This window comes from Ambystoma mexicanum, chromosome 12 (assembly GCF_040938575.1).
Source record: "Ambystoma mexicanum isolate Mex_15411 chromosome 12, UKY_AmexF1_1, whole genome shotgun sequence".
NCBI lineage: Eukaryota > Metazoa > Chordata > Amphibia > Caudata > Ambystomatidae > Ambystoma > Ambystoma mexicanum.
The window spans coordinates 2,488,776-2,697,856 of record NC_090936.1 but is presented as its reverse complement, the minus strand read 5'-3'; the positions used below and the strand labels follow the sequence as shown (position 1 = coordinate 2,697,856).

The following is a 209,081-nucleotide window of genomic DNA, read 5'->3' as shown; positions in this document are numbered from 1 at the left end:
CAAAGAGGGGCTCTTTTCCACAATGTACCTCTCTGCTGTTTCAGTAGAACAGACAGAGACGTCAATTGAATAAAAGAGCGGGGAGAACACACACCGCCAATACCAATGCTGCAAAAGAATACCAAGATATTAGACTGTGTTGATGTTAAATAAGTGATTAGAACAGTAAATGATTGAACAACTACCTATATGGATATTGGAGTAGAATTGCGTTTCCCCGGGATAATCTACAAAGAATAACAGGAATGAGTGGAATAAATCTACATCAGTATCGTTTCCCACTTTAGCTATAGAATTGATAACAACTGACCTGAGAAAAGATAAATGAAGTAGGAGGAGTCCAGGATTGATAAGGGGGTTCAGAATTCTGAAGACAACGACAGGAGAAAATAACAAACAGGGAAATTAGTATAGGTAAGTAACCCCGGACGGCACGAGGGACGCACTAGGGTCGGGTTGGTGCAGATCAGGAAAGCGTTCATATGCACTGAAGAGTAATCTCACAGGAAAGTCAATCAATGTCGCAGAATCCAACAGAAAACACTGTCCATGAAAAAATAGATATGTACCTGAGTACACGATTATGGTTGAGTAGTTGTTGAGATGATCCGGATGAAAACAGCCAAAATTGATGTGCAGAGCGGCAACCAGGGAAGAACCGCAAGACACAGAAGAGAGCCGTATCCAGAAGCGTTCCGAGTCCAACAACCAGACGATCACAACAAGAACAAGGGAGGAGACGAAGCAATCCAATTTCAGGCAAAAGGTCAAAACCAGGAGTTCAGATAAGGATTTGTGTAGGGATACACGAAGAAGAAACTGATGAAACCGCGTGTAGCTGGTAACGCTAATTAGCAGCAACGAGCCCCTTGGAAGACGGTGGTTTTATAGTCGTAAGTGGGGCGTGGCTTGCTGTACGTCTTCCACGTACAAGGCGTGTCAGGTGACCTGGAGTGCTCGACGTTTGTAGACGCCATGGTAGCTTGTACCTGGACCATAGAGGAGCCTGTAAAGAAGTTGTATTCTGCAAGGATGCCGACGGGGAAGTCTGAAGTGTAACAGCATCCTCCCCCAAAGACACCGGCAACCCCCTGGCGGAATGGAAGCTCCTGAGAAGAACCAGACAATGCAAATTGGAGAGTGGCTCCCAAGTACGGTCCTCAGGCCCGTACCCCTTCCAATCCACGAGGTAGAACAACGTACCCCTAGACACCCTGCAGTCCAGGATACGCGAGACCTCATATTCCTCCTCACCATCCACTGTCAACCTCCGGAACCTCGATAGGTTTATCAATGATGTTAACTACCTCCTTGGCTTCCTCCTCACCTGAGTCTTCTGGCGAAGTGTCGTGGCGGAATACCTTTTTTCCAGTCTTCTTCTTTTTTGAGAAGAGGTATGGTCGTCCGCGGTGGGAAGCCACCCTGATTCCCTGCCAAGCAGGGAAGCAAGAGGCTTCCTTCCCGCAGGGACCGGGTAAAGAGGGAAAAAAGCGGATGCTTAAAAAAACCCTCGGAGAACAAAGTCACGATCCTGTAGCTTTTAGTGAGCGAAGTGCAGCAATTCAATAGACCCGATGTAAGAAACAGAATGGCTGGATCGAGGGTCTTGAGCAGGCGATGGCAAGCGAAGCAGGTCCTTGGAAGAATCCAGTAGTGAAAAATGAAGGAGAAGGACAAGGGGCACAGAGAAAACCAGAAAGTGGCGGAGCGCCAAGGAAGGGAAAGAAACAAAGAAGGCGAACGGCGAAGTGACGCCGACTGGAGATCAAAGGGTAGCAAAGTTGGAACGAGGAAAAACACAACGGAGCAAGCAACTCGGAAAGAAACAAAGTTGCAACGCACCGAACCCGGAAGTGGGCGGTGCTTAAATAGTGAAGCCGGGAAAATGAAAAGGAAAGACTAGAGCGGCAACCTGGGAAAGGAACAGGGAAAAGCAATGGATGACCTAATGGCGCCGCCAACACCAGGCGTTCCATAGCCTCCACCGGCGACTAGACGCCGGCGGCATGACATCCACCAAGATCGGCGAAGGACGAGTAGGCAGACGGGTCCCAGGGATGAGAGGCTTGATCAAGGAGACGTGAAAGACTGGGTGTATGCGCCATGATCGCGGCAAAGAAAGCTTAACTGCCACGGGATTGATGACATCAGTAATGACATAGGGTCCCACAAATTTAGACAGAAGTGAGCGTTTACCTGCAATTCGCAAATTGCGGGACGATAACCACACTTTCATGCCACTGCGATAGACTGGAGCAGGTGATCGATGCACATCGGCATACTTCTTGGCACAATCTTGAGCTCGGAGTAAATGGCAGCGTACATCCCGATGAATCTTATCGATATCGCTGATGCAATCCTTTGCTGCAGGATTAATGGCCAGGAATACCGGATCAAGTGGAAGTGCTCTAGAATGACCACCATACAGGGTGAAAAAAGGAGAAACTCCAGTTGATGTATGCATAGAGTTGTTATATGCAAATTCTGCATAAGGCAAAGAAGTAAACCAAGACTGTTGGTACTGAAGGCATAAACAGCGTAGATACTGTTCGATGGTAGCATTAGTTCTCTCAGTTTTCCCATCCGTTTGAGGATGGTAAGCTGAGGAATACCTGTCTTCAATACCCAAAGAAGCTGTAAGAGCCTTCCAGAATCGTGACATAAATTGGGTGCCACGATCGGAAACAATGACCGAGGGTAACCCAAAGAAACTAAACACATTTGTCAAGAACAGTTTTGCCAATTCAGGAGCTGCAGATAAACCAGAACAAGGTATGAACAATGCGTATTTAGTGAAGTAATCAACGATTACCCAAATAGTGTCATAGCCCTGAACGTCAGGAAGTTCCACAATGAAATCCATAGACAGCATCTGCCAAGGTTTGTACGGCACAGGAAGTGGTTGTAACAATCCAACTGGTTTGGCTCTAGAAGTTTTACACTGAGTGCATATGGAACAAGTCAAAATGTAATCCTTTACGTCACGAACCATAGAAGGCCACCAGGTCCAACGCCTTAAGGCTTCAAGAGTTTTTTGACTTCCTGGATGTGCAGCAATCAAGGAATCATGAGACCACTGAAGAGCTAAATCTCTAGCTTGACCTGATGGTATATAGACGCGCCCTTGAATGAATGGCATACCCTGAATGATTTCCAGATTGAGGTCACTGATCTCTTTTGGATGTTTTGAAACCCAATCAAGGATAATTGAACGCAAAGAGGGCTGAACCGAACAACCAGAAACAACCTTGTTTGGTAGAAGAGGAAGAGCTTCAATCTGTTGAGATTGGCCATCCTCATGTAAACGCGAGAGAGTATCAGCCGGAACTTGAGCTTTAGCAGGAGGTTATGTAATAACAAATTGGTATTGTGAAAAGAATAAATGCCACCGCGCCTGTCTAGCTGTAAGACATTTCATAGACTTGAAGGCTAAGAGACTGCAGTGATCAGAGTATACAGTTACAAGGTGTTTAGCCCCCAAAAGATAATGCCTCCATTCCAAGAATGCGTCTCTGATGGCTAAAAGTTCACGTTCTGTGATGGAATAATTATTTTCGTAAGCTGTCAATTTACGAGAAAAAAAGGCAACAGGATGAATCTCTCCCGAATGCGGACAGGTTTGAGACAATACCGCCCCAATGCCATAACCTGAAGCATCAGCTTCCACAAAAAAAAGAAGCTCGGGATCAGGATGTTTGAGGACAGGAGCGGAAGTGAAGGCTGATTTTAATTGATCAAAGGCTCCCTGAGATTCTGAAGACCATACAAATGGTACTTTGACACTTGTCAGAGAGGTAAGTGGTGCAGATATTTCAGAAAACCCATTGATGAAGCGTCTATAGAAGTTTGCAAACCCCAGAAATGATTGTAATGATTTGACTGAATTAGGCACAGGCCATTCCAAGATCGCACTAATTTTGGATTGACTCATGCACACACCATTGTTAGTAAGATCATAACCCAGAAATTCCACCTCTGAGGCATGAAATATGCACTTTTCGGCTTTAACGAACAATCTATGTTCTCTCAGACGGTGGAGTACTATCTTGACGTGTTTTTCGTGGTCTTCCTGGTTTTGAGAATAAATCAAAATGTCATCCAGGTAGACAACAACAAATTGATCAAGAATGTCGTAAAACAGATCGTTCATGAAAGCTTGAAAAGTGGCCGGGGCATTACATAAGCCAAAAGGCATGACAAGATATTCAAATAGGCCATAACGTGTTTTAAATGCAGTCTTCCATTCGTCCCCCTCTCTCATGCGGACGAGATTGTAAGCTCCTCTAAGATCGAGCTTAGTGAATATTTTGGAAGAACCCAACTGGTCAAGAAGGACAGAAATCAGAGGAAGTGGATACTGGTTTTTAATGGTTGCTGCATTCAAAGCACGATAATCTATACAAGGACGTAGATCCCCTTCCTTCTTAGGGACAAAGAAAAGTGGTGATGAAATAGGTGATTTGGAAGAACGAATAAATCCCATGGACAAAGCCTTGTCTATGTAATCTTTAAGAACTTTGTCTTCTTTGAGAGTGAGAGAGTACACTCTGCCGGATGGTATTTTTACTCCCGGAATTAGGTCTATTGGACAATCATAAGCTCTATGTGGAGGTAGAGACTCCGCCATCCCTTTGTCAAAAACATCTGAATAATCTGTATATTGCGAAGGTATCACAGAGGATACGTTTTTAGAGACAGCTCCGATATGCATAGTAGGTGAAACTAGCGCCCTGACTGGACTATCATGGGTAATACTGAGTAATGTAGTACATCGAGTATTGCACATATTGGAAGGGAACTGAATCTGAGATGTCGACCAGTCGATGGCAGGATTATGAAGTTTCAACCATGGAATGCCCAGAATGACTTTGTAAGCAGGTGCTTTAATGATATCAAATGATATGTCTTCAGTATGGCCTTCGTCAGTACTCATATGGAGTGGAACTGTTTGGTGAGTTACCATTCCAGAGACAAGAAGTGAACCATCCACTGCATTAACTGTTTCAGGGATAGTTTTGCGAACTAATGGTATTTTTGACATGGTGGCAAAACATTGATCAACATAATTACCTGTTGCACCTGAATCGATCACAGCTGTAGTCTGGAATGAAACACCATGATCTAAAGAAAATGTAACAGGTAGGCGAACTAAATGACTCGGATACTGTACTGTAGAGTCCAAGGGTGAGTTTCCCGACATAGGGACTCTGTCTACTGTCGGGATTTGGCGTTTCCCGCCTTTCTTTTAGGTTTTTTGGTACACTCAGGTAACAAGTGATCAGAGGCCCCACAATACATGCAGAGATTGTGTGATCGATGATATTCTCGTTGAGCAGGGGTAAGCGGTCCCCTAATCACCCCAATCTGCATAGGCTCAGGCGCAGGAGATGATGAAGATGAGGCCTCTGCTGCAACCGAGCTGAACAATGCTGTTTTCTTTTCGCCGCGTCTTTCAGACTTACGAGCATCAATCTGAAGGACTAAATCTAGTAGTTCCCCGAATGCTGCGGGAACCACAGGAACAGTGGAGAGAATGTCCTTTAGATCATCTGAGAGGCCTTGATAGAAGACAGCTGTCTTCTTTTCTTCAGGCCAGTCAGTCTCTGCTGCCAACTGATTGAATCGAGCTAAATAAACCAATAAAGAATTGTTTCCTTGTCGATGTTTTAAGAGTTCCAGATCAGTAGCTTGAGTGGTATAACGTGTATCAAATACTTTACTCATCATAGCAAGAAGGGCATCACAATTGTACAGAACATGACTATTAGATTCCAACAACGGGTTAGCCCATGCGGCTGCAGTGCCTCCCAAATGAGACAAAATAAAAGCCGCTTTGGTTGTAGATGTGGGAAATGAGGTGGGGCGACACAGAAAATGTAATTTGCATTGATTGATGAAAGTTCTGTATTGTTTAGGGTCGCCTAGGAAGCGTTCAGGAGGAGCTAGCGGGAACTAGGTTGTAAGCATGATCGGATTTGATTCCTGTGGTGGAGGTGGAAACCCTGAACGGATGCTGTAGCTCCGGCACGAGCCATCTGTGAGGCTGGTGTGGTAACCAAAGACTGAATGGCGTCCATGCGTTGGCGCAGTGCTTCTTGTGCACTGGTCAAGTCGGTACGTAGATCCGTGACCATTTGCACGATTTGATTCAAAGCATCACTGGCCTCTGTGGACATTTTTTAAGGCTGCTAATTCTGTTACTCACCACTCCAAATAGGTCAAAGATGCGGAGAACACGACCTTGGAGATGTTGGTAGCATAGAATTCCAAATTCAGCCTTCCATCCCAGCTCCCCTGAGTACAAGACTCAGGCTTCCTCAAAGAGGGGCTCTTTTCCACAATGTACCTCTCTGCTGTTTCAGTAGAACAGACAGAGACGTCAATTGAATAAAAGAGCGGGGAGAACACACACCGCCAATACCAATGCTGCAAAAGAATACCAAGATATTAGACAGTGTTGATGTGTTGATGTTAAACAAGTGATTAGAACAGTAAATGATTGAACAACTACCTATATGGATATTGGAGTAGAATTGCGTTTCCCCGGGATAATCTACAAAGAATAACAGGAATGAGTGGAATAAATCTAAATCAGTATCGTTTCCCACTTTAGCTATAGAATTGATAACAACTGACCTGAGTAAAGATAAATGAAGTAGGAGGAGTCCAGGATTGAAAAAGGAGTTCAGAATTCTGAAGACAACGACAGGAGAAAATAACAAACAGGGAAGTTAGTATAGGTAAGTAACCCCGGACGGCACGAGGGACGCACTAGGGTCGGGTTGGTGCAGATCAGGAAAGCGTTCATATGCACTGAAGAGTAATCTCACAGGAAAGTCACTCAATGTCCCAGAATCCAACAGAAAACACTGTCCATGAAAAAATAGATATGTACCTGAGTACACGATTATGGTTGAGTAGTTGTTGAGATGATCCAGATGAAAACAGCCTAAATTGATGTGCAGAGCGGCAACCAGGGAAGAACCGCAAGACACAGAAGAGAGCCGTATCCAGAAGCGTTCCGAGTCCAACAACCAGACGATCACAACAAGAACAAGGGAGGAGACGAAGCAATCCAATTTCAGGCAAAAGGTCAAAACCAGGAGTTCAGATAAGGATTCGTGTAGGGATACACGAAGAAGAAACGGATGAAACCGCGTGTAGCTGGTAACGCTAATTAGCAGCAACGAGCCCCTTGGAAGACGGTGGTTTTATAGTCGTAAGAGGGGCGTGGCTTGCTGTACGTCTTTCACGTACAAGGCGTGTCAGGTGACCTGGAGTGCGTTGACGTTTGTACAGACGCCATGGTAGCTTGTACCTGGACCATAGAGGAGCCTGTAAAGAAGTTGTATTCTGCAAGGATGCCGACGGGGAAGTCTGAAGTGTAACAAGGATACCTGTCGTTGATGGTTATCTCGTTCAGTAGATGATAGTCCACACAGGTTCTCAATGTGCCCTCTTTCTTGGGGTTGAAAAACAAAGGTGCATCCGCCGGTGACCAGGATGGTTGGATGTATACTTTAGCTAGACAATCTTGAATGTATTTCGGCAGGTCCTCCCGTTCCAGAGGGGTAAGGGAATGTACTCGCCCATGTGGCAATGGTTGGTCTGGTCGCAATATGATTTCACAATCAAAGGATCTCGATGGTGGGAGTGGTACATCCTCTGGGGCTGAAAACACCTTGTCAAAGGCAGCATATACGGAAGGACGGGATTGACAACAGCATGATTGTTGAACAGGAACATTATCAGCTGTAAGGAATGCCACCATGGATGGACTAGCTGATACAAAACACTTGGTGGTAAATCTGTTGGATCTGAAGATCATGGTTTGTGTAGCCCAGTTAATGAATAGGTTGTGAAAGACCAACCACGGAAGACCCAACACGAGAGAATAGGAAGGAGACTGAATGACATCACATGCTAAGGTCTCTTGATGTTGATTGATGGAAAAGGAAAGTGATTCTGTTTCCTGAATTATAGAACCTCAGGCCAATGGGGTCCTGTCAATACCTTCTACCAGAGCACTTTGCTTCTTTTGTGTGCTCGGGATGTCATATTTCCCAGAAACCTGACAATGAGGCATGGAGGCATGCATCCCTTCAGAGGAGAACGCCACGTCATTAGCCCAGACAGGCAATGAACCGTGGCACGGAACCCCAGAAGCGTTGGAGTCTGTGTCCGCAGTCACAGGTTCAACGGGGTTCCCTTTTGAGAGGTAAGCACGAGGACGAGTGGATACATCGGCAAAGGATCAGAGCCGCAATGTAACATGAGGCAGGTGCCAGCGGGGATAGCAAAAACAAAGAGGTGATGGCTGGAATGTTTAGAATGAATCTTAACCACTGGCATTGCACTGGGCAACCCTCCAGACCATTACAGAAGGGGAAAGACCATATGCAAATCAGGCTTGGCCCCACCCCAAAAGGGGCAGTCCAGCCCGAACTGCTAGGTCACATCCCTTCTGCACCAGACCACAAGCATCCCCAAACATGTTACGGCCTTGTTGGGCCTCATCAGTGAGGAGTAGCTTGGGTCTCTAGGCCCAGCAGGCATGGGACCCACGTCTGGGCATACCCGTCCCACTCGGGGTGACAAAGCAAAAACAAAGAGGTGATGGCTGGAAGGTTTAGAATGAATCTTAACCCCTGGCATTGCTCTGGCAAGCTCTCCAGACCATCGTTCTTCGCCTGCCAAGCCACTACAGAAGGGGGAAGACCATATGCAAATCAGGCTTCATCCCACCCCAAAAGGGGCAGTCCAGCCTGAACTGCTAGGTCACATCCCTTCTGCACGAGACCACAAGCATCGCCAAACATGTTTCGGCCTAGTTGGGCCTCATCAGTGAGGAGTAGCTTGGGTCTCTAGGCCCAGCAGGCACGGGGATAGAACTGCCAAGCCCTCAAGCCCGGTCTGAGGGGCCGGAACATGGGCAAGCGCGTAACTGTGAGAAACCCGAAGGTGTCTCACCCACTGGTCCCTGGAGTTCTGTCATCCAGGTGGCCAGGACACGGTGTTCTAACTTGATGGGTCCGACTTGATGGTCGTGCAGTTATGAAATGCCTCCGTCCCCAAGTACCGCTCAAGCAGAATGTAAAATACTGCCCAAGCAATCTTTGAGGCCACAGGTGGGAGTGTCGTCGTCAGCCTGGTATCGGGAACGCCAGAAGGACCCCTGAGTACTGTAAGGCAAAGGGTTATAATCAAGGAAACACTCAAAATGGCAATTGGCAATGGACAGAAGGAGTAAACAAGATGCAGTGACACCAGCTTACCTATAAGAGGTGGAGTGAAGGTAAGGAACCTATGCAGGGGAACCCACAGCAGGCTGGGATGATGTAGTTGACACTCCTGAAAGCACCTGGTGGAGCAAGACTGGATCCGTGGAAAAACGTGAAGCAATCCGAGGTTTGCAAAAATAGAAGGGCAATCCAAAAGCAAGTCCAGAGTACAAATAGGTGTCAGATGTCCGGGAAATCAGAGAGCACGCCAGAGTCCAAGGGTAATCCAAGAGCAGTTCCAAGAAGCGTTCCAAGGTCGAAGCAAGGAGAGAAAACAAGAAGCAATGGTATCGCCTGGCAGTCCTCTGTAGAAGTAGCTGTGAAGCAAAGAGTCAGCGATTGGGGCTGTCGGTATGTCCTGGTATCCTGGAGTCGTCGGCTGTGCAGGAGGCGCCATGGCAACCGCCAACGCGGAAAGGGGCGAAAAGAGGCAAGTCCGCCCAACATGGTATTCCGCCTGCCGTGTTTCCCCCGCTGGTGTGAACGGGAAATACGACGGCGAGAAGCGCCTGATGATGGAGATAGGTGTGAGGGGGGGAAGTGAGAGATGGGTTGTGTGAGAGGGCGTGACACACAGCCATCGGTATTGTTGGATCCCGTTCCTGGGGGTGGACCAGTGGGGAGGATGCCCTGAGCGAGGGGTCTTCATGGAGTGTGTAAGTGGGACACCAAGGGTTGAGACGCGGGATCCCCTTCCCTGTAACACCTTTTCCCCCTCCTACCCTGTAGGATATTTAGAAGCTCTACCCCACCCTTTTCCCACACAAACACTTTCTTGAACAGTAACAGACTACAGACTAACACCAGAGCCGTTTACATGACATGTCCCAACACTCGGGTCAGGCAGAGTCAGGCAATTAACAATTATCACGCACACCTGACGGCCCTTTACCTTCTCCACAGGGATAAAAGGCAGAGCACGAAAGCACAGTTCGAGCAAGGCCGAATGCACGAGGAGACAGCTACACCAAACCGGAAGTACAAAGGAAGGAGAAAAGTGGTGAGACCTGGAAGGCCTGTGAAGGGGAATTGCCCTTGCCCTTTTCAACTCAGACTCGCAAAGCCTCCGAAAGGGAAATCATAATACCGGAAGTTGCAGCTCGTGTGCAGAGCAGCAGATGTCAATGGTAAACGGGGGGCTCCCGCATTGATAAAGCAGGCAGAGAGGCAAGCTGGCTACCGTGGTACTATCCTGGACTCAAGAGAACAAAGAAGCCAACAGGTTCAGCACAGCCGGAGAGTCGGAGGAAACAGATGGAAAACCAAACTTTGTTAAGCCCAAGGTTGCAAGTAGCAACATGTTTGAATGCAAGGAATTTACAATAAGAAGAACTTGTGTGTATGTTTGAACTTTAAAGAAAGCCCAGTTGAGGTCCAGGTGCAGAGGGGTCCATCGCCACGTGGGCGCTGATTTGAAAGGCTCTGACTGAACCTCATTTTGAAACTATGAGAACCAGAAGGCCCTAGGAGGTGGTGGCATGAGGCATTAGAGTGGTCCTACAGGGGTCACGTCAACACCCTTGCACTAACGAAAGTCTCTAACCCGTTGCCAGCGGAAAGCTAGGGGAAGGGAACCCCGCTTTTCACTATGATTGTGAACTGTGATAATTGGCAAATGTGAAAACGACAGAGGGATGCCCAAAGAGAGCTAGGAGAAGGAAAACCCATCTTTCTGATGAACTGAGCAATGTGTGAGATATGTTAAAAGAAGGCCGCAGTGAACCCGACAGAGGGAGGCCCAAGTTGCAAGAAGGATCCGAGCCCGGCAGAGGGAGATCCCAGGGGTGAAGAGCAATCGCCCAAATAACTTTTGTTTGTTTAATTGTTTGCTGTTTTACGAAAACGGGTGAAGAATAATACACCAGAGAACAGTGGGTCAACGCGAGTGAGAGAGACCGTAGTGAATCCGATGGAGGGACGCCCAGTTGGCAAAGAGGATCTGAGCCCGGCGGTGGGAGGTCCTAGAGGCGAAGAGCAATCGTCCAAGGTGCAAGATCACAGAGAGAACCTTTGTTTGTTTGTTACTTTGAATCAGCAAACCTTCTAAGGCAAGAGACTTTTACAGGAAGGAGACTTAGCCTCTGAGGGGTTATGATATCTTTGAACTGAACTGAACTGTGAACCTTGTGTTGTCCCGTGCTTCAAACGTGGGGAAGGGAGACCCAGTCATACCATCCTGACTTATCATTTTGTGAACAATTCTTCCATTCCTGGTGAACATTACCCTACCCTCTTTTTGTATTTTAGTAGTAAGGATTGGCAATAGTTTTTTTTAGTATAGGCACATTTTTTAGTTGACAAGACGCCACTAGGACTTGTGAGAAACCTGAAGGTGTCTACCTAGCTGGTCCCCAGGGATCTGTCATCCAGGTGGCCAGAACATGGCCATCACTATTGGATCTAGTCCCTGGGGGTGGACCAGTGAAGGAGGATCACCTGGATGGGGGGGAGTGGGACACCGACGGGCGAGACGCGGCATCCTCCTTCCTTCAACACCTTTTCCCAATCCTACCATGTAGGATATTCCAAAACACTGCCCCCTCCCCCTTTTCCGACACAAGCACTTCCGCACAACATGAAAGACAACGTACTAACACCAGAGCCGTTTACATGACATGTCCCAATACAAGGATCAGGCAAAGTCAGGCAATTGACCAGAATCACACACATCTGACGGCCCTTTCCCTCCCCACAGGGATAAAAGGTGGAGCATGAGAGCACAGGTCGAGCAAGATAGACCGCACAACATGAGAGCCGAAAGACGCTGCATACCGAGAGGGTGACAAAGAGAGAAGCGACCGTGCCCTTTCCGATCAAGGTCTGTGAAACCTCAGCAGGCGGAAACATAAGACCGCAAACAATAGCCAGTGTGTGTTGCAACAGGTGTCAGTGGTACGCAAGACCCTCCTCCACTGATTACCAAGCCGGGGAGAGACGTTCCTCTCTGTGGTATCAACCTTGACTCCAAAGAGAAGGAAAGCCAAGCGGTTCATCACAGCCGGTGAGGCGAGGGGAGAGTCACTAAGAAACCAAACTGTGTTGAACGAAAAGTAGCAAATGGCTTATTTTAACTGTGAAAGGCTTAAAGAGCTACTGATAGAAATGGGGAAAACCACCAACAGAGATGTCCGGCACAATGTAGGTGCTCAAGTAGGAAACTCTGGATGATTACATGATGGTAGAAACTACCATAACCAGAAGGCCTTAGGAAAAAGCGAAAGGGGGGTCAAAGTGGCCATACGGGCATCTTATAAAATCCTCTATATAGTTGAAAATCTTTGACCGACAGATGATTGTGAAGCTAAGGGAAACTAATCCTGCATGGTGAAATTAGTACATGAATAGTGCGTTGCAAAGGTTGGCAAGAGTAAACCCGACGGAAGGATGCTAACAAGAAGGGACGAAGTCTGAAGTCCCATGAACAGTGTGTTGACAGGAGTGTACCCGGCGAAGGCATGTCCACAGTGAATTGTTTGAAAAGACATTAAGATTTGTGAGTGCAAGAAGGATTGTAAAACCAGCGGAAGTGGATTGTCCCCCGTGGCACTAGGATCCGAGCCCTGCAGAGGGAGATAAAGGTGGTGGAAAGTCATCACCCCAACTTTCATTTGGAAAAGGACTTTTTGTTTTGTTTGCTTTGTTGAATATATCAGGCCCTTAAAGTCAAGAGACTTATATTGAAAAGAAACATAACCATCGAAGAACCTGATAGCTGGTACGGAATTGTCGATTCGTGCTGGGAAAGCTTGAGTGTGTGCTGTGTTCAGGAGATCCACCTTCTCCCGTGTTCAAAACGCGGGGAAGGCAGAACCCTAGCAATCATATCCTGACTTATTATTTATGAATACTTCTTTCTTTATTGAAAACCCTATCCCACACTCTTTCTGTAATTAGCTGTAAGGATTTGACACTCGTTTCTTTTAGCATAGGACTTTTTACGTTGACAAGACGCCACCAGGATTGCCTTATTATTATTTGATGGTCGTAGCTTGCGTCCATCGTAGATTTAGGTTTAGATTAGGCGTTTATCTCACTCATTATGAAGTTCAATAAACACCCTTGAACTGTGATCACTTGTGTCTGTCTTTACTGTTGCCACCATGAGTTCCTTACATAACATTGATCCCCTTTTGCCCTCTGTCTTATCCTTTGAATGTACTCCCTCTCCTGGGGTGGTTTACATAGCGTGTCTCTTTTATGGGCTCTGCTTGCTTTCACTTCATACTCATGGAATTCTCTTTATGATATTCTCTACTGTGCACGTCTTGCTCAATGGGTTATTTTTCTCTTTTCCCAGGGTAGTTGTAGCCAATGCTTAAGGATCTCTCTTCTAGGTTTAATAATGATTCTTTTTTTCACATTGATACAATTCCAGTTTATCGTCTTTCTATTCCATATCTCGTCGATTTCATGGGATGAGAATTTACAGATGTAAAATGATTCCCTGTCGGCCTCCTGGTTCTCCCGTTCTCCCTGTTACTTCTGGGTGTGTAGGGAAACGTCCCCGGGATCAGCAACTGCTCTCCTCTTTGGTTCCGGCTTGCTCTCTCTTCAGCTCCGCCAGCATCCCACTCTTGGTCTTCTTATTCTCTGTGACCAGGATGCCTCTTTTTTCTCTCAGTGTGGTGGTTTCGGAATTGTTGGACAGGCACACTGCCCAGCATGAAGCTGCCATGGTCACACTACCACCAGGACCTGGATTCCCGTTTCTGCGGCTCTCCGGTCAGTTTGAGCGATGTGTTTCCAGTGTTTCACCCTCGCATTCAGACTACTTCTGAAAGTTGTGGGCTCCACGGCGCTCCTTGGCTCCACCTCTCTCAGCTGTTACGCTGTCAGGGACTTCCACTTCTTACACTCTCTCTCTGCTCCTCTTCCAGTCTACTCATCTCAGATGGAGGTTTTTCCTTAAAGAGACAAAGCCTCTTTCTTGTTCCTGATGACATATTGTGGCTTTGTCTTCAGGTAAATCTCTGCATTTCATACTGTTCTTTTTTCTTATAGTCCCTGTGATGGGTCAGGTCCCATCTCCTCCCTTCCGAATGGTAGCACCAGACCCAGCAGGGAGGATTCAGCAGCATTAGACGGGGCGAACTCGGCCATGACCACTCAGGGAAGTCATGGCGTGGCTTCAGCCTTTCCGGGGTATCACTGCGAAGTTTCCTCAGCTCCGCCAGGGTGTAACAGTGCAGCATCTGTCCTGCTGGGATAGCGCAGCTCTGATGGGAACGCACTGCCGGTCCCGTCGGGGCAGTGCAACTTCGGCGAGGAGGAGGCCGGAATTGGGGCCAATGCTGACAAAGCAGCATGTACTCTCTGTGCAAAACCTGAAGGTGTCTCACCCGCTAGTCGCTGGGGGTCTGTCATTCAGGTGGCCAGGACACGTCCATCGCTTTTGGATCCAGTTCCTGGGGGTGGGCCAGCACGGGAGGATCACCTGATGAGGGGTATTCGGGGAGTGGGAGTGGACACTGGATGGTGAGATGCGGTATCCCCTTCCCTGTAACACCTTTTCCCCATCCTACCAGGTAGGATACCTAGGAACTCAAACCCCCATCCCGTTTCCCGACACAAACAGTTTCTCACAGACAGCACACTGTAAGCGAAAACAGACTAATACCAGAGCCGTATACTTGACATGTCCCAATACAATGGTCAGGCAAAGTGAGGCAACTACTGATCATTACGCACACCTGATTTCCATCACACTTCCCCACACGGATATAAGGCGGAACACAAAAACACACTCTGAGCAAGGGAAAGCGCATGAGGAAGCAGCAGCTCCAAGATGACAGTTCAATACAAGGAGAAAAAGGGAGAGACCAGAGAGGGTTGCAAGGAGGGAAGCACCCTTGACCTTTTCAGACGGTTACTTTTGTGAACTTTGGAAAATAAGAAACCTAAGACTGGGACCAAAGCTGAAGAAACCTGCATTGTGTGTCAAAGGTACCCGAAGCTCTCCTACATCAATAACCAAGGCGGGGTGAACAGTTGCTGCTGTGGTACTGTCCTTCGCTCCTACAACAAGGCAGCGTCATTAAAGACAGCACAGCCGGTGAGTCGGAGAGGCTGATACCAGACCAGCCTGTGTTAGAACCAAGGTTGCAAGCAGCAACATTGTATGAAGAAATCTAAAGAGAACTGTGTGTGAAAAGTATGCAACGAGCGACAGGAATATAATTGAAATTCAGAGGAGTGACTGAACTTTTGGAAGACAAGAAAGATACCGTAGACAGAGTGGTCCGACGCCACGTGGGTGCTCACTCTAAGGTCTCTGTTAGGTATCAAATGGGTTCCAAGATGACAGTTTAATACAAGGAGAAAGACGGCGAGACAAGAGAGGGTTGCAAGGAGGGAAGCGCCATTGACCTTTTCAGATGGTTACTTTCATGAACTTTGGAAAAATAAGAAATCTAAGACTGGGCCCTAAAGCTGAAGAAACCTGCATTGTGTGTCACAGGTACCAGGGGCTCTCCCGTGTCAATAACCAAGGCGGGGTGAACGGTTGCCGCCGTGGTACTGTCCTTGGCTCCTACAACACGGGAGCATCAGTAAAGACAGCACAGCCGGTGAGTCAGAGAGACTGATACCAGACCAGCCTGTGTTAGAACCAAGGTTGCAAGCGGCAACATTGTATGAATAAATCTAAACAGAATTGTGTGTGAAAAGTATGCAATGAGCGACATGAATATAATTGAAATCCAGAGGAGTGACTGAACTTTTGGAAGACAAGAAAGATACCGTAGACAGAGTGGTCCGGTGCCACGTGGGTACTCATTCAAAGGTGTCTGTTAGGTATCAAAAGGGTTGGCAGCTGTAGAAAGGGAAACTGGAGATCGAAGTGGTCCTGCAACAGGTCAAGTTAAACCCTGTTCACATTCAAAAGTCTTCGATAATGTAATACAAACTGAAATTGGTCCAAGCCCTGCAGAGGGAGACTAATTGTGTAAGAGAAAGTATCTGAGCCTGGCTGAGGGGGATCCGGGGTGATCCGTGAGTCACCTGAGAAAGAATATTCCCTGAACATTGTGAAAAAGGGGATCTGAGCCCGGAAGAGGGGGATCCACAGTAAGGATCATGATATAAAAGGTATCTGAACCCAGCTGAATCCAGGGTGAATCACAAGAATTTAGTATGTATAATCAGGCCCTCTGAATCAAGAGGCTTTGAGATAAAGAGACTTGGGTACAGAAGACCCTGATGCTGGTAATGGAACTATATCCTTGTGCCAAAGAAGCCAGAGTGTGTGCTTTGCTCGAGTGAACCGCCTTGTCCTGTGCTGAAAACGTGGGGAAGGGAGGCCAACGGCCTGAACATCCTGACATATAATTTTGTGAACACTTCTTCTTTTTCATGAACACTACCGCACACTATTTGTATTAAGCGGTAAGGATTGGCAATAGTTTTTTTATTATAGGCCTTTTTAGTTTAACGAGACTCCTCTAGGACTGCATTATTATTATTTGATGGACGCAGCTTGCTCCCATCTGTAGATTTAGGGTTAGATAGGCATTTATCACACCAATGTTGTAGTTCAATAAGCATCCTTGAACTGTGGTCACTTGTGTCTGTCTTACTGTTGATACCATGCCTTCCTTACACCTCCCGCTGGAGCGGTGTGGCCCTCTGTGAGGCAAGAGATGCAGAGGAGGCAAGACGCTGGTGTCGGGCAGGGCAGCCCTGCCCACAGCGGACACCTTAGTCCTACCGGGAGCTGAAACCTCGCTGTGGGAACAGACCAAGCACACAAGAGGCTGACAGCCCCTGTAAGACTATAGCATAGGAACGCAACATACCTGGAAGTCCAGGCTCAGGCAGCATGGCAGCACCATCATGGGATAAAACAGAAGGGAGATGGGATTGGGAAAAGATTCAAAGGAGGGACAATTAACAGGAAGGTGACTGGCTGAGGAGGAGGGGAACTCTGAAACAACCTGATGGGCGACCTGGAGGAAAAGGGAACTAGGTGTTGTGTTTGAAACCAACCAATGGGACAGCAGGGAGGAACAGAAGACGAAGAAGACCAGGTGGTGTAAGTCTGGGCGTATTGAAGGGAAACACAGCACCAGTAAAGGAAGAAGAAAAGGCAAGAGCCGAAGAGGAAAGAGGGTCTCAAAGACAATGGTAGAACAAAACTGCAACTTGGCCTTTGAAAATTGTACTTGCTAAGAATTGCTGTGAATGTAACAGCACATGGGTGATCCAATAAAAGACATCCAAAGAAACCCACGTGTCTGTCGAGTGTTCATTTCCACTGTGAGACGTGACAGTCCTATAAATGCCGTTAAGGGGAATAGGAGTCCTTGTCCTCTACCGGTGAGGTCCCAATTGCCTCGTCCCATGTGAACCCTCGTATGGGAAGAGGCAATTGGGACCTCACCGGTAGAGGACAAGGACTCCTATTCCCCTTAACGGCATTTATAGGACTGTCACGTCTCACAGTGGAAATGAACACTCGATGGGGTGCCTCACAGGGGGGCACCCCATTGGGGAGAAGGGACGCTTTCCGTGGATTCATCACAGTGTATAGAAAGGTATAAGAAAACTGCTGTGTTTTGGGATTGGTTTGTGGCGATGTTTCTTTGCTGCTTTGTTACTTTTACCATTAAAGATGTTTACAAACCTGCCTCAATTGGAGTGGGTGTTGATGTGTTATTTCCTGTCAATTGACACAGTGAGACATCAGATTCACTGGTGTGCAGAAATATCTGAGAACTGACAGTCGAGCTCCTCAGCGGTCACCCATAGGCCATACTGCCTTGTATAATCTAGAGTGTTCCTACCTTATGTTGCCAGACTAGCACATTCTATCACACACTCAGGTGAAGAGCTATGATTGAGATTTTGAACCAGGATTGTTTTGCCCATTATTCCCCTACTGTGGCTCAGACATATTGCGGTAATTATTATAGGCCTCATTACGACCCAGGCGGAGGGCCATGGTGCTATTAGCACCATGGTCCATGCCGGTGTCCGCCATGGCGGAATAGGGAATTACCACCCCATCCCGAGGTTGGCGGGGCGGTAATTCCCCATGCCGCCATGGCCCTTCCCCATTCCCATTTTTGCCCCATAGGGCTCAATGGGAATGGGGAAGGCGCTAAGTACGGTGCTGCAAATTGCGGCACCGTACTAAGCACCAAGGTCCCTTTGCGGGTCTCTACTTTAACAGCTGGTAAAACCAGCCGTTAAGGTCGGGTCCCGCAAAGGGACCTCGTAATTAGGCGCTAATAGGTTAACGGCGCCGCAGCCTTTTACGGCGCCGTTAACCCATTAGCGCCTGGGTCGTAATGAGGCCCTATGTGTTTAGTTCATGATGTGGGAAGAGTGGTGAAAAACAGTGTCATCTGCACATCCGGTTCTGGAAAGTCACTTTCTGAATGTGCAGATTGACTTCATACAGCTCCCCAAGTGTCAGAATTATAAATTCTGTCTTGGCACCGTAGACATTTTTTCAGGATGGGTAGAACCCTTCCCCTGCTGAAATGCAGATGCCAACGATGTAGCAAAGAAGTTCGTAACTGAATGTATTCCTAGATTTGGGCTCGCTTTAGTTATAGACAGTGACATGGGCACTATTTCACTGGTCAGGTTTTTTGTGAGATCTGCAATGCTCCTAATATCTCTCAACAGTTTCACTGCGTTAACAAGCCCAGTCTAGCAGGACAGTTGAAAGCCGTAACTGAGATCTTAAGGTCTGATTGTCCAAGGTGTGCCATGGCCTGAACCCTTATCCCTAGTTCTACTGCACATGCACCATTACCCTTACATTAAACATGGCCTGTCTCTTCTTGAAGTTCATACAGGACATCCCTTGTACATGGGTACTTCCCCACCAGTGTCCGCACACCATCTATATCTCCACCTCAAAGATGTGAACATTTCAAATGATTTTAAATCCCTCATAAAATCTGTTTGTTCTCTTCATTCACAGGTGAGATCTGCCCTACCTCAACCAGTGACTGGTCCTTGTCATGCTCTGCAGCCTGGGCACTATGTGCACATAAAGGTGCACCTAAAGAAGTCTGCACTGCAGCCCCACTGGCACAGTCCCTATGTGGTCCTTGAGATAAACCAAAGGGTGTCTTACCCGCTAGTCCTCTGGGACTTGTCAACCCAGTGGCCAGGGCACAGCCATCGCTTTTAGATCTAGTTCCAAGGGGTGGACCAGTGTGGGAGGATCACCTGGGTGAGGGGCATTCGGGGAAGGGGGATGAAGCAGCTTATGGTGAAACACAGTATTCCCCCCTTTTTTGTTCATCTAACCCATCCTATGTTCTAGGATTCTCCGAGGTCCCAACCCCCCCACCCTTTTTACACAAACACTGGGCTGAGGAAAAGGGTGACTGAGAGTAAAAAGACTAATTCTCATACATTGTACTGGACATGTGCCCTTAATCGGGCCAGGCAATGTCAGGCACTTGACTTCTTACACAGATAAAAGGCAGAACCTAGAGACACTCTCTGCGCAAGATGGAACACACGTACGAGTAGAACTTCTGGGGTAAAGGCAAACCTACTGGAGCAGAGCAATGGACCAAGGGATGAGAGCAGCGGGTCGAATACCTCAAGAGTTCCCTACTGGAGGTCGCTGCCTCTGACAGGCAGTGAAAGACACATGAAGAAGGCCATATGCCACATCAGGAGACTGCATTGTGTTTCAAGGACACCAGTGACACTTCAGGGTGAAGGGCAGAGTTGTGGGAGGGTGGCGGGGGGTGAGGCCGAGCCTGTGGTACTAACCTGTGGTACTGTGGTACCAACCTTGACTCGTGAATTGGAATTGTAAAACCAAGAAAGAAACTCACACAGCCGGTGAGTTGGCAAGTGACCTGAGAGACCGGTGTGTGTTAAAGAATGTTTGAAATGGCAACTTTATATCGTAAGTGAAGGCTGCACACGTGTGGATGAGATGTGAAGAAAGGCAGACCTGTGAATGCACTTTGAAGTAAGGATAGCAGTGAAATCAGCGATACTGAGTAACAGAGTGGTCCGGCGAAAGGAGGTAGCACACTCGAAGGTCTCTGTGAAAGGTGTATTGTTTGTAACGATAAAACGAAAGAACTGCAAAAGCAAAGCAAGCAAATTTAACTCCTACAGAAGGGGAGAGTGAAAGTTGAATCTTGAAATTTTAGTCGAAGTGGTCCTACAGAGGTCTGTAAAGAAAGCCACACACATTCGACATCCAAAAGTGGTCGGAGCCGAACTGAAGGAGACCCAAAGTGTAATAAGCTTGTGGAACGGAGCCCCCTTGCAAGATTGTTGAACTTTGTTCTGAAGAGGTCTGAGCCCGACAGAGGGGGGCCTATGTGAACTTTGTTGTGAAAGGTCAGGGCCCGACACAGGGGGACCCACATGAACTGTGTTTTGAAGAGGTCTGAGCCCAACAGAGGTGGGCCTACGTGTACATTTTGTCAAAACATTATTTGGAATTCTGGGAAGAGAGACTTTAACATGAAAGGCCAGGTGGGCCTCGATCCATGTTGTGGAACTGTTTATTGTGTTGAAAACCCGAGCCAGAGTGTGTGATGCTGCCTACAGGGACCACCTTACTCTGTGGGCTCTCACGTGGGGAAGAGAGTGGATTCAGCCACACTTATTCTTTTGAACCCTGATTTTTCCTTTACATACATTTCTCCTTTATACACTTTTTGTACAAGGCATTAGGTTTTATTACCATATGCCAACGTAAATAAAAGTTTGACAAGCTGTACCTATTTTGTCAGTGTCATACTTGGGATACCATGCCTCCCCTACATCCTAGACACCGTGCAGACAGCTGTCAAGTGCCTAGGACTCTCGTCATGGGCTCATGCATCCAGGTACAGGAGAGTACAGGCTCCCACAATGTCTTCCGGAACCAATCCTCCCAGAACCACTACCAATCGAAGCAAGACCTCAAGAGCTGCCTTGATATGCATGGCTGGTGCTTCAATTTATTCTGGAACAATAGTGGCTGCCAATTACACCACTTCCAGTTTACCTGTATGCAGAGGCAAACCCCACTGCTGATTGCATTGTTCGATATTGTTGGATTACCAAAGAAAATGCTATTCAACAAGGTCCAACAGGCTCTGGAACCACCTCAGGCTCTGGAACACCCTCAAGAGTTGAGGCGCCAATTCTAGCCTTCCAGAGAGTAGCCTTCAACAGCATTATCGGATCCTGTGTCCCCCACTCTAGGGAGATATAGATTTGACCCCTTGCAAAGGGCTACTCCAGGAGTGAGAAGAAAGAAGCAAAGCACACTGGTTGCTACTTGTGTTTGCTGTTGTTTGAATCTCATCCCAGTGCCTCTACCAGCCAATGGGAAGTCAGAAGAAAGTTGTTGGTAACTTTGCAGTATTATAACCCGCCCGAAGGTTTATGGGTCTCTTTCTGGTGATAAGCAGTCTGCTTATCCTGATGCTGATGTGTGGTTGCCTTTATTCGGTTCCATGTCATTTCATTGCGGGATGTTTTTTCGTGGGGTTTTTTACTGTGAATTTTTTTATGAAAAAACCCATTGTATTTAAAAAAAAATCTTTTTGGGGGGTGTCCCCCTAACCCCCCATTCCCTTTCATTTGTTATCTATTCCCAAATACCCAAACCCCATATATATAATTTTCTAACACCCCCCAAAAATACGATGGGTTTTTTCATTAAAAGATTTGCGGTAAAAATCCTGCAAAAAAAATCCTGCGATGAAAGGACGTTGCACCCTTTATTCATACCTGCCCCTTGAACTTCAGGTAACTGTTTCTTGTGTAAAAACTGTTGTTTTCTACTGACCTGACCTTTTAGACTTGCTTATGACCGAAGTCCACTCTTCACCTGTCTCTTGGAGAAGAAGAAACATTTCAACACTAACTTTGTTCAGCATCACCCGTGAAACTGTCTATACTGATACTTTTACGACTCAGCTTCTAGTGCAACAGACATCTTGCTTCTGAATCGTGGTCACATCATGATCCTTAGTTTACTGCATTTGGTTTTGCTTTTACTACTATCATGGTTACTTTAAACAGCACCAGCCACAAATCACAGGGCCCTGACGCACATCCCTGGGTCAACAGCAAAAATACATTCCTCCATGTGGCCTGGCAGAACGTTTCTGATCACTGCATTTGCCCTCATTTACCTCACGATGTGGCCTCTGTGTTCCATGTAGCTCCTATCCTTTTCAACTAGAAAGATGTATGCAGTGATCTTAGAGTGGTTTCGCGCCCCCGTGGTTCCGAACCCTGTATTATTCATCATTCCCAGATAGGGTTTACAGAGCCTTCAAATGTTCCATCCCCTCATTCGCTTCCATGGAAACGTACTTCCATTCACGTATCTGCTCCAGGTCTCAATGGTATACTGCAGAATCGGATGCCGTTGGACACCATCTTGGCATCAAAAGGGGGTGTTTGGGCTATTGTAGGGTAAGAATGTTGAACATTTATTCTTGATTCTGGTAATGTCATTGACATAAATTGCCAGCTTCTTTAAATGTGTGGCCACTCTCGACAATACCTCAATTCATCTACGTTTTCTGTTCTCTGTATTGTGGGTGTCCTGTGCAGGGCATCCTGGGTTATGCTGAGCAATGGCTCCTCTTTCCACCAAGGAGCCTGAAAAAGGAGATCCTACGTTCCTGTGGCATATAAGGGTGCAGAAGTGGTGGCATGTTTGTTGGCAAAGACTTTTATTTATATAAAAGTAAAAGAAAAGGAAAAACCTATCTTGAAGGGTTACGCTACCTCAACAAAAATACTAGGGACTCTGTCAGGATGTTCAGTAAAGTAAAATGTCCACTTTCCTGTGTCGAAACCTATTTTTGTCCCTTACACTGGAAACTAACTAAGGAAAAAACTAAGCGTCTTCTTTGTCCAGAAGGAGTCCCCTCTCGTTCTGGATACAGATGCAAATGTTCAATTCTTGATGAAAAAAACACAATGAGGGGGTTCTTTACGTTGGTTGCTCCTCCACATGTATACAAAAACACATCAGGAGTCAAGAGGGAATTGTCTCTTTCCTTCTTTCTTTACCAGTCTCTATTTATTACAAAGAAAAACACAGATTTCAAATATTAGGGGGGGGGGGATTTCTTCCGAGTATTCTTTCTGCAGTTCACCAATGTAGTATCAAATCTGGTTCACTATGATATGATATGATAGGTCATTTATAATGCACCTAATACCCAGAGCTTTCTAAGCGCTGCCCCGGGGATCGAGCCTGTGTTGCTCTGTGTCGTCTTGCCTCCAAGGCGAGTACGTTGCCCCCTGAGCTATCATCCAGAGAGCTATCCTGCCAGACGTCACAAATGTAGCTTCAGGTCTGGCTCGCTATCCTGCCAGGCTTGAGCATCGATCTTAGAATTCCAGAAAATGGCTCTTCTTTTTTTGGCAATGGGTCCTCTGCCATTGTTTTAACTTCTTGCACCACTCAATCTCTCTTACGTCGGTCCCAGACCACTTTGGGCTGTTTAGCGATCTCTCTGACTTATTCTGTAGCTTGTTTCTCTTTTGTGTGGGTTCTAGCCCTCTTTATATTATCTCTGGATCTCCCTGACTTGCTTGGGGCCTCAGCCCCTTGACTGTGTGCTTCTTCAGACTTGAATGGGTCCTTGACCACTGTGTTTGGCTTTTGCTGCACTACCCGGCTTCATATGGGTCCCAGAACCTGGTGTGCTGTTCTGGCGGGGCTTCCTCAACTTTATTTGGGTCCCAGAAACTAATGTGCTAGTTTTGTAGGCCCTCGGCCGCAGCTTTACTCCATGTCCAATTGAACAGAACTGGTGTAAAGTTTGTTTCAGTTTTTTCAGTTCTTATGCTATTGTTTTCTGCCTCTCGGGATATTGATATATGTCTTTTTAATCTATTTGGCCCCCTCCATGACCCACCAGCCAGCGTGGCCCTTTCCCTACCTTTGGGAAATGTCACAGTCTCCGGTCTGTCCTGGCAGTAGAGTAGCACTTCTGTACGGCTTCCGCATTCCCGTGTTCTGTCCTCGGTGGCTCTGCAGCAGTAGGCTCTCTCTCGTGTTCTCAGCTGCGTGCTTTCTTCTTGCTTTGGCTTCGCCAGTTGGGTGTCCTGTCTAAAATGGCCAGGCGTACCCTCCCAAGACCCCTCCTCACCTCCTTCTTCCGTAGAACTGTTCTGGCTCTCTGAAGATTCCTTTCGCCAGGATTTTCTTACTTCCCTTGGTTTCTTATCCTTAGATAACTTCTCCTTCTTCTCGTGTAAATAAAGCCTGGCTCCCCAGAGGCCACCTTGACTGGGAACGTAACCCACGCCAAAGGGAATCCCAGAGAGCCAGCCTCGATCCAGGGAAAATGCTGTTGGCACCAAAAAACCCTGGTGATGGTTTGTAGTGCAAGGTCCTGGAGGTTAGTCTTGTACTGCGTATTCCAAAGTAATGTCTCTTCTTTCCTGATCAACAATAGGATTCCGGTGGAATGCAGTAAGAACCAGCCTTAAGAGGAAGGCAGATATAATCTGCACACTTGTGATTCAAAGACACCCAGCCTTGGGTGTACGGAGGAATTCTGAAATGGAATGAGAGAAAACAGGAGTAAGGAGGAGAGGTTCAGAAAGGGTAAGCGCCACAAGAGTGAAATCCCAAGAGTTGAGAAGGTCGTGCAGAGGCACGGAAAGGATTGAACAGTCAGAAACCCCTTCCACAACGGACGTGTAAGAAATCAGAAGGAAACACTGGAAGTGGCCGGGTAGATGAGATTAGACTCAGCGCACGGAGAACGTGGAGAACATGTAGTGAGGGTCGCCGTAAGGAAGTACGAGCAAGAGGGTGATGAGCAGGCTAGAGAGGGAACAGACAGATGAGCTACGAGAAAACTGTGAAGGATTAAACAGAAATAAACTTCTGCAGTCCGAGAACTGTAAACGCTACAGTGGGCACCAGTGACGGATACAAGGTGCCGTGCTGATGTCGCGGCGCTTTGTTATAGAAACAGCGTCCATCTTGTGGCAGGCATCTTGGGTGTGTTCTAGACCGTAACCAGATGATGCCATTGGGAACTCACTTCTCTGCGTTGCATGTATAAGTTTCCATCTACTCCATGCTTTCCAAGACTGTGGCATGACACCAGGTTCCTCTTTCCCCGTCACAAGATAGGTCCCTGCTCCATGGAGCTACTGGAGGCAATCCTCCCTCCTCGACAGCATCTCGTTCTCTCTGTGTCAGGAGACCAAAACAATCAGTATTGGTGGAATATTGAACCCATCGTGTAGTGGATGAATTCTTCCGACCAATGTAACTCTCAGGAGTACCAAAGAACAGACTGAGGGTTCTATTGATTGAAAGATGAGTGGGCACACTGGAAACCTGATGGCTGCAAGGCAAAACGTAGGATTAGTGCAGGTTTATAGCAACGGTAACAACAATCAAAACAGATGCCAAACCAGACTAACCTGAGACAAGAATAATAGTAGTTTACATAGAAGCAATGATGTTCCATATTCTCAACCACAGAAGAATGGCAGTAAACCCTGTGGACAGAATGAGCTACTAGTAGTAAGGAACTATAAATGGTAAGCACTGCAACACAATGTTGGCAGGAGATCAATGGAATGACAAGTCTTACCAGAGTGACCAGAAAACCAGTTCAGAACAAGGAGCGTGTTTCTTTGAAGTGGAGTAGCAGTCGTTTGAAGGCAATAATTCCCTGGATGATGATGGGTAAAATGAATCCTGTGCCGCCGGCATGAGAACGCCTAATGTCCACAAGTGCTGTCAGGAAGTCTCTAGTCCAAGCACTAAACTCCCTATTCCCGCCGGGAAGAGGAAGCCTATCAGAAGTCCTGGTAGCCGAAAAAGACCCAAAACAAAACAGCAATAAAGACAGAATCCTAAAACAAGAGCAAGTCATGAACGGTCCGCGGTAAGGCAACAGTAAAACAGAATCCAATAAGTGCAAGGCAAACGTGAAATCCAATAAACAGGTCAAGGGGTTGATGATGCGAAAATCCAAAAAACAAACGCTACTGCCGAAAACGAACCGGGATCAGAAGCGCTGGCTTGGCTTTAGGGGCGGGACTTTATCGAGAAGTGCTTGATACGTGGGGCACACATGATTGCAGCTGCACCAGAATACGTGTCTGAAACTGCGTCATGTGCCACTGTCACCATGGCAACACCCAACGCGCACGAATCAACGCTTCGTGGTGGGGGAAGCACTGGCTGTGTGTGTTTTGGATAAAGCTCCGTCGGCTTGCCCCCGGCCATTGCACAGCGCTACCTGACTTCCCCAAAAGTGCACGAGGTAAGGATCTCCTACAACCGCCTGTCTTGTTGCATGGCGGTGTCAATTGCGGTATCCTGACGGTCCGCTTTGGGTCTCAGGTAACAGGCACAGGGCTGGCTTGACAAGGTACACAGTCCTTCCTTGCTTTTTATCAACAGGGCTGCCTCTAGTATACTTTACCGCGGATGTTGGTTCTGCGATGGGCTTGATCTTCTTTTTGTCATCGATTGTATGCGCTCTACCTGGGTATGCCACACTCTTCCTCATCCCAGTATAATCTGTATGAATTAAGTCCTCTACTCTACAGAGATATATAGAGGCGTGGGGGGAACAGGGGACTGAGTGAGTGAGAGGAAAGGGAGGACATAAATCGAGGGGTAGATACTGTGTTCTCCCAAGACCATTGTCACTGTTCCCATGGAGGGATTTCCTCCCCATGAGATCCCCCATCTGAGTACCAGCCCAAAGGGGTCTATCGGGTAGTGGCCTCACCTCCCTGTACTCATGGGAAGGGTCTTCCCCCATGGGAGCAGTGACAATACCCTGCAATTCATCACAGGCCAATGGGAACCTGCCTCGTCTGCACTCTGGGAGCCACATAGGGCAGCAGCTGGAGCAAACATATTTCTAACGACTGTGACCCGCCTAATGTACACTCCCTTACATGAGGTATGCTGCCACCTATACCCGCAATGGTGGCGTTCCACATGCCAGGAGAGGCACACCGTGTCTAGGCTGTCAGCGGGCTGGAGCTCCCATGGAAAGTAGCGGCCTGTGCAGTGTGGCACCCGTGAATGCAACCATGAAGTCCAGCGCAGGCCCAGGCCGTCATCACATCTCTGATGTAAGCATGCCTGTGTTTCCATGGAAACGTGCCATGGTCCAAAGGCATCATTGTGACCCCATCGCTTTGTTTAATCTGGCTGGCCCATTCCAGAGCATGTCACAGCGCTCCCCGTGCCTGCACCCAGGGCTTTAAGTGGGGTAAGAAATCGAGGGGGTGGCCTCATTTGGGGGCGTGGCTTGTGGGAGGGGCGTGGCCTAAAAAGTACGCAAATCGTAGGGTATACAACAAATATATATAAATGTGATATATCTGTGTGCGTACCTTACTATGGTTTGTGTACTATGCAAGCCATCTTTTCTAAACATAGAAATATGTAACATATTTCTACGTTTATAAAAGATGGCTTGCAAAGTACACAAACCATAGTAAGGTACGTACACAAATATATAACATTTATATATATTTGTGTGCATACCATGCGGTTTGCTTAGTTTTCAGGCCATCTTTTTTAAACATTTCAGGTTTATAAAAGATGGCTTGAAAAGTACACATTTCAAACCATCTTTTATAAAGCTTTGCCGACGGACAATTTTGTCCGTAGTTTTTATAAACCTCGAAATATGTCGAGGAATCCCCAGGTTCGCCGAGGGTTAAAGACACCTCGGCGACCTGGGGAAACAAAGGGACAGTAACTGCCTCTGGTGACCTCTCGCGCGAGGGTTCACCAGATGCAGTTACTATGACTGACGGAAGTGGCAGCCAGTCACAGCGTCGCTGTGGCTGGCTGCCACTTCTGTCAGCTTGCCTGACTTCATTGCAGGCGCATCTCCCGTTGCGGCTGCGGCCGTGGCCGTGACGGGATAATGCATCCCGCCAATGTTGCGGTAGGACGGGGGCCCCGGCAGGGCCCCGGCTCAGTCCCACTTTTTGGAGACTGCCGGGGCCCGGCCCCAGCAGGCCCCGGCCCACTTTAAGCACTGCCTGCACTTTTGTTCTAGCCTGTTTTGCTGCCTGTTTGTCTCCCTTTTTCCTCCGTTTGTTCTCCTTTCACGGCCTGCCTGCCCTGTTGCAGACTACCTGCCTGTCTTGTCTCAGCCTACCTGCCTGATCTGTGATAGCCTGCCTGTATGCCCAGACGCAGCCTGCCAACCTGCCTAGTCTCAGCATGCCAACCTGCCTAGTCTTAGCCTGCCTGCATGCCCTGTGTTAGCCTGCCTATCTGCTCTGCCCCCGACTGCCGGTCCTGCCACAGCCTGTATGGCCTGCCTCAGCCTTGCCCATCCCATAGCTCTCAACCATTTGTGTCGCAAAGGCGGGTAAAAACACCCGATTTTATTTTTGCCGGGTGAGAGGCCCATTGAAATGAATGGGCGTGCTGGAGGCTTGGCGGGTGAATCGGCTGTTTACAAGGCGGGTGACACCCGCCAAAAGCGTGTGAGTTGAGAGCTATGCCAACCAGTGGGCCCCTGAACGGTCCAACTTGGCTCCTGGATCAGCTGTGGTCTGTATTCACAGGGTTTACTCCAGCAACGTCATCACCGTTTTGTTGTCATCAAAGCCTCTAGACTACTGTTTACACTGTCTCCATGTCACGTAATTTCTGGCAGGCATGCCCACGGTGCGGGGAGCTGGCTTCTGAGTGGTCATGAATTCAGTGGGGAAAAGGTCCAGTTTTCACCAACACCTGGTCAGCCTTTACAACCTGGTTTCGTAAAGAAATCTACGGGCAAAGCACAGATATGTCATGCCCACAGCACTTGTTGCCTGACAGAGACCTGCTAGCCCCATATTTTAATATGGGGGTGTCAGGGAGCTCCCTGTTCTTCATCTCGCAGCTGCAGTAGCTAGACATCATTATGGACTCAGGGAGCTGTACAGCTCACACCCAGTTGGCCTCTAGGTAGCTCATGGCTTTGGCAATATATCCAAGAGAGGGCAGATTTTCTGGGATGCAGAGGCCGCCCCATTCACGGCTAAGGAGCTTGGCGGGTGAGGGAGCTGCTTTCAGGGTGGGTGACACCCGCCACAAGCGTGTGGGTAGTAAGGTATGCTTCAACAAGAGGGTGACTTGACAGGTATGGGCTGAACTACATACTATCAAATCCCAGTTTCAATGTTTTTTGCAAGGCAATGTCTCTGCACTTTTAGTATTATTGTTTGGTTATTCAAGCATTGCATGCTCCTGTAGGTGTGGAATTGTGCATGTGGTGGAACATGGCCGCCATCTTGCCTCCCCCCTGTCTAGACGTAGTGAGTCCGTCGTCTCTTTTGTGCGTCGGGCCGCTTTCTATGTTCATCGTCCTGCGGCTGCCGGGCCTGCAGTGGCTGGGGCTCCACCTCCCTGTGCTTGTTGCAGCAGCAGCTCCCGCCGGACAGTTCGCAGAGAGTCCGCCGCCGCCCGCGGGCTTCTGCTGGGGCCCCGAGCAGCCAGGAGGTCGCTTCCCGGCACCCCACCGCGGCCTAGGCTCCCAGGACCCTGTGAGGGTAGGTGCTGGCTCTGCGACCCCCGCTGCTACACTCCACCGTCCCCGCCTGGTGCTGGGAGCCCTCTGCACCCCTTACCTCCACTCCTGGCAGGGGCTCTCCTCCTGCTTACCTGCCACATATTGCCCTTAATTGCATTTTTTTAAAAATGTTGGCCACGCACCTTTTCCACAAAATTACTGTAATTATTGCTTTTAAGAACTTGAAAATGTACATTTTAAGTAGAAATAAAGTGTCTTTACTAAAGAGCCACAGAAGGGGCATTTCACCCGTTTAAGATGTGTTAAAAGAAACCTTCATCGCTTTCCTTCAGTGGCCTTTTAGGGTTTCAGCTTCTCAACTGTCTGGCTTTTTTTGTTCTGCTATCCAGTAGTCATGCTACCAACGATTGAAGTATCAATCTCTCCCCCCACAGTCGAGGTACAAGCTGAGGCCGAGGCTGTGCACATATCCACTTATTTTGCTTCTCTTGTTCTCCGAAACCTTTAATCCAGCACAGAAAATGGAAAGAAAAAAAAAGGATAATTCCCCCCCCCCCCCCGCCCCCGCCCAACTTTGCACATTCCTTATGATGTTTGCATGATTAGACAAGTGCCACACGGATGCAAAAGTGCTTGTGCTCATATCTGCATGTCATTTCCACCCACTGCCCTTTCTGCGTTTGAAAACCTTCCACGTCCTGGCATCCATGCGTTTTTCTTGTGGGTGTATTGAGGGGGGAGGGGGTGGGTTTCCGAATCTGAAGGAAGTGGGAGGAGGGAGGGCAAAGCATACTGAATAGGTGGATACCAGTTCCATGAAACTGCACGTGTTGTCTAATATTGCACTGCTAATCACGAACTCCACCGCCTGTTGTTGAGTTTATTTGATCCCTTTGTAATGTTCACAGGTTGAGGATCTCCCAAAAATGGAGCACGAAGCAGCTGCGGATCCTTCTATTGGAAGAAAAGAGGAAGTCCTAAAAGAGGAGGTATTTTTTGTGTGTTTAAATCTTGTGATATTTCATGGAAAAGGTATTGGGATGATTTAAGGAATCGTATTGTCATGTTGGAGCTGCAGATCTGGGCAGTTATTTGTGTGAGCACTGGTTTTTCTTTTTTTATTGTAGTACCCCACGTAAGTTCCTTTTTACCCTAGAAATATTCTAGGGTCCACGTACAAAAGGAAAGCAGCTTTATACCTTTGTCAAAGCTAAGTACTTACATAAGGAAACCCACCGGTATGTTGGAACCTCGCTCAGCCTCTTTCAGTCTGTCACTTCAAGAACAGTCAGTGTGCACCGCTCCACGCATTATTCTTCCAGCCCCCATAACATCACAGCAACGCCCATCGAAAAACATGATACGCGTTACAACAGTTATTGGGTGCTTTTCTGGTGTCCTATGAGACACAATGAAGATATTGTCCATAGGCGCCCCTCTGCGAGAACAAACGCGGCTAAATGACCTGTTCTTTGGGAAGGTACGCACTCGAGAGTCCGCAGCCACACTTTAGCTCACTGTACTTTTCACAGGTCTATGAGACACGGGTTTGGTAAATCCCAGTGTGGTTATGTTGCGTATCTGGAATGAGTTGTGCAGTGACTCATCTAGGTGCAAGCTTTCGTGCATGTCTGGTGCTGTGAGGTTGTGGTCAGGGTTATGGTGTGTAAAGTGCTTATCTAGCCCATTGAGTTGACTGCTGGTGCTCTGACACTGAAACAAATACAACTATATATCATCTCTGTTGCGCAGTTTGTGTTGATGGTTGTTTGGCCCTAACAGGGTCAGCTTTGTGGTTGATTACTCATCCTATTGCAGGTCTGCCTTTCATGGTTTGATGGGTTCTGAATGTGGTTGTTTTGCTGTGAGGACGGTGGTCCTAAAATGTGGAATGCCAGTGTGCATCCATTGCCTAAAGCTGGTGGCCATCATTGTGAACTGTCAGTCTCCTTGGTGATGGATGTTGCAGCAAGATCCTGACAGGCGCCTGCTGTTTCAAGATCCTAGTCTTCTCGATTTGCAGTGTGACTTGTTTTTTGGGATGAATTCTGGAGTGCTGCTGTGTAAGGCCGCTGCACAGTCCGTGCTGGTCGCTTCGTTCCATTGTTCGCCTGATGGGAAGCAGTGTAGAGCTGGTAGTGCTGGTGGTGTGTGTGAATTTGTTTGTCCAGCCATAGCTGTTTCACGTCTGCATCCTGTCCTTCACGCAGTCTTGCTTTGATAGAACCAGTGAGAGTCGTGCTTCTTTGTGGGACCTTGAAACAAGGCATAGAGCTGATTGTTTCCAGTTGAAAAGTATTTTCTGACTGGTGCCTTCGTGTGTGGCTCCAGGATCCGTGACCATCCATGATTATTCGGTATCCAGTGATAATTTCACCTTGGAAAAGGTCGACGGGGGGTGACATTTTCCCCAAATTTTCACTCCTAGGATAATGAAGCACTTATCCCCAAATAGTCTAGGGCTGGAGTTGGAATAGCAAATTGGACCAGTCCTAGAATATGTGGGGAAATGCTTTTATGGGGGCAGGAAGAAAAGGTTGCCCACCTGTCGACTTTTTCCCAGGGGACATTATCACATGGAATCGATTATTCTATGGTTGACCACTCTAGACGTTTGTGGGCAATCCCCCTTGTCTGGCCAGCGGATCAACGGGGGTGGCTTTTATTTGGGTGGTACAGACAGTGATTTTAATGTTTGTTTAGAGCTCCCTTTTATACGTTTCAGTGTGAATTTATTGTTACTAATTTTATTCTGTGACCACCATCTGATGATGATGATATAACGTCCTTTCATTGCGGGATGTTTTTTTGTAGGGTTTTTTTTACCGCAAATTTAATGAAAAAACATCTAATTTTTTAGGTGGGTTTGAATAATATTTATTTGGGGTGTGGGTTTTCAGGATCATATAAAAAATAAGTGGATGGGGGCTATGGGCGGGACCCCCCAAAATAAAAAATTCCATGAGTTTTTTTTTTTTTTTTTTTTTTTTTTTTTCATTGAAAAATCCACGGTAAAAAAACCCAGCGAAAAAACATCCCGCAATGAAATGACCTAGAACCCTGATGATGAGGTCTGTAGGACTTGGAAAGCTAATGCTTTTCACATCTCGGCATACAATTTTTAGTAAGTCCATCACAGATCAATGGGAGTAACACCTTTCTTTCCTAGTCTGCTTAGACGAGCTGATCGCCTTTTTTTTTTTTTTTTCTTTCTCATTTTCATGTTTAGTTTGTTTCCATTTATGTTTGAAATGGTACAACTCTTTTTTTTTTCCCCCCATTAGTGACCCCATTGTCCAAGGTCTTCTATGAATGTGTTTAATTGGTCTAAAACCTTCTTTTTTCTAAGAAGGGTGGTGCTGTTGTAGATGGGTCTGCGAGGATCTTACTTTGGGGTGTGGGTGAGGGATCTTACTTTGGGGTGTGGGCGAGGGATCTTACTTTGGGGTGTGGGCGAGGGATCTTACTTTGGGGTGTGGGTGAGGGATCTTACTTTGGGGTGTGGGCGAGGATCTTACTTTGGGGTGTGGGCGAGGGATCTTACTTTGGGGTGTGGGCGAGGGATCTTACTTTGGGGTGTGGGCGAGGGATCTTACTTTGGGGTGTGGGCGAGGGATCTTACTTTGGGGTGTGGGTGAGGGATCTTACTTTGGGGTGTGGGCGAGGATCTTACTTTGGGGTGTGGGCGAGGGATCTTACTTTGGGGTGTGGGCGAGGGATCCTACTTTGGGGTGTGGGCGCAAGGGATCTTACTGTCGTGGTTTATTACGCGGTCACACCCAATTTAGGTAGTTCCTTTCCCCCAATGAATGTGGCGCACAATAAAGCGCTATGTTTTTATTTGGTTCACTTTGGTACGGCCTCAAACCCATCTCGCACACAACCCCAGTAAAATACCCATTGCACAATGGACTAGGAACCAGGCGGCGTGTATTAAGAATATATCAATTAATTGAAATCAAATTTTGACAAACAGATTAACATTTACCACCAACACTGTGGCAACACAAGAGCAAAATGACTTCCATATAGCACCATCAGAGACATGCAGTCACAGTTAATTCCTTTTTAAATCACCCACCAATAGAGGAAAAGAACAATTCAACACACACAATGATTGTAGATGTAGTTATGCTTTCTCCCAGCAACCCTCACCCTGCAAACATCAATTATTGACTCCCCTGAATGGAAGGCCAGTGACAGGAAGTGGGAACACAATGGGAAAATCGGATTTTGAGGATTTTACTCAGATAAAATGGGAATGAAAGAAATGCAAATTCGTTTTGCCACACCTAAACTGAACAGGCAGGGCTTTGTGGTTCTGGTCAGAGCACAATTAGAACAAAGGGGCAGTTTCGTTTTGCTCCTTGCAAAGGCACTACCAGGCTTCTCGCTTCTGATTTTAACATGAAGGGGATCAATGGCGAATTTAGTTTTACACCCTGTGCGCACACATGGAAACGGGGCTTTGGGATTAGTTCTTTGGGCAAATCTTTGTCTGTACCAGCACAAAACACACTGGGAAGAGTTTGTTAGTTTCAAATGCCAACAAACACAACCCGTGATTTCAATAGGGAAATTAATTGATTTACTTTGATTAAATATGCTAGGGATCTACACAGGCACAGTATATTTCTATGGGGGAAATAACTAAAACAATGCTGGAAAAATATAGGGCCTACACAGTCTATGGCTTTGGGGTAGTTCTAATTATAGGAGAGGCTTTGAACAGGGCATCAGGGAACAGCTAGGGGGCCAGTCAAAGATCTCCCATGAGTCCTCCAAAGGATCCCATCAGCTTCTACGTCTCCTTGGTTCCTGGCTCCAATGCTAGATTTAGGCCTCTGTGCTGGGATGTTTCTTGCCAGATTTCAGCAGCAGGTTGCCTCTCTGAATTATTGGACGACTCCAGCTCTAATGTAAACTAATCTACTTATAGTGCAAATGACATCACAAACTTGTCATGATTCTCCCGAAAGGGATTGGTTGATGATCACTACCCACCTCCCACCTGTGTGCTGATGGGACAAGGGTATGGGGGAGTGATTTTGGATAGTTGTGGGAGGAGAAAGCTTCATCCCACTTTGACAGATGGGCTCGGTCTGCATTGAGCTCACAAAATCTCAAGATGGCAAGTACCCTACATTTTCAATGTTAACATGTAAGAATACATTTTTGAGAACTATATTTTAAAACTAATTAGATGAGACTAGTCTGAAATCCGCGTGCCCTTCCTATGCAGAGATAGTTTTCTTCTTTTACTCAGGAGCCATATCAGTGAAAAATATGCCACTTTTATTACCGGCGTGCACATAACCAACTTTTGCATCTCTCAATCAAGGGAAGGCCCAAATCACATTTTCCTTAATAACTTTAGTTGTGTTGATCACACCAAAATCATTTTAGCATGGTTACAAGGGGGTGACTGTCACCTTTAATAAGCCTGGAATTAACTTTGTGGTATGTGCGCTGCCTATTTTATGTCATAAAATGTATTTCTCCCATTTTAATCAAACTGCAGTTACACTCCTCCTTCACTGGGCCCCCACCCTTGCTCTCCCAGTTTCATTTCTCTTTAGGCAAGCGACCTAAGCAGAGATGCCTGCTAGCCACACTAATGGACTTTTTTATGGGACTTGTAACCTGGAGGTCACTCCTGCTGCAGAAAAGACCTGACTTTATCTGGTCTTCATTGCGTTTTTTGATCTAAGCCATGTAATACTTTCTTGTATTTTTAGGGAATGGTTCTGATTGACAACCAGGCCTGTCTTCAGGACAGCAGACGGGAGGTCCTGGAGCTTAGTTTCATGTTGGGAGAAATCACCAGCAGCACATATCCTTTAAACTCGCATGTAATGGTAATTTTACACAGCATCTATAAGGCTTTCACAGTTTCCACACAAATGAGTGTCACTTTTAAATTCGTATAATGCTGTATCTGAGAACACCACGTTCACATTTCTCTTAGCATATTGTCAATTTGGAGGGGGAAAAACGAAAAGAAATTACTTTTTCATTTAATTTATATGCAATGCTCAGTTTCACTTCAGCTGCTTGGAGCACAATTCTGGTATCCCATTGAAGATACTGTGCACTGCGGTTTCTTTATGTCAGTGCAGCTCTCCACAGAGTGTCAGCCACATGTTTTCCTTTTCCTTCCTGAAAGTCTTTGCGCACATCTTTGCACTTTTAGTGTCGGGCCCACTTTTTTCCTTAGATTTTTGGGCCCAATTTGGTTCCCTAGGCCTCAGGGCTGGCATCATTTCTGTGCGGGCCTTATATTTCGGTGAGCATGCACACATGGCTCTGTCCTCTTTATTTTTGGCATCCTGGGTCTGTTTTTCACCCCCATATTACTGTGGGGTGTGCGCAAGGGATCTTTTGCTAGCTGGTGTGGGCGCTTGCATTGCGTCGTTGCAATTATTGTGATAAAGGAGGAAGGCAGGATTAACCTTCAATGGGTTGGCTCAATCATGTGAAATCCAAATTCTTAGGCATCCCCACACCGAATACAAAATAAAACCACGTACAGGAGCCCCTCCAGCTAGCTCTTATTTTGTCATCCCAACCTAGCTTTGGAAATGCTATAGTCCTTAAATGAAATGTAAATGTAACCACATAGAAACTGAAGGAAACCAATATTCAAGCAGGCCATGTTGGATTTGTCAGTTGTGGGACGTGTGTGTAAATATTCTTTTCGTAAAGTGTTTATTTTTGTATGTATTATTTATTTTTTTTAGACTGTTTGGGAAGGAAAGTGGTTAAAGGTCCAGAATACGACATATGTGGACCCTAACGGTAAAACCAGGTAAATTATGTCACTACATGAACCTTCATTTTTCCTTTTGTGGAAGTACCATCTGACCTATCATGTTAGAAGAGAATTTATTGCTGGGAACAACTGCTGTGGAAGACATCTTTTTTTTTATTTTGTGAATACTTCATTGGAATTTGTAAACTTCATTCATATGGAAACTATTCCCCCTCGACTCATCTCCATGTTTTATTAAACCGATCACTATGTTGCAAGAACTTGGTTATGACCTTTGCAATTTAATTAAGGGCTTCTCAACTAAATTCTGTGCTTCATGTTATTTTGGGCATGTGTGACTGACTGCAGTAGTAACCGTTTTCTTTCGGCTTCTGTTACTTTGTTACAAATCTATACATGTATTCACTTTGACGGCAAAATGTCCCAAGAGAACGTCATGATTGCCCTCAGGATTGGGCCTCTCAGGGTGACTCGAGTGAACAAGCAGATCATCAGAGTAAAGAGATCTGTAGGCCAAATAATGACCCGTTTTTTTTTAATTTCTTTGGTATAAAAATGTTAGGTTGTCCATTCAGATTGACAGTAAACGTACATAGCATTCTCATCCTAAAAGGAATTTCAATAATAAAGATAATTAATAACTCATTTACGATTGTATGCTGCTGACAACCATTGCTCAAATAATTCATATTCCCTTCTGTGCTTTTTGTATTATGACCGCTTCCAACTTCTTTAGTGTTATGTAAAATGCGAGGGTTTCATCGCTTCAACTATATACTGGGGGCCCAGTGGGTGGAGGTAAGTGGGTAAGGATGGGCTGCGTGTCCACATCTATACCTGTACAGGTTGAGAGGCCTGGTACTTACCCGACCCAGGATGTCGCCTCACCCTTCAGGAATAGTCTATAATTTGTGCGCTAAAGTGCATAATTATAAATTGGAGCAATACGTGGCTCTTCTGTGAAAGTGACCAAGACAAGTTTACTCTACTAACCCTGTATTTTTAGAGGGATAAGATTTCTTTGTTTCCGTTTTCCTTTTCAGATTCTGGGAAACTGTGAAACGGACAACCAGGAAAGAAGGGAGTGCAGCCGATGGTAATTAAAGTGGCATGCTTCATGGCCTTGTCTTTGGGGCATGTTTCTTGTCTCATACCATAACCAGTTCGCTCATGAAAATCCTTCATCCAGCAATAAGACAGTATTGGAGTATGTCATGCTGTGAACATGGTAAAGGAAAGGCCAGATACAGAGCTAAAGACAATAAACTCTGAGCTCATTTCTGCACACGTTCTGAGCTCCCAAGCTTGGGATGCTGATTCTCTGAGCTTACTCTACCCCGTCCCCCCCTTAGTATTGGTGTCGGCGGATATGGGGCATTCGTACGTCTGAGTGGATATTGCAAGGAAAGGGTGAACCGAGAAAGTCCTCCAGTTAGCACCCCGTAGCCCAGCTTTCTCCCAAGGCGTAGTACTTCCGAGCAGGCAGGGGGGGGGCTGTATCTGAATTTGTTGGCCTCTGCCAGCCTTCATTCTCTTGGCCTGTAGTCGTGATCTTTGGCAGAAGGTCTCTCTTGGGCACTCTTTTTAGTTATCTATTTACATGGCTTCTGCTTCCTGGAGAGTGCTTCTCCCGGCCTCAAAGAGCGGGATAGTGTCACATGTGCAGGACTTGCTGTAGGCCCTGCCAACTATTTGTAAAGGAACACTGCTCCGGGCAGTGGCATAAATGGAAGTACTTTACTTTCACAGAATTCCTAAAGACTTATTTGCTCGTGGAAAAAAGAGCAATTTGTGTTTCATAATGTAGAATATGGTAAATTGGTATGTTTGACGCTGTTTTGGATCCCTGCCTTTGTCCTTCTCTCCGGCACTTAACAGATGGGATTGTGGGAAGGCTGTGATGAGATTTTCTATCACTTTTACTTGCAGCGCCACCACTGCATTCACAGAAGGCACTTTACCAATCTCTTATGAATACACTATTAACTACTGGTTGTATGTCATGAGACTGTTAGTTTTCTGATGGAAATGTGTATCTATTTGTTGCAGGTGTTGCCATCATTCCAGTCTTGCAGAGAACCCTGCATTATGAATGCATTGTGCTGGTGAAGCAGTTCAGGCCGCCCATGGGATGCTACTGCTTGGAGTTTCCCGCTGGTGCGTCACCATTGAGCAGCTTACCTTTATTCGCTGCTTCTTTACCTCACACAAGTTGATGGTTTTTCTAATTTCTACTATCCTTCGTTTTCACTCAAGCGGTTTATAGTCATGATCGCTGCGTCCATTTGGAATTCGCAGTCGACTGGAAGCCACTTTATACATTTTTAAACAGACGATTTGCTGCCTTTTTTTTCTTCGTACCCATTAGTTTTTTTTTTTGCTACTGTCTGAGGGGTGGGTTCCTATCTGTGCGTGGTATTATTGCTTCGGCTGCTTACCGCAGGGCGACCGCAAACATGTTATACTGCTACTAAATGTGAAGTTATTTAGGCCGCCTGTGCGATCCTCTAGCGCAGGTCCCTCCATGTGTCCATGGAGCTTCTACTTTAGATCCTAGAAAAAATGACCTTTTCTGTAGACCGATGAATGTCTTCAGCCCCCACACTTTGCTGCACCAGATTTTTACCACTTACTTGGGTTTCTTTTCACATTGAACAGGTCCTTTTCTAGTTTTTCTGCTTTTGTGGTGGTGGCTAGGCCTAACACACATGTGCATATGGTTTGTCATCTATTTTGGCCTTGTAACACCCCAAGCATGGAAGCTACTGTGAAACACAGGCAATAGGGCGTTATCACCAGAGATGCAAGCTGTCTCGAGGCGGGACACAGTTGGAGCTGATGCCCCTTCCCCATTCTGGGAAAAGATCTAGGCTAGGAAGAAGTATACATGTGCCTAGCTCTGTTATGCCGAAGATCCGAAAAAGAGGAGGCCAGTGACAATAACATTATAATTGGTTATTTATAACGTGCTTAATACCTAGAGGTTTCTAAGTGCAGACGCGAGGATCGAACCTGCGTTGCTCCATGTCGTCCTGCTTCCAAGACGAGCTTGTTGTCCCTGAGCTATCCTCCTGAGGCCAAAGTTCTGAACCAGTGATCCTCTCACGTGGAGCCTGTTTGTGTCACTGCAGGGTCTCTGCATCAGGAGTGGCCAGCGTGCAGAAGAACACGCATGGAATCCTGCATAATGGTCAGTATTCCCGCAGACACTCGCTAGAAGCAGTGGATAGGAGAGCTGCTATGCAGGAGTCCAATGCTGCCTAGGGACTGCAAACCATCAGAGCCTGACCAACGAAGAAGGGAGGACTTCTGCCCAAAACCAAGAGGGCTGCTGTGGGCTGACCGGCATCAGCTAGTGAAGGAGGACATTGAGCGTAACCAGAGGCTCTCTTGAGGAAACGAATGATATACGTGATCGGTTATTTATAATGCGCTTAATACCCAGAGGTTTCTAAGCGCGGGACCCGGGGATAGAACCTGTGGTGCTCTGTGTCGTCTTGCTTCCAAGGCGAGCATGTTGCCCTTGAGCTATCCTCCCGAGACCTATATGGGGTGTCTAATGACGGAAAGGCCTCAGTGTCTCGAAAGATGCAGTATTAGCCTATGCTGTGACTTAGCAGCGGAGTGCTCGTCTAATTGTACATTACCTCTGCACCCTTCTATCAGCTGCATAACTGCTTGGTCCTACATCATTCTGGTGCTTCTTCAGAGACTGGCCTCCTCGGTTAACTATTGGGGCATGGAAGTATCTTATCCACATGTTGGTATTAACCTCTACACATTTTACGCCTAGGACTGATTGATGCGGGTGAAAGTCCAGAAACTGCTGCCTTACGGGAGCTCGAGGAGGAGACTGGATACAAGGGGGAAGTCACGTCCTGCTCGCCAGGTGGCTATTCTATTGGAAATGCTGTTGTGTTCTGAGAGATGTTTGTTCTTCTGACTAGTTGCGTGCGTTTGTTGCTGGATAAATGAGGGTGTGTGAATCATGACACTCCAGAGCTGCTCTTCCAGTCAGGTGGGAATTCGTACCGGTTTCTTAGTAATTGCTAAAGATTGTGTACAGGAAACGCCCTGAAACAAGTCGCAGATATGAAAAAATCTTGAAGAGTAATATTCAATACGTTGTGCTTGAATACTGGCACCAGGGGTGTCAAATGTATTAAACGCGCACTTGAATGGCTTTGAGGGAAGACTGGTGATGAGGAGAACTCTGGTGGAATGAGGAGTCCTGAAAATGAGGGTGTCATTACTTGGCTTTGACTATGGTTTTTATTTTGATGTGTGACCTTTTTGCCCAGCGAGTCCTTGACAGGCAGTGGAACTCTGCATGTGTCCTTGGGTAGGGGGTACCCAAGCAACAAGGTGCATGTGGTCCCTCTTATCCCTCCCTACTGCCCATGGGTATTGAGGGCTTTCTGCTAGACTGCCATGTTTGCACTCCCTGTGAAAGAATCACCTTTTTCTTGAGATTCTGTTTTTGTAACGTGTACCATGTGCTTTCTTCTCAGTGGCCGGCCTGGATCCTGGTCTGTCAAACTGTACAACTTACATAGTGACAGTATCAATTAATGGAGATGATGCTGCCAATATGCGACCCAAAGCCAAGCTTGGTAAGTTTACAGTGAAACGGAAGTCCGCTTTCCGAAGTATTGAGTTCATCTATGGTTTATAATTATCTCTTGTAGCAGGGGTGGAGTGGCCTACAGGGAAGTCTGGAGATTTCCTGGTAGGCCTCTGCACCTGTGGCAGGGGTGGAGTGGCCTACAGGGAAGTATGGAGATTTCCTGGTAGGCCTCTGCACCCTGGGCAGGGGTGGAGTGGCCTACAGGGAAGTCTGGAGATTTCCTGGTAGGCCTCTGCACCTGTGGCAGGGGTGGAGTGGCCTACAGGGAAGTATGGAGATTTCCTGGTAGGCCTCTGCACCCTGGGCAGGGGTGGAGTGGCCTACAGGGAAGTCTGGAGATTTCCTGGTAGGCCTCTGCACCCTGGCCAGGGGTGGAGTGGCCTACAGCGAAGTCTGGAGATTTCCTGGTAGGCCTCTGCACCCTGGCCAGGGGTGGAGTGGCCTACAGCGAAGTCTGGGGATTTCCTGGTAGGCCTCTGCACCCTGGCCAGGGGTGGAGTGGCCTACAGCGAAGTCTGGAGATTTCCTGGTAGGCCTCTGCACCCTGGCCAGGGGTGGAGTGGCCTACAGGGATTCCAGGTAGGCCTCTGCACCCTGGGCAGGGGTGGAGTGGCCTACAGGGAAGTCTGATTTCCTGGTAGGCCTTTTGTCTGGTAACCTATGTTGGTTCAACATTTTATCATAGGGAAAGGGCTGGGCTTGCTGAAAATGAGTAATAAAGGGGCCTCTTTTTGTTCCCAGCCACCCCTGCTTGAAACCTTTAGACCCTCTCCCTTTTATAGTTTCTTTGTTTCCGTGATTTTAATGGTGAATAGAACCAAAACTACTGTCGGGGTGCTCTTTCATGGTGGCTTTCCACCAGGCTAATCCCAGTACAGTGTTAATGGTGGTTCTCTCTTCATAAAGGGTACCACACGATGAATTGTTCCGTGCCCTAGTGTAAAAGCAGACCAAGGGGTTGCTTGACACAGGCTGCCTGCTGACATTGGCGAACTCTTAGAAACTCTGCTCAGCAAATTAGCAAAGCTATTAAAATGTAAATGCTGGACTCGGTGTTGCTTCAGTGTCCAGTAGAGTCTGTGTTGCTGAGGCAGAAGGGAGATGGTGCGCGTGGGCACAATTTATTTTCTCTACACTTTTTTGCTGTTTATCAATTTTTTTTTATTTTTTTTTTTTACAACTATGTGCCAGGTTGGGCTGGGACCTGGCCACCATTTGGGTTTTTTCTGTTATGTTTGGTGGCGCATCTCTGTCTGAGGCGAACATAGTGTAAATTGGGAGTACTGGGGATGATCTGGGGAGTGAGGGTTGGAAACTGCATATCCTGGTCTCATTAGCAGTGGTGGGCAGGGGGTGATGTATGGCAGTGCATCCAGGGGGTGGCAAGTATGGAGGATACCGATTCTGTTCCTTGAATGCACAAGTCCAACACGGCTGCAACCTCCCAGAGTTGCAGAAAGCCTTCCTGCTACGTCCCCCAGAGGGACCCCACGCCTTTCTAGCTGTTACTCGCTCAAGGGGGCCCAGAGATATCTGGGAGCGCAACAGATTTGCTTCCAGAGAGACTCGAGCCACCCAGGCGGCAGAGAAGTCTGGCCATTGAAAGATCTTTTACACGGCTTTGTCTTTCTGCGATGTCATGGGATCGGGTCATCTCTGATGAGAATATTCATCTGCTGGGGGCCAACCAGAAACGGTGTCTGCTCTAGCTCCGATTAGCTGGCATAATGCTGGTTTAAACCCAGAGTGTGAGCTCGAATGCACTGTTCGCATGTCATTTATTCGCTCCATAGTTAATTAAATTCCACTTTTTTTTTTTTGCTCTTTCAGAGGAAGGAGGTATGTTCACGACCCTGCACGAAGAAAAGCTAAGTATTGATTTTGTTTGTATTTTCCTATAAATTCTATAATTTAACAATCTGAATCTGTGTGTCGTTGTGTTTTAGAGTTTGCAGAAGTTATCTTATTACCAAGGAATGAACTACGCAAGAGAATGGAAGGTGAGGGTTTTCATTGAAAAGTCCCTTTCTCTTCCCATCACGCAAGCCCTGGCGTCCTTCAACTTGTCAAACTAATATCGGCACAGATTCTGTTAATCTGCCCCTTCCTTCTGCTGCAGGTAGAACATGTTCTCTGGGTGTAATTCACAGTAGAAGGCACCGTTTACTGCCATACTCTTGACTGGAAGTCATCCTTGCCTGCTCTGGGCCTAACCTCCATCGGGGGCAAAGGCTAAGTGTCAGGGAGACGACGGATCCATATTTGTCCAACAAGGGCATTCTCGGTTGTGAAAAGGCACATTGCAAGAGTTACCATGATAAGGCAGTGCAGGGAACTAGAAACCGTGCAGAACATGTGCATAGAGACAAGGGCTAAGAGGTAGAAGGGACCCAGGCGCACAAGCAAAATGGGGTGTGGGGTACAAAGAAGGGCTGCATAAATAGAAGGAACACTGAGATGCAAAAGGAACACTGTGGGAATATCCGGCAAATGTAGGCAGAGCAGAAGTGTATACAAGGAGCAGATGGACACTGGAGTGGGGGAAGCACAAGTGAAGATCTAATGAGAGGGGCAGGGCTCAAGTCGAGGGTACACGCGGGGGGGACGGAGTCCACCCACTTTTTTCAGAGGGTGGACTCGGTCCTCCCTGCTAAAATGAGAAACGTTGAATGTCCTATTTGGATTTATGAATTAAAGACTACCTCGAGGATCTAAAAGCAGTTGTCAGGTTTCCAGGCTGGACCCTATACCAATGCACCATATTACCTGATGGAAAATAACAAACTAACGGTGAAATCTCATTTCGATGCTGAAAGTCCCAGGGAAAACATTTGTATTGGTTCTTGGAGTTTAAAACATGCACACCTTTTAATGTTTTCAAATACGCTATTAGAAGAAAATATTCTCTCTCGGTTTTGTGTGTGATTTTATGAAAGGCAAATGCCATTCGTCCTGTGCAATTTTGGTGGTTATGCAAAGCCAATTTTATGAAATGTGCATATTTCACCTTGATATGCTAATTTCTGGTAGCGTCAGATCCGATTGCGTTTGTGGATGAGTCCCCCCACTTTAATTCTTAGGACTTGACCCCTGGAGAGGGCGCAAAGAAACGGAAGCATGGGTGGCAGAGATTGCTGTACAAGTCTTCTCTGGCTGACACACTCGTATTCCTCTTCTTTTTTCTTTGTTCTTGGATGTTAGTTTATTGGAACTGGTGCCGCAGGTTATATTTGTTCCTTCTGGTTAGAAGTAGTGTAGACGTTCTGCTGGTCCTATTTTGTGCAACCGAAATTCTATTGAAGTATTCTCTGCTGCAGGACCCATCAAGGCCATGTTCTCTCTTGGCTCAGGGTATACAGGTGTACTTGCCTTGCAGGAACACGTTTCTGTTGTGTACTATATAGTATGCGGCAAGTGGCGCTTTGGTGGTAGAATGCTGGCAGGTATTGTGGTCATTTAAAGATGTGCCCTCACTGAGGCCCGTTTAGAATGGTCTGCAAGTGGCCCGCTGCTCAATTACTCTTCTGCCGGTTGCTGACATGTCTTTGGTACAACGTTCCAAGTGCAAGCGGAGCCTAGTAGGATGTAAATCTTGAGGAAGGATTGCGGCCATTTGGTGTCCACTTTTATGCAATAAGTAGTTGAGATGTGGCAGCTTTTTGTGACATTGGCGCTGGCAACCATTCTTAGTCAGAGACCACATGGAAGGTACATCTCCAGGGAACTAGCTGTCCCATATAAGAGCTTGCAAGAGGGATGCATTTAGTTCCCTCTGTCCAAGTAATAAAGGCGTTCTTATCAAATGCAATATTGGTTTTTGAGTCCCTTATTGGGGGTCACCCATTTGTTTCCAGAGTAGTTGGGAGGCCATACGCCCGGTCTCCCTCCCAAAGCACTTTGCATAATCATTTACTTTCCCAACCATTCTACGAGTGCAAGTAAGTGTGGCAAGGGCAGGGACAGAAGCAATTACTTCACGCCTTACCACCCAACCCTTGAACCTAAACTACTGTAATAATCGCCATACTGTGGTTACATTGCATAAAAAAACCCACCTAACAGTATTACTGTGATAGTGTTGCTTTGAGTAAGTGTGCAGAATAGCATTTCTGTGTTATGGTGTGCATAGAAAAGGGAAATTAACCATGGAAGTTACAATTCTGTCTAATATCTTCTCTGTGTAAAACTGAATTTAGAAGTGGACCTAACGCACATTGCCCCCATTTAGAAGTGTACCTAATTGCCTCTGTGTAAAGTTGCTTTTAGTAGTATGCCTAATTTCCTATCTGGGCAAAGTTACCTTTTACTACTGTGCCCATTAACGTGCCCTGGTTGAACCTAGAAGTGTACCTAATACCCTCTCTGTGTAAAGTTGAATTTAGAAGTGTGCCTAAAAGATCCACTCAGTCCAAAGCTGCTTTTAGAAGTGTGCCCAATAGCGTGCCCTGGCTGAATCTAGAAGTGTGCCTAATTGCCTCTCTGTGTAAAGTTGCATCTAGTAGTATGCCTAATTCCCTATCTGTGCAAAGTTGCTTTTAGAAGTGTGCCCAATAACGCGCCCTGGTTGAACATAGAAGTGTACCCAATGCCCTCTCTGTGTATAGTTGAATTAGAATTGTGCCTGATATCCTCTCTGTGCAAAGTTGGATTTTAGAAGTGTGCTCAATAGCGTGGCCGGGGTGCCCTGGTTGAATTCAGAAGTGTCCATAACTACCTCGCTGTGCAAAGTTGCTTTTTTTTATTTTAGAAGTGTGCCCAATAGCGTGCCCTGGCTGAAACTAGAAGTGTGCCTAAATACCCTCTCTGTGTAAACCTGAATTTAGAATTATGCCTAATAGCCTGCGCTAGTTGAACGGACAATTGTGCATAATACCCTCTCTGTGTAAAACTAAATTTAGAAGTGGACCTAATAACGCACATTGCCCGCATTTAGAAGTGTGCCTAATAGCCTCGCTGTGTAAAGTTGAATCTAGAAGTGTGCCCAACTGCCTCTCTGTGTAAAGTTGCATTTAGTAGTGTGCGTAATTGCCTAATAACCTCTCTGTGTAAAGTGCGCCCATTAGCGTGGAGTTATTAAATGAACATAGAAGCTAGCTTCTATCTGTACAAAACCCAAACTAAGAAGTGGGCCTAATTGCACCTTTTGCATCAATCGAGAAGTGTGTTTAATAGCGTGCCCCGATTGAAATAAGAACTACAATTCGAAAGTCCTCCTAAATTGCACTAAAAAGTCCACCTAAAAGCATAACTGGTGTGTTGCTACATTCAACTTCTCCCTAATAGCTTACCTATATTCCAGCTTGCTAGAAGAAAGTCTTCCCAACATCGTAACTATGCTATACTTGCAACTAAATAGACCGCCTAAGAGCACATCCTAAGGTGTAGCTACTCTTCGAAACGGCCCAATATCTGCATCCGAGTTACAATTAGTACACTAAAACCAGAATAAGTGAATAATATCACCCTGCTTAGTGGAACCCAGAAACTAAGACTAATCTCACCCGGTGATATAGCCGAACTTAAGTCCAACATAAAGTATAAGTTGCACCTGAAACTCCACCTAAAAGTACATATTAACCATGAGTGGACCCAATCCACCAGGGTCGGCCGGAAACGACCTTTGTGGACCGCCTCCACTCAGCCTCCCACCCCGCTTCACATCCCCTACCCATCCCCTTTCCAAACACCAAGACAGAGGGGCACGATGGCGAACCAACCACTCTAAAACCACTGCTCCCCCCCCGAACCCCACCACCGACCAGCCTACGTTGATCATGATGCCCGCTCCCCTCGCTATCATACCAGGCAACCCCCGCCTTTCCCACTAACCCCCCCACCATCATCCCTCCTGACCACACTCCTTCCCCTCCCTAAAAACTGCACGCCTAGCAAGAACAGAAGCCTCACCCCTCTCCCCCTCTGACCCCCCCCCCCACCCTCTCGCGCACACACCAATCGCAACTAAAACACTAAAGAGGAAACGCAGCTGGTCCCCCTCAATCTCTCAGCACTCATCGCCTCCCCTGTCTCGACCCACCACCTCATTTCCCCAATCACCACCCCCCCCCCTTGCTTCACCCTTCCTGAAACCCCTCTCCCTCGTTTTCTCACCGACTGCAACTGAAATTCCTAACCACCCACAACCCACCTTCAAATCCACCATGCCAAACCCTAACACACGCATCTATCCACTCCCACCCGAAACCCGCCAACTTTTCTGCTTGCCCACTCTTCTCACCGACCATCAACCACCCCTCTCCCTTTACAGTCTCCGCCCTCTCCCCGCCAACCGCTGCAGCTCCGATACCAAACTCACCTACCGAAGTGACATGCATCCTATTCAATGCCCGATCCGTAGCAAAAAACAGACACAGCATCTTTGACCTCCTCGCATCTGACAAACCAGACCTGGTTTTCTGACGCCTTCCCCCCCTGACTACTCCCTCATCCCAATGAACCGACCCTCAAGAGGAGGAGAATAGCATTCGTCTTCAAGTCTCACTTCCACGCCTCAATTATTGACAGTCAACCTTCCATTCCTTCTTGCAAATCACTCCTCGTTAAACTATCCCTCTCCCCGTCGTTCTCACACAGTTTCCTAATAATCTACAGACCCCCTGGCTACGATAGACAATTCTCAAACAACCTCTGCAACTCTATTACCACCAGTCAACTAAACCATCCAAACTGCACCCTTCTTGGAGACTTCAACATATGGCTAGACATCCCCACCAACCCTATGACTCACTCTCTGATGGTCTAGATGCGATTAACCTCCAACCCCACATAAACGGCCCGACACACTATAAAGGACACCGCTTCATGCCATCTTTAGCTCCCACAACTGGATACATCTAAACCCACCCCCACCATCTGGTCTGATCACTTCATTGTTTCTTTTGCCATTCGCTCACCCGACCCGCTTCCCGTACTAAAACCCGAATCTATGCAAATGCTGGAAAAAAATAATAATCGTTCCTGACCTAGCTGACGCACTCCTCCACCTACCTGCCAACTCAATAAACAACTAACCCCCGACTCATGGCTCAACGTCTCTCTAATGCAGCTCACACGCTCTTGCAAACCATCAGCCCGCCGTGGCCTCTTCCCTAGATGGTTCACTCCTGACTTGAAGACAACTAAAGGACTATATAAATACCTAGAACGCAAATGGCAGAAAGACTAAACCCAAGCGAGCAGAGCCACCTTGGCCCGACACCTTCATCAGTACAAGGCCGAAATACGGAAATCAAAAAAAGCCCACTACAACTCCCGAATCCTAAACTGCAAAAACACCAGCAAAGAACTTCACAAAATCATCAACGAATTCACCAAACCGGCATTCACTACCACCGTCACAACCCCCTCACAATCATTGTGTGACTCTCGCTCTCTCCACGGCTCTCGAAAGGACAAATGCGCTAACCACCAAACTGGCTCTCTTACATCCACCAGGCAACCCTCCCCCCATACCGGCCAACCCACCGCCTACGACCACTGCGCAACCAACGTTGACTCCTTTAGTCGAATATCACCCGACCAGTTTCTCAAACTTCTCTCTGCCCACAAACCATCTGGCTCTCCGCTAGACCCTTGCCCGGCCACAACCTTCAAAGAAATGTCCACTTCTACCTGTGCAGGAGAACACGTAAGATCCATAATAAATGACTCCCTTTCCTCAGGTATTTTTCCCAATGCATTCAAAACGGTTCATGTCAAACCTCTAATAAAAAAAAACTTCCCTCGACCCCAAAACCTACCGCCCCATCTCAAACACCAGATTCCTTGCCGAACTCATTGACCGAACCGCCTACACCCAACTAAATGCCTTTGTCGAAGCCAACAATCTCCTTGGCCCCGCACAATCAGGTTTCAGAGCCCGGCACGGAACCAAAACCACCTTAACCTCAAACTGGGATGACCTTAAAATCACGGCAGACTTCGCAGGAGGCGCTGCATTAATCCTTCTCGACCTATCTGCCGCCTTCGACACAATCACTCAATTCTCCTTGACCGCCTCCACTCCCTAGGAATTCATGGAACCGCTCTCAAATGGATGGCTTCATTACTCAAAGATAGGTACCAAATAACAATACTCTCCACCTAGTCCTCCCAAGCCCGACAAGTCGACACAGGAGTTCCACAAGGAGCATGCCTATCTGTCCTCCTGTTCAATCTCTACTTGATCACCCTCCCACCAATAATTCGTTCACACAACATCCTGTGTTACAACTACGCTCATGACACTCAACTAATTCTAAAACTCTTGAACTCAAAACCCAACCGCCGACCTGAACTCGCCTCCTCGACATAGAGCTCTGGATGACCCAAAGCCACCTCTTGTTAAACCCCTCCAATATTGAAATCCTGATATGTGGCAACTCTGAACTTCTTCCACACCCACTACCCTGGCCCATCTGCCATGGGCAACTCACAGACTCCCTCTAGCTCAGTAAAAAAAACCTTGGATGCACACTTGACTCTGGCCTAACACTCTTGCGTCAAGTCAACAATGTCTCAATCCTGCCACTACCACCTTAAAACTCTTAGGCGCATCTTTCCATCTCTCTCCTTTCCCAAAAGACTTGCTGCGGTCCAATCAATTGTTATATGAAGACTGGACTTCGCTAACCCCCTCTACCTCGGAGTCCACGCTTACCAACTGAATAAACTTCAAAGAGCACAAAACGATGCAGCCAAACTGCTACTAGTGCTTGGCCCGAGAGACCACATCTCCCCAGCCCTTAAAACTCTGCACTGGCTTCCAGTGGCCCGAAGGGTGACTTTCAAAACCTTTAAGCATTTCTCATCGAGCAGTGCAGAAAACCGGAGCTCAATATCTTTAAGACAAGCTAAAACCCTATCACCCTCCATGTACTAAGATCAAGCTCAGCCGGCCTCCTAGTCATACCTAAAACAAACTCGGTCAGGTTAGGCGGATCATCATTTTCAACCTTGGCCCCCCACGCTGTGGAACCACTCCCACCGCACATCCGCCTAACTGAAGATCTAATGTCTTTCTGAAAACTTGGCTTTTCCCCTAAAACGAACCCATACGCAAACTAACCCAAACTGAATAACAGCATCTCAATGACGCCAACCCAACAAACTACTAGATCTTGAATAACAATAAGACAAATAACAATACAACATCAAGATCCATGCGAGAAAGCGTCAACTAATAACTGCTAATGTAAACTAAAAGGACAAACTGAATAGAACGAGTAAAGTAGATCAAAGCAGTGAAGTGGATAAAAAAAAGTAAATCGTACGAAAACAGTAATGAGGTCTAAATTAGTGAAATGATGTAATGAGTGCAACGGACTAAATGGGGAAAAATGAATAAAGAGAAGAGGATGGAAGGATGAATACAAGAGACTAATGAGTACACAAGATAGGTGACACAGACTGTATGAGTGCAAGGCATAAATGGAAAATACAAAATAGAAGATTCAAATACATGCGATGAGTGTAGTGCATTAAACAGAGCATGGAACGGATCCAGTGCGTATGACATGTCCTGAAAACGATGAATGAACAAAGTGAATGGAGCGGATGAAATCGTTAGAATAAATGAATGAAGCGCGTGGAGCAGATGAATGCGCTGAGCAGACGAGCGTTTAGGACACGTGTATGTTCTGTGGATGAGTGTGTTGAGCGGATGGGGTGTGGAACAGATGAGTGTGTAGGGCAGATGAGTGTATAGACCAGATTAGTGCGTATGAGGGAACGACTTTGTAGAGCAGATGAGTGCATGAAAAGAACGAGTGCGTAGAGCGAATGTGTGCCTGGAACGGATGGGTGTGCAGAGCGGAAGAGTGTATAGAGCGGAGGAGTGTGTAGAGGGGATGATTGCGTAGAACAGACTAGTGGGTAGAACAGAAAAGTGTATGGACAGACAAGTGCGTAAGAGCGAATAAATGTGTGAGAGCGTAGGGATGCTTGAGAGCGCGTGAGGGTGTAGAGCGGGTGAATGTGTAGAGCATGAGGGCATAAAGCGGACGAGTGCCGTGAACGGACTGGTGCCTAGAGCGGATGAGTGCCTAGAGCATGTAGAGCGGATGAGTGCCTAGAGCGGATGACTACGCAGAGCGGTTGCGTGCCTAGAGCGGGTCAAGTATATGGAATGGATAATGTATGTGGATGGAACGGGTGAAGTGTGTGTGGAAGGTACTGGTGTAATATGTGAAAGGTAAGTGGAAGTATGTGGATGGTACAGGTAAAATACGTGGATCGAGTGCGTAAAACAACTTGAAATTACACGGAGTAGAGTTTATGGAGCAGACTAGAGCACATAGAATTGCGCGACTTACATTGAATGGTTTGGAATGCATGGAACGATTGAAGAGCATGTAACCCACCATATCACATCACCACTTTTACTCTCTTCTTTACACCACCATTCAACTAGAACACAGAGATACTATGACACCAAATGGTATAACTGTTCTCATACCAACATCTGCCTCATACTCCCCATCACTCTAACTAAACACTGCTGGTTACAACCCCCCACCCCCTGCCATGCCAGGCGTTCTCCTCAGGCCTAACGCAGCCACAATCATCGATCTGGATAAATCCTGCCAGAACGACCCCATACTCTTGATCTCTCAACTACCACACCTACCGCTAAGAAGCAGCTATTACACGAATGCCACACCAGCTGCACACACATCCGGTGCTCACATGCACCTTTGATTCTCTTTACTGACTTGAACTTCGGTTCCCAAGGGCGTTCAACCTACCAGCGCCTTCAGATAATACCAATGGTATATAAGGTGCTATATAAATGCAAAGTAACATAACATATCAGCTTAAAGCAGTGGTTATTACCCAGTAAGATGTGGGAATTCAAGGCAGTAAGGGTTAACCTAGCTGTGAGGAGGCGAGGTAGGTAACCTTTTCATGCAGATTTGAAGCTCATCCAAGGAGGCGGTTGCCTGGATTTGATCGGTGTATAGACTTGTGCTCATTACTTCCATGTGATAAACTGTATGCATCCTTGTTGTTGCTGCATGCTATGTTTGGTGTTTGTGAATATCTGGATAGTGTGTAACCCATCAAAGGACGCAGTGGTCCTGGCTTGAGAGGTATGATATGGCATTTGTAACGCACCTATACACAAGTGTTTCAAGGCGCGATATGATATGGCATTTGGTGGAAGTGACCCACAGAAGAGTTGACACCTGTTTTGACGATTGTAAGGGCAATGTTGGCATTTATTCAGCTTGGGCCTATTTTTTGCTCGCTGTGAATTAACCGTGCTGTCTTCCCTTTCAGCACTTGTGGCGAAGGAGAACTTTGTGGTGGATGCGCGAGTTTATTCCTACGCTTTAGCGCTGGAGCACGCAGTGGCTAAACCCTTTGAGCTGCCGTTTCTGAAAGGCGAAACTTGATTTGACTTTTGCTGAAGTCCGTGCTATCTGGACCAGGAGTTTGCAGCGTCGCTCCATGAATGTGGATGCAAGTTTACCTTGGCACCCGAGGCGCTGCACAATCCTGTTTTCTTTCTGAATCCAATCCCTATTTTTAACACTCGAATTCCAAGATGACTGATGGACCAAACTTGCCTTGGGTTTTTCCTTTTTTTTTTTTATTTTAAAGATTCGCTGCCATTTTGTAAATTGCGCAACCGTGTAATAAAGATTTGAAGGGCACTGTGCCGAGTTTTGCATGTGAATGCATTCTCATTTCAGGGAAGTCCCCGCATGCTTGCTCCTCTTTATACGGAATGTAAAGCGAGCCTGAGCGGAGAGGGCATGTGCAGTAAGTAGCCTGTACCACGGACCGTGACTGCCCCGGCTCCCCAAGGGCCCTGAAGCTCCATCAGGGTGGGCCTCACTGCTGCTTTCAAACGTCCAGCTGCAATCTTTCCCTAGAAGACTGCATACACACCAAGCCCGTTTCCTGACCAGGCAACCGCTTGAAAGGCAGATCGGTTTATTGCCCGAATGCATGCTGCTCTTGTGTAGGTCTCGGCAAGGAGAAAGCAAACGCATGCGGCTTAAAGTGCGTGTTGGTGCAGCACCAAAGAGATTTAAATGCACAGTGGGAGCAAATGTGAACGAAACTGCAGGTGCATGGCTGAGATTTGCTTTGCTTTCGAAGTCGAGTATTGGAAACAATAGTGTCTACTTTCTGGGCATGCAGCATAGCTCAAATGCTGGGAGTGTTTGGCCCAGATTGTGGAGCTCTCCCTTCCTGATAGGGATCAAAGTGAACGGACCTGCAGGCTGGGTTAAACAACGAGAATCTGTGCAAACTTGTAACTCTTCGTGCACCCTCCACACTGCTCGCATCGACACACCAAGCACCGACGTGGCTGTTGCGTAGTCATTAGATAGCCACTGGCAGTACGTAACTCTGCTATGGTCATCTTATTGGTGCCTGGGGGTGCTGCGGTGTACTGGGCACGTGTTGGTGTTGAGTGAGGTTGGATAATGCGAGGAGAGGTGGCTTGATCTGAGGTAGTGGGGATCGGGCGAGGCTCTGGATGGCTTGTGCTGGTATGAGTTAGGCTGGCTGCAGTGAGCGATGGCAAGGTGCTGGTGGGGTACTTTGGTGTTGATGTGGTGGGTTGTACGGTGGGCTTGGGAATGGCGATTACTGAGGCGAGGTAGTGTGGGCATGTGGTATCGTAAGGCGTTAGTTTGGGTTGGTGGGCAGAGTTTTGTGGGGGTGAGCAATGGGGGAATGCTGCTGTAAGCGAAGGTGAGTGGTAGTATGGGGTTTTTGTGTGAGCTAGGATGGGCGGGGGAGTGCTGTGTGCCAAGTAGGGTGGGTGACATTGGATGATGGGTGGAGCAAGCTTAATGCGAGTGTTGCGGTTTAGGCTTGCTGGGTGAGAGGGTTGGTGGGACAGTATTTCTAAAGGCCACCCAGGGCTTAATAAAACTATACCTTGGGCAATACAGAAACGCAACTCTTAGTATAAGGCTGTACCACCTGAGAATGGGGTAGCAATGACTGAGCAGCCAGGCGTGTTTTAGGAGGGCGAGGGAGCCTCTAAATGGGTACAAACAAATTATAGCCTACATAAGGTCCTCCACAGAAACACTGCTACACCTATGTATTGTAAACAAAATGGTTTCTTTGATATCACTGTAGGCAAAGATGCATCTTTGCTAAGTACTATATCATAATTCAAACACAATTATGAAAAACAACAATACCTCTGGTACACAGCCCAAGGTATGACCTAATTTAGAAGAGCAGCGTGCAGTTCAAGGTGACACCCTGTGATACACATTTAGAAGAGCAGCGTGCAGTGAAGGTGACACCCATTTAGAAGAGCAGCGTGCAGTCAAGGTGACACCCATTTAGAAGAGCAGCGTGCAGTCAAGGTGACACCCATTTAGAAGAGCAGCGTGCAGTTCAAGGTAACACCCCGTGATACACATTTAGAAGAGCAGCGTGCAGTTCAAGGTGACACCCTGTGATACACATTTAGAAGCGCAGCGTGCAGTTAAAGGTGAGTAACACCCCGTGATACACATTTACAAGCGCAGCATGCAGTTCAAGGTAACACCCCGCGATGCACATTTACAAGCGCAGCATGCAGTTCAAGGTAACACCCCGGGATACACATTTACAAGCGCAGCATGCAGTTCAAGGTGAGTAACACCCCGCGATGCACATTTAGAAGAGCAGCGTGCAGTTCAAGGTGACACCATGTGATACACATTTAGAAGAGCAGTGTGCAGTCAAGGTGACACCCATTTAGAAGAGCAGCGTGCAGTTCAAGGTGACACCCTGTGATACACATTTAGAAGCGCAGCGTGCAGTTAAAGGTGAGTAACACCCCGTGATACACATTTAGAAGAGCAGTGTGCAGTCAAGGTGACACCCATTTAGAAGAGCAGCGTGCAGTTCAAGGTGACACCCTGTGATACATATTTAGAAGCGCAGCGTGCAGTTAAAGGTGAGTAACACCCCGTGATACACATTTACAAGCGCAGCATGCAGTTCAAGGTAACACCCCGTGATACACATTTACAAGTGCAGCATGCAGTTCAAGGTGAGTAACACCCCGCGATGCACATTTACAAGCGCAGCATGCAGTTCAAGGTGAGTAACACCCCGCGATGCACATTTAGAAGAGCAGCGTGCAGTTCAAGGTGACACCATGTGATACACATTTAGAAGAGCAGTGTGCAGTTCAAGGTAACACCCTGTGATGCACATTTAGAAGAGCAGCGTGCAGTTCAAGGTGACACCCTGTGATACACATTTACAAGCGCAGCATGCAGTTCAAGGTGAGTAACACCCCGCCATGCACATTTAGAATGGCAACAGCTATTCAAGGGGAGTAAATCCACATTAGTAGACTTTCAGAAAGAACGTGTAATACATGAGAGGCAGACACTAATGGTAATAACCTACAGTTATTCACTTGCTGGAATACTAGTTATACCAAGACTGTTACAATTGGACCCCTTGCAGCACATGTAACACATTCTGCTTTGTAGGTCCAGCATGAGTCCTTCAACATGTAAGTCAAAATTAGACTTCGGAAGGCCTTGGACCGCACTCTGGCTTGAGGTCCCTCTATCGGCGGTTTGCAGCACAGCAAGGTCGTAACGCGGCAAGGGATGGCTCTAAATACAGGTCTTCTCTTGAGTCTCACCAGCCTCTGGGTAGGTGTGTTCAGGATCCCCATGTTGCATGGAAGGAAGGGTGAGAACAGGCTCTGGTTACGCAGCAGGCATCACCAGTCACTGGAATCTGTTATAGCCATCTTTTCTTAAAATTCCTCTTTGGATGCAGCTACATTGGTCAAGCTTGTCTTCAGCTTCCGGAATCAGACTTTTATACAGGAACACACACACACACAACTTCAGCAAACTCTCCCTGCTGTTTACAGAACAGGTGGCTGTTAAATCGGGAAAGCCAGCCCCTTAGTGGGAACTGGTTTTGCTCAGGCTCACCACAGACAAAGGGCTGTTGAGTTTCTGACTCCCTTCCTTCACAGACACCCTGGAGCCTCAGTGGGAAACAAAGGTTCCTGCCAAAGACAAAACTACCAGGACCTTCTCCACCTAGGACGGCTGAAGACCCAAGCAAAGACATGCACACTACAAATGGCAAACAAAGCGACGCCACCATTCCAGCCGAATGCGGACCTGTCTGCATTAGTGCAGCTGGTTTGACAGCTTGCGTGTAATATTGACTAAAATGTCAATCAAGTATATCCACTGCCACCAGCCATAGGAATTAGCTTGTTACAGTAATAGGAATGTTACTACAGGAGTGAGAAAGGGGATACATAGCATCTCTCCAGCATTGCGTGAGGTGTGCTGGTTACACTATATAAAATGTAGAGGATGGAAATCCCTCTGTACCCTTGGTAACAGTAGTTCACCCAAGAGAAAATAAAAAGGTAACCCCCAAAGGGCAACACTCCACATGCAGCGCTGTGTGCTGCAATGCTGCCTAAAAAGTCATAGGAAAGGATTTCTTCAAAACTACAATGGAAATGGAGAGTCAGCAAAATGACATCCATAAAAAGAAAGGTTGAGTTGTGGGGACGGGGGGGGGGGGGGTAAAGGTTCCAATCAGTTAGGAACAAGGATAAAGAATTCACAAGTTCTGGTGATCGAACGGGTGAGGAAGATTTTTCATAGAAATGAAAATCTAGCCTAACAACTAACAAGGGTGGATGGGATGTACAATAGTGTTGGTGTAAGTTTGGCTGGATGAGGAAGGGTCAGTGAAGGATGTGGTGCTAGGTTAAGAAGGACAATCTGCGGTGGTTTAGGAGTGTGCGGATTGATGGAGAGTGCTGCAGTGAGCTTGGGCGGTAATGTGGGGCATGTTAGAGAGGCTGAGGCAGTAGTGGTTGGTGGTCTAGGGTGCAAGTGAGCTTGGGGTGTGCATGGTAGGGTAGGTCTGGAGTGTAGGGTTATCTAGGGTGAGGGAGGTTGGATTGAGGGGGTGTTGCTGAGTAGTGATGTTGGGGATGGGTGTGGTGACAATAGGGTAGCCTAGAGGGTAAGCCAGGCTGAGTGGTTGCCGATACGTGGAGGCGGTGCTAGGCTAGCTCAGGGTGGTGAGCTAGGGTGTGGTGTGTTCTGGCTGGATGTAGAGCCTGTGAGAGGTGAGCATGTGGAATTTGGATTGGTGTGTTTTGGGGGGCTGGGCAGGGGTGCAGTGCTGAGGGGTTATTTGAGTAAGGTGATGGAAGGGGCAGAGGGATGAGATTGGGTTGGTCGAATGGTAGTGGGTGAAGTGCTGCTGTTAGGACGTAAGGTTCTTGAATGGGTGAAGTGACCTATGTGCGAGGTGTGCAGAGGAAGACCACCTTGGGTGATGTACGAAGTGTGCATCCTTTCTAGGAGCGTATGCTTTGAATGTGGACAAGTGAACATATACTCTGAAATTGTCTGATAACGTGGGAGCATTTTGGCTTTATGGATTAAGGACTTCAACTCTATTTTAGCAGATTTAGATCAATAGGGGAAGGAGTTCTTGGTTTCCTGAAAATGTTATGTAGGAGAACAAATTGGGAAGAGATATTAAGACTGTGGGGAAGAGGCTATAGGGATGAAATCAAAACCACCCCCGCCCCAAAAAATAAAGGCAAATATAGCCTGTTCTCATTAAAGGAGAAACTCGAATTAGTGACATACCGAATCGTGCTCCCTTGGCTTTGTCAGATGGCAGAAACATCCAACACCAAAATGAGATCTGATGTTGAAAAATGTTTGCTATACGGATTCCAAGATGGCCACCAACGTGTTGCTCCGTCCTCCGGGCTGTCAAGCGAGCGGATGAAACCTCCCTTATGATTGTTACCAACACTGACACAGGGGACGCCAGTTGGTTATGGAACACTACTGGCACTATGAGGAGGAACCCCTGCTTAATCTAGTATGGAGAACCTGGCGGGCTTCAGCTCATAGACCAAACCTGGAGGCAGAAGAACATCTCCAACAGTAGCAGGGACGGTATAAAGTGTCTGCGGTGGAGGCCTCCAGGCGACAAAGCAGGGCGTTGGGGTTCCTTGTTCTATCCCTAACCTGGTCAGAGATAGAACAAGGCTCCGCCCCTTGCCCAGGAAGGGGGCGAGAATGAGGTGGGACGTGGCACAGGACGAGTGAAGCAGTTGCAGGCTCTGGTCCTCTGGCTGCCACAGGAAAACCCGTCTGAGCAAGAGCTTCAAGGAGCGGACTATGCAAGCGGCACTGTAGTAAGACGGTGCCGATGGGGGATGCGGCGCAGCCAGCAGGGCTCCTGCCGCAGCTTCACTCCGGAGGAGAACTCCAGGACTAGCAGTATCACGTACCCTGTGGAAACTGGAGGAGAGCTGTAATGAACCCAGTGGTAGCCCTCCCGCTTTCTCTTTGACTCTGAACTCCCGGCTAAACGCAAGAAAGTAGAGTGGAAAATGAGTCACTTTCTGCAGATGTAATAATGCTCCAGTAGACCCATATAAGGAGGTCCGATAAGTCAATTCCCCGATTCTGTAATTTCACACAGCTTTATCAAGCAAATGCTCAAGGGAAGACGTCTGGGGTAAATTTTTTTTTTTATAACTCTGATTATTGAGTTTTAGAGCTTAACAACATAACAAGAAACATGAATCATCGGCATACGACAAGCGAGAAAGGCAAAGCATAACATAGCATCAGAGACACTATCAAGGCAAGGGGGGTGGGGGGCATCGCAGGGCCAGGGGCCAGGGGCCAAGGACAGTTGCAGGTCAAGGCGGGTAGATAAAGTCAATCAAGATGCTGAGCTGTATCGACCGGCGGGGTTTACTGCGCATCAAGCCATTTGTCCCATATTTTCCTGAATTTGCGGGGGCAACCCCGCACGTTGTAGATCCGGCGTTCCGAAGCCGCACACCTGTTCAGGTCATTCCTCCATTGGTTCAGGCACAGTGCGTCTGCGGAACCCCATTTGGCCGCGATAAGTCTCTTGCCAGCCCCTAATGCTATTGAGAGGAACATTTTCCCATGTTTTGTCAGGTCTACTTCCCCCCAGATGCCCAGGAGTACCATTTTGGGGTCCCTAGGGATTGGTGTTCCCATGGCGGCAGAGACCGCATTAATGCAGTCCCCCCAGAAGAGCTGTAACACTGGGCATTCCCATATCATATGGTAGAAGGAGGCGGACTCAGTTTTGCACCTGATACATGTCCCATCATCTAGTTCCCCCCCCCCCCAATCTGGCCATTGCAGCCTGTAAGTGATAAGAGCGGTGGAGAATTCTCAGTTGTATTAGTCTGAGTTTATTTTCTATCCCAATTTCCCTGGGGGACATCAATGCTTCGACCCAGTCCTCCGGCTCCAGTTGACCCACATCCCTTTCCCCACTGTGCTTTGAGCTTGTCAAGCTGCGTAGTCCCAAAATAATTGAGGACCTGATAGAGTGGAGGTGACCTTTGAAGGGATGCCTTGGGGGAGGATATTGGTCTCAATGGGCGAGCATGGGGGTATGTCTGTCGTGTCTGGGAATTGGGTGTGGATGGCGTGGGCCAACTGCGCATGTCGAAACCAGTCCATGGGCGTCAGATCAAACTGTACTTGCATAGTCTCGAAGTCTAGGATGCGCCCCCCTGTATCACCTGTGCCAGTGTGTGTATCCCTTTTGCGTGCCAGTGGGCGAAAGCACCCATTTTCACTACTTCTGGGAGGAGTGCCTTGTGCCATATAGGTTGGGACAGTGTTGGAATTCCTTTCCAGCCGACCAGTTTGTGTGCTTCCCGCCAAGCACGGCGGACATGGTGAATCGTCTTGGGAAGCCTCGGGAGACAGTTGTGGGTGGCATACAGTGTCTGGAGTGGGGATAACAGGGCCATGGTCTCCAGCTCGATACGGATGTGCGGTAGTGTGGGGTCAGCATGCATCCAATCATTTACCACTCCGATCTGTGTTGCAAGGAAGTATGTACGTATGCAGGGCAAGCTGATACCCCCCATCCCAGACCGATCTTTGGAGCGTATCAAGGGCAATTCTGGATTGCCTCCCTCCCCATAATAGTGTGCGGAGATTCCTATCGATAAGTGCAAAGAATTCCTTGGAGATGGCGAATGGGGCATTTTGGAGGACGTGGAGGAGTCTGGGGAGGGTCATCATCTTAAATAGTGCGGCTCTTCCCAACAGCGACGGGGAGTGATTGCCAGTGGGAAGTGTCTCTGTTGAACCGCTCAAGCACAGGTTGTAGGTTCAGTTGGGGGAACCTTTCAAGTGTCGGGTCGAGTCGTATGCCTAAGTATGTAAATTCCCTGATAGAGATGTGGTATGGGCAGGCCTCAGGAATCGCGGAATCACCACCCTGGATTGGGAAGTAAATGGTTTTGGTTTCATTCACTTTCAGACCCGCAAAGTTCTGATATTCCCTAAGGATGAGGGAAACAATAGGGCAGGAGATGCATGGGTTACTGAGATAGACAAGGAGATCGTCCGCATATAGCGAAAGGCGGTCTTCACCCCCTCCCGGCCAGGCGAACCCGGTCCAGTTGGTGTTAGCTCTGAGCTCAATAGCAAGTGGTTCGATAGCCAGGAGGAAGAGAAGCGGAGACAGCGGGCACCCCTGTCTCGTACCCCTACCCAGTGGGAATGGTTTAGAGGATCTGCCGTTTACTCGTACCGTGGCCTCCGGGAATGCATAGAGCAGCCTGACCCATGATATGAATGCGTGTTCCAGGTTCATCCGGTCCATGATCGCCCACAGAGCGTCCCACTCCACCGAGTCAAATGCCTTTTCGAAGTCCACCGCCAGGAGGGCTAGTGGGACCGGTATCTCTTTGGCTCTGCACAGCGCCAGTTGGACCCTGCATAGGTTCATACGAGTGGACTTGTTGGGCATAAATCCGCACTGGTCCGGATGAATAAGGGTCTATTACTTTCAGAAGCCTGTTGGCGAGTGCTCTGGCGAGGACTTTGGCTTCTCCATTAATTAATGAGATAGGGCGATAGGAGGCACATTCCTCCGGAGGTTTCCCAGGTTTATGTATGACTATGATGCATGCCTTCCTGAGGTCCGGGGGGAGCGCCCCGAGTTCTTTCCTACGTAGGAACATGCAGTGCATATGGGTCGATAGCCCACCTCTGAGGTATTTCCATGTTTCTGTGGGGAAGCCGTTGGGGCCTGGGGTTTTCCCGGGTTGGAGCTGTGTTAGCGCCTCTTGCACCTCGGTCTCTGTGAGTTCTGCGTTCAGGAGTTCCGACTGGCGTCGCGAGAGTTTCGGGATCTCGATCCGGTCGAGGTAACGGGAGGGTGCAGCCAGCAAGCTCTCGGCGGGTGGGGTGTAGAGCTTCTCATAGTAGGTGGCAAATGCTTCGACAATGTCAGAGTCGTCCGTGAGTAGTGTGCCATCCGGTGAATTGATGGCACGCACATGTCCCCTGTTTTGTTGCCGCCTCTCCAGCCAGGCCAGTGTCTTATTTGCTTTGTCGCCGCGTTCATAAATTTGACTCCGGACGAGCTGATGGGCAGTTCGTGCTGTGTCCAGAGCTAGGTTACGGAGGGCATCTTGTGCCGTGGTCAGGGCATCCTTCGTCTCCCGGTCGCTGCGTTCCAGGGCCTGTCTTTCACACTCCAGGACATATGCCTCTCTGATCTTCTGGGCTTGTCTTCTCTGGTGGGCAGAAACGCCGAGATAGCTTCTCCCCGAAGAACTGTCTTATATGCCTCCCAGATCGCGATCGGGCAGTCCACTGAGCCCTCATTGAGCTCGAAAAACTCTGTTGCCTTTTTTTCCAGTTCCTCCGCTATCTCGGGGAGCCGCAGGTGGTATGTGTTCAGGCGCCAGTTGCGATCCGGGCCTGGGCGGGCGCTCTTCAAAGTTAAGAGGAGTGGAGAATGGTCCGAAACGCCCCTTGCGAGGAACTCAGCAGCCAGGAGTCTGTGGTTTATGCTACTGGGGATGAAGGCATAACCAATCCTGGAGAACGATTTGTGCGCGCCAGAGAAGAATGGGAGACCGGCCTCGTCCTCATGGAGAGAACGCCATGTGTCCGTCATTCCCAGGGCTTCGACGAACATGGCGAGTGGCGTAGAGGTGGGGCGGCATCCGGATCTCCTATGAGATCTATTGAGAACGGTGTCCATGACCTTGTTAAAGTCCCCTCCTATCACCCACAGATCGGCCTCTTCCTCCAGGAGGACATGTCGCAGTTCAGCCAGTAGTCCCTTCGTGAGCATGGGGGGGCATAAATTGCTGCGAGGCCCCATTTTACGCCCCAGACATCGGCGAGCAACAACACATATCGGCCCCGGGGGTCCGCTCTGACCTTCCTAACCTGTAGAGGGACGCGTTTGTGAACGAGGATCATCGTGCCCCTGGCACCTTTCGTGAATCTGGCCTGGTAGGTGTGTGGGTAGTTGGACCTTTTGAAAAAATTGGAGTTCGTGCCGATCAGGTGTGTTTCGTTTAAAAGAGCTATGTCTGGCGAGTAGCGATTAAGATATTGAAGCACCAGCCTTCGCTTTATGCTGGAGCCCAGTCCGTTAACATTCCAGGACAGTAAGGATATCTTGACGACCTGCCAGACGCTTGGAGAACAGTAGTGTTATTAGCCGTTTCGCCCGGAGGCCATGCGCGCCCTCCCCGCCAGTGTCATGCCTTCTCGATCCAAAATTCAGATTCCTTATATACCTAAAACGCCCCCCTTCCTGTACTTCATCCCCTACTGGGAGCACCTTTCGCCTGCATAAGTCTGCTTCCAGCCTTCTTGTCTCGTGAATCCGTTTCCTTAGGTCCCCAAAACTCCCCCCACCCTGTACTCCTCCCCCAACCCTGTACTCCCCCCCCCCCCCCACCCCCCCAACTGGGAGCACCTGTCGCCCAAACATTAAACTTATAACTTGGTGAACTGCAGCTTCCCCGGGATGATCCGAGCTTGGGTGGCAACCGCTGCGGGATCCCTCGGACTGCGCTTGGGACTGCGGTGCCTAGTCGATGGCGGCCGCAATAATGTAGTTGCCGTGGCAAGTTCATTTCCGTGGTGCCCAGACCTCATCCGTTCCCTATGGTATTTTTGATGGAGCGCTGTGGCGATTCGATTTCCGAGACTGTCCGAGTGTGGGTCGGTGAGTTCTGTCCAGGTCCTGGTTTGCGGACAGACGGTCCAGAGGGCGAGCGTCGGGCCACGGGCCCATTGAGTATCTGCGTTTCAAGCCAGTCCCATGCTTCTTTGGGGTTGTGAAATAGGTGGGTTGTGCCCTCATGGTGGACCTTGAGCGTCGCTGGGAAGAAGAGAGCGACCTAGATTGATAAGGAGTGGTGTTTCTTCTTGACAGAATCAAACGATTGGCGGGCCTTTTGGACCTCTTTAGTATAGTCCGGGTAGAACCCCACTTTGTAGCCATTATATGTAATTGGACCGGAGGCCCGTGCCATCTGCAGGATAGCGTCTCGGTCCCGATAGTTGAGGAGACGTACAATTATTGTTCTGGGCAGGGCTCCTGGGGCAGGTCGCCCGGTGGGTACCCTGTGTGCTCTTTCGATGGAGAAGAATTTCGACAGTTTCCTGGGGGCGAAGATGTGGGTCAGCCAGTCTTCCAGGAAAAGTTCAACACTGGGGCCTTCCTCTTTTTCCAGGATCCTGAGGTTATTGCGACGTGCCCTGCCCTCACTGTCTTCGGCTCGGTATTCGAGTTCGTCGACTTTTGGGCAATTATGGCAAGTTGTTGCTCCAACTTGCGGACGTTATCTTCTGTGTCTGACACTCTTTGTTCCGCTTCTCCGACCCTGGACGACAGGTTGTGGAGATCTTGGCATAGGAGAGACACTTCCGTGGAGACTCCACCTATTTTGAGTTCCAGCGATGTTCTCGAGTCCCCAATTGCCTTCATTACGTCATTCAGGGAGAGTTGGGGGTCCTGAGTTTCTTCCCTGTTGCCTGGTTCCACCAGGCTATGTGTCTCCTGTCGCAAGGGGGCCTCCACTGTATAGAGGTCCATTTTGCTCTGCAGGGTCTGCCGTTTGGCCTTGTCTTTGCCCATGTCCAGGTTAGTAGTTTGTATGCGAATTTAGGCCCAGGTGGATGGCGTGGATGACCCTCAGAGATGGTCGTGGAGGCCAAGTTAGGGTGGGCTTGTCGGGCGCCTATCTGTTGCCCCTCTGTCCTTGATCCTGAGCCCCAGTGATATGTAGGTTGCTGAGAGCCAGTCCCCTGTTCCGACTGGTCCGGTGTGCTCGACGGAGGGTCCAGAGTTCACTGCGGGGGGGGGGGTTTGTCTGTAGTTCACAGTGCGTGATCCTCCAGGAGCTATTCCCCCTTTGTGGGGTGTACGTCCATTGGTTTCTGCCTGTGGGGCGGTATGGGCCTTTGCTCCCTCCGCAATAACGCCCCGAGGACGGTCAGCCCGCAAGGTTTTGGAGGAGTAGGTGCTTATTGGGGAGGGGGGTATGCCTTCAATCCCCACTGTTGTTGCCTTGGAGTGTGCCGCCTCCCTCATGCGGGTCTCTGTCCCGCAGTTCGCCGGATTAGGGGGGGGCGGGGAGAAGCTGCCCGTGTCCTGCTGCTGCTGCTGTTGCTGCTGGGGGGAGCGCGGCCTCGCGTTGCCTGTGCCTACGCCGTGGCTCCGCCCCAGGTGCCGCCGCCTCGTTGATGGGGGGGGGGGGGGGAGGGAAGGGTCCAGCTCCGCACCCTCCGACAGCGGGGAGCGCGCTCAGCCCCTGTGTGCCGGCTCCACTGCGGGCGTATCTGCTGCACCGCCAGGGATATGCTGGAGAGGTGCGGGACACAGTCCAGTTGTTCGCGGGGCTGGCAGGGGGGGGCCGCGCGTACCTTGTGGTGTCGCCGCACTGTCCCCAGGCCTCTCTCCCTCCTCAGTGCTTCCCAGCCTCGGTGTCGCAGTCTCGCCGCTCGGGGGTGGGGGGAGCCTGTTCTGGCGCCTCCGTGCGGCCGCTCCGTGCTGCCAGCTCCCAGCCGCCAGGGGATCCAGTCGTGATGGCCGCAGGCACGGGGGTGCCAGCCGCTGTCGTGCCGCTTCTGGTCACCACCGCAGGTTCCAGCGTTGGTCCGCAGGCGTGCCCCCGCCGATCGTGGTCTGGTGGTGGTTCGCTCTCCGGGGGGCCAGGGCCGCGGCCGCTCGAGGGGGGAGGGGCGGAGCAGCCGCTCACATCCGCCCGGCAATGGCGGCGAGATTCGCGCCGACGGACTCCCGGGCGTTTCTTGCGATCCCGGGTCCGGTTCTGCCCCAGATTGCAGGGTTCTCCGCCTGGATGGGTGCGCTGCCTCTGTGTTGCCCGAGGTCGGGCGTTTCAGGCAATTACCGGCTTTTTAACAGGATATATTGGCGCGGCCACCGGGAGCTGATGCCTTTAGCTCCTCATGCGCGGCTCGCGCATGCGCAGTACACGTCTGGGGTAATTATCGCCCTCAAGGACTCCCTCCAGGTGCAGATATCACAAACATTAGCCGATCGAGAAGGGAGGTTCCTATACGTTAAGGCACAAATAGGACACAGGAAAGTGACTTTTGGGTAAGGTTTATGTGCCGAACACAGGCCAGGAGAGTTTGAGGGAGGCTCTGCTGAAATCGGAAAGAAGATTGCCAACTAATTGCTTACAAAGGACCCCTGAGGACTTGGCTCTCAAACGTGTGCCGCTTGGGAATTGTGGGTTTGGGCATTGCCAAGGGGAATACTATCAGATGAGGCAACAGTGGAAAGGGTGGGAGATAAAATGGAGGAATATTTTGTGGAGAATGACACTGCAGAGTCTTCGCTTCACAAGAAGGGATTTGGGAAGCATTTAAAGCAGTAATGCAAGGGGAAGGGGGGGTTCTGGGAGTCCCTCTACCAACACAAACATGGCCCATTGACCTTATCTTGGGTGGATGGCCCCGTAGGAGAGTCTCAACCAAGTCTTTAGCTCACTGTCCCTTTCATAGACGAGAAATGTCCCTGCATTGTCCTGCCCAGGGACAGTACAGCACTGAAATGCCAGGCAATTCTCCTCTGAACAAGAGTACCAACAGCAACCCCAGACACGTGTTTCGGCCTAGTCAGGCCTCATCAGTGAAGTGGCGCTGTGCCTCTATAAGAACGGGAGGGGATACTGAAGATGGGACGAGTGCAGAGATTTTCTGGCATTCAATCTGGTTTGGGGGGGTCAATTGTGAACATACATTAAGAATCGCAAGTTGGTATTGCCATAGTAACTTGCGCTGGGTACGAAGAGCAAGCAATTCTACCTGATAGAAGATCAATTAGCATATGAAATGAAGTGCTGTTAGTCTGGCTTTAGAGGGCCTAGTGCAAAAGAGGACATTGGTAGCCCAGAAGGGCTGAACGCAGAGCAATCGCATCGCATGGCATTGCACCCAGCAGGGAAATGAAACATGGACGCCCACTCTCCATGGTGTATACGAGTATGCATTCTGGGTGTTGGCAGACCGCATGGCGGTTGACTGCGGTGCATGCACCATGCTGCGCGCGGAACGTTAGTACTAAACAGTCTATGGCATTGCGTGTAATCTAGATCCATCTGAAGTTAGTAGAGGCATGAGGATGCTATGCTTGCAAGACTAGCAAAAAAGAAGTGTAAGGTGAATTATGATAGCTTTGTCACTATTAAACATTGTAAATATAATGAAATAACAGCCTTTTAAATGAAGCATTCAAACCCTCCCAGAAACAAAAGAATGTATTTGGGTTTGCAAATGTTTACAGAGCAAACTTGTTACTTTCAAAACCTGATACGCCTCACTAGTACTGGTGAGCGAATAGCCACAGACAGCAAACTAAAATGATTGTGTGTGCCCCCCCGAAACCCCCCCAATTCCGAAGCCAATTCTTTTCATGACCAACAGTGCTATCTGCAGCAGAATGGTTTCCAGAAGTTAGTGGGAAGGGGCACTTCTTGAAGCAACTTGTGCCATTAACTACCAGTTCATTAAAGTGGCAGTGCCCTATCGACATCTGGGCAAGTCTGCATCTGTCCAACGAAATAAAGGCTCCACTCAAGGCAGATTTGGAAACGATAGTTTATCAGTAAGAAACAATGGAACCAGAGCAAAGCAGACACATTTCTGTGATATGAAACCCGGTGTAAGCAGAAGGACCCAGGGGCATCATCGGCTGGAATGCCTTCCCACGCGTGAAGTAGACCACCCGACAGGGAGCCAGAGGGCGCTTCTGAACTTGCACTCTTTAAGAGCACATTAGGTGAACTGTAAAAAACTATGCAACTTTGTATCAATACATTGTACTAAAATCATTCCAACTTGTACTCGGTGGCCTCGTTTGAAACACCAAGACATACAAACATGTCTTGGAAGGTCTTTTGCTCCATGAAGGTTTTCGTTGCCGCGAGTCAGGCCCCGAGTGGACTACGCAAAGGTCTTGCTCAGGATGTCCTCTTCTTGCTGCCGATGGATGGCCATGATACCCACTGCAGGTACTGGGAGCGGAGGTCTGCTCACAAGTCGAAGCTGCAGAAAAGAGAAAGAGAGCAACGCATTGGTGGTCACCGTTACTGTCCGCGCACAGCTCAACGTCATGGATGTGCCGCAGGAACCACAGGCAATCATACATCAAGCTCATCCAAATGCCTCAGGGTACACTGCTTGGAATGATGATGGGCTCGCAAGGAGTGTGGTCGCTCCCCCATCCCCGCGTGGTGAAATGATCCATTGAATACATAGTGGCTGGCCGGCTGCAACTAGGTCTGCTATCCCTGTTGGCCATTTTACACGTGTGTGACCGTGAAGTGAAACGAGAAGTAGGTCAAATCTTCAGCCAGTAATGAGCCTGCACTAATCTGCAAATATTAATCAATACCTTTGAGGTAATGAGCCTGCACTAATCTGCAAATATTAATCAATACCTTTGATTTATATAGTCAGTGAGGTACGATTATATGGTTAACAACAATATCGTCTTGAACAGATATGCATGAATGTGTGTCCTAGAGTGGATTTTTCTATTGCATTTTGTGTTGACTGATTAGGCAATGCAAAACAATATCCTGAACTATTCCTCCTCCTGTCTGAAGAGAACAGAGTTGCCATCCACGCTACATACTGTTTCAAGGGATCTTTGTGATGATGTTTCTTGTTCCCAGAGTGGGCCCACCGGCAGCGTATTCACCACTAGAATGTGGTTCTAAAAACCCAGAGTGGGTTCAATTCCAAAGCAGGTGCCCTCTGGTTCTCATTTCTACCGATCCAACTTTCATAAAAGATCTCTCCTCGTTTATCAGGATCTGTGATTTCACCCCGAATAATACTCCTAGTTCGCTGAAGTTCTTTGAACACTCCAACCCTGCATGCTTTGCTAACACAGACCTTTGAGGAGGAGGCAGTTCGGAAGGCCAAGGGAAGTGCTGGCGATCAGGGGACTCCACCCAGTACATGATGCTAAGCCCTCCCCAAGAATGCATAGGGTAGGCTTTGAGAACCCACCCAACCTGATGACTTTGGGGGTCTTGACTGTTATGCCAGATGCCTGCGTGCTGACACAGTAGGGATACAGGTAGAATTGGACACGCACTGCAGCGTGAGTGACTCTCACTCCATCTCTGCAAGGGAGCAGGCGAGCGGATCAGGAGCCCACTCACAAGGGAACAATCTTGTTAGGGGAGCTAAGGAGCCACAAGCCATATCATTTGGTGGCATTGCAGGAATGCCAATGAGGATGGAGGGAGCTGGATGGCAGAGCCATGACCAGGCGACCCAAGATCAAAATGGCAGCAGGAGCTTTTGAGCACAAAGTCAGCAATCCAATTCCCAATCATGAACTCTCTGAACCCAGGCATCAAGGGAAGCCGCACCACAATGATCATCAGGAAAGGGAAAAGGCCTTGCAAGTCTCTCTTATTTATTCATTGTGCATTTGTTAGGCACTTATACAACTGGTAAATTGTGTTTCAAAGCGCCAATTGGACAGGTGTATTTCATTTTGGGCATAGGTTACTGACAGAAGTAATGAATAAAAAGAGGATTTTATTTAAACAAATGCAAACGTTTCTCAAACTGCAAATACAGTAAAGAACCACTGGAATACATACCTTACACGCCAATTGCTTTTCAAACCTGGGTGCGACAAACGTCCAGGGGCCCATGTTCTGTGGTTCCTCCTGACTCCAGACAAAATCTGTGGCATAAAGAGAAACACGACAGAGGAGATCAGCTCTGGAGACTGAACCTCACTACGAATCCCAGGCCTATCACTGGGCTATGCTAGGGGCGGCGACAACAGCAGCACACGTGGCATGATTCAAGACCTAAGCTTGTTACATGGCCTACGGGGAAGGGGGCTAGTCTAGGGACCCAGTCTCTTGACTAGTTTCAAACAGGAACTCCAAGGCATCCGCCCAGGACAGTCAAGCGTCCCTGCACACTTCCTTCAGATGGCGTTGCCCAGAGTGGGGTCGACTGGTTTCTCCTGGCCGTGCTCTTTGTCTGGTCTTAGTTGAGATTGTGCTCTTATGTACAGTCGCCTCATAAGAACTACTGAGGCAAGCCCTTTAAGCCACCCCTTTAGTAATGCCCCAAAAAAGCGATTGAGAAAACGAGGCTGAAAATATTTTTTTGTTGAATGCACATTTTTATTACAAAATAGATGGGGTGGGGCATTATGAGAAGAGCGAGAGAGACCAGTGAAGGATACGCTGGCTACAGCTAGCTGTGTCATGCTTTCATTTGATTGACAGGGGGTTGGGCGGGGGCAGCAGTGTAGAGCAGAGGAAAGGAGCTTGCACTCACCTTTGGCGTGCTTATATCTGTTTAACTCCAGCTGCAGCCCCTCGAGGGGGAAAGGGCAGAGTTCCTCCACCCTGATGATGGCCGTGCTATGCAGCTTGTCACCTGTTGCCTCCCTTTGCTTGACTAGGGCATAGTAATGTTTCCCAGAACACACCACCACATGCTGTACCCTGAAAGTACAAGAAGGCACTGCATTAAGAAGAGAGCAGGACTACAGGAATGACCTGCCGAGTACAAGAAGGCACTGCATTAGAAGAGAGCAGAACTACAGCAATGACCTGCCAAGTACACAAAAGGCACTGCATTAGAGGAGAGCATGACTAGAGCAATGACCTGCCAAGTACAAGAAGGCACTGCATTAGAAGAGAGCAGAACTACAGCAATGACCTGCCAAGTACACAAAGGCACTGCATTAGAGGAGAGCAGGACTAGAGCAATGACCTGCCAAGTACAAGAAGGCACTGCATTAGAAGAGAGCAGAACTACAGCAATGACCTGCCAAGTACACAAAGGCACTGCATTAGAGGAGAGCAGGACTAGAGCAATGACCTGCCAAGTACAAGAAGGCACTGCATTAGAAGAGAGCAGAACTACAGCAATGACCTGCCAAGAACAAGAAGGCACTGCATTTGCAGCCCATGACCTAAACGGACAGAGTCGTAACAAGAGGTATTTAGGCAAAGATGAAATATGGCACATAATGCATCCTTTGCACGGTCAACCGCTGTGGAAAGGCATGGGATCCCCTCCCTCCTGTGATGGAGCAGCGTCCCGCGCTGGGAAAGGTGCACATGCTAATCTAATCCTTGTGCACAGCAATGGCTAGACACAAGCATCCCTGCAGTTCCTGCACGCCGAGGCCTGTGCTCCCCGCTGCACATGCTTAGGCTGTAGGATTTAAGACAAAGAAAGCAGATACCCCCTTGAGAGGAAGCTTTCACACCACCCCAGAGGAGCAACCAAGTCTGCCACCCATGTAGGGTTCTCCCTGGTTTCAAGAGAGGCCGTCTTTCCTATTGTTTCAATGGCAATCGAGAACTCATGAAACCTTGTGGCCCTTCCCCAGGGTTGGCTTGGGATAGGATAGGCCTACACCCCCAATAAAAACAGTGGCCCATATATGCACATCAATTGTTCTTCTTTACTGCAAACTATTTGAGAGGTACCTCTTGATGTATTTTCTGTAACATTTATAGAAAATAGTTTGTATATTCCGGCATATAAAACGACTGGGCGTATAAGATAACCCCCACCTTTTCCAGTTAAAATATAGAGTTTGGGATATACCCGCCCTATAAAAAACAACACCCGGCGTATAAGACGACCCCCAACTTTTGAGAACATTTTCCTTAGTTAAAAAGTCGTCTTATACGCCGGAATATACCGGTCAACACGACAAGCTGCACGGTGCCTTAACAAAGTTGCCCGCACTTGCTAACAGGGCCAGCCTTTCCTGCCCACATGGAAGAAACACATACCTGCAAATGTGAACTGGTGCCTTGCCATACAAAAAGTACTTTAAGTTCCCCCTAAAGATAGTTTTCAGGCCCGCCACAGAAGCAATGTGTATATAATTACAAGGCATGCTCTGCATGGGATGAGGCCCGGCAGCAAGCCGGCTAGAGATTTAGGGTGGCTGGCAGCGGAGGAAGATGGCTGCCTGACTGCACGCTGCTAGGGAACACTCCCCCAGCGGCATGCAGAGCGCCCGCCAACACTTTACCAGATCTAATAGTGCGGACCAGGAAGCAATCCCCCACACTTGAGTAACGCAATGTGAAACACAGACGAGCGAACATTATCCCCACCCCCTCTAACGGCTCCTTGACACCACTGAGGAGCAGCGCGGCCCTCGGTGCATGAAGGGAAGACCAGTAGAAGCTGCAACGTGGGTGCCTCCTTGGGTGGGAGCAGGCACCACAACAGACAGGTCTGTCCCCGTGTGGGCGCGGGACGGCTGAGCAGATCCTCCTTCCCAACACTGGAAAGCTGGGAAGTTTAGCAGGCGATGGCAATGCTTTTGAGAGCTCGTGCAGGGTTTCTAATTCAAGATGGCGCTGCCTGGCTTGCTTTAAGAAGCTTGCATGCCTAAGAGGGGATTTACTGCGTCCACGAAAATATACTCCTAAGTGGAAAGGATATGCATGATCATTGTAGGGGGCTGCGGGGTTAACAATATGAAAAGAAAAGAAACAAACAACACTGCATTTAATATCAAGCCGGTATTCATGTCACATATATGACTTGGAAGGTCCATCCTGCTCCTGCGGAACCCGCCCCTTCTCTGGCGTTTGGAGGGGGGCTGGGCCAGGTTCCCCTCTCTTTATTACATACTTGGGTGCAAGGTGCAGCTCATGGGCCAATCAGCACAGGGCGTTTCCGTCCCACCCATGCAACCATAACATGGCAACGCCTGTAGGTTTCTATTGCTGCTGCTGTAACATCTAAGTGATAGATGAACGCAGGGCAAGCACGCGGGGAAAGTTCCTGGGGTTGCATGCTTCCCAAAGGGTAACTCAGCCTCAGGACAACCTGACGAGGTGAAGTTGATCTGTCTGGAATCTTCAGATAAGTAAACTCCCGGTTTACACGCATTTCGCCGAATGAAATGTCATCTTGGGACATTTCATCGCCGGAATTCTCATCGCCAGAAACCCTTTTTTTAAAAAAAATATTTTTTGGGGGGTGTTTTGTGCGGGTTGGGGTTTGATTATTAAAGTAGGGGGAGGGACCTGGGGGGAACCCCCCCCCCCCATAAATAAAAAAATACAGGGTTTCTGGCGATGAGATCTCGGTGATGAAATGTCCCACGATGACCTTTCATTCGGCGAAATCCTCTGATAAAAAATAGTTTGGAAATTCAAGCCAGCAGGTTAAAGTAATAAGGGAGCAGCTCACCTTTTGGGATCCACAGAAGAATCTCCTATTACAGGTTTAAAGGATGTCCCTGGTGCCATGTCCAGAAAACTCGAGACAGCAGCCTGTGCCGGGGGAGAGAAGAAATCACAAGGAAAGCATGACTGGCATTGCCCCCCTCACCCGGGGCCACCATCACAGTGAGCCTTGCCAAGCATTCGCCATACGAACAGAAACATACCCAAGCGAAAGTTGCATTTCTACAAGAACATACAAGGAAAACAACATCTATGAAATGGATAAACAAGCATTGGCAAAGCCGACAGTTAAACACAAGGCTCTACCCAAGTCCCAGGGAGGCGGCACCCTCGTTGTGAGGCCCGTCGGTGTGCACTGGCTGTTGCAGACCTCCCTACTTATAACTTTAGGGTATCGCCGACGTCCTCTAGTGCTTAAGCACCACCCAGGAGCCACATCTATATAGCCTCACTAGATGGCGATAGAACAGCAGAAAAACAGGACAGCCCATATTTCCGGCTCCTTCAATGGTGCTAAACTGTTACTTATGAACATGGGCTAAAAGAGAAGCATTCGGAAATGTATTACTGAACAGGGCCTGGGCCAAGATGTTCCATTCTTCTGTAGAACTCATTGCTAGCAAGAACTGCTAGGCATGATCAAATATGAGATAGATCACTAATAGCCCTAATGATTATACCCCTTTTCAACCATCACCTCTTCCCGACTAAATGAGCCTCCTATTAAAATACAGATTGTAAAATTCCATGTCACTACCATTCTCCCAGTTGCTTGTAAATAAATGTATGAACTGCTGGTAAACCTGCAGCCTTGGCTAGGATAGCTTACAGCTGCTACCTGAGGGATTAGATGGCTGGACTATCTGCCTTAAAGGGAAGCCGGAGGAAACCCTACATTACATGGCCACTGCATAACCGGCAACGGATAACTTAACCACGTTCAAAAGCAACAAAAACAAACCGGTTTGGTTGGGTCCAACGGTATGGTTTAAGGGTTTCACAATCTAAACAGGCTTTCTATAGGTCCATGGACCCCAGTCTTCCCCTTTACCCCTAGTTCAGGTCTACCTCCTTGGCGGAAAACAGGCACTTTGCACCTGGCAAAGGTCGGGCCCGAGCGGGCAAAGGCCCGCCCATACTCTGTAAATGCCCACTCAGCAGCAATGTGTGGTCACTTCCAGATGTTAATGTCACTGCAGTGGGCCCAACTACATTAGCTTCTTCAGGCCTGACTCGCCTCCGGCAGCTGGGCTGTAGAGAGTCCCACACTTCTCTCTTGCCCTTGGTCTAGGTCGTCAGGATTTGGATTTGGTCCAACTGGGGAGCTGTGCCTTGGCGCAGATATAAAGAATGGTTAAGATTCCGTGGGTTCTCAGCCTTCCTCTCTGAATAGTAATACACAAACTTTACTGACCAGCCTGGAGTTCGATCTGATAACCACTGTATGATCTTTGGTGGCAGTGAGCTTATGAAGACTAGCACACCCTTGCCCCCCTCTTCTGCTCACATCTTACTTCTGTTGGTCTCTTTGAATTGCACTCTCTTCTCTTCCTCCTCACTGCCGTCTCATTTTCTGCTCCTCCTTTCACTCTGGTGCTGGCCTCCTCTTCCTTTCTTCCTTGCTTTCTGCACCGGCCAGAGTGAGAGGGAAAGCGGGGGCTGGGGTCCCAATGAGAAGGATCTCCGTCTTACTGGCATTAAGGCAAAGATCGTTGGAGACGCACCAATCCTGAATCGCTGATAGACAGTCAGGAATGAGTGAGTAATGTTAATCAGTGGAACTCTAGGACTGCCTACACTTATTTTATTTCTAAATAAAAGTGCAAACTGTGGCAGGCTGCGTAGTGAGGCGTGAGACTGAAGATGAGCACACAGGACCGGATGGTATTAACGACGAACAGTTCAAAGAGTATCACTTCAAATGATATTCCAGGTTTTAAAAGACGTTAGGGTGCAGGGAAATATAGTGATGTACTGAGGCCTTCTCTCGACCCCGTGTGGCGCTTTACATATTCTTCCAAACCCTTGCTCTTCAGGGACACCCTACATTAAAAGAAAACTGGCATTCCAAACAGAAACCCTAAATCTAATCTTTAGCCTAAGGTTTAGCAGCTGGCCTTTATGTCTAGCCACGCTAAGTGTAAGGCCTGTCCCAATACCTTCATTGGCCATGGCTCTCCCAGTTTCTAATCCGAACAGGCACTTCTGGGATACACATAAGGTCCCAAGACTACAGGCCTCGCACTCAACCGAACTGTAAAAGGCTGTGGGGGGGGGGGGGGGGAAGAGTCCTTGGGTACCGTTTCTTCAAGGATGGGTAGATCTATTTGTTGAAGGAACACAATTCACGGAACAGGAAAGGTCAAAGGATGTTAAATGGTGCAGCGCAGTGCATGATGGGGGCTGCAGCACACTGTGTCCTTGGCGGTCCATGTTTCTGCTAAGGCTGGCTCTCTAGACACGCAGTGCAGGCACTGCCTTTTTCTTTTACGGAGTGGGAACTGCTTGAAACAAAATTCGTTACGCCAGACAGGCATGCGTATTTGTAGAATTATTATGAGATGTTATGAAAAATAAATTACATTAAAAAAAAAGTGTTTTATCACCAGCATTGAACAATGTCACCGGATCCCGTGGATGGGGCAGGATTGCAGCTCTGATGCCAGGATGAAGAGAGACCTTCATGTCTGACCCCTTTCATAGGCTGCAAAGTGCGTCTTCTCACTGGCATTATTGTAAGGCTACTTTCTTGCATGCAGGAAAAAAACAACAGTCTTTAAATAATTGAACTAAAAACCTGAGCAATATCTCTTCTTTTCGCAACACAGTACTCCCTCCAACCAAACCTCAAATCCCTGTTGAATAGTTAATCCGCTTCTAAGGAAGAGACTAAGAGAGGCGGGGAGGGGGACTCAGTAGCTCAGGAGAAGGTGGGCAGCCGCTCCTGGGCTTCTGCCCTGTGGCAGAAGATCAGCGCCAAAGTCTGCCTTCTGGAACCAGCTCACAGGTAGGCAGCACCCGGACGCCAGGGGCTTGCCTCATAGCAACACGGCTAACTCAGACATGATTCATACGTGTCGTCTTGTATGTGCGCTGCAGTACACATAACACCAGAGCCGACCTGTGCCCAAGTAATGCCCAATTGATCGAACAGTCTTAGGTGGGGCGTTTGATACGGGTGTCTTATGACTCCCCAGTTCTGAACACAAGGGGTTTCTGCAATCCGTGGCTACTTCAGTAATAATTGTTCAGATACATGAAGTCCACATTAAAAAAAGTCAAGCCTCTGTCCCTGCTTCCACAAAAATCAGGTTTTAATTCAAAATACAGACAGATCGAGTGGGTTTTGGCATCCTAGGTCATAAGCGTATGCAGTCACTGTCATGTGACCAAACTGTGCACGTTCCTTAGCCCCAAAACGCCCCCAGGTCTCATAACAGAGCGCAAAGACAAATCATGAACCAGTGAAGCCCCCGAGGATACGATGACCTGATCTACTTAAGGGGAGCGACATGGACTTTCGAACAGCCACATCAAACACAGGCTCCTAGAACCTCAGCCAGGCCACAGAGAGCACTGATAAGATCATGGCTAAACCAATCATGCTGGTTAACCATTAGCAGTTCAATAGCTTGTACTTTCCAACGTGTATGCAATTAGTAACATATTGCTTGCAGGAGTACACAAGCCCACGGTTCTTCATTTGAAGCCTCAAAAGAATAGGTATGCAGGGAGGTCTTCAAAGGGTACACCAGCCTGTTATGTTATGTTAGCTGAATTTGTAGCGTGCACGTTCACCCAGGGGCATCTTGCCGCGAGGAGGCACAAAGCAGGGCCGCAACCATCAACGATTTAGCAGAAATTAACAGTTTTAAGTAGATGACGAAAGTGCAGATGGTTCTCAATCTGTTTAAGTGGAAGGCTATTCCAAAGTTTACCAGCCGCCACAGAGAAGGCCCGGCCACCAACTCCCTGAAGTTGGAACTTGGGGACCAGAACCAGGTGATAGTTTCCGGAGCAAAGGGTCCAACGAGGAACATAAGGCTGGAACTCATCCCGAAGGAATTCAGCCCCAACATGATAATAGGCCCGGTGGACCAAGCAGAGGGACTTGAACTATACGCAGTTTCACCAGAAGCAAATGCAGACGTCGCAGAACCAGACCGATGTGGGAACCATATGGTGTCGCAGTGGCAACCCGAGCAGCCAGGTTCTGCAACAGTTGCAACCGATGGATAAGGCCAAGCAGCTGAGCCAGGAAAAGAGCATTACGGTAGTCAAGAGAAGCCACGACTTCAGGGCAAAGCGCAGACGGCAGAAAAGGTAGAATCTTGCGGAGAACCCTCAGCAAGAAGTGCCCGACTGGCATACCGCACTTACAAGCAAAGCCGTAGAGAAAGCCTGCCACAAAGACCAAACCTTAGTATCCTCCTATTGCAGGGTTATTCCATTTTGGCAAGCTCCAAAGAGCTTTAAAACAATCTTTCGGGCAGGGCATTGTATGAACACCTTCTCGTATCAGTAAAAAGGGTGATGAAGCCAGGGAACCAAACATCGGTCTCCTTCCACCACCAAGTAATGTTTTGAGGCACAGAGAGGGGATGGTTGGGTTGTGACGAATTCAGATCACTATCTTCATCACCATGCCCGGACAGGCTTCTATAGCCCAGTAGCTGTCCTAAGGCTACACATCTAGAGCCTCGGGCTCACTGGAGTAGACGAAGACCCCCTTAATCACTGGGTGCAGTGTTCTGACCTTAATAATGAGGGGCCCATAATTCCTTTACAATCTGGATGCCATAGAAGTGCCAATAGATAGGTTCTGAAGAGACTGGAAGCCCAAACTAGGTGATGCCCCGGTCTTCACAATAGCGATGGGGACAGAGGGAGGCAGAACAGATCCAAACACAGCAATGGTTGGGGAGAGCAGACTGGGCAGAATGGAAGCCGCCACTTCAGGCAAGAAGGCATGCTTGCAAAGCAGAGGGTTCACGCTTCAGCAAAGAGGCTGTGGCAAGAGACAGTGCAGAGAGTAGGAGCTGGACGCTACATATCTGAGCATGGATAAGGGTAACCCTAGGGAATGGGTTTGCTTTTTGAGAAATTGGTGGGGCTGAGGAAAAAAGAAAATACCCCGATAGGAATTACCATGACATATTATTTCACCATCCTGACATTGTTCATTTAGACTGACCACCAGGAAGGTTATGCTTGTGTGGTTATAGATAAACCCCTGGTTCCTGTAGGTTTTTATCCATCCCAGCACATGTGAGAAATAAAAGTGTTCAACGCCATTTCTTGAATCGTGTGGTTCTTAACGTTTGCACAGTAGCTTTTGGGAAGTTTGTAGCCCTCACCCTACCCAGTCACCGGCTGGACACACAGTGTAGCCCCCGGAATGCTGCCAGATGGTCGATGGACAGAATGCCGGTTCACATAATAGAAAACGAAGGTGCCAAAGAATGGGGACACCTGGACAGCAGGGGAAGACCGCCAAGTCCTAAAGGTGGGGGTTGCAACCTTTGCTTCTCTACATGTTCAGGACAACTCCTCCTATCAGCCCTAGGCAGCAGAGTCAATGGTGAGGGATCATGGGAGTCATAGTTCCAAACATTTGGAGTATCACAGGTTGCAAACCTGTGTCCTACGGTGCAAGCATAACCTGCAGAAGAACATGAAGGAGATATTGGCAGTGTCGGCTGTGGAGAGTATTCCAAAAAAGAAAGCATTGCAAGCCCCATACTGCTACTCACCGGGTATCTGAGCAGCATTTTGGGAGAAGCGATGATGAGGGGTTTCCGGAAGTTCCGCACCATCTGTCTGCGAAGTAAGTGGAAATACTGTGCAGGTGTGGTCGGGTGCACAATAGACATATTGACATTATCACCGTCTACTCCTTCTTCTGCACTGTCGCACAACTAGAAAAAAGGAAAGTGTGTGCAGAATTAGGGCGAAGAGGCACATTATCAAATGAAATGCAGCTTGCAGTCATGGACATGCTCAAAGACAAGGCAAGAGAGGTCTTGACTTAGGCTGTTGGCTGCTTTCAGACAAACCATGAAATGTAGTCTAGATTCAAGGTGAGGAAACTGGGAGCTTAGGAATGCCAAGAGTCAGGGGGCTGGAGGGTACTAATAGATTCAGGGTCCAGGCACAGCATGACCTGGAGCTTCTGATCCATCTTTTCGATGGCCACGTGTAGGATGGGAGTATATATAAAACCAGTGAGAAAGTAAGCCGAGGTTAGACGGCGATGGTCGGCGACACTTCATAATACAAGATACACGTATCAGTGGCTCTCGGGTAAACCAAGCAGAGTGACTAATACGCTTTGGTAAAAAGCTCAAACCTACAGGGGAAAGGCAATGGTGCCAATAGGCTCTACACTCTTCTAATCTGTAGTTCTGAAGATACTTTACAGGACAACTATTGGTGAATATGCCATCATCGAATTTCTGTCACCTCTTTTCTATTTTCAAACACGAACCCTTGTTTTGCATTTTTTCCAAATTCTTTGTAAACCCTTTGCATTGGTTCCGGTCCTTTTTTACCTGAAAATGCAAAACTAACTGGCACCGCCCAATGCAAGCAGGGTGTGGGGCATAGAAGGCACATCCTTAGCAGCTTCCCCTCTGAGCATCAGGACCTCAGGCACCCGAGGCTCCCAACGATATCTCAGGGGCGTCGCCAATGACTCCCACACTTACACACACACACACACTTACACACACACACTTACACACACACACACACACACACACACACACACACCCACACACACACACACACACACACACACACACACACACACACACCCCCCCATTGTTGGAATGTCCTGGAAAACGTAAGCTGCCATTTTGGACTGTTTATTTTTCGTTTATTGATATTTTGTTTCTATCGAGCGCGACAAGGCAAAGGAGGGGAACAGGGGAGAACAAAACAGCAATCTTACTAGGCCCAGTGACATTGAGAACGTGCAAGTGCATGGGAACGGGGGAGGGGGAAAAGTGCAGTGAAGGAAGGGGGGAAAAGTGGAAAGTGCAAAGCAGAGGAGAAACCAATAAATAGCAATAAATAAATAATAAAGGCAACAAACAGTGGTAGTGCAGCCAGCAATTTGCAAGTGCTAGGTTTAAGGCAGCAGATTAGGTCTGATAAGTGCAGGAAGAAAAAAGGGGGCGGGGGGCTGTATGGGTACAGATACAGACCCCAGTGCAAGGGGTGGCCCGGAGGCAGTGCGGGAGGGTGGCGTGGTGAGCAGGTACCTGGGCCCAGAGGACAGAGGGTGACCAGGTGCATGGTGCCAAGAGAGAACAGATCAGCAGGGGAGAGGGGGAGCGAAGGCAGAAGAAAAGAGTAAGGTCTTGAGGTGCTTCCGGAACCGGAGATGGTTATCCTCAAGTTTTAGAGAGGCAGGGAGGCTGTTCCAGAGGAAGGCCCCAGCCGAAGACAGATCTACCCCCAGCTTGTTTCTTTGAAAAACGACGGACCCTGAGGGAGTTGGAGGAAGAGGAGCGAAGAGCTCGAGAGGGGAGGTAATTACGGAGGGATAGCTGAAGGTATTTTGGACCCAGGCACCAGAAAGCATTGTGGACAATGCAGAGGGTTTTGAATTTAATCCTTGCATCCACTCTGAGCCAATGGAGAGATTTCAGAGCTGGAGAGACATGATCCCAGGGCGTGAGGCCAAGGACAAATCTCGCAGTCCTGTTCTGGATTAGTTGCAGAGGGCAGAGAGTAGAGGCAGGTAGATTTAGAAAGAGGTTGTTACAATAGTCCAACCTAGAGAGAACCAGAGCTTGGGATACCATGAGCTTCTGGGGGAAGGAGAGGAAAGGCAGAGTACCTCTGAGGAGGAGTAGTAGTAGGAAAGTTGACTTTTTAGAGACCTCAGAGATGTGGGCGGAGAACAAAAGGGAGGAGTCAAAGATGACCTTGAGGTTCTTAGCCTCGCAGGTGGGGGTAGGAGGAGGGCCAAGGGAGGCCGGCCAGAGAGTGAGGGGAAAGGATGGTGAAGGTGTGCTGATGAGGAAGATCTCCATCTTGCTGGCATTCTGAAAAAGATCATTGGCGGCACACCAATCTTAAATGGCAGTTAGGCAATCAGAGATGAGTGAGGGAGAGGAGGTGGCAGAGGGCAGCCTGAAAATGAGTGGAGTGTCGTCAGCGTAGCACTGGAAATTTGAGCAGAAAGTGGCAATGCAGTGGGCAAGAGTTGCCACGTATTGGTTGAAAAGCCACAGCGAGAGGTTAGACCCCTGGGGAACACCACAGGTAGAGAGGAAGATAGATGAAAGGAAGGACCCAAGTTGGATCTTGGAGGGTTGATCAGAGAGGAAAGAGGTCAGCCAGGCCAGAGCCTGATCAGTGATACCCAGGTTTTCACAGAGACGGTTGAGCAGGATGGTATGGTTGACCGTGTCGAAGGCAGAAGAGAGAGATCGAGGAGGATGAGGACAGAGGGGATGTTAGATTCAAGGTTGTAGAGCAGATCTTCACAAATTTTCAGGAGAGCAGTTTCCGTGCTTCTGGCAGCTCTGAAGCCAGACTGGTCATGGAGACAGCCAACAGAATTGGAATGAAAGTTAAGCTGAGAGATGGCCAACTTTTCCAGGAGTTTGCCCAGAAAGGGAGTAATGGAAATTGGGCGATAGGACAAGAAGGATCAGCTGTGGGGTTCTTGAGAAGAGGATGCACAAAGGAGTGCTTCAGAGGAGAGGGGAAAGATCCTGAGGCAAAGGAGTGGTTGCAAAAATCAGCAAGGGCCGGAGTTAGGGTGTCAATGTGGTCCTTGATGGGTTTAGAGGAACAGGGATGAACCTGTTTTGATTAGGCTTTCATAGATCGGACTTGTCTAGCGACCTCGTCAGGGGAGAAAAGAGGAAAGGACGAGAAGTATGGTGTGGGGGGTGGCTAAAGGAGGGTCAGCAAGCACAGATGGAGAGGGGGGAGGAGGGGCGTGGGTGGAGAGGGTGGACAGGATGTCCTGGGATTTTTAAATGAAGTAAGAGGCAAGGGCATTGCAAATAGCCTGGGAGGAAACAGGAGGGGGTAGAGACTGCAACAGGGTTGGCCAGCTCCTTGCAGATTTTAAAGAGTTCGGCCGAGTTGTTAGATGCCGCATAGACACAAGCTTGAATGTGAACTCTCTTCTTGGGGAGGACAGAGAGACGGTATTGCCTTTGTAGCAGGCAACAGGCCATTTTGTCAGAGGATGAACAGGAAGTCCTCCATTTCCTCTCAGCCACCCTACACTTACATTTAAGTGTAGCTAGGTCAGAGTCATACCAGGAATTGCACTTGGCTTTGGACTTCAAAGGGATCTTCATGACAGGGGCAGGAACATCAAGAGTATCAGAAATTGAAGAGTAGAGCAGAGACAGGGCTGTGTCGGGATGTGAGACAGCCAAAGGTGGAGGGGCGGGGGGATTGCCGGCAAAAGCCTCAACTGACACATGCTTCTTGAGCCGGATGTCCGAGAAGGTAGGTGGCAGTGTTGGTTTAGGCTTGGCTTAGGGGGTAGAGATGGAGAGATGAGAGGAGAGAAGGGAGTGATCGCTCCAGGAGAGAGGAGTGGTCAGAGGGATGGAAAGGGGGAGATCAAGACATCGAGTGTGTGCCCTGCAGAGTGAGTCGGACCAGAGGGCAGGATGGTCAGGGATAGGGAGTCGCAGAGGTCGCGGAAGAGTACAGAGGAGGAGCAAGGAGAGTCTAAATGTATATTGAGGTCACAGAGGAGGAGGAGTTGAGTGGTAGAGGCCAGGAGGGATGAGGAGAGGTCCGCCCACTCAGAGAGAAATGACGTGATTTGACCAGTAGGCCGGTAGATGGTAACCACAGTAAGAGAATGGGTAGGCGAGAAAGAAAGCCTAGTAGGTCTGAGTGGGAATGATAGAGGCAGGAATCCACTCAGGAAAGATCAAGGCTACCCCCCAACCAGACGGGGAGGATCTGGGTGCTGAGAGGATCTTGTAGCCATCAGGGAGGAGAGTATCAAAGCTTGTGACCGAGCTGGCCGTGAACCATGTCTCAGTAAGACCAAGGACATCAAGGTCTAGTTCTTCAAGGACGTGGCAGATGTCAGAGGAGTGTTTGACAGCAGAGCGAGAGTTGAGAGTGGCAATATGAAGAAGGTTGCCAGCCTTAAAGACCTTCTGGGGAGGGGTACAGATCAGAGGTACGCCGTGCGGAGGAGAAAGAGCCCTAGGAGCGGCGCAGGAGGGGAGAGAGAGAGAGAGAGAGAGAGAGAGAGAAAGAGAGAGAGAGAGAGAGAGAGAGAAGGAGGGGACAGCAGGAGATAGAGGAAATTGATGAGGTGAGATTGGCCTGAGGGCCTTGGACCATGACAGATAGGAAGACCAGGGTTAGAGGCCAAGATATCCTTTTTGAACTTCTTCCTACCAGACTTAGTGAGAAGGGAAGGAAAGTCAATGGAGAAGCAGTTGGAAAAGATAGGAGAAACAGAAAGCGCCACGGGGTGGAAATGAGGAGAGGATGGAGAAACTGGGGGGGCTAAGGCAGGTAGGAGTGGGACAAAAGAGAGTGGCGAGGTCACTGGGCTGGCAAGTTACAGAGAGCAGCAGTATAGAAGCAAAATACAGAGAATTTAACAATAGGCACCGAGATTTGACTTTTTAGCACAAAGCAAAAACAGCAAGATTTGACTTTTCAATCTTGGAATCAGATGTTAGCAAAGGGTTTTAGGAAGCGCTGCGCATCAGGATGACAACATGGGTATCATGTGCCCCTTCTATGTAAGGGTATGGGACCGATGGAGACGCTGCCGCCATTGAATTGCTCCACTAGGTTGCGCCGCATTGTTTTCAGCGGTCTAGTTTTTCCTTCTGTCATGGCCGCCGCCGGCTTTTCTTCACTCCCGACCGGCGGCGGCGCGTTGCAACTGGTTTGTTTCTCCTTCGTTGCCAGCGCTTCCTTGAGTTTTCTCCTTGGCTTACCGCCCTCCTATCTGGCGTTGTCGCCTTTCCCCTTTTCTGTGCCTTCTTTCCTTTCTTTCGTCTTCGTGGCTTCCCTGGCCCTCGGCGTCTCCCTGCCGTGCCTCGGGTCCTGTGTCCTGGCTTCCCCGTTCTCTCTCCACTTACCTGGGTTACCTTCTCTCCCCTCGCTTTCATTTCCTTTTTCCGTAACGGAGTGGAGCAGTACTGTACCTGGATTCATTGCTTACCTGAGTGTCCGGAAGACATTTACCGACATATCAGTATTCTCTGGGGTTTTTTGCCCTCGTGGCTTTTTCCCCTTCTGGCGGCTGCGGATCCGGGGCCTCTGGTTTCTATATTTCTCCGGCAACCAGTGTGGCGTCGTTCCGCGGTCGGCCATACCTGCATAAAAAGAAATCAACAGTGAGAGATAAGATGAAGACGAAGACATCCGCTACACTTTCTTCAGGTGAGGAAGAGAGTGGAACAAACTATTCGGATATAGAGGTTGATTCACATGACAGCTTTCAACGCCAAAAGGATCCCGTTAAGGCAACCTCTGAACAGGTCCAAGAGCTGGTAGCGGCAGTGCAGTCCTTGAATATGGAAGTGCGAAATTTAAACCAGGAGTTACAAAATATCAAGGCCGAAAACACTGTACTCCAGCAGTTAGTGGCGACTAGAGAGCCCCGCAATACGGATCTTTCCCCCATGCCACTTTCATCAGGAAAGTTCGACGGATCTTCTAAGAAACTCCAGGAATTCATAGAGGCCTGTAATATACAAATTTGCCTTTCGACCTACTACATTTTTCACCGATCTAAGTAAGGTCGGGTTTTTGGTTTCCAATTTATCAGGAAACGCTTTGGCCTGGGTCAGTCCCTTGGTCACAGCAGACGATCTTATTTTGAGGAATTGGAGCGCCTTCCTTGCAAAGTTTAAACAGACCTTTGAAAGGCTAGTAGTCTCATATGGCCTGTGAAGAATTGCTGGTGGTCCATCAAGGGCAAATGGATCTTTTATCCTCCATCACCAAATTTAAACAGCTTGCTACAGAGGCTAATTGGCAGGAGCAAGCCCAATTCACCATCTTCGGGAGGGGACTTAAGGAGGAATTGAAGGACGAACTCGCAAGAATTCCTCGTCCGGCCTCTTTCTCGGAACTTTTGTCCGTCACTCTACAGAATCGTATCAATGAAAGGAAGCAAGAGAAGAAGAAGGCCAGAGGGGCTTTCAGCCTTCCCAGTCCCTCAGTTACTCCGAAGGTTCCCCCGGATCTCTCTAAAGAGGAACCCATGCAGATTGGCTTATGAGGGCGCCGCTCACTCCAGAAGAAAGAAAGAGACGCCGTGAAGCGGGTCTCTGTATGTATTGTGGATCTGCATCTCGGTTCGAGGAATAAACAAGGGTCCCTATGTAACCTTGTCAGTCGCCCCTTCCCGCCTGAATGAAGACGCTCGACTTTGTTGGTATCACTGCATCTGTCCTGGGGGTGGGGAGGTGGGCGGAGGGGAGGGAATGGGGAATAAATGAATAAAAATCGGTGGACACACTGGCTCTCAGACTGTGGCGCAGCGGGAAGCTTTATGGACACAGTATGGCCCAGCAAGATGAGTATCCTACGAGTCCAGAATAAGGAGAACCTCAAGGTTGAAGGTGTGGATGGCACTCCTCTCTGTTCCAGTCCCATCACCCACTCCACCGAAGCCATTCAGGTGGCCATTCAGGAACATAAGGACGAGATGTCGTTCGATATCATTAGGGCAGCCCACTTCCCCATAATTCTGGGCATCTCTTGGCTACGCCGTCACAATCCGACTATCGACTGGGCCACTAATACCCTCAGCTTTCTCTCCTCTTACTCCAGCCAGTCGTGCTTGATTTCTCAAAGATATTAGACTGCGGTATTACGGACTTCAGAGTCTCCCATTCGAACCATTCACTCGGTTCCACCGCAGTTTTCTGAATATTCCCAAGTGTTTGTTGTAAAGATGGAACATGATCTCCCCCCACATCGCCCGGAGGACTGTTCCATTGAACTTATTCCAGAGGCGTTGGTTCCATTTAGTAGGATGTCTTCCTTATCCCTCAAAGAGAAATCTGTTCTTCGACAGTACCTGGATGCCAACCTCAAAAACGGCTTAATCCAACCTTCCAAATCACCCGCTGGGGCTTCACTTTTCTTTATCTCTAAGAAGGATTCAGAGGAGCTTCGGCCTAGCATTGATTATCGCGGACTCAACAAGGTCACCATCAGAGACAGATATCCCATGCCCTTGATATCCGACATACTCGAGGCAGTCAAAGGGGCAGTGATTTTCACCAAGCTGGATCTGAGGAATGCATATCATCTCCTACGCATACGCGCTGGAGATGAATGGAAGACTGCATTTAGAACCCCGTATGGGCTTTACGAATACAGGGTAATGCCCTTTGGCTTAGTCAATGCACCTGCGGTCTTTCAACGGTTTATGGACCAAACCTTTTCAGACTTACTTTTCCATTCGGTCATCATCTATTTGGATGATATTCTAGTCTTTTCCAAATCAGCCCAAGAACACTCTCACCACTTACATGAAGTATTCAGGCGCCTTCAAGATAATCATCTGTTGGTCAAATCCAGTAAATGCCTTTTTCAAGTATCCTCAGTTCCGTATTTGGGGTTTATTCTTTCCAGGGATAGAGTTCAGATGGATCCCACGGTGTCTGCAATCACTGAATGGCCTTCTCCTTCTTCCATAAAGGAAGTTCAAAGATTCTTGGGTTTCTCGAACTTCTATCACAAATTCATCAAAGATTTTTCCTCTAGTGTGGCTCCCATCACTTCTCTTCTTAAGAAAGATCAACTACCTTTCAAATGGTCTTCGGAAGTGGAAGAGGCTTTCAGAAGTTTAAAGGGAAAGTTTTGTTCAGCCCCCATTCTGAAGCAACCAGATCAAACCAAGAGATTTATTGTGGAAGCCGATGCTTCAGCGGACGCGGTGGGAGCAGTCCTAATGCAGGAGCATGAAGGAGTAGAACATCCGGTGGCCTATCTCTCCAAGACTTTAAACCCCTGTTAAAAGAATTACTCTGTGATTGAGCGAGAGCTTCTGGCCATCAAACTGGCGTGTGAAGATTGGAGGCATCTTCTTCAAGGTGGAGTCGGACCATTTACCATTAGGACAGACCATAAGAATCTGAGATCATTAAAGAACATGGCGTGTACAAATGCCAGACAGGCACGTTGGGCTCATTTCTTTTCGCAGTACGATTTTGAAATTACATATTTTCCGGGAGCCCAGAATGTGGTAGCCGACACTTTCACTTCGATGGAACACCGAAGAACTCTCGACTCCGATCAAGGAGAGGCTTTTCCCAGATCAGGTATTTATTGGAGCCACGGTGTCATTCCTCTCTCAGGTTAGGTCCGCCAATGAAAGGTTACCGCTCCCTGACTCTGTAACCTCCAAGTATAAGACTGTAAAAAAGGAGAGTTTGGTATTCGGCGACAATAAGTTGTACATCCCGTTACCGGATCTGCGCAATCAAATATTATCATGGTGCCATGACCACAAGACAGCAGGACATCGAGGCATAAAGAACACTGAAGATCTGGTCAGAAGATCTTTCTTTTGGCCCGATATCTCTGCCGACGTCAGAAGACATGTACAATCTGGTCTCCCATGCCCCCGTGTTAAGCATCGATACCAGAAAACCATTGGCCTTCTTGAGCAAATCCCACTACCTTCAAGACCCTGGGAGCAGATATCCACAGATTTCATCGTAGCACTACCAGCATCTCGGGGGCACACTTGCATAATGGTTACTGTGGATTCCCTCACTAAGTTAGCCCACATCTCCCCACTTCTGAGACTACCCTCCACATCCGAAATGGCGGAAGTTTTTATCCCAGATGTTTTTCACCTACACGGTTTACCCAACAAAATCATTTCGGATAGAGGGAGTCAATTCACCTCCAAATTCTGGAAAGCCTTATGTCTTCAGTTAGGTATCACTCGGGCCCTCTCATCAGGCTTCCACCCACAGACTAATGGTCAAACTGAAAGACTCAATGGAACTCTTGAACAATACCTTCGATGCTATGTCAACAATGCCCAAGATGACTGGTATGATTTACTACCCTTTGCCGAATATGCCTATAACAATTCCACACATTCCGCTCTTTGTCGCAGTGCTTTCTTTTGTACCTATGGGCAACACCCCAAGGGTATCCTACCAATATCATCCTCCAATGCCGTGTGCCCCTCCATTGAGGCTCGTTTATTGTAAATCCAGGAGGCCCACAAGATAGCTGAACAGGCATTGGTTGAGGCTCGTTCGAGTTACAAGAGATGGACGGATCAAAAAAGAACGGAAGTCCCATCTTTTGGACCGGGCTCCAGAGTTTGGTTATCCACCAAATACCTACCTCGATGGATACGCCCTTCCAAGTTATCTCCTAGGTTTATAGGCCCTTTTTCTGTGGTATCTCGCATCAATCCGGTAGCCTTTCGCCTCCGTCTACCCAAGAACATGAGTAAGATACATCCTGTCTTTCACTCCTCCTTGTTGCGTCCAGCCCCGGCTGACATTCCCACTACCCCTGTACCTCGGCGCAAGGGAGTGGAGGACACTGCTGAAGAAGAATATGAGGTGGAAAAGATCAAAGACTCACGTTACCACAGAGGGAGATTGGAATTCCTTATTTCCTGGAAAGGTTATCCTTCGTCGGAAGACTCTTGGGAACCCAGTTCACATGTCCAAGCTCCACGTTTGTTGAGAAGGTTCTACCGGACCCATCCGGGTAAATCGGGTTTCACCCGCACTGGGTGGGGGGGGGGGCATACTGTCATGCGCCCCTTCTAATTAAGGGTATGGGACCTATGGAGACGCAACCGCCATTGAATTGCTCCACTACGTTGCGCCACAGTGTTTTCAGCGGTCTAGTTTTTCCTTCTGTCATGGCCGCCGCCGGCTTTTCTTCACTCCCGACCGGCGGCGGTCGAGTTGCAACTGGTTTGTTTCTCCTTCGTTGCCAGCGCTTCCGTGAGTTTTCTCCTTGGCTTACCACCCTCCTATCTGGCGTTGTCGCCTTTCCCCTTTTCTGTGCCTTCTTTCGTCTTCGTGGCTTCCCTGGCCCTCGGCGTCTCCCTGCCGTGCCTCGGGTCCTGTGTCCTGGCTTCCCCGTTCTCTCTCCACTTACCTGGGTTACCTTCTCTCCCCTCGATTTAATTTCCTTTTTCCGTAATGGAGTGGAGCAGTACTGTACCTGGATTCATTGCTTACCTTAGTCTCCGGAAGACATTTACCGACAGATCAGTATTCTCCAGGGTTTTTTGCCCTTGCGGCTTTTTCCCCTTCTGGCGGCTGCGGATCCGGGGCCTCTGGTTTCCGGATATTTCTCCGGCAACCAGTGTGGCTTTGTTCCGCGGTCGGCCATACCTGCATAAAAAGAAATCAACAGTGAGAGATAAGAAGAAGACGAAGACATCCGCTACACTTTCTTCAGGTGAGGAAGAGAGTGGAACAAACTATTCGGGTATAGAGGTTGATTCACATGACAATGGGAGTAACAAGCAGAAAGAACAGTGATAGTCAAAGGTGGTCGGTGTGAGTCCATAAAGAGGGAACTAACCCTTAGTTCTGGAGGAGGCAAAGTCAAGACAGTCTGGATTTCTTAGAGGAGTGAGGTGGCAGCAGCATTGTGGTTAAGGTGCAGGAAGGACCCCAATTAGCATTCCGTAAGCGGACAGGGAGCTGACAGGGGCCTTAGAAGTGGGCCTTTGCTGAGAGGGCCGGCTAAAGCCTGCCAGTCCCTGATTGGATGGAAGAAAACACTCAGCAACCAATGGGAGTGCAGCACAGGGAGAGGTGGTTCAGCACAACTTGCCTACACAACAAAGAAAACCACGGCGGCCATCTTGGAAGGGCCAAAAAACAGTCAAATAAGCAGGCAATAGTGGGAGAAACGTGTGCTTTCAAAATAGCAAGGCAGTCCCAGGTATTAAAAAGCTCAAAAAAATGGCAGCACGATAAAAATGCCAAATAAAACAGTCCTTTCCAACAATTTTATGCAAATTTCATTTTTCTTTCCTTCTCTTTTTTTTCCAATTTAGATTTTTCAGGTTCAATAATTCCCCTGGAGGTGCAGTAATGCACAGAAAGTGTACCTACCTAATTGAATGGTCAGAAGCCAGGCACAAACTCCACATGTGCAGGAAAACAACAGATGGGCAAGAGGGTGGAAACAGGACCTCACTCAAGTTGCTCGAAGAAATCCTCATCATCGTACATGCATTGCTTGTTTTTATTTTTCGGTACAGTTTTGTTTTTACTGACAGCGAGTCAAATAAAGAAATATGCTTGTAAGCTTTTCATATAGTTTTGCAAGGGATTGTGGTAGCATGGCATTGGAAAGGGAACCAAGAAACAAGCCTTAACATTCAGTTCCCTGCTCCATGTCACGCCAGTCCAAACGTTATGTGCCTGGGCCATACAGTTCCCGTCTGTGCACCTGCTGCTGTGGCTCCGAGCCCAGAGCATGACGGAGCGGTGCGAGTGGACATGGATTGGGAGTGTCGATTTCTCAACCTACCCTCCCATGCCTCGTTTAGGGACCCGAGAGAACGAACAGGGGCTAAGATATTCCATAACTATTCCCTTTATGTAACACAGCTTCTGCGAGCTCAAAGCAGAGGACCATTCTGAATCCTTTTCTGGACCAGGGACCTACAATCGAGATATGTGCAGAGGAATTAGTGACACCTGTGAGGAGGATGGTTCCTCTCCCCTGGATTTTTAGTAGGATCGCCAAAGTGTCTTTTAAACAACAGTTTCTTTGTATCACGAGAGTCTCTCTTAATCCAACAATTCCTTGGGGCTTTTACAGTGGATTTAGAAAGTTCTTGTTCACACAATATTCTCCGTTACAGCCAACACTGTCTTTGTAACAAAAGTATTTCTCTTGAACAACAATTTCTTCAGTGCACTTTTCAGATTCCCTGGTACACTTCCTTGCCAGGTATTTTGTATCACTGTTAAGCTTTTCTTTACAACTCTGGTGGCTTGCCTGGCATACTCCTCTGCCAGGATCCTCCTATGGGTGCTTCTGAGCCCTGGTGTACTTGCACCCTGCCAGGCATCTTCCCACAGTTTTGAAATCACCTGGTAGATTCGGCTGTAAGGACTTATTGTGTGCATTTTTTCTTTGGTGGATTGCCTGGTGTACTGCTTTGCCAGGAATCCTTTCATGGGGCTTTTCAGATTCCCTGGTATAATTCCCTGCCCATTATCTTCCCAGAATGTTAGAGTTCGTTATATGGTTTCAAATGCCTGGTATATTTGACTGCCAGGTCTTCTTTTGATGGCCTTCCCAGATCCCCTGGTATACTCCCCTGCTAGGAACCTTGCCACAAGTTAAAGTCTTTTTACAACTTCAATGGATTGCCTGGTGTACTCCTCTGCCAGAAACCCTCCTTCCTCTGGGGTATTACAGATCCCTGGGTGTACTCTCCTGCCAGGTATCTTTCCCCAAATGTTAGCTGCCTGGTGCTTTCTCTTTTACCAGCACGTCTTTATTGGTTTCACTATTACTTTCAATATATCACATTAGCATCTGCTTTGTTCTGTTCAATGTCTTTACTTTGGGTAGTACTTGTTTCAGCTCTCCCCCACAGTGACATCTGATGCATATATATTTGCTCAGATTTCATTGCTGCACTTTTTTTCTTGTCGGTATTCAAAACGTCTTTCTCTTAAACACTGACTTAGCATTACATTTTGTCTGTGTTTAAATCGCCTTTGAGTATTGTCCAAAATACATATCTCACATGATTCATTCACTTGATTGTCTGTCGGTACGCCCTTGCGTCCCAAATGGCTCTGGGCCAACTCACTGGTAGTTTGTGGCATCTCCAACTTATGGCGTCTCTCTGCGGTGAAGCTTCCTCCTGGATTGGCTTCTCACACAATGAGGATGTCTCGTCAGCGTTTCCTGCAGCTCCACAGTCACTTGCTGGCCTAGACTGGAGAACGCGGTTTCCTGCTACAATTGTACTTAGAGGAGCTCTGCTGTGCCTGCCGCTGGTGTCTGTAACTCACGTTTGCAAGCTGCTGCATAAATGTGCCCGTCTCCACTTCCACGGTTCTCGCACGTACTGCTGCTTTGGATACTGCGGTTGCCATTTTTAAATGTACTGGGCACTTTAGTTTGAATGAAACAACTAGTGTCATGTTAGTCCTTTATTAGTTTGCATGAACTCTTCTCTCCTCTTTTTCGTGTCAGTACTTGAGGCCTTATGGGAGCTGAAGTCCATAGATGCAATTGGGTTTCCAAAACGATCATGTTCAAAAACTTCACATAAGGAAATGTCGGAAACAGAAGATGTTTTATGTTTGCTGCGAGTGTTTGAGGTATACATGGGGTTTCGTGTAGAGTGACATAAAGGAAGGAGTTCTGATTTTCACAATAAGGAGGATTTGTGGGGTGACCACAAGCGCTCAAGAACTTTGGTGTTAGAGTCTTTGTTAGGAAAAAGGGAGGAATATGACGTCTTATCAATCTTCTCCTGGTAGTGGTTCCCTCCCATGTGATCCTCCTCCATATAACCATACCCAGGGTCAGATCAGGTAGGTGCTGCCGTCCCCTGGCCTCCTGAGAGGAGGTCACTGCTGGGGAATCAGTGATGAGTCCATCAGATTCATCACACACCACTCAGACACAGACAGGCCTTCATGGAACACAGAAGACTGTAGCAGTCTCTTAAACCAAAGGACCAGCCTTATTATCCATCTTAAATAATGTCACGCCGCGCGCTCGCTCGCGGGCGTCACTTACCTTTCCTGGGGTCCCTGGTCCACGGCCGCAGCGGTCTCCTCCTTCATGGAGACTGTACCCGCAGTGGCGTCTCTCCTCACGCTCCGTGGACGCCGCCATCTTGCGAGGATCTGCGCATGCGCGGATCGTCAGTATTCGACGTCCCGCGCATGCGCAGCATCGGAACATGCGTTCCAAGCCTCGCTTTCACCCCGGACCTTAAAAAGGTACCGCATACGCAGGGACAACGCGTCTCAACGCGGTTGTTACTGTGTATGCGCTGCTGGAGTCCTGGCGCTCATGTCCCAGCCCTCCAGTTCCCTGTTCTGCCTTATTCTGCCTAGCCCTGCCTCATCTCCTTATTCCCTTCTTGCTCCTTGGTCCTCCTTACCCTTTCTTCCCTGTATTGCTGGTTCCTTGCCTGTCCCTGGTTTAGGGTAGGGGAGGTCCTGTCCGGGTTCCTAGTTTCTTCTTATCTGCTAGGAAGTGGGGATTCCCCTGTCTATACTGCTTTTCCTTGCAGTCTGTTCTCCTTTGTCTGTCTTGTGCCCTGCCGGTACCTGTGCCTTACTGCCTTCTTGGAAGTTCCTGTGTTCAGCTCCGTTATCATCGGTGTCTTCATCAAGCCTTCTCAGCCAGTGGAAACACTGTCCCGACGTCACGCAAATTCTGAGAAGTGCCACCCGTGGCGTTGGGAGTTGGTTCAGTGCCGTCCTGTCTTATAAAGTCAGGAGGGGATTGGGCTAATTTCTCGCGCTACCCATTCATCGGCTATAGATACATCGACATACTGGCAACCTCAACTCCACGGTCTACAGGAAGAAAAGGTAACCCACGGTCTCGTGAAGACTCGTTTAACAAATAAGCACTTTGGCCTGAGGAGTTTCTGAGAAGCAGGGCCACCAGGTGCAGTTATTACCAAGCTAGCGACAGGATTAAGCCTCCAGGATCTTTCCCGTCCAGTGACATGGATCACAAGGCCTGGCCCGGTCTTCAGGTTCCTGGTGCAACTGTGCTCTGCAGAGTGACACTAACAGACTACTAAAGCTGATCTACATCCAGCGAAGCACCAACCAAGACAAAGGGACCTAGACCTATGCCTCGACCATGGCATTTTCAGCTATAACTAAAGACTTTCTCGGCAGTGGCACCACCACCTCAGAGTAACCCTAGTAAAGGTCATAATTGGGAGGGTGCCGTCAGAAAAGTGGAGCTTTATCAGTTTTGGCGGCATTCAAAAGACAATTGTGGACTTTTCCCAGTTACAACTGTTTTTGCTGCTTTTACCATTTACCAGAGTGTTGTACTTTTGTCTGTGTTTCTCTCATTCCTGCCTGCGTGCATTTATTTTCATTGGCTTATAACATTTTGGTTTTTGGTGAAACCCAGATTTAGTTTCGATATGCATTTTTTATAGAACTGGAGAGTTGGGTAAGGAAGACCAACACACACACACACACACACACACACACACACACACACACACACACACACACACACACACACACACACACACACACACACACACACACACACACACACACACACACACACACACACACACACACACACACACACACACACACACACACACACACACACACACACACACACACACACACACACACACACACACACACACACACACACACACACACACACACACACACACACACACACACACACACACACACACACACACACACACACACACACACACACACACACACACACACACACACACACACACACACACACACACACACACACACACACACACACACACACACACACACACACACACACACACAATAAAAGTAACACTGGCATAGATAGGGAGGCTGTTCAAATAAGATGAGCCTGGGACAGGAGAGTCGGAAAATCTTTGGACATGGAGATCATGTGACTCAATTTTCATCAACCCATGGATTCAGATGCATAGGGCTACGAGTTCTGGGGCGGTCACTGACGGGCAGGCACAAAGGAGATATTGTTTGAAAAGTAAACACTTCTGTTCTTTTGGAGGGTGATTAGCGATCGTGCTATTGTGATTGAAGGTCGGGTGTCCCTGGTGTATATGTGAAAAAGATCCATTAGTGGCCCTTTCCTTCTTTGCACTTCTGCATTTTCTATTAGTGGCCCTTTTCTTCTTTACACTTCTGCATGTTCCATAAGTGGCCCTTTCCTTCTTTGCACTACTGCATTTTCCATTAGTGGCCCTTTCTTTCTTTGCACTTATGCATTTTCCATTCGTGGCCCTTTCCTTCTTTGCACTTCTGCATTTTCCATTAGTGGCCCCTGCATTTTCCATTAGTGGCCCTTTCCTTGTTTGCACTTCTGCATTTTCCATTAGTGGCCCTTTCCTTCTATACACTTCTGCATTTTCCATTAGTGGCCGTTTCCCTCTTTGCACTTATGCCTTTTCCATTCGTGGCCCTTTCCTTCTTTGCACTTATGCCTTTTCCATTCGTGGCCCTTTCCTTCTTTGCACTTATGCATTTTCAGTCTGGTCAATGCTAGTCTTTGGATGAGCGTTCCCACCACCCCCCTCCGATATGTGGACTTTGACAGGTGTGAGGACTTCATGGTATTAAACGACTTATATGTGAGGCCTCAAGTTTTCATCAGGTGGTGAACTGGATGGGGGTCACTGGCAACAGGCAGGGGGTGAACAATTCATATTTAGGAGAGTTGTTTTCATTATACTTTTAACTTAGGCTTGGCGGAGCTGCCATTATTTTATTTTTAACCTCACTGAATTCTACTAATCTTATCTTTGATATTTTTACTCTCCAGGAAAAAAGCTTTGTGCTCGACCAAGCTACCATAAAAGCAGATACATTATTTGAAGTGATGGTCAATCAAGGCCTACAGTGGGCCTTAGTCAGGAGCTGAATAGTTGTCACTGCTCTGGATCACTTGAGGAATTTCCCCTCCCGGGGGTCTCACTGAAATTAGAAAGGTCAGAGGCCTGCATCTAACAGTTAGTTCATCCACAGCCAAGACCCAAGAGTAAACTCCTCTGCTGACAAAACCGTCAGCAAAAAGGACCCTTGGACTTTCAGCCCATATCCAGCCTCCACTGTCCTGCAAAGCGGTATAACTGTTGTGACCTGCCAAATTCAGTAAGTGTGGACACTTACTCTGCTTGACCCTATGCAAGCAGGTGCATGACAGGGCAGCGTCAAAGAGTCTATTTTGATGGCACTCTTCTCCGCTAGGTGTCGGGCAGCAGATGTCGCAGGTGTCAATGCGATGATGGTGCTACATGAGGCCAAAAAGGATGAAGGGTGTTAAGTTTGAATGAAACTGTTATAATAAAAATGTAATTATATAACAAAGTCGCTCGTTTCAGGTGTTTAGAAATACAAGTACAATTCTATTTATTTTTAACTATTTTTTCTATATCTTGCAATTTAAATTTTGAAAGTAATGCTGCCAATGTTTTTGGGGAAACCAGTAAGGTCTGACTCAAGAAAAAAACAAAAAACCCAATCATCTTTCATGGAAGATTTGTATTTTATTGTAACCATTATGTTCAGCTATCAGAAATGAAAGTACTTTGAATGAAAGCGACCCAAGTCTCAGTACCTGTAAGAAGCGTTCAATCCTGCAAGAAGAGTGTTCCGGACCCGCACCATCATAGCCATGAGGAAGGAGGATCGTCAGCCCACTCTGAAGCAGCCACTTGGCCTCACCTGCAAAATAAAGTGAAATAAACCCTTGTACAAAAACTGAGCCAGTGTCACCAAAGGATCCATTACAGGAAGGGGGATTTTAGCTTTGTTTTGTCCAATGGACATTACAAAAGTTGAAATCTGCAGCGTATTCTTCTATCGTGATCATGTTTAACCTTGTTGAGGGTCAAGGACTCTCGATTTGATTGCACGATGACATTACAGTGAGTGGAGACGAGCTGGGAAAAGCATGCTAGGTGAACCCTAAGCTTCCAAGCAAACAATGTTTTACCGGACCATCAGTGGAGTCGAGATGAAACAAAGTGCGAGCAGTTGATATTATTCCAGTTTCAAACCCTCTCCCTTTTGAGATCTAGAATTTTATTTAATCAATTAAAGGTTTACATGTTGTTGGCTGAATGCGATGCCAACTTTGATTTGGAAATATCTGGAACCAAGCAAAAAAACCTGTCCATACATCAGATAAGAACAACAAAGTTTATTTTTGGTCAAAACAATCCATAAAACTAGCTTCATACAATTAGATATTTTTATAACAGTAAAGCAAAATAAAAATGTAAAATCATTCCTCAATGGCCCAGGAAGTCAGTCCTGATTATACGTCAACCTTTACATGTACAAACTAGAGCAGTGGCACTACGGTCTCGCTCTTCAAACATTTAGAGAAGCATCACAGATTTACCCAGGTGATCCTCATTTGTGCATTGCTCATCCCAGAATGACAGTTTAAAACGTAGATAAATTCCCCTTGATGTGCACCATTTAATCAAGGTGCCCCCCGCCCCCACCCCGGGTTTCAGCAAGTTAAGTATTCATGTTTCGAGCATGGAGGGAAATCTCCAATATTCAATGCACACAATTCCAGGTCAAGCATGCATCCACGTCAGAGCCCCAAATGATCAGAGACACTTGCCATATGTCTCCTCGGTATACCTTGCCTGTCGATCTAACCAGATGTGACTGATGGCAACGGTTGTAAATGCTGCCCTACTGCTAGAATTCATACAGTAAACAGATCTATGTGATCACTGTGGCGCCGAAAATCCCAACAGAAGAAATGCTGACTTCCAAAGCAGCGAGGCGCAGTGATCACACAGATCTCTTGTCCCTGCATCCGTAATACCCGCTTTACCTTTACATCCCTACCTACCTTTTTTCAGCACACTTTGCCGACTCCCCTCCCCCGACCCAAGAAATTACCAGTTCCCTTCCACTAACGTAAGTCGGAACTGGGGCCAAGCAGCCCCTCCCTGTTCCTTCTCTACTGAGCATGAGAAACGATATAGTTCTACGCCCTGCAAATATTGCTACTAGAATACCTTGGTTCACTTTCTATAGGTGATCTATTCAAATTAAAATAATATAAAGGAACCTAGAATATTGGAACATATACGGTTCAGGTATTTACCATGTAAATAACTGTCAAGATAATGCCTTTCAAACAAATATGTAGCCAATGTAATCTCCCGCCAGATTAATTATCGTGCTGTAATATTCTTATTCAAGCTTTATATAGGTCTTTGTAGGATGGCCTGCCTTTCACTTTTTGCTGAAAATTTAAAGTAGTCCTAAAGATCTATTCCTCTTCAGGACACTTTGCTTCTAATGTTTAGAAGTTGATGAATTCCAAATTGTTTGATTCAAATGATAACATTACACGATTCTTCGAATAATGACCATTAAGCTTTACCAGAAGAATGGAAAACGATTTGGCTGCTTAGAATGGCTTTCCTCTGCAAGTAGACAGGTTGGAACATGTCCCAATAGCTTCATGAGAACTCAATTAGTTGCTAACTAAAGCCCAAATTTAACTGAGCTGTCCTTGCAAACTACTGCGAGGAGTCAGGAATGAAACTCGGACACAAGTTTGCCATGTTTTTGGTTAAAGACTTTTTTTGTTGTTGTATTACAGCAATTTTTTCAAAACAGCTTTAAAACTTTAATTTCTAAATTGCTTGAGTGAGCAAAAAACTATAAAACATGATGGGAAAATATGTTCCACACCATAGCATGACAATCATTTGATTTCTCAATTCCGCTAATATGATGCAAATGAAAAGCGCTTTATCTTAAACGCTTAGTTATAAGAATGTAACTTATCATTCATCAGTAAGGTGACATTTCTATATCTAATGTATTAATAAATCCAATTTCCTTAGATACCTTACTGTAGCTAAGCTCAGTGATAGCTTCTGTGCATTGCAAATAATGTCCCACATATCGTTCTGTGGTAATATCCAAAAATCACACAGGAATTTATAAAAATATTCACATCTCAGAGCTTTAAGGACTTCACATTCCACCAATAGTTGTTTCTCCATGTTCTGCTCCATTACAAAATCTGCATGAGGGATCTATAGTTGTTTTCGATCACGAGGCTAACAAAGACTTATTAAGCCACAGATCGAACCCGAGTCTTAGGATATCTGCTCTAAACGCCTGATCCGGAAATTGGCCACAGATCGAACCCGGGTCTCAGGATATCTGCTCTAAACGCCTGATCCGGATATTTCGTCAAATATAAAAAGGAATAGTGTTTTGTTTTTTGTGACAGCAAAATGTCCAGAAGTGAATAGCTTATACTTAAGGCACTCTTCATTGGTATTCATCCAGTCGCATTGCCACCATTTCAATTTTGCTTTTACAGGATTTGTTATTAGCAAATCTACATTTATATCAGTAGTTCTCATTATCTCACAACATGTGTGGCTCCAAGCTGCCAATGGTTTACTTTGATTCATCCCAGATTCAATAGCAGTCAGCAAAGAAACCGGGTAGCAATCTTTAGATTTACATTTAGTGTATAACATCAGGGCGTTCCAGTTAACTATTGCCTTTAGTGATAGTCTTAGGTCAAACCTCGCAATTTGTATTGGAAAGGATCTCAGGATCATAGAGCTTTCCAAAAATAACCCTCAAGCAAATTCCAGTCAGGCTGGTTCTCAGGCAACTTAGTGTGGGCTCCATATGTCATCACAGGTACCACATTACTATTATAAAACTTTACCACAGCGATATAGGAGAATTGCCCATATGTCACTTGAAGAATTTTTGCTAGGGCTTCAATTTTATGCCATAAATCAATAATATAAGGGCCTTCATTTTTAGAGTCGATGACCACTTGGCCTAGGTACTTATACTCAAGTATTACCTCCACATTAGACCCACTAACTGTCCACTTGAAGACATGTTTTGGATTTTTCCTATTGAAAATAGAAGGGTTAGGAAAAGGCTTCTCTGACCCAGCCCTCAGAGGAATTCCCCTACCAAAACGAAGGATCTGTCTGTGTCAAGATGTCAAAATCAAAACTGTCCTTGTGCCCAAAGTTTCTGTTCTGACCCTCCCTCACACTACAAACTAAACTATAAGGTAAAAAAGGGATGGCGCCTTAACTTTTGATGCTTTTTTGAAAATGTGTTCGGAAAGGAAGAATAAATAGTTCCAACAAAAAAAAAAACAGTTCTCTGAGGATAAGAAGTCCTTGTTTCAGAGGGTGGTTCCCTTTCCCTGGATTCCTCTTTAATGCAAATAGCTCTTTATACAACAGTACCTTGTGTCTTTCATTGCCACATGCAACGCAGTTTATCCATGCAATTCAGTTTCTTTCAGAATTCTTGTTTTTCTCGTCTGCCAGAATTGTGTCCCTTCTTGTCTTGGTCAACACAGTTCTAATATTCCTTCTTATGATTTCTTGTATCTACACACGTGCAATTGTCTGGTATACTCTGCTGCCAGGGCTTCTTGTATTCACTCACTTGCGATTGCCTTGTATACTCTTCCTGCCAGGGATTCTTGTATTCACACACTTAAGATTGCCTGATATACCCTCCTGCTAGGGCTTCTTATTTTCACTCTGTATTTCTTTCCACCTCCACAATTGTACATTTACTTGGTTGGAGAATATATCCTATTGATATATTATTCGATTCAATGTCACCATATATTTGCATTCAATGCATTCATAAACCGATAAGGGCCTCGATTGCAATTCGTGTTCCCTTTTTACAATCAGTCAGTTAGCTTTCTTCTGTTTTACACTTGTGTCTGCATTCCCTTTGTTCTTCCATCTCCCGTGGCTGTTCTTCAGCACGCCAGGTTTGCTTCAGCCTCTGGTAAGCAAGGTACGGGATCCTGGCATTTCTGCAGCGCATCCCGGTCTCGCAGTCTCTCACTTCTTCCTGGATGGGGAGCCGCCCAGCTCCACTGCACATGTCTGTGCCTTGAAGATCCTCAAGTCTTGCGAAGAGGTGAAACGTTCTCTCACCAACAGCAGCTTCTACCAGTTTGCTTCTGTTCTTTACATTTCCCGGGCACAGGTGTTTTCGGGGAACTAGAGCGCTAGCTGGGCTTGTGGCTTCTTCCGCTCTGCACTGCTCGTTCACTCTTCCTCGTTTCAGTACGATTCAGGGTGATTCTGAGAAAAGAAGTACATTGTTGATGGTTGGTTTAAAATTCTTGAATAACCACTTTCAACAGTTCTAAATGGTAAATCAGTTTTGGATGATCGAAAAACAGAACTGGAGAAGGCGGTCTTGTAATTTCTGCAAGGTGGACCAAAGTTGGAAGTTTGGCCTCTGTGACTCAGGAAAAGGTTTTCCAATTCTCCCTAGGGGCAGGTGTGGCCGTATGACAATAGGCCATGTGGGTATTGTCTATGAGACGATTATCTTCAAGGGCAAATGTGAAATACCATGTCTCATCCAATGAAGCCATGCCATCTCCCAGGAGGTGGTCTCCTCCCATGTATAGCCGCCCCCAGGGTCAGGATAAGGTAGCAGCTGCCGTCCACTGGCCACATGGGAGGAGGTCACTGCTGGGAGATCAGGGATGACTCCATTTGACCCTTCCCCTAATGCTGCTGGTTCTCTCAGCACCTATTGGAAAACGGGAAAGGAAGTCTACATTGCCCTGTTCTCTTCCTTTTCTGTGTCCTACTTTAAAACACTAGGGCTGCAAGTCTAAGAACCAGCGCACGATCATGATTCATGCATTGGTGTCTTTGCGGAGGCTCATCCGGGTTAACAGAGCGTGGTCTGACCAATCTAACTTTTCAACCAGGGAGATAGTATTTAAGGTAGGTTATTGCCCACTTCATTGCCAAGGCTTCCAATTCAATATTGGCATAGTTATTTTCCTGTGGAAACAGTTTTCTACTAATGTAAAGGAGAGGGTGTCCAATACTTACATGATCTTGTGAAAGAACTGCCTCTAAGCCAACGTGTGAAGCCTCTGTCTGTAGACTAAATTCCCTGTTGAAATCTAGCACTTTCAACACAGGTTCACGAGACAGAATGTACTAAAGCTTATCAAAACACAGTTGGTCTTCTTTTCATTTTTGCATTTTTGAATTTATCAGTAAGGCACGACATGATCAATGAATAACTGGGGAAGATTTGTCTGTAGTACCCTACTAAACTCAAAAAGGCTCTTAGGTCTTTCTTTGTTTTAGGTATTGGGGTTTACTGGAATGCTTTTACTTCTCAGCTTGGGGTTGAACTAGCCCTTTGCCAACAATGAATACAAGATACTTGACTGCTAATTGCGCTAAGTGACATTTCTTTGGATTTGCTGTGGACCTGGCTTTTCTTAATGCTTTGGTAACTAGGTATATATGGTTTAAGTGTTCTTCCTAGGACCTACTGTGGATGGCAATATCATCAACGTACGCCCCACAGAAAGATGCATAAGCTCAGAGGACTTGGTCCATTAACCTTTGAAAGGTGGCCGGAGCCCTGTGTAGTCCAAAGGATAATACTTAGAACTAAAAAAAGCCCTATGGGGTGGAAAATGATGTTTTCTCCTGGTCCTCTAGATTAACACGGACTTTCCAGTATCCTTTCGTCAGATCAATCGAGGAGAGGAAACCGGCAGCTCCTAATCGTCCAATCAGATAGTCTATCATTGGCATAGAATATCTGTCAAATTGGGAGACCGCATTCACCTTTCTAAAGACAATGCAGAACCTCCACGATTGATCTGGCTTGGCAACGAGTACTATCAGAGAGGACCAAGGGCTCCGAGATGGTTCGAGGATATCGGCTCTGAGCATGTTTTCCACCTCATCTATGATGATGTCTTTTCTAGATTCGGGTATCCGGCAGGGTTTTAAATGGACTACTTTCCCTGAGGGTGTACGGATATAATGAAATGCTCCTTTAACCAAACCTGGCTCAGTTCTAAAGACATCAGGGAATTGCTCCAGGAGGTCCAACAGATCTTCTTTCCAGTTTTGAGGTAGGTGAGGATGAATATGGGTATTCTTATTTGATTCGCAAAATAAACTGGTTAGCACTACTATGGTATTTTCAACAGGACTTTCCCTCCACTCCTTGAGGAGGCTTATGTGATGAATGAGTCTTGATTTTTCGGTCAGGTTGTGATACTCGATAATCATATGGTCCTGTTGGTTTCATTTCATAGGGACCATGCCAGTTGGACAACATCTTATTCTCAGATGAAAGGAGGATAACAAGAACCCTTTGTCCAATGGAAAAGGATCTAAGTAACACCTTTCTATCATGGTAGCTTTTCTGCTGTTCTTGGGCTTTGACCATGTGAGCTTGATGAAATATTATTCCGACAGTGGCCATGTGTTCTTTTTATTGTTCAGCTATTGGGAAAGGGGCAAGATGGCTTTTTCCTGCTCTTCCCAAGTCTCCCGCAACATGTCAAGGACATCTTGTGGCTCTCTGCCATATAGGAGTTTAAATGGAGACAACCCTGTAGTGGGTTGTGCGGTCTTTCGCATGGTAAAAAGGGCCCACAGTGTCATGACATCCCTGTTTTTGCAGTAATCTTCAACCAGTTTCTCGAAGATATGTTTCAAAGTCATGTTGAACCGTTTGACTAAACCATCAGTCTGTGGGTGATAAATGAAAGTTCTAAGCATTTTTATATGCAGAATTTCCATTACTTTGTTCAAGTGTTCGGGTGATTCTGGGAAAAGTAGTACATTGTTAATGGTTTGTTTAAAGTTTTCGAATAGCCACTTTCAACAGTTCTAAATCGTAAATCAGTTTGGATGATGGAAAAATGGAACTGGAGAAGGTGGTCTTGTAATATCCACAAGGTGGGCCAAAGTTGGAAGTTTGATCTCTCTGACTCGGGGAAAGGTATTCTCTATTCTTCCTAGAGGAAGGTGTGGCCATATGACAGTAGGCCATGAGGGTATTGGGTATGAGAGTATTATCTACAAGGGCAAATGGGGGATACCATGTCTCGTCCAATGAAGCCAAGACATCTCCCCAGAGGTTGTTTCTTCCCATGTGATCCTACCTAATATAGCAGCCCCCGGGGGCAGCCTCACCTAGCAGCTGCCGTCCGCTGGCCACATGGGAGGAGGTCATCGTTGGTCAGTGAGGACTCCATTGGATTCATCACATTGCAGAGATTTGTATGCTCTCATGCTGCTCATTTGCTGCATGTCTGGTCTCCATCTCACAATGTAGAAGGCACAGGGGAGGAGGCTGAGGCTTTTCGAAAACATTTCAAGATAAATGTTTTCACGGAATAGGCACGGGTCTTGTTACAAATAACTGACTTCACAGGTCTCTGCACTCTGGAGACACTATAGGAGTTACATCTGTTTGTTTCCTTGCCCAAGCTCAGCTATAAATGAGAAAACGCAGCCCACCTCTGTAAGCAATAGCAGACCACAAAAGTGGTCTCTCTGCCCATGCCGTTCACCTCACAGTGTCATCAGTATCTCATTGGCCAGCCATGATTCCAGGAAAAGATCTTGTCTGCCATGTTTCTCATCTGTGTCCCATCCCCGACGCTTCCTTCACCCAACTTGTTGCATTCCAGTTTCTGCCTCCCAGCCCAGTGTTAACCACTGTGACTAACTGTTGGACCATTCGCCTTGGTGGTCTGTGAGGAGACTGCGCATTTGTGGGGGAAGTGGGAGGATGCTACGGTAGTAGAGCTACTAATTATTCCTTATGTTTCACCGTTCCCACTGCTTTCACTTTGATGCTGCTGCCGTTCCAGCTCTTCTCGCCTCTACACCTAATGATTGTGGGAAAGTGGACTAAGTGGACTACGCCTGTTCCGTCCATCTCAGACAGCTTCAGCCCGCTTGGCTTGACAGTGCAGCTCATCTCTTGCAGGAGTGTTTGGAAGTGGAGAGGATCAGTGCCGGCTCACATCAGTTCCGGTGAGTAAAAGCGGAATTACAATGGCTTCATGGACATCATTCTTTCAATACCTGCGCCCTCTTTTGTTACAGAACATTATTCCAAATGCCTGTTCCAGTGAGCTGCACTTATTGTAGTCATTGCTCTAGAGTAATGTTTGTTTCCTGTTGGTGCCCTACAGCTAAGGTTTGGTTTCCTGTTGGGTGTTAACTATGTGTTACTTTGATTTTCTATAATATATATCGAAAACAAAGAAAAAAGCTGATTGCAGCTTTGCGGCGGCACTCCTCTCCAAGAAAATATCAGCCAGATGAAAAACGGATCTCTGTCATAAATCCTTTATTTTTCAAAGCGGTGGATGAGCAACTGGAGAGTAAACAAACAATAACGTGTTTCACCCTTACGGGATATAAGTGAAAATGTGCGAGTTTGTGGCTTCATGTATGTTCCCTATACAATTCCATAATTCCATACCGTTTCACCAATCTGCACCAAATGTTTCACATTCACCTGTTAGGACCCTCCTGACATTACCAACTACATTTTGGACACCCTACACACCTTTTCTCAGATTTCAGCAAAAAAGTCAAAATGTGTTGGTGGGTTTGTGGCTTCCCAAAGCATTGTTCCTTATACATTCCACACTGTTTCACCAATCTGCACCAAATTATGCAGAGTTACCTATACCTATGAGGGAATGAAAGCCTGGGCAACGGCGGGTATATCAGCTAGTTGTGCAATAAAAATCACCTGGAAATTACCACACACTTGAGCACTGCTCAAACACTAACTGAATTTAGAAAAACAGACAAGGAGAACGTTCCTAAGGAGCAGGGCAGCTAGTCTCTGTTTTTCAGAACAATTATGGGCACCAAATAATCCGTCCCACATCTATATTTGTGATTTTTGTAAAATGTGGGTTAAAGTAGGCGAGTGAACCTCCCCCGCCCCCCACAGTCACTACAAAATAAACGTTTTGCCAAATAGAAAAATGAAATGTCAGCAACTCCAGATAGGTAATAAAAGTCAATAATTTGCTTCACCATAGTTCACACCCTCTTGAACAAGTATGCTCAAAACACTGAACTGCAGCAAATCAGATATAAACCAAATGTTCCGAAGAATGTATACAAAAACAATACAAAATAAGGTGTTCAATTTAAGGTGTCAGGCAACACTAGGTACTATTCAGTACCACATATATGTATCCACATATATATTATTTAATCATCCGCAATTCCACCTTAAAGATACATATTTTCAATGAGGCAAATCAGGGTTGTGTATATATTTTCTGATGCCACTTTCAGCTGATACTCACCTCCAGAGATAAAAGTGTCAAATATAATCTGGGCACCATTGAAAAAATCTCCAAACTGAGCTTCCCAGATGGGAAGTAGCTTGGGGCTTTCAATGCTCACTCCATACTCAAAGCCCAGAACAGCCTCTTCCGACAGCGCGCTGTTGCTGACCTAACACAGGAAAAATAAGAGTAAGAATATGCAGATTAAAGAGCATCATAGTTGCAGTGTTCGACTGTGCCACAATAAGAAATAATGAAGGATACTGCAGGGCTAAAATAAGGCTCTTGGTAGATAGAATTGGAACCAGTTGGATACACCAGACTCTTACCAAAGCGCAGATGCCAAAAGTAAGCCAACGAGGACAATGATGTCTGACCTTGGGAATTTGTATTATTATTTTTGTTAGGATTCCCCTGGTCCAGAGGTTAGGAGATGAATTAGATCTTCTGGAGCTCCTGGAGTAGAGCATATCGTTTCTTTTTGGGTTGTCAAATGTCATACCAGAATGCGTTATATCACAGCGAGTGTATGCTGACAGGTCAGTATTTCAGCGGCTGATAGCAATAGATGTCCCCATTCAACACTCTTCTTGGCATTCTGGCTCAGCTAGAGACCACTCAAAGAGACTGCAGCAACACTTGATGAAAATATGGGGCCTAAATGTGCATTATGTGTTCATGGCCTTACCAACGATCCACAGTTCTCGCTGAGAGGAGACAAGCAGGCAAGCTTGGGGTAGTGACCACTTCCTGGACCATGCAAGCTTGGAACTTCCTAACGGTTTACTAATTCTTTCGAGAAATGAGCTTAGCTTGTCAAAAATCACTTGTGACACCCTTATCTACAAGTATAGGAAAGGTCCCTGAACTAGATATGATGGAAGATTTCAGGCAACAACAGAATCAGTTAGTCTTTCAAGAGAGGCTGAAGGAGTGATTACGAGTTCATGGGCTCCAAAGTATTCTATAGGAACAATTCCAATCCACTCCATATCAAGTAAAGGTAAACACCATGGTGTATTTATCAAAAACTGAGATAGTATGAAGGTAGTTCTCTTCTGATGTTAGGCTTTTTTAAAAAAATGGTATAAACTGAAAGATGAATCCACAGTTGTATATATGTGTGTGTGTGTGTGTGTCATATGCTGCAGTATCACATTAACAACATGTATGTACACTCTGGATTTATGTAGGAAAATCTGAAATCGCCTTTTCCATGCACAGGACAAACATCACATACAATGCTGTGGGTCAGCACATCTAGATCTGAAAATGATAACACTATCAACCAGGTTTTTACCTCCAGGAAGCCCTCCTGCTCAGGTGAGATATGGTTTAAAGGAACATAGGTGTCACTGGTCTCTTGACAAACGACCATGGCATGCCTTTGGCTGAAGGTTCCACGACCAACATCCTGTCCACTTATACGAACGTTGAATCCTTTGGCGGGTTTAAGAAGGAAACATGACTTCAGTGAGCATTTTCAAACGACTTGTAATTTAATTCAATTTATAATGCATTGTTAATTGTTTTCCATACACATTTAATTACATGTTCTTGTGTGTTATGACAAGAGGACAACAGAATGGGATCTAGAACACACAGGGTATGGAAATGAAATGGCTGGAGACTAACAGGTGACCGATTACTAAATAGTTTCACACACTTAGCCATTTAAAAATTAATTTTACAGCACATAATAAAGAACTGGTTTACAGGTGGCTCCATTTTCCCAAATTGTGACTCCTAACAGGTGTTTAGTCTAGATCACACCCAGAGCAATAAAGTTTGTTGTGACCTTTCTCTTCGATCTAGTTGATGCTCTCCCAATTGAACTCCAAGCGCAAAAAGAGCAGCACCCCGGGGTTGCGGAAAAATAGAAAAACATGTAACCTTATTATAAAGCTACGACATCAGGACGCTAACCCAACCACACAGGTGTTTTCCCCAGCCTCCCACAGGTTTGGCAATGTTGGGCCAACACATGCAATTAGATCATGGGAGTTAAGTGTATAAGGTTGATAGCTTTAAATGGAGTTTGTTTTCTCGCATGCCTATTCTCAGCCGTAGAGAAAGTACTTTTGTTTCCAAAAATTAAATCGAGACATTATTTAAGTATTTAAGGCATGGTCTGGAGATGTAATGCATTTAAGTGTATAATCGTTTTAAACTTATTTTTAATGCATGCATAGAAAATTATATTAACATAAAGAGACTAGAGAGTGGTCCCTTGTACATATTTAGTGCCACAGAGTCACCTTTGAATGAGAACACATTATTTACTTTATGTAGTCATTAACTACCCATTTCCTCAAAGCTCATTTGCGCGAAAATATTTGAACCACAAAATGTAGATGGGGGTGGGAGATTTGAGTGTACCTATTTAGAAAGGTAGGCGGGGTGTAGAGGCGTTTGGGAGGGGGCTGGTGGGTGGTATCCCCCAGTATGTTTTGCGGTAACATGTGGTAAACATTTTTTGGAGCATATGGGTTTTGAGGAAATAGCTGCAAGGAAATCACACAGATCCTGGAGCTACTCCTTTTCCTGAGAGGAAATCACACAGATCCTGTCTTGGAGCTATCCCTTTTCCCGAGAGGAAATCACACAGATCCTGTCTTAGGGCTACCCCTTTTCCCGAGAGGAAATCACACAGATCCTGTCTTGGGGCTACCCCTTTTCCCGAGAGGAAATCACACAGGTGCTGTGTTGGAGATACCCCTTTTCCCGAGAGGAAATCACACATATCCTGTCTTGGAGCTACCCCTTTTCCCGAGAGGAAATCACACAGATCCTGTCTTGGGGCTACCCCTTTTCCCGAAAGGAAATCACACAGATGCTGTCTTGGAGCTACCCCTTTTCCGAGAGGAAATCACACATATCCTGTCTTGGAGCTACCCCTTTTCCCCCCGAGAGGAAATCACACAGATGCTGTCTTGGAGCTACCCCTTTTCCCGAGAGGAAATCACACAGATCCTGTCTTGGGGCTACCCCTTTTCCCCGAGAGGAAATCACACAGATGCTGTCTTGGAGCTACCCCTTTTCCGAGAGGAAATCACACATATCCTGTCTGGAGCTACCCCTTTTCCTGAGAGGAAATCACAGATTCATTTGCTTTGTTCACATGTCACCATATTAATGGAGCAGTCTCCTAAATCATTTGACTACAGCACTGGGCCTCAAATTATCCCCATCTTCTGCCATGATAGAAATATCTAACAACTCAGAATGACCTGACTTCTTCTGTAAAGTAAAAGAAAAGGAGAGGGGTGGGGTTGGAGGAGTGGCAGAACAGGACAGGATAAACTAACGCCCGAGGGGTCATGATATGTAAAGATGACAATGTTGGCGGCGGAGGCTAAAGGAGAAGACCACATGAAGTGTAGCTGATCAGAAGAGCAACAGCTGAAATGAGTAAGAAGCCCAGCCGAAGGCTGCGGAGACATGATCAAATATAGACTACCTTGCCTTAAGCAGCGATCGCCTGCTGTGTGTCTGCAACATCAATAGCCTTAAAACCTGGTGCACTGTGTTTATGGATAAAGTGATAGGGAAGATGGAATTGAGATTTTTGCCCCTGAACATGGAATTACTTCTAATTGCAGAATTTCTACCAACATATGAGTGAGAAGATATTAAAGGTTGAAATCTGGTTTAATCCAAATAACTATATCACATGAATCACCACAACACAGTCCCGTCCTTCAGCTAATGCAAAGCATGTTCTGTAGTAAAAGAGTAAAAAGGTGGCAGTATTATCAAAAATATGTTTGGCTCCAAAGTGTGGGCATTAGGCTGTGTGATGAATCAGATGGTGTCATCACTCATTTCCCGGTGGTGGCCTCTTTCCATGTGGTGTCATAACCACCAGGTGAGTGTAACCTCCTTTCCCAACCTCCTCCTCACCTGAACCTTCCGAGATGTTGTCCTTGGTTTCTGTGGTGGGTCTTCTCTTTGCTTTCTTGTCTTCGGCAGGCAACTGTCTTTGGAATGTCTTCTTCTTCTTATCGCGTAAATAAGGCCTGGCTCCCTCAGAGGCCACCTTGACAGGGAAGGAACACCTGCCCAAGGGGAACCCCGAGGAGCCAAACCTCCAATGGCAGGGAAAAAGCCGAAAAGGCACAAAAAACCCTGGTAGGATGTATTTCTTCCTTGAGATGGATAGTCAAAGACTGTAGATGAAATGGAGTCTTTTCTTAGCAACTTTCAGTGTTGATGCGGAAAACGGTATAAGGAAGCTTGAACTTCGATAGGAGTCTGAAGAAGGGAATTATTATACAGAAACAGTTCCCACTTACCGAGAGTTCTGGCAGACCCCAGAGAGTGAAGGTACCCAAGTCGTGATCGCGGATGCCTAAATTAAACAGTTCCGCGACCACGAACAAGACAGGAGTGCCGCGGCGCTGTGAAATGAAGAGGGAAACAGTGCCGCGGTCAGGGAAAGAAAACAGAAACTATACCGCTGTAACAATACCGAGTAAGTGCGAAATACAGAACGAGCGGACAGGACAGAAAGAAAGACACGAAGGAAGGCAGAAACTGGAACACAGGCGAGAAGGGAGAGAATACAAGATATGAAGGGCATGAACGGAGGGATGAAAAGCCAAAGGCTAAGCGGGAACTCTGTGGAAGGACGATCCGTAGCTCGCAGCGTTGAAGAGTCTGAAGGAAACACAGATACAACGCGCCGGAAAGGGGGCGTGGTTGTGTCTTATAGTCCAGCGACGCCATATTGGGTGAGGACTAGACCGAAGTATACTATTCTTAAAGACGCCATGAGCTCCACAGCTTCCATGGACGGATCCTGACAGTATACCCCCTTCCCTTCGGGGGCCCTCCGGGCTTCCCTGGGTGGAGGCGGTGGAAACGTTGAATGAGCCTAGGAGCATGGAGATGACCTCTAGGTTCCCACGTTCTTTCTTCCTGAGGATAACCCTTCCAGTGTACCAGATATTGAAGTCTTCCCTTACGGTATCGTGAGTCCACCAGATAAGCCACCTCATACTCCTCTTGAACAGGTGGGTGTAAAGGGATCTTGTTAGACAGCTTTCGTGCATACGGGTCCGTCTGGTATTCTTTGAGCAAAGAGGCATGGAAGACTGGATGCACCCTTTGGAGTCTGTCCGGTAGTTTAAGTCTGTAAGCAACCGGGTTGATCTGTGCGAGAACGGAGAAAGGCCCTATATATCGTGGTGCAAATTTGCCAGCATGGACCCATCTTGGCAAAAACCTTGTGGACAACCAGACTAACTGGTTGGGCTTCCAGGCCGGATTACTACTTCTCTTCCGGTCTGCCCACTTCTTGTGCGTCAGTCTGCTGGACTCCAGTGCCCTCTTGGCAGTCTTCTGAACTTCTAGGAGTTCCGCAAACAAGCTATCAATAGCAGGTGTCCTGGTGGAAGGTATACCTAACCATGGCAATGGGTTAGGATGGTACCCGTAAGTACAGAGGAATGGGCTCATTCGGATGGATGTATGAAGAGCATTGTTATAGGCAAATTCCGCCTGAGGGAGAAAGGATGCCCATTCTTCTTGCTTATTAGAGCAAAAACACCGAAGGTACTGTTCAAGGGTGGAGTTTAGCCTCTCGGTCTGACCATTGCTCTGCGGATGGTAACCCGATGACAATGCTCTGTCGATGCCTAGCTGTTGGCATAAGGTGGTCCAGAATTTAGAGGTGTATTGGGATCCTCTGTCCGAGACTATAGTCTTAGGCAGGCCATGTAGTCTGACGATGTCCCTGAGGAATACTGCTGCCATCTCTGGAGCCGATGGTAGGTGGGGTAAGGCTGAAAAATGTGCCAGTTTACTAAAGGAATCGATAGTTACCATGATGGTATTCATTCCCTTTGAGAGGGGTAGCTCCACGATAAAGTCTGTGGAGATATGTTCCCAAGCCCTTCCTGGTACTTTTGGCTGTTGTAGCAAGCCAATCGGTCTCCCTGTAGGATTTTTGCTACTGGCACACACCGGGCACGAAGAGACGTATTTGTCTACGTCCTTGCGGAGAGTGGGCCACCAAAATTGTCGACCTATGAGATCCCGTGTCTTGCGTATGCCAGGATGACCCGACAACTGAGAGTCATGGCACCACTTGAGTATCTGACTCTGCAGGGTCTTGGAAGGGATATAGAGAGCCTTCCCTAGGTAGTACAAACCATTTGTGTCTTGAATGACTGACCGGGGCAGTGCTTCTTCCTCCTTATATTGTTCCATAAGTTTATGCAAGAAAGGAATCACGGTGGACACTCCCAGTGCCTTAGAGAGCAATAATTCATGACCCTGGATCTTGGTGGGTTCTTCACCTTGGCTCCGGGATAGGGCATCAGCAACATGATTTTCGGTACCAGGTATGTAGGTAAGACAAAAATCGAACTGTAAGAAATAATATGCCCAGCGGACATGGCGGGAATTGGTGCATTCCATTTGTTGGAGTACCTTTAAATTCCTGTGGTCAGTGCGAACAAGGAACTTATGGTTTGCCCCTTGTAGTAAATGGCGCCATTCTTGACATGCCAGCTTTATGGCCAATAGTTCCTTTTCAAGGACTGAGTAATTCTGCTCACTGCTAGACAACGTCTTTGAATAGTAGGCAACTGGATGTTCCAGTCCGTCTTCTGCTTCTTGTAATAGCACAGCTCCTACTGCTCCAGCTGAGGCATCGGTCTCAAGAACAAAGGGTCGGTTCTGATCTGGCTGGACTAGGATAGGGGCTGTAGAGAAACGTTCCTTTAAACGCTTGAAGGCCTCCCTCTGGTCGTGATCAAATGAAAACTTGACGCCCTTCTTAAGCAAATGAGTGATGGGTTGTACTAGCTGGGAAAAATTTGGAATGAATTGTCTATAAAAGTTCGCCAACCCTAGGAATCTCTGTATCTCCTTGACATTTTGGGGTTCTTTCCAGTCTTGGATAGCACGTATCTTACTTGAGTCCATCTGTACTCCTGCCGCAGAGAGAATAAAGCCCAGATAAGCTACTGACCTGGCTTCAAAAGTACACTTCTCGGACTTGACCAATAGTTGGTTTGCCTGTAAACGGGATAATACTTCCTTGACCTGATCCCTGTGTTCTGGAAGGCTGCGTGAGTACACCAAAATGTCATCCAAGTACACCACTACTGACACAAACAATAAGTCTGAAAATATCCTGTCCATAAACCGCTGGAATATGGCGGGAGCATTCACAAGCCCGAACAGCATCACCTTGTATTCGAAGAGACCTAAAGGTGTCTGAAAAGCAGTCTTCCACTCATCACCCTTACGGATCCTCAAAAGATGATAGGCTCCTCTGAGGTCCAATTTGGTATAGAATTGTGCTCCTTGAACTGCTTCCAGAACGTCCCTTATCAAGGGCATGGGGTAGCGGTCTCTAATCGTTACCTGATTAAGCCCCCGGTAATCTATGCAGGGTCTGAGTTCTGCTGAGTCCTTCTTTGGTATAAAGAACAGTGAAGCTCCGCAAGATGACCTGGATTCTTGGATCAGTCCATTCTGGAGGTGAGCGTCTAGGTAATCTCTTAAAGCCTTCTTTTCAGGCAAAGACAAAGGGTACATCCGACCAAACGGAACTTGAGAGGAAGGCTCGATGTTGATGGCGCAATCTTCTGACCTGTGGGGAGGAAGTACTCTTGGCAATATATCCTTGAAGACTTCTGCGTATTCCTGGTACTGGCGTGGGATAGAAGACACTGTCTTCTTTATTGGATTACTTAACTCTTCTACTCCGATCTGGAGGTTAGGGACCTCCATGCAATGTACTCGACAATAATCCGAATCAAAACATACCTTGTTTGTGTACCAGTCAATTGAAGGGTTGTGCCTTCGAAGCCAGGGAATTCCGATGACCAACGGAAAGTGTGCCGCCTTAATCATATCAAATACCATGTCTTCTGTATGCTGTTCCATCTTCATTCGTAAGGGAACGGACTCCTTGACTATGGGCCCTGAAGACAGAGGAGTACCGTCCACTCCTTCCACTGGAATGGGTTTATTCTTGAGGCGCTCGGGCACCTTGTTCCTTCTGGCCCAGTCGATGTCAATAAAGTTCCCTGCAGCCCCGCAGTCCAGCATGGCCAACACCTCGATGGGCTCAGGACTCGTTATCCAGAGTTGGACCTTGAATACCATGAGTCTATTGTCTTCGCCCCCTGTTATTGGTCTTGTAATGAAGCAAGGGCTGTAGCTGGTTCCCCCGACACCTCCCTTGCATAGGTTCGGGGGCTGGAGTTTTCCTTTCGACGAGGTGGTACTTCTGGACAGTTGCGAAGTAGATGCTTAGAAGAGCCACAGTACATACACAGTCCTGCTTTTCGGCGTCTTCTTCGTTCTTCTGGAGTTAAAGGCCCCCTGGTTGTTCCGATCTGCATGGGTTCATCCCCTCCGGTGTTTTCTCGGGAAGGTTGGGAAAGAGGTGTGGTAGTCAGTGGACGAGGTCTTCTCCTTTCCTTTCGTCGTTCGTTAAGACGGAATTCAATCTGTAAGGCTATAGTAGTGAGTTCCTGAAAAGACGACGGGCGAGCAATCCGAGCCAGCTCGTCCTTGATATCCTCATGAAGACCTCTCCGGAATATAGTCTGTTTGGCAGAGTCCGGCCAGTCTGCCTTTGTGGCAAGCCGGATAAAACGGGATAAGTAGGTCTGGACATCTGAAGTGCCCTGTACCACATCCAAAATGGCCTCTAAAGAAGTGTACAGGACCTCCGGCCGATCGAATCTCTCCTTGAACAATTGTATGAAGCGGTCATAATCCTGTAGCGCAAGGTCATTATTTGTGACCAACGGAGTGGCCCAAGCCAGGGCGTTACCAATCAGGTTAGCTATGATGAATCCCACTCTAGACCGGGCTGTCTGGTAGGCGTAGGGACGGAATGTGAAATATACCTGGCAGGCATCCAAGAACTCCTTGAGACCTCCAGGATGCCCATCATATTTTCCATACGACAGGGCCATAGGGGGTAAGTCTCCCCAGTCATCTCTTTGCAGGACTACCTGCTGTCTTAGAGCGACATTCTCTGCTTTCAATGCCTGTACTTCAACCGTAAGGTTCTGCATAGCCACCACCAACTCCTGATACTGCTCCAAGGACGCCATGGGTGTCGTCAGGCGTTGTATACTGTCATAACCACCAGGTGAGTAACCTCCTTTCCCAACCTCCTCCTCACCTGAACCTTCGGAGATGTTGTCCTTGGTTTCTGTGGTGGGTCTTCTCTTTGCTTTCTTGTCTTCGGCAGGCAACTGTCTTTGGAATGTCTTCTTCTTCTTATCGCGTAAATAAGGCCTGGCTCCCTCAGAGGCCACCTTGACAGGGAAGGAACACCTGCCCAAGGGGAACCCCGAGGAGCCAAACCTCCAATGGCAGGGAAAAAGCCGAAAAGGCACAAAAAACCCTGGTAGGATGTATTTCTTCCTTGAGATGGATAGTCAAAGACTGTAGATGAAATGGAGTCTTTTCTTAGCAACTTTCAGTGTTGATGCGGAAAACGGTATAAGGAAGCTTGGACTTCGATAGGAGTCTGAAGAAGGGAATTATTATACAGAAACAGTTCCCACTTACCGAGAGTTCTGGCAGACCCCAGAGAGTGAAGGTACCCAAGTCGTGATCGCGGATGCCTAAATTAAACAGTTCCGCGACCACGAACAAGACAGGAGTGCCGCAGCGCTGTGAAATGAAGAGGGAAACAGTGCCGCGGTCAGGGAAAGAAAACAGAAACTATACCGCTGTAACAATACCGAGTAAGTGCGAAATACAGAACGAGCGGACAGGACAGAAAGAGAGACATGAAGGAAGGCAGAAACTGGAACACAGGCGAGAAGGGAGAGAATACAAGATATGAAGGGCATGAACGGAGGGATGAAAAGCCAAAGGCTAAGCGGGAACTCTGTGGAAGGACGATCCGTAGCTCGCAGCGTTGAAGAGTCTGAAGGAAACACAGATACAACGCGCCGGAAAGGGGGCGTGGTTGTGTCTTATAGTCCAGCGACGCCACATTGGGTGAGGACTAGACCGAAGTATACTATTCTTAAAGACGCCATGAGCTCCGCAGCTTCCATGGACGGATCCTGACATGTGGCCAGAGGACGGCAGCAGCTACTTCTCCTGACCCTGGGGGCAGATATATGAGGGACGGTCACATGCGATGAGGCGACCCTCGGGAGTCAGGGGGTTTGCGACATCATCGGACAAGACATAGTATCCCCCTTTCTTGTTTGAGGATAACCCTGCCATTTCCCATGCATTAATGGCATATTATCATCCCACTACTTCTTTTGTTGTTTATTCACGCTGAACAGGATTCACATATTAAGAAAGTAACTGTTTGATTGATATGTAACACAGCTCCTGAAGAAGGGACAATAGACCCTGAAACGCGTTGAGCACTTTCTTTGCAAACCTTTTTAATTCTACTGTGTTTCTTTGTTTTTCTATATTCCTTCATTACTCTAAATGAAACAATTGCTATTATTTTGTACTTTGATGACATTATATATTAAGAATCACTCTGTTGTACAATATGAAATGAATATTGTTTGATTGACAGATACAAATCACATTATGAACTGAAAGACTACAAATCTGTCTTTGAATAATGACACTGTTGGGCGACCCACGTTTGATGGGGAAACACTAATGTGCTCTAATTATGTCTCTATACTTGATTGGACTCTGTATCCATGGGAATGTATTACGTTTTTATTAAGTTTTGACCGTGGACACAGTTTCCTTTTGTTTGGTCTACCCACAACCTATTGTCAGGGTCGATCAACACTCCCGTGCACCTCAATACACAGATTATACTAATTACTTTCAATCCTTAAGGTGTGCATCCGTATAAACCATTTCTGCATATTATCCCTCCCCTCATGTTACACCATCCACTGGTCACCTTACGCACACGAATACCCGTGCAGCCACTAAGCCCTCCCTCTCAGGTCCTGATTTGCCTTCCACTTCTAACCTCAGGTCCTCACTCCCTCAAGTAGCACGGCAGCAGCTATGCAACAAGAACACACAAGGGTATCCAATGCGTTATGGTCTCACGTATTGCGACATTGGCAGCTGCCCTGGCGTCTTGGAGATAGTCGACGGAGACGCTGGCCTTTTTCTTCACTTCATCACGCCTCCAGGAAGACCCGGCAGCGTCTTTGAAATCTTGGGTCATGTGACACAGAAACGTGCTATCTCATCAGTCACGTGATGGGGTCATGTGACACTCCTAGGCCCCTTCAAAACTGGAGAGGGAACGCTCATTCAGTGCTTCACAGGTGACCCAATCAGGCACTGTTCGGCGTCTTCCTGTCTTCACATCTCGATTCTGGACTACGGACTGTTCTTCTTGGATTCCTCTGTCAAGCTCTCGGATACGGTTTTACTGTTTCAGGACCTTTTGAACTGCGTTTTGGATTCCCCCTGGTTTTGACGAACTTGGCTGGCTTTTGACCCTGGAACTCTTAATGGACTGTTTTCGGATTACCCTCTCCATTCAGGTTTTTGCAGTGCCAAACTCAACAACTATCTACGTCTACTCGCTACAGCTTGCTACATTCTGCAACCACACGGAACACCTCCATTTTCTTCTGTGCTCTTCCCAGATCCCACCTTGGTAAGCCCCTTGATATTTGTGATCTCGCCATTTCAGTGTATTGTTTTCCCATTGTACTGACCCATTGCTTGCTTTACAGCGGTTGAGGGGTCACCGGTGTTCCTGGTTCCTGGTGTTCTTCGGCACTCAAAAAACCTGTGGCCTCAAGGATCGCTCAGGAAGTTATTTGAATCTTTCTGAGTGGAACTTGTGGACATAGGACCCATAATCTTCACGACCATCAAGTCATAACACCTCACCGACCCAGGAAAGGCACTGAAAACATCTTCCCAGATTCTGCACACAAATCAAAGAATGGCTTGCACTTCAAGATCAGTAAAAACACTTTACCAAATGTACTTCCAAGTTATCAGAAACAGGGCCTCATTACACGGATGGTGGTAAGGGTTTACCGGTAAGGGTACCAGTGCCGGTAAACCCTTACCGCCTTACTACGAGGTCCCTTCGTGGGTCCCTACCTTAACGGCTGGTTTTACCAGCCGTTAAAGACGGGACCTGCAAAGGGACCTTGGAGGTAATTACGGTACCACAATTTGCAGTACCGTAATTACCGCCTTCCCCATTCCCATTGAGCCCTATGGGGCAAAAATGGGAATGGGGAAGTGCCATGGTGAATGGGGAATTACCGCCCCCACACACCTTGGGATAGGGCAGTAATTCTGCCATTCCCCATGGCGGACTCGGTAAAATACCGGCGGCAAGCATGGTGCTAATAGCGCCATGGTTACCGCCTTCCGTGTAATGAGGCCCACAGACTTTTATTTGCTAAAGTGTGAAAATACTGTAATGAAGAGGAGCCGCTGAGTAATGACAACCTCGTCAGCCCCCCTCCACTCTGGTGCCCTGGCCACTCACTGCCACTGCATCTAGAGCTCCCTTGCCTCCTCTTCCTCCTCTCACCTCTATCTCTCAAGCACGCTTGCGGGGGGGGACCTCTATCCCCTTTTCCCCCCCACGTAAGTCCTTCAAAAGTGGCAACCTGCTGCATGTCGCCAACCTAAAATCTCGCTCTGCTGTTTAACATCTGCCACCTCCTGGACCTTGATGTTCTTGCTCTTACAGAGACATAATTAAAGGACAGCTCTGTCACAAGTTTTGACACACTCCTCCCTGAAGGTTACAAGATCCTCTCCATGCCCAGGTCCAACAGGCCAGGAGGTAGCCTTCATCATTCGCAAGTTGATACCCGCTTCCATTATTCCCACTCAGGCCTACTCCGCCTTTGAATGCCTGGTCTGCAGGCTTTCTCTCTCACCTGTCGCCTCTCTTACTCTGGCCACCTTCAATCGGCCACCAGGGCAGTCCACCCTCTCCTCTCAGAATGGGCTGACCTGGCCTCTTGGCTCCTCTCCTCCCCCTTCCCAACTCCCCCTCCTGGGGGATCTTAACATCCATCTTGACTCGCCTGACTCTTCAGGATCTTTCCGAAACCTATGTGACTCCCTTTCTCTTCCATTCTACCCTTTGGTCCAACGCACACTGCTGGCCACACGTTGGATGCTCTCCTCACCACAGACATCCCACTCTCTTCCTCTCACTACATCACTCTCATGGACTGATCATTGTTCCCTCTTCTCACCTGAAGCTCTCTTCCCCTTTGGCAACATCACACCCTACTCCACCTCCTTCCTTTAAGGTCATCCAACCCATGAAAAGAGTGCCAGTGGCTGTCTTTGCCTCCACCTACTCTCCTCCTTCTACTCCTGCGTCTGACTCCCACCCTGACACAGTCCTCTCCAACTTTCATTGTTCCATCTCCAACACTCTTGACATTCTTGCCCCGGTTCTGAGGATCCGACTGAAGCCTGCCAAACAGTGCAACTCTTAGTATGACTCGGATCTTGCTGCACTTCAACGCGAGTGCAGAGCAGCATAACGGAAATGGGGATCTTCAGGTGCACCCTCCGACAAACTGGCAATATAGAATCTGCATCCGCTCCAAGAAAAGTGTCTACATTCAAGCCGGCATCCCCGCGGCATTTAACAATACGGCCAAACTCTTCAAAGTCTGCAAGGAGCTGGCCAACCCTACCACAGCCGCATCCTCTACTACACCTACTCAGGCCTTTTGCTCGGGCCTGGCAACATACTTCACCACCAAAACACAGGACACCCTCTCTCTCTCTTCTGCCCCCCCCTGCACCAACATCTCTTGGGCCCCCCGAGGGTACCCCTACCCCTGCCTCTCTTCTCTCCTACCTCTCCCCTGTCACACCCGATGAGGTCTCTAGACAAGTCCGGTCTATGAAAGTCCACTCCAAACAGGTGGACCCCTGCCCCTCCAAAACCATCAAGGACAATATTGACACTCTTGCTCCAGCCTTGGCTGACCTCTGCAACCTCTCTTTCGCCACTGGAGTTTTCCCCACTCCTCTCTGCTCAAAAAACCCTTGCTGAACCATCCATTCGGCAAACTATCACCCAATCTCCATCACCCCTTTCCTGGGGAAACTCCTGGAGAAGCTGGCTATCGCCCAACTCACCCTCCATACTGAATCTGTGTGCTGCCTCCATGACCATCAGTCTGGCTTTAGGGCATCCAGATGCATGGAAACTGCTCTTCTGAACACCTGTAAAGACCTGGTCTCAAATCTCGACTCCAACTCTCCTTCTGTCCTCATTCTTCTCGACCTCTCTTCTGCTTTCGATACAGTAAGCCACAACATCCTGATCACTAGTCTCTGTGATACCCTGGGCATCAGGGATCAGGCCCTGGTGTGGCTCGCCTCCTTTCTCTCTGACCGGCCCTCCCAGGTGGAACTTGGGGCCTCTCTCTCCTCTACCACTCTCTATATTTGTGGTGTCCCCCAGGGATCTAACCTGGTTCTTCAATATCTACGTGTCCCCTTGGCCCACCAGATCTCTACCTTTACCTCTACCTATCAGTGTTATGCAGATGACAAATAGCTCTCTTGCAGGCTACCCTAAGCCTCCTCCTCCTCGCTCTTCCCTGACGTCTATCTGCAATTCAGGCTTGGTGTGCTGCCAACGATCTATGCCTGAATGCCAGTAAGACAGATCGTCTTTATTGGGACCCCTGCTCCCGCTTTCCCGCCTTCTCACTGGCCTGCCTCCCTTGGCCCTGCGCCTCACATTCCAATGAGGCAAAAAAAAAAATCAATCGACTCCACTCTCTCCTTCTCTCCTCACATCTCAGACATCTCAATTACCAACTGCACCGCCTCAGAGGTATTCTACCTTTTATCACTTTCACCCAGAGGATCATCACCGCGAGAGCCCTGGTTCTCTCTAGGCTGGATTATTGCAACAGCCTCTTGCTCAATCTTACTACTTCTACACTCTGTCCGCTATAACTCATCCAGAACAGAACCGCAAGTCTTATCCTTGGCCTCAAGCCCTGGGACCGCATCTCTCCGGCGTTCAAATCCCTCCACTCACTCCCCGTGGCTGCAAGGATCAAGACCCTCTGCATAATCCACAAGGCTTTCTGGGGCCAGGGCCTGCACTATCTACAATGCGCTCTTCCTAAATACTCTCCCTTTAGAGCCCTCCGCTCGTCCTCCTCCAACTCTCTCTGGGTGAGCCGCTTTCACAAACAGAGATTTGGGGGTAGATCTTTATCCTATGCAGGTGCTTCCCTCTGGAATGGCCTCCCTGCCTCTCTCCGTCTTGAGCCAGAGCACCTTAGTTCCGGAAACTCCTCAAGACCTTCCTTTTCTCTTCCTCCTTCTCTCCCTCTCCCCTGCTAACCTCCATTATTTTATCTCCACCCTCCTTCCCCTCCCTTACTCTGTTCAGTTTTTACTGACTGGTTGCCTGGTTCAACCCCAGAGCCCACAGGTCCCAGGCTCCCCCGCCAGTCTGCTGCACTTTGTTAAACATTTCTGCACTTTCAGCTTACGCTCCTTGAGCGAGGCAATCCTCTATGCACTTCAACCTAGGGCCCTGCTGAACTGAACTGTTTGTTCCCCCCCACAAACCCCACGTCTCTGTACCACCATCTGTACATATTGCGTGACCTAAATGCACTAGGACCAGTTAGTTCATCTGTCCTGTCCCCCCAGCCCCCTCAAGGGCTTGCTCTCAACTGTACCACTTCATGCACTTGCACTAGGAAAAATGTCGTCAGGCTTGTATGCTAGTTTTTCTGTTTAGATCCTTCGGAATCTTCAAGGCATAAGAATGATTACTGTATTCCCCTTGTTCCCTTCCCGCCTTGAAGCACTTCACCAGTTTATAAAGCGCTGTGAGAAACCTGAAGGTGTCTCCCTAGCTAGTCCCTGAGGATCTGTCATCCAGGTGGCCAGAACACGACCACTGCCATTGGATCCAGTTCCTGGGGGTGTGGGACACCCCTTTCCTTTAACACCTCTTTGCCATTCTCTCACGTAGGACATTCCAAACCACTGCCCCCCCCCCCCCATTTTCCAACACGAACACTTTCGCACAAGAGAAAGGACAACGGACTAACCCCAGAGCCATTTACCTGACATGTCCCATGACAAGGGTCAGGCAAAGTCAGGCAATTGATCAGAATCACACACAACTGACGGCCCTTTCCCTTCCCCCACAGGGATAAAAAGATGGAGCCAGAGCACAGTACGAGCAAGGCGAGCACGGCAGATAGCACGACGAGATGGCTAATCAGGCGCGGCAGTTCAAAAGAAGGAGAAAGGTGGTAGGAATCGAGAGGGTGGCGAGGAGAGAAGTGGCCTTGCCCTTTTCATCCAAGGCCCGCAGAACCTTCGTGGAAGAGAGCCTAAGACCGTATAGCATTAGTGTCTTGCAGCAGATGTCAACGGCATACAGGGCAAACTTATGTCGATAAGCAGGAATGAGGAAAGCTCCTGAGCCCGTGGTACCCCCCCTTGACTCCAGGAAAGACAAAAGCCAAGCGGTTCAGCACAGCCGGTGAGTCGAGGGGAGAATCGATAAGAACTGGGCTGTGTGGAGTGAGAGAATCGCAAAGTAGCAAGTTTAATGAACTGTGAAAAGAACTATAAAAAACATTAAGGGTAGATCAGTTGCAGAGGGAAACCGGCACCACGTGGGTGCTACTCTGGTCAATCGCCATCTGAACGAAACTACAATTACCAGAAGGCCATAAGAGGGCCAGCTGAACAGGTCAAAGTGGTCATACTGAGGGTAAAGCAAAATCCCCATACAATTGAAAGACTGATGTACAAGCACCGAGAAAGAAAGGGAGGTGAATCCTGCAAACATTGAATTGTGTAAAAAGAGAGCATTGAAAGTAAAGAGGGGTCAGCGCCTAGAAGATCTCCCAAGTACTAGCAAGTGGGATCCGAGCTACGCAGAGGGTGCTCCAGGGGTGAAGCTATCGTCCAAACTTCAAGTAAGAAAAGATGGACATATAAATTGAGGAATACGATACGTGAAGGGTCAATGCCCAAACGAGAGGGACCCAGGGGTGAATCACCAACCTCCAGCGAACATTGGAAACAAAACATTATTTGTTTTTTAAAGGAACTTTTGTTTCGTTATTTGAACACGTCAAGCCCCTGAAGGCAAGAGACTTTCAAAGGAAGTGAGACTTGGCCATCGACGGTCCTGAGAACTGCCATTGGAACTGTGTCTCATGCTGGAGAAGCCCAAGACTGTACTGTTCTCCAAACTCCCATCTTACCCCGTGCACAAAAGGTGGGGAAGTGGGTTCCGGGCTACCACATCCAGACTTATTTTTTTTAGAACACTTCTTTCTTTTCTTGAGAACTATAACACACCCCTTTTTGTATTAGTTATGAGGTTTGGCAATAGGTTTCTTAGTATAGGCCTTTTATTTTGAGACAACGCCACTAGGACTGCCATATTTTTCATTTGATGGTCAACGCTTGCTCCCATCTCAGTTTTAGGTTTAGAACAGGCGTTTTACCAACCTGCATACCAAATTTATGGTTCAATAAACATCCTCAAACTGTGATCACTTGTGTCTGCTTTACTTGTTGCCACCATGAGTTCCTCACAGCGCTATATAAATAAATAAATAACTACAAATGTACCAAAAAGTCTTTCTGAAGTGTAGCAGTTTTATTCTTCGCAGTGCTCTCCTTTGGTCGATGATTTCTCTGACTTTAGAAGTCCTGTAGAGGTGAAACTTGCTGTGGGCCCCTTAAAGACGTGGTAGATGGAAGTAAGACACTTGGGACCCTTCGATGACTTCTGGCGGCAACGGGTGCATAGGTCACTTTTGGTGTCAGGTTTTGGAAAATTGTGGTTTTCCAAATTTTGCTTCTTCAGTGCTGCAGCCAGAGCACACACCTCCGGACGGCTTCTGGTTACCTGGACTCAACCACTGGAGTGGACCTTGGATCCTCACCAAGTCTAAACCCTCTGGACCACTTTGATAGCTTCTGGCGGCAGGAAACCCACCAGCGGACCTTCCACTGCACCCAACGACTCTGAGCTCTCTCTGGCAGGAAAAAGTGGTCAGCGCAGACTGCAAGGTTGCCCTTTCAAATGTTCTTAGGCAGTTCGGAACTCGCAGTTCTGGGGTGTCCAGCAGCACTATGCCAGAGTACCCCCTCTTTTTGGTCAGTAGACAGCAACGGCTTCCAGAGGTCATGAAACACACCTCCGGACCAAGGGCGACACCAATTGACTTCTCTGGCTCGAGATGTCTGACCCTCCTTTTCTGGACTTCCGAGACCCCTTCTCCAGACGGCAGGCACACAGGACTGGCTTCCAGGATACTTCGATAAAGAGCAGCAGTTTTGCACGATGGTTCCTCGTACCTCGGGGAGAGGTCTCCTTTGCAGGTCCCCTCTGGATCATTCCTTGGGAGACACAACTTTTGGATTGCTGAAGAAGTGCAGCAGCAGACTTCTCTTCCAGCTGGGCTTCAAGGAACAGCTTCTTCTTGCTAAGCTTCGACTTAAGCTACTCAACAATTTGGTAAGTGAGAGGCCCTGTCCCTACGTAAGGCATTTCCAGCATCACAGTTTGCCACGCTTCTCTCGGTTGCTTCCTCACACAGACCCTCTGCATCTCCGTGCCCATGTTTCTTCCAGCTGGTCCTGGGCAGCCACGCCTCCTCAGCTCTCCTCTCAACTCGCTCTCTTTGCGCATTGCTACTGTTTCTTTTATACTCTCCTGAAGACTTGATAGGCTGCAGGTGGGCATGGTTGATTTCAATTGCCTGACCCTGCATGGCCTCGTGTCACGTCTCCCAGTCCACGCATTGTTAAACAATCCACAATTACACAGCTCAGTCCGTATCTACCTGGCACGACAGTCGCCGCTCATCATGGCGCCAAGAAACGGCATTTCGCTCGACAACGGAGAGCGCTGACTGGCACTCCGGGTGTTTTTCGACCCTCAGTGATGTGGCAACTTCCATGGAAACTTCTGCATTGCCGCCGAAGAACACAGAGATTCAAGCGTCACGTGAGGTGAATGATTACCAATCGCATTCATCATCTGTTAGCACGTGATTTTTCCTCACGCTTCCGTGATGCGCATCATGTGACTGTTAGCAGTTCAAAGCATCGGAAGCCACCTCAGCTGCCTCTTAAGGACTGTTTGGCGTTTTGAATCTCATTGGATACTTAGGCTCAACGACCACGCACTGCTTCACGGATTTGTCTTCGTCTTTCTCCTTGCATCTGTTACCATTGTCCTGGATCTGTTTCTACTGGTATTGACCCCGGATACTCTCAACGGACTGCATAACTGACTGCCATTTGCCTGGTACGTTTTGGCCTTGTAACCATTGGTTTTTGATCTATCTTGTTTTTGGATTCTGGACTCTTGTGCAAATTCATCTTGACCCAGGTGTTGAACTGTCATCCAAGCCTCACTGGATACCGACCCATTCACTCTGCTGTTGATCCCCTGATACGTCCCATCATTTGCGGCCTTGTTTACATTACACTTAGGTAAGCCCTATTACAACTTGTTTTCATATGACATTATCATCATTGCACCTTGTTTGATAACCATTTATTGCATTACAGCGCTCAGGGGGTCCTTCCGTTGTTCCTGGTTTCAGATTGACGGCTCACTTCACCTGTGGCCTCAAAGATTGCACAGGCAGTGATTGGCTATTCTGCCTGTGTGGTACTTGGGGACGGAGGTATTCATTAATCTGCACGACCCTCAAGATCAGAACAGACTAAGAAGCCTACTGGTCGTCCTGATTATGAATCCCTCCACCGGGGACCCTGTGACCGCCTTAATGCAGGCAGTTGCGGACCTTAGGACCGACATGGCTGCAGCTACCACGGCAATCCACCACCTTCTCGATGCCTTACAAAGCTCACACAACCCCTTACCCGCTGATGCCGAGTTCGGAGACACCACTCCACAAGCCCAGCCTCCTCCCGCTCCACCCATGTCTCCTTTGGTACTCCCAACCTCATTTCCTCTTGCTGCCCCAGAAAGATTTCAGGGTGATCCCAGAAAATACCGCACATTCTTGAATCAGTGTAAACTGCACTTTTTATGTCGACCCCAGGCTTTCCCTGATTCTGTCACCAAGGCTGCTTTTCTTCTTTCTCATTTATCAGGTGTGGCAGCTATCTGGGTGAATCCATTATTGGAAAATTACCATCCGGCCTTATATGACTTCGATCTTCTAGTAACAGAAATGGCTAAGGTATTTGATACTAGGTATAAGGCACAATCTCGAGACCTGGAACTATTAGATCTCACACAAGGCAGGCAAACGATTATCGAATATATAACTCGTTTCAACCAACTTGCTGCAGAGACCTCATGGCCGGAAGAGAAAAAGGCCATTGTGTTTTACAGAGGTCTATCTAATGCTATGAAAGATGCCCTCTCAGTAGTTCCGGCCCTTCCCTCTGTTTTTTCAGAACTAGTGGACCTCATGCTGCAGTTAGATGCTCGCCGATCTAAGCGTAAGGCAGAATCTGGTTTTTCCAGTCAGTTGTCCCCAGCTTTGGCGACCACTAATCCTGAACCCATGCAAATCGGTGGGATTCGGAGTCCCATCACTCAGGCTGAACAAGGAAGGCAGAAGAACAGATAATGCCTGTTATGACTGTGGTATCAATGGGCATTATGTGAAAGAATGCCCCCGTCGCCCAAAGAACAAGAATTTGGGTTTTCAGAAGGCTCGCCCTTGAGATCGGGGGTACGGGCGAGCACTTCCATGACCCCCACAGAACCCGTCTTCAGTCCCATCAGACCTATTGTGGTCCAGGCCTCGTTGAGACCTACTAGGGAGATTACACACCCTGTACACATAGTGATTGATTCCGGAGCTACTGGCTGCTTCATCGACATTAAGTTAGCTCATGATCCCAACTTACCCTTGATTATGAAGGAACACCCAGAACCGGTACAGGCAGTTAATGGCACTTCCCTTGCTTCTGGCCCCATCATGCATCAAACTGCCCCTATGGAGGAGGTAATTCAGGACACTCATAAGGAAACAATGCTGTTTGATCTTATCACCACCCCGCAATTGGGTATCATTCTGGGCATCCCTTGGTTGAGACAACATAACCCTTTGATCAATTGGGAAACTGGTCAGGTCACTTTTGAATCCGAGGTGTGCCAACATTTCTGCCCGACGGAACTTGATACTCTCCTCTCCTGCCAGTATTCTTGGGGCCATGGCCTCTTCCCATTTGGAAGAATCAGTCCCAACTGTTACCACCACTCATACTGTGGGGGCTGTACTGGCTGGTATCCCCAATGTATATCATGACTTCCTCACCGTTTTTGATAAGGCCACAGCAGAAGGTTTACCACCGCATAGACCTTACGACTGCCCCATCGATCTAGTCCCTGATGCAGTGATACCCAAGGGCAGGATATATTCATTATCCCAATCAGAGGAACAGGCCTTAAAGGATTACATCCAAGAAGCTTTACGATTAGGCCATATATGACCCTCCTGTTCTCCGGCTGCTAGTCCCATCTTTTTTGTGCTGAAAAAAGAAGGAGATTTACGTCCTTGTGTGGACTACAGACGACTGAATGCTATTAACATAAAAAACAGGTATCCCATTCCACTAATCTCCACCTTACTAGACAGATTGACGCGTGCATCCATATTTACCAAATTAGATCTTCGGGGCGTGTATAATTTGGTCCGAATCTGCCGCGGAGACGAGTGGAAAACAGCGTTCTGGACCAGACGTGGCCTGTTCGAGTATACGGTGATGCGCTTCGGCTTATGCAACGCCCCTGCCACATTCCAACGCTTCATCAATGAAGTGTTCAGTGACGTTCTTGATATATAAGAAGTGGTCTATTTGGACAACATCCTGATATTCTCATCCTCCTTGGAAGAACATATTGTCCATGTTAAAGAAGTATTGTCACGCCTCAAGAAAAATGCCTTGTTCGCAAAACCTGAAAAATGTTTATTTCACACTAAGGAGGTGGATTTTCTAGGTTTCCACAGAACACCCGGAGGCCTATCCATGAATCAGTCAAAAGTCTGTGCTATCAAAGAGTGGCCTGCGCCGATCAACCTCAAACAGTTACAATCTTTTCTTGGTTTTGCAAATTTTTACCAGCGTTTTATCGCTTGTTTTTCTTCCATTGTGTCCCCACTAACTGCCCTGACCAGTCCTTTTGTCCCTTTTTGTTGGACGGCGGAGCATCAAAAAGCCTTTGAAGACCTTAAATCCAGATTCATCAACACCCTGATCCGGAACTCCCATTTGTCCTGGAAGCAGATGCCTCTTCTTTTGCACTAGGGGCAGTGCTTTCTCAACCCCGTTCAGCCATGGGACAACTGCATCCTATAGCGTATCACTCGCGAAAATTCACACCATCAGAAATGCACTATACGGTTACTGAAAAAGAATTACTGACCATTAAAGATGCATTACAGACATGGCGACACCATTTTATGGGGGCTAAACATCAAACCGTGGTGTATACAGACCACAAGAACCTACAAGACTTGACCTCCCTTAAATGCGTAAATAGCAGACAGGTACGCTGGCATCTCTTCTTTGCAGCGTATGATTTTGTGGTGAAGCACAGGCCGGGAACAACACACGGCAAGGCTGATGCGCTTTCTCGTTCTCCTGGGGGGGAATCCCTATCTTTGTTTCCTGATACTTTATTAGGTGAAGGTCATGTTATTTGTATATGCACTCCATCCTTACCCATGCTTTCTACCATCAGGCAGTGGGTTTCACGACATCCACACTCATTGGCAGAATGGGACTTGGTACTCCAGGAGGGACTGCCATTCATTCAAGGAAAACTTTTTCTTCCCACGAGTGATTTACGCAATCAGGCGCTTGCTTGGTCACATGACGCCGCCATCAATGGACACCCTGGACATCTACGCACCCTGGAGTTATTGCAACGTTGGTGCTGGTGGCCATCGATGCGGCGTGATGTGGAGGCCTACGTAAACAGCTGCTCTATATGTGCCCAGTGCAAATCACGCCGGGGCCATCCGCTAGGTCTACTCCAGCCTTTGCCTATTCCTCCCAGACCTTGGCATACTGTTTCTATGGATCTAGTCACTGATCTACCTCTCAGACAGGGTTATGACACAATCTGGGTAGTCGTTGACTCCTACACCAAGATGGCCCGTTTTATACGCTGCACCAGTATACCCTCTGCCCCTACACTGGCCCAGTTCTTTAAGTCAGTTTTTTGTCTTTTTGGTTTCCCCAGGTCATAGTATCAGATCGCGGCTCACAATTCACGTCACGTTTTTGGCAAGCCCCTACTAAACTTCTTGGTATTGATGCCTGCTTCTCCTCCGCATACCACCCAGAGAGCGATGGGCAGACGGAAAGGGTGAACCAGGCCCTAGAACAATACTTACGTTGCCTGACGCTTCAGTTTCAAGACACCTGGCTGAATTTACTCCATCTTGCTGAGTTCTCATTCAACAACTCCTGACATTCTTCCACAGGCTTTTCCCCTTTCTTTTCATTATACGGACAACATCCCCAAACCCTTCCTTTCCCTGATTTCGATTCCTCTGCTGCTCCTGCTGCTAATGCCTGTGCCCGCAACCTTGTCTCAGTTCATGTCCAAACTCTTATCCATTTACGTGAGGCCGAAGTGTCTATGAAGGCAAAAGCAGACAGAAAACGGGTGGCAGCCCCTGACTATCATGTGGGTAACCGCGTTTGGTTATCGACTCGCTATTTGCATATCCCTGGCTGCCGCAAGTTGCTTCCTCGATTTATTGGCCCTTACAGGGTTGCTAAGGTCCTGAACCCTGTGGCCCTACGCCTCTCAATCCCCTCTGCATAGCGCATACACCCTGTTTTCCATGTCTCCCTGCTCAAGCCTTATCTTGCCGCTACTCGTGTCTGCTCACCCCCTGCCCCTGTCTCGGTCTCCTCTCCTGATGTCTTTGAGGTCAGTGCCATTCTGGGGTCTCGTTTTTGTAGAGGTCAACTACAGTATCTTGTGGACTGGTTGGGTTACGGTCCTGAGGAGCGCTCTTGGGTCTCTTCCCGGGATGTTCATGCTCCGCGCCTAGTTGCTCGTTTCCATCGGGACCATCCTTCCTGCCCACGGGGTCGTGGGCCTTTAGGGGGGGCTCTGTCACGTCTCCCAGTCCACGCATTGTTAAACAATCCACAATTACAAAGATCAGCCCGTATCTACCTGACACGACAGTCGCCTCTCATCATGGCGCCAAGAAACGGCATTTCGCTTGACAACGGAGAGTGCTGACTGGCACTCCGGGAGTTTTTTCGACCCTCAGTGCTGTGGCAACTTCCATGGAAACTTCTGCAGTGCCGCCGAGGAACACGGAGATTCAGGCGTAACGTGAGGTGAATGATTACCAATCGCATTCATCATCTGCTAGCACGTGATTTTTCCTCACGCTTCCGTGATGCGCATCATGTGACTGTTGTTAGCAGTTAAAAGCATCGGAAGCCACGAAGTCAGTGGTTCTCAGCTGCCTCTTAAGGACTGTTTGGCGTTTTGAATCTCATTAGGCTCTACGACCATGGACTGCTTCACGGATTTGTCTTCGTCTTTCTCCTTGCATCTGTTACCATTGTCCTGGATCTGTTTCTACTGGTATTGACCCCGGATACTCTCAACGGACTGCATAACGGACTGCCATTTGCATGGAACGTTTTGGCCTTGTAACCATTGGTTTTTGATCTATCTTGTTTCTGGATTCTGGACTCTTGTGCAAATTCATCTTGACCCAGGTGTTGAACTGTCATCCAAGCCTCACTGGATACCGACCCATTCACTCTGCCGATACGTCCCATCATTTGCGGCCTTGTTTACATTACACTTAGGTAAGCCCTATTACAACTTCTTTTCATATGACATTATCATCATTGCACCTTGTTTGATAACCATTTATTGCATTACAGCGCTCAGAGGGTCCTTCCGGCGTTCCTGGTTCCAGATTGACGGCTCACTTCACCTGTGGCCTCAAAGATTGCACAGGCAGTGATTGGCTATTCTGCCTGTGTGGTACTTGGGGACGGAGGTATTCATTAATCTGCACAACCATCAAGATCAGAACACCTTGTTAGTGGGATATGGCCTATGAAGAGGTTTATGTGCCTTTATCTGCATCTTCTTCGTCCCAGTAACATAGTGGTGTTTCTCATAGGAAATCTGTATGCCTCTTCTTCGTCACAATACTTGAGTGATACTTGGGGAAAAAGAAGATTGTGTGTCTTAATACATTCTATGAAGGCTGAGGGGGGTAGGTAGGTCACTGTCAAGGAAGGGGTGATACCATGTCTCTGATCTAGGGGTGTTCTTAGGATAGGACATTGGTATTGGTTCTTTCACTCTGGTAACCTCAGTAAATGAGGTCAACAGGGAGGGAAAAGATTGGTTCTCACATTAGTTAATGATATTAGAGGGATGGGAGGAGAAGTCTAGGTTATAGTTAGAAAAATGGGTTTTACATTATCTTGCTTTCCTCTGAATGCAAGTGTTTGTTGGAAGATCTTGGAGTAGGGTAGGGCATGCGTGATAATATCCTATGACAGTAGAGGGGAGGTAGGATAGATCAGGATTAGGAAAAGGGGTATGCCAGATCTCATCTTCAGGCATCCCACGGGCTCCTTTGCAGCCTCACACCTGGGGTCAGAATCTGGCAGTCTTACCCTTCTCTTGGTTACCTGTGGGGGGAGCAGGGGGGGGTCTTAAGTGGGTCAAATGTGAACGTCCTTGGATTTCTCACATTGGGAAGTCAGGCGCTGGATGCAGGTTTGGGAATGCAGTTGCTGAATATGTAGGGGTATCTGGAAAACTGATGCTTCTTACCTTGGCAAAGTAAAGAACCAAGCGCTAAACCTTCGGCTAAAGCCCAGTCAAGGTGTGATCCCTCCTGTAGCTTCTGCATCCTTGCCTGAAATTTAAAGTGAAAATTAAAAAGACAAGTTTATTGTAGTTTTTAAAATAAGAATAGTTTTTGCAAAGCAGTATTACAGTAGCTGTGCCATTTCCAACCCTATATACATGCAAACTATGGTTTCAGAATGAAGTAGAATGCTGTCTGCTGGGCAAATTTACTTAGTCACATAGATTTTTTGTAATTTATTACTTCCATGTCCCATCCTATTTCCTTCATACTCTTGGGATGTTGTCCCCAAAAAGAGGACGGAACGATAGCACTCTATTGTGCAGCATGCCATTTGTGAACATAGGCCTGGGGGGGACGCATCGGAAGCACCTGCGATGTATCATCCCCAAGTGCCCCTGGCATTAACCACTAGTTCTCTTCTCTGTCTTGGCTGGTCTGGAGCTCTGTTCAAGATAAAATAAATTCAACTGCGTTGTTGTTTTCTCTCCCGAATTATTACAGGTGCACTGCAAGCATGAAGACAAGCAATGTCATTCTTTCAATAAGGTTCTCTCTGGTATGGGGGCGTGGCCAGCAGCCATGGAGTGAGGAGGCTTTAAACTGAGCTCCTGCCTGATCCGTCAATATATGCTGAAAGACTACAATAATGCAGAGCAAATCCTTTTTTCTACCTGACAGACTTGCCCAAGTACCTTTGGGGTGCTCTTTCCTCCTGCGTAAAACTCTGTCCCTGCTGTTTACCCAATGCGACGCCTAGCTTGTTTTGCCAGAGGACTGTCGGAGAGGGGGGGGGGGAAATGGCGCCCGCCATCGCATCCCCCTACAGAGCGAGACACTAGAAGCTACGTTGCACCTGGAATTAGCCGTGAGGAAAGCTGTGAGCTGTAGCCTGGCAGGCACCGGCCTGAAAATAAGCCTGCGCAGGTGAGCCAACGCGGCTGAAGATTACACACGAGCAGGGCCTCAGCCGGGCCTCCCCGGCTCCTACCAACTAATGCAATGCAAGCGCCGGCACTCCCAAGTGCTAATCTCCCCCGTTGCTGATAAGACTTTATATTTTTGCAAAACACCTGTCGCAAACCTGTATACACCAGTGGCAGGCTCAGCTTCCTTTTCACACCGGCTAATAATCAATTCAAAACATTAAGTCAAATACAGCCTTAAGCCCCACCAGCACGCCAGGAGGTGCACATCATTCATTTAAAACCCCCACCACCCCTCGGCAGTATCAGGGCCCTATAGTAGGCCCTGTGACCATATCCAGAGACAACATATCTGCTGCCCTACTCATTTCCTCAACGACACTGCGCACCAGACCCACTGCCTGGAATCATCCAAGAGGACAGACCACGGGCGAGGCAACACTAGGAGTTCCCGCTTCCATTACTGCTCCACTAAAGTCATAATAATCCGAGCAGTACAACAAGCATTAATATAAACCCACTCACCCAGTCCTGGACAGCCATTGCTTGGGGACAAAGCAGACAACCCCATGCTCTCAGCCTGGCAAGCCGGATACATAGAAAGCTGAATGCCTCCTAAAGCTCCAAAAGCAAAAAGGCAGCCAAACTACATTAGACAATTATGCTACAACGCAGCCTCAGATGCCCACTGCACAGATGGCGTCGGCGCTAGATAAAACTAAAACTGCTGCAGAACCAGACAACCAAATCCTACTGGCTATAACTGAACTAAAAACCTCACTGTCCTCCAAGATAGATGAGATCAAGGTCGACATGAGCCTGTTGCACCAAGGTGTCAGGAAACTGGCATAAAGAACTACTAACCTAACAGACAACACCGCCATGATCCACAAAATCCACGTTGAGGTTCACGTTTTGAAGCAAAAAATTAGGCTACTGGAAGACAGGGCAGAGGACACAGAGGGGAGAGCCCGACGTAACAACGTCTGCATCATCGATCTGCCGGAGGGAGAGGAAGGCCCGATCACACATCATAAATTGAAAATGTTTGCCGTGCCCTTTAAAGTAATCCAGCATAAATCAGATGACAAAGGCAGAATGGGGCTGGTACGGGGGCTCCTGGAGAATGTGGACACTTGTATAATTAATACTTATGCCCCAACCATGACACAAGCACCTTTTTTTAAACACTCTAATCGCGGCCCTTCCTATTCGCCGTACTCACACAGATGGGCCTAGGGACCCGCTTCATCAAACTCCTCTCGCTACTATATAACGATCCCCAGGCTACAGTTTTGGTGGGATCAGCAAGATCTTCTCCCATCAAGCTACAGGGAGGCACTAGGCAGGGGTGTCCACTTTCAGTGTTGATATTTGCATTAATAATGGAACCTCTGTCAATCTGGAAAAATGAATACCCTTCATTTGGATGATAAACGTATCTTGATGGCCGAAGGCCAACCGTCATATGCACAGAATTATAGAAATACAGACTGCTATGCTTGACCAACACGCGGCCATTTTAAACGTAGCAAGAATCGCCATTTTGCTTGTTAACCATTGCTCATTGCTTTCTGTCTAAACTGCTTTGCAGCTTGCAATTCTTGCGAATTCTGCGTACTCTGCTCAACTGTTAACATTGTTGTCTGAATATGAAAGGGCAAGGCTGCGGAACTGAGGAGTTCGTTGAAACTCCTCATGAGCAGCCCAGAAAGGAATGCCCATGCTCCCTCTCTGTAGCCTTGAGGGAGAGCTGCAGGGCATTTAATCATTTCACAGCTGCCAGCCAGTCTCGTACTGTGGTAGATATGTTAGAATAAAGCAGCTAAAGGCTTGAATTATGCTCTTCTTACGTCCCCCCCTTCACAAAACCCTTTAGAGCATGTCGGCTCCCAGGACACGAATAGCACCTCATAGATAGCAAAGCTTGGAATGTGACTCTTCCCCGTGTGCAGCTTGCTTCCAAGAACAGAAGCACCGTGTTCTGTTCAACAACTAGAAGATGCCTCTGCACTTTCTAAATTGCACATTGTTACTAGAATAGACATCGAAAGTGTCATAATTGTCATACTGGTCAGAAATGTCCATCATCATCATCCAGAGTTCAAAGAAACTCAATAAAAGGGGGGTGTTAAACATGACATAGCTGATTGTACGATATGCATTTTGTATATATGTAACTGATGTACGTAATTCGCTCTCTTGCGTCCCTCGTGGTCTAGAGAATACACGTCGCGGGGCGTGAGACCACAGTTGGCCAATTGGGACCATTTTGCTTGCAATAAACCCTAGCATTGGGAATTTGAACCTCGTGTCTGGGGCATCCTTTCGTGTATGGTTATTGCCTTGTTTCCATATCGCGAGGGACCCCTAAGGGCCCCTTTCAAGATGGCACCCGAATAGGGACCCTCCCCCACTTGCCCCATCGTATACGTTGTAACGGAGTAAAGGCGGAGAACGGGACGATCGAGCCGGGATCAAGAGGTGTACGGGGCGCCCTGTAGAAGTGAGGAGAGATTCCTTCCGCAGATCTGCACACATCTGATCCCTGATCGATGTACCGGGCCAGAGGGCAAAGGAGGTGAGGGTCCCGAAACGAGGCAGAAGCCAGAGAAGCGCAGACACGACGTTGGGAGAGGTTGCGTCAGGAAACAGGCGACTTGTTTTATCAGGTGAGTCATTCCCCGATTCAAACGAAACCCTGATTATTGGTAGAGGGTTGATTTTGCAAATTCAAACATCCAGAGTAAGGTTGATTAATCAAGGGGAAGGTTAAAAACATGCCTGGAGTACTGTCCACTTTAGCGGAGCTTTTCCGCTGCGGTAGACAGTCCTTGGAAAATGGCCAAAGTGCACCGCCTGGGGGAACGCCGGCTTATGACATGTATGCAAAATATGGTGTGGGTGCGATAATGTTTTGTGAAATTTGGCATAGGCAAACTAGAAAGCAACAGGACCATCAGTGGACGATTAATGGTAGCTTTGAGATTGCGAGGATAGATAACCTAGAAAGGGTGTTGATAAGGGAAAAAGCGCGACCGACCCGCAGCTTTTGAGACTATCAAAGATTGGAGGAGGGAAGCAATGCTCCGACTTAGGAGTAGAGAGAAGCATGTGCGTAGGCACAAATCGAAGCTTGAGGTAGCAGAAGAAAAGGAGGAGGAGGAGGAGGAGTGGACGGCAAGTCTAAGACGGGAAGTGAGACGTGAGCAAATGAACATAGAAGGAACAAGTTACTTACCTGTAACTGTTGTTCTCCAGCATGGGTCTGGCATGGATTCACATGCTCATGAATATTCCCCGTCGTCAGGCTGGGAATCCTCGGTAAAGAAAAAACCAGTATCAGTTTCGTTTCTGATCTGTCTTTCGTAGTAATAACCAATCACTGGTCTCTGCGTCATACTGACCACAGCCAATGACTGCCCTCTACCTAAGCACCGCCTCTGGCAGCCATCTTCAGATTTGGAAGCACGTGAAGTGGCAGTATGACCAAGTGAAGAGCCGCAGAGGGGTAGGCGGGAGGGTTCGCATGTGAATCCATGCCAGACCCATGCTGGAGAACAACAGTTACAGGTAAGTAACTTGTTCCTTCTCCAGCATGGGGTCTGGCATGGATTCACATGCTCATGAATAAAGAATACATAGCAGTACACACATGCACAACCACGGGAGGTGGCAAAGGCTCAACATTAAGCATCACATCAACTCAACATTAAGCATCTTACCTCCTCACCAGGCTCACCTCAGGCGAACAGGTTGCGCAGCACTGCTTGGCCGACCCTGGACTCCTCCCTGGAATCCCGGTCGACGCAGTAGAATTTCGTGAAGGTGTGCGTCGACCTCCACGTAGCAGCCCTGCATATGTCCAGCAGGGGCACACCAGATAGGAACGCCGTGGTAGCTGCGATCGCTCTGGTGGAATGGGCTCTCGGACGGCCAGGCAGCGGTCGGTTTGCCAACCGGTGACAGCACATGATACAGCCGGAGAGCCATCTGGAGATGGAAGCCTTCGAGAGAGCCTTCCCCTGATTGACAGGTCCAAAGTTCACAAAGAGTTGTGACGTCTTCCGAAAACCCTTCGTGCGGTCCACGTAGAACTTCAGCGCTCTAGCTACATCCAGCGAGTGCAAAGTCCTCTCAGCCGGCGACGAAGGCGACGGGAAGAACACAGGTAACACCAAGGGTTCGTTGAGATGGAAGTCCGACGGTACCTTGGGCATGAAGGAGGGGTGCGTCCTGAGCACTACCCTCGTGTCGTGGAAAGTCAAGTACGGGGCCTTGCAGGAAAGGGCCTGGATCTCTCCCACTCGTCGTGCGGAGGTGATGGCCACAAGAAAAGCTGTTTTCCACGATAGAAACTTCAACGGGGCCGAGTGCAGAGGCTCGAACGGAGGTCCCATGAGCTTGGTCAGCACCACGTTGAGCTCCCACGCCGGGGCCGGAGCCTTCACCGGCGGGAACGATCTGAACAGTCCCTTCATGAACTCTTTCACCAGACGATGAGACCACAAGGACGTCCGGCCCGTGGTTCTGGTGTATCGGGAGATCACAGCAAGATGAATCTTGATGGACGCATGTGCCAGACCAGCTTTGGCCAGCGTCAGCAGGTACGGCAGTACTTGGGGAGCCGTAATCCGTAGAGGGTTAATCTTCTGTGCGTGGCACCAGACAGAGAACCTCTTCCATTTGTGTCCGTAGCATTTAAGAGTCGAGGACGCCCTGGCCTTTGCAAGAACCTCTCTGCAATCGGCCGGTATGTCGTATCCTCCAAACTCTAGTGCTGCAGGAGCCAGGCCTGCAAGTTCAGCGACTTCGGGTCGTGGTGGAGGATGGCGCCTCCTTCCCTGGAGAGTAGATCCGCGTCCGCCGGCAGCTTGATCGGCGGGGACGCTGACAAGTCCAGAAGGTCCGGGAACCATATCTGCCTCGGCCACGCAGGTGCGACGAGGATCATCCTGCACCGCGACCTCTTGAGCTGGTTGACGAGCCGGATTAGCAGAGGCAAGGGAGGGAACGCGTAGAGGAACAGGCCCTCCCAGGGGAACGAGAAAGCATCGCCCATGCTCCTCGTCTGGGGAAACCTGCTGGCGAACCTCCGGCACTTGGTGTTCGTCGCCGTCGCGAACAGGTCGATCTGGGGTGTGCCCCACCGTCGGAAGAGGCGATCCACCAGATCCTGCCGTAGTTCCCACTCGTGGCACGAGCGCAGCTCCCTGCTGAGTGAGTCGGCGATGGTGTTTTTTATCCCTGCCAGATGAAACGGCACCAGAAAAATCCCTTGGGCGACGGCCCAATGCCACAGGTCCTGCGCCTCCTTGGACAGCGCTGGGGACCTGGTTCCGCCCTGTTTCCTGATGTAAAACATGGTGGTGGTGTTGTCGGTGAAGATCCTCACCACCTTGCCCTTGAGGGACGGAAGGAAGGACCTGAGGGCCCAAAACACTGCACGGAGCTCCAGGACGTTGATATGTAGGGACTTCTCCGTCGGGAGCCAGAGTCCCCTTGCGTGCAGATTTTCGGTGTGCGCTCCCCACCCTTCCAGGGAGGCATCCGTGGTCACAGTCTCCTGGTGGGCTGGGGTCTGGAAGTCCATGCCCGCCGTCAGATGCGCGCGGGTGCCCCACCACCGTATCGCTCGTCGGAAACTCTCGTCGAGCTTGATCCTTTCCTCGAAGCTGCCCGTCGTCTGGATCCAGCGCGCATCCAGGAATTCTTGCAACGGGCGCATCCGGAGCCTGCACATGGGAATGAGGTAGATGCAGGAAGACATCATCCCGAGGAGGGACTTGATGGACCTCACTTTGGCCGCGTCGGCCACCAACATCCGTTGCACCTTGCCCAAGATGGTCCTGGTCCTCTCCTCCGACGGGGAGGCCAGAAGGGACACTGTGTCGAGCCTCGCTCCCAGAAACAGTGCGACTTGCGCGGGCACCAGGTGGGATTTGGCGTAGTTCACGGAGAATCCCAGGTCCGTGAGGAGTTGGACGGTCCTTGCCGTGTGGACCACGGCGAGCTCCCTCGTCTTGGCGCGGATGAGCCAGTCGTCCAGGTAGGGGTAGACGTGGATCCCCTCGCGGCGCAGCTGCGCCGCCACCGGTGCAAGGCACTTGGTGAATACCCTGGGTGCCGACCGTAGTCCGAAGGGAAGGGCTTTGAACTGGTAATGACGCCCTTGGACCACGAATCTGAGGAATTTGCGGTGCCCCTTTAGGATGGGAATGTGGAAGTAGGCATCCTCCAAATCCAATGACGATAGGAAGTCTCCTTCCTCCAGCTGACCCAGGACGTGCTGGAGGGTGACCATCCGGAACTTCTGCGCCTTGATGAACTTGTTCAGACGTCGCAGGTCCAGGATGGGGCGCCATCCTCCCGTCTTCTTCTTCACGAGGAAGTATCTCGAGTAGACTCCGGAGCCCCGAAGCCTCTTTGGGACGAGTTCGATGGCGCCCTTTCTGAGCATCGCCTTTACCTCCAGGAGAAGTTGAGGGACGTGAAGTTCTTTCCTGGCCACGGGGGGGACGCGCGGGCACCTTCTTTGAAACTCGAGCGCGTGGCCCCGGGCCAGGGCGTCCAGCACCCAACGGTCGGTGGAGATGGACTCCCACACGCTGACGAAGCCCGCCAGCCGGCCTCCCACCGGGGTGCTTCGGTGGGGGCCCGACCCCAAGGCCGGTTCAATCCTGCTTGGACGCGGCCTTGCCGCCTTGACCTCCTTGGCGACGACGGCGGGGTCCGCTAGACTTGCCTCGTCCTCTGTAGGCCTCTTGCGACGACGAGCGGGCCGCTTGACGGTAGGAAGCGAAACCGCCGCCGGAACCTTTGGAGGCGCCCTTGCCTCCGCCGCTCCGAAAGGGCGTCCGTCGTTGCAGGACTCCAAGGGCCCGGGCCGTCTCAGTATCCGCCTTGATGGCCTGAAGGGAATCGTCCACTGTCTTCCCAAACAGGTTGTTCCCGTCGAAGGGCATGTCCAGGACTCTGGTCTGGACGTCCTGCCGGAAGTCCGTAGCTTTGAGCCATCCACGACGTCGAAGGCAAACACCGTTGCCCAGCTGGCGGAATCCAGTGTCGGCGATGTCCGTCGCCACGGTGATGGCGTGGTCCGAGGCCACCTCACCTTCCTGCAGGATCTCAAGGGCCTCCGCCCTCTTGTCGTCCGGCAGAAAATCCAGCAGGGGAGCCATCTTGTACCAGAGCTCCCTGTCGTAGCGGGCCACGATAGCCAAGGCGTTGGCCGCTTTAATCGTCGTCGCTGCCGACGAGATGACTCTACGCCCCATAGTATCCAATTTCTTTCCCTCGCCGTCCGGCGGGGAAGTCGATGTGGAGGCCGCACCCCCCCCCCGCTTTCTTCCTGGCTGCCGCGGAGACGACGGAGTCCGGGGTAGGCTGCGCCCGGAGGCATAGGGGGGCCGTGTCCGGGACCCGGTACTTTTTCTCGTACCGGTCTCTTCTAGCTGGCGTCGTGGAAGGGTTCTTGAGGAGGGAAAGGCCCTCATCCCAAATGTCGTCCAACAGAGGCACTGCGAGGACCGTCTTCCTCTTGGCCTCGCGCCGCTGATAAAGGAAGCCTTCCTTTTTCTTCTCCTCAGGGCAGAGTTGGAAAAGCTCGGAAGCCCTGGAGATCATGGAGTGGAAAGATCCGATCTCGTCGGGCGGAGAGGCCCTGGTGGGAGGCGACGACGGAAAATCCTCGTCGTATGCCTCGTCGTCCGTACCCGTCGCTGCCGTGTCAGTCCCCGTATCATCCCCTCGGGTGGACGGGGAGGAGGGCTGGAAGGGGCGCGACGGTTGAAAAGGAGGTGGTGGATGGATCCTTCTTTTCTTGGTAGGGGGAACACCAGAAGGTCCCGGTTCTGGATCCCCCGACGGGAGAGGTTCCTCCGTCGGTAACGGTAGCCTCGTCCTTATCTCGGAGCATAAGGACTGTATGGCCAACAAAATGGCCGCCGAGTTGTCTTGCGGCGCTGGCAGAGGGGAATCCGACGGGCGAGCAGGGGCCCCGTCGGTATCCTCGACGATGTCGTCGTCGTCACCTGCGTCGGGGTCCATTCCGACGGGCTGGCCTTCTTCCACGCCTAGGCCGTGGCTTAAGACCTCGATCAGTTCCTCTTCTGAGGTTGAGGCCGACTCTACGACGACGCCCTGCCCCCCCTTCTTCTTCCCCACGGAGGGTTTCACGGGGGTCCTATCGATGGGCACAAAGGAAGACTCCCTCCGAGGAGGCAGGGAGATTCTGGGCCCTGAGGTCGCCACCACTGGTGCAGCCACCACAGGCTGAGCCAGGGCCGCCGCGACCGTTTCGATAGAGGGCTTGGCCGGATGGATCAAGGCCTTCACCACCTTAGGTGCGCTCACCGCCTTATCCTTGAGGGAGGGGGCACTGCCACGCTCCTCCTCTGCCTTAGAGCTCGACCGGGGCCTCTACAGGAGCTTCGCCGGGTGCTCGGCCTTCCTCTTACCCGACCCAGAGCGTTGGCTCGTGGTTGATGGTGCCGGGGAGGGTGCGCCCTGCCTGGCGCCCGCAGAGCCCGACCGTTCGGCGCTCCCGGTGCCAGCGGACTCGCGGTGCTTGGCCTTATGTTGGGCCCCCGTCGCCGGGGCGCCCTCAAAGGTCTTAGAAGACCGCTCGGATTTCTTCTTCTTCTCGCCAGACGGGCTCTTACCCTCCAGCCAGTTGGCGAGACGTTGATGGCGGTCCTTCATGGTCCGTTCCGACATGTTGCCGCAAAACGCACAGTCCTTCTCCACGTGCGTCTTGTCCTCATGAAGGCAGTAAAGGCAGAAAGAGTGTTCGTCCTCCTTGAAGACGTTCTGCAGCTGGCATCCAGGGCAGACCCTGAACAGCTTTCCGGGCGTCGAGCTTCCCTTCTCCTGGGCCATCTCCGAGACAGGGCCTGAGAAGCTTCTGGAGTCCTCCGAAGCGTAGCTCGACGAAATCTTCACCCTTGAGGGGCACAGATGAATCCGACACGGGTCCCCGTTGATCGGATGTAGGATCGGTGGAGCTTGAGGCTCTTTTGACCGAAAGAATCGAAGTTTTTTTTTTTTTTTGTGAAAAAAGCGCGAAAAAAAGCACTAACGCTCGAGAGCAATAGCACGAGGATCCCAACACATGAACGTGCGGTAAAAATCTGAAGATGGCTGCCAGAGGCGGTGCTTAGGTAGAGGGCAGTCATTGGCTGTGGTCAGTATGACGCAGAGACCAGTGATTGGTTATTACTACGAAAGACAGATCAGAAACGAAACTGATACTGGTTTTTTCTTTACCGAGGATTCCCAGCCTGACGACGGGGAATATTCATGAGCATGTGAATCCATGCCAGACCCCATGCTGGAGAAGGAATATACCCGCAGCGGGAACTACATATAGCCGACGAATGAATGGAACATTTGTTAACCCATACGGGTCGAGGCCCAAAACCAGGATCGAAACCAAACACGCCAGTAGTGACTGCGCAGGCCCAACCAGTAGCTCTCATACCCCCTCCCGCAGCCCAAGCACTTCCCCTCACGCAAGCATTAACCCACACCCCACCCACAGCTCGAGCCATCCCACAAGCGCAGACCGCAGACGCGCAATTTCCCAGCACCCAGGAAGGCCCTTCACAGATACCACCTGTGTCACTTGTCCCATCCGCACCTCCCGCTCCAGAGACAGAGTCAGCACCATCCGCCCCTCCCGAAGTCGAAATTGAGACCGGGGAGGCGAGAGGCGGGGCTGAAGGAACAGGATTTGGACGGATAACTCACAGCGCGATCAGCAAAGAAAGAAAGATTGAATTACAGCAAGAGGCAGAAATGTACATAGAAGGAAATGATGGGACGGCAGCATTGGCCTCATTATATGGGTACCGAAGAAGCAACGAGAGACAGGTAGTGTTGGAATCCATGGGGGAATTTTTGGTAGGAGAATGGAAAAAGATACTTGGGAATTTACCGCCACAACGATTGTTAGATTTGAATAAGTTAGCACGCAGTGAGCAAAGAGATGAGGATGTAAGAAAACATGTGTACAAACTCATTGAACTAAAAAATGAAATGGAAGATAGATGCTACACCTGAATGTAGTCAGGAGTATATTAAGAAAGGTGGGAAGGAGGCGTTGAGGTTGTATATGCAAAAATCGTCAGTCAGTCAGTAAAGGAAGTAAGTGAGATGTGTAATGGGTACCTATTGGAGATGAGAAAAGAAGCAATGCGAACGATAGTAGGAGTGTTACTGCAGCAGGTCATTGGATACAATAGAGGTAGAGGAAATGCAGAAGGCAGGGGAAATTTGAATAATATGCACGGGGTGTCATTGGGATTAAATCAATGTGCGTACTGTAAAGAGGAAGGACACTGGCGAGCGCAATGCACGCACCTACAGAATAGAGTTGGGTTTGGCCAGAGAAGGCCTCATAGAGGACATCAGGGGTCAAATGGCCCAAGCAGAAATAGCATGCAGCAGCAGGGATATACCAATGGAGGTAATCAAAACCAATCCTATGGTCAAAACCAAGCTCAACAGAACCAGGCATTGAACCAAAGTGTTCCGAACCAAAATCAGGACGGGCAGGGCCAACAGAGAAATGATCAGAGTGGAGGACACCGAGGGGCAAATGGGAATATTTTTGATACACAGCCAAACACGTATGATATGATATGATATGGTATTTGTAACGCGCCTATACACAGGTGTATTACAGTAGCAGCGGTGACTACACATCGGACGATGTGTTATTTTCGCAATAAGACAGCCCACGGCAGGGGTCGGAACCAGTGTCTATTCCCGTGAATCAGAGAGGACCCTACGTAGAAATGAGAGTCGGGAATAAGGAGCACCGTTTCCTTGTAGATACAGGGGCACAGAAGTGTTCGATAGACCACCACTTGGTTCCGGAGATCCCACTGTCGGGGCAAAAGAATGTTTCTGTAGGGTTTGCACGTACACCAGTAATTAACCCCATGTCCGAAGCTGTCCCAATTACAATAGGACCATTTACGGAACAGTGTCCATTTCTTCTGACAGAAAATTGTGGGGAGAACTTGCTAGGATTAAACTTGTTGAGAAAATTAGGGGCAGTTATACATTGTACGGCAGATGGGGTGTTCCTCACAATTTGGCCTCATGATGCACCAGTGACGGAATTTATGTCAAAAGCATTACCAGAAGAGCTAAGTAGAGTACCAACCTGTCTATGGGCAATGCATGATAACGATGTAGGATGCTTGAAAATAGAGCCAGCAAAAATAACTTTGAAAGAAGGTGCTACATTACCACGAATTCCCCAGTATAAAATTTCTGTTGAAGGTGAGAAGGGATTAAAGAGTATTGTTACTGACCTGGTGAGATTGGGGGTCGTTGAAGAAATTGCAGGTAGCACGTGCAACAGCCCGATTCTTCCAGTTTACAAGAAAGGAGGCAATGAAGTACCATATCGTTTCATAATTGATCTGCGCGCATTGAACAAAGTGGTAGACCCACAATTCCCTTTGGTCCCAGATGTCACAACAATACTGACAATGATACCGGCCACTGCAGAATACTTTAGTGTAGTTGATTTGAAGAACGCGTTCTTTAGCATTCCAGTGGATAAAAGCAGTAGATATCTGTTCGCGTTCACTCTAGGAGGTCGATCATTCACATTCACACGCATTCCACAAGGATACACAGAAAGCCCGAGTATTTACAGCAGAGCGCTAAAAGAGCAGCTAGACATGCTAGAATTACCCAAAGGTTACGTACTCTTGCAGTACATAGATGACTTGTTACTAGCTGTTGACACAAAAGAGATCTGCAAAGAAAGTACTATATTACTATTGACACACCTAGCGACCCATGGTCACAAGGCAGGTTTGAAGAAGTTCCAGTATAATCAAAAGGAGGTGTCTTATTTGGGTTACCTACTTTCGAAAGAAGGGAGAAGATTAACACACCAGAACGCATAGAAAGTATTTCTAGTATGCCTATTCCAAAAACTCAAAAAGGAGTAAGAGCTGTAATAGGCATGGCCTCTTATTGTCGGCAGTGGATCAGTAATTTTGCGTTGATTGTGAAGCCGATGATAAAATTAACTAAAAAGGATGCAGTGATGCCTTTACAGTGGGATGAGGAATGTCCTAACTATAAAAAGATCTGTAGACTATTTGTGAGTGAGAGTGAAGGATGTGCATTGGTGGTTTTGACACAGGAACAAGGTGGAAGAAATAGGCCGTGCGGCTATTACTCTTCCGCGCTGGACCCTGTAGAGTGTGCACTACCACGATGTTTGCGATCTGTTGCAGCGGCTGCTGCGTCAGTGAAACAAACGGAAGGAATGGTATTGGGGCATACTTTAATTCTGATGGTGCCACATGCCATAGACGTTCTATTAAACAGAACACAGACGCAACACCTCACCTCTGCTAGACTAACAAGATATGAGCTCATCTTGTTTGCACCCCACATCCAAATTATGAGGTGTAGCGCATTGAAACCTGCCGAATTAATGCCACAGCCCATAGCAGAAATTGGTGACAACGAATCACCACCCCATGATTGTTTAATGGTCACTGAAGAAGAAACAAAGGGAAGAGTTGACTTGAGCGACATCCCACAGAAAGAGCCAGATGGGGAGTTGTTTTGTGACGGCTCTTATTTTAAATGACCTGATGGCACATCAACGGCCGCATATGCAATTACTACCCTAGAGAGTGTTGTAGAAAGCAGAAGAATCCCCTACAATTCGGCACAAGCCGCAGAAATAATAGCACTGACCCGAGCCTGTGAACTCTCTGAGAATTTGAACGTGAATATTTATACTGACAGCCAGTACGCCTTTGGCGTGGTTCATAACTTTGGCCGACTCTGGGCTGAGAGGGGCTTCTTGACATCACATGGGGTCAGGATTCAGCATGGCCCTTTGATTGTACGATTGTTGTCTGCACTCACGTTTCCAAAGCGCTTAGCTATAGTAAAATGCGAGGCGCATAAAAAAGTAACATGCAAAGTGGGTAAGGGAAACACATTTGCAGACAGGATTGCGAAACAAACAGCCACTGATTTGAGTACTAGAATGATGACAGTACAAACAGAGGAAGTACCTTGTATGATAGAGAATGGAGTTGCCACAGTCAAAGAAATGCAGGCTGAGGCCACGACCGAAGAGATTCAGGGGTGGGCTGAGGGCTCTGCTGAGTTAGATTTGGAAGGATGTTGGGTGGACAAAGAGACCAAGAACTGGATGTTGCCAAATTGTTACGTAACCGCAATGGTTACAATGGCGCATAGCCTTACCCACATTGCGCGAAGAAAATGGTACAGCATTTTTCCACAATATGGAAAAATGAGCACATAAAAAAGAATGCAGAAAGGCTAGTGCAGAATTGTATTACGTGCCTGCAACACAATGTAGGGAAGGGAACCGTGACTCCAGTAGGTAGTTTTGGCCCACCCTCTATGCCATTCGAGGTGATCCATTTTGATTTCATAGAAATGGAAAGGTGCCAGAACTACAAATATGTGTTAGTGGTGATTTGTGCATTTAGCAAGTGGGTGGAGGCGTATCCTTTAAAAGACTGTACTGCCATGTCAACGGCAAAAGTAATGTTGAAGGAGTATTTCTCCCGGTTTGGGCTTCCCCGTGTCCTGTGGTCAGATAACGACCCACATTTTGTGGGCACAGTAGTACTACAGATCTGTGCAGGTCTACAGATAGAGAAACGATTCCACAGTTCCAGGCATCCGAGTTCCGCCGGACTTGTTGAGAGACATAACGGTATCTTAAAGTCAAAGATAGCTAATATCTATCCTGGGAGCAAGTTGAGTTGGGTGGATGCATTACCCCTAACGCTATTGTGCATGCGCACGTCTGTGCAGGCTAAAACTGGGCTCTCTCCCTATAAAATTATAATGGGGAGACCGGCAAATGTATGGTGCGCACCGCAGCCCAAAAGATTATGTGAGGTTGAGCATCCTGTGTTAAGCACGTACTGTGGCCTTTTAATGCAGAAGTTGCATTTGATTCATCAGCAGGTGCAGGAGGCGTTACCAGTGCGATACACCGGACCGGGGCACTCGCTGGAACCTGGAAGCTGGGTCCTGATTAAGAACTTTGAGCGGAAGACAGCATTAGCACCCAGGTGGCGCGGCCCCTATCAAGTGTTGCTGGCGACGCAGACGGCCATACGGGTGGACGGCCGCAAGGCCTGGATTCATGCTACCCATGCCAAAAGGTTCCCAGTTTCACTGAAAACTTTGCCTAATCCAGACGGCCAGAAAGAGACAACGGTCCTGAAAAAGAAAGAAACTGTTGCCAGTCCACTGCTACAGCATCAGCCTGAGCGAGAAGTGAAAGTTGAAACAAAGCCTAAGCGAGAAGTGAAACTCGAAACAGAGCCTGAGGAGGCTGCCAGGAAGGTGAAAGGGCGAAAAGTGCCCCAACGTTGCTCAGCAGAAACAACATCACTGCATTACAAACACGAGCAGAAACAACGCGTGTACCCCTTTGGCGCCCACCAGCTTCTGCAAACGCACCAAAGCCAAAGAAAGAAACTACATCATTGCCACGACGCTCATCGCTACCCATCATTGCGCCGCAGGCTGACACTGAGCCTGATACTGGAAGTGCATCGGCACTGTTTACAGATCACACAATACCAGGAGTGAAACAATATGATCTGCGGCCTCGACAGGCAAAGTGATCCACAGATCTTTGGTGCTTTTCTTTGCCTTTGGTTCCACTCACAGACGGAGTAGGAACCAGGGGCATAGAGGAGAGAAGTGTGAGAGTTGTGCAAGTCGGACAATTCAAGACTCACGGCTCCTCGGTGCGCTTATAACAAAGTACATGTGTCCTAAGCCAGAGCGGGACAAGCTGGATGCACATTGTACTCTGTCAATAAAGAACTGTTCAGAAATCGTCTGAGCAGTGGGAGAAAGAACAACTAATCTTGCTCGGAGGGGATAAATGATCTAGGCTGTGAAAGGGTTGGCAGAATTGAACTGACATTTTCATTGAACTTTTTGCATCAAGAAGAGAGACATTTGCGACGAACTTTGCCAGCAAGAAGAAGGACGATGAAGAACAAATCAAGACCGGTTTCAGCCTCCTCCTGCACCCCTGCTGAAAAGATGATAGTTTTAGAGACTGTAAATTTAGGGAAAAAGCATGGTAAAAGGAATAAGGTACCGATTTGGACATTGGTCCTGTGTTCTCCAAGTATGGTAGTACCAACAATAATAGCTATTACACTATGGTTCCTGGAGTCAGCGCACCCATTAGAAACACTTTTGCTAAAAGCAGCTACTGAGAGCCCGGTTCATGTAATCACTGGTACTTTGTCCCCAATGGAAGAAAAACAGAGAAGGATATAACAACAATACATTGTTGCTCATCATGAACATGACCCATGCGGTTTTAAAGAAAAAAGATTGCTGGGTTTGTGCCCATTTACCACAGCACGGTGGGAAAGGGATAGGCTGGTATGTACAACCGTTATCATTGGTTTATTCATGTGAAGTATCGTTGAGTGCAATGTTCTTTGGGAAATGGAACAAGATTAATACGGGTCAGCTAGACGAGACCAATATGAATGAATTTGAGGAAGTGATCATGAGACCTGTGGGTTCCATATTCCACAAAGCTTGCGTGTTATCACCAGATCCCATGAGGAAAAATACACGAAAGACAACAAGACTAGATAGATTACATAGGCAGAATAGACCGACCCCGCCAGCAGACGAAACATCCGTAATGACATTTCGAATAAGGGTTGAATGGAGTAAAGATGCTGTGCCCCCTGCCTATACAGTGGATTATAGCCCCAAAACTGCTCCCCTATGTTTAAAGAAAAAAGGTTCCTATAAAGTAGGAACGTTTAGCAGCTGCCTGAACACAGTGGTTTTAAAGCACAAAATAGAACCCGTGTACGTAGGGGACCCTGTTTAACTTATATGTGGGGAAAACGCATATCCATGGTTACCTAGGAACTGGGGAGGTGCGTGTTACTTGGGTCTACTATTCTCAGGAGTGTTCCTCTTAGAAACTGCAGAAGTAGTGAGGCGATTAAAAGGTATAACCCGAAGGAGTAGTGAAGATGAAATGATAGCAATGGATGTAGCCAAATCGTTTATACCATTCTTGGCCCAAATAGAAAATTCCTATAACATAAGGAAACTGTCCAGAATACTAAAAAATACAATAGATACAACAACGGATATCTTATACAACATGACGTTGGAAGAAAAAGGAATTAGGCTAATGGCACTACAAAACAGAATGGCTCTTGATATAATATTAGTTGATCGTGGGGGAGTTTGCAAACTCGTACAAACGGCATGCTGTGTGTTTATAGATGATTACTCCCCGACGATATTTAAAGCAATCCGGAAATTACATGTCCTAAGTTCCACACTCTCTACTGAAGAAGGGGGTTGGGGGATAGGATCCTGGTTTTGGGGACTATTGCGGTCCTGGGGATGGAAGCTAATTTCGATACTAGTGGTGGTACTTGGTATATTCATAACATGTTGCTGTTGCATACAATGCCTACCAATAGTTTGCACTGAGATAACTGAGGGATGTACTAAGGGATGTATGCACATGGTGTCGAGAGGAAAACAAACGCATGGCCGAAATAACAGAGACACTGATGAAACAAAAACAATAAAACAATTCATGGCTATAGACATTAATGATGAAGATGATGCTTGTGATAGCATGAAAGGTTCAGACATAGATACCCCAGACTTATCCTCATCAGAGGAGGATACAATGAATGAATAAAACGTTTGGCATACGGCCAAAAGGAGGGTTTGTCAATCTGGAAAAATGAATACCCTTCATTTGGATGATAGACGTATCTTGATGGCCGAAGACCAACTGTTTTATGCACAGAATTATAGAAATACAGACTGCTATGCTTGACCAACAAGCGGCCATTTTAAACGTAACAAGAATCGCCATTTTGCTTGTTAACCATTGCTCATTGCTTTCTGTCTAAACTGCTTTGCATCTTGCAATTCTTGCGAATTCTGCTTACTCTGCTCAACTGTTAACATTGTTGTCTGAATATGAAAGGGCAAGGCCGCGGGACTGAGGAGTTCGTTGAAACTCCTCATGAGCAGCCCAGAAAGGAATGCCCACGCTCCCTCTCTGTAGCCTTGATGGAGAGCTGCAGGGCATTTAATCATTTCACAGCTGCCAGCCAGTCTCGTACTGTGGTAGAATATGTTAGAATAAAGCAGCTAAAGGCTTGAATTATGCTCTTCTTACGGCCCCCCTTCACAAAACCCTTTAGAGCGTGTCGGCTCCCAGGACACGAATAGCACCTCATAGATAGCAAAGCTTGGAATACGACTCTTCCCCCCGTGTGCAGCTTGCTTCCAAGAACAGAAGCACCGTGTTCTGTTCAACAACTAGAAGATGCCTCTGCACTTTCTAAATTGCACATTGTTACTAGAATAGACATCGAAAGTGTCATAATTGTCATACTCGTCGGAAATGTCCATCATCATCCCGAGTTCAAAGAAACTCAATAAAAGGGGGGTGTTAAACATGACATAGCTGATTGTATGATATGCATTTTGTATATATGTAACTGATGTACGTAATTCGCTCTCTTGCGTCCCTCGAGGTCTAGAGAATACACGTCGCGGGGCGTGAGACCACAGTTGGCCAATTGGGACTATTTTGCTTGCAATAAACCCTAGCATTGGGAATTTGAACCTCGTGTCTGGCGCATCCTTTCGTGTATGGTTATTGCCTTGTTTCCATATCGCGAGGGACCCCTAAGGGCCCCTTTCACCTCTAGCGTCAAACCTTCGAACTCAGCAACTCCACAGGGGTCTCACCATTGGCCCACACATGTGGATTATATCGTTATACGCAGATGATGTGGCGTTATTTGTACGGGATCCCATAGAAAATCTTAATCCGATCATGAGGGAAGTAATTAAATTCGGGGCAATATCAGGATTAAAAATTAATCATACAAAATTGATTATATTCCCACTCACCCAAGGTACCAAACCGTTCACCGATGACTACAATTTTGTATGGGAGACCTCAAGGGTACGCTACCTTGGGATACAAATGTCACTGAAGTACCACAACGTATTTCAAGACAGCTACGAGACATTAGCAAAAACACTACAGGAAAAAGTGAACCGGTGGAAATCCCTCCCACTACCCCTGTGGGGGAGAGCCTCACTAGTAAAAATGGTTATACTCCCTAAATTACTTTATCTATTCTCCAACATCCCAATTTTAGTCCCACAATCCTTTTTGAAGAAAATCAAAAGCCTTGTTCTTGACATCCTATGGGCGGGCAAACCAGCCAGGGTCGCTCACTCGACGCTGATACTTCCAGTATCTAGCGGCGGACTAGCCCTCCCTGACCTAGAAAGATACTTCTGGGCGCAATTCCTGAGTTTTTGGTATACCGCGCACCATATTAGACCACATGTGCAGATAGAACGGGCATTAGCGACCCCCAATTTATTAAGAGCCGTCATTCTCAGCCAGCTCTCAGTGCCTATCAACACGATGAATGTGGTCCTCGCTACATATGCGATATGGAAAATACTTGCACAAAAATACAAAGTACAAGTGAGATACTCTCCCCTTCTCCCAATCAAATATATTCCAGGAATCCCCCTCACATCCGAAAGAGTCTCCACCAATGGGCAGAAAAACTACAGATAAACTCGTTGGGGGACTTGTTCGACAAAGGCTCCTTTATCACACCACAACAGGCCACTGAAAGAGGAGGTAACACACCATTAGATAAGTTCATCTACTTTAGGACCAGATATAGCCTACAGGCCCTATTCCCCACATTTCCCCAACAACCCCCAACATGGCAGTTGCTACACAATGTGATCCAGGCCCAGGGCGAAGGCAGACTAGTCTCACTACTCTATAAATCCTTTTTATCAGACACAGTATCCATCGATACTCGTACGAAAACTAGATGGGAGAGGTCCCTCCAGCTGACAATCCCAGAGGAGGAATGGATATACATACTGAAACAAACCCAAAAAATAGCCCTCAACACAAGCTTCAAGCAAATACACTTTAATTACCTACACCAGACATACTTCACCCCCGAAAAAAAGAATAAACAACACCCAGATCAGCCGGCAAGATGCGGAAACCTATCGGCTAACTTGTTCCACCTTGCTTGGGACTGCTGCAAATTCACCCCATTCTGGTCCCAGATCCTCCAGACCACGTCAGCAAAAATAGGAGAAGAAGTGCAACCCATCCCAACGGCAGCACTGCTCGGGATGACGAAACAATTCTCACCCGGAATAAGGAAACTGGCAGGGGTACTGTTGACACTAGCTCGAAGGAGAGTTGCCAGCCCCGTCAGTGGCACACTGGCACAAAGACATCCTATACTGTCAGGACGTTGAATCAGAGTTTATCAGAACACTCCCCCAGCATGCACGCTTTCCCCCTCCCCCCCCCCGACATCTGGGGGCCACTGGTGTCCTTCTTAATCAATTAGGCAGACAAGAATGCCTCATCATCATCATCAGGAAGCATCATCATCATCAGGGAGACACAGTCCCCAAAACCGAGACTCCTAAATCCATCCACAGAAATCAGCTGTTAGCCAGATGGCGCATTAAGGGGATGACTCTACAACATTGGCTCTGGTGAACTGGGGGCGGGAAGACGGATGGGGGTGGGGTGGGTTAGGAAGGCACTTGGGTAACTCACCCCACACTGGGGCATTTGTTTTGTAACTGTTTCTTTTTTGTTAAAATCACCAAAAATAAAGTTTAAAAAAAAAAAAAAAAAAACTCTAATTGCGTCTTTGGCCATTCCGGGAGGGAAAGATTATATGGGGAGGAGACCATCATGGTGTTATAAACCCACAAATGGACAGGTCAGAAACCAAGTTCCATAGACCCACCCCTTCAGTCCAGTCCTTGTCAGCACTTCTGTCATCCTTCGAGCCATTAGACATTTGTTGCACGCTCCACCCAAATTACAGACATTACTGTCCACACAGACTTGGTTATGTGTTTTTTTTTTTCAACTTTGTTTTATTAGCATTTTCATAATATAACAAAAGGGCGCAAAACATTTTCACAAATTGTGCAAGTAACAGGCCCAAACCACCCCCCCTCACCCACCCCAGTCGCACCCACCCCCCCCCAAAAAGTGAAAAACCAAAAAACTTAGTCCTCATAGAAATGTTTTGCTGGGGAGCAGCTATGTAAGCTCCGAAAGTATGGAGCTCCAGGAAGAGCGAGAGCGTTGACTATTTGAATGGCTGATGAACTACCATCGTCCCCCGGGCCAAGGGCCCTGTCCACTCCTTGTCCCCCCTGAGGATCAATGCACATCCCAGCCCCATGTCTGCTGTGCCCCGTACCAGTTTGCATGGAAAGAGCCCAAGTCATTGTTCATCATTGCCGTCAGTTTATCCATCAGGTATATGTTTTTTACCTTTTTTAGCCAGTCCTCCTTCGATGGGGTCTCCAGGCTCTTCCATTTCTGGGCCAGTGCAACCCTTCCCGCCCTTAACATTGTCTCCCACATCCTAGGGTATCGGGGTATGTCCGTGTCCTCCGGGGGGAGGCCCAGCAGCATTGTCAGGGCGTTCTGGGGGAGAAGCTCATCAGAAACCTCGGCGATCCAGCCCCTCACCTTCTCCCAGTATGCCTGGGCTTTCGGGCAGTGCCACCACATGTGCCCTCTCGTACCGACCTGGTCACATCCCCTTGGGCATGCGGGGGACACTCCCGTGTACATTTTAGCCAACTTCACTGGATCTCTGTGCCACCCCTGTAGGATCTTGAAGTTGTGTTCCATGTCCGCCGTGAATAAGTTCCCATGGAAGGCTATTTTAAATATTCTCGACCAGGCGTCCTCCGAGATCTCATCCCCCACTAAGTCATTCCAGAAAAAGCGGAACCCCCTTCTCTCCCCTAGGTTAACCATGTTCAGTAGCTTGTACATCCCTGATACCGCACCCTTCCTGGAGGTTGCCGAGTCCAGGAGTTTCTCGAAGGGGGTCAGCTGTCTTTTCAGGTTCTGGCCCCAGGCCTGGTCACATAGAATTCCCTTCAGGCGGATGTATTCAAATATGGAGAGGGACCCCTGACCGAGGGCGTCCCTCAGTTCCTCATATGGCCGGAATTCTCCTTCCCTGAACATCTGCCCCGCCCACTCCATTCCCAAGTCCGACCACGACTGAGCGTTGCGGAACCCCCTGCTTCCCAGTTTGAGGGGGTGACCCCAAAGGAAGGACATCGGTGATGGCCACGATGTTAGGTGTGCCGTCTGGGGGCCCTCCCTCCAGATCGTCCAGAGGACTCCCAGGGTTGGGTGGGATTTGAATAAACTTGCTAGGGGCCCAAAGGAGGTCTCGAATCTTCAGTGGGTGAGCGTCCATGTCCTCCAGGTATGACCAGTAAGTGCCCATCCCCTCTTTCATGTGTTCTAGGAGGACGCGTAGCTGGTCGGCCCGGAAATAGAGTTGAAAGTCTGGTAACCCAAACCCTCCCTCCTCCCTCGGTAAGGTCAGGACCCTGTTGGCAGTTCTCGGGGTCTTGCCCTGCCATATGAACTCCCGCACCGCATTCTGAAGGACTCTGAAGGTCCGGTCAGGGACTACAGATGGGAGGGCGGTGAAAAGATATAGTAGTCGCGGGAGAATGTTCATTTTCACTGCCGTCATGCGGCAGTACCAAGACAGGATCAATGACCTCCACCTCCTTAAGTCTGCAGTGATTCCTGACACAACGGGGTCGTAGTTAGCAGGGGCTAGATTGGTTAGGTCCCGAGTGAGGAGGACTCCCAGGTATCGAATGGAGGCCTTCCCCACCGTTATTCCTTCCAGGCTGGCGAGAGCGTCCAGGCCCGGGTCCCGGGTTCTCATAGGGAGCAGGACTGATTTGGACGCATTGATCCTGAGACCAGAGAAACGCCCGAAGGTAGCCATCAGGGAGAGGAGCGGGGGGAGCGAGGATCTCGGGTCTACTAAGTAAGCCAGGATGTCATCTGCAAACAGGGAGAGCTTAAATTCCACCTCCCCCCTCTTAATCCCCTTAATCTCTGGGTGAGCTCTGACTGCTATGACTAGGGGTTCCATGGAGAGAACATAGATTAGAGGGGAGAGTGGGCATCCCCGTCTTGTCCCCCGCGACAGGGGGAAGGGCTCCGACAACCCACCATTGACTTGGACCCTGGCCCTAGGGGCCCTGTATAAAGCCGCCACCCAGTCCCTGATGTGTGGACCAAAGCCCATTTTCTGGAGGGTAAGTTCCATGAATCTCCACTCCACCCTGTCGAACGCCTTTTCCGAATCTAGGGACAGGACGCTCGCGTCCAAATCTGACCTCTGGGCATAGTGCAACAAGTCTATAGTCTTCCGGATGTTGTCTGAGCCCTGTCTCCCCCTAATAAATCCTACATGGTCGCCGTGGACCAGCTTCGGCAAGACCCCCTCCAACCGTCCCCCAAGCACCTTGGCCAAAATCTTCACATCAACATTCAACAGGGAGATGGGTCGGTAGGAGGAGCAATCCCTAGGGTCCCTGCCGTCCTTGGGGAGCACCACAATAATTGCCTCCATCATGGAGTCCGGAAGGGACCCCCCCTCCAGCACCGCGTTGAACACTTTTACCAAGTGGGGGGAAAGGGCCGAGCGGAACCTTTTGTAAAAGTAGACCGAGTACCCGTCCTCGCCCGGGCAAGTGCCCACCTTCATCCCTCCAATCGCACGCTCTACCTCGTCCTCGGTCACCGAGCCCTGTAACCCCTCCGCCATCTCCCTGGTCAGGGCCGGGATCTGGATTGAATTCAGGAACCCCACCATCTCCGCCTCCTCCCCATTGTACTCGGACGAATATAGTTTCTCATAATATCGGCGGAAGGCTTCGCCAATGTGGGGTGTGTCATAGCCTACCTTTCCCACCTCGTTCTTGACCTCTTTCACTAATCGGCTTCTCTGCACCTCCCTCAGTTTCCAAGCCAGAATCCTATCCGCCCTGTCCCCTTTTTCATAGTACTTTTGTTTGACCAGTTGGAGACTCCTCTCCGTCTTGTGGAGAAGGAGATCCTTCAATTGGAGTCTGTAGTCGTCCAATGCGGTCACCTGATCGCGGTCTAGGAGAACCGTGGGGGGACCCCCAGGTTGGAGTAGGGCGATTTTCTCTCTGAGGTACCTTTCCTGGCCCTCCCTTTGCCTTTTTTTCTGGGCCCCCATTTTAATCAGGGTTCCCCGTAAGGTTGCCTTAAAGGCGTCCCAGAGGGTATGTGAACCCACCTCCCCGTTGTCATATAGGTCAAAGAATTCCGTGATTGCCTCGAGGACCTCCTGGGATAGGACTTCGTCCTTTAACAGGGAGTCGTTGCACTTCCATCTCCCTCTGCGTTCGTGTAGACCTCCCCTTGATATTGTGACTCGGACCAAGTCGTGGTCAGACCAGGGGACGGGGTCTACCCTGTGGCCCGAGGCAAATGGACGTAGGGTCTCGTCTACCAGGATGTAGTCTATCCTGGAGAACGACGTGTGGATGGATGAGTAATATGTGAAGGAGGGGGAGTCTGTTCTGGGGACGGGGATCGTGTCCAACAGGCCCAGTTCTAGGTTGACGTTTTGGAAGGTGCGCGCCATGATCTCGTCCGCAGCCCTGGAGGACTGCGGGCCTGCACGCTTCCTGCCCAGGATGGGGTCCAGAACCATGTTGAAGTCCCCCCCCCACCACCACCGTGCCATGGATGAAGTATTTGAGTTTGTCCCCCACCTCCTCCCAGAATTGGGCTTGGCCTTCGTTTGGGGCATAGATGGCAGCTAGGGTCAGTGGGGCCCCCTGCAGGGACCCCCGCACCAGCAGGTAACGGCCCCCAGGGTCTTTCAGCGTGACCTCATTCTCGAAGCCCACATGTTTTGCTACTAGGATGGCGACCCCTCTCTTTTTGCACTTGTGGGATGCACTGTGGACCTCGCCTATTCCCTCCTCCCCGCATTTTGGGCTCCTTTCCCTGTGGCCAGTGAGTCTCTTGAACGAAGAGAATGTCCAGGTGTGCACTTCTAAATTCCCTGCAGAGCAGGGACCTCTTGGTGGGTGTATTTAAGCCACGGACATTAAGTGAGCCCACCCCCAGGGCGGGCAGCCCGTCAGCCATGGTCACTATGTTCCTCTCTCTCGGTCAACTCCTCCCCTGCTCTCCTCCCCGTGTGCTCCGTTGTATCAACTCTGTGTTCCCCTTTTCCCCCCGCCCCCTCCCCCCGGGTGGGCCTAAGACAAAACCCCAACTGCCCCCCTTACCCGAACCGTAACTGAACTTCCCCAACTCCCGTGGTCCTCCCCACCCCCCGCCCCGGCGTCCAGCCAAGTAGTTCTGCCATCGCTGGCTTTTGGCCGAACCACCAGTCTGCCCGCCTCGGCCAGGCAATCTGCATTAGAAGCTCATCTCCTTGAGCCCCCTAAGATCCCCCGCGTCTGTGACCCCTCTGCGAACCCCACCTACTTGCAGGTCGTAGGGACGTTGATAGTAGTGAATCCTCTGAGTCTGCGTCCCTCCGACCCGGGCACACCAGGGTGCCCCCGTGCTCAGTCCTCGGAGTCGTTACGTTCTCCGTCCTTTGATGGTGAGGGGGTGTTCATTTTCCTGAATTTCCTCGCGCCGGTGCGCTTTCTCCTCTCGCCAGACGGACCAGGGCCGCCGGGTCTCCCGTGCTCCGGCCCCGATGGGCCCCTCCGGGGGTTCGTGTCCACTGCATATTCTTGTATGGCTCCCCTTATGTCCTCTTCCGTGATCAGGGTCGATCTTTGGCCCATGTATTCGAAAGTCAGGGAGAAGGGGTAGCCCCATCTGTAGCGCACTCCCTTTTCCTTGAGCACCTGTGTGAGAGGGCGGCACATCCTACGCCTGGCCAGCGTGTAGGCGGAGAGATCTTGGTATATAGAGACTTGGGCGTTGTTGTAGGTGATTTCCCTAGCCTTTCTGGCCTCCTCCAACACCTTCGTCTTCTCCGAGTAATAGTGAAACCGGACCAGAATCGACCGGGGGGCCCCGGCCCTGCCCCCCGCCCTGTGCACCCTGTCGAAAGTTGGCTCGGTTGTCATTTCCTCCGTGAACAAGAGAGTGATGATGTCTCGTACTGCTCGGGTGACGTCCCTCTCCGTTTCCCCCTCCATTTCGGGCACCCCAAAGATTCTGAGGTTGTTCCTCCTCTCCCTGTTTTCGAAATCGTCCATCTGCCGGGCCCTCTCCTCGTCCCTCCTCTCCAGGGCCTCCAGCCTCATGCTATATTGTATGTATTGGACTGCTGTGGAGGATTGGTTGGATTCGACCTGTAGCAGCCTGTCCTCAATCTTGTCCACCCTCTGGTCCATTTTTTCAAATTTCTGGGCAATGTCGGAGCGCATGTCCCTTATTTCCTGTAGGATCGAGGCGAAGCCCCTTTCCATTGCCGCCGAGGAGGGGGTGGCGTCCCCAGATTGGGCCATGGTCCCTTCGCGGGTTAAGCCTTTGTCACCTCTTACAACCCCCTGGAAGCGGTATCTCTGCAAGGCTTCCCTCCAGCTCATGTGGTTCTTTCCTGTGTCCTGTCGTCTGGATCCCCGCGGCCCAGACGGGGGGCGGGGGGTCCCCTGCTGGCCAGTCCTTCCTTACTTGGGTTGTGCGCTCCACAGGTGTCCCAAATGGGGTGACAAAGTCCGGGGGGGTGGGCACACGCCCCACCTGCTCCCAGGCAGGGGCCTCACACCCTTTTCAAGTGCCTCGTGGTCTTCTGGGGCCTCCTCCGGTCTCCTGGAGGGGGGGGGTGGTGGTTCAAGGGGGCCCGACCTTCCAATCCAAGGGGGGGGGGGACGTTGTGGCTCGCGCCGTGAGTCCTGGGGGGGGCACCCCCGGGCGGGCACATGCCCCACCAACTGCTGGCGGGGGCCTCGCACCCTGGTCACCCCCGCCTCAGGCCGTGCTGTCTCCGGGGGAGGGCCCTGGTCCACAGACCCCACCTTTGGTCTTCCTGCTCCTGGGGTTCCACCCCGCTCGGGGCGCTCACCTGTGGGGGGGCGAGTCCTCGGCCCACCGGGGCTCCCCCTGCTCTGCTGCACTGGGCTCCGGCGATTATAACTCCCGAGGGGGGGGGGGGCCGCCCCACTCCTTTCTCTCACTCCCGGGGGGGGGGGGGGAGAACTCCGAGTCCCCGGGGGCGCCGCTCCAGGCCCCGGGTGCCGCCTCCTCCGCTGCCCTGGCCTCCGGCGGGCCGTGGACGCCTGCGTTGCTGTCCCCGGGGGGGGGGGTGCACCCCGCTCCTTCTCCTCACTCTCAGGGGGGGGGGCGACGCCGACTCCCCAGGGGCGCCGCTCCAGTCCCCCTGATGCCGCCTCCTCGCCGTGCAGGCCGCCCCGGCGCTCTGTGCACTGGTTCGGGCCGCGGGGGGAGGGGCGGAGAGGGCCGACCCGCGGCCGCGTCCCCGAAGTCCCGGGGGCCCGGGCCCCGGCCGGGCCGTTCCCGCACCCTGAGGGGGGGGCTGTTGACGGGGGGAGCGAGGGCTAGTCGGGCTGGGGTGCCGTGGGCGCCCGGGGAGAGACCGCCTCACTCGCGGTCCCGAGGCCGCTCCTGGCCTGCTGCATCACCCGCCCAGGCGCCGCGTGTTGCGTACTCCGGCTCCCCGGGGAGCTCGAGCTCCGTTCTTTCGCTCGTCGGGGGGCGGGGCGCCGAGTCGGTCTCCCAAGTTGTGCTCGCGGGGAGGTCTAGGGGGGGGCTCAATCCCCTCGGATTCCCGGGCCTCGGCGGGAGCTGTGCACTCAGGCAGCCATTGCCTGTGTGCCCCCTGGTGGCCTCCTTGGTTATGTTTTTGTTGGAAAAGAGCCTGCCCCTGAAATCACCGACGCTGAATAAAAGTGCTCGGTTTTGTCAGACCACGCCCCCCCTCATGCTGAAGTGGCGATACATACCTCCTAGACCCCCAATTCCAACATGGTGACTCAGGACTGAATCACTCCAGGAACCCCTTTTTCGAGGTCATATTCAAGACTGTATCACAGAATATCACACATAACTCTAGCAGTGTCACTAGCGCCGGCACCCTCTGGGAGGCTCTAAAAGTGGTCATTAGAGGCGCAGCCATCGCCAAATCTGGGGGTATATTAACCTCACTAAGCAGAGAACTAACCACCGTAGATGAGGCACTACAAAAGCTTGCAGAGTTAGGTCAGGACCAACAGATTGGGGATGCCAACGAGACAGTGTTGTGACAAAAATGCACGGAAGGCTGGGAGAAGTTAGGCATGCATAGCTCCTCCAAATATATTGAAAGACAGCACACTGAATGCGGCAAACCTGGCTGATTACTGGCCTGGCTATACAAAAGAGAGGAACAACGTACACCCATATTCGCGATACTTACACAGCAAGGCAATACATGCTCCACTCAAGAAGGGATTAGTACCATTTTTCAGAAATACTATCACAACCTATATTGGCCCCACAAGCATACATACATAGGAAATACTAGAAGAAATACAACTTCTCCAACTGGATGATATAGCTGTTAATAACAAACGCTCCCATTACATTAGAAGAACTTACAAACATAATTCGGTCACTTCCATCGGGGAAAACTCCCCGCCACGAGGCCCTCGCATCCTATCTCCTGAATACACTGATGGAAGCATATGAAACTGGTATCCTCCCTCTTAGCCTTAGAGAATCAATAATCATACCTCTACTTAAGCCACGCAAATCGCCACTGGAGTGTAGCTCATATAGGCCTATGTCCATGCTTAACCAGGACAGCAAAATCCTAAGAGCTTTGCTAGCTAATAGGTTGAAAAAGGTAATCCATACCCTTGTGCACCCTGATCAAACGGGATATGTGCCTGGCAGGCATATGTCTTCAAACCTAAGGCGCATGCACCACGTAATCGACCGAACCGCGAAATGGGACACCCCCTGTGCGATAGCCTCGTTAAATGCCATCAAAGCATTCAACCCCACAAAATGGGACTGGCTATATGCCACGTTGCGCCAGTTTGTTTTTGGGCAGAAGTTAATTACCTGGGTGAGACTTATATACACCAAGCCAATGGTAAGAGTTAAAATGGGCAAACATGTCTCGGGTATATGAGAGCTGGAGAGAGGTACAAGACATGTTGCTCTATATTTTAGCAATGAACCGATAGGAGCATACCTACGGGCAGAATACATGAGCGCAGGTATTCTCATTGATGGAACACCTCATCTGATCTCGCTGTATGCCGACGATACATTGCTTTATGTGCAAAATCCCAAAGATAACCTGGAAGTTATTTTAGAGACGCTAGGGCTCTTTGCACAGCACTCAGGAATCGCAATCAACATAGATAAATCACCCCTTTTCCCACTTGCAAGTCTAGCCAAAACCTGTCTTAACAGACTACCTGTTCTAGCTTTGCAGTGGAGCACCAACACTTTCAGATACTTCGGCATCAATATATGATATATTTTATTTATACCGCACCTATACACAAGTGTGTTATACACCACAACCCCGCAGTAGAAAACGCTAACAACACTCGAAAAGCTCTAGCTGGCCTAAAAAGCTCAATGACGTTCTGGACCAAACTACCCTTCTCACTTATGGGTAGAGTCGCACTGTTGAAAATGGTGGTGCTCCCCAGGCTCCTACATCATTTTGCGAATGTCCATTTCAATATTCCCAAAACCTTCAAGACCTTGGACTCCCTTTGCAGGGAATTCCTATGGCGTAACGGCAAATGCAGAATAGCATTATCCTCCCTACAAAGGCCCTAGGATGAGGGCAGTATTAAGGCTCCACACTTTGAGACATACTATATTGCAGGACAGCTGCAGTTTGTGGCGGGTTGGCTAGCAAACAAGCCCACTGCAGACACCAAACTGCTTTAGCCCCCAACACCTGATCACTTTCTCAGGGACCTTTTGTGGCACATGAAGCCTCGGCCCACTCCAAATCCACACCTGGTATCGCTGGGCATCCAAATATGGGACAGGGCTCTCAAATCGATAGGACTGATGGACCCATTTTCAGTGCAGATACCTCTAGCCTCTCTTGTCCATTAGCACCCCAGGCTCGGCTGGCCAGGCTCGGCTGGGTATATGTACATACTGGGAAACTCACTGCGTCACCACTATAGAGGACCGGATGAGTGGAACCTCCTTTATACCCTTCAATGAACTAGCAAACAATAATGGCATACACCAGGGGCAGTATCTGCTGCACCGCACCATCTTGAACATAATAGTCCGCAGATGGCCAACATACAGCGAAACAATGGAAACACATTTGGGAGTTAATACCCTGTACGACATTGCAGAAGGTAGCCACGCAATATCAAAGCTATATGACTTTCTATTGACTAGAGGACCCCCTCTAGCCTCAGCGATTAGGAGCAAATGGGAAGAGGACCTAGGCACCCCCTTCCGGGACACAGACTTGGCGAAGATATTGAAGTATCGTAAGAAGTATCTTGCAATGCTAGATTGCAATTGATCCAGCTGTTCGTTACCCATAGGGCTTATCCGACACACCTTAGAATATCCAGTTTCCCCGGGGCTGCCACACAACACTGCCCCAGATGCTAAGCCACCAATGCCAGTTTACTACACATGTTTTGGTCATGCGCAATTATCGGGACATATTCGAGTGAAGTGGCGACTAGACTGAGTAAAGCAGGCCTGACCACAAACCTGCTGTCGCCTTCTGCTTGCCTATTAGGATGCTTCACGCGACCCAATGCCACATGTTATGTATCTAAAATGAATAACCTAACATATATACACTCGCCAAATGCAGAATAGCAATGCCATGGAAATCTCCACATGGCCCCAACATAGCGGACTGGTGGCGTGACCTTAAAAGGTTGTTGGCAGACGAAACAGCTGCTTGGAGGAGCGCAGTACACAAGTTTCCTGGACACCAACGAAGACATTACACTATAGACCACACTAACCCAATCATTATTTGCTCCAGACGCAGACGGCCATCAACCAACAGATACTCCGCAACCACCAACTTTGACACCCTAACACACATAATCGGCATACACATAGACCAGATGTCCACACTACAGGCAACTCAAGACGGGCGGGAATAGGGGTAGGGGAGTGGTGGTAAGTTGGGTATGGATTAATGTTTAACAACGGACCCCACTGGGTTATGTAAACTCGATCTTCAAAATGATGACTAAGTTGTCATGTTTGTACTGTTGATGTAGATAAAGTAAAACCAATAAAAATGCTTTAAAATAAAATAGGTTTTCTCTGGTATGGACACTGTGAGACAGGCATGGTATAAAGAGAGACCCAGACTCATAAGGATTTGTTTTAAAAACCTTTATTTACTAATGTTCCTGAGTTTGTGCAATACCTAACGGGCACCAACTCTAAAGGGATGGTTCCCTTAACTGATGTTTCTAATGGCTGTTGATGTTTAACAGTCCAAAATAAAAATGTGTCTAAACCTATGCTTGCCATCACCCTTTACAAAAATGTGACAGGGAAGTCTTTTGAAAAGAAAAAATAGTGATTCAACAACAATGGCAAAACTAAAGTTGGTTTTAGGTAGTCTTCTCACCAGGTGCAATATGGTAAATGTCACACAGATGGGATCACTCAACAGGGATATTCGTAAAACATTCTTCACAGGGCCCTTACAGCAATTTCAAATGCCTTCAGTGTCATCTGAGTTCCTTGGGAGCTCCCTTCCCCAAGCTTCAACCTGTTCACTTTACTTTCCTCAATAGGCCTCTCAGGGTTTAAGCTTAGGCTTCTTCCAGCTTTCAAGACACAAAGTCTGTCACAGTTCCTTTTTAGTTTCTTAGGTTGCCCGTCCTCAAGCTTAGGCCCCTTTAGTTATAACACCAATTCAGCTGATCAGGATGTGCCTTTTCCGTATACATCTCCGGCCTTATATGCCATCCTCTCATGGCGTAGAATCTGAGGCTTTAGAAAACGCCAGGCTCTTTACTTTTCCTCAGCCCGACCACTCTGACCCTCTTGCCCCTCTTTTTGTTCTCTGTACTTTCTTTCCTTTGTCGTGATCACTTCCGCTGTCCTTTATTCCTTTGCTGTTTTGTGCCTCTTGCATGCTTCTTTCTTTCCGGGTCATTTGCACCCTTTTTACACTATCCGATCCTGTCGTGCCTTTTGTACCTTTTCCTTGAGCTTCTGGCCCTCTCTGCTCTCACATAACTTTGTTGGCCGACTTGTTTATTATTTCATAAATGCACATTTCCCTAGTTTTGCGCTTACACGGTTATTGCATCGTTGCCTTGTTTAATCTTTCCGTTAGCTTCAATCGAACACTCTCACAATCGTGGTCCTCTGTGTTACGCGTTTCAAGTGTTGCGCTCTACACAACCTGTCTCAGCAATGCTTTCAGACTGACTGGGCTGACTTCTGCGCTTCAGCTCCATAAAGGCTCTTCGTTCAGAGGTCAGGGTCTTGCTGCCTGCCCCTCGGACACTCCTGGGCAGTTTCACCAGCCCAGGGGAATGAGCATTCGCATTCACAGGTTCCCCCCGAGGACCAGTACGCCTCTCGGCTCCCATACACAAACCCCTCTTGGCTCCCTGGAGACACGGCTCCCTCGCCACGCTTCAGCTCTTCCGAACAGCTACTTCTCACGGTTTCGGAATCCCATTCTCTAGCCTCTGGTCCTGGGCCACGCGAGCGTCTCGGTTCTCCTCTAACTCGCTCTCCTGCTTGCTCTCCTAAATCGCTCATCCATTTGTGTAAGACCACACCTTTTATAGTGAAATGACCAGTCAAGTGGAGTCAGGTGTGAATGGTTACTATTAAATGCCTGACCCTGCCCGACTTTTAGTTGGACAACTTGAATTCTTTCAAAGGTAGGTTTCCCTTATTTTCCCCCATGTTATTCCTGTGTGTAATCTTTACTGATCTTAGTTGCCTCTACCTTGTCTCAGTATTTGTTGGAAATGGGGTGGGGGGGTGTAATGGGTTTGGAAATACCCCATCGAAGTTCAGGGAGAGGGCTGTAAAGCGAAATGGGATTTGAGATTAGATTGATGGTTAATTCTATTTACTAGAATACTATTAGGATATCAACAACAGGGATAGGAATATCTTCTAGTCTTGTTTTTATTTAATGAGAAAGCTTCCCCTTGTGGCAAAGTATTTGTTAGGCAAGATGGTATGCAGTACCCTGGGGGAGACTGCACCAGCCTGGTCCTCCTGGCAATAGTTAACCTAACCTTTGGTGTAAGCATGTACTACACAAGTTGGTAGAGTGACTGAGCAGCCAGGCTTATCTCAAGGAGTCAATGTGAGCTGCAGTGTTGTAACAGAGTTTCACAGTGACAAGTATCCAAATAAAACTTATACTCAAAGGTTTCTTGATTAAGCAATTATTTATTCAACATTCAGTTTGAATAAGCCTTCTTTAGAAGGGAGCAAATATGTAACACTTAAAATATACTTCAGAAATACACACACTCAGTTTCAGTAAAATCAGTAGATACCCATTGGGGATGGCACACAGACACCTCCTACACCCTGAGGGGACTTAAATAACTAGGACACTGTGGACATTGATATATCTGAGTTTGTTGTCAAAAGGAAAATTGTTAGAGGAAGAAACGATGGTTAACAGGTTTCTCAAAAAGGTAAGTACTTTTGAACCCCCAATGCAATGCATATTAACCATTTCCCAGCTACACAAGTTAAGAATGTGTGACTTTTTGGAGGGACAGATCAAAACAAAGTCAGAGGTTAGAAGAGTCTATCACGGAGCCAGGACAGCCAATGTCAATTGAGCAAAGTCTAGGGGAGCTGAAGTTCTTCTTGAAGGTAAGTAAAAAGTCTTGCACAATGTTATAGAGAGTTTTTGTTGCAAAAGAAATCACTGTTGGGCCACAAGCTGGGAGGCTTGTGATGGGCAAAGCTGCAAGCAACTCTGCAAAAGGTAACAAAGGCTAGTCTCAACTGAGAACTAGTAAGTTACACAACAAGAGGTAGGTAACCCTTAGTTTACAGTACCTTAGATCTGAAGAAATTGGTTCCAGCTGGCTTCTGTTCCTGTTGTAGTATGGCAAATCCTTGTGTTCCTGGGCCTCAGTCATGGGGACAAGACGCAGGACTTCTGGGGACTCCTACATAATGGTTCAAAGGTCGGCGGCAGCAATGGGCAACCTTTAGATCACCTGCACTTCACTGTTTCAGCTACTTGGCAATAGCACCACAGCAGGTCTCGGACACTTGGTGAACCTTCCTTGCTTCTAGGGTGCAGTATTCTGTTGCGGTGGCTCAGGCTTGGTTAGTCCTGCGTCAAGGAAGGACGGAGGCTCTTCCTGGAGCTTGGGTCCGACTTAAAAACTCATTCTGGTGTTCCTCTCCCTGGCAATCGGTCCCTGCAGCAGCAATGTGCTTCGAGAGGATTTATGAATGAGTTCATCTTGGGGGGGGTCGATTGGTCCCACCAACCAAAGGGGAGAAGTCATCCTTAGCAGGGCTTCACTAGTCGAGGTGAATTCAGAGTTTCAGCACTGCAGTAGGCCTTCACCGGGCATACCAACGGTCCAGGAGTTGTAGCAAGCATCTCTTCCAAGTTCTTCTTTGGATTTCTTCGTCCAGTGGTCGACTCTGCCGTCCAAGAAAACAACCTTGCCTTTTATGCAGGTTTTTCCCATTCATTCGCAGCCTAGCTGTCAATCACACAGGAGAGTGGCTGTCCTCCAAGGACAGCCAGCCGGCCAATCACCTTTGGGTCCATTCCTGTAACCACATAGACTAACCACAAGGAGTTTCGGGATCCTCCCTTACTTCTTGCCCTGCCAGACACGCTGGAGCCAGAGTCGGGTTTCACCAGTGAATCCCGCCAAAGACAAAACAAACAAAGGGACCAATCCTGGCTTGGCGCGCAGAGCAAATCGCAAGAAGGACCATTCCAACAAGAAATGGCAAATAAATAAAAAATAAAAACGACGACCAGGGCCATTTTGACAAAATGGGCACCCATCGGTGCAATACTGCAGCTGCAAATGCAGCCCGCAGTAAAAACAACGGGTAACATAAAAATGTTACATGAGAAACTAGACAAAGGGGATACTAAGTAACCCCTCCAGCACCTGATGGTAAGATAGTGTGTGCTGGGTCTAGAAAGTTACAAATTTAAGTAAAGTCAATTTCAGTTCAAAGCTTTTGGAAACAGTAGTTATCCAAGAGAAGGTATTTAAACATTAGCAGAAATCCAAAGGACTTCTCTGTGACACTGTACTGAGGGTGCTGTGTGTCACAATGTAAAACGATAATGCCTATGGAGTTTGTCAGACTCCAAAACCAAAAGAAACACAGAGTGCAAATCAAATAAAAATGCATGAGAGAGTGGGAAAAAGGTCTCACTTCAGGATAAAAATTAAAAGTCCCAAAGTCCAGCAAATGTGCTGGGGGTTTCTAAGGTAGAAGGGAATTACCATATTTCAGAGAATTCTCCCCAACAGTATTCCTTCTTTCTGATGTTTTATTATACAGGCATGGGTCTTGATAGTGTTCCCTGTGGTCTAGATGGATAACAGATGAATGGATATTAATATCATGGTCCTGTCTTTAGGTTTGATCTTTCTTCTCATTCCATCTCATGTACTTAACGCTTTTCCTCCTCTTTCCTGAACCATAAGCAATGGGTCTTGAAGTAGGAAAGACAGTGTTAGGGTCAAGAGTTGTAAAAAGGTTTGTTCTCCCTAGCCGTCCAGGATATTTTATCATCCCGTTTCATGTGCGAAGGTCGCGAGGTAGGATGGGACTCGGGTGACAATATCCCCATGAACAACGAGGGGGCGCAAGATAGATTGGGGCAAGGGGATTCGGGCAAGGAATAGGGGGGATACCAGGTCTTGCCTTTGGACGCCCTCCACGCAGTCCCCAAAGACCCTTTGCCCAGGTAATCCTCCCTCACTGGTCCACCCCCAGGGTTGGGATCTAAGAGCGATGGCCCTTCCCTGGGCACCTGAGCAATGGATCCCCTGGGACTACCTGTGAGAACACAATCCGGTTTCTCACAACACCCATGCACTCTGTCTGGACCATAACTACACTTTGTCTTTTTGCTGGGTGTGAGGTCTCTTCCTTCACCAGTTCACCAAGTGGGAAGAGTTATTTTTGTGATCTCCTCCACCACATTTCAAAAACTGTTTATAATAAGAGCAGTTTTAGTAAAACTTTATTTTCATTGGCTTCCTGACCCAATGACCCGTTTGCAATTAATTGTGTACTAGGGAAAGGCTGTTAATCACCTTGTATACCCGCCACAGACACAAGACCTGCTATGCCTAATGTGAGAAAAACTGAAGGCACTCTCACACCTACTCCCCGGGGATCTTCTATTCAGATGGCCTGGGAAGGACCATCACTCTTGGATCCCGACCCTAGGGGTGGACTAATGAGGGCGGATCACCTGGGCTGAGGGTCCTTGGGGATTAGGGAGAGGGTGCCAGAGGTTGAGACAGTATCACCCCTTTACTGTTAGTGACTTGCCTTACCCTCCCTCAGCCATTGTAGGATATTGCGGTCCATATCCCACTTTTCCCCTTTAGTCAGACCAAGTACTGAGAAGAAGCAGCTAACCCCAAGAGTAATGCAGAAGAAGAAGAGGGAGCCTGAAGGCTATAGAGCTGAAGGTCAGGCATGTCCCAGCAATTGGCCTAATTGGAGTCAGGAAAAGCAGGCAAGTGAAGCACACCTGAAAAACCTTGATGGGGTACAGGTGTATAAAAAGGTATAGCAGAGGAGAGAGAGGAGCAGGAAGACCAGCGCAGCCGACGAGGAGCCGGAGGAGAACGGGGCGCTGAAGGAAGGCACAGTGTAGACTAGAGCATTGTTGCGTTGCGAGGGAGCCGTGTCTCCAGGGAACTGCAGAAGGGTGCCATGGAAGGTGGTGGTCCCTTCGCTATTGGCGAGAGGTGCTCGTATCCCTGAATGAAACCGCCATCCAGGGGTGTTTTAGGGACAGACGTGAGATCCTGACCTCAAGTCCCAGAAAGCAGCTGAACGAAGAAACTGATGAAAAGAATGCTATGACCAGTGAGTTTCAGAGAAAGGCGAGGAAACCTGCTGCGCCTTATGAAAGTCTAGGAATTCCATTGTATCGGAGTGGTCGCGTGCAGTCAGCACATTCTCGAAAGCCTCCAATTGAAATAGAAGAATGAAATTAAATGAGTGCAAGGTTTGAAGAGGACTTTATGGAAACCTATCATAGTGCTCACGTTGTGCGATACGTGTTCAAATGTCTCTGATTAGTCAATCAATAACATTAAGAAAGTAACACAAAGGGATTGCTGTGAATAAAAGGCTGAAAGATGTGAATGAGCAGCCGAGTAGAGCCAGCGAAGTACGAGCAAAATGCTGAATGGGCAAAAACTATACTGAACAAGCAGAGTGAAGGCTTTACAGGAAAGCTACAAAAGTATATTAGATAAAAGAAAGCGTGAGAAATGTCAAGAAAGACAAATCCGTAACCTATGAACTTGTGAATCTTTGTTTACCGCCACAGTGGCATAAAGCTGGGCAAGGGCTATTGGTTGTTTGACCTGTAATGGGTGGGCCCTGCAGCCCGTTTACTGCGCCTAGATCAGGAAGCCCCAACACATCCAGGAGAAGGGTGAAAGAAAATCCTGAAACAAGATACAATTGAACATTGTAACATGTTTTGGTGAACCAGTGCTTGACGTTTGGGGAAGGGAAACCTGAGCTTCTTGGGACCATTGTTTTGAAACTGTATCCTGAACTTGGGGAACAGAGCTAGAGACTGCTCCAGACTTTATTTTGAACACTACACGAGTTAGAATAAATCCTACACTACATTTCTGTATTAGACGTGAGGGCAAGCATAGGTTTTGGCACAGACAGACTTTTGAGTTGGACTTATGGACATAGACTTTCCTTAGTTTCTTTAGGTAGGGAAAACCCTAATATAGTTATAGGGCAAATTAGGCATTACACCCAAAAGGTTCTAGTATGGAATATACTCTGTTATCTTTGTCATCTCTTGATACCATGCCTGTCTCACACTAAATACAGCACACATATTAGAGGTGCCCTCCAGGATCAACACAGAGTCACTGTCATAAATCACCAATGTATCAATTGAAAAGGATACGGTAACCAAAAAAGGATACAATTGGTAGGGCTCTTCCGGATACTTTTCACACGACTTGATTGAAGGCAGGTCAAATTAGACCTTCGAAATGATACAACTCTCTGACTGAATAAAACAGGCAGAGAAATGGATCACTGGAAAGGGCGTGGGTATTGTATCGTAAAATATGCCTAGGATAGATAAAGTATCATAAGAAACTGTCCCAAACTCAAATCACTATGATAGCACAGTATTAGCATTAATTCGAAACACTAACCTTAAGGCCAAAAACTGAAGAATTCAACGAAAGTCTCATTAAGAAACCCAGGAGTGGAAACAACGATAAAGGAGGGGAAGATTAGTAAGGGAGACTTATCCCGAACGGCACGAGGCTCACGCTAGATACCGGGTTGGTGCACCACAGGATAGCGTCCAAAGTACTGTGCACAATCACCTTCCAATAGTTCATGAAATACTATCTTTCCCACGAAGAACAAAATGAGATTTTCACCGGTTAACTGTCACAGGCACCAAAGGTTCAAAGAAGTTCAGAAAACCACGTGCAGGATTGCACGCGACAGCGTACACGCAGCCAGGCCAGCCGCGCTTGGAGACAGCGTTTACGCATGAAGATTTAGCAAGCAAACAAGATACACGCAGCCATGGGCAGCCGCGCTTGAAAACAGAGTCCGCGTGTGGAGATTTGGCACGCGAACAGAATACACGCAGCTCAGGACTGCCGCGCTTGCACACAGCGTCCGCGTGGAGATTTGGCACGCGAACAGGATACACGCAGCTCAGGACAGCCGCGCTTGCAGATAGCGTCCGCGTGGAGATTTGGCACGCCAACAGGATACACGCAGCTCAGGACAGCCGCGCTTGCAGACAGCGTCCGTGTGGAGATTTGACACGCGAACAGGATACACGCAGCTCAGGACAGCCGCGTTTGCAGACAGCGTCTGCGTGGAGATTTGGCACGCCAACAGGATACACGCAGTTCAGGTCAGCCGCGCTTGCAGACAGCGTCCGCGTGGAGATTTGGCACGCGAACAGGATACAGGCAGCTCAGGACAGCCGCGCTTGCAGACAGCGTCCGCGTGGAGATTTGGCACGCGAACAGGATACACGGCTCCAGGAATTAGCATGTGGAGGAAAACACGCTCAAAAAAGGCCAAAGAAGTTGCTGAAGAGAATGCGAGAACGCAGGTCAGGAGTTCAGCTACAACACGCCAAAATTGACTTGATCAGAAGCAGCGATCGGCGTTTCCACGCTGCTTATGTACGCACTGCCGTGATACACGTGACAGAACTAAGTCACGTGAATTTTAACGAAGTGAAAAATGCAGACGTCGTTTTCCGGGCAATGCATCGAGCAACCTCCATTTCGAGTAGAATGGTCTAGTGGTTCTATGGGCGTAACTCATTTTGTATGGAGAGGTCGTTCCTGGTCCAGAGATATGTCCAGCAGGCATGACAGTCACATCCTGAGGCAGTCTAAGTCTGGCCAAATGACTCTGGTTCCCATCTGAGATAATTCAGTGGCTAGACCAACGAGATCCAATGAGTTACCAGAGCCTCTGATGTACTTCGGCCTATGATAAAGGAACTTTGCCAAAGGACCAGTAATGCAGCAAAAGTCTATTTGGGACAGACAAGTTACGCACTGCCGATGACTACGGACACCCAACATCTCCAAGCATGTGTTCCCGCAAAACTTTGTAAGAGGAAAAGCTTCATGTTTAGAGGATCTGGTCAGTCAAAGAACATTAAGATTTACCAGGGTGCGACTAGAAACAATTTCCTGACTTCAACGGGTCTCTGACATTCACGAAATCCCCCCTTTTGCCCATGCGATCCCCTGTAAGTAAGTCACACTGGCTCCAAATACATCATAGAATTATATTATACTTTAACCCGCAAAACAATTTTCAGTAATACATCTAATTACCTTAAATCTACATTTCCCCTACTACCCAATCTGGACACAGTGATCTTCTGCAAACATGCTTGGATCTCCAAAGTTTAACCTTAAATCTGCATATAAAAAAAACTCTCCTTGGTCCAAAGAGCTCTGACTTGAAAAACTCCCTCCTAACCCGTAAACCAATATTACTATATTTAAAAAAAAAATTAAAAAAAAAATGTAAAAATGAACAAAAAAAATGTTTTAAAAAAAGACTTGTGACAACATTTTACAATCCCACTTCTTCTCGTAACCTCCAACGCCACTTCAGGCTGGCATAAGAAATCACCTTCGAGAGTGCTAGAGCAGTAGAAAGGTCGTGAGAAGATTAGGGAGGAACTAATAAGTTTAGTAGCTTGAAAAGTGAGGAAAGGACAAACTTCACAAATAATATAGATATGGAAACGACAGGAACGAAAAGCGAAATATGGTGAGCAAAAGAAAGATTAGAATCAAAGTAGAGGTCAAGATTGTGAGCTGTGGGAGAAACAGAGAGACTAGAGGGAGGAAAGTATATGGATAGAAGGAGGAGGATGAGTGTTAGCAGGGAAGAATAGAACCTCAGTTTTCCCTTCATTTAGAGTGAGAAAGTGAGAGACCATCCAGGATTTGATAGCAGGTAGACAGGCTGTAAGGGTGTGGTGGATGTCAGGAGTGAAGGACTAAAAGGATAGAAAAGTTTGTGTATCGTCGGGGTAGAAGTGATGAGAGAGACCAAAAGAAGAGATTACGGCAGCAAGTTGAGAAGTGTACAATGAGTAGAGAAAAGGACCCAAGACTGATACTTGGGGAACTCCGTGCTCGAGGGGGAAAGGCGAGGAGGTCTTGCCAGCCCAGTAAACAGAAAAAGTTCTATTAGACAGATAAGAGGAGAAACAGGAAAGAACAGAACCCCAAAGACCAAAGTAAGAGAGATTCCAAAAGCAAAGTATGATCCACAGTGCCAAAAGCAGCAGATAAGTCGAGAAGAATAATCTTTAAGTGGGATATATAAAGATGTTATATCCCATTTGCCCATATTTCTCAACTTAATATGGGATCATACATATTCTAATGACAATAAGCCATTGTAGGTTTTGGTATATAGGAAAGGTTATTGGCTTTCAAAAAGGAGGATACCATGTCTCATCCCACGGGATCCCTTCACCTCCTAGCCAGTCTCCTCCCAGGTGATCCTCCCACGGTACACCACCTCCAAGGGCAGGATCAGGAAGAGTCTGCTTTTCCTTGGCGAACTGGGAGGAGACTTTAGGCAAGGGTACACTGAGGGAGCCACATGAGCCTTCCTCAGGAATGGTCTCCCTGCCCCCCTCAGGCTTGAGCCGGATCGCCTTAAGTTCCAGAAGCTCCTCAAGACCCTCTCCTCTCCCTTTACTCTCCCCCTCCCCTGCTAGCACCTTCTTCCATTTCACTGACTGGTAGCCTGGTTCCCTCGGAGTACTACAGGACTCTGCCCCCGTCCAGTCCCCCCCGCTTCCCAGCAATCCATGGATTTGACTGCTGGTTTCTCCTTAGCACTTGCACCTTTCCTCTTCCCCCTTTCCCTTCCCACCTAAGCACTTGTTTAGCGCAGACTGGCACACCCCTCGCACTTGTTCAGCACTTGCATGTTCTGAATGTCACATGGCCTAGTAGGATTGTTATTGTATCTTTCTCTCTTGTTGCCCACGCTTTGTCTTGTGGCGTCTTGAACCACCAGTTGTTGTATAGATGCCTTACAAATACCAAATAAATGCGATTCATCACACTCCCCCTCCCACCCCCCCCTGGTTCTCTCTCCGCTCCTTTCCTTTTCAAGAGAATGCCTCTTCTCTTGACTTTCCAAAATATTCTCAAAACCACCAGGGGCTACAACTCTCCTCCCCTGGTTGTCTTTACGCTTCTTGTACTGATCCTTTCCCATATCTAGGGAAATATATTCCTCAACCTTATATATTGTCAGGTACACATGTTATGATATGGCATTCATAACACGCCAATACACAAGTGTTTCAAGCGCGCTAGTAAGAGAGTAAGAGTGTTGTAGACAGGTGGGGTGATTATAGGAGGTGGTGTATGTGAATACCGCATTGTCTCCAAATAGTCGTCACTGGTCCCATCGGGGCCCTCCTGCATGGCTGACCAAGTCGTCCAGGAACAGAAGCCGCCATAGTACCGTCCTTGGCTCCAAGATCAAAAGCAGTGCCAGAGAGATCAATACAGCCGGTGATTGGTGAGACTGATGCAAGACCGGTCTGTGTTGAAGTCAAGGTTGCAAGCGGCACCATTGAATAAAGAGCGCAAGAACGGATATTGAAACATGTGTGATGAAAGTGTTATGCCTGCGCTATGGGCGCATACATTTACGAACAATATGGACCTTATTTCCCATTTGCGAGGCTTTCGTGCTTTTCGATTTTTCCCAACAAACTACACATACCACAATGCACTTGGCTATAACCATCTTTTCCTGGCCATTCCTATTCGCCATCTTCGGAACTACAATCCCCAGAAGCCCTAGGGATCTTCTCTGCTTCCACCAGCTCAGGAACAGAGAGGGAGGTGGCCGATTGTCTACAGGTGTGCTTAGCCAGGTGCAACCAATTAGCCTTCCTCTGTGCTGGGCTGGGCGGTATAAAAGCTGCTGCTTGCAAGAGCTCAGTCTCTTGCATTAGGAGTCTTTCCGGCACCTTGTTGCTTTGAGCTACGGATCTTGTATGTGGTTCCTCCTTACTCCGGCTTTGGATCCAGTACCCTGCCGGGCTCTCTACATTGCAGCTGATCACGCTCTGCTGCCTTCAAGCCTCCCGCCCTTGCCCTGCCGGGCTCTCTACATTGCAGCCGATCACGCTCTGCTGCCTTCCAGCCTCCGTTCTTGCCCTGCCGGGCTCTCTACATTGCAGCCGATCACGCTCTGCTGCCTTCCAGCCTCTGCTCTTGCCCTGCCGGGCTCTCTACATTGCAGCCGATCACGCTCTGCTGCCTTCCAGCCTCCGCCCTTGCCTTGCCGGGCGCTCTACATTGCAGCTGATCTCGTTCTGCTGCTTTCCAGACTCAGCCCTTGTCCTCTGGCCTCCCTGCTCTGCAGCCTGCCTCACTCCGGCTGCCTACAGCCCTTGTCCTCTGGGCTTCCTACCTTGCAGCTGATCACGCTCCGCTGCTTACTACCTACCTTTATCCGCTGGGTTCTCGGCCTAGCAGCCCTCTACAGTCCTTAGCAACCTTTTACGGTCAGCGGCCCTGCCCCTCAGGGCTCACACCTTGCTGCCCGGCCGTTCTGGGTTCCTTGCCGTGCAGCCTGCTTTACTTCACTGCCCTAAGCCCTTTCCCTCTAGGCTCTCTACCTTACTGCCCTGCTCCTGTGGGCTTGCTCATCCTGCTTTACTCCGCTGTCCTAAGCCCTTTCCCTCTGGGCTCTCTACCTTACTGCCCTGCTCCTGTGGGCTTGCTCATTGCTTTCCTGCTCCTCTGAGCACTCAACCTTGTTCCTTACTGTTCTCTGCTATCCAATCCTGTTACACGACTTTCCCTTCATTTCCTTCTGCTAGTTTGCTATCAACTTCCTTTCCTGGACTTGTCTGTAAGTATCTTCTCTTGTACTGTTCCTAGACCCTTTTGTACAGAGCTTGTCTGTTGGTTTCCTTCAGGCAACCTCTGCCCCTTCCCTTGTCTCGTTTCTACGTTACAGACACCCATAGCTGTTGTTCCAAGTCATGAGCAAACAGCGTGGGCCTCTGTTATAGCAAACTGTGCAGAAGGCTAGAGTTTTTCCTAAGGTCCGTGGAACACTCTTTCCCTATATCTGCATACACCCCTAGAGGGAATCCATTCTGTTGTACCTTATTCCTTGCTACACTTGACTACTCTTTGTTCTCATTACTTTCAGCTGTGTGTGTACTATTCTGTCCACCTTACTTCGGCACAACCACCCGAAACCCTTCCTGGGTGTCCTGTGCCTCTCCTTTCAGGGTGTCACCTCGTGACAGAAAGACATGAGGAAAGCTTAATTGCTGATCAATGTTTGAACATTAAAGGAGAATGATACAATACCAGTGACCGAGTGGTCCGGCACCACAAAGGTGCTCAATCGAAGGTTTCTGTAAGGTATCCAGCCAAGAAGTGGCAGAAAAGAAAGTAGAGGATTGGCAACAATATTGTGTGAAGTGAATGAAAGTGGTCCTGCGATGGTTTAGGCAAAACCCATCGTACATTCGAAAGTCTTCGATTTTTCATATTGAGAGGAAAACATAGAAAGTGAGATTACATGGTCCGAAGGAGACCAATTGTGACCATTGTGATGAAGGGATCTGAGCCCGCAAGACGGGGATCTATGGTGAACACTGGAGCGAGAACTTGTGCGTGTAAAAATCCTGGTGCTTGTTTGTTACAACAGGCCCTCTGCAGTAAGAGACTGTTATTGGGAAAGAGGCTTTGGCAGAAGGCCCCAATGTCTGTGATTTGAACTGTATCCTCGTGGCAGAGAAGCCAGAGTTTGTGCAAAGCTTGCAGGTGCTGCCTTGCCCTGTGCTGAAAACGTGGGGAAGGGAAGCCAACTGCTCAACTACCCTGACATATTATTTCTTGAACACTTTTCTTTGGTTCATACATTATTGTCCCACACCATTTTGTATTGAGAAATATAGATTGGCAATTTTATATAGGCCCTTTTATTTTGACAGAGACTCGACTAGGACTGCGTTATTTGATGGTCGTAGCTTGCTCCCATCCTTCGATTTAGGTTAAGATAGGCGTTTAACCAACCCATTGAAGTTCAATAAACACCCTTGAACTCTGATCACTTGTGTCTGTCTTCACTGTTTGAAACCATGAATACCGGCCTCACATCCCTGGCCTCATGATAAGAGGCTCCCTTAATGGAGACAGTGACGACATCCCGAGATTCGTCACACAGTGCATAACTTGGACTGCCAACAATCAAACATACAAGAAAGGACAGACTCACTGGTTTGGACACATTTTCACTCACTGATTGCATAGCCAAAAAAATAAATTCACTGAACAAAATAATCATTTTCCTTTTGAAATCCTAACAGGATGCTCAGATTGTGCCCTGAAGTATCTACAGACCTGGGCGTGCATCTTCAGAAGATGGCTGTGCATCTGGAACTCCTCAGGCACCTCCACTGACTTGGCTCCTATAAACTTGAGAAGGTCCACAGATACACCTGTATCCCAAGTGGTGATCCTGGGCCCCGGCTCTACCATGTTGCTCCAGTGAGCCTGCAGGTTTGTGGCAGGTGGGCTGTACAGGGTCATGTTGGCCAGGTGGTCATTCATTTTGGAGAAATGGTTAGTCTTGATCTCCGATACTTCAACTTCTGCCATAAGTCGTTCGGCTATCAGACGATCTGCATAGGTATCTGGAATACTTTTACGAGACCTGTTAAATATTTAAAATCCTTATTTAGTGAAAGATGTCGCTTTATTTCACTGTATATATTCAGGTAGTTATTCCTATCCACAAGAATGCAAAGAATCTCCCTTCAGTAGGAACGGGCACTTTGTTTAAACAGTTGATCGGTTTATTTATTACAACTTCATGGTGTAATAGTTACCCATTACAAAAATTGCATTTCCGGTACTTTCCATGTGCACTTAGAGTTCAACCCTGCCCTCTTGACTTGGACAATAAAGAGGTTGAACTACAATTTGGTTGTCTTGGTCTCACAACCTACACCTAGATAGTCTTGTTCGGAGTAGGGAAGGATTCAAGAAACAGGCCAGAGGAAGCTGAAGAGATTTATATAAAGCCTATTTGTGTATGCTATGTGATCAAATCCCTTGCTTTACTCCCCTGTGAAGCCTTAGAGGGCAATGCTAGTGCACCCAAACCCGAAAACACAGGTTGAAGCTCTTTAAGGAACAAATAAACTCCAACACAGAAAAAGAACTTCCCCTTTAAGGGTAAAGATTCCTCTCTCCTCTACAATGTTAATAAGTGTTTTTACACTTATAGACAAACCTAGTACATTAAAAGGATAATAATTTCACAAGGTTTGGGCGTCACTATTCTGTGGATAGATTGTTCCCAATTGGCGACTTCCCAAATGCTGAGTGGTCAGAGGAAAAAGCACGTTTCAGAAGAATGGTTTCCCATGCCAGGTGTTAGGGAGTTTTACAAAAGTCCACCGAAGGCTGGACTTATGAAGACTCACACTTGGGACACAGGGGTCCAACTCTTAGTACAGGCCTGAACCACACACATTTTGTTGGTAACAAAGACTGAGCAGCCAGGCTTATTTTAGGAGGGTGAAAGCGATGAAAGTTGTATACACAGACCAAAGAAACACTGACACACTAACAGTTATATAAAAATAATGGTTTATTTTATATATACACTAAGCTAACAGGTAAAGGGTAAGTACTAGAACACACAATAAGTAACTTTAGAAAAAAACAATGCATTATTCATTCACAGTAAGTAAACCACTTTGTAATACTTTTAGAATGGCAGTATGCAATTCAAAGTTAAGTACAACTTTTGTAATAACTTTTCAGAATATCTGCTTCAGGTAAAATAAATTAAAGCAAACCAACATGAGGTATGCAAATACTCTACAATCATTTCTGTGAGGGGTGAGAAATGCGAGACAGGCACAAAGGTATAGTTTTCTCAATGTTTGCCATTTATTAAAATGAAAAAGGGGTGAGATAAACACCTATCTTTCCCTATCCTAACAAGGATGGCCTTTCCTGGTAAACTAAAACTAAAAGGAGGACCTACTGTCCAAAATGTTTGACCCTCACACTAATACATACAACAAAAGTATAAGGAATATTTGGCTGTCTTCCGTTCAATAAAAAAAAGGTTAAAAGTTCAAACATAAAAGTTCCTAATGCATAGGTTTTAGAAAATACTCCTTGTGACCAGGGTTGGACCCCCTTCCACTGGGTCAATTCAGGACTATCCTTGGAAAAGTTCTGATTTAACAAAGTTCTGTTCGGTTCAACACAAAATGGCTTTTCCTCCACTGAGTCCATCCACTTGGCAAAGTAAAACCTGTGTTAGCAAACACTTGTTAAAAAAAATCAAATCAATTGTTACCTTCCACAGTACCCTTCTTTGGAAGGCAAATGTCCCTCACAAAACACCAGTTCATAAACCAAGGCAATTGTTTTTCTAATGATGCAAAGTAATCATTAGTACATCACACTTATTTTTCAAAGGAAACACTTGTCAGGATAGCACAGCAACTACCTTTGTTGATGCCACAATTTGTCAAAATGAAACTAGAGTTACTAAGTTAAACGTTCTCTCCACCACACCTTTTTGCCACAATCACACTTCTTCAAAACAACTTCTTCTTTCCGGGTACACTCGCCTGCCAGGACAAACTACTTTTGATTTCTTTCCTGGTTTACTCTCCGGCCAGGTAGATAAACTGCTACAACTACAATTGACCATGTGTGTTCCAAAGTTCTCCACACCAGTAGCAATTTAACTCTATCCAAGTTCTATTAAGAGTGTCACAGTACCTTAGAATGAAGAAGAGGTCGCAGCACAATGTCCCCACGGTGCCGCAGCAGCCGACCCAATCACTGGATTCTTGGTCAGGCAGATGAAAGAAGGGACACTGGAGTGGATCTCACAGCAGCAGTCGAGTGAAGACGATTCAGACAAAGGATTCTTCCGGGTTCTATGATTTTGGCACCCTTTTCAAGACATCAGTAAAGAACGATACCGCCTTGTCGATTCATCTCGCTTTCTCGGTCCTGCGCTCTGGTGAGGGGACTTCAAGGAGTGGAATCAGGAGGATAGCTTAGGGGCAACACGCTTGCCTTGAAAGTAAGACAAAGCAGAGCAACACATGTTCGATCCCCAGGTCCGCAATTTGAAACCTCTGGGTATTAAGTGCGTTATAAATAACTAATTATAATTACAATGTTTCAGGAGGATTCAATGTTCAGAAGATGGTGCACTGCACAGTGGTCACAGGTCCCAGGTTATTGATGGTTTGCACCCGGTGAAGTTCACAGCTCGTCCTGGGATGGCTTGAAATGTAGCTCTTCTTCAGACTGATTTGACCTACCAGTCTAAGGGTGAGAGTTGTCCTTTTCGGGCTCTCCTGAAGCTTGGAAGAAGGGGTCAGAAAGCAGCAGTTATTCAGAGGGCATCTCCGGTCATCTGGAAGTGGCTGCGGACATCCCTCCTCTTCTTCCTCATCGGTTCCTCTGTTCCAGGAGTCAGCTCGTCTTCAGCCTCAGGATCCATGCCTTTTATTCAAGAACCCAGCATATCACCACCCATCCACCATTCAAACTCAAAGAACAGCTGAGTTTCGGAGTCCTCGTCTTTTTCTTGTCCTCACAGACACAAAGGATTCCCACTGAATACAAAAGTCAAACCAGGACTTACCCCACCCATCACATAGAAGGTCCAAGAAGGGGCAAGCAAACACGGAATGGCGAAAACAAGAATACAGCCACCATTTTGGATCAACGATGACCCTTCTGTGCAGTAACGTGGCAGTGAGTACAAACGTTACAGGAGCAGTGAGAAACGGGATACTATGTAGCCCCTCAGCAATCCACATACAGTGTGGTGTGCTGATCTCACAACAGGAAAAGATGAGGATAAAAATATCCTCCTACAGCAGAAAATAAAAAGGGAAGCCAAAGGGCTCCCGGCAACACTGCACAGAGAGGGCTGTGGGATACAAAAGACAGATGCTATAACATTTGGATGAAAGTTTAACTCCAAGAAAAATGTATAAAAAGAATAGTATCCCAAAAGATAGATTAAAAGAATGAGTGAGTGGGGAAAAAGGTTCCTACTCACTCAGGAGAACAGACCAGAAATCCAGCAGTCCAGAAGAAAGTGCCGGGGACTCACATGTAGAGGAGATTGTGCATAAAAATGAAAACCTAGCCAACACCGGGGATGCAATGTTTCTATTTCCCCACATATTAAAATGAAGTGCCTTGAAAGTGTACCCAATGTGTTCCTATAAGCACAGCACAGACAGGTCCAGGGAAGGGCAGGGTAGGATGACTACAAAACAAGATGGTGGCCCGACCAGTTAAAATCTTGGTCCAACATGATGAGCCGAAAGCATCGTCAGGTGCACTTAAAAACAGCCAATCCCAGCCCCCACTTCCAAGCCACAGGTGCAGACCCCGACTAAAGTCATTCCCAGGGGGGGGAGGGAACACAGTATAAAACATTCATTATCAGTTGCTGGTTGTGGTTTGTAGGTGCAGGAGGTTTGTTTTTGGAGGTGGCTGAAAACTAGGGAGTGGAGGCAGAAGTAGAGGTTTTGAGAGATGGGGGAAAGAGTGGAGAGTTTGCAGCAAGGAAGAGGTATTGAAGGCTAAGTGGCTCAAAGAGGAGGTGATGACATTCAAAGGGTGGGAGTGGACAGTAATAATCAGTGGAAGGTAAGAAGGTGAAGGAACCGGGTTCAGGATTAAGACCTAAGGAAAAGGAGGCGGCATGAACATCGAGGCCGGAAGCGACACAAAGGAGATATCAGAGAAGGAAGAGGGGCCAAGCATGCAACTCTTCTTGAAATGTTGGCTCCTTGATTCACTCCAATCACATTGGTTAAAAGAGGAGACAGAGTTGCCAAAGCGAGGCTGTCAAATGGATCAGCACCCAGGGTGGCAGTGGATAGACTGCGTTCCTGGGATAACCTGAGCAAAGGAGGCCACAAGAACAATACAGCAACACATCAATATTAATTTCCCTGCTTTTCTGTATGAGACAGAACAGCAAAGAAAAGCCTACAAAGTAGTGAAGGAACCAGACTTGTGCTACATGTTGACTGTCCCAAGCTGAAAGTCATAGTGATTCTTCACTTACCCCAGGTAAGGTCTGGGACTGGTTGGACTGGTGTTTGGGCAGGGGTGTGGGAGTGAAGACACAGGCCTCACGTGGGTTTGGGCACAGGTGTTTCCACTAATGACACAAGGGGTCTGGCCCCGCAGAATTGTGCTCAAAGCTGATGGGACATGTGCCTGGACATGCAGGATACAGAGGAAGGAGCAATTGGCACAATGAACTTTGGCTTTGGCAACACTGGCCCAGAGGCAGGGCTCCTAAGTGGATCCAATTTAACGTTTTCTACATTTTCACTGCAGGCTACCATCTTTAAAAGCTCATCGAAGATTTTACAGTAGTATTTGAGAAATAGGGTGGGGGACAGCTGCAAAAAGATTCTGTCAACATGCACCAGGTGTCAGATTTAGAACTGGACAAGATTCATTGGGGTGTCATGGTGCCAGGACAGAAATGAATTTGAAGAGTCTTTCACCTTTTTGACAAGGGTGATCTCTGGATTGTTCTAGCTGCACATTAGCCTCTTCCTTTGATAGTGCCATAGCTGGATTCAATGGTGTGGCAGGCATGGGGGGCCTAGCTGGGCAGGGGACCAACACAGGATAGGGAAACGTTTTAGAAACATATTTGGTAAAGGGTTGGCGCTAGCCGGGGATGGGCTTGCAAAAGGCTGTGAAAATGAGTTGGGCAACACTTCTGTTTTGAAGCAGTCATATTGATGCATTGGAGAGTTCTACTAGCTGTGTTCGTGTTGTTGAAAAAAAGAAAATCAGTGGTTGCTATGGTTGGGAGCCAGGTTGTGTGCAGTGGGTTCTGGATGGTGGCACAATGGGAACATGTATGAATGCACTATATCCAGCTTTGCAGTCTCTCCAAAGATGTATACATAAGTCAAAATGTGTCTGTGGGTTTGTGGCCGGACTTATGGGTTTGTGGCTTGGCAAAGTGTTGTTCCTTATACAATTCCACACCGTTTCACCAATCTGCACCAAACTATGCATAGTTACCAGTTAGGGCCCTCCAGACAATACTGGCTCCATGACACTGGGACACCCCACCCCCTTCCTCAGATTTCAGCAAAAAGTTTAAAATCTTTTTGTGACCTGCCAACAAAGCCATAAACCATGTTCACCAGGAAGGGAAATAAAGAATGTATGGGAGGCGAAAGGACCCAAGAGGTGAAGGAGGTTCCAGACGTTTTTTTGTTTTCCACATCAGGTGAAATTACTTTTCCAGAGGATTTCTACGAGATGGTGCTTGCCGACAAAGCCGTAAACTATGTTCACCGGGAAGGGAAACAAAAATGTTGTTTCTCAACTAGTCCCGGCAGGAGGAACAAAACTCACGTTTCAAGGTCCTAGGCTGCACAGTTTCCGACACATTTGCATCGCAACAAACTGCATCACGCCAGGGTGAGGCAGAACAGCAACCACAGGATCATTTACCTTTGCAAGTGCAGCGCAAAGACGCCAAATCCTTACATCCACAATACTCTACCTCCTACATTTGAGATTAAAACCTGCACTGAAGCTGAAATTGATGCCATAGTCCAGAAGCTAAAACCTACGTCATGCTTGGGGGATATATGTCCTGCAAATGTACTAAAGGAATCCCTGGATATACTCTTTACTTGGTTCACAAAAAGGGTCAACCTGTCCTTTACAGACGGGATGGTCCCGCAGCTATTGAAGGAGGCATGGATCACTCCATTGCTCAAGCAGAATATGCTGGACCCAGCATCCCCCAACAATTACAGACCAATCACCAACGTTCCGTATCTTCATCAGATACTGGACGGAGTAGCTTATTTACAGCTCCAAAAATTCAGAGAGGACAAGAAAATTCTAGGGTCTCATCAATCCGGATTTAGAACGCAACACGGAACCGAGACTGCTCTATTGGATCTCAAATCTAATATCATTGAGATCTTAGAGAAAGGGCACCCAACACCCCTGATGTTCTTGGACTACTCGGCAGCTTTTTATCTCATAGATCACAGGCGGCTGCAAAAGAGACTAGAAGAAATTGCCAATTGTTCCGAGAAGACCACCGAATGGATCATTTCCTTCTTAGGTCCCAGGACATCGAGAGTAGCTGTAGAGGATGCCCGGGCGCAACCCACCACCACCACATTTGGAGTGCACAGGGCTCATGCCAGTCCCCTACCCTTTTCAACATTTATATCAGGCCCTTCCTTGACCTCCTTGATAGCCTGGGTGTCTGATATGCTAACTACGCCGATGATACCCAGGTACTCTTGGAATTGTCAGGAACCATGCAGAAGATACTAAGGTCCTGAATAGGGTTTACAAGGCAATACAACAATGGATGGGATCAAACTCATTAGCCCTCAATAGAGAGAAAACAGAACATCTATTATCGCTACTGCGCCACAGTTGAAGAAACTAGATTCCATCTATGGCATTTTACGATCCTGGGAAACCAGATACCGGTCTCCAAATGCGCTAAAACATTCAGAGTCTGACTGTGAACTCTCAAAGAAACAACAAGTATCCCACATTCGTTCAACCTGTGGATACGTTAATAAACTTCTTTAGCAGACTAGACCCAGTATCCATTACTGAAATGTCGTACCGAAAAAAATTGTATCTTTACAAAATAATAGATGGGGTGAAGGGGGTAAAGGGATAGTTTGGGTGGTTTTAAGACTAGAAAAACCGGGGGGCTTTGGTGGGACACCCCCCCAAAAACACAAAATACCGGAAAATTAAAAAAAAATAATAATAATAAACATTTCGGTGACATCACATGGAAACCACTAGACCCGTCCTATCCATCAAGAACAGAGCTCTTCTGGCAACTGCCATGGTAAATTCCACATAAGGCTACTGCAACAGTCTTCGGATTGGCACATCACAATCCAACCTGCACCGCTTACAGACCACGCAGAACGGTGCAGTCAGAGCTATTAATAGACTCTTTAAACGTGAGCACATAACTCCATACAGAAAATCCTTACATTGGCTACCCATAAAACCGAGGATTATTCACAAGACACTGTCCGTTACTTACAAATGCCAGAACACAGTGGCTCCTCTGTACATAACAAATCGCCTGACTGTCAAGCGATCTACACGAATACTACCGACTGGCAGACATCACATACTGAGTCAACCCTGCTTTAAACTCGCCAAATTTGGGGGCACAAGCTTTGAAACACATGCATTCCCCTCTGCATAAGAGCATCTCCATCTCTGGCCGATTTTAAAAATAGCCATAAAATCCTGCCTGTTCAATTCAGCGGACTAAGCCCCCCTGCCCCCGATGACCTTACGCTTCTTGGCCTTTTTCTGACCCGCCTCTCTTTGACCTAAGTGTTAAATCTGTGTAAAATGTTGCTTGTTCCGTCTCATTCTATATGCGCTCTGAGGCCTGTGGGCGTGTGGCGCTTTATACAAACTAAGATAGATACATGCATTATTGATAATCATGTGCACTTTGAGACCATAGGTGGCTGTCTCAGGCAGCATTAGGATCACTGTACACTTTGGATGGGCGATTTGAAATGTATCCTGGACAAAGGGCTGATCGACCTCAGCGCTAGAACTAGTCCACACAGGGCTTCCCAAAAACCTTTCCATAAAATGTTATGGCTAGCCTTATCTGGTGGAAGCATGGCGTTGAGAGGTTCTCCATTTTCCTCTTGGGTACTTGGGCCATTTTTCCATAACAGGCCATGGCATTACTAGGGAGAGGGATGTAAAGAGATGAAAGTCTTTATTGATCATATGTCGGGTGCTATGAAGTGACTGTGCTCACTGCGGTCTCCTTCCTCCCTTAAGTACTGATAACTGCATGGAAAGACATGAGCAGAAATCTATTTAGTAATGATTTCCGTTTGCTCCTTTGTAATCCTACCTTATGATTTTGTACATGGCGGGGTTTGTGAAGAATGGCTCATCCAGTTCATTGTGACCCCACTGCCTGTAGCATAGTAAATCAACAATCACATCCTTTCGGAATCGGCGTTGGTACTCCACCGCCAATCTTGTGGCACGGAGCACTTCTTCAGGGTCATCTCCATTGACATGAATAATAGCACATCCGACTATCTTACCTAAACAAAAGTTTGAAAAAAATATACATGTGAGCAGTTTAAGCAATCTTTCCAGTTCGATAACACATTTAAACATGCTAACTGGCATAGTTTGTAACCTAGAGATCAACGCAACCCCCCCATGAGTCATTAGTTAAAGTACAACAACTTGTTTGACTGCGTCAGGATGGGTATGCATAAGGCCAGGGGGTAACTAACTACATGCAGTAAGGACTGCTGTCATGCATGCGTCAGGCTAGGATAACTCAATTTGGGGCTAGGTCCGAATGAAGGGAGGACTGGTCTTTCAAAGGGGTCCCCGACTAAAGGTCTCAACAGTCCCACCACGTCCAAGTATAACGAGTGAAGAAGCTGGAGACTAAGCTCACAGACAAATTACATCTAAACAAGATACAGAACTTTATGCGTAAAGGTGGGAATCAGATCAATCTTGAATAGCAGTTATTTCGTGTGTCGAGATTTCAAACATGATAGGCTTACACATTTCAACATTTCATTCATTTTTCATATAACAAGAGAGTTGGTTTGGGGTACAATTTTCAAGGTTTAAAGTGGTTAAAAATCCAATCTAGCTCTAAGTGAACTATGCAACTACACCAAATCTTCTTTATTCCTGAAAATTAACCTAGACGTTGTGAGAGAATTCAGGATCAATGCTCAAATGTGTACTTGTATCACGTACACACACGTCTATTTAAAAAACAGACTTTAATATGGTGTGCATTTCACATACCAACATCACTACAGTACAGGGACGACCTCCCCCGCTCCGCTGGAGTGGTAAAGCCGAGCTGATTATTAACGATCAGATGGACGCTTCCACCTACTCTATAATGTGGGAGGTTGGAAAGTGTGAACGTCTCAGGAACGATACCTTGACCAGAGAAGGAAGCATCTCCATGCACCTAGTAGGAAAAAAGAAAAACTATTTAATACAACCAACATGCACTCTTTTACAGCAAGTTATCCCATCCCTAGGCAGATAGGCGGTAGTCAGGTGCCAGATTGTGCCCCAATGCCCAGTAGAGACTCTGCAGCCCAAAATAGCTGGCCTCCAGAGCCTCGATACCGGAGCCCCAGACTACCTGGAGGCGGGGAGCAGCCCAGACAGCCCTGCTTCCAGTCACCTACCCGCTCTCCCGGTCCTTTCTGATATTGGTGAGACAGAGTGAGTGGAATATATTTGCTCTGGTAATGTATGAAGTCAATGGAAAGGAGTCCCAACGCTATTGAAGAAAGGGCAGGTTAGGTCAGTTCTAGGAACAAGCGAGAGAGTCCAGGAAAAGGGAGGCCTGCACCAAGGAGTACAAGGTAGCAAACGGCCCCCTGCAGTGAGTGATCTCCCTGGCCCCCACAAATCATACATAGAGAAGGAAGGACCTAGTACCATCTTTTGGAAAGCTGATTCCAGGTGGGAAATTCTAAGGAATAGGTTAAAGAAATCAGCAGTAGGAGAAATTAAGTCACAGCCTGTGGCCCTGCATCGTGGGATGTTGTGCATCGGAAAGGATCTCTGGGAACACTCACCCAATGCAGCAAAGAAGCCTTTACCAGGAAGGTAGCAGAGGGGCTGAACACTAAAGAGCTGTGAAAGGTTGCAAAGAGCCCGAGAGGAGCGGGGAGAACGAAGGGATTCACAACCAAAACAAAATGGTGACCAAATCTTGTAAAGGCTCAGGACCCTGCTGACAACAATAGAAAATGAAGCTATTACAGAGCGGCCCTATTCAGAGACTGCAAGGATAATACATGGTAGGTATGTGCTTAGAGAGGACTTTGTAAAGCAGAGACACATGAACGTACAGGTAGTCAGCTTAGAGCAAGGAGGCAGACAGCATAGAGCGTGTCCACTAAGTGTGCTGAACCATAATGAAGTAATATCCCAACGTTTGACAGTAGACTTCAGATTTTGATAGTAACCGTGATCAGGAATTAGGTTATTTAATAATGGGTACAGGGAAGGATTTTAACTGACCTGATGAAAGTGTACTATATTACGTAACAAATAGAAGTACGTTTGGCCCATGATATAAGTTAAATCATAGTTAGGATCAGCACACTTGTGTCTTAATTCTTATTATTTTTTTGGGTGGTGCAGTTGTTTAAGGGTCCTGAAGAAGACAATGCCATCATGTAAAGAATGATCCGCTGAAACTAGTTGTTTGGCCAGAGACGGCGCCCTAATTATATGGGACCAACGTTGTAACTAGTCAACCAGTAGCTTGATAACAATTTCATTTTTATTGTTCAATACATTAACCATCAGCTTGACTATTACTGATCATTAACTTATAATTGTTTCTCCAATCAATTGTTGTACTATCACTATACATTGACTATTGGCTTGGCTAAGTCTTCACCTATTACTATTTCAACTGTGTATTTTTCTTCTTTTGTCTTAATGTCTGAATTTTTTGTAAGATGTGCGAGTTTGTCAACAATTATATATTTGTTATAAGTAATGGAATAAATATTTTACAAAGCATGTTAACAAAGTTTAAGAATCCTGATCAATTCAGTAATTGAAAATTATTCATAAATGTTAAATTTGCCCCTTTACAGCTTGTTTATGGTTGCATTTTTGAATGTTTGCCTGAATCTTTCATATTTTAAACCAGAGATCTTTGGTCATAAAGGGACATTATAATAGAAATATAATAGTTTTTTAAAATGCCCTTCTGGTTCACAAAAGAAATGCCTAAATAGTTAAACTGACAACGTTAGAGGCTTTCCGAAACCATTTAGGACTGTTTGCAGAACAATTCAGAAAGAACATTTGATAGTAAATTCCCATTAGATGGAAAGTCCTTATATGAAAATAATGGCTGTACTCTCTGTAAAAAGGGATTGTAGACCATTTACTTAAAGAGTTAGGAAAAAACACGGTCCTGTTTTTGTCCCGAGACAATTCTTGAAACATTGAATTTTTCATGCTAGCAAAGCAGAGAGCTGCTTATTTCCTAAACAGGCCTCTTTGTTTGGATCAGCATAGTTTCTCGTATGAGACGGAATAAAAGGGGGGAGACAAATATAGAGGGTATGAATAAAAATAGTATTAAAGTGGCCTGATACTAAAGAGGTGGTTAAACAAACAAAATGTGTGGAGCGAATTTTACCTTCGAGAAATATCTTAAATCGTCCCTTCTTTAAAACCCACATCCCTGTATCAACATACCTAAATCAACTGTCTGTCCAATTAAAGGGCTCCGTTTATCATCCTTCTGCGACTTTCGTTATCAACAGACTGACACTGAGAACAACTATTAATATAAGTGTCAATATAACTCTGTGTTTGAGGTACCTGAAGACATACAACTTTGTCCCCGGGTTGTGCAGAGCTGTCGTAGGAGTAGTCGCCATCCAATCGAGATTGCTGCCTAGCTCGTGCTTTTCCAACCACAACTGGGTTGATGGCCTCCAAATGGGAAGGGTTAGGAAGCATGGTAACATGCAATGGACGATGGGAGCCGAAGTCCAGATCTACAGAGGATGTTAGGTGAGATAAGACGTCTCCCACCGCAGGAGAATTCTCAGGGAACTCGCTCAAGCCACGCATCTTCCGAAACAGAAGCTATAAAACCAGAGAAAATCAGACTATTAACATTGGTGTTCCACTCTCGCAGACCACATACCGTTCTATGTCAAGTTGTCAATATGTGCAGCCTATATATTTCCTAATCCTGAAGTATTTTCAGCAAAATGTAATCCCTTAAGTGTAGCTCCCCGAAAAACAACTATCTATAAGGCAATGTTTCTGAATAAAAATAAGGTAGGTACTACACAGATCTGTAATGCTATAATTTAGGAAATTCATGATTCTAGTAAAGACACACAAAGTGGAATGCTCTCATCTTTCTTTACTTTTGTCAGAGCTGCAAACAAAACCCTTCAAACTACATTTCCCATGAAACCTTCAGGAAATGTGCAGTTCAGTAAACCAATAATGTGTGACTTTCGTAATCCAATGCCCTGCAGTGCTTCCTCTCAGGTGTGCCAGCTTTTCCTTGCAGCTTCCTTTTTTACTGTTATGCATCTGTTTATTAGTTTGTATGCATAACTGTCAGATTCAAAAAAAGGACATGAATAGAAAAGGTTCTCACCAACCCACAGCCACCCTCTGTCCAGGATGAATCCCGATTGCTATGCAATGCTATGTCCAGTAAACCTCTCTTTAACCCTAGCACCCCAGTGTATATACTTCCTGAATTCTATTACAGAGGAAAGCTCTATAGTCCGAAGCCTGGGCGGGCATAACAATTCTGAGGTTGTGTCAGTACCATAGTGCAGGACTGGTTTCCAGGGGCATACGAAAGTGGGAGAAGCCTCACTACTTGGACCAGAATGTCCGTACTAATCTCGATCAATCATTGTGAAGAACTCCTCACACTTTTTCTGATACAGTTTTGTGATGCAAGCTCTTACCTTCCACTTCAATAAATACAATGCACTTGTTTTAAATGGCAGTTCATACATCTAGTGTAGGTTTATAGAAATACATGTAGTGTGCACTTTTCTAAACTGTGATGCTATGGTAAAAGGAGAGACGCCACTATCTGCCCAAAACTCATTTGCAATTCCATTGCCTTTTAACATCTTGAGAACATGATAATCATCGAGTTCTTGGGAACTGTATTTATCAATAGCATGCAATAAAGCTGCATATTTCAATATTTTTAGAAGTGTGAGGAAAAGAGCACATTTCAGAAAATAGATCCCATTTTGTAAAAATGATCAGTTTTCCCAAATCCCTTTACACAAAACCAAAGACGTTTGTACTAGAGCTCATTAGTTTAGCTTACATGTTTTCCACTCAATTGTAAAACCCCATTACATCATTTAACAGGTTTTATGAAACAGATAATGTATCCTGAGCCTCGCAGTGTGAAAAACTAAAACTGTAAAGCAAAATAAGGCAACAGAACATTACACATGTATACTCCATAAAATGGAAGTAGAAAGTCTATAGAGTGCAAATATTATTGGGTTGCCTGAACTGAACTGGAAACTGGTGGGGAACTGCAACATACCTCAGGTGGGAACTGAAGGAGCCCCGTCAGTAGATTCAGCCGTCCTCTGTGGGGCATTCCAAGGATCACGTCAGTCACGCCACTCAATGCGCACATTTTCAAGAGCTCGTGGAAGAAGCCCATCATGCTTTCTGCTCCTTCACCGCCATATCGCTTCACTGTTGCAAATTTCTTTGCCAGAAAGTGGTCAAACTCCTGTTAAATATTAAAACATACTAATAAGCTTTAGTATGTGCTACACACAGGCCATATTCTGAAAAGATCTATCAGAAAGCATTCAGAGAAAAGATAGTACCGAGAGGTTTAGGGGTAGGCACCAAACACATGATTGTCCGTTACTGAATGTCATCCATTGTACATAGAGAGAAAATACTTGACATTCAATTAGAACTAGAAGCGACTTGGGACACTATTTTGACAGGAATGAATGAACAGATTGTTCTGCAATATTCGACGCGGACCGACTCAATTCAGGATACTACATATGGGCGGTTAAACACTCACGCATATTCAAAACTTGGATCCACCATATGACATAGGTGTGGGGATGAGACTTCTGCACCCCATCTAGACATGCCCTCAAGATTACAGACTGTCTATCCTATTAACCGGAAGCAATACCAACACTTTTTTTTAAAGCTGAAAAATTACCATGCAACAACAGCACATAAAGCTTTATGGAAACTAAGCTTCAAAGCATTTATATACATCGTATTTAAAGGTTTTCTACCTACATACTAAACTGCATAGACAGCTCTTAACATTAGAACCAGTGCATAGTTTCTCCGATTCACCTGGCATTCCAACATGAGTCTAGCCAGATTTATTCTCTCTTCCGTAGTAAATGTTTCCCGTTTCAATTCTTCAAATCTTCTCGCAAACCATTCCTTCTCCTCCATGTCCTGGAACTGGCTGGTTTCAATGGAGATGTGTCCACAGTATGTGTGATCCAGGTATGCCAAGACTTCCTCCAACGAGGCTTCCTCTTTTGCCATGTCCAGTAAACCTGAAACAAAAATAAGAAGTGTATCCTTCGAGATGACCTAGGACTAACAGAACAAGTGAAACGCCAATGCATACTTCAACACATTTGCATGACACACTCGGCAGGCTTGAGTTGGAACGACTCCTGTTCCGATAAAGGAATGTCACTGCGTAGGTTGACCAAACAGTGGTTTGAACAATCGCGTGTGGGGTTTATTAGTTCTAGGTTTCCATGGTCCTCCCGGCACAACGGTTCAATCTCCTGAAAAGGCGTGGCCGATTACTCAATCCTTGTTTCATAAAAGGTATGGCATGGATCTAACACCTGAAGGAAGTAGTGACGAGAAAGCAATATGGAAAGTGTCAAGGTGGACAAACTTATTAGGTGCAAGGATCTACCTAGGGGCACTCTTTCTTCTGGTCCAGATTCCCTTATCCAATTCGCTCACTGCAAGGGGAACAGTGCCAGCATGGTTCTTGGCTTCCTGCTTCCTTATTCAGATTCCTCTTTCTGAGGAATTCGACCATCCGTACAGTGGGTGTGCACTCGCCTGGGCTTTTTTGATATTTTTAAAGAAATTGAATGATCAGGAGATCAACCTCGTAAAATGTGCGGGGCTAATCCGCACACATTTTCCTATGCTCACCGCACGACAAACGCATAGACCTGTGTACTCTGGGGGCCACAGCCTACAGGCGCAGTCCTTCCAGTCTTATTTAGTTGGAATGTGACACCCAGGAGCACATGAAGGCATCGTAAAAGGGGTAGGGCAAAACATTCCTCCTGCCATGGCCAACCTAATTAAAAATCAAAGGCTCCATGGACCTGCCCTGCCCATTGTCAGTCTGCTGGTGGCAGCGCATACTGATGACAGATTATAGAAGCAGGCCTGCGAGAGGCCTGGTTGCAGAGCTGACAAAGGGGACAGGAAACCCAACACCTTTTTGAAATGCATCTGTGTCAGCCTGAAGTCAGATCCCACCCCTTAGTACCAAGGGCAGTGAACTGTCATGTTTAGTTCAACTGTTACAGTAGGCAACCCCCTTTCAGAGGATAAAAGTATGTGATTTGATGGAGATAGAACGTCTGTTCTCGCCACAACTTCAAGGGAGACCGGCGCGTTGATCAGGAATCACAGAGAGCTCAATTAACCAGAGAGACCCTTTGATCCACAACAGACAGGAAGATGGGTAGTACATGTTTTCACCCCTTTACCTTTCCTGTTGCAAACCACTCTGGTTATGACCTCATGCATAACAGAAGATTGTTGGTGGGGACCCAGGGTTGGATAATTAAGGTAGGCTTACCCTGCACCAATCACTGGGGCCCATTTGCCTTTAAAAGAGGGCTGAGCCCCTCTCTTAGCAGATCATCTGAAGACTTTGCAAGGAGTAACAAGAAGGACTCATTCGGACTCTGGCTGAAAGTACAGTCTGCCTTACAACTTCCGCCAGTGAAGGAAGGCCAGGATTTCCAAGAGGGAAGCAAGATCCCTCCCCTAAACATCTTCCAGGGAACAGAGGGAGATACTGAATCCACAGGATCCTCTAGCAGCTCCACAAAGGGTACCCAGCCAGCCCACTGCGTGCCCTGCTAGGTTCTGCAAGCAAGTTGCGTAGGTGGTTATGATATGATATAATATGATATGATATATGATGATATGGCATTTGTAACGTGCCTATACACAAGTGTTTCAAGGCGCGACGAGGCAGGGAGGGGGGGAACAGGGGAGACAGACAAAACGATCCTACTAGGCCAGGTGTCATTCAGATCGCGCAAGTGCAGGGGTAAGGGGACGAGAAAAGTGCAGGGGGGAAAGGGAGAGGGGAAGTGCAGTACAAAGTGATTAGTAAAATACAAGATAAATAATGAGGGCCAGCTGGTGGCAAGTGCAGGATAAGTGCAGACAAGTGCTGGGAAAGGGGGCTGTAGGGATACAGAGACAGTCCCGCAGTGCAGGGGTTGCCAGGGAGGCAATGCAGGGGAGAGTGGCTGGGCCAAGGACCGAAATTGGTGAGTGGCCCAGTTGCTGATTCAGTACAGTTAGTGATTTAGCAGGGGAGAGGGGGAGAGAAAGCAGAAGCAAAGAGGAAGGTTTTGAGGTGCTTCAGGAACCGTAGATGGTTCTCCTCAAGTTTCAGGGAGGCAGGAAGGCTGTTCCAGAGGGAGGCCCCTGCTGCGGAGAGAGATCTCCCCCCAACTCGTTGCTTGGAGAAGCGGCTGACTCTAAGGGAGTTGGAGGAGGAAGAGCGAAGAGCTCGAGAAGGAAGATATTTAGAAAGAGAGAGTTGAAGGTATTTCAGCCCAAGGCCCCAGAAGGCCTTGTGGACAATGCAGAGGGTTTTGAACTTAATCCTCGCAGCCACAGGGAGCCAGTGTAGCGATTTGCCAGAGAGTCTCTGAACTGAAAGAAGGACAAGGCCGTAGCCTGCAACACTCTCCTCAGCTTTAAAGGACATGAGCCCAGTGAAGAAGCTAGGAGGAGTGCACTGACAACCATAAATCAATGTCCACTTTTAAGAATATTTTCTAGGCAATCCAGCCCCTCGAGCTGCAACAGACTTCACCGCTGACTGTTGTGACGCCGCAGTCGCTCACGCCGTCCGAGAAGCCTCGACCAGTGCTTCAGACCCACCAACCAGCACAGAGACGATTCCGGACCCCGAGCCACTGTGTAGGTGAGCCTGCAGCCGTGCGTCCATCCTCGCTCGCCGAACTGCCCGCCGTCTGATACCCGCGGCTGTCTCCCGTCTTGAACTCTGTTGCAGAAGCTGCAAAGCACCCTGAAACCGACTCAATGTTGTCGAGCACCAAGAACTTCTACAAGCACAAGGTACGTTGTGGTTCTGAACCCTGGTCCTTCCCTGAAGGCCCCTAGTGACATTTTACGACCCATTGCCCCCTTTGTGCTGAAACCAAGTATCCTTGAACTATTGAGAGTAATTACTTTACTGACTACCCTCCTGTCAGTATCCAGAGTGCATCCCCTTTCCTTCATGAAACGGTCGGTCCCCTGCATTCCTTTACAGGTTGGGTAGTATTTAGTAGTGCGCTAGAACTGTCTGTTGTGATAAAAATAAAGCACATATTTTTATACAACCTTGACTGGACAGTCCCTTTTATCATTGGGTAATAATTGTATTTTCGCTGTTCTAAGGTGAAACACCACTCAGGCTCCGCCCTTGGCCAATAAAGTTTGCGATAATAGTCCAGATATAAAGTATATCCAAGTCTTCAACTGATTAGTATTCCAGTTTATTGTCTGGTATTAGGTTAGCAGGTACACCCAACACGTCGAAAAGTCTTTTTCAAGGCAAATGGGTATTTCTCTGCATTACCCAGATGGGTTTTTATCTATAGATTATCAAATAAGTAGATTGGAGCGTCCCTTTGAGATAAGAGTTAGATATTGTAGATAATGCTAAAGCAAGCTGCCCTCCTCGTTGGAGTCAAAGATTTAGGTTGGGTGTCCCGTATGGAGTCACTTCACGGATGCTCTGCGTGTCTAGAGATAAGCCTGCTATTCCGTCCACGTTACCAAAATTGGACAAGGAGGTTTATAATTGACTTGTGTTCCCAATCTGTTCAGATCCCTTCTGGCGTACTAGAAGTGTGGGGCTGATTGATGGTTTAGAAACCGGTATCCATCCCTGGACCACTGGTCCCTGGGGGCTGTCTCGTCACACTCTTAGCAGAGATATTTCACTCTCTGGCAGCGGGTCACCCTCCCATGTATCATGCAGTTAAACCAATACACTCCCACCAGTAAGTACTTTACAGTGGCAAGGTGACTATAGGGCTCATTTGGAAAGAGAGAAAGGATATTGCTTAATAAAAAAGGGACATGGTGCCCGTTTCACCCTTAAGAAATAGTGAGAGGTGTGAGAGATCCTCAATGGAGCAAGAAGGACTCCCTGTACCTTACTGCGAGTTGGGGAACTATAACCTGGTAGAGGAAGAAGCAAACCATATACTATCTACCGGGTGTATATTACAAACAGTGGGCAGTGCGCTATACCCCGGTGAAGAGGACATGTGGGAAAGAAGCAGCTGAGCCCCTTATCCCAGTTTTGGTCCAAGAAGAGTACAGGTTCACATGTCTGAGCCAGTTACATTTTTGGACACCCCGGGAGACCAGTATCCTCAAGTTAAGAATAAACTTGAATAATACATTGTTTATCCCATCCTTACAATCGAGGGTTAGGCCTGTCCCAAGAAAGGCAGCCTTACTATGCTGTAGGTAAACCGTAGAATTCATAGGCTTCACCTAGACAGGATCACCTTTACTTGGACAAAGCTGATTCACTATTCCAACTACAGTCCTGGCCAATCTGGGGCAAAAGTCATGCCGAAGAAAAGGTACAGAAAAATAAAGTTTCAGGGCATAACCCATGTTGAAGCAACAGTCATGTCATGTCAAAGAAAAGGAGAAGTTATATCAAGACAAAGTCCTGTCAAACTAAATGTGTTTAAGCAAAGGGAGTAGCAGGGCTACTCTTTGGAGACAATTTAGGGACTCCCACTGTTTTGATTCCACTTAAATAAATGCTTATTCTGAAAAACACTCCCAACACCACAATGGTGAGTCTGTGCTAAATACAACTGTTTAGTAGAGGAATTAATATATGTTAATGCAATTGTTAAAAACACTTAACTGAATAAACATTAGAAGAGGAACAATAAGCGTGCTTCCTTGTGAAAACTGCAGATTGTATTACAACATTTCTATAATAAGCCATTAGCATGAAAAACAATATTCATTCGATTGTTAGTAGAAAAAACAATTAGATAAAGATAACAAACACATAGCAATTCCATCCAAGTATGAAAAGGAAATCACCTGTGGTCTGGAAAGGTCCGTGCAGAGTTTCTGTAAGAGCTTGAACTTCAGGTACCATGTCCATCACAGCCTGGCCAGCAAACAGCGGGTTAATTTTTGCAGCTTTGTGCCCATGTTCCCGGTATGCGGTCACTAGCCGAGCAAGGCCGTGATCAACTACAAGAAAAAAAGATGAATGGGAAGAGGTACACACTCTACAGGGACAACACATACAGTACTCATGAACGGCTCCAAGAGCTTGCTTCAGGCCTCCTTTATATAAAAGGAAATGACTGGGTATTAGGCACTCTGTTGTCACTGGTAGTAACCAAGGCACATTTCTTGTACCCCAGTTTCTCAGAAAGCCGAGTGTGTTTCTTACCCATAATTGAAAATACAATACCATTGGTTTCAAAGAGCAGAGAGCCAGCAGCGCTACAAGTGGACTCCTTAGTGGTGCCTGGTAAGCTTACAGTTCAAGGTAGAATTGTTCTGCTTGGTCTTCCAGCAGAAGACACCAGCATACGTTGGGGGAAAGACACCATCGATGTGGGGTGGTTAGGCCTCACATTACCCACGTTAATTGAGGGTAGGCATGGGGAGTTGTTCGAACCACCCATTCTATTATGTGAGGAGGCTGAGCTGCAAGGGACTGTGAGAGTCCAACCATTTCCTGATATGCCTGCAGGCCTGCTGCCCCCTCTGAAACGGGGGTTAGTCCACCATGGACATACCTGATACCAACTATCTATGTAAACTGATTCTCGAACCCCTTGAGGCCACCCAAAAGGGTTCACGAGGCAAAGCATGGAAACTCAAAGACATCCTCTCCACTATTTTGGGAACCTGCAGAGTTTGCAAAGTGCGAGGTTAGGAATTCACTCATTTGCAAAAGAGAGGCAGACAGAAAAGCATTGGCGTACTGCTGGGCTGAGTGGAGGCATGGCAGCAGCGCGCCACCCGAGCAGCGGAAGACGCGGAACAGTGAATAACCAAGATGGTGCCAATTTCCTAAGCCTAGGCGATATATCGAGTTTGGGATTCATATCAATGCATTTTCAATATCCATATAGGATGAGACAATATCGTTAATACATAATTACATATACTACCATTTTTTATTTACGTTTTGATATTTACACAGCTGTGTATATTCTCAAGCAAGAAGTGAAACCCTGTTTTTGCACTTTATTTTGATCAATGTCTTATAAATAAAGGTGTTTGTGACATCTCAAACGTAGTTGGCTGCTTACAATTGTACATTTAACCCCCATAAACAATATCAGGATATAGATTGTATATAGAGTTATCAGCCAAAAAAAGGAGATATAACTTTTGGTCCATATCGCCCAGCCCTACTATGCCCCATAGAACCAAAATGTGAGGATGTGAAATCGCAACCAAGGACGCCCAGACACACAGCACCAAAGCACTATTAAAGAGACAGTGTTAAACTAGCAAGACCAGCAGCAGACCGGGAGAAGGACGTGTTCTTCGCTGCTCACGGGAGACTGCCACTGGTACAAGGTGGATGCCATGCAACCAGATACCAGGGTTCAACTATTGCAAGAGGTCTGGGAAAGACCATCTCTGAATGTTGAACCAAGAGGGCGGGGAGAGCGCTATGCTGGTTGTTCAACTAAGAGGAGATCCCTCCTGAATGCTGAATGTTAAGCGGTCTGGGAGAGACTCAGGTCCAAGGGAGAGGTCCTACAGTGCAGGAAGAGCCGCTGGAAGTGGCCTGCAATGCAAGTTTAAAACCAAAGAGGCAGGGGAAAGGCCTAGAAGAGTTAGAAACCCTAAGACATGAGAGAGGCCTAAAGGTGCATCATTAAAGCATGAGGTTGGGTAAAGACTGAGCAATCTCCCAGGAGAACTGTGGAGTTAGTTCTGCAGATCAGGGCTGGACACTTGTAGGATAGGTATGGAACTCTTTTTTTGGGGGGGGATAATATTTGAACATGTTAGGTTTAAGCATATGGTAAGCCAAGGAGCAACGCTCTTGCTAAGATTAGGTTTCCATCTTTCTGTTGGCCGTCTTCTTTGGACTTTGCTTTGTAGGGTAGGGTTTCTCCAGAGAGACAAGGACTTATTAAGAATAGGTTATTCAATGTAAGATTTTCTGGAAGTCTCATTAAAGGCGCTGAATATACACCAAACATTGGGATGTCCCATCTCTGACACAATCTCATTAGCTATTCCCTTATTTGCAGATTTTTCATTGATTCCTACAGACCATTGGTCAATCACCTTCCCTGACTTAACATTGAATAAACCACGTTTTGTGATTACAACGATCATGATGCCTAACTTCACCCTAATGTCATCTGGGATCTCATGTATATTTTGTATATTTGACCTGCTTTAGTTATATGTTACCTGTATTCTTGTCAACGTATTGTATATATTTCTGTGATTCCCTGACATCACATGTCTACAGCATTGTAACCGTAGCTGTACCAATATGTCCAATCTTCAACCTGTAACCTAAGCCGAACAACCCTCTTGCTGCCTTCGCGCCCGAATACCCCTGGGTCTGGTGCGCTATATAAATAATAAAACAAACAAACAAACAAAACTGTTCTGTCATGAGTATCATTGCTCGACCCTACTACTGTCTGCCACACTGTGGGCAATCTGTCACTGAAGGGTCCAACACATTGTCCGCTGACAGGGGCACTGTCGGCATTGCCGGAGGGCATTTGGAGGGGAGGGAGGGGATCTGTCACTGAGGGGGTCAGCCACACACTGCCGGCAGGCAGGGGATCTGTCACTGAGTGGTCTGCCACACTGCCAGCAGGCAGGGGATCTGTCACTGAGGGGTCTTCCACACACTGCCAGCCACCTCAGTGACAGATCCCCTGCCGCCCTGCCAGCCGGCAGGGCGGCTGTCACTGAAGTGGTCTGTCACCCACAGCTGGCAGGCAGGGGATCTCTAACTGGAGTGGGGGGTCTGTCATGCACTACTGGCAGGCAGGGGATCCGTAACTGGGGGGTCTGTCACACACTGCTGGCAGGGGATCTGTCACTGAGGACACAGCTAGTGTGAGCAGGCTGGGGTGGGGGAGTGTGTTATGTCGCTGAGGGGGGGTCTGTCACACGGTGCCGGCAGGCAGGGGATCTGTCGAAGGGTCTGTCAGAGAGGAATCTCCCGCTCAGTGACAGCAGTCTAGGGCCCGCGGGGCGGGGTGGGAAAGGACGATTGCCACTGAGGACTGGGGTGGGGGGGTCTGTCATGCACTACTGGCAGGCAGGGATCTGTCACTGAGGGGTCTGCCACACACTGCCAGCAGGCAGGGGATCTGTCACTGAGGGGTCTGCCACACACTGCCAGCAGGCAGGGGTCTGTCACTGAGGACTCTGCTAGTGTGAACAGGCTGGTGGGGGTGATATGTCACTTCAGCCACACACTGCTGGCAGGCAGGGGATCAGTCAGTGAGGGGTCTGCCACACACTGCTAGCAAGGATCAGTCACTGGGGAGTCTGTCACACCGCCGGCAGGCAGGGGATCTGTCAGGGAGGACACAGCTAGTGTGAGCAGGCTGGGATGGGGTGATATGTCACTGATGGAGGTCTGTCACACTGTGCCGGTAGGTTGGAAGGGGGGGGGGGTCTGTCACACTGTGCCGGCAGGTTGAAGGGGGGGGGTCTGTCACACTGTGCCGGCAGGTTGTGGGGTGAGTGGGGTCTGTCACACTGTGCCAGCAGGGGATCTGTCACTGAGGACTCAGCTAGTGTGAGCAGGCTGGGGTGGGGGAGCGTGCTATAGCACTGAGGGGGGGGTCGGTCACACTGTGCCGGCAGATGGGAGGGGGGGTTCTGTCACACACCGCCGGCAGGACGAAGGAGGGGTCTGTCACACTGTGTTGGCAGGTCAGAGGGGGTCCGTGACACTGTGCCAGCAGGTAGGAGGGGGGTCTGTCACACTGTGCTGGCAGGTAGGCGGGGCGTCTGTCACATTGTGCCGGCAGGTTGAAGGGGGGGGGGGTCTGGCACACTGTGCTGGCAGATTGTGGGGTGAGTGGGCTCTGTCACACACCGCTGGTAGGTTGGAGGGGGGTCTGCCACACTGTGCCAGCAGGGGATCTGTCACATAGGACTCAGCTAGTGTGAGCAGGCTGGGGTGGGGGAGCGTGTTATGGCACTGAGGGGGGTCTGTCACACTGTGCCGGCAGGTGGGAGGGGGGTTCTGTCACACACCGCCGGCAGGACGGAGGAGGGGTCTATCACACTGTGTTGGCAGGTCAGAGGGGGGTCCGTGACACTGTGCCAGCAGGTAGGAGGGGGGTCTGTCACACTGTGCTGGCAGGTAGGAGGGGGGTCTGTCACATTGTGCCAGCAGGTCAGAGGGGGGTCTGTCACACTGTGCCGGCAAATCGGGGGGGGGGGGAATCCGTCACAAACAGTCAGCACATCGGAACTGTCACACACCGTCGGCAGGTCGGAGGGGGTCCATCACATTGTGCAGGCAGGTAGGAGGGGGTCTGTAACACTGTGCTGGAGGTTGGAGGGGGGTCTGTCACACTGTGCAGGCCGGTAGGAGGGGGTCTGTCACACTGTCCGGCAGGTAGGAGGGGGGTCTGTAACACTGTGCTGGAGGTTGGAGGGGGGTCTGTCACACTGTGCCGGTAGCTAGGAGGGGGGTCTGTAACACTGTGCAGGCAGATAGGAGGGGGGTGTCATACTGTGCCAGCAGGTAGGAGGGGGGTCTAACACTGTGGCGGGAGGTAGGAGGGGGGGTCTTTCACACTGTGCTGGCAGGTAGGAGGGGGGTCTGTAACACTATGCCGGCCGGTAGGATGGGGGTCTGTAACACTGTGCCAGCAGGTAGGAGGGGGTCTGTCACACTGTGCCGGCAGGCAGGGGTCTGTCACTGAGAGGATCTGTCAGTGAGGACACAGCTAGTGTGAGCAGGCTGGGAGCGGGCGACATGTCACTGAGGGGTCTGTCACACTGTGCCGGCAAGTAGGAAAGGGGTCTGTCACACTGTGCCAGCAGGTCAGAGGGGGGTCTATCACACTGTGCCAGCAGGCTGGAGGGGGATCCGTCACATTTTGCCGGCAGGTAGTAGAGGGATCCGTCACACTGTGCCGGCTGGTAGGAGGGGGTCTGTCACACTGTGCCGGCAGGTAGGAGGAGGGAGTCTGTCACATTGTGCCGGCTGGTAGGAGGGGGTCTGTCACACTGTGCCGGCAGGCAGGGGTCTGTCACTGAGAGGATCTGTCAGTGAGGACACAGCTAGTGTGAGCAGGTTGGGAGCGGGCGACATGTCACTGAGGGGTCTGTTACACTGTGCCGGCAAGTAGGAAAGGGGTCTATCACACTGTGCCAGCAGGCTGAAGGGGGATCCGTCACATTTTGCCGGCAGGTAGTAGAGGGATCTGTCACACTGTGCCGGCTGGTAGGAGGGGGTCTGTCACACTGTGCCGGCAGGTAGGAGGGGGGGTCTGTCACACTGTGCCGGCAGGTAGGAGGGGGGGTCTGTCACACTGTGCCGGCAGGTAGGAGGGGGGGTCTGTCACACTGTACCAGCTGGTAGGAGGGGCCTCTGTCACACTGTGCCGGCAGGTCGGAGGGGGGTCTGTCACAATGTGCTGGCAGGTCAGAGGGGGGTCCGTCACACTGTGCCAGCAGGTAGGAGGGGGTCCGTCACACTGTGCCAGCAGGTAGGAGGGGGGTCTGACTGTCACGTCCCGTTTTCATTGGAAATTGCCATGGCATTTGTTTGAGCGATGTTCAGCACACAGAGCCCTCTAAGAGTACATTTCCCATCTTCCTGCTATGGTAGTCACGTGACACACACGTACTACGTTGCCGTGCCCTTCTGAAGACGGTATTTAAATACTATCTGTTCGAACATGAGGTGCTCCTAAACTGTGTTAGTTACGAGCAATGTTTCCCGGATTCTGTTTAACTTTGAACTCTGCGCTTAAATCAAGACCCTGCCTCTGCCTTGCCCTTTCTTCCGACGCCTGCTAAATCCTCAGGCTGTGACGCTCTCTCACTCGAACATTTTTCAAAGGAACTAGCGCGAGGTGAACGCTTGTTTCCTTGGTCTTTTCCTTTTGTTTGCTTAAACACTTTTGGCACCTTTTAATTGGGACGCTTTGCTGAATCTACATTGGATTGCTTTGGGTACTTTTTTTGGACGCTTTGCTGAATCTACATTGGATTGCTTTGGGTACTTTTTTGGACGCTTTGCTGAATCTACATTGGATTGCTTTGGGTATTCTTTGGGACGCTTTGCTGAATCTACATTGGATTGCTTTGGGTACTTTTTTGGACGCTTTGCTGAATCTACATTGGATTGCTTTGGGTACTTTTTTGGACGCTTTGCTGAATCTACATTGGATTGCTTTGGGTACTTTTTTGGACGCTTTGCTGAATCTACATTGGATTGCTTTGGGTACTTTTTTGGACGCTTTGCTGAATCTACATTGGATTGCTTTGGGTATTCTTTGGGACGCTTTGCTGAATCTACATTGGATTACTTTGGGACGCTTCGCTGCACTGACATCAGTGTCCTGGTATACTGGTGTACTCCTCCTTCACCATTTATATAGTCGTCCTCTCTGCGTCCAATACTGGTAGGTTACTGGTACATTTCTCTACGGAACAGGTAAGAGTGGGTACTTGGGGGCGGGTGGTGTTTGCTGTTCTTCTGGCAATACCTGGCTGCATATTCTGAACGTCTGCTCTGTTCTTTGTTCCTTTAGCTCTGCTGAGTCTGCTCCTGCCTTTTCACTCAAGCCCCCAGGCTGACAGGTGGAATAGATTTCTGTAGGCTGAGCTCTTGGGGGGGAAAAGTCTTTGGCCTATCACGTTAGAGACTTTCGTATTCGAGGAGTGAAGGAAACTTTCCCAAAACTGGGAGAGTGTTATCTGCAACAACTGGGACACCATCTCTGAGTTGTGACACTGTCACACTGTGCCAGCTGGTAGGAAGGGGGTCTGTCACACTGTGCCGGCAGGTCGGAGGGGGCTCTGTCACATTGTGCTGGCAGGTAGGAGGGGGGGTCTGTCACAATGTGCCGGCAGGTCAGAGGGGGGGTCTGTCACAATGTGCCAGCAGGTAGGAGGGGGGTCTAACAATATGCTGGCCGGTAGGATGGGGGTCTGTAACACTGTGCCGGCAGGTAGGAGGGGGTCTGTCACACTGTGCTGGCAGACAGGGGTCTGTCATTGAGATGATCTGTCAGTGAGGACACAGCTAGTGTGAGCAGGCTGGGAGGGGGGGACATGTCACTGAGGGGTCTGTCACACTGTGCCGGCGAATAGGAGGGGGGGGTCTGTCGCACTGTGCCGGTAGGTTGGAGGGGGTCTGTCACACTGTGCCAACAGGTCAGAGGGGGGTCTATCACACTGTGCCTGCAGGCTGGAGGGGGATCTGTCACACTTTGCCGGCAGGCTGGAGGGGGATCTGTCACACTGTGCCAGCAGGTCGGAGGGGGTCCGTCACACTGTGCCAGCAGGTTGGAGGGGGGGGTCTGTCACACTGTGCCAGCAGGTCAGAGGGGGGGGTCTGTCACACTGTGCCAGCAGGTCAGAGGGGGGGGGGTCTGTCACACTGTGCCGGCAGGTAGGAGGGGGGTCTGTCACACTGTGCCGGCTGGCAGGAGGGGGTCCGTCACATTGTGCCGGCAGGTTGGAGGGGGGTCTGTCACACTGTGCCAGCAGGTTGGAGGTGGTCCGTCACACTGTGCCAGCTGGCAGGTCAGAGGGGGGGGGGTCTGTAACACTGTGCCAGCTGGCAGGAGAGGGATCTGTCACACTGTGCCAGCAGGTTGGAGGTGGTCCGTCACACTGTGCCAGCTGGCAGGAGGGGGATCTGTCACACTGTGCCGGCAGGTTGGAGGGGGGGGTCTGTCACACTGTGCCGGCAGGTTGGAGGGGGGGGGTCTGTCACACTGTGCCAGCAGGTTGGAGGGGGGGGTCTGTCACACTGTGCCAGCAGGTTGGAGGGGGGGGGAGGGTCTGTCACATGGTGCCAGCAGGCAGGGGTCTGTCACTGAGGGGTCTGCCACACGCTGCCAGCAGGCAGGGGTCTGTCACTGAGGGGTCTGTCACATGGTGCCAGCAGGCAGGGGTCTGTCACTGAGGGGTCTGCCACACGCTGCCAGCAGGCAGGGGTCTGTCACTGAGGGGTCTGCCACACGCTGCCAGCAGGCAGGGGTCTGTCACTGAGGGGTCTGCCACACGCTACCAGCAGGCAGGGGTCTGTCACTGAGGGGTCTGCCACAGGCTGCCAGCAGGCAGGGGTCTGTCACTGAGGGGTCTGCCACACGCTGCCAGCAGGCAGAGGTCTGTCACTGAGGGGTCTCCAGGCAGGGGTCTGTCACTGAGGGGGTCTGTCACTGAGGGGTCTGCCACACGCTGCCATCAGGCAGAGGTCTGTCACTGAGGGGTCTCCAGGCAGGGGTCTGTCACTGAGGGGGTCTGTCACTGAGGGGTCTACAGGCAGGGGTCTGTCACTGAGGGGTCTGCCACACGCTGCCAGCAGGCAGAGGTTTGTCACTGAGGGGTCTCCAGGCAGGGGTCTGTCACTGAGGGGGTCTGTCACTGAGGGGTCTACAGGCAGGGGTCTGTCACTGAGGGGGTCTGTCAGGGGTCTACAGGCAGGGGTCTGTCAGGGGTCTCCAGGCAGGGGTCTGTCACTGAGTGGGTCTGTCACTGAGGGGTCTACAGGCAGGGGTCTGTCACTGAGGGGGTCTGTCAGGGGTCTACAGGCAGGGGTCTGTCACTGAGTGGGTCTGTCACTCAGGGGTCTACAGGCAGGGGTCTGTCACTGAGGGGGTCTGTCACTGAGGGGTCTCCAGGCAGGGGTCTGTCACTGAGGGGTCTCCAGGCAGGGGTCTGTCACTGAGGGGTCTACAGGCAGGGGTCTGTCACTGAGGGGTGTACAGGCAGGGGTCCATCACTGAGGGGGTCTGTCACTGAGGGGTCTCCAGGCAGGGGTCTGTCACTGAGGGGTCTCCAGGCAGGGGTCTGTCACTGAGGGGTCTCCAGGCAGGGGTCTGTCAGGGGTCTACAGGCAGGGGTCTGTCACTGAGGGGTCTACAGGCAGGGGTCCATCACTGAGGGGGTCTGTCACTGAGGGGTCTACAGGCAGGGGTCTGTCACTGAGGGGTCTCCAGGCAGGGGTCTGTCACTGAGGGGTCTCCAGGCAGGGGTCTGTCAGGGGTCTACAGGCAGGGGTCTGTCACTGAGGGGTCTACAGGCAGGGGTCTGTCACTGAGGGGGTCTGTCACTGAGGGGTCTCCAGGCAGGGGTCTGTCACTGAGGGGTCTGTCACGGGTCTCCAGGCAGGGGTCTGTCACTGAGGGGTCTGTCACTGAGGGGTCTCCAGGCAGGGGTCTGTCACTGAGGGGTCTACAGGCAGGGGTCTGTCACTGAGGGGGTCTGTCACTGAGGGGTCTCCAGGCAGGGGTCTGTCACTGAGGGGTCTCCAGGCAGGGGTCTGTCAGGGGTCTACAGGCAGGGGTCTGTCACTGAGGGGTCTGTCAGGGGTCTGTCACTGAGGGGTCTCCAGGCAGGGGTCTGTCACTGAGGGGTCTACAGGCAGGGGTCTGTCACTGAGGGGTCTCCAGGCAGGGGTCTGTCAGGGGTCTACAGGCAGGGGTCTGTCAGGGGTCTACAGGCAGGGGTCTGTCACTGAGGGGTCTGTCAGGGGTCTACGGGCAGGGGTCTGTCACTGAGGGGTCTACAGGCAGGGGTCTGTCACTGAGGGGGTCTGTCACTGAGGGGTCTCCAGGCAGGGGTCTGTCACTGAGGGGTCTCCAGGCAGGGGTCTGTCACTGAGGGGTCTGTCAGGGGTCTGTCACTGAGGGGTCTCCAGGCAGGGGTCTGTCACTGAGGGGTCTCCAGGCAGGGGTCTGTCAGGGGTCTACAGGCAGGGGTCTGTCACTGAGGGGTCTACAGGCAGGGGTCTGTCACTGAGGGGGTCTGTCACTGAGGGGTCTACAGGCAGGGGTCTGTCACTGAGGGGGTCTGTCACTGAGGGGTCTCCAGGCAGGGGTCTGTCACCGAGGGGTCTCCAGGCAGGGGTCTGTCACTGAGGGGTCTACAGGCAGGGGTCTGTCAGGGGTCTACAGGCAGGGGTCTGTCACTGAGGGGTCTCCAGGCAGGGGTCTGTGAGGGGTCTCCAGGCAGGGGTCTGTGAGGGGTCTCCAGGCAGGGGTCTGTCACTGAGGGGTCTGTCAGGGGTCTACGGGCAGGGGTCTGTCACTGAGGGGTCTACAGGCAGGGGTCTGTCACTGAGGGGGTCTGTCACTGAGGGGTCTCCAGGCAGGGGTCTGTCACTGAGGGGTCTCCAGGCAGGGGTCTGTCACTGAGGGGTCTGTCACGGGTCTCCAGGCAGGGGTCTGTCACTGAGGGGTCTGTCACTGAGGGGTCTTCAGGCAGGGGTCTGTCACTGAGGGGTCCCCAGGCAGGGGTCTGTCACTGAGGGGTCCCCAGGCAGGGGTCTGTCACTGAGGGGTCTCCAGGCAGGGGTCTGTCACTGAGGGGTCCCCAGGCAGGGGTCTGTCACTGAGGGGGTCTGTCACTGAGGGGTCTCCAGGCAGGGGTCTGTCACTGAGGGGTCCCCAGGCAGGGGTCTGTCACTGAGGGGTCCCCAGGCAGGGGTCTGTCACTGAGGGGGTCTGTCACTGAGGGGTCTCCAGGCAGGGGTCTGTCACTGAGGGGTCCCCAGGCAGGGGTCTGTCACTGAGGGGTCCCCAGGCAGGGGTCTGTCACTGAGGGGTCTCCAGGCAGGGGTCTGTCAGGGGTCTCCAGGCAGGGGTCTGTCACTGAGGGGTCACCAGTCAGGGGTCTGTCACTGAGGGGTCTCCAGGCAGGGGTCTGTCACTGAGGGGTCTCCAGGCAGGGGTCTGTCACTGAGGGGTCACCAGTCAGGGGTCTGTCACTGAGGGGTCTCCAGGCAGGGGTCTGTCACTGAGGGGTCCCCAGGCAGGGGTCTGTCACTGAGGGGTCCCCAGGCAGGGGTCTGTCACTGAGGGGTCTCCAGGCAGGGGTCTGTCACTGAGGGGTCACCAGTCAGGGGTCTGTCACTGAGGGGTCTCCAGGCAGGGGTCTGTCACTGAGGGGTCCCCAGGCAGGGGTCTGTCACCGAGGGGTCCCCAGGCAGGGGTCTGTCACTGAGGGGTATCCAGGCAGGGGTCTGTCACTGGGGTCCCCAGGCAGGGGTCTGTCACTGAGGGGTCTGTCACTGAGGGGTCCCCAGGCAGGGGTCTGTCACTGAGGGGTCTCCAGGCAGGGGTCTGTCACTGGGGTCCCCAGGCAGGGGTCTGTCACTGAGGGGTCTCCAGGCAGGGGTCTGTCACTGAGGGGTCTCCAGGCAGGGGTCTGTCACTGAGGGGTCCCCAGGCAGGGGTCTGTCACTGAGGGGTCTGTCAGGGGTCTGTCACTGAGGGGTCTCCAGGCAGGGGTCTGTCACTGAGCGGTCTCCAGGCAGGGGTCTGTCACTGAGGGGTCTCCAGGCAGGGGTCTGTCACTGGGGTCCCCAGGCAGGGGTCTGTCACTGAGGGGTCTCCAGGCAGGGGTCTGTCACTGAGGGGTCTGTCAGGGGTCTGTCACTGAGGGGTCTCCAGGCAGGGGTCTGTCACTGAGGGGTCTCCAGGCAGGGGTCTGTCACTGAGGGGTCCCCAGGCAGGGGTCTGTCACTGAGGGGTCTGTCAGGGGTCTGTCACTGAGGGGTCTCCAGGCAGGGGTCTGTCACTGAGCGGTCTCCAGGCAGGGGTCTGTCACTGAGGGGTCTCCAGGCAGGGGTCTGTCACTGGGGTCCCCAGGCAGGGGTCTGTCACTGAGGGGTCCCCAGGCAGGGGTCTGTCACTGAGGGGTCTGTCAGGGGTCTGTCACTGAGGGGTCTCCAGGCAGGGGTCTGTCACTGAGGGGTCTCCAGGCAGGGGTCTGTCACTGAGGGGTCCCCAGGCAGGGGTCTGTCACTGAGGGGTCTCCAGGCAGGGGTCTGTCACTGAGGGGTCTTCAGGCAGGGGTCTGTCACTGAGGGGTCCCCAGGCAGGGGTCTGTCACTGAGGGGTCTGTCAGGGGTCTGTCACTGAGGGGTCTCCAGGCAGGGGTCTGTCACTGAGGGGTCTCCAGGCAGGGGTCTGTCACTGAGGGGTCTCCAGGCAGGCTTGAGGCTCTGCTCCTCCGCGCGGTGTCCCCCGGGCTCACAGGGCCGGTCCGTGGCAGCGGCCCGGCACAGGGCTGTCAGTCAGGGGCCCCGCCTGTTCTTCCTGTCAGCTGGGCCCCGGGCTCGCTACTCACCTCGGCCGCTGTCAGGCAGGGGCCCCCGCCGCTGCTCGCCCTCCGCCCTGCGGGGCTTGTAGCCGTAGACCCCGCGCTCGGTGCGGTAGAGCCGCAGGCCGGCGGGCCCCGGGGCCCCCCGGCGGAGCAGCAGCGATGCCCGCATGCAGCAGGACATGTTGACACAGCGACGGCGCTCAGCGGGCAGCTGCCATGTGCCGGCCCGGCGCAGGCTCCGCCTCAGGCTCAGGCGACGCGGCGGCAACACCCCCCGGAGCAGGGTGGGCGCGTCCCAGGCAGCGCCGCTGATACGACGGCTCGGGCGAGACCATGTGGCGTGGCGGGGGGGCGGGGCGAAGCGCCAGCGTCAAGGCCCGGCCGCCGCCTCCCTCGGCGCCCGGGCACCTGCCGCGCAGCCGGGCCGTGCGGGGGGCGACGGGAGGTGACGGGGGGCGCCGGGGAGGTGACGGGGGGCGCCGGGGAGGTGAGGGGAAAGCCCACCCCGCCGACGGACGGCCGAGGAAGCGGCTTCCCGCCCTGGCTGAGGTAACCGAGAACCGTCACACGACTCGCCCCACATCTCTTCATGCACTCATTCCACGACGCCACAGAGCACTCATTTAAGCCACCTTCCCAATTCACGCGGAAAGTACCCGTTTTTGTGTGAGAAAAATGTAAAAAAAATAAAATAATAATAATCCTTTCTCCATCCTCAAATGTCACTCTTTTCATCAAATTAAATTCGACCCCTTTCTGTTTTAAAGTCTCCCACTTGGTGGCTCTCACTGTGCTGCATCACACAATACC

General features: G+C 48.5%; 2 protein-coding genes across 2 annotated transcripts; one reads left to right on the top strand and one right to left on the bottom strand.

Moving 5' to 3' along the window:
- The first annotated feature begins 29,574 nt into the window (after positions 1–29,574).
- Positions 29,575–52,814, top strand: NUDT5 (nudix hydrolase 5). The gene is made up of 10 exons (XM_069627791.1): positions 29,575–29,777; positions 30,667–30,747; positions 36,499–36,566; positions 37,574–37,626; positions 38,580–38,687; positions 40,324–40,419; positions 41,042–41,143; positions 42,988–42,996; positions 43,104–43,157; positions 52,438–52,814. Exons 1-10 carry the CDS (start codon positions 29,583–29,585, stop codon positions 52,551–52,553), a joined length of 882 nt encoding a protein of 293 aa, XP_069483892.1. The 5' UTR covers positions 29,575–29,582; the 3' UTR covers positions 52,554–52,814.
- Positions 52,815–67,086: 14,272 nt separating this feature from the next.
- Positions 67,087–208,603, bottom strand: DHTKD1 (dehydrogenase E1 and transketolase domain containing 1). Its single transcript, XM_069627789.1, has 17 exons — positions 208,296–208,603; positions 196,050–196,205; positions 191,019–191,230; positions 190,225–190,419; positions 188,499–188,768; positions 185,931–186,102; positions 184,999–185,197; positions 176,409–176,721; positions 131,364–131,448; positions 106,884–107,023; positions 105,602–105,752; positions 96,038–96,144; positions 78,469–78,633; positions 72,720–72,802; positions 69,822–69,991; positions 69,125–69,210; positions 67,087–67,547 (listed from the first exon to the last, which is right to left on the bottom strand). The coding sequence occupies exons 1-17, from the start codon at positions 208,450–208,452 to the stop codon at positions 67,446–67,448; spliced, it is 2,763 nt and encodes a 920-aa protein (XP_069483890.1). The 5' UTR covers positions 208,453–208,603; the 3' UTR covers positions 67,087–67,445.
- Between the last annotated feature and the right edge of the window lie 478 nt (positions 208,604–209,081).

Coding starts and splice junctions, on each gene's coding strand:
- DHTKD1 (XM_069627789.1), bottom strand. CDS start 208,452: ATGTCCTGCTGCATGCGGGCATCGCTGCTGCTCCGCCGGGGGGCCCCG. Junction 191,231..196,049: donor CGGACCTTTCCAGACCACAG/GTGATTTCCTTT, acceptor TTTTTGTTTCAG/GTTTACTGGACATGGCAAAA. Junction 188,769..190,224: donor TCCTTCAGTTCCCACCTGAG/GTATGTTGCAGT, acceptor CTGGTTTTATAG/CTTCTGTTTCGGAAGATGCG.
- NUDT5 (XM_069627791.1), top strand. CDS start 29,583: ATGTTCATCGTCCTGCGGCTGCCGGGCCTGCAGTGGCTGGGGCTCCAC. Junction 29,778..30,666: donor GCTCCCAGGACCCTGTGAGG/GTAGGTGCTGGC, acceptor TAATGTTCACAG/GTTGAGGATCTCCCAAAAAT. Junction 36,567..37,573: donor GACCCTAACGGTAAAACCAG/GTAAATTATGTC, acceptor TTTCCTTTTCAG/ATTCTGGGAAACTGTGAAAC.